Source organism: Diaporthe batatas, assembly GCF_019321695.1.
Source record: "Diaporthe batatas strain CRI 302-4 chromosome Unknown Contig00009, whole genome shotgun sequence".
NCBI classification, from domain to species: domain Eukaryota; kingdom Fungi; phylum Ascomycota; class Sordariomycetes; order Diaporthales; family Diaporthaceae; genus Diaporthe; species Diaporthe batatas.
This window is the reverse complement of record NW_025408556.1, coordinates 1,938,961-2,186,047: the sequence shown is the minus strand read 5'-3', so window position 1 is coordinate 2,186,047 and position 247,087 is coordinate 1,938,961. Positions and strand designations below refer to the sequence as shown.

Genomic DNA, 247,087 nt, shown 5'->3' with positions numbered 1-247,087 from the left:
ATAAAATATATAAAAAAATAATAAAAGTAATAAAAAAGCTTAATAAATTTTAAAAGTGTAGTAAAAAATAAAAATAATAAAAAAATAATAAAAATAAAAATTAAGGTTAGTAAGTAAATGGCAAATATTAAATTTAAATAAGGCAAAATATTATTAAAGGTTAAAATTCTTATATATTATAATGGAATTTTATAAATTTTAAAATTATTAATAAAATTAAATAAAATAAATATATTATATTAAATAAAATATATAAATGTAATATTATAATATAAAAAAGAAAAATTAAAATAAATAAATAAGTAAATATAATTTATATTTCTTTCTTTATTAGGTTAAAGGCTTAATAAAGTATAAAAATAATTAAATAGGGAATTATTAAAAATCTTTTTAATAAAATTTTAATATATTATAGTTGTTAATAAGCTTTATTTTATTTAGTTTTTTATATTAAAAACAAGTAACTAAATAATTTATTAGTTATAAAAATAAAAATAGGGTTAATAATTCTAAGTTAAAGATTTTATTATTTAGTAATAAGAGATATTAAAAGTATGTAAATAGTTTAAAGTTATTTAAAAATTTTGTTTAAATAATAAATTAAATTTTAAAACTTAAAAAGGGTTGTTTTATAAATTTAATAAAGGTAAGGTGGTTTTAAATAGTTAAGTTTTTATTTAAAAAAGAAATTTTACTTAAATTTTTTACTAGTATTTTTTTAAGGTATAAATATAGGTAAGTACTATATATTTAGCTTTTTATTTTTAATAAATAGTTTTAAATTCTTTATTATAAATATTTCTTGTAAGATTGCTTTATTTAAGGTTTATAAATAATATATATTATTATTAAGGGCTTTATAAATAATAAATAAACCTTTTTATTAATAGGCCATTTTACTTTTATTAAATAATTTATTTTTATATATAATTATAAATAAAAACTATATTTTTAATTAAATATTATTTTCTAATAATATATAATATTCTTTTCTTTTTAGTTTTATATTAATAAAAAGTTTAATAGCTTTAATTACTTTTTAAATATTTTTGCTTTATTTTTAAATATATTTAATTTAAATTAAAAGCTTTTTATAAACTAGTTTAAATTTTAAAAAACTTTTATATAAATTTTTATTTTTAATAAAATAATTAAATTTTATTTATAAATAAAATAAAATGGTATATATTTATAAAAGTATTATATAAAAGTTTTATTTATAAAAGGATAAGCTTAAAGTAGTAAATTTAATTTTTTTAATTTAAAAATTTTCTTAATATTTAAGCAATATTATAATAGCTATTTTTAATAATTCTTTAAGCTTATAGGTTATATTTTAAAATTTAAACATAAAGAACATTAAGTGCTAAAAATATACCTTAAATTTATATTAATTTTGGGCTTATTATTAATTATTACTTTAAAAATAGCTTTTTAAAAAAATTTCCTTAATAAAAATTTTTAATTTAAATATAGTTATAACTTTAAGCAATTAATTAAATAAAAGCCTAAAAGTTATATTTTATTTTTATAAAATATTAGTTTCTTTTATATAAAGGCAAATATTAAATATTAATTTTAATAATAAAAATAATTAGCTAAATATTAATAATATAATTTTTAGCTATATATTTTAAATTAAACTATATATATTATAAATAATTAAAAATGGCTTTTAAACCTTAATATATATTTTCTTTTAATAGTAATAATATTAAATTCTATATATAGTTATATTTTTGCCTTTATATTTATAAAATATATAATAATTTTAAATAATTTATTTTTATAAAGCTAAATTATTTATTACTTATTATCTTAGCTATTTTCCTTTTCTTTTTTATAAAAAACCATTAATTATTTAATATTTTAGTATTTTAGCTTTAAATTTATTAGCTATAATTAAAATAAACTATAAGGGAATAATATTATATAAAAGAAAATTTATATATTAATTAAAGGTTATTATCCATTTATAGCAATTATTAAAAATAACTTTTAATTTTATTTAAAATTAATAATATTAATTTATATATTATACTAGTTATTTAAATCTTTATTAGGTTATAATTAAATTATTTTAAAGCTAGTAGTTATAAAAATATATTTATTATTAAATTTTTAAACCTAAAAATATATTATATTTTAAAATTAAAAGTTTAATAACTATTATTTACCTTATAATTAAAGTATTAAATATATTTAATATTTTTATTAATTTAATTTATTAATACTTTTATATTTATTTTTAATATAAATTAATAGCTAAAAGGTAATTTTATTTTTTATTAAATAAAGTACTTTTAATATTTTCTTTTATTATATTATATTTTACTTTTACTACTATTTAAATTCCACTTTTATATTAAGCTAGCTTTTAATAGCCAAAAATTTCTTATATTAAAACTACTTTTATTTTATAAAACTTACATTTATTATTAAAATAATCTTTTTATAGCCTTATTATAATTAAGGCTAATAAAATAAGTTTTAATAAAAGCTTTTAATTAGCTTTTTATTATATTTTATTTTAATTTTATTTAATAAAAAAGTATTTTTCTTTTATAAGTTAAATAATAATTATATAATTTATATAAATTTTTAAATTTAATAACTATAATAGCTAGCTATTTTTAAAAAATTTAATATTTTTAAATTTATATAATAAATTTATTTTTAAATTTTATATATTTTTATTTTAAAATATATAGTTATTTATTCTATATAAATATCTAATAATATTAACTTATTTTTATATTATTTTAATTTAAATACAAATATTATTATTCTTATAAGTTTTATATTAAAAGGATTTTATTAAAATTTATAAAATATTTAATAATAAAATATTAAACTTTAAAAGTTTTAAAACTTTTTGCTATAATATATTATAATAGGTCCTTTAATAATAATATTATTTATAAAAGCTTAATAAATTTATAAAATAAAATTAAATAAAAGTTATATAATAATATGTAAAAATTAGGCCATTAAATTTATAGCTTCTATTAATAATATTATTATTTTAAATAGCCCTAAAAATATTAAAAGGTTATTATATTTTAGCTATTTTCTTTTAATTTAACTTAATTATATTTTAAAAAATTTAAAAGTAATAAAATTTAGCATATATTAAATTCTTTAAAAATTAATTAATTAAAAGTAAAATAAATATATTCTTAATTATAAACTAATTATATTTTATATATTATTAATTAATTTAAGCCTTTTATTTTTATAACTAAAAACTATTTATTTCTATATAATAATTTAAACTTTTAAATACTCTTTTATAGCTGCTTTTAAGCACTTTAATAACTTTATTTTAAAAATATAAAATATTAAAATACTTTAAAATTAAAATAATTTATAAGGAATAATTTTAATTTCTTATTTAATATAACTTTTAAAATAATTTTATTAAAATAAAATTAATTTTAAATTAAAGTTTCTTTTAGTTAATAAGTAAATATTAAAATATATTCTTTTAGCCTTTATAAAATTATTATAATTTATTTTAAATAGGGTATTTTATTATTTATTTATAAGCTAAAAGCTTAATAGTAATTTTATAAAATGGGGCTTAATTTATTAGTTATATTTTATTATTAGTATATTTAATTATATAATTTATATTTTTAAGCTTTTATTTTTAATAAATTATTTCTTTAAGTATTAATTTATTTATTTTAAATTTATTAATAAACAACTTTTTTAATTATTTTATATATTATATTTACTAATTAAGAAAAGTGTTTAAACTCCTTTATTATATAGTTACTATTATATATAAAAGCCTATTAATATATAGGCTAATAATAATTATATTTATACTTTTATTATTATTAAACTTTTTTTTGCATATAGCTATTAATTTTGCTTTAATAAAAAAGCAAAGCTATTTAATAAAAATAAAAATATTAAATATAAAAAAAGAAAAAATAAGTATATTTTTTTTTTTAAAACCTTAATAACCTAATTAAAAACTTTCTTATTATTAACTGCCAATTTTTTTAGCTTAAAGTTAGTAATTAGTTTTTTAATTATTTAAGTTATTTTATAGGTTAACTTAAACTAATTATAGTTATAAGTTGGACTTTATTAAATTTAAAACTTGCTTTTATTTTGCCCTTTTAAAAATAAATAAATATTATTTTAATTTAATTAAAAAAAGGTATTTTTAGCAAAACTTTATAATTAACTTCTTTTAATTAATTATAAAAAAGTATATAATTTTAATATTTAGCTATATATATATTTGTTTTATTATTTTAACCATATTAATTAATATATTATTAAAAGCAATTAAAAAAAAGAAAAAATATAAGGTAGTAAAATTTATTATATATAAAGTATTAATAATATTTATTATTATATTAATATTAATTAGCGCTTAAAATGCTTATATTTTTAGGCCATTAAATTATATAAGTAATAAGTTGGTTTAAGCTATATATTTATTTAATATTTAGTTTATTATAATATTAAGCTTAGCAACCTTATTATTAGCAATTTTATTATTAGGTTTATTATTTATAAAAAATATTAATTTAAAAAATTAAAAGCCCTTACTTTTAAAGAAATTAAATACCTTTTATATATTTAAAATTCTAATTATAATTATATTTTATATTATTAAAAGGCAAAAATAAATAAAGCTATATAAGCTGTTCCCCAACTAGTATTAGCTGCTAATTTTTATTTATATATATTATTTTTTATTTTATTTTAAATTATTTAAATATATTTAATAATATAATTGCCTAGCTTTAAATAAATTATAATAAGTTTGTTTTATATAAAACCTTTAAATATTTTAAAAATTATAAAATAATTAATTTTAAAATTAATATAAAATTTAATTGTTTAATTTTAGCTTTTAGTTTTTTTAATTTTATAAAGTTAGCTTTTAGCTTAATAGTTTAAATATTTTTGGGTTATATAAATTTATTTAAATTTGTAAAAATTATTAGACAAACTTTTTTAAAGTTTAGTATTTATAAATATTCTTTTTTAGGTTTTTTATTATATAAAATAGGAGAGGCAACTTTTTGGCTTTTTCTTTTTATTTTATTAATATTAGTTTTTAACTAATTAATTAATAAATATAATATTATTACTTGTTTAGCTTTTTTGTTTAAATATAAGTATTTTACTAAAATATTAAGTTTTTTTTTAAATTAGCTATTATAATTAAGCCAATTTGTTTTAAACTATATTATAAATTGAAATAAAAGCTTTTTAAAATTTATAAAGTATTTTATTAATAGTTAAATTTATATTTTTTATAAATTTTATTTTTTTAATTAAATTTATATATTTAAATATTTAAGTTTTATTAATGCCCTTATTAAAAAATATTTAAAAATTTTATAAATATAAGTAATAATTTCTTTTATTAATTTATAATAATTAATTATATAAAAATTAAGGGTTTTATAATTTTTATTATACCTTATTTTTAATTTAAGCTAAAATTAATTTTTAAATAATTTTTATAATATAAAACCTTTTATTTTTATTAATTTTAGTATTAAATATTTTATAGTAAAATAATTAATATTTAGGTAATTATAATAATTTATTTTATATTATTTTTTATAATATATTAATTTATAAATTAGTTTAGCTATTAATATTATTTAAATTATTTTTATAATTTTAAATTTTTTAAATTATAGTTAAATTTTATTATTTTTATACTAGCTTATATAAAATACTTATATTATTAATAATTATTAGTTTTGCCTTATAGTTCTTTATTTATTTTAAAAGTACTTTTAGTTAATATTATATTTTATAATATTATATATATTTTATTTTAATATAAATTATTTAACCTATTTTTGCCTATTATTTAAATATAGTTATTTTTATTTTTAAATTATTTAATTAGGTTTTTAATTTTTAAAACTTATTAAAGTTTTTAAGAAATTTAATATTCGCGAAATTACTATTAAAAGTAATATATTCTTATTTTACTATTATAGCTAGCCAAATATTAATTAATTAGCCTATTAAAGCTAGTTTAAACTTATAGGCTTTATTATTATAAATCCTAATATATTCTAATATTTATAAATATTCTTTATTAATTATATTAATAGGCATTACTTAAAATATAAAAGGTGCAAACTTGTTATAATTATATAATTGCTAAACAATTTTAATATCCATTTTAACCTTATACCTAATAGCCTTTTAATTTTATTAAATTTTATTTTATATATTTTTGCTATATTTTTAAATATTTTATTAATTATAATTATTTTTTTAAAAATGCTTTATTTTAATATTATAATTTAAAACTAATTATTTTATAATATAAAAAAGCTTTTTAAAATTCCAACTAGCTTTTATTTATTTAATTAAGTTTATAAAGTAATTAATTATAGTTATAAATTATATATTATAAGAAGTTAATATTAATAATAAAGTAATTTAATATAAATTATTTAAATTACTAATTAAAAGTATATTATTAGCTAATATTTTTATTTTAAAATATATTTTTAATTAAAGTTTTTAATTTACCTAATTGCTTATACTAGCTATATAAAGGTTAATTTTAATAGCTATTTTTAAAAGGCTATTAAACTTTTTAATATATTTAAAGCTAGTTTAAATAATATATTTAAAAAAGCAAGTATTATTAAAGTATTTTAAATAGTTTATAATATTTTTATTTATAAAATTTAAATTTAAAATTATAAAAGTTTATTTAAATAAGTAAAACCATTATACTTTTATAGCAAATATTTATTTAAATAATTATAATATAGGCCATAATAAATTACTATTATTAAAATTATTTTATTAATGGCTATTTTTAATATTAATAATATTAAAAATATTAAAATTAAAAATATTAATTATTTAGGTAGCCCTAATAAGTTCTAGCTTAGATCTATTATTATTATAAATAAAAATTATTAATAATATTTTAAAAAAGTTAAGTTGCTCATACTAATTTTAACTTTTTTAAATGCTAAATTATATATATATATGCAAATATTTATATAATAGCTTATTTATTAATAAAATAAAAAGTAAATAAGTTTATTTAAAATAAATTTTATATTAGTTAATCTACTTAATAGTTTTATATAGGTAAAATAAAGTTAGCATTTTAATTAAGTTTATAATTTTAGTACTTTATACTTATAAAATATATTATAAGCCCCTTATTACTTAAATATTACTACCTTTAAATCTTTTAATAAAAGGTTTTACCTTTTAATTATTTTATGCCAAAATGGGTAGAAAATTACTTTACTTTTCCTTTAAGGTTTGCCAAATTTCTATTTAAAAGCGCCTTAAAATTTCTTAATATTTTAAATATTTCTCTATACTAATAAATTATTTTTTTTTATATTAAAATAATAATTATTATTTTTAATTAGTAATTACTTTTAAGTTTTTAAAAAGCTTGCTTTAATTTCTTTAATATATATGGGCAAAGCCATATATATAATTAGGTTGTAAAAGCAGGCTTTTTATTAATAGCTATTAAAAGACCTATAATTAGAAACCCGTTTTTAATAGTTAAAATATTTAGTAAATATAGTTATTAAGTATAAATGCATATATGGACTAGATTTCCTTTTTATATAAAAGGTTTTTTTATAATTATCTACTAATAAATTAAAGTGTAAGTAGGCTAGTTAAGCGCCTAACTATAGGCCTAAGGAAGCGCCTATATAAAATAAAGAGAAATAGTAAAAATTTCTTAATTTAAACATATTTAAAAAAAAATAAAAAAGGATTAAATTCTTTTAACTACTTAAAAGAGGGGTAAATAAATATTTTTTTATATAGGGTATTTATAAGTATAAAGGCCCTTACTAACTTAATATTTTAAAAGTATTTTAAAAATTTATTAAAAGGGTTTAATTTAAATAATTTATAAAAGTTATAAAGTATAAAGGGCTTAATCTTTATAAGCTTTATAAAAAAAAGGATATTTAATTTAATAAATATAGCTTAAAGGTTATTTTATTAATTAGAATATTAATTAAGCTATACTTAAAGGAAAAAAAGAATTTTATTAGTTTTTAATAATAATAATAATAAAAGGATTTATTATTATAATAAGGGTTATTAAATAATTATTTAATAGATTATTAAATAAATATTAAAAATATATATTCTATAAAGTTTATAAAGGTTGCCTAACTAATTAATTAGCTTTATTTAATATTAGGCCTTATAATTAGGTTAGTTATTTAATAAAAGGGTTAAAAGCTTATTAAAGTAGTTTCCTTTATTTAATAAGGTAAAGAAGTTATATAATAAATTTTAAAGGATTTTTAAATAAAGAAAGTAGTAATTAAGTATATAAAAGATATAGTTAATAATAGGAAGTAATTAAAGAAAGGAAAGTTATTTATTTTAAGTAAATAAAATAAATTAAATATTTAATATTAAGTATTTAATTAATTAGGTAGATTTATTTATAGTTAATTTATTTATTTTAACTTTTAATTATTAATTTAATTATTTAACTTATAAATAATACTTTTTATTTATATAACTTTATTTAATTAAAATTTTATTAATTTTAATTTTTATAACTTTTAATTAGAACTATTATATTTATTTTATTTTATACTTTTTTAATATTTATATATAGTAAAAATATTTTTAAATAGTTTTAGTTCTAGATTTAACCTTTTAGGTATAAAAATAAAATTAAATAAAATTTTTATTTAAATTATAGTTTAATAACTTATATTAGTATTAATAATATAAATAATATTTTAAGTTATTAAAATATACTTTAATAGGATTAAAATTAAGGAAATATAAAGGTAAATATTTATATTTTATACTTTTATATTTATTACTTTAATTATTTCTATTTTATAATACTAAAAGTATTATTTATTATAAAATTAACTTTAAGTTTAAATATAAATTTATTTTTAATAAAATATTTTCTTTTAGTTATTAAAAGAAAACTTTTTTATTATATAACTTTTATATATTATAATAATAAGTAAGCTATTTAATATAATTATAGGGAGGATATAAAGGTAAGTTCCTTACTTAAAAGACTTTTAATTTATAAAGTATACTTAATAGGTATCTAACCTATTTTTTTATATTATCTTATTTATTAAAATTAAATTTATTAATAAAGATAAATATTTTTATTATATAGCTTAGCTAATATACCTATTAAAAATAGTAATTATAAAGCTTTTATTATATTAGTAGGTTAGTATATATATTTATTTATTACTTTATATATAAGCTTTAAGAGTATTACCTATTATTTTTATAATAATATTAATTTATAACTATTTAATAAAGAAGTATTATATTTTATTAAGATATAAGTTTAGCTTATTAAGTAGAAGATCTTTTAGCTTTTAATTTATATAGCCTATATATTAATTATACTTTATAATATTATTATAAAAGTAGGTTAATAAACTTTTATAGCTTATTATTTTAATTTAATTATATTTAATAGTAATAATAATAGTATACTTAGAGCGACTATATAGGTAGTAGTAACCCTTTAATAGTATTTTTTAATTATAATATAATTAATTTTAAATTTAGTTTATAGCTATTTATTTAGTAGAGATAGGTTAAAGTATAAATAAAACTCTAATTATTAGAGTTTATAGTTTAATAAGTAATAGCTTACTATTATTAGCCTTTCTTTTTCCTTTTTTAAGGTATAGATAGTATTAAATATAGTGTTTTATTGAAAATATAGGGTTTTTTATTCTACTAGTAAAGTTTTAGTTTAACTAAGGAATAGGGGGTATTTAACCGGGGGGGGGGGCAACTCTCATTTTTCTAAGATAGCAGTTCCCAAGGGTCTAAGGCCAGAACCAACACTAATGCAACCCCACTGCTGTAATAGCACAATCTCAGCCGCCCGACCTTGAAGAGACCTGAAGGTTATGTTAAGCGTGGTGTTATTTTTGGGAGCTGAAATATCTCCTAGATTTGCAGCTTAAAGCGCAAATCCAATAAGCCTCTATGAGCAGCGGCATTGCCTTGTTCTTCTAGGGCACCCACTAATCTTCCAGCGTAGAAGAGGAAATCAAAATACACAAATGGTCCTGAGAGCCGCCGCAGTAAAGGCAACAGGGGTGGGCTCAACAGTCTGGGATGTTACAGCGCACGGTATCGATATGAATAATCTTGTACTCCCCTACTTAAATAACAACTTACTCTTCCTAAAAAAGAAAGGTTAATCTAACTTTAATTTTTACATTTTTAAAAATACTTATTAGTACCTTCTTTCTCTTTTTTTTATATTTTAAAACTCTAACTATTAACTTAAACTTTAACTATTAACCTTAACTCTAACTATTAACTTTAATATTAATTATAAAGGTTTTATCTTTAAACTTTTATTAAAAAAAACCTTTTTAAACTTTTTAATAAAAAGTAATTAAAATATTTTTAAGTATTTAAATAATTTAATATTTAAGGTTATAATTAGGTAGGGTAGTAGTAGGGTGGACTAGTTCTCTTTAAGAGGAGTAAGTTATTATTTAAGTAGGGGAGTGTAAGATTATTTATATTGATAGTGTAGGTGTGGACCTTGAAGGTGTGTGCGGTAGGCCTTGGAAAGAAGAGATGGGACGAGCCAACGAGATTATAGCACACAACTTTAAGATATGCAGTTGGTTGTAAGCGCCCTAGGTGTCTAATCGCTTACGCACTTATGCCTTCCCAGGGAACCCTACCTAGGTACATTTGAAAGTCGCACTGCCCAAAATCTGCCCAGAAGATCGACCAGCGCCCCATAACAACCAGCACAGTAGGGCTTAGACTAGATCTCGAGAGTCTTGCAACAGTGAGAAAGTCATGTTTCTCTATTCTAAAGAAACGAGGCCAGAACGCATTATGCCAGAAGCCAGCATGCACAGCTTGTTAGTTGGGTACGCCTTTGGCGTGGCTTTTACTTATTAGACACGCCATATATTCGGCCTCGGGCCATTTCGTTTGACTTTCATTCTCCGCTGCTGAAGAACTACTACGTATCTCAATTTATCATCCAATTGCCCGTACCAATATCAACGTTCCTAAGGGATAAGCTTATCCCGTGCTGACCCCGCCACATTTCTTTATACGCTGTCCATACCCACCTGTCGTGCCCTTTAAGCTACAAGCAAATCGTATACAGGCTCCCAGTATCGCACGGACATATCTGCCGAGATATGCACGTTGGCTTTCTAGGTTTTCCCTCTTGGACCCCTTAACCCATTCCAGTCTTAGCATAGCTGCAGTGATGGCGATCAAGCGCATCATCCCGCGTCTTCTACTTCTGTCTTTCCCTCTCGGTTCCACCGTCCCACTGCAGTCCACTCATCTGGTTTCGCTTCTATTTTGTATACGTCCGAAACCATACACGGCGTGTTCATACAGTGATAAACGCTAAAAGACCGCGGTCCACTCGAAGTTATAAAAGTCGCATTACACCACAATCTCACCAATGGTAGACGAAATGTAGATACTCCAGGAACTCCGAGGTGTCCTTTTCCCTTGCTCTCTTCTTTCATACTGGTGTCCAGCCATCGAATAATACTACCGGTGTGGATCTCCGACCTCCTGGTTGTTTCTGTAGCCGCGCAACTTCACTCAGCATTTGTGTCCCAGACCAGCAGAACTCCCCAGCGAGTCTCGGGGAATTCACATAAGTGTGAGCAGATCAGCCACGTATAGTGATTTGGTGCTTGCTCCGTATACCTGCCGAGGGCTTAGAATTAGTAAGGATCTGCGTGCACCGGTCAGGTGATGCAAGAACATTGCTTACCTATGTACCTAAGTATCCATAGTACTGTTTTTCTAGGCTTTCACTTTGAACTCGACACGTGGCCCTCTCTTCGAATGGATCAGTTTCCTCAAGCACACGTGTGCGTCATAACCACAAATCACGAGCTGTCATCTATAGCGCGTGGCCGGTCTGTGCCCCGTCGTAGAACGCCGTGTCCTTGAGTTTGACCCAAGACGAGATGATACAGGGTCGAATGACCTGAAGTGCGTCCCTAGCGGCTCGGGTATCTTATGCCAACTCTACTGATTGATAAACGACTCTATCTCACGGCATCATGTTCCCAAGCCAAACGACCGTGCTTCCCTGAGTAAATAGACTAACATTGTAGGAACTCCGCCATCTGCCTTTTAGGATTCGACTACTCCTATCCGCGTCGGGAATGTGGACAAGCCGTCAGATCGACGGCCTTCTAATCATGGTGATTGAAGCCACCTAGTTTAGCACCGTCAAGCACTATATTCAACAGACTTTGCCTTACATCTTAGTCCATCGCACATGAAATGTGGTATAAAATCGTCATTCCTGAGAGGACCCTCCCTCGAACACGCAAGTTCAATACAAACCCTTAACAGTCCGCCGAGGCCTTGTCACTCAAGAAAATCCAACACAGGGCATTATTTTAACGAACATAGCCGCCCCTTGTATTCGTTTAACGCCCTGAACCGACCTAGTAAAACAGCCTCGCCCCATCGCGCGGATCACCTGAGCTGACAGTGCTGCCAGCCCTCCCGCCACAAGATCAAAACGCGGTCGTCCACCATGAAGCTCCCATCCCTCTTAACCTGCTCATCTGTCACGCTTGTTGGCCTCGTCGGCATGGCGACTGCCGACGCTGTGTGCGCCCGCAATAATTATGCGCTCGAAAAGAAGTGGGTAGTCACCATCGCCCCGGTGCCGAAAGACCAAGTCGGACCCACCTGTCACGAGCTCTGGAAGGGCCTCAAGCGACAGTGGCTGCTGTGCATGGTTATGTCGCCCCACGGCTGCGAAGAGTATTATAACGACAAGGGACATCTTGGTCCAGTCGGGAACGGCCTTCAGTGGGTCTTCACCACGGGTCTCCTCTGCAACGCTGGCATGGTTGAATCTGCATTCTGGGAGGCGACCCACAACAACCACGGGGCAGTTGATTGCCCCTGAGACTTACGCAGAGGCAGGTAGATACTAGTACCTGTGTTTTGAAGTGTCTACTATGTAGACTACCGGGATGCCAGTTGGCCCACAATTTGAATATGAAATTCTTGTGCGCAATGTGTTCTCCTCGATAAGACATATTGCATTTGGTTATAACTCGGCCCAAGAAGCATGATTGATGGTAAATTTCCCTCGTCCTCTCCGGCTTACCTCGTATCGTATTTCTAGCACTGTTATCAACACTACGCTTTTTAAACGCTGGGTCCTGAGCGTTTGCCACTACTAGTATATGAGGGCGACATGTTTGTCTTCGGACGCATGCGAAACAGAAGCGATCGAAAACGCCCATGTGGAATCCGCAATCACCAGCACCGTGGGCAAGCATGGGCTTTCTATCATGAAGTCCTCAACTAGCAGTAAATCCTGGGTATCTAGGTAGTTGTTTCCACGAATACTAGAGCATCACGATCGGACGTCGTTTTCCCAATACTGAAGTACTGCGTATCATATTGGAACTTGGCGCAGAACCGACTCGGGCGAGAGTCCTGACGGCATCGCGGTTTGAACATCTTGGCTATCTAGGTACCAACCTTGGAAGGCTGCACCACCAGGCGACACACGTTGAAGCTACCAGTGTCCCTCTGAAGTACGACGCGGACACGGAGCTCCGACCATCATGGTTCGCATCTAGACCCTTGATACTGAAGATGGAGCCAGTTGCCACGCCAGTCTCGCCTGCACCTGCTGAGAGGACCACCGGGGCTGTGCACCCACACGCCTACAGAGCTGCAGGAGGGCATTGACCACACTGATGAAAAGGACACCCAAGCCCGGGTCCATTATTGGAATCTTCATCTCATCTCACTTTGACCTCTTGAGACCGGTATGTGTTGGCTCTTTTCTCGGTGAGTCTGTGGCGTGGCACCTCCCGTGGAGTTGGGGAGGCCCGGGGTGGAGGAGGGGAGGGGGCGGCATTGGAGAACATGAGTGAAACTCACCGGTGTTGTTCGTCCGTTCGACTCTATCTCAGCTGTGGTTATCACCACGGACCGGGCCATTGGTGACAGCGGCGCAGTCCAATCAACCTGAACGTGTCGCCTACGTGAAATGTGTTGAGTTTGGTTGAATATCATTGATGCGCCATTCCCGACTGCCTGGTCGTGATATCATGTTAATTTCCTCCCAGGGCTGTCATACCCCAAAGCTGGGCACCCCTTCCCCAAAATTGGGTAAGCTGACGCCGATTAGCCGGACAGGATGCGTATAGCCGGTGACTTTGTGCTGGAATCTACTTCACTATTGGCAATATGACAGCAAAATAAGCAAGTGTCCGCCATCTGCGAAGATATCACTCACATGCAAGCTTGCTTCTTCCCTCAAAATGGCGATTGAGCGGCGGGCAGGAGATTGACAACCAGAGAACGAGCCCGTTTCCAAGAAGTTACAGTTCGCGGTGACGTGTGGGTTCGGGCTAGTATATGGACGATCACGACAGGAGGAACGGGTGCGGCTGATTTGACTTTTCTCCATCGGTACAATGGAAGAATGGGGCCCCGGGAACCTGGGTGCAAGTACTTTTAGAAGGCCGCCACACGGGATACACCGAAGTGAGCCGATTGTGTTCAGGGTTAGGCCCGTATTGGCCGCATGGAAAAAGCAAAGACAGCGGCCATGTGAGCCTTTTATGGTTTTGCACAAACGTTATCGAGGAATGAGAGATGACGCTAGGCTGACGGAACTGCCGGCTACTCAGGGGGGCAAACCGGGCAGCCCAATCGGCATTTTGTCCTGCGGTGTTGGGATATGCGACACACTCCTGGCGTGTCAGTGTGGCCAGTGTGCCCGCGGTGCGACTCTGACCCAACGCCCCCGTGTAACCGCTGGATATGGCTTGGTCAGGGCGTGCGCATGTGCAGGCAGGCGGCAGGTTCTGTGCTCATGTCAAGAAGTTGCCGCATGAATTATGTGATGTATGCACGAACGACTTCCCCGGCGCTCCCCCGTCCTCGAGGCGGGACATGCCAATCAGGAATACATTCCCGGTCTCGTCAGAGAAACCAATTGTGTCGCACCCCGACCCTACAGTTGGCTGGGGAAATGTGAGGAGTCACAAGCCAGAGACACTAGGCGCTCAGCTCTTGGGATCCACAGACGTCCTCTCCCCAGAAACCCCAACGACGGTAGGTGCTCCTGGTCGAATCAACCCCCAAGCAATCCAGCCTCATGTCCGCCTTCACACGTCTTGGGGGGGCATGCGCTTGACATGTTTCACTCCGGGCAAAGGTACCACCCCATCCCACGAGAGGGCTGACACACGGCCCAGCGGCCACTTAGTAGTTAGTATCCAGGTGATCGGCCATACTTACCTCGAGCGCAGCCAGCTCCAGGACTCGGTCAACTGGCCGGAGCGTTGCACGTGTGTGGCTACATGGCGAGCTTGACTTGCGGCCGTCAGCTTGCCATCCACCTTGTGTTGTCTCACTGCTGGGGATGTTTGTGTCTGACTAGCCACGCCTTGCCCACGCCGCCGTCACTCGTTTGGTTCGCGGTCTAATAGCGTGTGTGAGAAGTTGCCTTCATGCCTCCATTGAGCCACGCCATCGCGCCTGCTCAGCTCAATGGAGACACCCCGAATCACTCCCCATCGATCTTGCCTTTACAAGAACCCGCTGCCTCAATAGAGGACCTCGGCATCAGCACGGCATCAGCATAAGAACCCCCAGGATTCCAATGGAGGGAGGTACCAATCCATCTACAGCTCCGGACGTTGCAGACCCAGACCCAGACCCAGACCCAAACCCACGAAGCATCACCGACCGAAGGGGCAAGCAACGAGAAGAAATGCCTGGAGGAGCAACAGCAGCCATGTGCGACCATTCCTTCCTCCACTCGTCCCGCCTTGACGGACAAGCCAGCCAGACCTGGGTCGACCGGCGACTTGGCTACCAGATCCACGTGGGCACCAGTGACCTGCAGCTTAGGGATGTGGGCGAGGATGACTACCCGTACTCGATGGGTGTCAGCCCCGTTAGTAACGGACCGGCCAGACGCATTGCCTTTATGAGTGGCAACGATGACTTCCGGGCAGCCAGACTCCGATGCGCGCTCGCCTGCCAGGCATACAACAAGCTCCCCGAGGACGTCTCGATCGAGGACCGAGTGAGCGGATGGAAATGGTAAGTCACGGATCGCCCTGACCTGCACCCCCTCTGCTGTGGCTGCAAAGTTATTCAGCAACATACCGGGATGCTCAAGTGAGACACCAATAGATGCACCGGGTCGAAAAGCACGGAATGGAAGAACCTGAAGTGTCAGACTGACCACACCACTCCACTCTAGCATCGTCGACCCCAACAAGACCAACAGAGACGCCAGTGCCGGCCCCGCCGTGGACTTCTCGGCCATATTCAAGCGCCCGGCCAAGACGGAGGCCCCCGACTCGACCGCCCAGCACACGCCGCCCGTGACCCCGGTCTCGGCCAGCCCGCCCCCGCGCCCGACGATCCCCTACGTCAAGCAGCCGATCTACATGGACTACGGGCTGCGCGTGAGGATCGCCCCGACGACCTTTATCAACCGCAACTGCACCATCCTCGACACCCCCGTCGCCGACATCGTCATCGGCGAGCGGTGCTCCTTCGGCCCGGGCGTCACCATCATCGGCGTCGGGCACCCGGTCCGGTTCGAGGAGCGCTCCGAGTTCATCACGGGCAAGCCGGGCAGCTGGGGCGCCAAGGTCGTCATCGGCGACGGCGTCTGGGTCGGCGCCGGCGTCGTCGTCCTGCCCGGCGTCACCATCGGGTCGTACTCCACCATCGGCGCCGGCAGCGTCGTCACCAAGGACGTGCCGCCCAGCTGTGTCGCTATGGGCAACCCGGCCTCGGTGCGGTACTACGTCGACAGCGAGAAGGGCCGCGAGCCCGTCGTGGTCGACGAGACGGCCAACACGCTGGAGGACGCGTTGAAGGTAGACAGGGAGGAGTGAGTAGTGGGGCACGTAGGCGAGGGTGGTCAAGATGGGGGTGGGTGGGGCTGGGCGGATCTGAACTATACATTGCGATTGCGCGATACTAGAGCAGGAGGACGCAAGTCAAGCCTTTTTCTCATCGAAGATATGGGCGCATTTTGGGCGGCCAGCCGGCAGCTTACCTAGCAATCTTGGCCAGGCTGATGTCGTCGTGTTAGAGATACCCAAGGCTATTATTAATGGACAATTTGCATGCGCTGGCTTCTACTTAAACGCATCACCTCTTGTAAATCCACTTCTTGTCGACATGTTTTGTCGAGTGGCTTCTCATGTTGTTCATTCTTCTGCTCCTCGGGGTGATGACGATTGATCGGACGCTGACAAGTACTCAGAAATTATCGCAGAGAACCTGACATCACAGGAGGTGCTCTACTTTCAGAAATCTGATATTCTTATTCATACGCTACCTGCGGGTTTCTATTTTTGAATTGAGCCGCTTACGTCCGTCTCGCTTTGATGAGACCTTTACGAACTAGACTCGAACCCAGAATCAGAATCCCTCTGAAACATCTCAAGCCCCGCGGAGATTTCAGGAAGGGAATCAAAATGTCCCGTGGTCCGTGATTGTATCTGTGTCGAGGTATCCCTGGGAAAAGGGCCTCCGCCGTTTACCAAATCCCGGACATAAACGCTGGACTCACCGAACAAGTCGGGATCCAATTTCCCAATCTCCCTGTACTCTTTCGCTATCATGTCCCGCACCCGCGACGAGGGAGGATCTGTCTCGCACGCCTCGAGCTCTTCGGCGCTGACCTGTGCCTTGGGCGGCTGCCTTCCACTGATGTCTGCCTTGGGTGGTTGCCTTCGACGGCCCCTTGCCCAGCGGAGCATTGTGTGGTCCTCGTCGGTTACCGTGTCCCAGACCAGAACTGACGGTCGGGCGAGGTCGGTGATGATCTGTCTGACGGGCACGTTGGGGCAGAAGGAAACCACGGCACAGTTATCGGTCACGCCGAGGAAACCCTGAGGATCGTTGACAACCGTGATGCTTTCCACTGCTAGGAGATTCTTGTCGGCTCTGGTGTATGCGGGATCCTGGGCGAAACACTGGATCGTTTTCCCGAACTTTCCCATGAGGTCCTGTCTTAGAGACACTATGAAGGCGTGTTGTGCTGCGGATCGCCGTCGCTGTTCGTTGTCGCTACCCGACAATGACCCGCACGCGAATGCGAAGATTTGGTCGACGGGAAATCTCACCAACCTGAAAAGCGTAGCTCTCATGTTTGTGTATCCGCTGCTGTGTTGTAATTTGCGTCGTTGCCTATGCAATGCCAGTGCATCCCAGGCGGCGACAAAGCTACGAGGACTTGGTTGCTGCACTTCGATCTGGTTCTTGTAGCATATTTGTAGAGCACAGGGGGGCTGATCGGAGTAGTATCTGCTGTGTAGCAAGGCTTGGTAAGAAGTGTATAATATGCATGGTTCAACTCTGTTTGCGCTGTCAGCTTCAATCAAGGAACAGGTGTAAGGCACACCATAATTCTCTGATAGATACCTCATAAGAGGGTATCTCTTGAATGATTGGGGAGGTGATACCGTGGCCACATAGCGGACACCCGAGCAAGGACTGTCGCGATAAATCTATTTCGAGCAGGATACATACCTCCGTTCCGGTTCTCCAAAGAGCCGCATACCCTCTGAATGTCCATTCATAATCGCGCGCCGGACTGGCAGCCCAGTGACGGACAAGAAGCCGAAGTAATTAAGTTCCTGGCCATCTGTCGATGCCTCCTTCTTGGCCGCCTCGATCTGCCGTTGGAGATCTTCCATAGCCGTCTTGCTGAAGAAGGGAGCACCGCTTTCGAACAGTCTCTGGACCTTTCGTTTCTCCAGGGCTGCGAAGTTCGGGTTGTCCATGGTGCTGTTGACTTTGTCTTGTGAGGCCGACAGCTTCTCCTTTGCGAGGTCTGGGTCGATGGGGCGGGCAGCGGCGGCAAAGCTTGAGGGCCGAGCGGGGGGCGAATCGTCTGTTCCTTCAGCCAGGTCTGAGAATGCTTCTGAACATTGTCGTCGTTCCGAGGATGTACAGCTGCTTCGGATAGAACTTGTGCCCCTTGTACACACTGGGGGTGGGTCGTTCTGCCTCTCAAGTCCCGGGTCGTTGCTGAGAGCAGGTGCGTCCCCGTGTCGCACGAGACGTGGGTCGTCCATCATTGATATCAGGTCCACATTTCCCGTGGACGGTAATTCCTCAGACCGACAAGATCATCTTCCCCGCTGGCAGGCTCACCGAGGTCGTGATCTTGTCCCGTGATGATTCGAGTTGCGACTAGGGCTTGTGAGACATCATTTTATATTGTAAAGAAGCATGCTGCGATTGAGAACAAAGACACGCGGTAGGCGACCGCGGATCCCCATGATGCTAACTAAATACGTGGAGCCCGCTAGAGGCGTTCTACCACCCGATGATTTCACCAGTCTACAAGCGCCATGTAACTACGTAGGTACCTGGGTAGTCTTCCGGGCTTTCCCGCCCAACAAATCCCCGCCAGGTTAGTCGCACCTTTAATACCCACACTATCCGTAATAACACTTAGTGTATAAATCACCTTTACTATCCCTCCAGCTCTAGTATGCACCAAGGCTAGTTTGTTCCCTTACGGGATCAACTAACTTAAAGCAACTACTACCGCCCCATAACACCAGAACCCCAGCCACTAGATAGCAATACACGGGCAGGAGAAGAGGGCCTAGTTTCCAGGAGCCTCTTCCTCCAGCCAAACAATTAGCTGCCCTTGTTACCTAGCTACCAGAGTCCTATACTTCAGGTGGCCGCTTTCTGGTGAGCTTCCTTTTCCTTGATTGTTTTATAAGCCAACCCTTATCATGAGAACCACTCAGTCCGAATGACTCTCTTTTGGAATTAGGTATTGACCACCCCGCCATAGTTATCGACACCGTATATTTTTCAAGCGTTGGGTCTTGAGCGTTTACCATCGTATGAAGGCGGCATGTATGTCCTCGGACGTATACAGAACAGAAGCGAAACCAAATAAACGTTACGCGGGGGGAAGAACACCTCGTGCCTGTAGCATTTCCTGCAGCTGTGGGGCGTAGCTCATGTTAGTCGGTTAACGTATTAGAGAGTAACCTACAATGCTCTTCAGATCCACAAGCCATATCCATATAAGCAAGACCCGCCTTCTTCTGTTGTAAAAGCCTCTTCCTCTCCCTCTATTCCAGCTCCCTTGGCTGAGGTGGTATGGCTTCCAACTCCTTGGGCCTAAGTGGCGTCGGCTCCAACTCTTGCGGCCAACGCTGAACCCCGTGATCGTACCCATAACCATGGTACGGTGTCGACCACTCCTCCCCTACTGCCTGTTGCGCCTTCTTTTCATCCTCTTTCAACCTCTTCTCTGACACCCGGTGGCCCCTCGCAACGCCGCGGCGGTACAGAAGCCAGCCGCGAGGACGACCAGGAGAGCCGCCGCCGGAACGCCCACGCCCAACCCGATTGCTGCGCTCGTGGAGAGTCCGGTAGCTTGCACCTGTGCAGTAGTAGTGGCAGTCGGGCTGATGCTGGGGCTACTGAGGAGCTGTGAAGTACCGTCTGTGGTAGCAGCGGGGGCTCCGCCACTGCTTTCGGCTGTCGCTGCTGGCGTTGGATTCTGGCTGCTGGAGCTCTTGTTCGACTTAGTTATGTTAGCAGGAGGTTCATTGAAGATTGTGATACCTTCCATGAGTGAAGGCAAGAAGAGGGTGCCTGAAAACGAAGAAAACTTACCGTGGAGGTTATCAGAACGGCCATCGCCCACAGGACGGAACCGGGCCCGCGAATATCAGATGCAATGATCGGCCCCGTGGTCGTCACAACCGTATGCGTCCTTGAGCCCTGATCATTGATCGCTAGTTGGGCCGTATAAGACGCGATACTCTGCATGGACGGTCCGAACACCGTAAATGTTGATGTGACCCACTCCGACGTGGCATCGGTGGGATAAATAGAACCGCAGAACAAAGTCCCCGTGCCTAGTGGCGTCGACACATCGCAGTGGAACTGGTAGGCGCTAGGAAAACGAAGAGTACCAATTAGTTCTAGATTCTATTCACACTACTCAGAGCAAGAAAAACTTTGTGAATTTCAAAAAGGAATCGGGATCTGCCACAGTGATGGATGATGTTGCAGCAAGTACGATACTGACGTTGGACAGCAGATAGACCACTAGTTCCCGTCTGTCTGCGTCGAACACGCAGCTGTGAAAGCAGACGGACATTTGTTAGTGGCATAGATTATCACTGGGTCTGGGTCGTAGTCCGGTGGATAGCAATGGCCCATCGCTGCTGGCCCACCGACCATGTCGAGGTAGGGGCCGTCGGAAATCTGCCAACCCCACAGGTCCCCGGAGGATAAACAACCGGGGCTCTGTGACCATTCCGCCGGGATGGTCCGAGCCATGAGCACGCCAGCCTACACTTAGAGGAAGAGCGAAGCAACGAGGACCCCGAAGAGAAAGAGGTGGAGCTTGGAAAGGTAAGGGATTCCGTCGTATCGCACTTGCAAGAGCGCGCAGAGAGTAGGAGGAGAATTTACAAAATCATTACTCGGGGCGAAGCCACGGAACCGTGGTTTTTTTGGTCAATGAAGCGGCCGCCCCCCTCCCCTTTTTTTCCGCTTGTAATGGTGGACTGCCCATCTTGGTGGCCAGATCACGTTTAAATTATGGCCCCCGTCCTCACATACTGTTTTGCTTTCTGGGGGCTGGTAGGGGCGGACCCGTGAAGAAACCTGTTCACTCATTGGCGGACCAGCTTGAGAAAACAAGCACTGGCTGTGCTTGAAAGTGCATTTATTGTACGACACTGAATGTGTTGATGAAAAACGACGCATGCAAGATTGAAAGCCCTGAAGAACCCGTGTTGTGCTGATTGAGGACAATTATAAGTGTGTGATGGTTATGTCCATGTTGATGGGGAACTGGATGATGCTCTATGACAAAAGGCTGAGAGGCTGCATGTGATTGCAAAACAACCATCTGCCCGCGTAGGCTGAGGCATCTACCCCCGGTGTACTGGCTTTTATAATTCGGGCTGGTCATCCTACACCTCCTGTTATTCCCTTTAAGAGGGTTGCCAGCTAACCATTTTTACATGAGTGCCCGTGGGATACCTAGGTAGGCTCGGATAGAGCCTCAGGCCCTGACTCCGTCAGTTCGCATTTCCGCACTCCCCACCCCCTAACCTCCTTGATGCCCAACCTCTAGCCCTTTGACATCCTATCTCCTACCATCTAGCTACCTAAATCCTGGGTTCCTAACTCCTGGGTCCCTACTTCATGGCCTGTTGTGATGACCTCCCAGCTCGCGGCCTTGCTGCTTCAGACACCGTAATTGGCCTAATTCAACGAAGCCAGGGGACTGATAACTCTCGAAACAAGCGCGGGAAATAATTTACATAATGAGATAGACCAAGGGTGCGGGGAAGAACTGCCTGGGGCCTTGCGGGCTAGGCTTGGAGCAAACCTTGGAACTCTGAGCACCTGCCCAGGTGGGCATTCAGACCCGCGTTGCTCGCGCACGCGTTTCGCTTCGGCGTTGGTCACGTCAAACGTGGGGCTTAGTAGACCACGTATGAAAGAACGACACATAGTCCATAAGATAGACCAATGTAGAACTTACGATGCCTAGGGAAATTCCGTGTCAAAGTTCCATATACCTAGGTACTTGCCGAGGTATCTGATATAATTGACGTGAAAAATTGCCAAGGCTTCGGAACTTAGGAGATTATCTGGAATCCGTAGGATCTGACCCCTGAACTGCATTGGAAGTCAGCTGTAGTTGAAAGGAGGACATGATTCAGACTGAGTGTATGGTAGTTGCATCCCACACCTTCCATGCATTCTTTCGCTTTCATTGCTGCCTGGCCCCGGGGGTGGTTTCGTTTTGAATACCCATACATATTCATTGCTGCCTACATGCACATTATAAATCCACTCAATCAGGGGTCGAATGCGCCTCGTCTCGCCATGGAAAGTAACCATTGATGTGTGACAACATGCCCATGTTACGTTACACTTATACGACACAGACCAAGGGGTTCGGCGGACTGCGCAATATTGAAAACGCATATAAACTTGCAAAGTTCTTATTATCCTTAAACAATTGCTGATAGAGTCCAACACTCAGATGCCGGATCCGTCAGCCTCAAGATGAAAACCTTCTTCGCCCTCGCTCTGTTGGCCGCCATGGCGCGGGCATCAATCTCTCTTGCTCCTTCCGGCGGGAATTCCACATCTTGGATGGGAACTAACCTGTATTATCTTCAAGGCCTCTCTGACTCGGACCAGGATGCCTACATTGGCCAAATGGCCGCAGATGGGGCGAAGGTGGTACGGGTGTGGGTCAATGCACAGAACGCTGGCTGCGAGAAGGGCAGTCGGATCGCCGTCACGGTGCCTCCTCTCGAGTCCACCATCGGCAAATATAATGATGAGACACTGGATGCACTTGACAAGACGATCACAAAGTTGAGTCGTCACGGTATCAAGGCGTTGATCTCGCCGCACGACGCCAACTCCCTTTTGGGGGACTATCGAAAGTACATTTTGCGCTCCCCTCTCCAAATGATATAGGAGCTACCAAGACTGAACTCGATTCCACAGGGATATTTACTACGACACATGGGGTGCTGGATACTTCTACGAGTTACCAGAAGCATTTGCAGCTTATGATGCCCGCCTGACTCATATACTTAATTACAAGGGCGCGACATCGGGCCGAGTGTGGAAAGAATGGAGCGAGGCCATCATGGGCTTCAACCTGCAGGTACGAACGTCCCGTCTTACCTACCAAAGAGTCCCCTTCATGGGGTCCCATCACTCACGCCAAGCGCGCAGAACGAGCCCATGACGGCCAAGCTATCCGAGTGCACCGGCGGCGACGCGCACGGCTGGATCTGCGGCCGGGCGACGCACATGCGCGACCAGCTCGGCCGGGACAACCCCATCATCATCACCTCGGGCGGGATCGGGGGCGACTTCAGCCACGGCTGCACCTTCGTGGAGGCCGCGGTCAGCTGCCCGGCCCTGGACGCCATCGCGGTACACAGGTACGCATCGGTGCCCGGCAACTGGGCCGCCAGCGCCGGCGGCTGGGTCACGCAGGCCAAGGGCAAGCTGGTCTACCTGGAGGAATGGGGCGTCGACGCGGCCAGGTATGACCAGGGCGTGGCCTTCCCGAGTGAGGCGGCCGACATGAACTCGGTCGGCCTCCCGGGCTTGTATTGGCAGATCATCCCGCCTGCTGTGGGGGGGTGTGAGTACGACCCGGCCAAAGATAGTGGGGACCCGTTTGGGATTGTTTATGGCTCTGGCGTTGATCTTGGTGGGCCTCTTCACGAGGCTGCGGGAAGTCCTGCTCTTCAGGACTGGGCAGGTATCGTTTGAGTGATCGGAGAGGTCCTGATGGAGGGACAGCGGAAGGACCAGCCATATTGTCATTCAATCTTGATTGATATATCTGTACATTGAGCGCTGCTTCGCAGATTCACCCAGGTGTTGACACAAGCAATGTCACACGCAATTCTAAGACCTGATAGTCATACATGCGCAGTGTACGTAGGAATAATTCAGGGTCCTGGACGACCTTTCAGCAGATACAGTCAAGATGATCTTGGTTGTTGCGCCTGGTGGGGAATACACTATGTCTTATTCAGGGTGTGTCTCATGTACAATATTACACATCCAAACGGCGCCTCCACATCCATCCGCCTCGATGACACTAGAGATGAAGTGCGAACATCACACACAGTCCAGACAAACTTGGCTGAGTTATCCCCAAGCAAATTCTGGTACATACAGTAGTTAAGAGGTAGTTAAATAGGGCGTGGTTATTCATAGTGAACACCCCCCCCCCTTAAGCTGTTAACTTGAATTGTCTGTGTGTGGATAGCTTCATCCACAAGTCAAGGTCCTTCGCTGAGGACGTGCCCCTGTCCATCGCTTGAATATTGGCGCGTAATCGCGTTATCACGTGGTCCTTTATCGGTGTTACTTTTTTGGGGGTATATATATAGAGGCAGCCGCAACCATGGTAGCCTGACGTGCCCGACTTCATCTCGGGTCTTGCAATCCTGCGACCTTTTCTTGTGACATCCTTGTCTTTTTCGGGCATTCGCTAGCGTTCCCAACGTCCCACGCGGCAGCCAAAACCCCTACCATCTCATCTTATCTCTTTATTGCGCCTCTCTCATCAACGACATACCTACTCGGTAACTCACTCACTCAAGCACGACCTGCCGTCACAAACCTCAACCAGAGAGATGCCTAGAGCAGTCCTCAACCCAGGCATACGCCTCGAGGCCCTCGCGTCCCACTCAGACCCATCCGTCCCGCTCGTCAGCGTGCACTCGCCGTTCCGCAAGCCGACGCCCGACCCAGACTACCCGGACGACACCGACGCCGTCCCAGCAGAGCCGCGGCCCCGGCCCTCCCTACAGGTCTACTACACCCCGCCGCTCACAACCGCGGACGAGCTGGAGCAGGCCGCCCGCGCCCTCGAGACCGTCGTCCTCAGGAACCGCCTCGACACCTACGGCGCCCCCTACGAGCGCCTGGACGTCTACTCGCTGCCCCCCACGACAACAGGCGACGAGGCCGATGAGGACGCCCGGGACGGGCTCTTCGCCTCCGCCGCCGGCGCAGACGCCGCCGTGCGCCGCTGCGTCGCGCACCAGCGGGCCGAGATCGCCGCGCGCAGGGAGCGAGGCGGCAAGGAGTGGTTCATCCAGCGCTACGACGTGCCCAAGGGCGACTGGGGCCGTGCCATCGTCGTGGTGCGCACGCACGTGGCCGAGTGGGAGTGGGAGAGGCCCGACAAGACGGGCCGCGGGCTGGTGCTGTCGACGGTCATGTTTGACCACACCGAGGAGGGCGCGGCGCCCGACGAGGTGTGGGTCGCGTCGGGCTCCGCCGAGGGGGACGTCTGGGTGCTGGTCCACGAGGTGAGGTCCGAGCTGAACTGGGAGCACAGCTATGTGCAGTTTTTGGATTAGGTGTAGGCGGGCGGGCGTATGGCACGGTTACGCTTCAAGGAATTGCTACCTAGGTAGCATCGAGTCGTCGGCTGAGGGGGATTGCGTGGCCGCGGCTAACGTTGGGACCTGAGAGCAACGCCACTCGTCTGGCAGTAGTCGTGATAACATTTGAAGATTGAAGTGACTGAGAGGAACGTATAGCGCGAGTACAGAGCCGAGGGTCGCGGAACTTGCATATCAAGTCGTGCATGGATAAAGACAAGTCCTGCCCTAATAAAGACGCAGGCAAAGTCCGCCGAGAGTCATCGCTCAACTACAAGTCTGAAAGAGTAACTAGATGGTTGAATTCAAGGTTGCGACAGACTCAGACTGATAAGTACGTGAATCATGCATCAACCAACAATGGATTATGGATGTTCTCTATTCATCGTGTTGATGGAACCACTTTGTCCGTGCCTAGTACGATAAAAACTTTCATAGTCATTGGCCCTGCAGGAGAAACCAACGGCTCTCAGGCTGCTTCCTATTTGGTTTGTTATTAGAGCAGCATACATGTCTATCACTTGCTTTTCGCTGTCAAAATTGAGGCCGGACGATCCGTGGAAGCTTCTGATAGCATATGAGAAAAAAGTTAAAGTCATTGGCCAGGATGGGCCCATCGGAAATAGGCACCAGTCGGCGTACATGATGGCATGTAACTCCATAGTTCCTACAACACGATGCATGCCCCCGAGCAAACGCAGCATACGGGATTAGTTTGGATTTCCCAATGGCCCGGTCATCTTTAGGCTTCGCACAGGAGACTTCCCAATGGATTTATAGTCGAGATCAGACCTGAATGCTGGATAATTGTACGCTTGTATTGCGCCTCTGTCGGTGACATTTGCTGTAATCACTTCCATGCAACGTTGTTCTCTTCCATTTCTCTTCCATCTTACTCATTTCATTCTGAACGTCCACTTGAATTCGAAAATCAAAAGTATTAATTTATACCAAAGAAACGTAGAGCGAGATACTAAAGGCGATCGACAGTAGCCATGTGGAGTGCTTCGCCATGAAATGATCTCGCCAATGTACCAATTTTTCGCAACTTGTCTTCCGTGACAGTCAGCTCACAAGTTAGCCCGACTCCTTCTCGGCTCTTCCAGCCCCGTTTTCTTGTAGCCGAACAAGTAAGCAGCAACCTTCCGCATCTGCACCTCCTCACTCCCCTCCGTGATTCGATACCGCCTGAAATGCCGCCATATGTGTTCAAAAGGATAGTGCCTCGAGTACCCATCCCCGCCGTGGATCTGGATAGCCCGGTCGGCAGCCTGGCAGACCAGCCTGTTCGCATAGTAGTTGCACATGCTGATCTTGTGCCCAAGCTGCCTCTCGATGGCGACCCACGGCAGCTCCCCGGCGGCCTGGGCCCGCGCCGAGACCTGGTCCATCTCCACGGCCGTGCGCAGGATCAGGAGCCTCAGCATCTCCTCCTGCGTCGAGAGCTCCACCAGGGGCCACTGGATGGCCTGGTTGGAGGACAGCGGCCTCCCGAACACCTCGCGCCGGTTGGCGTGCTCGACGCTCCGGTCGATGCAGTACCGCGTGGCCCCGCAGCTCGAGGCGGCCTGGCGGATCCTGTTCTCGTGCGTGAACGTCTGCGCGATGGCCAGCCCCCCGCCGAGGGGGCCCAGGACCGCCGAGGCCGGGACGCGGACGTCCTGCAGCATGACTGTCGCGTGGTCGGTGGGCATGTTCAGTGTCCATTCGTACGACGCCACGCTGAGGCCCGGGGTTTCCCGGGGGACGAGGAACGCCGTGATGCCCTTGGCGTCGCCCGCCTTGCCGGCCGTCCGGGCGAAGATGATGCAGTGGGTGGCGGTGTGCATCCCCGTCTGCCACTTTTTGTTCCCGTTGATCTCGTACCCGGGCTCGCCTGAGGCAAGCGTGACCGGCCGGGCTGTCGTCTTCATGTGAGTGGCGTCGGAGCCGTGGTCGATCTCGGTTAACCCGAAGGTGGCTCTCAACTCGCCGCGGATGGTAGCTGGTATGAAGTCCCTCCGCTGCTGGGGGGTGCCGTAGTGATGCATCATGATGACGACGGGGTGGTTGCCGACAACACTGTGCTCGTTCTGTATGTCGTTGGCTAGGCTTACACCGCCGCCGTACACAGGATGAGAGGACAGGTGGTACCGGATCGCGCACATGTGGAGGTTGAGTGAGTCTTTGCCAGATCCGCCATATTCTTTGGGGCATGCGAAACGGTAGAAGCCTGCCTTGTCGGCAAGCCTCCTGGCTCGGCTAAGCAGGTCTTCCCAGTCCTTGGTAGGGAGGCCTTGATTGTTCCATTGTGTCCTTGAAGCTTCGCGACGGTGGTCAAAGAAGCGATTGTTGTCGTCGCTATGTTGCACCGGAAGGATGGTGGAGGTGATAAAGGCATCAACACGTGACAAATAGTCCTGAACGTCTTCGGGGAGCTCAAAATTCATATTTGTCGCTTTGGAATGGCTGGATGTGGACTGTCTTCCAATCTAGATATTCAACATCACTTCAAGATGGTTAATAGTCACGGGCTTGTGATGACCTCGGGAGCCATGGGTCGGAAAGACTCGTTGTCTTGGGGCGTCTCTTGATAGCGCTGCTTGTTCGTCGAAGAGGGTTGTACTGATGCCATGCTCAAGTGGACTCCATGCCCGCAGACCTCGGCTTCGATAGCACTGCGCATTATGCAGAAGCTACCCCCTCACGGATCAAACGAACCCCAGCGCCGTGCCAAGGCGTATGCTGGCTGCTCGTGGGGCACCTCGGCATCGCTGCGGCTTTCCCCGCAGTGGTAGCCGTACAGAGCCAACAAGCATGACTGGCTTAACGTATGCCAGGTAACCTTAAAAGGAGGTACATGCGAGCGACCTATTGCCGAGCCCCTCGTGGATGTGTCTGACAACGACCTCAAAGGCCAAAGATGGGTTCAGGAACTGCATCCACTGCTGGCTCAAGCCATGACCTTGATGACAGCGCTCTGGGACGATACCTCGCCAAGACTGGGAGAATCGCCAACCTGAAATTACCTATCGTAACCAGCAAGATCGGGTATGGCCAGAGCAACCCAACCTACTTTGTGGATGATGCAGCGTAAGTACACACCATGCGACACCTATATGTTTCCACCTACCTGCCGAGAAGTGACCAGACGGCTGTTACAGCGGCACCCGGTTCATTCTCAGGAAGAAGCCCCCAGGCCAGGCCATCAGTCCCGTGGCGCATCAGGTCGATCGGGAGTACAGAGTGCTCAAAGCACTTGGCTCGGTGAAGGGTTTCCCCGTGCCCAAAGTCTTCGACCTGTGCGAGGACAGTTCGATAATCGGAACCCCATTCTACGTCAGTACGCCGGCTTGCCAACTGCGTATATATGTACTATATGCTAACTGCCAAGGATAGCTGATGGAGTTCGTAAAAGGCAGGATCATGACCGACATGGACCTGGGGGAGCTTTCACCAAGCGATAGACGAAGGGCGTGAGTTATTGTCCTATGATATCCTACGTGATTAAATGCACCCAAAGATGACAACTCATGTGGCTAGTTGGTTTTCCGCTATTGAGACTCTCGCATGGCTTCATTCCCTGGACCCCGACCAAATTGGGCTCAAGGATTACGGCAAGAAGACCGGATTCTATAATCGTCACTGCAACACGTGGAGTCGTATTGAGGCGCAACAAGCCGGGGTCAAAGACGTCAAGACGGGCAAACCACTGGGCCGGGCCCATGAAAATTACGACAAGATCGTCGAGTACGTGAGAAACAACTTGCCGGGCGAAAGATATGCTATCATCCATGGAGATTTCAAATTCGACAATCTGGTACGTGCGCATCACATCAGTCCCTCAGGTAGGGTTATACTGAGCCAGCCGCTTGATTCTAGATTCTGCATCCTACCGAGCCAAGGGTTATCGCAGTTCTTGACTGGGAATTGTCAACTATTGGACATCCCTTAATGGACCTCGTCTACTTGCTCAGCCCCTTCTTCGACGATTACCACAAGGTAGGGCGTAACGTTACAGCCTCATCACCCGCAGACTCCCCCAACCCTTACAAAACGGAGAATCGAAGGACGAGTGGCATACCGGAGCCGCAGGAACTCCTGGACCGTTATGCGGAGATTGTCGGCTTCGACCTTCACAAGGACGGCGGCGGGAAAGACTGGGACACGGCCGTCATCTTCCACTACCTCCGATCTGGCACGATCAGTCACGGTATCCAGGCGCGGACCATCACAGGCCAGGCGAGCAGCAAGTTTAGTCATATCTACTTTGGACAAACTAAGGCATCTTTGGATGCGGCCTTTCGGCGGGTCAAGCAGCTCGAGTCGGGGAAGGGTGGAGGCCCCAAGCTTTAATTATAGAGCTGTCAACTATGACTACTTCCCGCTAAGAGAAATGAAGCTCGTATTTGTAACGTATTCTTCCACCATGGGTTCGGTATTCTTGGGGGAACCTCTCACAGCACTGCCTGAGGTGGCACGGAACTGACCCAGGGTGGTTCCCAGGCTTTTGACACCCAGCCATGACTAGCCATTCCTGCAAGTCGGCGACGGCGACGGCTGTTCCAAGGGCTAATTACTGCTAACAGAAGTGCGACGGCGGCGGCGGCGGGGTGCTCGGGCACCTGAAACAGCGGGCTTGGCCGGTGGAGGACCTGCCGATCTCCATTATCCATTTCATCTCTACTCGGGGGAACAGATTTACGAGAATCAACATGAATTAGGACGCTGGAGGATATTAAATGATCTCTGCCGTGTGACCTGTAGTCTCTCTAAATCCCCCAGACGCCAGCCTTGAATAAAACTTCCCGTCTGTGCGAGGTCTCTTTGATTTTCCACGATCCCAAACCGAACTCCAACCAGGCGCGATGAGCGTCGAACGCCCAGCGCCCCACTGGATCCCACTGTCACAAAAAGGAAAATTACAAAGATGGTAGAACGAGAATAGACCAGAAGGCCAGTAGTCTCCAAGACGGAGCCCCGACCAAGTCCGAGTCTCACTAGAACCGATGAGCCACTCTCCTCGGCACAGTCAGAGTATCCTCTCTGGAGTAGACAAAACTCGGCCTCGGCGTGATCCCGTCCTCGCCGACTGGGTGCCCAGGGTGCCCAGGATGCGCCGGTGCCCTCGTAATTGTGTCGCCGCCGCCAGTGGCCACGTTGTTGTCCTCCACCACGACCGTAGTGGTAGTCTTAGTCGTGATACCATTAAGCTTCTTGTCCTCCGAAGCCACCGTGCCGCCGAGCGACTCCCACCCGACGCCCTTGCGCCGGTCCGCCCGCGGCCCTTCCCGCCTCAGCCTCCTCGTCAGCGGCTGCAGGCAGTCGGCAGAAGCGCCGTGGTGCCGCCCGCCGCCGCGGCGCGCCCCGCCGCCCCCGGCCTCGACCCACACCATGTTTCCGTACTCGACCGACGGGGTCCGCAGGAACTTGAAGTCGGCCAGCCCGGCGTCCTTGATGTCGGCGGGCGCGAGGAAGATCATGGTGCAGCTCCACAGCACGACGTCGAGCCACCCGTTGCTGGCGATCATGGCGCCCGCCCACAGGAAGTAGCCCTGCTTGACCGTCACGCCCGACGCCAGGATCATGGGGCCGATGGCCATGGGCGCGCAGCACACGAAGTAGACGAGCGGGTAGATGAGGAAGGCCGGGTGGTGGCCCGACCGGCGCGGGTTGCGCAGGCTGAGGCGGGCCCTGGCCAGCCGCCGCAGGAGGCCTGGCCGTGTCCGCCGCGTGTCGTGGGCTGGGCGCGCGACGCGGACCTCGACGGCGGTGAGGATGAGGCCCAGGATGATGATGCCCATCATGGCGAGCACCCAGCTGAAGTGTGTCCAGAGGCGGTAGCCTGCGTACTCCTGGCTGATCCAGCACTGTTGATGCGGGCGAGTCTTGTCAGTATGAGTTCGCATGCAAGCAAAGCAACCAAGTGAGAAGAATGGGTGAGTTGGAGCTTATTATTACCCAGGTGTCAACCCTCGCGAAATAGCCGCCGTGATCCCTTCCGTTGTTGGATGCCCACACCCCGGCGGCAACGATGACGAAGCTGAACGACCACACGGTCGCCACGATCAGGCGCAGGGCCTTGGAGGGCATGCTGTAGTGGTGGACGACAAGGAGGTAGGTGTTGATGGAGACGGCTGCGGCGAACATGGCGCTTGCTATATCACCCTGCGACCGCAACCACCCCTGGGCCCAGCAGGACTCGGACCGGACTGTGATGGCATTGTGGTCGACCCAGACGAGGTTGGGGATGAACGAGGCCGACTGGATGATGTCGGCGATGAGAAGCATGTAGATGAGCACCAGCAGCGGGTTGTATCCCTGGTACCGCAGGCGGATGTTGGGTACCGTGCCGACAGCATTGGGACCCTCTTCGTCGGCGGCCACGCCGTCCTGGAGGTGTGACCGCGGGCACGGGTCGCCGCCTGGTGACAGCGGGGACTTGGCTGCCCCCGTCAGTGTATTTGACGATGCCTGCCTGCACAACTGGTGTTCCTCGGGCTGGGCCCTTGGCGTCAGCGGTGTGGCCCGGCGAGAGAACAGCCTAGATCCGGTGTACCGGGTCCGGTGCGGGGCTGTCAGCCGGCCCTGGACGACGCGGAATGTTATGAAGGAGAACAGGCTCGTGCATAGGATGAGGGAGACGACAGCCAGCGCGCCTATGACTGCGAGGCCTGCTCTCAGGTTGTCGCCCAGCGGTGAAAGGTCCTCTGTGCCTGGAGGCTGTGTCGGCCCGTAGTTGTCCCAGACGTGAGACATTGCGTGTTATGTCCCCCGGCGGGCTGTTGAATTAAAAGTAGTGTTTGGTGGAAAGTCCTTATTTTAAGTCCTTATTTTGCCTGGGGTACGTCTGTAGTCGTATTCGGCTCGGTCGATGTGCGGCGCACATGTCTGCCATGTGGCCTGGCGGGAGCATATGGGTGACAGCTGAGGCCCCTTCAGCCCTCGCACGAACCAGGGCGGGCCACTGGGCTACAAATATGGACCATGCGTCAAGGCAGATATACGCAGCTGGGTGGAGATGGCAAAGAGATGATCGTCAGCCTTTTGTTTCCCCCCAGGCTCTGGGGGCCCGGCCAACGACTCCGCACGGCGGTGATGGTTTGTTGAATCTTCGGTCGGTTTTGGCGCCCTGAATCAGGGCGTGACTCGGAGGGCGCAACGCTATTCTGGCAAGCAAACTTCTGAAGGGCTCTTTATTAAGTTTTCTCCACGTGCGCAGCGCACACTGGGAGGAATCGAGAAACAGAGGACCGCATCCAGAAGTGATGGACGGTCGGGCCTCCGATGCCCAGACACCGCCGAGTCCGTTCGTTAAGAAATACCACCCAATGCTATAGTCTAGAGGTCTGGATTGTCCAGACTCGTGAATATCCAGACAGGTGGGTTCGCAGGGATGGCTTGGCGTGCGCACGATGTCATGTGTCCAGCCAAGCTTTGTTATTCGCTCCGAGCGGACGTGCCTTTGCAGGCGTTAGATTGATTTGCAGGGCTGATGACGATCAATGTGCCCAGCTGACAGGGCCGCCTTGTCGGCTGTTATTGGCCGCGCACGGGTGGCAGAATGGAAGTTAACCAAAAGGTTGGAGAACGCCGTGGGATTTGAGTTTCCGCCCCAGCTTGGAAGACGAAGATGGCCCAAGTGCTCCGCGGCTTGGCCCGCTGTCTGAAGATTTTAAATGCCGGTGAGGAGTCTTGATTTTCCAGTCTCGTCCCATCTCAGTCCCCGAGGGTCTGCTCGGAAGAAAAGAATCAAACTCCAAGGCTGTCATGTCGGCGTTTAATCGCCCCAAGCATGTTCACGTCTGTTATGCCTCACAAGAAACCATCACCCGGAGACAGGCAAAACTATACCAAAATCTGAACCTCGGACACCAATGCTCTGGAGTTTGCGAGCAAAGTGTATCACACTGCAACCTTGGACCGTACGATAGCCTCGCCCGTCGGCGGCGCACGTGCCATTAGTTCAACGACGATTCAATCGAGTGCTACCCACAATGACGTTCCACAAAGTTCCTCAGCTGGAGAGCTGCAGTAGCCTCACCATAGCCCTCGCGTGGTGGAAGGGATCTCCCCGCCCGACGCGAAGACTCGGTCGACCGAAAAAAAGCTCGGGGTAGTAGGCCATTCAACGGCGACTTGGGCGACAAGCCTTTGGGCTGGGATGTGGGGTACTCGCTGGACACCTGAATGCGGTCATTTCATATATTCGCTACATGCCCCACACAAGCGAGGGCCAGCTGGCCAGCCGTTGCAGTCTGCACGTCCCTCTTGCGCACGAATATATCGATCATGGGTATAGCTAAGGTACACGAGTCACGCTAAAGCTATCACCCGTTTTTGGAATTGTGGCAAAGTCTAAGAGAGTATGCTACAACGGTAGGGTTAAAGAGACCAGCCCCGGGAAATTAGTTTTCCCAATGGGCTTTTGTTGGTTGGAAATATGCGCTGCGGACTAGTATGCACAAAATTGGAATTATATACTCAAATACGAGGCGGGGCTACACCGATGGCAATAAGTATCAGCGCAGGGCAATGACTGCTTCAAAAGACAAAGCTCAGGCCGGCCACATTTTGAGACTAGTGCTGAATTCTGCGCCGGCCTCTCCCTATTCAGTAGGTAATGGCTGTCCTGGGAGCCTCAGCAATGTGGAACACGACTATCGTGGAACTGAGCTTTGTTATTAATACTATACCCGAGAGCAAGTGGTTTCGTTTTTAATCCCTATATATATAAAATATACATAGCGCCTTTATATAGTAATAAACACTTAAAACTTAATATTTAAAGAAATATAGTATTAATAATAATAGAAAGAAAATATAATATATTTATAGGTATATAGCTAAACTTTATACTATATAAATAAAGTTAGAAGGTATTACTTTTAATAGCACTATACTAAAAAGTTAGTAAAATAGTTATATAATAAAATTAAAATAGTCTTTTAAAATAGCCCTTATAAAAAGAAGAATCCTATAATATAAGACCTAATAAGCTAGCTCTTCCCTATTAATATACTTAATAACTACTTAAATCTATTTTTATTAAATAAGTTAAATATATTATAATCTCTATTATAAGTATATAATTAATAAAATAATAATATTATAATAGTAAACTTATTTAAGAAAACCTTTTATATAAATTTTATAAAAGATTAAAACTTTTAAAAAGTTAAGTAGAGTTTATTTATTATATATTAAATAAATATTATATAAAGAAAGTAAAAGTTTAAATATTTAGAAATTAAATCTTCCTTTTTTAGGTATATTTTTTTATTATTAAGGATTTATTTATTTTTATATAATATATAAAAAATATAGTAAAAAAGAGAGCCTTATAAAAGAAGTTAGTAACTCTATTATATATAAATAAGTTTAAGGGTATATATTAAATAATTATTAACTTTATATTTAAGGTATAAGCTAATAGTTAATCTAAAAGTTAAAAAGATAATAAATAGATAAATAGTTAAATAAAAAATATAATGTGGCCGAAGCTATGTTTGTGACCAATGTACACGAAACGGGAAAGGTGCCATTGCGAATCTTCCCGATATTAATTACACTCCGTCTTCGTTATCTCACCGAGTGAGTTATTTGCTCAACTCCATCTGCTGAGCGAGAACACTAGGTGAAGGTTCTCAGAGCTCTGCTGCTTTTGATCTGCATGAGCGCAGCCAATTACCCGGTTACACGGCTGAAGACGGGTTACTCCGACAGTAATCACACACAATCATCAATCAATTGCGATTCGAGTATCAGACCGGATCTGACTCATAGAAATGATGACAGAAGAATGATGTAATGCTGCTTCACCGCCAGCCAGCATACCTAGGTATCATCGAGAGTGACGACTGACTCAACAGCCTGCATTTTATCCCGTCGCTGTCGATTCAAAATATGTGCTACGCCAGAGACTTCAGAATGGCATGGTGTAATCTTTGGAAGCTAATGTTGTTTGTTTCTTTGTACTGAACTACCTAGGTACATGCTCTCAGACGTGGTCTGCAACAGGCACGAAAAGTGCCCTTTCGGTGCTGAAAGCTCTAACCTCGTGGATGTTGCTGTTCTTCTGGAAAACAACTTAAAGGCTGCCAGTCTAGTAACTGTATCCCTGGGAAGTCATGACCCATGATGAAGCTCTGTCACTGAAGGTTAGCATGTTGTTTTCTAGTTTTACGTTCCTAATAGAGTCTTCTAAGGAAAATTTGATGTTTCAATGTTCAGTTGCTTCTGTAGGTAATTTCGAAAACAAATGAGTTTGCGGAAAGCTGAATTAAACGATTTCGGATCTAATCCCTATACACATAAGCATTTATAGCGCCCTCTAATAGTAGCAAACACTGAAACCCCAGCATTCTAAAAACCACAATCCCAACAACAGCTCAGAGAGAATACCCTGTGTGGGCACATGACCTTGGCCTCGTGCCGTATAGACAAGGCCGAGAAGCATCACTACTCTTTATTGTGAGCTACTAGTCCCACAGGTAGAAATAGAGCGGGTTGGTGGCACATATGGCAGGGCTCAGGTACGTCTCGCCTGTTGGCTCTCTGTCTATATGACCCCGGCCGCACATTGTACTTCTATATGGAAATAATGCGTTAGTGATTTCGGTCTAAACCGGAGAAAAATCGCGAATGCGTACAGTCCCCTAATCCAGTTGACGCCCAATGACCCAATGCTTGTTTTCTGAAAAACGGGAATCTTTTGATAGCTGTTTGGAGTATCTGCTTAGAAGATAGTAGTATCTTTTACTTCGATATCAGAGCTGACACATTCCAGCCACCCAGACTGGCTGTATTTCAAAAGGCTCGGGACCCGAACAAAAACAAACAGTGTATCACTAACAAGAATTTTACTCGACCGGCCATCCTTTGGCTCAAATTGAAGCCAACTGCAAATCATTTACCTCGAGGATGACGAAGTCGAATCGTTGGCATGGCCGTTTGTTTTCGGGGTCATATATCATATACGTTCCCGAATCAGGCAAAAGCAAAACAATCTTGGATTGCCAATCGAAATGAGAGATCCGTTGCCAAGGACTCACCGGGGACGTGGCTAACCCGGCAACACATGCATGTGCCCGCTTTTGTTTAGCTGCACAGAACTGAGCCAACGCGACATCTGTCGACGTCGGAGGAGATGTGGAAAACTGAGTACCCGACTCTTCTGAAGCTCTCCACTTTCCACCCGATAAGCTACCAACACTGCAGACATGTCTTCTGGGACGCTGCGCCGACTGGTGCTGAGTGCCACCGGAGATGCCTCGCCGGCCGCTGCCTTGGCATTACCACGCCGTACGATTCCGTCCTTGAGCTCAAGCTTGACCTCGTGTCCTCCATCGACAAGACAAAGTGGAGCTGCTCCGCTACAGCTGCGTAAGTTCGCGTTGTCTAGTCGTATCCGTTTGAAGGACTCGTTTGCTGAGTACGCCCAGGCTGCTTCCACCCCACCCCTGCCACCAGGCTGTATATCCCCAACGAAGTTGTATTTGCGCTCGCAGGTGGTGGAATACTGCTCGCCCGATTTCTACTCAAACGCGTCAATATCGTGATCGCAAGAACCGGTCCCGGATCCATGACTTTCCCGCCGATCTCCTGGGTTAGATCTTGTGACCAAAAGACGCGCCACGAGGTCGCAACAATCGTGACTGCGGGCTTCGACATGGCAATGCGGAAACCGACACGGCTCCGAGACCAGGCGTACAGAGAAGCCAGCTTCCAGGTTCCACATGAGATTGCCAGGCTCAACACGGCAGCCCCGCGCTTCAAAATCGAGGAAATGGCGCCCTTGACGTGTGTCCGTAAGGAATTGGGGCGCTTGCGAAGAGGTGACCCCGACCTAGAGTTTTCATTCGATATCGAAAAGGACGCGCAGCTCTTCCTGTATTTTCCAAACGACTCGCCCAAAGCAGCGGCCGCGTTCCTGGCTATCAACACTAAATTTGACACTCGGGTCAGGAATTCCGAGGTGCCGCCTACTGATGAGCAGGCTCGTTTGCTCGCCTACGGTATGGCCCTCTTTAAATTGCAATGTAGGCACTGGGCGGATAAACGCCCTGAGATCTTGCGCCGCATTGGGCCAGCTCTGCTGCCAGTCATCATCAGCTTCCGCGGAACGGCCTGCGGGCTTTTGTATGACATGCGCAGTGGACGTCTGGTGAGATCAGGCTCTGATACAGCGTCCATAGTGAATTTCGATCAAAACAGGCGATAAGTCATTATCGTGGAAGCTAAACCTGGGAACCTCTCCCAAAAGCGGGCTGGGGATCTCCGCTTACGATCAACATCGGTATCATGAACGTAGGTCACTCAAGGGGTTAGAAGGTTCTCAGTTAGGTCTTTTCATGTTTTTTCAACTGAAGCCGTTTTAGTTTGGTGAAATTGGGAAGTTTGAGATTCAAACACCAGTTCTTAGGATCTCTGCGCTTGAGAGAACCGGGTATGAGTAGCGGAAGTGTATTATACCACGCCCCTTCGGCTGTCCGTACAGGCAAGATGGCATGGCGATTTGAGACTTGACTATATATTTGTCGTGAAATACGGACTACGTGCCTATAGTAAGTGGCGGCGTCGCTTTCTGTACAAATAGTGCAGTGGTAATTAATCGTGACAATCTTATTGCCTGAGTTCATGGGTGTATTAGGCAAGTGAACACGCAATAATAGTACAACATGCCATGCCGTTGAATGAATATGCATCAATCGAGACTTTACCACTTGCGCCCACCTAGTCCCGCCTTTGTTTGTCAATATTCCGTCACGCTTATAGTGCGCCAGATTCACTGGGCGTCTTGCGTTATTATGATGGCAGCAAATACCTATTGGGCTATTGATGGTGATAATTGCCGCAACCATGGAGAGGAACCATCCTTGAAAGAAAGGTCGTACACCGAACCAGGAGGCGATGTGTATGTAGTATACGGCTTTTAAGAAGACAACATGTCCTATCCAGAGAATCAGGAGTAGGAACTTCTGATTTAGGAAAGAGTGTGTCGTAGATCTAATCTCTTGCCATTGGTCCCAAGTTGACGTAAAATGCAATGTTGACAGCTCCACTGGTTCTCCGTCCGAACGCTGAACCTTTGGTGGCCGGTTGAGAAGAATGGCGATAAAGGATTAGAGTGTGATAAGAATCAGGTAAAATGATTGCTATATCGTGCATTAGTCGGTACTTGAGATAGTTACTATAACTATCTATATTCCTCTTATTACCTATTAAGTGGTTGGGTGGGTGATTTCGCTTCTATTCCGTATATGTGGTTTCGCTTCTATTCCGTATACGTCCGAGGACATACATGGCGCCTTCATACGGTGGTAAGCGCTCAAGACCCAGCGCTTGAAAAGGACACGATGCCTATAACGATAGTCATATTAAATCATATAAACTCCTAGTTTAAATAGGTGCTTTGATTAGAACGTGGGATAGCTTTGCAGCTGAGCCTCGAACAACAGCTTTCACTCTTTTACTCCTTTTCGGATCCTTTATAATTCAAATGCCGTTCTCTACGATGGTTAGGTGCGGGTACTAACTGGTATGATCAAGCGTGACAATCGTTACGTTCTTCATCCCGGTTTCTCTAACCCGCTCGACTATTACTTGCTAGGACGACAGAAATTGTGTCTCGTCCTTGGTAGTACCAACGTATGTGACTATGACTCTCCTCTAAGCACACCTGGGAAATGATACAGCTCGAATGACTAAGTGTCGCCGCATATGCGGAACCCATTTCCTCATCGCCAAGATCGTTGATAAGCTGGCCCTGCAGGTCGCTCATCCTGCAGTTCCCATTCCTCTTGTGTGTCAAGCGTCAGTGGACCATACTTCGTGTAATTATCTCAGTAGATGTGCACCTTCTGCAACACAAGCTGGGGTAGGATCCGATGCAACCAACCAGTTGACCGCACCAAGCGTCACCGCATTGCGTCGTTACGTTATAGCCCAGTGGCTGTGTGCAATGTGTGTTGGAGCACAGCATAGCCAGCTGAAAAAGAAATAAAACACAAAAATGAGAATTGAAAAAAAGAAAAAAATAAAGAAATCGCGCAGTTCATGGCAAGAACGTGCGACCCTGCCTGCCTCGGCTGCCACACAGCCTTCCGCTACATACCTAGGTATCTAGATATTACTTGACCTCACGTTATTTATCCAACAGGCTCTGCTCCTCAGTGTTGCAGTGTGCTCGCCTCATATTGGGAGCCAATTTCAAAACGTGCCCATTTTCCCATGCCAAAATGCGCCCAACAAGGCTACCTGCCACAAGCCCGCAGGTTGAATCTGACGATCGAGTTGATGATCCAGTCACCTAGCTCCTGTTACACATGCTTTTGATTGGTGTAAGAACTACCTCACTCTAGAGTATGGCTCATTAACAAAGCAGGGGGACCCTTTCTGATCGACTGCTGCGCCTTGCAGCTGACTTACCTGGGTTTATGGCCTACACATATGTAGTTGGGTAAGCTGGAACTTACCATCTTCCTAGGTACCAACCGAACTCCTCTTTCTACCTTCCATGTATCAGCAGCAGATATCTATCTCCAATATTGAGCATGCTTCTGCTGGACTTTGACGAGGAGTCATCATCCTTCAAATGACATTCGTTGACTTGCATCTCTGCTCCATCGTCACGGGCTTAAATTCTTACCTCCATGGACTATCATAAATCGAATGCATGCTCTCGAAATAGGATTGTAAACTGTTCTTCCACATACAATTCTACCCTCATTTTGCCCATAGTTTCATGTCTCTTCGTGCTTCATATACGAGTCAGATTCACTGCCCAACCATATCCGTCCTGCTCTTTTCATTTTGGTCCGGTTCCAGAATGACACAAAATTCCTCCCAAGTTCTCCACCCCCCAGTTGTAACACCGAAACATGCCATCTGGTTGATAGTAGCATCAGTGATGATATTTCTATCAACTATTATGGTTATACTACGTTTCGTCCAGCGGAAAAGATTGGTTTGCGACCAAAAGAGGTTTTGGTGGGATGACTGGTTCATACTTGCCGCTTTACTTTGCGCCTATGGTTATTTGGGCGGCGGCATCGCGGCTAAGTACACTGGCTACCATATTACAGAATACACCGTTGAGGAATTGAATGATCTCAGCAAAGTGAGTGCCTCACTGTACTGAAAAGGATGAATCTTTTGAAACCAGTGGCTGACTTGATGTGTCTACTATAGGCCGCCCTTGTTGAAGAAACCCTTTACAGCACCAGCGTCGCGCTTTCAAAAGCCTCGTTGCTATTCTTCTATAGTCGCATATTTTCCGTGGACAAGACTCTGTTGCTCTCATTCCGCGTGATAGGCTTCATGGTCTTCGGGTACTGTATGGCTGCCGACTTTGGCGCTATCCTTTCCAAACACCTCTCGGAGGCCGAGTGGAATGTCACCCACCGTCACACAAGTATCGACGACATGGCCTTCTGGATCTCAACGGCCGTAATCAATATCTGCCTCGACGTTGTTATCCTGGCTATCCCTCAGATCAAAGTTAGAAAATTGCATATGTCACGAAGACGTATGATGGCTGTTCAAGGAGTTTTCTTGCTGGGAGCTTTGTAAGTTACTGCTGCAGTGATCTCTTCCTTTGTACGGCATTTTCAGTTGTTGACCAAGACAATGTGCCTGACCACTCTTAGTGTGATAATTGCCAGCATCACACGCATCGTTTATCTGGCCACAACTGATCTGACAGACATCACTTGTGAGTCTTTTTGATTCCGCCCGTTTCAACTGCCCCTACTCCTGCCCTTCCCTTGGTGGTCCTTTTTCTGATACGGCTTGATAACAGACACAATTACGCCCATATTAATTTGGACGAGCATAGAAATGAACCTCTCCATCGTCTGTGCATGCTTGCCCACGGTCTACGGTTTATTCAAGCCCCCGACGCTGCGTTCAACATGGACACGACCGAGCAACGTACTCGCTCCGTCTCTATCTCGTCGCAGTCTCTTCAACAGCAAAACTAATCCCTCAGATACGGATATCGAAGACCCACCATTTCTGGGCAGTCAAGTCTACCTCCCAAGCACGTCGCTCCAAGGCCCTGCATGGACTTGCCAGCAGTCACAAGAAATCATGCCTCTCCAGCCAGTCTGCCAGAAAGCTTCATTGAATGGTGGATCCAGCTAAAGAGTCGAGGGCGGGGGCCTAAGAAAGTAGCGATGCGCGCAGAATACTACACGAGGAGAGTTCACACTACTATCCTGTTGCATCCTACGGTAGTATGAGATGGTCAGCGGAGAAGCAGTCACTGCGCATCATGTGGCTCTTTGCTAAAGCGTCGAGGTCTTTGATATTGTGGACGCTATGACGTGGTCTGGTTTATTTGTCTCTATTTACGTCAAAGTAAAAATCTAAGTTGTCCGTAATTCCTCACTGTCGTTATACAATAACTAGTAATCATATGCTGCCATTTCTCACCCTCTGTAGAATCTTGAGCAATCGAATGGCCATTGTCAAAGGTCTCCAGGAGAGCGCGATAGACAGCTCCGTCTCTGTCAACGTGATTTTCAAAGCTGAAGTAGCCGATCCGCCGGAATTTGCCCTTGGAGCTGCCGATAGACTGGATGCCAAGGCCGCGGATAGCTTAACGGGCTCGGCTGGGACCGTTGTTGCTGATCCATGCTTCGCCAGGATCAGCAGCCGCAGGAGGGGCACAGGAAAGCTCCAGATCACTTGAGGTCCAACGGGGAAATCTTTACCACTTCTGGGTATGAGGTACGGGTTCTTGACAAAGCGAGGCACGGTGTTTCAAGAGTACGACGAATGACCAACGACGAATGACCATCGACAGATGCCCATGACCAACTCGGGGCCCGACACGGTCGCGGTCTCAGGCTTTTAAGCTGTTATTTACCATTTCTAAACCTCTACAACCCATCACTGACTGAGATAGGTTATCATAAATACTGGAACTCCTTAAACCCCCGACTTGTTATTACAAGCAGCCTGGCGACTAATCACCTAACAGTCCGTTGTACTTGATGGTCTAGTCTTCCGTTCTGTCACGGAACAAAACAGCTCATTTCAGTATATGTCAAAATGAGCTCCCTATATACCTGTTACTATATGTTTATGCGTTGGTAACTAGGTAAAACTGTTTTCTTGTCTTTGATGCGGTCCTAGAGGATCTAGAAATGAGTCCTTGAGCATGGCAGTCAATACACATACCGGACACTCGTACTAGTAGAAGACGCCCGACAGAGCCCTGTTGATAAAGTCTTTTTGAGAATATATCCAGCATATCAAAGCATCGTCTCACAGGAGTCTTGAGCTTGTGGCGGTGGCGTTGGAAAGCCCGGGCTCGATCCGGATGTCCAAGACTCGTACAACTCAAAAACAAGCTTTTAGGCTTGTTGGTGCAAGGTGAGTTTAATTAGGCCACTTGCTCCGCCAATAGGAACTTCAAGATCACATTGTGGGAAATTCATCGAGCGGGGAGGCCTGTTACACCGCGTGCTTTGTGGTGATCCTATTCTTAATGATAGATAGGTGTATAAATACTTGGCAGTACTCCGAGTGGCCATTTCGCATTACCCACTCATTTGTCCAGGAACAAGAGCCCTTAGCTCTATCATTGTCAAGGCAAACCTTTCACGACTGTGCATCCATCTTTTCGCAAGATCGGCAACATGAGAGTCATCCACACCAAAGACTTCTATTTCAGCTCCGACCAGGACGGGTTAGATCTCCGCAAGGAACCTTGGAAGGCTACGCAATTCTTTCCCATCGGTGGATCTCATACGAGAACGGCGGTGAAATCCCATTCCATCAATATGAACAACATATCGAAAAGCTCAAGTCCGACTCGACAGACTTGAGCCCACAACTGGACAAGATACGCGGCGCTTGTAGAATTGCACGAAGCAAGAAGATCAACTGAATGTGGATCGACTCCTGCTGTATCAACAAGCTTGATCCGACCGAACTGACCACATCAATCAACTCGATGCACTTGTGGTACCATGATTCATCGTTGTGCATTACCTCTCTGTGGGATGTCGAGTTGAATCCCCGAGGTCCAACAATATCGCCGTCGGACCCGCGGATCTTCAACTCCAGCGTTAACAATAAGCCGGCCTCATGGTTCTCTCGAGGGTGGACGCTGCAGGAGCTTTTGAACTCGCAGAGAATAGAGTTCTACGATAAGAATTGGACTCTCATCGGTACAAAGAGGGACCTACTGTCCCCACTCAGCAAGCTCACAGGGATCGATGAGAACTATCTCACTGGTATGGAGGACTTCCGCGACGCATCTGTGGCTACCAAGATGAGTTGGATGGCGAACCGAACAACCACTCTTGAAGAAGATCTCGCCTATAGTATGCTCAGCATTTTCGGAGTCAACATGACGCCCAACTACGGTGAAGGCCCATGCGCCTTCATGCGCCTACAAGAAGCCATATTATCTGGCTCATCTATGGACGAGTCCCTGTTTGCCTGGAAGATGCCGAATGCCAACTCCGGGGAACGGTACAACCGCCAGAACAGCGCATGGGAGGGATACGAGTGGGGCCTCTTGGCGCCATGCCCAGCGTGGTTCGCGGCCTCTGGGGGCGTCAGGGCCCTGCCCAACGCCACACGACGCCGTGGGCCGTTCGAGGTGACAGGAGAAGGCGTCAAGGCACCCGTCGGCCGAGCTGCCACACAGTCCAGCGTCAGCGTCTGGCACTTCATTGCCATTTCCGGCCTGGCGGCTGGTATCATCCCCGGCCTGCCGGCAATGATGTACCTGAAGCACATCGTCAAGGAGGCGTTGAACTCGGATGCCACGTTTGGGCTCAACTGTGGGAGGAGGAAGCAGGTGGGCATCTATCTCCGGCCCGTGTCCCGGGTTGAGAACGGGGACATAAGGACTCGCTTCCCGTCCTTTGCCAGGACTGGCCCCGTGAAAAGGGTCCGGTGCAACGAGTTTGGGCTTAAAGCCGAGAGCTTTTCAAGCGCCCCGGGCCTCGTGGTTCAACCAGCGCCGGCCAACGCATACAGAATACGAAAGACCAGTGCTGACCTTGCCTGATTGGAGTATGTTGGAGGATATAACGAGTACATGATGTACTTTTCTGGCGGGGTCGTATTCAGAATTCTTGCGGGTCTGTCGATGTCCCTCCCACTTCCGTTTTCTTTTCTTTTCGTGTGTGTGTGTGTGTATGTGTGGGGCAGGGTTGCCGTTCACTACACTCAGTGTAATAGTATAGTATAGTAGGTGTAAATAAGCCCACTACACTCCATTACACTAAGGGTATTTTTAAGTCTACTATATTACACTAAGCAGCCTAGTATATACAATATAGTGGGTTTAAGTGTAAATAGGGGGGGAGGTAGGGGGAGGAGAGTAATAGAGGGAAAGGGAGGGTAGAAAAGAGAGAAGAAAGCTAACTAAGCCGCTAGATAAGATAAGATAAGAAGAGGAGGAGGAAAAAGGACTATTTACTTACCTATTTACTTACCTATTTACTTACCTATTTACTTACCTATTTACTTACTTATTTACTTACCTATTTTTCTAACCTATTTTTCTAACCTATTTTATTTCTTTTATTTCTTTTTTTATTTCTTTTTTTATTTCTTTTTTTATTTCTTTTTTTATTTCTTTTTTATATCTTTTTTTATTTCTTTTATTTCTTTTTTTATTTCTTTTTATTTCTTTTATTTCTTTTATTTCTTTTTATTTCTTTTATTTCTTTTATTTCTTTTTATTTTTTTATTTCTTTTTTTATTTCTTTTTTTATTTCTTCTTTTATTTCTTCTTTTATTTCTTCTTTTATTTCTTCTTTTATTTCTTCTTTTATTTCTTTTTTTATTTCTTTTTTTATTTCTTCTTCCTCTCTCTAACCCACCCTTCTATATTTTAACTTACTATATTATATATACTTATATTAAAGGCCTATATACTATACTATATTTACACTAAAAGTATTTTAAAGTACACTATATTATACTAATAAGCCTAATGTGTGTAGTGTAGTGGGTGGTAACCCTAGTGTGGGGGGGTTCACTTTCAGGTCTACAGATGTTATTCAAGCAATCCTCGGCTACGTCCACCCATTGGAACTTGGCTTGATGGCTGCCAAGGAGAGGGGATTCAAATGAATCCAGAATGCATTACAAGGTTGGGTAGGGCCCCTACATCATCGGCACCTTTGCCTTCACTGTGCTTGGTGGGGTTGCCGGTGCGGCGGCCTGCCTGTGCCCTCTACGCCCTGGGCGGTTCAGGCCTAGCGGGCCTGCCTCGGCCGCGCCGAGCAGGAGGAGGCCGACGACGACGAGCACGAGCTGGCCGACCGCCAGCAGAGGCAGCAGCAGCCCCAGCAGCAAGAGCAGCAAGAGCAGCACCTCGTGGCGGCGGCGGCGGCGGCGGCGGAGGCGTGGCGGTCCTGAGTTCGGGCGGGGGCGCTGGGGCGCATTGGTGCTGATCTTTTTTGTTGTTTGTTGAATATATATATATACAATGAGTCTGAATAGACCTCGCCTTTCTTTCTGCTTGCACTTTCCCTCTGCTGACCTTTCACTGAACATGCTTTCCGCCTCCCTCATTGCACATTTTATAATGTTGATGAGTCCTCAAGCCTGTCGTGGTTCGTCGTGACGGCCAGTCCGCCCAACTTGAAGAACAGACCTAGGGAATTGGACGCAAGGAGAAAAGTCTGTTTCGTTTCACAGATCTATGCATAATAACTGTGGTAGGAAGACTTTTTCAGGCAATTCTGCTTTGTTCATGTTCCAAATAGGCTTATGGCAAGCTCCGCGAGTAGAACGGATGCAAGCCATCATTTTCTATACCTCTCACCATACGACCAAGCCCCATTCTTCCCTGATAGATTCACTGCCATGTAATTTCCGTGAACAAAGATGCCGTAGAAGTAATTTGAACCTCATTAGAGGTGTGGCTTGGTCCAAAGCCCTCCATAAAACTCAGCTTAAAAAGCTAAGCAGCGTGACTAGCCCTTGGCAGTTATGTCTCAATAGGTTGGTGAAGGTATTGTAAGACCATGAACCACAAGTTTACTCAGACAAAAGAGAACCTGTTTGTGACGAAGAGGTCAGACGATGGATGTCGTAGATACTAAATGGCCAAGCCACTATGGGCTTGATGCCAGCATCGGCGACCATAGCTGCGTGAGTAGCAGCTTCCAGCGCATTCGTTTGGCGTGATCTACATCGATCACGCTGACTATTGTCTCGATGGTCTTCAACGAGAAGCAAAGCAGAGCTCTCCGCTGCAGTAACAGCCGCAACGAACGCAGCATATGAGCGTGTGGTAGACACAGCCACAGCGATCGCTTGGGCCGTGCGCGCAGCGACCATTGTGGGATTCGGCTCATCCAGGGCGCGAAGCATTCTGATGACAGCGGCTTGAGCCGCAAGTTCAGTTGCTTGGAGCGGCCTGGTCTCGTCTCGGGGCGGGCGTAAGACTGCGCGGGTGGAAGGCGGCGGAGTGTAAAAATACCCTATTTATTGACGGTTCTATGTCTGTCTATAGCCTAATATAAACTACTATTTTAGTCCTCTAAATATAAGGCACTAATTTATATAAGGAATACTTATTTCTCTTAATTTCTATAATATTTTAGTAAGTAGTTAGAGGATTTGCTTTTATTTATAAAAGGGATTATTCTCTCCCTTTTAAATAGATTTATAGTTAAAAAAAATCTATCCCTTTATTCTTATAGGTTATATACTTTAATTACCTTAATTAATTAAATTATAGTAAACTTTACTTATCTATTTTAAAAATTAATACTTTATATTAAACCTATTAAGCTTATACTTAATTAAATTACTTTTTTAATTACCTTTTAATTAAGTTAATTAAACCTTACCTTTTTAAATTAAAGTTAATAAATACTTTAAACTATCTATATCTACCTTTAATATTATTAACTTTAAATACTTTTTAATTACTCTACTATTATAAAACCTACCTTATTATAAGGTATACTATTTAATTTATTTTAATAAATAAATTTTAATTATATTATTTTTAACTATTTAAACCTTTAATTTTAATAAATTATTATATAACTTTTTTAATTTCCTTTAAAAAATTTTTAAATTAACTTCTTTATTAAAAACTCTTTAAATATCTACTAAAAATCCTCCTCTTAACCCTACCCTTTTAAATTTTTACTCTATAAATCCTTAATTAAATTTTCTATAAAAATACTATTTAAAACTTTAAATTTTCCTTAATTTTTAATAATATTTATATTACTATTTTAATTAATTAATAAGACCTTAAATTTTTAAAGTACTTATTAATAATACTTTAATATTTAAATTTTATAATTTATTTAAAATTAATTATTTTAGTTAGTTTTTAATATTTAAATAAAGTTAATATATACTATATTTAATATTTAATTTATAAGAAAATATTTAAAAATATTTTTAATATTATTATAAAAATTATTATTATTATAACTTTATAAAATATCCTTTTAAAACTTATAACCTTATTATTAAATATAACCCTTTAATTTATTATATTATATTTAATATAATTAAAAATTATAAAAATATTTTTAATTTTAAAAAAGGATAAAACTTTTTTAAAAAAACTATAAAAAACTAAAAATATATTAAATATAGTAAAAATATATTTAAAAGTATTATTATATAAGGTTTTAACTTATTTTTATAATATAAGTTCTTTTCTTTTAATAAAAAAGTCTTTTAAATATAAGAATTTTTATAAAATTTTATAGCTTTATATAATAAATATAATATTTTTAATTATTTAATATAAAAATTATCTATATTAAAGTATAAAATTATAACTTTCTTTATAAAAAGGTTTAATTAGAAATAATAATAATTTATAAAACCTTTTAGTTAATAAAACTATAAAATTAATACCTTAATATATTTAATATATAAAAGGACTTTTATATATATAAAATATAAAAATATAACTATAAAGTTTTAAAATATTTTTAAAAATCTTTATAAACTTAATAAATTTATTATAAAATATTTAATTTTAAAAAGCTTTAAAATATTTTTAAAAGAATTTAATATTATAAAAAATATTTAAATAAAATTAAATAATTAACTAAAAATTTAAAAATAAATAATATTAACCTTTTAAATAAATAATTATTACTTAAATATTAAATTTATTTAATAATAATTATAAGGATTTATATAAAATATTATATAAAGCTTAAAGAAAGATTTTAAAACCTATATAATTAATACTTTATTTATTAATTTAATAGATAAATTAAAAGGAAAAGAAAAACTTTTATAAAAGCTTTATTTATAAAAATAATAATAATAATAAAAATAAAAATAATAAGGTATTTTTATTATAACTTAAAAGGGTATATTAAAGAAAATTACTATTTCTTTAATTTTAATAAGGTACTAAAAGCTTGAAAAATAAAGAAAAAGAAGAGAAAATATTTATATATATAAATTAAATTTTAGTAGGTTAAATTGAAATAAAAGATTAATAAATTACTCTTTATAGTTATTAAATTAAAGAGGTAAAATATTAATCCTTTTAATAAATTAAAGGATGAAGAAAATAAAGAGAATTTATTAAAAAAATTCTAAAAATTACTACCACTTATATATTATATAAATTATTTATAAATAAGATAGATATAAGTAAAATAACTAATAACTTTAAAGATGTTAACCTATTAGGTCTTGAATAAGAGACTATATAGAACTATACCTATAGAATTTATATTAGATAGTAGAGTAAATATAATTAGTTTTTATAATAAAAACTATTTAAAACATTAAAATCTATAAATAAAGAAGTTAAGTGGGATAAAGTAAGTATAATAAATGTTAAATATATTGGAGAAAGTAATATATTATTCTTAAATAATAATTATAAGCTTAAAGTACTAAATATATATTATATATTTTTATTAAGTTTAAATATACTTGGTTATAGTGTTATAAGTTATATTATATGAGCTATATTAAAAGGAAATATAATTAAACTTTATTTTATTAAGTTTAATAGACTTATAGGTAAAGGATATAAAAAATAGCTTATATTATATTAAAGTTAAAATATTTAATAATAATTTTAATAATATATAAATAAATACTTTAATTATATAAAAGAGAAAATAGCCTCTTTAAATAATATATATTATTAGTATTACTATTTAAGCTATATAGGTCTTATTCTATTTATATAAATACTTAAAAGTAATAAAATAAATATTAAAATCCCTATTAAAACTTTATAAACCTTTAAATGTAATATTTGTTTATAAACTAAATATATAATTAAATATAATAAAAAGAGTTTAAATAATAAAGAATATAATATTCTTGAAAGAATATATAGTAATATAGATAGACTACTTATATCTATATATAATAAATATAAATATTATATTTTATTTTTAATAAAAAGACTAAATACTTATATAGATATTTATTAAAAGGAAAGGATGAGGTTTTAAAAGTCTTTAAAGACTTTAAAAATAAAGAAGAGAATAATAGTAATAAAACTATTAAAGAATTCTTTTTTGATAATGGGACTAAATTTATTAATAAAAAATTTAAATCTATACTTAATAAAAGTAGTATATATTACTTTACTACTCTTATATATATAAAAAAAACCTAATAGGGTTATAAAAAATTAAATCTTATTATAATAAATAAAGTTTAAAGCTTAATAATAGCCTCTAATTTACTATATATATTGTAGAGAGACACTTTTAGAACTACTATATATTTATATAATATAACCCTATATACCTCTTTAAATTTTAAGAGTCCTTATAAAATAAAAATAATAAAATACCTAATATTAATAATATAAAACTTAGAGTTTTATAATTTATTACAATAATAATAAATATAAAACTAAGCTAAAAGTTAGAAATAAAAAAGGTCTCTTAATAGGCTATATTCCTAAAATATATATATATAGAGTTTAGAATATAGAGACTAATAAACCTATATTAATATAGGATATATAAATTTTAGAAGGAAAATTCCTTAATAAATTTAATAAATTTAAAAATAAAAATAATATTAAAAATTCTATAAAGGAAGAAATACCTATAGAAGAAGATAAAACTTAAGAAAAATTCCTATAAGGGAAGAGATATTTATAAAAGATAAAATAATAATAAAAGGGTATAAAGAACTATATTCTATTAAAAATACTTATATAAATACTATTATAAATAATTTTAATAATTCTTCTATTATTATAATAGTTAGTACTATAGCTAAACCTCTAATATAAAAGAAATATTAAATTCTTTTAAAAAGATTTATAGTTTAAATCTATAATAAATAAAAGAATAGTTTAAAAGAATAAAATTCTTATAAAATAACTACACTATTTAAAGATAAAATAATATTATCTGGTAGATAGGTATTAAAAGAAAATATATAAATAATCCTAATATAATAAAATGTAGCTGGATAGTTAATAAAGAAAAACTATTAGATATAAAGCTAAATAGGTTATTTATGGCTATAAATAACGATTTAAAATAGATTTTTAAAGATTTTTTAACTATTTGTAGGTTAGAGACTTATAATATGCTATTAATTATAGTAATTAATAAAAGTTAATATATATTAAGTTATAATATAAAAATATCTTTTATACTTTAATATAAACTATAAAATATATATTAAACTCTTTAACTTTATATATAATAAAGATAAATATAAAAATAAAGTTACTTTATTATTAAAAGCTATATATAGCCTTAAATAAGTACTTTTATTATAGTATAAATATTTAATTAATATTTTAATAAAAGTTAGATTTAAAATATATCCTTATAATAAAGGTATATTTATAAATATAAATTTATAAATAATATTTATATATTATATAGACGATATAATAATCTTAAAGTCTAATATAAATATTATAAATAATTTAATTTCCTTAATATCTAAGGATATAAATCTTAATTTCTAAAAGAATTAAATAGTTTCTTAAAAATAATATTAAAATTAATAAAAATAATAAAATTATTACTATAAATTAAAATTAATATACTTTTAAAATTCTTTAAAATTTAATATCTTTAAAAATAATTATATTAATAATATTAAAATAAAACTAGAATTAATATTTTATACTTTTAAAAAGCCTTAAAGAGAAATATAAATTAAGCCTCTAAAAAAGAAATAAAAGCTTTTTAATAATAAATAAGCTCTCTTTTATATATTAGTTTAAAAACTAGGTTAGATATATACTTTTTAGTATCTAAATTAGCTAGATATATGTCTAACCCTAGTATAGAGTATTTTAAAAAATTAAATAAATTATAGGGATATTTATTAAAATTCCTTAATATATATAAAAAATTCTAGTATTTAAGAGAAAATACTTTATATATAATAGGTTATTATAACTTAAGCTAGGGTAATAATATAAATAATAGAAAATCTACCTTAAGCTATATATTCTCTTTATCTATAGGAAATAAAGAAATATTTAATTCTATTAGTTAATCCTCCTAATAATAAAAAATATCTGTATTAAGTACTTATAAGGTTGAATATATAGTTTTAAAAGAAGCTATTAAAGAAGGAATTTATTTATATAATTTACTAACTTATTTTAATAATTTTTAAAATTAGGTATAATATTCCTAAAAGTGAAATATATGAAGATAATAATACTGCTTTAAAATTAACTAAAATTAAGTATTTTATAAATAAACTAAATATATAGATATTATATATTACTTTAATAAATATATAGTTAAAGAAAATCTAATTAAAATTATTAGAATAAATATGAAAAATAACCTTATAGATTAGTTAATAAAGCCTATAGTTAGGTAAGAATTTAAGTTAGTTAAAGAAAGGTATAATTTATATAAAAATAAATATAAAAATATTCTATATATATATAAAAGAGTTTTAAAATAAAAGAATATTTTAAAATAATAAATAAACTATAAATGTCTACTATAATATATTTAATAAAGAGAAGTATTTTTCTGAAAAATAATGAGCTCTTTAATAAAAATACTCGGTTTTACTCTCTATAAATAGATTATTTTCTCCTTTAAAAACTATAATTAACTTTATATATTAAAAGGTTTTAACTATTAAAAATTCTTATTAAAAATAAAATTTTTCTATATTTTATAAGTTATTAAAAATATATTAAAAATATATTAAATAAGCCTTAAAAATACTATTAAATAAAAGTCTAAGGTAACTCTCTTAACTTATAATATATAATATACTATATACTACTATAACCACTATACTCAACCTATACTTATAAGCCTATAAATTTATATATATTTTATAATTTATAGTATATATAATATAATAGTTTAGATATAGTAATTAAATTATATAAAATTATACCTATATGTAAATAAATGTAATAATGTATAAATATAACTGTAAAATCTTTTAATAAAATAACTATAATTATATGTTAAAGTTCTAAGTTTAATTACTAATATAATTAAACTTTTTAAACTTTTAGTTTTTATTTTACTAATAAATCGGACTTTTATAAAAGCTAACTTATATATATATATATAAGGCCTATATATAAAACTAAGCTTTCCTTATAAAGGTTTTATTTAATTAGATAACTTATTTATAATTATAATTATTAAGTTTTTTATCCTTACATAAAGGTTTTTCTTAATAATAAATCCTTAAAAATTAAGCTTAAATAATATTTATATTTTTATAAGAAGTTATTTAAATAATTTATATTATATATCTAATTTTTAGGGGACTATAAAAATACCCTATTTATTAATGGTTCTATATCCGTTTATAGTTTAATATAAACTATTATTTTAGTCCTCTAAATATAAGGTATTAATCTATATGAGGAATACTTATTTCTCTTGATTTCTATAGTATTTTAGTGGGTAGTTAGAGGACTTGCTTTTGTCTATAAAAGGGACTGTCCTTTCCCTCCTAGATAGGTCTATAGTTGAGAGAAATCTATCCCTTTATTCTTACACGGAGTCGCTGGGTTCCGGGCGCGAAGGACTTCGAGGCTCTCACTCCCGTCTATACTCGATGGGAGCTCATGTGTGCTCGGGGATGGATGGTCCAGTGTATTATAAGGTGGTGGTGGGAAGTCTTGTTGCTTGCTGGGGGTCGCGGTCTGTTGCAGTGATGTACCGAACGCGCGACTCCTTTTCTTGCCTCGAAAATTCAGTCTGCGTCGCAGCCAGGTGCGAAGACGGTGGGCCATTTTTTATGTCCTATTCTCGACGAAATCAATGCTAGTGGGCTATTATGATGCTGTGGGTATGCGTAGTGCTGTTCTCACTTGATTATCAACGTCCCCGGGTCGGGTCCAAGGTTCTTGAGAGTTCAGAGGCTGTTGGAGCTGTACGCCGTTCATCATGATGAGTGCAAAAGAAAGGCCCGCAGAGCCAATATCAGTTTACGTGGCTTATTTAGGCAATCCCTAGCCTGAGTCACATGGGAGAGGTAGTGCTTTGTGATAGTGCTCAACGGCGTCGGACTAGGTTGACCTTCGGTCTGCGAAAGCTTCAACCTTAATGGATGGACAGCACCGGAGCGGACTGAAACGGATCAACGCTTAGACTTATCGCGCAACATGATGGCATCTTAAAAGAGAGACCGGGTGCCAGTATGCTGTGTATTTCGCTCTAGCCAATCCTTGCCCAGTCAAATCGAGCCGCGGCTTCGCTCTCTATAGCATTTCTAGATTGAATTTGATTCTGACGGCGCCTAAGTTTGAGTGTACCTAGGTAGTTTCGACAGGGGCTCCTCATGCCTTTTTATTAGGTCGGAATGACTATAATCTTCTCGACAATCGCTAACCTGCACTCCTCATAGAGCTGCTTAGAAACCAGCGTGATTTCTTTAAGTTTTTTAAAGGTACTAAGTTATTACTAATAAGGGTTATTAAAACATTATATTAAAAGTATATCTTTAAGTATATTAATCGTTTTAATAAGTATGAATATCTGTTTTCTTAATAATAACTATAATAAAACTTAACTTATTTTAATAGATTTTAAATTAGTATTATATAAGGAGTACTTTATTAATTCATATAGTAATGAGGAATACTGTGCTTGTTAGTATTTTCTCACTTTTTACAAAACACCTCCTTGCTAGGCTGAGTAAGCCAGCATATATTATGGTTGTCCGAGTGAAAACAAAGGCCCGCAGGTAGATGGTCAGTAAGGTCGTGTCCAAGTAAATACCAGGCACGCCAGTATTAGTTCAGTCTGACGTCACGGTCTCTGTGGTAATGTCTTCCCTGTCCACCCTAATGCTCAACGTGAAGAAGGGCGATAATAGCGCGAGAAGCCACAATACTGGATGGATACTCAAAAGGAGTCCAGAGTAGTATGAACGAGAGATATTTCAAACATTTTGCCACATTCCAGGGTATGTCAAACAAACCAAGTAAGCGTAATAACATTGAAGATAATCAGCCCCCTGGCAACCACGAGTGACGTCCAACTGGCTTATGCATGGCCTCTACCTACTCCTAGTATTTGCTCGCGTTCCTGATGGGCCGTGCACAGCCGAGATACCAAGGCCGACAGAACACGGAGCTGCAAGGCCGGAAGGGCCGGGATAGCGCGGGGCTTACTGTGTAAAATGCCTCTTCAAGTTTGGCTGGAAAACTGGCAGCTGGCAGCTGGCAGCTGGGCGGGCTAGGACAACCTCGGATACCCTGGATAGGCGGCATTTTAGTCTGTATATGCATGCGGGAAATACCTGGATGAGCTTGATATCAGTTACGGCCGCAGGATGAGGGTGTGGGGGGGGGCGCTCACTCAGCAACGGCCTTAGACACCTGGGCATAGTGGTGTCGTTCCCCCGGCCCCCTCCCCTGTATCGCCTAGGACTGCGCTACGGCAATGCTGTGGAATATTCGTGGCCTAGATTATACATGGCGGTCTTCTTGATCTTGTCTCTCCCTCTCTACACTACTACTACTGCTACTATATGTTCTTTTCAGGCTATGACACAGAGGGACCCTCAGCTGCGACAATACTCGGCGGAAATGGGAATCGGCGTTGCTGTCCCAGATCGGCAGAGGCTCTTTGTGAACCCAGGTGAGTGGTCCCACAGCACAGCTCGTCAGGATGGGGCCTGAGCCAGAAACAAGAGCTGCTGCACTAAATAAATGGCAGACAGGGGGGGAGGGGGCAGGGGAGCTCCGTTCCGTCAAAAAAGACCCCACCTGGCCCCACGAGAAAGGAACAAACCCCACCCCCACCTCGCATATTGTACCACCACCACCTTGGTTCTGAGATGGTGTCTTGATACCCCCCCCCCCCGATTTCCCCTTTGACGATCAGGAACAGGAGATGGAGTGTAGCAGTGTAGTCGGCCATCTATCTGACCATACTAGTACCTCCCTACACCTGTCGGTCGACAACCTGAGGAGCGTAGATGCTGCCCGTCCGTAGGTGAGGGTATTCGTGACCCAAGCCTCATGCTGTCAACATGCTATGCTGTATGGATGATGCCGGCCACCAGCCTCTGGTCTCAATGTGCGCCCCTGCGTTGGACATGGCTGCTGGCTGCTGCGCTGCTGCGCTGGCTGAGACAACCCGCTGGCCACGCCGATCTGGTGGCTTGCCTGGTGATGCTTGGTGATGCTGAGGAAAGCATTTGAAATGGCAACGGCATAGACATGTGCCGTCTTGTTAGAGCAGCTGGAGAACAGCTCGTCCCACCCCGAATTTGTTTTCCCAAGCGACCCATCAAGGTACCGAGCCATCAAACACTCGCCAATGGCTGCAGTTGACATGCTGCTGCTCGCCTCTTGGTGTAACCTGGGCCACTGCAGTCATTGTCCTTGGCCAGCTCGGCTTGGGTACTGCTGCTACGGCCGAGGTCTGTCTCACTGGCAGTGCGGCGGAAGGGCGGGATGTACGGGGTACAGCATGCTGCTCATCACCGAGAACATTAACCGCGCGGGTGTGTTGGATTCATGTCTTTGTTCAATGGCTCTCTCTTATTAGACAGTAGTAGTATATGCAGCCACAATTGCCCTATCATATTTACTTCACCGGATAGGTGATGTGCCACCAGTGACAGTACCTGGTGGAGCCTAGCTCGGCAGTGGGCGATACGTCAGGCCTGGGGCCATTTTAGCTCCATGATGAAGTCAAGTCTCCATTCCCAGTGGAGCAGTGGGCCGGCGCTTGAGAGCTCGTGTGGGCCAGCCGGGTTGGTGTGCAGTCAGGGCCATTACATCCATGATGTCACTAGCCCCTGGTGGAGGAATGGATGGCTCTCAGGAACCCGAGCCGACTTGGAAGTGAGTCCTATTTTGGAGGTGAGGAGAGGTGGTGTGTTGCGGGCATTTTGGCATCCATGGATCCCCGAGTATGTACACTACGTATGTACGTACATCTCCCCCCATCCTTGGATTCTCGGCACTTTGTGTGACGCTGGTCTGGTGTGGTCAGTCTGGTCTGTCATGTATATTAGTAGAGCCGGACGCCCGTCCTTTCTGATTCCCATGTCTCGCAGGCTCTCACTCTTCTCCCACCATCTCAACAATCCCATACTACCAAAGATACCCATACTACAACCACCACCACCAACACCACCGACAACCTCCACCTCACCCTACACCACCACCACACCAGCCAAAATGCCTCAGCAGCCCGCCGCCGCCTCCAGCCTCAAGGACCTCTTCTCCCTCAAGGGGAAAGTCGTCGTGGTGACGGGGGCCTCGGGCCCCAAGGGCATGGGCATCGAGGCGGCACGGGGTTGCGCCGAGATGGGCGCCGACGTGGCCATCACATATGCCTCCCGCAAGGAGGGCGCCGAGAAGAACGTCGAGGAGCTGACCAAGGAGTACGGCACCAAGGTCAAGGCCTACAAGTGCAACGTCGGCGAGTACCAGCAGTGCGAGGACCTGGTGCAGGCCGTGCTCAAGGACTTTGGCAAGATCGATGCCTTTATCGCCAAGTATGTGTTGTCCTGTCCCGTGTTCTGCCTCTATATGCATGCCACATAAGAAGAAGAAGAAGAAGAAAGAAAAGAAAGCTGATCGATCATTCACCCCCCAGTGCCGGCGCCACCGCCAACAGCGGCGTCATCGACGGCTCCAAGGAGGAGTGGGACCGCGTCATCAACACGGACCTCAACGGCACGGCGTACTGCGCCAAGGCGATCGGCCCCGTGTTCAAGAAGCAGGGCCACGGGTCGCTGGTCATCACGGCGTCCATGTCGGGCCACATCGCCAACTTCCCGCAGGAGCAGACGTCGTACAACGTGGCCAAGGCGGGCTGCATCCACATGGCGCGGTCGCTGGCCAACGAGTGGCGCGACTTTGCGCGCGTCAACTCCATCAGCCCCGGCTACATCGACACGGGCCTGTCCGACTTTGTCGACAAGAGCGTGCAGAAGCTGTGGCACGACATGATCCCCATGGGCCGTGACGGCCTGGCCAAGGAGCTCAAGGGGGCGTATGTTTATCTCGTGTCGGATGCTAGTACTTATACTACTGGTGCTGATATGGTTATTGATGGTGGGTACACGTGCAGGTAATGCGTGGGGGAGGGATGTTTCGGTGCTGATGTTGCTGTATAATAAATTGGCTGGATATTTGGGCTCGGAAGGGCTGGCTGAAGAGCGTGGATGAGCTGATGCGACACGACCTGACAATTCAAAAGTTAAATCATCAAAAGTTGATTGTGCTGTGATCGTGATGTTTTGTTGGTTTGGGCTGCAACACAAGATGATATCTGCTTATCAGTATGACGGCCAAGTCAGGCTGGATGGACACAGCTCGTGAAGCTTGCAGGTGAGCTCTCGCGATGGCGGGGTGCTGTGGCGGGGTAGCTCGACTCAACGGCTGAGTGGGACCGTCAACGTCACCGTTATGCCTTCCGTATGGCCGCGAGGTCCGTTTCTAGACCAGCTGCACCTGCACCGTCAAAGAACATTGGATAAATCATTTTCAACCCAGCACATCGCATCAGCCTCCATCATCATCACCACTCCAACTACAGCCTACAGCCAACTTACCAACTGTCGCAGCCGTCTTTGTCCCCCCTCAGCCACGAGCAGCAGGCACCTGCAAGCTCGAGTCACACAGCCAGGCCAGCATAAAGAGATTGGAAATTCGCCAAACCCACCCGGTTGAATGCCCCTCCGTCTCCTCTCCTCCTCCTTCTTCGTCGCAACAACCGCTACCAGGCGACTCAACCTCCTCCTGACCACCACCGCCATCACCACCCTCCGACCCTTCACGATGACGGCCAAGACCCAAGAACCCGTGATAAACTCCATCACCGACCTCGCCCAAGGAAAGCATCTAAACCTCAAGAACATCAACTTCACAGACGAGACGGGCAAGCCCCGGGTCTGGGAGGTGGCAGGCCGCGCGAACCGCTCCGCGACGGCGGGCGTCGACGCCGTGTCCATAGGCAACATCCTCCTCCCGCCGCCCTCCCAGAAATCCACCCGGCCCGCCTCGACGATCCTCGTGGTCCAGTACCGGCCCCCGCTGGACGCCTACACGGTCGAGTGGCCCGCGGGCCTCATCGACCCCAAGGAGGACGTCGAGACCGCGGCGCTGCGCGAGCTAAAAGAAGAGACGGGCTACGAGGCGTCCAGGGTCCTCAGCGTCAGCCCCCCGCAGGCCGCGGACCCGGGCATGAGCAGCGCCACCGTGCAGCTCGTCATGGTCGAGGTGCAGCTGCCCGAGGGGTGCGACGGCGCCGACGGGGAGCTGGCGATGCCGCCGCAGAAGCTCGACGACGGCGAGCACATCGAGCGCGTGGTCGTCCCGCTTGCCGACCTGTACGGGAGGCTTGTCGAGTACGCCGGCAGGGAGAGGCATGTCGTTGCTGCGAAGCTGTTTCACTTTGCGCAGGGGATGGAGTTTATGAAGGGGCAGAAGTACTTCTAGGGGGAAAAGGATGCGGATGAGGGGTTTGGGTTCTCTGCCGTGGCTCTGCGGCGGCGTGGTCGCGCATGGCTGGCTGGCTGGGGGTCTCGGTGGTGAGCACAGCCCAGAGGAATCAGGTTCTGTGCCGGCAGGGGTTCTCAGCGACGGAAAGTAAGCACTGGCAGACGCGGTGGCAGTACAAAGGGCTGCTGGGTGGACGTGGTTCCGGCATGGCGCCCAAGGATCGATCATCCCGATTATACCGTCGCTGACCATCGCACCTCATGCCCTGTGGGTGTGCTCGCGTGGAGCCCGCAGCCTGCGGCCCATCGACATTACGGCATCGTGAAAGCACTTGTTCCTAACCAAGGTTTGGAGTTGATGGCATAGAGAGGATGGTCTCTTCTCGATGAATAGACAGCTACAGGTACGAATACAGGAATTTTGGACGACGGATGATTAACTTGTCACCTTTGAAAAGAATACACGGCATCACCTCTTCTGGTTGGATACTCTTCTCCTCCTTTCCATTCTCACCTCTCCCCCAGCCCGTTCACTCGCCCACCTTCACAACCACTCACATCCGACTAAGCCCAACTTCTTCACGGGTCAGTCGCCATCCCCCGCCCCCAATCAGCCCGACGGCAACTCGGCCGCCTGGCTCCCGTGGTCAGGCAGCTCCGCAATCACCTCGCCCCCGTGCCGCCGCGGCTTCTCGACGAGCCCGGCCGCCCCGCCGCCGAGGGACGTGCTGCCCGTCGAGCTCCGCGACGCCAGCGTGTACGTCGTGATGGGGCTGACGCTGTCCGGGGAGAGGGGGCGCCCCGGCGACGCGGACGACATGGCCGACACGCTGGCGGCGTCGGCGGTCGTCGACAACACCACCTCGCCTGCGTTGTTGTTGGTGTTGCGCTGATGCTCACCACCACCACCACCAGGAGGAGGAGGAGGGGGAACAGCCGCCCTCGCCGTCGCCCTGGCTGCTATGCCACCACCCTGGCCGCCGCCGCTCTCCTCGCTGACCAGCCTCCTCGGGAAGCCAGAGATGGGCAGTGCCGCCGCGCACGTCGTCGCCCCGTCCCCGCGGGAGTACGGCTCCATCTGCAGGGTGAGCGAGATGCTCGTCGCCCTGCCGTGCTTGCTGGTGGTGTCTGCCGTGAAGATGGTCAGCGGCTCGAGGTCAAAGTACCCCGCCGTCTGCATGTCGAGGACGAGGGCGTCCGAGAGGATGATCTGCCGCCGCCGCCTCGTGCCGCCCCCGCTGTCGTCGTCCATGTCGTCCTCGACCAGGAAATAGGGCCTGAAGTCGCCCGCGCAGCAGGACCGCAGGAACGAGCCGAGCGCCATCAGCTCAGGGGAGGACTGGCGGAAGCGGCAGAATATCGAGCCTGTCAAGGGGAAAGTCAGCGTCAGGCTCGGTTGTGGCACGGAACTTGGTCCATGTTCGTCCCCTCCCCCGGCATTGAGTGAGATATAAGCACTCACCTGTGCAAACGTATCCCGACGACGACGACGACGCACCCTGCCTGGTCGACCCACCACCCTCCGCCTCAAAGAAGAACGTGCTAGCCACAAGCCGGTGCGCAGCCAGCACGACCGCACCGACCATCTCCTCCCGCCGCAGCGCAACTTCAACATCACGCTCCAGCTCCTCCATCCGCGCCGCCTCCTCGAACCGCGGGACCTGCGACGCCAGCAGCGCGGGGGAGATCCGGGCGTACCGGCCCCCATCATCATCGTCGTCCGCCTCCCCGTGCCCGTGGTGCCCAGCCGCAAACCCTTCCCAGGCGTGCTCGCACCTCCGGTGGTTGTAGAGCCCCCCATCGTCGCTCGTGCTCGTTGCATGGTCGGGCGGTGGTGGCTGGTGGTGCTGTTTGGGCGCAAACGACAGCAGCAGCGGCGTCTTGGGGTCCCGCACGAAGAAGATGCCCGTCTGGATGGGCCCCCCGACGGCGGACGCGCTGGCGGGCGTCGTCTCGACGCGCTTGTAGTTGCCCACGCCGCCGCGGCCGGAGCGCACCATCTGCCCGCCCGCGAGAGGCACCGGTGTGGTGGCGCTCTTGGTCACGGTGGGGGGCTGCTGCCGCCGGGCCGGGGCGTCTGTTGTGCTCGCGGTGGACCTGGAGGAGCGCGACGGGGGTCTCGAGGCGGCGGCCTGCTCGCCCTCGACCCGGCCCGTGCCGATCGAGAGCATCATGTCCGGCGGGAGGTCTGCCGCGTCCGGCCAGATGGCGCGCGCCTCGGCGTGGGCCACCTTTGCCGGGCACCCGTGGGACCTGGTGCCGTCGGCGTACTCGGTGTTTGTCTCGGGGGCCACGAAGGGCTTGAAGAAGGGCGGTGCTGCTGATGCTGCCCGGGCACTTTTGGAAGAGGGAGGTCAGAAATTACTCACCGACTCGTTCATTTCACCTCTCTCAGGACAATCGAAGGATATATCCACTTACACTTCCCACACACTCAACTCCTTGGACGGCACATCAGACCGGATGAACTGGTACGGGGCTGCCTTGCCCCCCACCGGGTCAGGCCGGTTGTAGTTGGCAAAGACGACGGGCTGGAAGGCGGTCGTGGCCGTCACGGCGACCTTGACCGGGGTGTTGAGGCCGTGGCGGGACCGCGCGCCGCCGAAGAAGGGCGTGTCCGAGAAGTACCTCTTGAGGATGCGCTCGAGCGGCTGCGTCTTGAACACGCTGCCGTGGTACATCTTGGTCAGGGCCCCGATCAGCGGCACCCTCTGCATCTCGCGCGGCGTGAAGGCCTCCCTGCAGATGTCGCGGAACTTGTCCGTGGCCGCCTCGACGGTCCACCGCTTGACGCCCAGGCCGATGGCGATGATGCCGCCGGTGCTGAATAGATCACAGAGAACGTCAGACATCGATCCGGCCTGCCTGGTATCCACCTCATTGAGAACTGGACAACTTACTTGGTCCCCACCATCAGGTCAAAGAACAGCTGTATCGGCAGGCCCGGCCCGAGGACCCGCTCGATCTCGCGGAGCACGCGCAGCTGCACGAGCCCCCTGACGCCGCCGCCGTCGAGGCACAGCACCCGCACGCCCGCCCGCGCGGGCTTGACGGCCACGGCCCACGGCGGCTCGGCGACGACGTCGCCCCCGTGCAGCGGGCAGCGGCTGATCTCGACGCAGGTGCGCGAGGCCCGCGTGCCGTACAGCTCCAGGCAGGGCAGGCAGAGGACGTGGCCGCAGGGGAGGGCGCACTCGGGCAGCTCGCGCAGGCACGACAGGCAGGCCGAGTGGCTGGCGAAGGCCGTGGCGCCCCCCGCGGCCCGGTAGAAGCCGTCCAGCCGCTCGCGGTGCACCAGCGCCGCCGTCACCAGCTCCGCCCGGCCCGGGTAGGCCTGGCTCAGCTTGGCCATGGTGGCCTCGATGGCGTCGAGGCTGCGGCGGATCTGGGAGAGCCACTCTGCCGCGAAGGCCTCCGGGTCCAGGGACGACTGGTAGCTGCCGCTGGCTATCACTTTGCCCTGGGCGTTTTGGTGGCCCTTGGGGTTGTGGCCGGACCTGTTGGGTGTTTGTCTCTGTCAGTGATTCCGGGGTTTGTCACTGTGGTTTCTGAGTGTATCATATCGACAGACAACTCACCTCACGTTGCAGCACCTGCCCGCCTCCCCGAGACCCGGGCTCGAGAAGCTGCACGGCCAGTACATGTCCGCAAATGTCTGCAGCGCGGCGGCGCACGGCCCGGCGTACTTGTCATCCAGCAGCCTCGTCGCCGTGCCGAGCAGGTTCTGCCGCACCGCGTCGAGCATGACACACGAGGCGATCATGGGCGCCATGGCGAGGAAGATGCGCCGCGCATCCACGTCATCATCACCACCACCATCCTCCCTTGCGCCCACCAGCGCCGACTTGTTATGATTATTATTACTGTTATCCCGCACCGCGACCGCGAGGCTCAGCACGTTGCCCTGGAAGTTGCGCGCGGCGGGGAACTTGCGCAGCGCCTCGCGCACAAAGTCGAAGGGCGCGTCGAGGCTCCGCGTGAAGTGGTCGTACGCCGCCTGCAGGTAGACGCCCAGCCTCTCGGCGGTCGCGAGCATGCGCAGCCGCCGCCTGGCCGCGTGGCCCTCGGCGCAGCGCGCCCGCACGACGCCCATCAGCTTGCCCGCCTGCGCGTCCATGAGCATGTACGAGCCCCCGCCCCCGCCCCCCGCCCCCGTGTGCGGGACGCGCACCACGCTCACCGAGGCGTAGTAGCACGCCAGCAGGTCCGCCGTGCCGCGTATCTCGCGCCCGCGCCGCGCCCACCCCGCCGCGTACGCCTGCAGGGCCGGGTCGCGGCGCACGGCGCCCTCGACGTCGGCCAGCAGGCGCGCCGTGGCCGTGGCGACGTCCCACTCGCCCTCGTCGACGCTGCCCGCCGTCGCGTTGAGCACGACCACCGCGTGCGGCAGGGCCGGCTGGTTCAGCGAGGCGTCGATGCTGCGCGCGCCCCACGACACCAGGCGCCCCAGCACCGTCGACTCGAAGGAGCGCGGGTTGCGCAGCACGAAGACCACCACGTCCGAGAAGGTGTACAGCACGCGCGGGTACAGCTGCGAGACGGCGTGTTCCCTCCTGCGCGTCTGGGGGGTCCGGGCCCATGCTATGGGGCGCTTGGAGACGTGGCGGGGGCGGACGGGGCGGGTCCCGTGGTCGGCGGCGGGTGTTGTTGGTGTTGCCTGCTCGTAGGGCGGGGGCGGTGCTGCCCCTGCTGCTGCTGCTGCTGCTGGGGTTGATGAACGGCCAGGAGTGGCGGCTAGCCCTTGGTCCTGGGATGGTTGCATATGGTGGTGGTGGTGGTGCCTCAGCTGTTTCGGCATGGCCTCGCCGCCGTTGAGGCCCTCGCAGTCCACGAAGAGGAGGGGCGTCGTGCTGAACGCGCTGGACGGGTCCGCGTAGATGTGCACGTCGCCCGTGGTCGCCGTCCGGTCCTGGTTGGACGACGTGACGGGCGAGTAGTACCTGGACCCGTCCCGGGCGCCCGGGGCCTGGCGGTCGATGAGCATCTTGATGAGCGTGCTCTTCCCGGCTCCTGTTTTTGAAAAGGTCAGTCAGTCAGTCGGTCCCAATGTGATCCTTCAGGGCCTCATCGACTCGTGTTTGTGTGAGCTGGCCCCCGGCCCCCAGCCCCCAGACTCACCCGTCTCCCCGATCACAGACACCAGCTGCGGGTAGATGTCCCCCGGCGCGTGGGAGACCAGCTCGCTCATGATGGCCGAGAACCTGCCGTAGTCGTAGAACACGGGCTGCCCCGCCGAGTCGCGCCCGAACCCGAACCAGGTCGTGTCCTCGTCCTCCAGCAGCTCGGACGCGTGCTCGGCCTCGGTCCGCGCGGGCTCGAGGATCTGGCGGAGGGTGTGGACGACGGCCGGGTCTGCCTTTTCATGCGGCCTGCCGTTCCTGTTGCGAAAGCCAGGATAATCGTTAGAATTCTTGATCCTAATCAAGGCCCCTTCGCTTTCGCGGTTGGTCCTGAAACTCACCATCCGACCGCGCCTTCGGCATGTAATACCCATTTCGGCCAGCATGGCTCGCAGAATGCGAGGTTGTTACACTGCGAAGAGAGTCAGACTTCCTCGAACCACCTGTCTCATGCCCGAGGTACGAGCCTGGTCCCTACCTGGACGCAAGTGAACCTCTTCTCCTCCGTGGCGCCGCAGGTCTGGCAAGGCTGGACATCGGGAGCTGCCAGTGACACCGACATGATGTGGCTTGGCCTTGGGGGAACAGAGATGTCAAGCTAGTTAGTCTGGCTCATGTTAGGTAACAGAAACGTGTCTGGGTCGGACTCGGAGTCGTTCCTGTCACAAATCCACGGGAAGAAGATCATTGGGACCCTTTTTTTTCACCCCCTTCAAGTGCTTAGTAGGCGTCTACACCCCTCGGGTTTCCTGCATTTCCACGTGTTCCGTTACACAATATAAGACATGCAGGACTTGGCGCGGGCTTGGGTGGTCAGAATGTCGGCCTCGAAAAAGTACATATGTCGTGAGCGCAGCGAGTGTTCGGGGACCGCACTAGGGCCGAAGCAGTTGGGTGCTGGCGTGCCGGCATGCAGGTCGGGCGCCTGCAAATGTTCCGGATAAGTGTGGTGGATTTAAGAGGCCAGGGGGGCCCGGAAGAGCGCGCCGGTGGTACTTTCTTTTTTGTCCTGTGCTGCTGACCTTTTGCATTTTGTCGAGATTGTTTGTAGCTTATCTTCCGAGGTTGCAAAGACGTCGAGGTGATTGAGTTTTCACAACAGCAAATTATAATACCATGTGGGTGCAACCCTTGACCGACCGGCCAAGGTCAAAAGCAAATCGTTATCTATGGCTCCAATTCAAATGAGAATCTCGAGTCTATCCTCGCAAAAATACAACAGGAACACCCATGGCACCGCACAAGGTCGAATCCCCGGACAGAAAGACTAGCACAATCATTGGCTGGCAAATGAAGTGTTTAAAGCGGCGGCAGAAGTGGGCATCAAGACCTTTTTAAATAAAAGAATAGTAAAATATTACATGTATTAACTTTTAGTAAATAATCTGATAAGAGACTGTACTCATAATAAACGGAGGAATTAATATAATGTATCCTGGGGCCTGCAGGAATTCTAATCTTGAAAACCATAATAAATTGCTCAGGCAGCCCGTTTCTTCCTCCCCGGCGTTCCCATCTCGAACTGGCAGTTTCTCACATGGATCTTGTGTCTCTCCATGTCCATTTCTTCGATCTCGCACTTGCACCTGTAAGTCTTGAACTCAAAACGCGCCCATCTCTGGCACGGCATGCAATCACCTATACTTTTGCGCTCTCTACACTTGCATTTGCAGGATTTCAGGTGGTCCTCGTGTTTGTCCTTGCGTGTCTGTTCTCCCCCGCAAATACAGCGGTAACGCGGGCCCGACCTGTGCTTGTCTCTCACATGCCGGCGCAGGTCTTTTTCTATGGTGAATGTGGCACCGCATCCATCGACCATGCACCGCGGTCGAGAGGGTTCAGTTATGCTGCTGGAGTAAGCACTTAGAGCTGACGTAGACGGAACAGACAATGGCTTACATGTCAGAACTGTCTCGTCCTGGTCCTGGGGTTAGATTAACCTCGTCTTGTTCGTCGGCGGCGAGTGAACCCTCTGGTTCTGTGAACTCCCTGGGATTCTGGTTTGAAGAACCGGCATCGGGAATGGCCATCGAAATCCGTGTGGTTCGGTTATACAATTCACATGGTTGTACGACCTGCAGGGTTTCTGGCGCAGGCGGGGAGCCGCCAAACCCATTGTCCCCAACAAATATTCCCTGCTCAAGGCCACCGGCAGGCGGTGTGTCTCTGTCAAAATGCTGGAGACGCGCGCGGAGCACGTCCTCCGGTACAGGAGTCCTACTCCCGCCGGGGCAAGGGGGCGGAGAGGGCAGATGCGAGCAATCGCTCCTGGTGACGGTGCTATCCCATTCTTGTTTGTTGTAAATAAAGCCGTCCGGACTCGCTGGGCCTTCTGGACCCCTTGGACCTGCCGAACCTCTGTCGCCTCTGTTGCCAATACTATCCCTTGCAGTAATAGTATTCTTATACCCATCTGGAGGGGGACTTCCCCTTCCTCCCTCAGCAGTCTTGAGGCCTGGGGGCCTGCACAGATCCTCCAACAAGCGGCGGATGGCCACCAGCTCCGTCATGTTCCCCAGGAGAAGCTCGACCATGTCCATGTCTTGATAACGCTCTGGGTCCAGCCGCAAAGCCTGGAGGCGTGAGATGGCCTCATCTTCATCTCTTGGGCCATGGTGTGGTGGCTCCACTGGTGGGTGGCTGTCGCCCTGATTCTCGGTCTCGCCGGCCGGTTGCTGTGGATCAACTTCGCCACAACCCCGTGTCTTTGGAGGATCCTGTGAAGAGGAAATAGATGTTGCTTGCGAGTCTCCGTCATCCTGGTTTCTGGTAAACAGAGTTGAGTTAACCGACTGTTCAGTGGACTCATATGTAGATGCCTTGCTTTCACAGTCTGGCGGTGTCGAACGTTTTCCCCGGGAGTTATTGTTGCCAAGTCCTGTGTAACGTCCGGACAATACAAAACTTCGGCCAAGATCTTGGTTGGAGGTGTTATCAGAGTCAACTTGGTCGTGGGTAATGCCGGTTACCTGGAGTGTTAAGTGGAAGAGGGGGGTCGTCCGTTTGCACCAGAAAGCATCAATGATAGCAGCCAGAAACAGGGAGAAAGTGATGAAAGTTAGGAAAATGGCGATGGTAACTGCCAGGAAAATGGGCAGGAAGACAAGAAAAACAACAGGAAAGCCGGCGAGATATGCCATGGCTGGTGGAAGGTTTAAGGGCCTTGCCGAATTGTGTCAATAATCAACAGAAATATAGGGATCAATAAACTCTGCAGTACCTAGGTATCTGAGGAAATCTTTGAAAGAAAATCAAAACACTTTCTGGGAATTAAATAGTTTCCAAAGGTTACGCTGGTTGTCAAAACTTTTGGGGCCATTTAGCTGCTATTGGGCAGCATCATAGCTTGGGGACGGCATTGAAAATTTGGGGCCAGTTTCCTCTGATTTGCCAGCATTGGTTCGCCTTATCTGACCTTCCGCATGCATGCACATGAGAATCCCCCGCGTTGTGTGACGTGCGCTTCCTGTTCTCTCAGATCACCACTCAAGCACTTGAAAGACGATGAAGAAATCGGCCAGCTGCGCACACCACTATCTTGGCATTCCCAATACCTCTCGTAGTAGATGTCCACCGAGACACATCTGTCAGGAAAGCGTAGCAGACAGTGCTCGAATGCTATATGTTGTGGAGGGTGACCTCCCGGCAAGCCCAAATAGCACCTTGGTTACGTAGGCACTTAACTAATAAGTATGCAACGGGTGCTCAAATTGAATTCTCCCGGTGCGGTTGTATGGCAATTTTCAAACCTATACCTACTAGTATTCTGTTTGAGATTTGAGACAACCGCCGACACCATAAACCAGATAACATGAGCTGGTTGATCTATGAGGTACCCACACCCAGAGACACATCAACGAAGATGCGAGCTCAACTTGGCCATCAGCAGCATCGGGTATTAGGCGAGTTCTGTAAGTGAGTATGTAAAATGTATTAGATTAGGTCATGAGGGTAGCATATCCAAGTAGCAGATAAAGACGGCCTCACGCAGGGCGACATGCAACGGTTGTGGTCACAGTCAAGGCTGGTACTATTTTAAACAACATTGGACAGATCTGCTGGAAATGGTGCAAGGCTTGGTCAGCAATAGGGTAATAGGCAGGACCGATAGCCGCTTCGGCGCGAGTGAAGCTCGGGATGCAGGCCGCGGAGGCATTGCACGCGATAAACTTTGGGGGCTGGGCCAGAGCGTGATGGACTTATCAACGGGCGCCCTTAAGACCGCCGGGACGCGTCGAGCAGGGATGGGGGGAGGGGAGGGAGGCATCCCTACCCCCCTAGATTACTAGGTAGGTACCTAGGTAGGTACCTTCGCGTTGGTAACATTCTTCGCGTTGTGATAAGGTTTGTGTAATTCAACGACTTCAGGGGTGTTCTCCGCTCCCACTTTATAAGTTAAAACCCAACATGGCCCCATGGCCCCCTGGCCCTCTTTGACGAATCTTGGACTTTAAACCCCCTCTCTATACATTGACCGGATTCCAATATTTTAAAATCCTTCTCACAATGGCCCAGACCGCGTTGCCACACCACGGCCGGCCTCAGGTGCCGCAGACGACGGCGGACCTGCTGGAGGAGATCGCCTCACTGCGCAGGCAGAACGAGGAGCAGCGACGCGAGCTGGAGCACCTGCGGGGTGACGCCGTCGCGTCGCCCACAGGACAGCCCGCCCAGCCCACGACGATGCACCGGTTCAACGACTTCCCGCCCGAGATCAGGGAGATGATCTGGGAGCGCTCCTTCCCGCAGCAGATCGTCTGCAACCAGGACACGATGGCGAAGCGCATCGTCCCGGTCGACCTGCACGTCCCGGCGGTGGGCCAGGCATGCCGGGAGTCCCGGCGGATCGCCTCGTCCAGGAACCACAGCAGGGCGCTCCCGGGCGCCGCCCTGCCCAGCCCCGTCCCGGGGGAGATGCTGCTGGCGCGCCACAGGAACCCGACGCCGGCGGGCTGGGCGTGGTTCTCGCCGCGCAGCGACGCGGTGGTGGTCGCCTCGGAGGGGTTCGCGGGCGAGGCGCACGGCGCGAACCACGTCCTGGCGCGGGCGGCAGAGCACGTCATCGTGGAGGACGCGCAGTTCTGGGAGGGCTACTACGACGTCTCGGAGGGCATATACCAGAACGGCATGTACGACCTGGGGCCGGGCGTCCTGCTGGACGACGTCACGAGGTGGGTGCACAGGGTCTACGCGACGGCGCCGCCGTGCTCCGGGGGCGAGGACCACGCCCGCGCCTGCAGGCTGCGGACCGTCGACTTCCGGATGCGGGAGGCGACGCCGATACACCCGGGCTCGCCCCCCGAGCTCCTGCGGCGCCTGTTCGGGGACGCCACCTTCAAGGTCGTCGACCTCCGGGACACGGGCGAGTTCCTGCGGGCGGTCTGCCACGAGCGGTCCCAGGGGATGGACCCTGGCCTCCTCGTCAGGTGCATCAGCGACCTCGGGAACGCCCTGGATATCTACCAGTCCGTGGCCGACAGGTACTTCAGACACCTCGGGCCGTTCGTGCTGAAGGCCCTGGCCGGTGCCCTCTTTGAGGCTTCCAACAAGGGATCCCCAGAGGGGCAGGGGGGCCTGCCGACGCCGTTCAAGCCCGGCGGCTCCAAGCTGAACATGGAGGTCGCGTGGGTGAGGGAGCTCAGCGAGCGCCTCACTGTTCGGCCTGTCCACGTCTTTGTCTTGGGGGAGGATGGGTCGGAGGATATGGAGGAGGACTGAGCGGCGGGGACTCTAGCACTCGACATGTAGCATACGTCAGGGACAACGGCGGACCACTGCTGGTCATTTGTGGGGAATATGGAGGTTACCTAGGTATAATATACACGATCTCTTTCTTCGGCTAACTGCATGCGTGGCTATCACCGTGGACGAGTTGAGGCAGACTACGCTTCCTCTATATTCAGTATTAAACCTACCATGATAGTATCGTAATCCAGAAAGGCTGGGGCTCACTGTACGCCCATTCACGGCAAATATCAGGTCCCATCGCTCACACAACCCGCGAGGGATCACAACCCCCAAGCCGCGCGCTGACTGCCTCCCCATCAAACACGATCTCGCTCACCAGCTTCCCCGTGCCGGGGGCATTCTGGATGCCCCAGCACGTGTGCCCCGCCGCGACCACGACCCCGTCGTGGCCAGGCACAGGCCCGATGAACGGCCCGCCCTGGGGCAGGTAACACGCCTGGCGCGCGAGGACCTCCCCGCCGCGGCCGAGCTCGTCGCTGACGGCGCCGGCCTGCGCGGCGATGTCGTCGCAGCGGGCGCGGTCGACCTCGACCCCGGCGGCCGTCAGCGGCAGCGGCACGGCCGAGTCGGTCGGCCCGCAGGCGTAGGCGGTGCCGTCCGGGCGGGCGTAGATCTCCGGCTCGACGGTCTGCTGCTGCTGCTGCTGCTGCTGCGACGGCGACGGCGAGGGGAAGCCGGCCGGGAGGGCGATGGAGGTGAAGAGGGCGTAGGGCGAGAGGGGCCGCGGCGTCCGGATCACGACCGAGTGGGCGCGCGACGCCTGCACGGGGATCCCGGGGAGGAGCCGCGGCGTCCACGGGCCGGCGGCGACGATGCAGTCCGTCGTCGGGAGGTGCTCCTCCCTCCCGTCCCCGTCCTTGGTGTTGATGTACGTCACGCCCTCCACGCGACCGCCGTTGCTGCTATCATCCCTCGTGATGGCCGTGGCCCTCGCCCCCGTGACGATCCGCACGCCCCCCTCCTCGGCGAGCTGCGCTATGCTCCGCGTGAACAGCTCCGGGTGCACCTGCGCCGTGTCGTCGGGCGTGCCCATGCCGTCGTACGCGACCAGCGCCTCCTCCGCGTCGAGCCAGTCGAGGTCCTGCGGCGCGCCGAGCGTCCTGAGCCTGCCCGGGCCGCTGCCGCCGATGGCCCTCCTGTGGTCCTTGTGCAGGCCCTTGGTCACCTCCTCCACCTCCTCCCCCTCCCCGTCGGCGGCAGCTAGAGCATATTCTCCTGCTCCCCCGCCCGGCATCCGCGCCCTGCACTCGACCTGGCCCGCGTGGCACCGCCGGTACCCCCACCGCGCGGCGCCGCCGTGCTCCCTGGCCAGCTCGTCGTGCAGCCCGAAGCTGAGCGGCACGATGTTGGCCGGGAACGCCCACCGTGCCAGCAGCCCGCCGGCCTTGCCGCTCGCCCCGCCCGCGATGCCGTCGTGCGCGGGGTTGATCTCTTGCGCGCGCCCCGGTTCGCCGGCGAGGGCGCCCGGGTCCGTGATGCTGTCCCCCGTGCGCCCGCCGCTGCTGGTCGATGCGGCCTCCAGGAGCGTGATGCGGTGGGCCGAGGGCGAGTAGGACGGGTGGCGCGTGAGGAAGTATGCCGTGGTGCAGCCGATGATGCCGCCGCCTATGATGGTGATGTCTCGCTGCTTGGTCTGGTCGGTGGGAGGCATGGTGGTGGGGCGTGAGTATGATCGTGTCAGAGAAGTTAAAGGCTAACTTATTAGACTGTGCATCAAAAGCGTCAACTGGTATAGATCTTGGCGGCGCAGATTGAAACGCTCTCTGTGTGTGGCAACTTTAGTTATTATCGAATTCAAGAGTGACGTTGAAAAGACTCTACTCTACGTCATACCATGATCGCTCCACCAAAGAGGGAGACACCTTTCCACAATCCACTGAAAGGCGACCACACCAATAAAGCAGCAACATTGCTCAACCATCACGACCCTCACTCCGGCCATTCTTCAAGGTTCATCTAATTTGGCTTCTTTTCCGCATACGCCCGAGGACATATATAGCGCCTTCATACTGTGATCAACGGTCTCAACACCCAGTGTTTAAAAATAATATACTATTAATAACAGTGGTCAAGACACGATAGGTGCAGGTGGCCTTAGCCTTCAGTGTTGCCACGCATAGGCAGGGTTAAGAGGCACCGTCTACCTGGGATCCGTGGGGCCCGAGGCTGAGTGGGCCGTGGCTGGTGGCAGGGTCCTCACTGGCCGATACCATTTTGTCAGCGTCCCGAAAGAGCTCAAGTCTCGTGTGTCTGAAAAGGGGGGAAGAGGCCCCCCCCCCCCGGATGGTGAAGAAGTTGGAGCAGCACCGAGCCGGTTTGGCCAGCACCTTGTTCTGGAAGGAGATACCGGAAGCCAGCCTTGGTGCCGGTATGTTGAGGGTGGAAGTCAAGGCTGTTGGGATGAACTTCAAGGTGAGCAGGCTGCAATTCATTTGTCCCCACAAGATACGTTTATCACAGCTGTAACCCAGAGCTGACACGGCAGCAAATAGGACGTGCTCATCTCAGTCGGAGTAGTCGCCGGGCCATCAGCTATAGGAAGAGGCCTAGGCTGCGAGTGTAGCGGTGTTATTACGGATATTGGGCCCGGCGTGTCAAAGCACCGCGTGGGTGATCGCGTCATGGTGTGCTCCAGCGGGTCGTTTACGACCAGCATGGACGTGTCCGAACACCTCTGCGTCGTCACGCCGGACACGTTGACATTCGAGCAAGCTGCCAGCATGCCAGTGGTGTACAGCACCGTCATATACGGTCTCCTTGATGTTGCGAGGCTAGCTGAAGGGATGGTGAGTAGCACCAGGCAAGTTGTGCATGATACGCGTCATATAGAACCACTGACACTGTGACGATACCCAGTCCGTTCTCATTCACTCGGCAGCTGGTGGCGTGGGAATCGCAGCAATTCAGATTGCTCAGATGGTTGGAGCTGAGGTAAGTGGAGTAGAAACCTGTCTCCACGCGCTCCCGAACAGGCCGAAGCTTACAGCAGCAATTGCCTAGATTTCCTGCACGGTAGGAACCCAGACGAATGTCGAGTTTCTCACGACGAGCTTTGGAATCCCGCACGATCGGATCTTCAACTCACGCGATGCCGGCTTCCTGCATGGTATCAAACAGGCCACTGGAGGCAGAGGTGTCGACGTCGTCCTCAATGCCCTATCTGGTGAGCTTCTACACGCCTCGTGGAAGTGCGTCGCCGAGTGCGGCGCGTTTGTCGAGATTGGGCGCCGTGACTTTGTGGGCCAAGGTATGCTGGCGATGGAGGGCTTCTTGTCGAACCGGACGTTCGTGGGGTTTGACTTGGCGCATCTCGCGGACAAGCGGCCGCTCGTCACAGGAGAGTAAGTGAAAAAAGAAACACTGGCATGTCTCATCCGTTCTGAATTCATGTTCAAGCATCTGGCACTGCACAGCCTCAGGTGTTTGTTTTGAAAGTCAATGCTTACAGCCTGCTCAGCCTCTTGCGTCGCACCGTCGAGTTCTATCAACAGGGCCATATCAGACCGATCCATCCCCTGAAGACGTTCAATGCCTGCACAATCTCGGAGCCAATTCCAACAATGCAGAAAGGAGACCATATAGGGAAACTAGTCGTGAGAATGCCACATGACCACGCGGACCTGCCGTCGGAGACAGGATACGATGAGTTGTGCCTCCGGAGCGATGGCACATACCTCTTCGTGGGCGGCTTAGGTGGTCTAGGGCGATCGATAACCACATAGCTGGCGGAGAAAGGAGCGAAATGTCTAGTGTTACTCTCACGCTCGGCCGGGCAAGTACGTGATGATGACCCGTTTGTCCTCGAGCTCCAGAGCCTGGGTTGTACGGTCACCAGGGTGTCCGGTGATGTTACCATCTATGAAGACGTAGCCCGCGCCGTCAGAGCGGCGGGCCGGCCCATCGTTGGCGTTTTGCAAGCATCGATGATTCTGCAGGTGAGTTCGAATGTGATTGACGTGGTCTGTATTGTTCAGGACTAAGGAAATATGCAACAGGACACAAGTCTCAATGACATGTCGTGGACCCAATGGACCGCAGCGTCCCGGCCCAAGATCCAAGGGACATGGAATCTACACAACGCCCTCCTCCACGAGCAGGCAGATCATCCTGTGGACCACTTCCTTCTTTTCAGCTCCCTCGGTGCCATGACGGGCCAGTGGGGCCAGGCAAACTACAACGCCGGAAACACCTTCCTGGATGCCTTCGTCTCGTACCGCCACTCGCTCGGCCTCGCCGCCAGCGTCGTGAACATCGGCGTCGTCGGAGACGTCGGCTATGTGAGCGAGAACCCCTCCGTGCTCGACTCGCTGAGGGCCACGGGGCAGTATCTCATGAGGGAGCCGGAGCTGCTGGACTGCCTGGAGCTGAAGCGGGCTGAAGGGGAGCTGGACCTCGACGCGCCGCTGGGGGCGGTCGGCATTGACTCGCTGGTCAGCATCGAGCTGAGGAACTGGATCCGGAGGACGCTGGGCGCGGAGGTGTCGGTGCTTGAGATTGCGCGTGTGGAGAGCCGGGCCCGGCTGGGCGAGACGGTTCAGGGCAAGCTCATTGAGAAGTATCAGGCGAGACGATGATGGGGCCCAGGATCAGCGTTGTCCGGCACACATTGAGTTGTAAGCCAGTGTGCTTTCGATGATCACCGAAGCGTTTCGTTGATCAGAGGAAGAGCATGCGATCATGGACAAGATTCTCAATTTTGTTGAGCGAATCCTCGATTTCGTAATATGTACTGCTAGGTGTTCCTCATTCGCTGCCTGACTATAGACATCTTCTAGTTGCTGGGGAAAAAACAATTCTAACGCATCCACATAGGTGTGGCTCTTCCCCTGCTGGCGGAGTTGGCAACTCTCCCGCCGGCGGAGTTGGCAACTCTCCCACCGGCGGAGTTGGCAACACCACCGCCCTCATAGTAGGTAGCAGCATCATTGACCGCTCTCCCGTAGGTAGTGTTGACACCGAAGCTGATCCAAGCGAGGAGGCCGTCGCCGACCTCCTCGCCCAAGAGGACGTAGTTGACCATGGCGTCCCCGGTGGCCAAGCTCGAGTCAATCAGCATGTCGTCGTAGTTGGTGGTGATGGCCTGCGTGTTGGAAGCGTACGGCTCGTAGGTCTCAACCTGGTCGGAAAGCGCCTGATCAAAGTAGATCTGGCCCACGTGGCTGGCGGTCGTGTCGAGGATGGTGTCGTTCTCGCGTGCGGTGGCGTTGGGGTGCACAATGACGTGGATGTGCTGTGTGCGGCCCTGGTAGTGTCCTGGGTACAGAGTGTCGAACTGCACAGCGCCGTCGCTGTCGGACAGCTGGAGGCCGCGGAGGAAGCTGGTCTCCAGGTTCTGCGGGGCCGGAGTGTAGTTGGCCCCAGAAGGTACACCTGAGTAGATACCCGTGGAATTGCAAGCTAGATTTGCGTGTGAGCAGGGCTGCCCCAAAGTAAGGTGTCGTGTATCCAGATGTACTTACACCAGATTTCGATATAGCTCTGGGGAATAGGTTCACAGGTGTCGACGTCGTAGACGGCGATATCAACTGTCAAGGCGACACCCTTCTCCTCTTCTGTGAGGTCTCGGCGAATGCGCTCTCCCGAGACGTCTAAAGAGTTAGAAATGTATCAGTACCTAAATCAAGGTGGGGGGGGGGGGGGCAAAGCATGCCATTCCAATATAGAACTTACAATAGGGACCCTCGGTCACCTCTGGACTCAGGAGGCAGGACTTGTTGGTTGCAAACATCACATCGAGAGGCGTGTTGAGATCGTAATCGGCAGTGGAAAGATGCGACTTGTTCTTGTCCGCAACCTCACGTGCGGTGATGCCACGCTTGGCTTTGGCATCAGCAATGGCTTTGCGACGTTGCACAGCCCTGGCCTCTACTCCTCTGGCCTTCAGCTTCTCGGCGCAATGCCCGAGATCGCTGCGGGCTACGTTCTGGATGAACTGTCGACGTTCGACAACCTCGGCTGCATGATCGTGCCCGGGGTGGGCTGCGGCTAGGCTGGCAAAGGTAGCGACGACAACGGCGGGGAAATGCATCTTGGCTTGAACAACGAGGTGAGAAGAGAGAGAGAACTGAAGCTAAAGATAACGATGATCGTCAGGAATAGACAAGTATTTGGTGAGGGATCTATCTTTTAAAGAATGTAGGAAGGTACGCTCTCTATCGCGCTCCGGTAGCGCATAAGACAGCCCTACTTCTCGTTCTACCTTCCCATCTGGAATCTATGCCTCGGACGCGCAATCATTGTACTGACCTTGCGACGACTCTTCTGTCGCCAAGCCACCGTGATTGCTTTTATTGAATGCGTATGTACGCATCGACGAATGAACGTCTCGCCTTTAGTAAAAACGACATTCGGTGGATCCCATAAATGGTGCTATGTCGGTGTAGGGGGTAGCACAGTAGCATACGCGTAAGCTGTGGATACTGTACGGGGAATTGGGAAGTCTGCCTCCCGAACCGTACTTTCATGTGGGGCTGGCTGTCCAGGACCCACTGCGCACGAGTTCCAACTTGATCCGGGGGCTAAACATGACTCCGAGCAGACCACGATTGTAGAATACATGAGACTGCTATCTGGGAAAAACGAAGTTGCACCCCCCCCTTTTTTATTACCCCTGCAAAGATTTACACATTCACTTCACACACATACCTATGTGTATTCTTGCCCGTACCCACGTATCAGAACACCAGAATTCGTGAGGAATCTGACGTCTGAAGGTGTAGGTAGTTGGGTTATTCATTAGAAGAATCAGCTATCGTAGGGCGCCTGCAGAAGCGTGGTTTTGGCTGCCTGCAGGGCTTGCTTACGTAACTAGACTACGGATCCACACCTACACAGTATAACTTAGGCTTCTTCTAATCCTTACAAAACTACCTTCTAAACCTACTTTTTAAATTTACCTTTAACTCTTTTTTTAAACTTTATTTATAGAATTTTATACTTATAAATTTAATTATCTTAAATAAAACAATATTTTTAAATCTCTTAAATAAAATAAAAAGTCTTATTTATATATATAAAGTGAATGTGTAAATTTTTATAGGGGTAATGAAACAGGGGGGGGGGCGCAACTTCGTTTTCCCCAGACAGTGGTCCATGTCCTCCAAGCCACGTAGCTCACATGCACGACAAGGTTTATCGACGACATTTGATGACAGACGTGCCGTGCCGTCTGCTCCACATTCTTATCCGACCACCCGCGAAGAAAACCTCGGCTCCCGTTACGCCGCCGCACCGATACCGTCTGGTAAATATTTCTTTCGGGACAGTGATAGGACGATAGATGTATACAAATTGCGGACGAAACCAATCATCAGAGAATGAGTGAGTTACATTCTACCAGAGGACAATATCCTGTACTCTATTTCGTGCCTGAGCCTACCCTATTGGCTGTTTCATATGCACCCAATCCCAACGTCCACTTCTTCCTCTGTGAGCTGGTGAACATGAAGTATAAGGTTTCAGAGATCCAAGCGTTTATCCAAATGCTCACGGAGCTACACACTAGGAGTTGAGCAGTTTTCATTCTTAATTTATATATTTTAAAAGTATATATTCCCTTTCAGTTGCTAACATGGAAGGAGCTAAACCAACCCTCTATCTCAAACTTGAGATCTGCCTGGCGTCCAATGGATCACAGGACCGTCTCTCCTATAAGTAAAATACAGGAATAAACAGGTCAGCCAGTCATTACTGGCCAGACATGTGGACTTTGACTTTGACTCACCGTGACAATGAAGACCCTTGGCGTGGTTGCGTTTGCGTCCGACACGGCGAGCTCGAGGGCACAGCTGCGTACTTCGGCCTTGTTCAATGTTAGCTGCGTTGGATCCGAACTTCAACGGTCCTGTGGAGAAAAGGAGGAAGAAAGGAAGCCTCGAATACTTCTAAGTTTAGAAAAGCATGGGGTCTTAGATGCCGCAGGTCCGGCAATAACATTATTCGGCTAAATTTAATCACGTCGAATTCCTGTCTTTGCATTGCCTTATTTGGGACTAACATTGAAGTGTTGTGGCCGTGCCGGGCTGCACACAGACCACCTGCAGCGTGTGAGATCCTTATTATTAGCCGTTCTAGACTTGACTGCCCAGATGTGTCGGAGGATTTCTTTCCTCCTTGCTCCTCTTCTTACTCAGATGAGGCATGATTTCAGATCATTCAATTTCTGAGCAAAAGTTCAGTCCTCACTCAGCCAGGTGGGTGGACTCGTGCTCCAGTAGACCTCAATTTGCTTTTGTTGAGGCTGCCAGCAAGTCACTTTGCAATATATTTTGGTATTCGTTTTGCTATTAGGGATCAAGAACGTCTCAAAATCTGGAATATTGGTTATATTCGCCTCCAATTAATTGGAGGTAAAAGTCATGCAGACTATGCAACAAACATGGAACTTGCTGACTACATACTTAGGTCGTTATGTAGGCCGCCGGTCACTACCACTGGCAGATCCAGCGTTGCTTGAAATGTTTCACTGACACTTAGCTACCATATGCTTTGGAGGATCCAATGCATGTACTGTCGCGTACAGGATTTTCTGTCACGGCCTCTACGGTCTCTTGGGGCCCGAAATAGGGGTTTGATCAATCCACTAGGATGAGGTCTGACCAGACAAGATGAGGCTCCCAAATCTAAAGTTAGTCTCTGGCCAGGCCACATTAAGGCACACTGATATCGTGGTGGCCTATAATAAATCTCGGCCTCTACACTGTCTCTCCCAATCGAACGAACACTCCATCTTTCTTCCCAATAGCTATTACTCAAAAAAGAAAAACCCCGACGATCTTCTCTAATTACCCACTCGAACCCCCCGCTACCAAAAGACAAAATGTCCGACTTCTTTGCACAACAGACTAGAGTTGCCCTATGGCACCAAGAGGAAAGGGTCCACTCCATTTATGCCATGGGACTGGGCTGGGAGGTCTGGGCACAGATCGAGCTCGCCCTGGTCATGACCCAGGCAGTGAGCGCGGGCGCCGCCCAGCACCAATTCGGCCAGTTCCAGCGCGAGGCTGCGGTATACGAGGGCTCGATGCAGCGCTGTGACTTTATGTACGAGAGGAACCTCGCCCACGTCAGCCACCTACACTTTGTGGAGCTGAAATGCCTCAAAGGGTCCGAGAGCCCGGCGACCTTTGCCGGCAGGGTGAGGCAGGACGTGGACAAGGTCAAGAGGGCGCGGCCGAGAGGCAGTTGGATAAGCAGGGGCCGGCGTGTCGAAGGCCTTGTCCTTGCCATTACCGTTGAGACGGGGCGCAGGGATGCGGCGGACATTGACGCCGCGATGGGCAGTTTGGCGCGGGTGGAGGGGATCCGGTGGAAGGTTTGCGACCTTGCTAGCGATGGAAGCGTCAAGATGTGGGCATGGAGTAAGGTGTTCTACGACCAGGGCAGACCTGTGTGATACGGGAATTTCTGCACGGGATTTTACAGGTCTCAATAGGGGGTGATACTCGACTGGCATGCCTTCCGAGGTCCCCCGGACACGCAGGATAGGTCTCAGTATTTGCTTTTGTTTGGTGGTGCAACATCATGTAGGTAGCTATATGGAAATTCGGGTCAACAAGAGCATCGTATTAAGAGCATCAATGGTGTCGTCTTACTCCAGGCGAGACTGTTCGCCACTCGCATAGACCGCCGCCAGAGACCATGATGGCCAGTCCGATACATTATTGTTGTTATTGTGTTTTTTTCTCCTTTTTTTTCAAACACTGACTCCTGGATTGTTTATCATCTGCATTTTATCAAGGCACCGTATGCCTCCGGGATGTGTGCGGATCGAGAATGGAATATCCGCCTATCAACACTAAATTATTCTATACTAGTAGTTCAAATGTTACTAGTGGCACACACTAGTGGCACACGAAGCGTATGCTTTCTTCTCACCAAGTTTCCAGGATCGGTGCAGGGCCAGAGTTGCAACTGATGAGTGCCATCTTGTTTTCAGCCAGTCCACTCACGCCTAGTTTGTACTGCGTGGCATCCATGGATGTAGTTGGACCAGGATAGTTGTGCTTGCAACATGTGCCCAGCCCTGGAGGTGATTTAATAAAGGGTTGGTGTGTTCTTGGCAATCATTACGAATGTACTTAGGTACTCCATACTCCATACAAACTCGGTATTACAGAGTAGATCCCAAACAAGCTGCCTGGCTGTGGACGGATGTAATCGTGATGTTTCTTGGAGTACAAGTTTCTGTCCAAACAATTCATTTATAGCAACATGATGATCAGTCATACACAAGAACAAACCGTCGGTGTCTAGGTACCTAGGTACTCAAGTACTTGGAGAGGGCTCGCTATAAAATCCTCTAGTGCTCATTATTACGGGCCCGTCCTACGTCCCTTATCGATTGCCAGGATCTTATCGCTTATCGCATCACCCAGAATTTGGGGAAGGAACCCTCGAACATCTGAACCTCGCCCGTCAATTTCGTCGCCTCCAGCCGTGACCTCAAGCTGCATCCCCTTGGTCGACCAGATCTCTCTCTCTGCCGCAGCCACAGGATGTCGTCCCACTCGCTTGCCTGCCGAATATGAGATCCCTGATCGTGAGTTCTGGTCAGTTCCTTGGATGTCGAGGTGACTTGACTTACTTTCAAGCTGGCAGCTGACAATGGGCATTGCTTCCAGGCCAATCGTGCATCAGCGAGGTTGTACAGCTCGAGTCTGCGCTTCTGCTCACTCCGTCCTCTGCCTCGCCCCCCTCCGTTCCACGACCATCATGGCAAATCAACCTCTGCGGTTGCCATCTTTTCCACTTCGTCCAGCTTCTGTCGATTCCCTAGGCGCGGCCCGAAGACACGCGTGCAGCGACAAGTACGCGATCTGATCGAGGACCTTGACTCGAAAGCCCCAAAGCCAGTCAAGAAGCAAGCACCCAAGAAGTCCGCGGCCCGCAGGGAAAATAGACCACAGCATTCAGGGACCTCGTCGTCGGGAGATGCCTGGTCCAAGCACGAGGGAAAGCCCTCTCTAGGGCCGGAACTGGCTAATCTTGTTCCAGACTCGGGAGAGAGCGAACTAGCCTTCAGTGAAGAGAACCTCAGGCTATCCCCAGATCTGCCGCTTCCGACGCCTCAGCAAATTTCCAGCTTGCCAGGAGCTTCCAAAGCACTCTCCAAAGGGGACGCCGAGCATGCCAACCTCGTGCAGCGAGCCGTCTTTGCAGCCGTCAAAAGTCTCGGTGGAGAAGCAGCCGTACATCAGAGTAAAGAGACGCTCCTAGACCAGGAAAGGCCATTTTTTCGGACTGTGATTACTGTCAACCTCTCAAACCACAATATCCTGGTTGCCAATGGCGATAGCTACTTACGTGAAGGGGCGACGCGTGCTGCGGCGCTGCATGCACTGGCTATGCTATGTGATCAGGGCCTGCTGACGCTTCCTGGTTCGTCCATGAAAACAGCCTTCCCAGGCGAGACGGACCGCCTGCTTGAGGTCTACAACTACGCGGCCCGCTATCGCTGCATACCCAGTGTCGAGACTCGGGAGTGCCAAGGTTTTTACAGTATCACCATCCAAATGCCGGAACATGGGATCAACGTGGCAATACACAACGTGCCTGCTGTAGCATATGCTGAGGCGGCTGCGGCCTCCGAGTTCAAGAGACAGGCTAAGCTCTACCATCTCAGCCAGGGCACTGACAGGATCGTCTCGAGGGACCGATATGCCCTGAGTACCCGCAACTGCAATGACTTCTTTGCGTTCTGTCGTGACTCGGGCGAAACCTCGGGCAACCTCGGCGTGGCGATAAAAAAGATCAGGGGCCTCTACGTGGGCGTGCCAAAATTCGAAGACCTTGGCCCCTTCTGGCCCTCCCCCGGGGTCAAGCCCGAGGTCAGAACAGGGAGCGAACTCCATACAAAATCGGCTGCGACTCTTGTTGCGGCACTGACGGTTTCCAACATGCAACCGCGCCTATTCGACGAATTCAGGCACGCTTTGCGTGCAGGCCATGGCAGGTACCTTGAAAAGCTCAGCCCCAAGGACATGATCTTGGAACCTGGAGTCATCAAGGAATTGGATTTGATACAAAATCTGGAATGGCCACGCCGGTCAAATCCAAGCGGCAGTCAAGTCGCTCGGCCCCACGACGAAGACTCACGGGGAACCACAAATAAGCATGCTCAGACCCCAGAGCAGCTGGCGAAAAAATCATCTCGCCTGAAGGAGGCGATGGATGATTACAGGGCGCGAGGCGACCTGGCAGATCTGCGCCAGGCACGTTCCGAACTTCCGATGACCCAGTATGCTCCTCAGGTGAGGCAGATTGTGCGTGACAATGTCTACTGCATCATCATTGGGGCGACTGGAAGCGGCAAAACGACCCAGGTTCCTCAGATCCTCCTGGACGAGGCTATCGAGAATGGACATGGCGCCTCTTGCAACGTCATCTGCACACAGCCTCGCCGCATCGCGGCAACGTCTGTGGCCCGAAGGGTGGCGGTCGAGCGAGCCGAAAACCTGCAGGAATCCGTCGGGTACCAGGTTCGGGCCGACGCAATGCCCCCGGCCCCCGGTGGCAGCATATTGTACTGCACAACTGGCGTCCTGCTCCGGCGGCTTATGCATGCCCCAGACGACGTTTTGGACCATGTGTCCCACCTGGTCATTGACGAGGTGCATGACAGAGACATCATCCTCGACTTCCTCTTAACCACGCTCAAAAGCATCATGGCCGCCCGTGCCGCACAGGGGAAAAAGCTGCCCCGTGTTGTCTTTATGAGTGCAACAATAGAAGCGGAGCAGTTCGCCGCGTATTTTGGAAACAGCCTGCCATCCGAGAAGCCAAATGACTGCCCAACGCTAAGTGTGCCAGGGAGGACCTTCCCAGTTCAAGAGTACTATCTGGACGATGTGCTTAAGCGAATGAAGAGCCGACATGGCAGGAACAACCTCAGACTTTTGCGCACGGACAAAGACACCATTGAATATCTCCTCGCTGAGAGTCTCGGCATTAGCAATACGGCCTCGTACGCAGGCACCTTCAACGAGTCTTCGGTTGACCGGAAGAACGAAGTCACCGTATCAGGAGTTGAAAGCTCCGTCGACACAGACAACGCGGATGACGCGTTAGTACCGCTCGGCCTCGTAGCCACAACAGTCGCTCATATTGCCAGGACCTCCAAGAGCGGCGCGATCCTCGTCTTCGTCCCTGGCCTCAACGAAATATTAGGCATGGACAAGCTGCTGCGCTTCACATCCCCCCTTGGTGTCAGATTTAACGACGCCAAGCGGTTCCAGATCATAATGCTGCACTCTACCCTACAGGGCAGTCAGAAGTCAGTGTTCGACCGGGTTCCGCAAGGCTGTAGGAAGATTATCCTAAGCACGAACATTGCCGAAACGTCTGTGACGATCCCAGATGTGCGCTTCGTGGTCGACACCGGCAAGATCCGAGAGAATCACTACGACCAGACGCGGCGTATCACACACCTCCAGACCAAATGGATAACCAAGTCCAACGCCAAACAGCGAGCGGGACGAGCCGGGCGTGTACAGGACGGAGAGTACTACGCATTGTACACCAAGCCTCGGCGGGAGTCCATGAGGGCAGTCCCGCTGCCGGCACTGTTGCGCACAGACTTGCAAGAGATTTGTCTGGATATCAAGTCGCAAGCCTTGAAAGTGCCGGTCGCCGACTTCCTCGCCGGAGCCATAGAGCCGCCACCACCATCCGCTGTCGACATCGCACTGCAGAATCTCATGTCTCTGGGCGCTATGACTGACGAGGAAGAGCTGACGCCGCTGGGACGTGTGCTCGCGTCATTGCCCGTCCACCCGACGCTGGGGAAGATGATTGTGCTAGGAATCATCTTCAAATGTTTGGATCCGATGATAATCCTTGGCGCGGCGGCCCGTGATCGCCCAATTTTCCAGGGTGACCTGAACCTAAGGCGGGAAGTCGACTCCAAAAAGAGGGAGTGGGCGGGCAACTCCGGCAGTGATCACGCGGTGATTCTGGAAGCATTCACGAGGGCGCGAAGCTTCGAAGCTCGCCCTCCAGAGAAAACATGGGGGAACACATCTGATGACTTCTTCCGGGACAATTTCGTCAGCCGCATGGCTTTCAAGAGCATTGAGTTGACATCGCGCGAGATTGTGACCATTCTGGCCGAGGCCGGGCTCATCCACGTCGAGACTTCCGAATCGTCGCTCCAGTACGGTGGTCCGAAGCTGAACGAGAACTCGCACTCCCAGCCGCTCATCAAGGCCCTGCTGGTCTCTGCGCTATACCCCAACCTCGCCGTGCCCACCGACACGGTCTTCCGCACAGCCTCCGAGAAGGGCGCCACGGTCCACCCGGGGTCGGTCAACAGGTCTGCCCAACCGGGCTCGACGCTCTTCACCTTCAACGACCTCTCGCTCTCCACCGACGGCGACACCATGTACATGCGGGAGACGTCGGCCGTCTCGCCGCTGGCGGCCATGCTCTTCGGCGGCCCCCTCACCCAGTACGGCGCCGTGCTCGAGATGGACGGCTGGCTGCCCATGTCCGTCAGGGACACTGGCCTGCCCGACCCGCGCCTCGCGGACAAGGTCGTGGCCCTGCGCCGCCTGCTCGACCGGATGCTGGCGTCCGCGTTTGACGACCTCGCCTCGCACGCGCCCCTGGCCGGCGGCTGGGGCAGGGAGGACGGCATGCGCGGGGAGCTGGCGGCCAGGCTGGCTCTGGTCCTGGGCGCGGACAGGGCCACGCTGGGGAAGCTGAAGTTTGATGAGGCCACCCAGAAGAAGAAGAAGACGGCGACGAAGAAACAGACGGTGACGAAGAAGCAGACAGCGAGGGGGGAGGAGACGGACGCCCCGAGCGAGTACCCCAACCCGGACAGGAAGCAGGGCAGGACGAGTAGGAAGAGCAAGGCGGCGCGGCGCAGGAACGCCAAGGGCGCCGAGAAGGTCCGGGATGAGCTGGCGATGACGCTCCGCAGGCTCGGGGCGGCGCCCCGCGGTGTGCCGCCGGCTGTGAGCTCGACCTCCGGGGGCGGGGCTCCGGCGGGCAACCTCGCGGTGCGGGAGGCGGTGCGGCAGCGGCTTGATGCGTGGGATCCTTGGCTGTGATCCGGCCAGACACCGTATCAAGGGGCCATGCACATTTTGTCCTCAGACGTTTGCGGAATAGGAGCGAGACCAGATACTTCGGCCGAGTAGGCTGCTGGGTCTGAAGGGACCACGCCACCTGGCCCGGCCCTGCTCTTGTGGTCGAGGCTCTGCAGCCCTTCGAAGGGGGGTGGCGTTGGCGAGCACCGACGCGGGCCCGCCGTCGTGGGCGGGTTCAGGTACATTTGGGGCGTTGGTGTGCTTCATCAAACGCACCCGTATGTTGTACCATTCACGTCAAGTACTTCATGTGAGCATCTTCTCTGGGCATGTGCATTGAGTGCATGGCTTTCCCGTGGTTATAGACATCCATAATTTTCAAAAGTAAACACATTTCACACTTACTTTGCTGTAACTGCCTCGCGCCCACTTTGGAGGGATGACGTCCAGCGATCACTTCACCGGTTGAAATGGACGTTAGCCACTCTTTGCTGTGCTTCCGCAAGATGTTGTGGCCAAATCGGCTGTCTGTTTCCCCAGGGCTGTCTGTTTCCCCAGGGCTGTTTTCGTTCGTCCTTTGGTGCTTGACAACGCGTCGCGTCGCGTCCCTCGTGTTTCTTGCGTACCGGTGCGGCATTCCGAACGAAATCACGCCGGACCTGGGTGCCCTTGAGCTCAAGTCTGTCGATGGCATTGATCCCTATGAGGTCGTTCTGGTGTCTGGTTTTCGACACTGATGGATGGGCTGAAGCATGACATCCGGAATCATGGTCCGTGGCACATTTCGGAGGGCAAAGAATGGAGTGATGCGGCGGGCTTTTCGGGCAGAATGGGGCACTTTTCGCATTATGGCCCCGGACGCCGGTCTCCATGGTGAGTCAATTTGAGGGCCTGATCTAAAAATTGCGGGCGGGTTCTTGACGGTGCTTCTAGTCGCTTGTGGAGTTGTGGCTTAGGAGGGTCTATTCTCTGTTAGTTGATGCTCTTTCAACCGCTGGTGTATGACCAAGGAGACCTGGGTGGTTGTCCAGTTGCGTAGCCAGACGCCGCCAGAACTGGTCCTCGCGGGCTAGCCTTCCATTAGGCACTTACACTGGTATGGCAAGGCTGCCTATAATTCCCCGGCTACGCGCCACAACGATGTTCTAGCACTTTACTATCACAAAAGTTTGGTTTATTGCGATACAGAACGGAACGCGCATAGCTTCTATATACCTAGCAATAGTCCCCCAATTCCTGCCCCAAGGCAGTCCTCATGTCATTCTAGAACGACTGAAGCCAGAGGCTGGCTATCACCAACAACCTTTCAAACAGCCACAACAGAAGTCGTATCTCATTAACTGCTCGGTGGCCCAGCTGCCGAGACAAACCTGACTGCCGCCCTATATTCACCTTCCTGCAGGGGGCAGCCTCCATTGTGTTCAACAAGGGCCCCGAGGACCTGAAATTTCGAGGGTGAATGCTGGAGAAAGGGGCCCTGGTGAACCGTCCAAGTTAGTTCTCACGGCGCGAAGACTTCACTTTTGAACAACCCCTCCATTTAAACCCACGACTTCCCGACCTTCGTGGGCACGAACTTCCACACATCTTCCCTTCAGGACACCAACTCGAGAGACCCTCCTGTGTGTAGCAACAAGTGTTCATCTTGCCTCAGCCCAGCAATCTCTCATGCTTGTTGATTCCCTTCATCTTCTTTGGTACCCATCATCCTTGTTAGCGTTTGTCACCGTCGTCGATCCTTTGCCCTGCCGCCTGTCGAGGTCTACTAGATATCTCGCCAGTCACCGCATCGACCATCACGATGAAGATCCTACAGACACCCGAGGAGCAGCTCGCTGTTGCCAGAGCCACCATCAAGCGACAGGAGCAGGAGATTCTACAGTTGAGAATCGCGGTGCGCCAACTCCAGCGAGCCTCGAAGAACAGGGGCCAGCCCGCTGTCAATCAGCACACGCAAACCCTCCAGCAACGTCTCGCTTCAGGTACCAACGATGCGAGGTGAGCAAATGATTGCGATCGGAGTCAATCTATTGATTGCCCGAGTCTCTATAACTTGCTGGGCGTGCTAACCACTCTGGAAGTCGCAGGCCTCAGAGGGGATTGGATACTCCATCCTTTGCCCGCTCGACAAAAGCGTCGACCCTCAAACAATCCGCATCGCCTAGTTCGAGCGGCTCATCCACTCCAGCCACCTCCATCTCTTCATCCACCACTTCCAATGACTCCAAACAAGCGCCACAACGCTTCGTCTTGAAGGGAGTGGCATACACCTACAAGAACGGCAAGCTTGGACCGAGCGGGCCCGGTTACCTGCGATCCACTGAGGCCTCGGTCAACAAGTTTGGCAGCTACGAGCGCCGGAGGGAGCTAAAGGGCGGCATCGAGCGCCCTTCTCCGGATCTAGTCGACTGGTGGATCTCGAACGTGACACCTGACGCTGTTATGACAATCGGGCGCAATGTTGTCGTTAAGAAACAACAGCCGGTGCAGATCATGTCACGAGAATGGCTCGACGACAGAACCGAGAAGAGACGACTGGAAATCCAGACGCGCCTCTCTGACAACGCCTGGGTGTCGGAGCGCGCTAACAACGTATGGCTTGACAACAACAAGACATACGAGATCCTATTCACCGCCGAGCGGCTGGGCAAGGAGTGTTTCCGGGAATGGCTGCGGGTCAACCGGCCCAAATCATGCCCCCGCTACTTGTCAGATGTCGACTTTGGCCGAGACTGGCTGACTCGTTTCATGGACAAAGAGACTGCTGGATACCGCGCCACTGACTGCTACGAGCTCCTCTGGGCTCTAGAGACGATGATTGATCTCAGAAATATGGTGCACCACTTCAGGGGATGCTGTCTGATGTCGGCCGAAGAACACCTGCAAAAAGTGCAGAAACTGGCAGTGTACCTGTACGATGAGGAGGGTGCGCATGCCGCCAGGGCCCTGAGGGACCGGCTTCGTGGCGAGGCTGAGGAGGTAGCCCGGGAGCTCGAGACGGCCACCCTCCTGACGGCGCTTCCTTTCACCGGAGACTTCCGGTGGAAGCCTAACCACACCGAACTGTTCCAGCACATCAACTGGCATAATGATGAGCGCTTTTACGAGGATCATTCGCCGGCGGTTGTCTTTGGCGCCATGGAGTGGGCCAGGCGGGGCTCTGATGTGAGCTGGGACTGCGGGAGGGCCGTGGAACCCAGCCTGGCCACGGTCCCGAGACTAGAGGGCGTTGGCTGTGGGAGTGTGCGGGCTTCTGTTGCGGAGGATCGGCAGGGCCGCGTGCCAGTGAGGCGTGACGAGGCGGTGGATCCTCGTTGGAGGAGTGCATCTGCCAACGGTCCTCGAAGGCTCCGCGGCAAGCCTGCCCCCAAACAGGGCGCTGCACGCCGGGGGAGCTTCAGCGTCGGGGAAGGTGACAGGTCGATGTTGTAGATTCATCGTGGGCGGCCTGTCAGGTGGAGACCCTCATTTTGAGATTGGCATTGTGGTTGTAGACAATCGGTTTGGCACAAGATGTTCATCTGGGCACTCAAACTTTCGCCCACCAGGTTGAGAACACTTCAGTATACATAGCTTTTGACAGTCAGGTTTACCGAGCGGATTCCATGATTTAATTCTGCTGACCTGTATTAAACCGCAATAAGATCCCTGTACATGCTTGCATATTTCCACTTGCTTGGCCCGGTGCACCAAAATTGCAATGCGGTGCACCACCGTCCCACTTCCTACATTCGTAACTATCAGGTGATGTTCCGCGATTGAGTTGTTGTGTAAGCCCGGATTACACCACAAACTATGCTACTAATCGTCTCAAATATACTTGAATACCATGACTTTCGCATCTGCCACCGGCCCCCCTAGGGCTTCAAGTTGAAGCCGGGTGATACTAATTCAGCACTAGTAACGGCGGGCTGTTGGCCGGCTGGTTTTTCAAGGAATTTCGAGTCACTAGATTTTAGGGCAGCTTGAGGCTCCAAAATCGGAGGATTTGATACTGGTTGGAAAACTAGGTGACCCAAAAGTATGCACTTTTCTCCTCGTCATAACATAAACTTGATCAATTTTATCTTTTGCCTTATTATACAAAACACTGCCTTGCCAACTGAGTTGGTATTCTTGATTGTCTTCAAATAGTCGGCCAACTCGGTGTTCAAGAAGAACATCACGATATCATTCAAATACTTTTCAGCACCCGGATCTCAGTGTACCCGACGGCAAAAATGAAGTTCGTATCGTCAATCGCTCACCAACTGTCCAAGGCGGAGGACAGAATTGAGTCTTTAACAAAATCAAACCGAGAACTTCAAGAAGAAGTTAGGCGCCTTCGACTCAGATTGGCTCGGGCGACGAGATTACAGCCACAAATGTCATCCATGAGGCCCGCTGCACTACCTAAGGTCACTTGTTCAACCATATCTGAGGATAAGACCCCGTCTTACGCTCGAACGACGAAGGCATTCCGTCTCCGCAGTCTGCCCTCGTGGAGACAGCAGGCTACTGCAAAACCGTCGACGCCATCTCGGCCTCGTCCGGCATGCACATCCGGGGAAACAGATCCATCGTATGCTCGGTCCACAGACTCGTCCCGCCTCCGCAGATCTTACTGCTTACTGGGTGGCACGTCAAGCACACTGCCGGAAATTGATTTGTCACCAATCATTACCCCAAGTCCAACATGCCTCACCATACACGGCAAGCACTGTACCTATGAAGATGGCAAGCTCAATGTCATGAAATCCGGAGGCTGCAGGACGACCGCTTCTCGACCCACTAGCTATGATGTCTCACAGGTCCCCAGCGCAGTCGACTCCCTGACTGCCACGTGGGTCCGGTTGTGTTCCCTGCTGAAGAACCACAATCGTGCCTGTGCGAGCAGCCTCGACCGCGCGGCTACATCCAAGCCACCAAAAGCGCCGAAGACCGTGCCAAAGACAGAACTTGAAGAGTGGACAGACCAGGCCATTCAAGAAGGAATCGCATCACGTACCCGACTGGCTGACAAAGCGTGGATCAATGGCTTATTTCTCAAGGTCTACATCAACCACGACTGTCTGCACAAGATCCTTTCTGAAGGCCAAAAATTGGCGAAGGAGTGCGTATGGACATGGGTACGCATTCATCGGCCAGAGTATCTCGGCCGGCTTGGCTATCTTTCCGACGTTGATTTTGGCGGAGACGTTTTCGGCCGTTTTATCAATGACATGCCGGCCAAATTCTTCACCTTTCGACACAGCAAACCTTCGCAGATACAGCGGAAGCTCCTCAATCTCATTGGTCTGCGGAACCTGATGTGCCACTTCAACGGCTCACAAGATGTCCGCCACATGGACGTATATCTCGAAAACATCCACGAACTAGCCGTGCTCTTCTACGACGAGCCGCGCGCCCTCCTCGCTAGGGCCCTGCGGGACCGGCTCCACGCCGAGGCCGAGCGAACACTGCAAGAGATCGAGACCCTGACGATGCTGACAACGTTGCCGGAGGCCGGAGACCCATGGCTGTTGCACCACAGAAACACGGTTTGCAATGCTGTCGACGAGCTCGCCAGGGGCTATCACCTCCCGTCGCAGAAGCATCCAATCCTCGTTGCTGCGGCCCGGGAGTGGGCCGCCCACGAGGCGCGCTGGCCTGCCCACCACATGGGCTGGGAGTACGGCACCTCCATACCCATCCCTGAGGTCGAGGATATCACGGCGGCGAGGGCCGGATCTTCAGATGAGGCGGGCCTGTCAGGCATGATGACGGAAGGTAGATCTTTAGACGAGGCGGATTTGTCGGACAGGGGTGTCAGTGAACCACAGAAAGACGTGCTCGACGAGGAAGACAGTCTTGCCGAAGATTTCATCCTTGTCGACGACGTTATGCTTAAAGGTGGAGACATGTCCGAAGAATAAAGCGAATCAGAGTGGGAGGTGGCGTAGCATTTCCAGCAACCTTGTGGCACATCATCCATTGCTGTGGGTGACTTGAAGATATCGGAAAAGTAGGCGGCCGGCCGGCATATGATTTGGGATGGAACCGTGCAGCCCTGGTATGTCCATCCGCAGGATATGAGAGAAGAGCCCGGCCGGAAGCTGCAACATACAAGTAGGAGAAAAGATCATGTCAACTAGTTTCATAGTTTCAGTCATTACAGTTCTTGAATCAAAACTTTTGCAGCCAGTGAGCAGCAAGCTCGAGGTATGAATGTTGAGTTGGGTTGAGACCTCCATGACAGTTCTCACAACGGCGTTCCAGGGCGTCTGTGCAGCTGTCATGTCAACAGCTGTCACGTCGACAAAGGCTGTGTCTGTGCTTCGCCTTCTGTCTCACACAACTTCGAGGTTGGTTCATTGATTATCAGCCATGGAGGCTGTGATACATCTTCAGTGGGGGCGCTCCCCGGGGGAATGTCCGGAGGTCCCTTGAAACAAAAGTGGCATTGACCTTGGCGGCGAAGCCAAGCTGTTATACGAACCGGTTGCCAGCGCGAACCAGCGGCCCGGGCACCATATGCAGCCCACCCTGGAAAGCAGCCGGGCGTCTTGCCCCCAAATACCGGCACTCATGAATTTCCCATTGCTGACTAGCGCTGGTCCTGACATCCCAATTTCTTAACCTTGATGGAACCGCGATCAAAGTGTCAATTTAGTGTCATCCAACAGTGGGACACCAGATCAAACCAGGGAATCTATGTCATTTCCCTGACAGACGATGAGGGCCTGGAAAGGGTAATTTTATGAAGCCCACCCTCGTGAGACGACATGTCGTTCGGGGCCTGTCGTTCGGGGCCAGATAGGACGGACTGGCAGGCACAGCTAGGTAGAGCACGGTGAATAATGGCGCAGCAGCTGGGCACTTGGGCCAACTGGCAGCCTCACGACATGACGGGCAACGACGGGTTTGAGGGTGGGGGCGGATAACGGTTTGTGCATTCATATTATCATGCACTTGAGCATGAAGTCAAGTCTGTGCTGAGGAAATGGTTGGCTGAATGGTAGTATTCTACATGCACACAGTAACATTTGACCACTTACCATCTGCCGCACCCATTTCATTTTGGTGAATAGTTCAGCCTTGTGAGGCACTTGGAATCGATTGTCAGAGCACTAGTACTGGTATCAATGAGTGCGACCCGGGACTCGGATGTCACGGTCACAGCCGATCATGACTGCGACCCATGGCATGGATGTACTAGCAGGTCCTCACAGTCAGCGAATTGGAACACAATATTTAAGCCGGAATCTTTGAATTGACCTGGTTCGGCTTCGGCTCCAAGACTTGGTATCGCACCGATCAATGCTCCTACCCCAGAGGACTTTTGAATGAAGCAGACCAAGAAGAGCAGCCTGACATCACAACAAGAGAAGTTCGGTTCAAACGGCCACGCATATCAATCACATACTACCATGAAATCCCTCAAACTATTACTGGCTATGATTTTGGCGGCTGGGTCGGGCTCGTCCGCCCACGCCAGCTCGGCGCGTGCGCATGCGACTGAGACAGTCCGGTCGATACAATCGCTAGCGGTGCCAGCCCCTGTTACTATCAATGGACTGTCCCCGTTTCAATTCCCCACTGACTATAACGCGAGCACCCCTTACAGCAATGGGATGCCAGATTCGTGGCTTTATTGCAGCAATAACAAGACCGACTGGATCACGATGGACCATGTAGACGAGTTGGTGAAGTGGAGATTCCTGGAGAGCACCCTTGACAACGGGACGATCCCTTTCCAGACCGGATGGGTGTGGTACGTGCCGATGGGCGCACACAGCACCCAGATCTACGTCTGTAATCACAGCCGGCGGTTTAACTTCCCGTTCAGCGCGGGCCTCTTCCGTGAGGTCGACGAGCTGCTGGACCGGTTCTGCGGGATCACCATGGCGGGATACGTGTACCTGGACACCCCCTGGGACGTTGCCATCGGGCGAGACACGACGACCCCACAGGGCTTTGCCAAATCCGAGTGTGGGGGCGAGGTGTCATAGATAGGCGTCCACCGCACCATAGCGCAGGTTCATAATTAGAATATGCACAGGCTTTACCATAGCGCAGCCTGAATACACTAGAACGAGGTTACTTCAGCCTTTTTTGCTCCGATTCGAAAGTTCCCTGTGAAGATCATGATCCCACGGAAAGACCCCCGGGATGTCGTAGGCGAGCAGGAAGCCATCCCGCTGCAACTCAATCTCTGCAGTTGGGAAAACGCAATCTCATATCACCATCCTCGGTCAATATGTGTCCGCGTCTCATCAGGCTTAGTTTTTGCACAGCTTCGCAGGATGAACATTGTGACAAGATGGTCCAGCCCGTAATAATCCGTTGCCGGGGAGGCACTCGCTTGCTCTCCGCCCGGGGTTCACAAACGTTATTTGGATTCCGAAACAAGCGAGATGGGCCAACAGCTTATAACTGGCTACCGACAGAGTGACCGTCGCACGTCGTTCGTGTGTCGTTCCTGTCGTTCCCCAACGGTTCCAAGGTTAATTGCAATGGGGCGACAATAAGGGTCTGCGAACGAGTCTTTCAGTCTGCCTCGTCAACGGCTATTTTTTGGACTACATTCCAAGGTTGAAAACAGCCAATTGTGATGGTGAATCGAGGTGATGTTTCCGCGCATAAACGCAAAGACAATACCCGCACGTCATGCGCCTCCCTCAGCCTTCCAAGAACGTCAAAGTGCGGGCTTGGTAGCTACAAGCTATTGCCAACCTGCTTGGTCCTTGGCGCGTCCCATCGGCAGGGGCAGCTAGTCTCAGTACGGTCAGCCCTACAGCTGTTCTAACCCGCGAGGCACACTCGATGCTATGCTGCCGGGTGGTGGTGCAGGGTTCACGAGGTTACACCCGCCTGGCCTGATGTTTACATCCGATCTTGAAACATTCGGCCGAAGCTCAGAACGCAGCCCTTGGGGGCGCTTGGGTGCTCTCGTGCGGCGCTTTAGCCTCCCACTAGGACACATGTTTGGGTTTCAAGACTTACAAACCGTTCGACCATTTGGGATGATGAATGCGGAAAGGGTCACGACCTGCCTCCACGCTGGCCCTCAGGCGCGAGCGCGACTCAGGGACAGCTCGGGACAGGACGCCGTCAGATGGTCTTTTAATGTACATCACCTCGTCCCCCCAAACCTCCGATGGTAACGTTTGATCGATCTGTAAAATATTATTTCATTCTCTTCGTACCCGTTTTCGCTCGTGAAAGTGGACTCACATTTAGCCCAGGAGCTTCCAACAATCTTTATGTAATCCAAACTTACAACTTACGTGTCTTAATACCATTGCGTTCGCTAATACACCTTCGGCACGATGAAGGCCGCTCTGATCTTGCTCGCGGCTGTGCTGCAGAGCATCGCAGTGACGGCCCTCCCATTGACCTTGGATGCGAGGTCGCCGGCGAACCCTTTTGCAGCCGCGGTGGGGCCGCGGGCGCTGGGACGTAACAGAGACGAGTCTGTCCCTCAAGCAGCCAAAGCCTTCGCCGGTGATGTTGCCATCGTGTCTTCGTCCCTCAATGGCAGTGCGTATATCTCCCCGCGCCTAGTTGGCCTGAACCAAGAACATGTACTGACCAGGCTATGCTTAATAGTGGGCCAGACGATGGACGAGAGGGAGATCAGTACCATGGCACGCCGGGCCTTCATCGCTGAGAAAGACGAGGACCAGCACCGTGCTGTGCTAGATAACGCCGCCGACGGAAGGGACGCCAGGCAGTCGAACAGGAAAATCGTCGACAACACGCCCATCGTTCTAGACGGCCTCCAGTCCATGATGAGGAATCCATCCATGAGGAACGTCATGCGACAACTGTCAAGAGTTGAAGAGGCAAGGTGAGAGGCTCCTGACCGCAAGCATCAAATTCTCACCATGATATGTTTGTGAATCCCGGCATACACTAGCAGTGCTAACAAGTGCCCCCCAGGAACGCAAACATCCTGCCCAGCATCACGCAGCTATCCAACAGCGCGCTGGAGAACAGCGGAAGCAGCGGACAACAAAAGGTGTTCGAGCCAACCACCGGAACTCAGAGCCTGCGGCAGCTGATGGCGGGTGGCGGGACTTCCGCCACAGGAAACACTGGCGGCGCCGCTTCCACTGGACAGGGCAAAGGAGCCGGCGCTGCGGGTGCGGGAACCACGACACAGAAGGGAGGCGCCGGTTCTGGGACGGCTACAGGAAACACCGCTTCCAAAGGGAACTCACCAGCTGCTTCCAAGGGTACAGGTGCCAACACCGGAGCTGCGACACAGAAAGGAGGCGCCGGCGCTGGAAAAGCTACAGGGAAAACCGCCGCCCAGGGGAACTCCACAGCTGCGGCCTCTGGCAAGGGCAAAGGTGCCGAAGGCGCTGCCAATATCGGAGGCGAGACCCAGAAGGCCGGAGCCGGCGCAGCTACGGGAAACACTGCGGCCAAGGGGAACTCGACCACAACTGCGACCTCTAGCAAAGGCAAAGGTGCCGAAGGCGCTGCCAATATCGGAGGCGAGACCCAGAAGGCCGGAGCCGGCGCAGCTACAGGGAACATCGCTTCCAAGGGGAACTCAACAACAGCGGCAACCTCGGGTCAGGGCAAAGGCGCCGGAGCCGCTACCAATGTTGCTGGTGAACCTACAGGAGCCATCGCTTCCAAGGGGAACTCAACGATAGCTGCAGCCGCCACCAAGGGCAATGGCACCGCGACCTCGGGCAGCACGGCTTCGAAGGGCGGTGCTTCGGCCGAGGGAGCAAGCAACGAAGCCGCCGGCTCGAGAGGTGGCGCCTCCGCTGAGACGGCCGCGGCGTCAGAAAATGCCAGCACGAAAGGGGCCGGTGCTGCCACCACCAAAGGCGGAGCAGACAACGCTGCCGCCGCTGCTGGAGAGGACAATCCGGCCGCCAGCCAGGGGGCTGCCGCCAAAGGCAAGACGAATGGCGCACAGAATGGGGGAGGTGCTGCGGGTGATGAAGATGAGGAGGACGACGATAATTAGATATACGAACCTAATTGGGGCTAAACCAGGGGCCCCCTTTCACGATCGCAGCTGGATTGCATCATCACCCACCTGGGCAAGCTTGTACTGGGACTCAGACGATCGCGGGTCGAGTCTGCAGGTCTCGTGTGTCAGGCTGACTGTCGACATTGTGTTGTGCGTGCTAATCATATTCACTCGCTAAATTCGTCGCTTCGTGCACATGGCGTTGCATCGTGACATGCTTTGTAGGCTTGCTAGTTTCGGATTGACTGTTGAGTTGCATCATGTAGACATTTGTTAGGCCACTTGTGCCCCTGCTTATCAGGAGATATTATTGTGTTTCAGGACGACGGTTGACAGTGGGGGACTGGAAATGGCCAGTGGGTGTACTGAATATAGGAGACGATTTGGATGGGTTGGGGGCATTTATATAGAAGGGTTTTGTATGGATAATCATTCAGAACCGAACCTCGGGAGTTTTGATAAACTCTCCAGACACATGTTAGTTAGACTCTCGGTACGTTGATGTCACATGGTACAAAGGCAGTTGAGAACGTCAGGTATACCTAGGTAAACAGCTGCCAGTGCACTGATCCCTTGATTTTCAGCCCGAACTCATCCCTTATCCCCATCGCCAAGGTTATATGCGACATCATAATAACGAGGGATAAGTTCTTCTTGTCATCAATGGCACATGCCAACTTGTTGAGAAACATCTTTTATGCGCTTTCTGACGAGATTTCGGCTATGACGAAGGCCTGGTCGCAGAAAACTTTTAGGTGATATACTGAGGTTTATCCACATCCCCCGAGGTCTTTGAGAGAGCAATTCCCTGGCTGCAGTGATGCATTGAAAGTTCATCCCGAAACATCACGCTGGGTACATCAGTCTTGGTATAAGCTGTAGTCGTTGAAAGAAATATCATATCAGGAAGCAATGTAGTGGCAGTCCGTATCAGAGCAAAATTTGGTGTTTGGTTGAATAGTTGAGAGACCAACTGGACTGAACAAGATTGGACGAGCTGCTGGGACTTATAAATTAGCCGAGTACCGTTAATGAAAAAAGAGTCTATAAGTTGTGATGTGTGATGATAGCTAAGGCGAAAAGTAGTGAAGTCAAATATTATTATGATATTTGCAGACGTGGGTAGATCTGGCAGGAGATATCATACACATCCAAAACGCTGGGGCCGGCAGTAGGGAGTGTCTACATTGACTGGTTATCGAGAATCTTTGGTCACTATAAATCCTAGGAGGCCAGAAGTAACCTCTTACAACATTCTGTATAGTCAACACACTCTATTAGTATCGCCTGGCTGATACGGCTCCAAACTCCCTGGAGGGTTGGAATGTTGGATGCTGCGGATCGTCTGCCACGAATCCCGCGGGGAAAACACTCTGTAATCCGGACCAAACCCTACAAATCCTTCCCCAAGACAGGGACATCCACCTGCCTTGGTTTACTACCGCTACTCTCTGGATCTGAATGGACGCCTTCAACAACCTCTGATTCTGGCACGACTCCAAGCTTGAGGGCCTCGTCAGGTGTAAAGGTACCATAGTAGTCCACCTCGTCAACCACGCCCAGCCCGGCGGGTGGCCAGATCCTGTTCAGTACATAGTGCGCCACAAAGGAGATCGTGAAGCCCAGCGGGAACGCCAGGTAGAACAGCTCGCTCCAGGCGCGCCCGACGCTGACGCTGTCAGGCGTGACGTTGGCGGCGAACCCAGGCAGCTGGGTGGCGAAGCCGAGGACCCAGGCCACGAAGCTGCGCGGGTTGAACCCGCCGGCGAAGTAGTAGATGCCCTCCCGGCGCGGGTGGTACAGGTCGGACAGCTTGATCCTCTGCCGCCTGACGAGCCAGTAGTCGCAGATCTGTATGCCGATGATGGGGCCGAGGAAGACGCTGTAGGCCGACAGGACCGAGATGAACACCGCGGCCGACGAGAGCAGCTCCCAGGGGCAGAGGGCGACGCTGAGGAGGAGTCCGATGTACGCCCCTCGGCGGATGTTTATGTAGGAGCAGAAAAGGCCCGCGAGGTCCATCCCTGCGCTGTAGGCGTTGTCGACTACGTTGATGGCGAGCTGGCAGGCGAGGAGGCCGACGCCTGCGAAGAAGGCGCCGGCCCTGGAGGAAGAGCTATAATCATTGTCGAGCCACCTCTGGGCCATGTCGGCTTTTGTCGCGGGTGGTCAGCTACAAGTCGTTGAAAAGAGAGAGTTCTATGTTTTCCCTGGGACTTACGTGGGTTCCATATTGCCTCGCCCCAAAGACCCTGTGTTGCAGAGGCGGCTAGACAGCCGAGGAACGGGAAGATTGTGCCAAAGAATCTAATGTGGCTCGTTTAGCAAGGAGAAGCAGGGCATAATCATAGTACTAGTGACCAACTTCCGAGTTTTTACTCACATTATCGAAAACCACTGACCAAAGACTTGGTCTCCAGGCCGCCTCGCAAAACGCGAGTAGTCGTTGGCATTCGTCAGGCCGACAGCGATGCCTCCGATGACGGTGGTCACACCTGACACGATCGACCACCCAAGATCCCGAGATGTCATGGGTTTCGCGCCCTGGGACAGTAACGGCCCGCCACCCTTGGCTGCGGCCAGCGACCAGATCAACATGGCCACGAGAGTCGTAGCCGCGAGCAGGTTCAACACCAGAAGCAGGCGCTTGATCTTGTGAGGCGGTATGTACAGCACGGGCGCCATGGCCACGTTGAAGAGGATCCACCCGACGAACTGCTTCGTCTCGAGGTGCGACGACTCGGGGAAGACGTTTGGCAAGTTGTGGAAGCTGGGGAAGATGGCAGACAGGATCACGGCGATGCACAGGCCCCCCGTCCAGCTCTGCACAGAGAACCACACCAAGCTGAGGATGATCCGTTGCACGATCTGGAGGAAGGCGCCGTAGGGTCCCCAGACGTACCGAGAGACGACTGGAAAGCCTATGTGCCATGTTGCTCCGACGTAGCCGTTGAATATGGCCACCAGGGATATTATGATCTTGCCGATGAGTGTCGCGAGGACGGCCTGCCACACACTGAGACCGGTTGCCACTAAGGACCCACCAAGTTGCCAATTTGAAACTTGTCAAGAGTTATCTGTCAGCAAGCTGTTTCTTTCAGACTACATATTCACAGGAGGCGAGTTCGCTTACTGGCGATCTGGTTGGTGAGCCAGAAGGAGATGAATGTCCAAGTTGTCCACGTTCTGCGCGGAGGAGGCAAAGGTCGAATGTCATCGTTGATCCATATGTTGGCCACTGACTTATCCGTACCGGACAGTCGGATCGCGCTCAGAAAACGTTGTAGCCTCATGTTAGAGGAGGTGATGTGCCTGTGTGCGGTGTCGTCTACATCTGTGTCAACCAGGTGGTTTCCGACAGGATGGAAACGAGTCGGCTAGTGCAAGAAGCAATGGAGAATGCCGTAGTGCATCATACGACCAAGGTTGCAGCGGCCGGAATGATTCTAATAGCAGCATTTAGAGACTGGCAACTTATCATCCGTCGGCACCCCAAACGTGCCCAGGTGTTCACCCGCCAGGAAGCAACAAACCTTGATAAGGCTAGAAAACACCTCCAGTTCCTACTAGTGGTGACCGGCGGCGGACTTTTCCTATCTCTAGGCGCGTCGGTTCAGCGTTGTGCCACGCTGTTAGCATGCCGAGATCGACCTGGTCCGATCTCGTTAGGAAGCCTATCCCTGGCAAAGTCCCCCGCCCGCCGGTACTGCACCGGATGTCTTTGCCGGTTGAACCAGTGGAGAACCATCTGGTCGGTATTTGTGAATGATAACGATCTCGGAGTGTCACCAATACTATGAAGTATTAGCGAAGGTTTCCGGCTACGACGATTTGGTCTTCTCAGTGCCCCGATTACAGGTCTGGCTCATTTCTCCTGAAATGGCGAGCGGGCATCTGCCCCAAGCCTAAATTCTCGTCATACCGATCCTGAGGTCACACCCGAGCTATAAACAGCGTACTGTGTGTTGGCCTGACCAGTGCCTGTCCTCCCGTTGTACCATTACACCTCCCCATGACAAAACATGACACTTGATAAATCCATACGCATAGGCGTGGACGTCGGTGGCACAAACACTGATGCAGTGGCCGTCGATGTGGCACTCGCTTCTCGAGGCCACCCAGAGCGAGGCGTGCTCGCCTTCAAGAAGACGCCAACTACTCCAGATGCCACCTCCGGCATCGAGACGGCAGTACGAGCCGTTCTGAGATCGGCCGGAGGCGGAGGCGGCATCAATACGGAGCGTATCGCCAGCGTCACCGTGGGCACCACCCACTTCATCAACAGCGTGGTGGAGAGGGACTCGCGCCGCCTGCAAAAGGTCGCCGTCATCCGCCTCTCGCGCTCGTTCCTGCGAGAGGTTCCGCCATTTGCAGACTTCCCGGAGGACCTGGCGGCAATACTGAACGGCTACTGCGGGATCGTGGACGGCGGCCTGCACATTGACGGCTCACAGGAGGCGCCGCTGAAGGAGGCGCAGGTTGTCGCCGAGTGCCAGAAGATCAAGGCTTTGGGGCTGACGGCCGTGGTGGTGGCAGGGGTATTCTCGCCCATCGACGAGACCTTCCAGCAGGAGAACCGTGCGAGGGAGATCATCCTCCGCGAGCTGCCGGGCATCGACGTCGTCTGCTCGCATGAGGTGGCAAACATCGGGCTGCTGGAGCGGGAGAATGCGAGCATCTTGAACGCGGCCATCCTCAGCTACGCCAGGAAGACGGTGGGGCGATTCAGGCTGGCCATGAGGACGCTGGGCCTGTCGTGCCCCCTGTTTATCACCCAGAACGACGGCACCATATTGGACTCCTCCTCAGCCGCCAGAATGCCCATCAAGACGTTCTCTTCAGGCGCGACCAACTCGATGCGCGGCGCTGCATACCTCTCTGGGCTTGATGCGGGCGGAAGTCAGTCTGCTGTTGTGGTTGATATTGGAGGCACCACATCCGACGTGGGTGTGATCCTCGCCAGTGGCCTCCCGCGGCAGGCTTCCGCCTACGTCAAGGTCGCAGGAGTGAGGGTGAATTACTCGATGCCCCACCTGCATTCTATTGGCCTCGGTGGCGGATCTCTTGTCCGAGAGGTGGACGGCGGCGTGCGAGTCGGACCAGAGTCCGTGGGGCACTTCCTTACCGAGGAAGCACTGGTGTTTGGTGGCCAGACCTGCACAGCCTCGGATATCGCAGTGGCGCTGGGAAGAGCAGAGATCGGTACAGCGACCGCAGTGAAGCATCTCAGCGACGGCTTCCTCAGCTCTGCGCGAGACCGCATCAAGACTCTTCTTGACGCCGCTATCGACGTGGTGAAGACGTCCGCAGACCCGATCCCCGTGCTGCTTGTAGGCGGGGGTGCTGTGCTGGCCCCTGAGGACATTGCGGGCGCGTCTGAGGTTGTGCGGCCTCCCTTCCACGATGTCGCTAACGCGGTGGGGGCGGCCATCTCGAGAGTCTGCGGCAGTGTCGACATCGTCCAGAACACGAGCGAGCAGACCGAGGCGCAGGCGATCCAGCGCGCCAAGGACCTGGCAGTGCAGCGCGCCATATCGGCGGGGGCTGTCGAGAGTAGCATCTCGATCGCGGAGGTGGAAAGCATGCCGCTGCAGTACGTCACGAATCAGGTGCGGACCATCGTCAAGGCAGTCGGAGACATCGACTTCAGGGCCCCCATGCTTGACAACGCGGCCGACGAGGATCTGTCCGATATTGACGACAGGATTGAGGAGCACAAGAATCTACATATCAAGACCGTTGACGCCCAAAGGGTTGACCCGTTCGCATACAAGCCTCGCATCGAGAAGAATGCGCAGGGCATACGGGAGTGGCTTCTCAGCGAGACCGATCTGGCATGGCTTGCGGATGGCTGTTACGTGCTTGGCTGCGCGGGTGGAGGCAGCCCTGCAGCAAGCGTCCTTCAGCTTCGCGACATAATCAGAGACGGCCACAAGATCCGGATAATAGACCAGTCCTCTTTGAGAGACGACGCCCTGATCTACTGGGGCGGTCACATGGGGTCCCCAGCTGTCTCTGTTGAGAGGCTGCAGGCCCTAGAGACGGTCCAGGCGTTCGAGGTTCTGATGGAGTACATGGGCCATGACAAGTTCGACGCCGTGATGGGCTTAGAGATTGGCGGCGCCAATGGGATGGAGCCCATGCTGGTGGGCTCTTCAAAGTTCTTTGACAGCCCCATCATCGACGGCGACTGGATGGGTAGGGCCTACCCGACCTATTGGCAAACAACTCTGGCCGTTCACCGCCCGCTTGAGCTTTGCCCCTGCGCCATAGACTCGGGTGATGGCAAAAGTATAGTCATGACACGGGCTCCCGATGACGAGATCGTTGATAGAGCACTCAGAGCGTCGTGCTCCGAGATGGGCAGCCGTGTGGGCATGGCGGCCAAACCCACTACGACTGAACTCGTGAGAAAATACGGCGTCCTCAACACGTGCTCCCTCGCTTGGAGAATAGGCAGATGCATTGCAAGGTGCGAAGCTAGCAACACGCTTTCCACGGTCGCCGAGTCCATCATCAACGAGGCAGGTGGGCCAGGTGCTGCGAAAGTCCTGTTCAGGGGTAAGATTGTGGCGGTGGAGCGCCGTCTTGTCAAAGGACACTCGTACGGTACTGTTCACATCGCCGCCTTTGAAAACAACGACTTGGATGATGAGGCAGGGAGTTCGTCCATGACCAGGTCGGCCGCCGTGGCGTCTGGAGGCACTCTCAAGATTCCCTTCAAGAACGAAAACATTTTTGCAGAGCACACCGCTGCGGACGGTACCCAGAAGGTGATAGCATCGGTGCCGGACCTTATCGCAATCCTGGACAATGGTTCCGGTAGAGCACTCGGTGTGCCGGAGTTTAAATATGGGTATCGCGTAACCGTGGTTGGCATTACCTGTTCACCGAGGTGGACAGATGTGCCCGCAGGCCTCGACATTGGCGGCACCAGGGCATTTGGATACGATGATATTGAGTACCGGCCTCTGGGGCACTACGTTGAGCCTAGAAGTGTGATCGCAGAGTATGGTCTCGCCTAGGAGTGCGTGAAAATTTAGAATTATGAGTAGTTCGGGGCACAACCTATCAGCTTCGAAGACATAACATTGAGACCAAGCATTATAGATACTCTTTAGCAAATGCCGGAGAGCTACACGGTGTCTGGCCGACGTGCTACAATCCCTAGCTTACGCACATGTTGAGTTCGCTATGAGAGCCCACAGTTTGCTGAACAATGTCGAGAGGCCACTCACTAGAGGCACAGAGGGCGAGGGTGCCCAAGTACTGTGATTCTTGCTGGCAAAAGTCCCTGGGTACCAGGATAAAGGGTTTCTTGTTCGAGGTCGAAGGAGTAGTGAAGCCGTAACTATGAACTCATGGGCACGAAATGAAGTCAGAGGAACAGTCCGTGCCGCGAAGTCTGACTCCTGCGACAGTCAACCTGTCGCTCCGTGAAAGGGGGAGCGCGGGGCAGGCTGGCCGTCGGATCTTCGCTTGAGCCACTCAGCGTGCCACCGAGAGGATTGCAGGTTTGCATGATGTTGGCTCTACACATTCCAAATTGGGAGACGATCATCCTCCGAGCCAAAACCAAGCAGGTTGTGTTTTCATTCTGTGCTGTTGCCTGCAATTCTGCCAACCGGGAAAACTTGGCTCGCATGAAGTCACATCTGTTCTAATAGGTTCCTGCCTTGCAAAACGTCGATGTTGGCTGCACGACAGAAACCGCTTTGAGTGAATTCTTGTCCTTTCCAACCAGTTACTCCGTTCAATCAGGATATTATGATCGGTCATCTGCATGCTGCTGCCCAACAGCATGACACTGGAGCCTTGGCAGACGTGGGAGCCTCCACATGTGCACAAGTACGACGCGGCTTCTGGAGCCCGTGTCAGTGACGGGAGAACGTACGCACTACCCCTACATCCTTGTGAGAATTACTTAAGTAGGCAGATCTAACAGCAACCCCAGCTTTCTCACCTCATTCTGACCTTCCTTGGTACAAAGGTCCTTGGCAATAGCCGTTCACTGTGACAAAGCACCGCCTCCATCCTCTTGCCAATCCATAGAAACAATGGCGTCTTCAGTTCCAGGGCGTCTTCAGTTCCAGGGCGTCTTCAGTTCCAGGGCGTCTTCAGTTCCAGGGCGTCTTCAGTTCCAGGGCGTCTTCAGTTCCAGGAGCGCCAGAGCTCATTTTCGGCTGCGGTGGCCTTGGGAGTGAGTTCAAGGGAAAGGGCTCGATAGCAGAGGTCCTCCAAACGCTCAAAGATATGGGTGTCAACCGTCTCGATACGGCGGCTCTATACCCCCCGGACGATATGGGAGCATCGCAGCGTCTTCTCGGAGAGGCCGAAGCCGCACAAATGGGGTTTGAGATCGATACAAAGGTTAAGATCGGCTTGACCGGATTCAAGGGAACCCTAGAGCCGAAGAAGATCGCAAGCTCTATTACAGAGAGCTACAATAGCTTGAAGCTAGATGATCGGGTTATCAACGTCTTTTACCCACATACCCCAGACGTAGCCACCCCTTTAGAGGAGCAGGCTGATGGGTTTGACGCACAATACAGAAAGGGGCTGTTCAAGAAGGTTAGCAAATATCAGGATGTTTCCAAGGATGAGAAAACTACTTCAGCTGGTCAGATGTTGATCTTCACTACAGCTCGGCGTTTGCAACTTCTCGGCCGACATGCTCGCTGAGTTCATCGACATCTGTGAGCGCAAGGGCTACGTCAAACCCACGGTATACCAGGGCCTATACAACCTCATCGACCGCCGCCACGAGGGACCGGTGGTTGACCTAGTCCGCAAGCACGGGATGCAGTTCGTCGCCCATAGCCCGCATGCCAGCGGGTTCCTACGTGGGTCTCTGACAACCGGTCAGGTAGAGGGGACTCGCTTTTCCGAGGGGAATATCATGTCTCTGGACGCGCGCCGGTACGACAAAGAGAAGTACCACGCCGCCATCCGCCTTCTCGACAGTACGCTCGAGCCTTACGGCATCCCCAAAACGGAGGTCTCGCTGCGGTGGCTCGCATTTCACTCGAAGCTCACCACCCAGGATGCTATTATCTTCGGGGCGAGCAAGATGCATCAGCTCGAGCAGAACATCGCAGCAATTGGCAAGGGTCCGCTTCCTGAAGAGGTTGTCGAGGCTTTGGATCGCTTCTGGGAGGCTTGGCAGTAGACAGTTATGGATGCGGACAATAGGGCCTTCATTAAGAGTCCAGACCGGGATGGGAAACTGGCCCTGGGAATTCTGAGTTTATTTGTTCCGTAATTTGACTCTCAGTATGCTTGTAACTTGCTGTATTTGTTTGTCGTGATTTGGTTGTCAGATGACTTAGGAAGTTGCATCGCGTACTGAGTGTTACAGGCACTTTTTCACACAATTAAGACAGTTACAGCCTCATATGTTACCAATTCGCACTAATCACGGTCCAGAGATCCTCCAGACCAGTCGTGCTCTCGGCTCATGTTCTGAATCAATGGTTTGAACGGCGAACACACGATGCTTGCACTCGACACCGGGACCATAATTCCCCCGCGGCAGAGGACATAAAATATCGTTGAGGTCTAAAGCCACTTTCAAACTCAGATTTGAACTAGGAAAACATAATGTGCCCAATGAGACACAAAATTCCAACCCAAAACATTGTATAGATCACTGTCAGTCGGTTCGTTGGGAATCAGGGACTCAATGACATGTAGTGGCCGATTTATGAGCTGCAGTAGAGACCAATGGTGGAACGGTCGGACGAGTACTGAGGCTTCGGCGGCCTGGCAGAGTTTCTCTGCCAAATGCTTGTGGAGGCGTGCATTCGCTTACTGAGGCATCTGACAGCACAAGGCAAGCAGATGGGGCAACACATTGTCGGAGGAACCGAAGGCGGACAAGGACGCCTGTGTGGTGTACATAAGCGCGTGTTGCGGGGGCCATGTCCAGACCGCAGCGGCTGCAGACGAGGTCTAGCGAATCAACATGTTAACTATTTTGGGACAAGCCAATCCTTCGCGTCGGCATACAGTATTTAGGGTCCCCTTTGCCTCGATGTTCAACGCAAGCGTCAAATTGATCTACTTACATCGACACCATGACTGAAGGTGAGTGGTCCTTTTCCAGTGGAGGTAAAAACCATTCGATTTGGATAAACAAAGGCTAAAAGTCGTAGCAGCTCCCATCTCACCAGGCCTTGATGCTGAGAGCCTGGCGGAATTGAGGGTCAAGCTCGATGACTGCACCCGAAATCACCAGTGCGTCGGCGCGAGAAATGCAGAACTACCCAAGCGCCTTCTAGATCTCAAACCTTACACCACGAGCCCAGACCGCATCAGGCTGGTAGAAACGGCGGAAGACGTCCCCAGGATCTCGGACCAGATAATCGACTATGCCGTCTTGTCGTACTGTTGGGGAACAATGACTGCCTTCACTACCACATCTGCCACCCTAAGAAGTCGCCGGGGCGGCTTTGACGTAGCCCCGATGCCTGCGACGCTGAGAGATACAGTTGAGGTCGCTCGCAACATGGGCTTCCGCTACCTCTGGATAGACGCCTTGTGCATACTTCAGGGAACCCGGGAAGATGAAGTGGCTGCAGCGGACTGGCAGGAAGAGGCGGCGCGGATGCACTGGATCTACGGCAATGCTTCTCTCTGCATCGTCGCGGCCGGGGCGTCAGACTCGTGCCAAGGACTGATGCACAAGGTATGCTCCGCAAATTGCGATCCAGCTTAGGGGGAAATCCCCAATTGGGACTGCAACACTGACAGATGTTCTTCAAAGGATCCGAGGGTCACCACCGACGAGGGAATAGCGGAATGGCTAGCCAAGGGGAAGATCCCCATCGGCTGCGAACCCATCTCCAGCCGCGCATGGTGTTTCCAGGAATGGCTCCTACCCAGTCGCCTGCTGGTATCCGCCAGTACGGGGGTATATTACACATGCGGGCAGCATGTCCTCAACGCTTCCGACCCGGACTACGACTTCAGGTTCCCCCGCTCCCGTCAGGATCTCATAGCCCTGGAGGACGAGGCGCCCGCGAGCCGCAGGAATGGCAGCTGGCAGATCATGGCGATGAACTACTGCAACCGCAGCATGACCGTGCCGGATGACAAGCTTCCCGCGCTGTCTGGCATGGCGCAGAGGTACGCCAGCCTCATGGGCTGGCCGCACGGGGACTACCTCGCCGGGCTGTGGAGGAGCACCCTGGTCAGCGACCTTCTCTTGGTCCGCCAGGAAGGCATCTCGTCCATCTCGGCGTCGCCTGAGCCCTCCACGACAGGCCGCCGCTATTCACGGGCGCCGTCCTGGTCGTGGGCCTCGATGGACGGGAGCATCGTGTACCACTCGTTGCGGGACCCGCAGGTCCCGGAGACCGTGCACGTGCACAGTTGTGTCACCACGAAAGCAGGTGTTGGGGGGGATCCGTTTGGTCAGGTCGTGTCTGGCCAACTAGATCTGGGTTGTCCTTACATGAAGGCATGGGCCCGGCCGTTGGTCCAAGAGGAGGGTGAACTGTACTTCCTGCTTCTCGACGCAGACGATGAGTTTGTTAGCCTGCTGACAGTGGATGATCCCGCCGAGATGGATGCAGACCGTGTTATTATGTCCACGGGGCTGAGGTTCCTGCCAACAGGTCCATCTGATCAATCGAAAGATATCATGGTATACTGTCTGGGGCTTATGTTCGGAGACAGTGCACGCAAAAGCGATGATGGAGTTCGTTGGGAGGGAATTGCTGTGCGACAACTGGCCGACAACAATTATGCTCGCGTGGGTACATGGGGGACTGAGGAGTTCAAACCTGTAGGAGAATCGAGGTTCATAATTGTCTAGATGTTTGGATTGAGTTGCTTCTATGTGTTCAACACCCAAGAGAACACGCCTCTCAACTAACGACATCTACGGGAGACTAATGTGGATTTGCCTCTTTGACTAGTCCTTCTACATCTGCTAGATCACCAGAACAGTCTGTGACATTTACCTCAAAGGGAGGGTTTTCAGCTTCTGTTGGCTAGTCAGCCTGTAGTTGATGCAAAAGAGACCAATCACATCGGCCCTACACTCTACGCAAGGAAGCTGGCTAATTCCACGAGGACCATCTACCCCTGGCCCCTGACCTTAGCATCGACCTGGGGTTCGTTCGTGGGGTGTGGGTTCGCTCCCGCGCATCCAATAGGCGGGCAACCACTAGCCAAGTGTGGCAGGTGGCCGAGTCTTGGGGCCTCCCTTCGCCCTTATTCAGGTGCTACGTCCGCCGCAGGTTCGTCCGGCGTGGCGGAGGGGGCGTCCTTGATTGGCCTTTGCAGCCCTCGCCGCCCTTCGACGCGCATTTAACGATGTCGCCGCCCAGAGCTGGACGGGGCAAACAAGGACTTTAGACCCGGGGACAGCAATCTATTTCATTGGGGCCAGCTTGAAGGGGGAAATTTCACATGCAGCACCGTTAGAAGGGTTCGCAGTGTAGCTTTTTTTTCTTGAGGGGAATTTCGTCGTGGATAAATAATCGTTTGCCCGCGTGATATGACCACCTGGGCACTCGGTCAGGCTGGTCTGTCTGTCGAGTCAGTCATCACGGGGGAGATCGACACCGCGACGGCCCTTACATTCGCTTCCATTTATTCAGCGCTCGTTTGTGGGACACACCTTACTTCACAATCAACGTAATTCGTCCTCTCCGCCCAAAACAATATGGGCATCCGTTCGTTCTTCTCAGGGGCCGCTGTCGCGGCACTCGCCGTGTCAGGATGCCAGGGTATCCGCATCATCCAGTCCAATGACGACGGTTGGGCGGAGCTGTACCTGCGGTCCTTCCACGACTCGCTCCTCAGCGGAGGTCACGACGCCGTGGTCTCGGCCCCGGCGGAGAACCAGAGCGGCAGAAGTAAGTCACTCCCGGCGGTGAATCACTCACCGTCCTGGCACTGAGACGGGCTCTGCTCTGCCACGTCTGATACTCGTCCCTGAATGAGAGCTGATTCCATCCCTCAGGCTCACTCGACGCCGATCCGGGTCGTCGCACGGCAGCATGCCAGTACGACAGCTGCCCGGCCAACACCAACGCCCCGACGGGCACCAACTCGTCTGACACCCGTCTGAACTGGGTCAACTCGTTCCCGGTCACGTCGATGCGCTTTGGCATCAACAGCATCGGCCCTAGCCACTGGGGCGGGGCGGCACCCGAGCTGGCCGTTGCGGGACCCAACGTGGGCTCCAACGTGTATCGTAAGCATATATGAAAGACCCCGAGTCCTACCCTGACTGGCGCAACCCACCTTGTTCGGGGAATAGTTCTCCGGGGGTGGATCCACCGCGGGCTTCCGGACCAGGTGGACTAACACACAGCAGTCCAGGTGCAGTTCTCCGGCACCGTCGGCGCCGCATGCTACGCGGTCGGCGAGGCAGGACTACCAGCCATCGCCTTCTCGGGCCTCACGGACGGCACCCTCCCCTGGAACACGGTACCCGTGCCCGCCCGCAGCCTGATCTACGCCGACCTGGCCGCGAACCTGACCAACGCCATCATCGGCGCCGGCGCCCCCTACCTGCCCCCGGGCATCTTCCTCAACGTCAACTTCCCCGAGGTCACGGGCGCGTGCACAAACGCCGACAACTTCAAGTGGGTCATGAGCCGCATCAACCCGCGCACCATCTTCTCGGCCCCGGACGTCGACACGTGCGGCAGCACGGCGCTGCCCACCGACATGAGCGTCGTTGATGCCGAGGGGTGTCACGTGTCCGTCAGCGTTGGCGAGTGCAGGGACAAGTCGACGGCGGACGCGGCGAACCAGAAGGTCGTGCTGGACAAGCTTGGCAGTTTCTTCTCGTGCTTGCCGTGAGCTGGGGGCTTTCTGGGTACATATTGTTGTTACTGTTCAAGTTGTCTGCATCGAGAGGCTCGAGAGGATGTTTCGGCACGGCTCATGCGACTTCAGTATATATAAAATCAGCGTTGATATCGGCCAAAATTCAAAGGCGCATTAGTGATCTCCACGTTGCACGTGTTGTTCAGACACTCTTGTCGGGTTTGATTCTCGTTGCAGCTTTTGCGTGACTCGCTTGGCGTGTCAATCCGGCCCGACTCGGCACATATAATTGCACAGTGATTGGGTTTATGACAGACAAAGTTTTGTCGATCGGTTGGCATGAGCAGATAGAAATGGTAATGATGATGACCACCGAGGAGGATGGACATTGTCATGACTTGCCACAAGCTTCTGATTATGCCGACAATAAAGTTCTGACATTACCACAGGATGGCAGAACCCAATCACAAGCCAAGTAGTATGTAGATTATCTAACCACATCCAAGCACACCTCGCAAACTCTATTCGGACTCTTGGCCCGCCCGAGATAGCATCTTGCAAACGTAGGTTTCCATTGCCTATTTACCATGCCCCTATAACCTGTTCATTAGGTTGCATTTTAACGTTACGGGTTGAGCCGAATAATATTTTGCCGAGGGAATAGTTCCGCTGCGCCGCTGTGCCGCCCGTCTGCCGCTCCTCACGGCGTACGACAGCTGAGTCGGGACAAAACTTGTCGCCGCAGCAATCCCTGGTACTGCTCGTCATTTGTCTGCTCGCAGTGGTTCGGATCTGAAAGACGGGCTTGGCCCTACCGGGCCTACTGATTGTTCCCCAGGTCTGGGGGAAACAAATTAGCGCAGCCAGGCACACACACCTGACTGACAGCACTGACAGCCTCAAACCGCTAAGCTTGTACTGTGGCCCAGTCTGTGGGATGCTTAGCCCAGCTAGGCCACAAAAGTGTGATCGACGCGTACTCGACTGCCCCAGCCCGCAGGGGACAACGGCCGCTAGAGAGGGCGGGAACTCGCCTGGAGTGATACAAGGCGTGTGCCCAGGGTGCTTGGCAGAGGCGACGGCGCCCACTCGCGGGAGGACACAGGAGAATACAGCCATCACAAGCAATACACCATGTCGGGGACTTGCTTGGACGCCGGCAAATATCACCGCTGATAATACCGCGTCGAGAAAGTGCCAAGATCACTGGCCCTGTACCCCGCAGATTTGTGTTCTTGGCTTGATCCACAGACTTGGTTCCCTTGGCCCTTTTTTTTTCCCATCCCCGTCCAGGATTCGAAAATTTGATGCCGTTGGGCGGGATGGATCTCCCGTGCGTTGGCCTGGATGGCGCATCATTGCTATAACAAGACTGACTTCCCCTGTGTCAGTCCACGTCTTTTTGCTGGTGGCGGTGCCTGCTGTTACATCTAGATAGATCGTCATCAGTCTGCCCCTGGCTAAGTACGGGTGCACTCCCGATTCTCGCGGGTAGAAAACCTTACCCGGTCGACTTCTTGTTCACGAAGACGTCCATAACTCGCAAACATTCTGGGCTGCATTTGTGCTTTACGAGATGGAGAAGGCAATCGCAAGTATGACACCTCGAACGATGCTTGGGCGACGAACAACTTTGCTGACGTGACTCGCAGTCGAGAAGGATGTGCTGCAGAGCCCGTCCGAGTCCAAGTCTGAGCTGGGCAATGGCTTACAATGGACAGAGGAGGAGGAGACCATCCTGAGGCACAAGATGGACTGGCGCACGGTGCCATGGGTAACGGTCCTATACCTGCTCTGCTTCCTCGACCGCATCAACATCGGCAACGCCAGGATCCAGGGCATGCAGCAGGACCTGCAGCTCGAGGGCCTCAGGTTCAACTGGGCCCTCTCCATCTTCTACATCGTCTACCTCACCGTCGAGGTCCCGAGCAACATCATCCTGAAGCGCGTGGGGCCCCGGTACTACCTCCCCTCCCTGGTCGTCGGCTTCGGCCTCGTCTCGATGTGCTCCGCCTTCATCCAGAGCTACGGGGGCCTGCTGGCAGCCCGTGCCGTCCTGGGGGTGTTCGAGGGCGGAGCCATGCCCGGGTTCGCCTTCTACCTCAGCTCCTTCTACAAGCGCAAGGAGCTCCTCTTCCGCATCGGCATCTACGTGTCGGCGGCGAGCATGGCGGGCGCGTTCGGCGGCCTGCTGGCGACGGGCCTGTCCCGCATCCCGGACTGGGGCGTGGCGTCGATGCGCATCCACACGTGGCGCAACATCTTCTTCTTCGAGGGCATCATCACCATGATCATCGGGCTCATCGCCCCCATCTGGCTGCCCGGGTCCCCGGCCTCGTGCATGTTCCTCACGGACCGCGAGCGCATGATCGCCACCGAGCGCCTGGTCCGCGAGCACCGCTCCCAGCCCGACGAGAAGGTCACCCTCGCCCACGTCAAGCGCGCCGTCACCAACATCCACAACTACACCTGCGGCCTGGGCTTCTTCCTCATCAACATCACCGTCCAGGGCCTGTCCGTGTTCCTGCCCACCATCCTCCGCGACCTCGACTGGACCGACACCAAGGCCCAGCTCTACAGCGTCCCGCCGTATGTCTGCGCCTGCGTCGTCGCCGTCGCCATCGCCTACGCCAGCGACAAGACGCGCCACAGGGGTGCCTTCCTGGCTGCCTTCTCGCTGCTGGCTATCATCGGCTTTGCCATCCTGCGGTGGGAGACCAACCCGAATATCAGGTACATGGGCGTCTTCTTCGTGACCGTTGGGGCGTTCCCTGGTGGTCCGGGTTTCCTGGCCTGGGCGATCAATAATGCTGCTGGGCCAGCTGTGCGTGCCGTGACTAGTGCTTACGTCGTGACTGTCGGAACGATCGGTGGAATCGTTGCTACGTAAGTCTCCTCGACCCTCTGTTGATCTTCTCTTTTTACGCGACCAGTCTTGTGGATCCTAACAACGTGTAGATGGACGTACATCCCCGCGGACGGCCCAGCCTATCGTACAGGCCACACGATAAACCTCGTCGGACAGATCGTGGTCGTATGTCTGTCACTGTTTGGTATTGCCTACTGCAGCTGGGAGAACAAGCTGCGCGCAGCCGGGAAGCGTGACCATCGTCTCGAGGGCCGCACCCAGGAGGAGATTGACCAGCTTGGTTACAGACATCCAGAGTTCAGGTACATAAAGTAGCGCGGCACATTGGACATTACATCAGCTTGCATAATACTGTACGAATTTAGATTTGATTTCTTGATTGTGGTGCTCTGAACCATGCTTGTACATGGTCCTATCCCTGATCCCGACCTTATCGTCCCCCTTCCCCTCTCCTGGAAGCTACTACTTTTGATATGCGGAATAGAGGTCCTCGTAATCACTCCTAGTTTGATCCATCAGGTCAGTGAGGACAGCCAGCTGGGAAAATGGACCGCTGCTCGTGTTTGCAGACACTGGCGGGATGGCGATCCGACGCTTCTTTTTTGGCCTTGGAGAAGGATCGGACTTAGAAGGGCCAGTAGTCCAGTCTTCGCCAGGGGGTTGATCTACATCTGAGTTCGAGTCCGCCCTTGCATCTTTATCCTCTTTGTCGTGCGACCGGTGACTAGGCTCATCAGGCTGTTTCGGCAACAGCTCCTCGCGGTCGACTTGGCAAAGCGGCCAACGGTGACCCTTCTGACGACAAAGCTCGGCGTCCGAGCCGCCACACCAGCATTGGGCCTCGGCGGATTCGATAATCTCGAAGTCTTCTGTGCCAATATCTGCGCCTGCTTTGACTACGACCCAGTCGGTGTCCTCATTACACTGCGAGGGACGATCGTGCCCCTCGTTTGCTTGCGTGCTACTACTCGCCATTATTGATCACAGGTTGTTAATGTGGCAAATTGATAGTTCCATAGGAAGAGTATTCCCTGGAGCTCATAACCGCTCCTTTTCTCTCTGGGTTTAAATAACATGTTGAAGTATTACAGTCACGGATGTGAGTTGACACCTAACTGGGTAGGTGACTGACAAAACCAACGTGACATTGAGGGCAATGAGTAAACCTCAAGTTCGAATTATCCTCGTCAAATACTAAGTGAGGGACGAAAAGGGGTGAGACACATTTGAAGTGACTGGTTTAGAGTTCAAGTACAACGGCGATTGTCAAAATTGCCCAGGTGATCGATACTCGGGACCCAAGGGTGATACCATGTTTCCAACTTGACCCCCTCTCTGGTATTAATAATATGTGCAACGACTCAGCGCTATGACGCAGCAGTCCCAATCCGCCCGGCTCTGGGCAGCGGGCTCCAGACGTGCGTTCTTCCCACCATCGCTAAGGGTGAGATGCTACCACCGGATGCCCAATATGCAAGAAATACTAGCTTCCAATTCATGATTCACCAATCACAGTTACAAATTTTTCTAGGCACAGTCTGCTGCTGTCTGTTCCACGAATGCGCCACTATGCAGCACCACCACATGCATATACAGTAAGTACCAATGTCCGGGCGAGAAAATACGCCACCATATGCAGCTAGTTTTCATGCACGAAGATTTTGGACAGCTTTCTTGTGCGACACAGGCAGCTCATTCCCGGACCTTAGCCAAGCCCCCGAGCCTTGCGCCCTGAAGTGTTTCCAGTGTAGACTTCGAGAGTCGCATGCAAGTATAAGATCCCGAACACCCCGCAGTTTGTCATTCATTTCTTTCTAGTTGTTGACATAGCTTTCCATATTCATCCATAAATCCCTGCCTTATATTTACCTGATTCTTTCTCCAACCTCATTCAAAACACCTAATCCCACAATGTTGTCTGCATTTGAGCGTCGTCAAGCCAACGAGGACAACAAACTCTGGCGCGAAAACGCAGTTGCAATCCGTCAGCTATATCAGGATAAAAAGAAGACCCTCAAGGAAGTGAAGGCGATCATGGAAAATGAACAGGGTTTTCCCGTGACGCCGTAAGTAGACTGCCTTCGTTGTAACTGTCGCCTTTGGGCATCCCGTGGAGGGGCCAGAGCTGATTTTAAACTAATTGGGTTTTAGATTATCAACATGGGAAGTCAAATTACGAGAACTTGGAGTACTAAAGAAGCTCAAGGCTCAGGACTGGTCTGTCATTTACCAGAACATCTGTCCGCGATTGAAACATCACGGGAAGAAAGAATTCCAGAAGCCAACAGTCATACACATTCATGGTACCAAGAGACCTTGGGACAAGTGTTGGAAGGAGATCAGGAGAAACCGTGCCTTGATGCAAAGGCATCATGAAGGTTTGTAAAAATAATATTACTCCATACTGGCAGATTCAATGCATTTAGCATTCATTAGCTAATCTTGCCCCATACAGGTCCCCTTCCTCCACTTCCCAGTTTCGTAACTATACGCACACCATCGCCAGAACTGCTCGGAACTATTTTCCAGAGAAAGTCACCCAAGCGTCTTCATTTGCTCATCCAGCAACTGTTTCAAACAACACTTCTCAGTCTGCAGCCGATCTTCGAGATCGATTCGTCATCTCTCCACGAACAGAACCACACATCGGTTTGCCCGACCCCGGACTCAGTGTACAAGCTATGCCTCCAAGGCATTCCATTCACTACCCTCCTTGAGAGAGCGTCATGTATGTTACGTTCCATGTTGGTCTTGGTTTCATCAAAACCACTAACAAGTGTGGAAGCGCAAATGCTCTCTCCTCGCCCTGCTCTCGGATCCGGAGAAAGCCAACATTGTGACAACCGAATCATTCAAGCAAGCGACCCCTCAAGCACTTTTGCTAGTTCTGGCCATACCAAGCAACTGGAATCTCAACTGAGTAGCTTCTATGCTCGGCTCTCATTGGAATTCGCGTCTGAACAATTAGCACTTAATTTTGATAGCCACCACTACTTGTCCATGGCCATTTATCTGCTCTCGAACAGCAAAATATCAAACATCTCATCATCGTTCGAAGTTTCGATGTCAGACATTCTTCGAACATTTCTTGAATTTGTTTCCAGGCGATTGCTCTCAGACCTCTTCCAAAGTCAATTGCTGAGTATCAAAGCTGCCTGGGAAAGCCTGCTCAATGGTGCTCAAGAGCTCAAGAACAAAGAAGCCTTCGAGTTCCTCATCAACATCGGGATGCATAATGAGTGGCTAGAGATACACCACAGTGGACACGAGTATCTGTTTTCCGCGGCCCGCATGGATTGCCGAGAGATACTCACGGCTCTCTTGGACAGAGGTTTCCGAGTAACTTCATATCCCTTTCTATTCCCCAAGGACCATGATTCAATTATTGTGGAGGTACTTGATCGCAGCAACCTTGAATGCGCAAAGCTTCTAGTGCAGCACTGCGACGTCAACCACGAGTTTGAATATAGCAATTATAAGTCAAATCACTTTGCTATGTTCATCACAGACTTTGACGACACCAGGCTGGACCATATTCATTGTCTGAGATTCCTCCTGGAACAAGGTGGCAATGTTGACTACGTATTTCATACGAACTGTCCCCTCTTCTTGCTGTCTTATGAGGAGTTTGATTATGCAGTCCATGAAGAGATTCAGAGAGTATGGCCGATTTCCATACTTGACTACGTTTACTACTACCATCGCTCATTTTTCATTGAGCTGAAGACGTATAGTAAGACGACAGCACATTTCAGACGAGCGATAGCTCTCTGGAACCTTGAACAGGGCGTGGATGCGCTTCGACAGTATTTAGATTCCGCCAGGCCTTTCGCAGCAACAGTTAACAACAGTACGGTTGACCAGAAAACCCTGGAGCGAAAGGATCAATACCTCGAGATACTCTTGGCAGAACAATTTCTCCTCATCACAGTACTTCCCGAGAAAATGGTTTTATGGAACAGAGTGACAGCCTTGTTAGAGATGGTGACGAACATCGTATGGTTGCCAAAGACAAAAAATATACCGGCCATCATGCTATACGCCACTGCTTGCCTCGCTACTTCAGAGGATGGGCAACACAGTCAGAAGGGATTGGAGATTATGCAATGGCTTCTGGCAAGAGGTTTCAGAGTCAACAGCGAGGCTCTACTGGTTGCTTATGAATACGGTGACATTGCCGTCATGCAATACCTTGCCTCATTTTGCGATGATATCAAGGTCGGGGGCGAAAGCGTTCTTATTGCTGCCGTTAGGAATGACGACCTTAAATCAGCAAGATTGCTTCTGGATATCGGTGTGAACCCCAATTCCAGCACAATCACGGAAGATGGTTGGGATATGAACGTTTTCGAGGCCGCCGGGTGTGGATCGACTCTTGCTACGATGAAGTATCTGGTCCAAGTAGGGGTGAAGCCAAGGGTTGGAATGTTCGGCCCTCGCCCTTCACTCGCACTGGTCCACATGTTTCATTGTTTGAAGGTTGACGACATGCTCAACAAAGTCCAGTACATAGTTGAACAGCATGTGCTGAAAGACGAGCCACGATGGTCATCCTTGCCTCTTCTTGAGTTATGTCTCCACGATAGGGTTCACGGCATAACTCAGGGTGCCAACGACCTACCTGTGAGAAGGGAGATCTTCAATTTCTTGTTGAGTAAAGGGGCAGGAATAAACTCGGGGTCTCCTCTTGCGGATTGGATAGCTACAGGCGGTGGACACGACCTTGTCCAACGGATGCTGAGTGCAGGAGCAGATCCGAATGCGTACTCATTTACCGTACGTGATCCAGATTACCCGAAGAACCACTGGTATGACCATCGGGCAATAATAAGCAGAACACCACTACAGGCCGCAGCTGGGATTGGGGATTATACACTAGTCTGCTTACTGCTAGAACACGGAGCAGACCTGAACGCACCAGCGCTTGGTGGACACCTGCAGGGCCACACAGCGCTGCAGGCTATCTGCGCGTGGGACCCAGTGCGACGGGAGGAAAGGCTCCGGAAAGACAAGATCGTACAGCTGTTACTTGACAAAGGTGCACACGTTAATGCTGCAAACTCTTCTGGACGTACAGCATTGATGGAAGCTGCAGTGCTCGGAGATATATCAACTGCCTTTGTTCTCCTAAAGTATGGTGCTACACCTAACGCAATATCGAAAGAGGACGACTGGGATGGACCAGTGACGGCTTTGGACCGTGCCGCTACGTGTGGCCGTCTGGACATGGTCAAATTCCTTCTCAACGCCAACGCATTGAGTTCAACAGCGTGGTCCAACGGTGGAGACTACGAGGGGGCAATAGAAAAGGCCAAGACCAACGACTATTTTGGAGTCTCGCAGCTGATCCAGAGCCACTCAGCCGAACGAGACCGATGGAATGCGCCGTCCGGAATGTCCGTCGCGTCAAGCATTGACACACGATATATGCAGCAACCGCCAATGCTCCGAACCAACTCGCCCACGACCGCTCGGCCCCAGTCTCGAACGCAGTTTATTGCCGCAGAAAGCCCCTCCAGTGCAACATCTTTGGACCAGACACATGACCCATGCCAGACGCGTGATAGAGAAGCATTCGAGAGCAGTCCCAGTGCTCAGGAATCAGAAGCGCATGGAATACCCGGGGCAGAGGTGAACGATGTGACTTGGCCGTCCGAGTTCGAGGATGTTGTGGATGGACCACAACTGGCAATCGCCTGGAGGGACGAGTCCAGAGATGAAACCCACGGAGAGACTGGAGATCAGGCTCTTCATATCGAGGAGACTTCGTCAGGGAATGACGCATCGTTGTATGAACCAACAGGGCAGTGTTGGGTCGTGGAGAATCAGGGCTCGGCCCTGCTGGGGCCAAGCAGGATGGCTGAGAATGTGTTTATGGGCTTCCCGGGATCTCAAAGTCCTTGAACGCGATTTCATTGATGTCTGTATTGTCAAATGAATCTCATAGCTGCAGAGTGTGTGAATGCCTTCCTCATTACACACAACTCTGTATCTGTCAGGTTCACCTTAGGGTCGCATATTCGAGGGCGCACGTAGGCAGGATCAACATGTGCTTCTTGATGGTTCCAACTTCAGTACATCCAGCTACCTAGGTACTACCCTACCCGCATCGACCACTAATGATCATGATTCTATATCAGCACTTGTTCATGGTTATAAGCTACGTATATAACAGAATCAATTTACAGCCCCTCCGGCGGGGTTCTCTTAATCTCGTGGGCCTCCACGGCCGAAGGAGATGAGGGAGTGCGGAGATGTGAGCACGCAATAACCTCTGGGAGCACACCATCTGGCAGCCACTTGGCGGAGTGTGGCATCCGAACCGCACCAGAATGTTGATGATAGCTCCTTTGCAGATGTTCAGTACGAGCGTCATCGGAAGTCGTAGTCTGCGTCCCGGATATCGCAGTGTTCATCTGGAAGGATTCGGGGCCAGCTCAACCTCGACACTGCCGAATGGGCACATCCTCGGCAGCACCCCATTCGGGCCCTGCCAAGCACCACTTTAGCCCCAGAATTATTGGGACTCCTAATGTGGAATACGTGCTTTTTCTGCTGCTCTGAGCTATAGTGGATCGATATATAGCCCCTACAGACTGGAGCTCTTGCCTCGATGAAGCTAACTCCTGCGGCTGCCACATGCCCGTAACGCTGTCTAAGGTGGAAGTGTGTAGGCCGATCACGCTTCAGCTGCAGCTATATGACCTGAAAATGGCATTCAGGTGTTCTTGTAGAAACCTCCCCTTGGTTTGTTGCTACTGTACCATTTCCCCATGTCTGATTGCGTTTCTCGTCGTAGACAATGTCGACCGAAGGGGATATAAAGACAAAAAGCCGCGGACCTTCGAGGTTACCGTTAATCGGTGTCTTTAAAGAGGTCTTTAACTGGTACCCATCTGAGTATCCAGCGGCAGAGAAAAGTAAGTGGGGATCAAGAATGTCCACAAAGAAGACAAATACTCAAGACCTGCCAGATTGCTACTCAAGCTCGATATCTCCATCCTCGTGTTTGCCTGCTTATGTTGTGAGCTCTCGGTCAACGCGCAGTCCCGGAATGATGACACTGATTGGCCTTGATAGTCTTCGTAAAATATCTAGGTAAATACGCAAGTTCTAATGTTCGCGGCAAAGGCAAGAGCTAATCCCTAAAGATCAAACAAATATCAGTAATGCCTACGTGAGCGGGCTAAAAGAGGACTTCAGCCTTAACGGAAATGAGCTCAACTACTTCAACGTCTGCTATGCCACATCGAATGTGGTCTTCCAGGTGCCGGGTATGCTCCTCATGTCGCGGCCAAAGCTGGCCCGGTGGCTCCTCCCGACCCTCGAGGTCCTCTGGGGCATGGCGACCTTCGCTCAGAGCCGCGTCACGAACGTCCACCAGCTGTACGTCCTCCGGTTCCTGGTCGGCATGCTTGAGGCGCCCGTGTTCGCGGGGACGCACTTCATCCTCGGGTCCTGGTACAGCGGCCCGGAGCTCTTCCGCCGCGCCGGCACGTGGTTCATCTGCAACCCCCTGGGCTCCATGATCAGCGGCTACCTGCAGGCCGCCGCGTACACGAACCTCTCGGGTTTCGGGGGCATGGCGGGGTGGCGGTGGCTCTTTATCATAATCACGATCCCCGTTGCGCTGCTGGGCTATGTCGTCTTACCCGGTATCCCGGACTCGCCGAGGCCGTTCTACCTCACTGAGGATGACACTGAGCTGGCCAAGACCCGCCTGGAGAGGTTTCGCACCCGGAGACCCGGAAAGCTCGGATAGGACGTTATCAAGCGGACGCTGAGCCGGTGGCACATCTGGGTGTTTGTGTTCTGTTACATGTGAGTGCCTCTCATATTGTAGTCTCTCTTCTTTGGATGACAAGGAGTCACTGACAGGGCGAGCTCTAGCTGCATGATCATATCATCATACCTCTCGCAGTACATGAACCTTTGGCTGAAGGCTGAAGGCTACAGTACGGTTAAGGCTAACGAGCTGCCCTCCGTGACGTATGCCATCCAAGCCCTTGCGTCTTGGCTCAGTGCGACATTGGCGGCCATCTATCCTTCCCGGGCCATCTACAGCATCGAGACTACCTGTGTGCTCTTCTCTTCCATATGTATGATTATCTGGAATATTCCGAAGCCTTTAAAGTGGGTCGCTTTTCCTTCGTATTCGAGTGTTAGTATACCGCTAGCTGACCCCCCCGGGAAAAGGTTCTTTACGTGGTACCTACCGTACCGGGCCCTACAGGCAGCCCGCAAGAGTTGCGGGGGCCCGCAAGGCTTGCTTCGTTTTCAAAACTTATACCTACCGCAAGGCTTACACCCACCGCAAGAGTTACCCTTTCGCAAAAGTTAGAGAATTTAGGTGTAGAAGTCACGTAAGGACTTTTTAGGAGAGAAGTAAGTACATACCTACCTAAATACCTACCCTAGAGTAGGAAGAGGTAGGCACCTGGGTAGTCACAAAGAGGCAGTCACAAAGAGGCAGTCACGAAGAGGCAGTCACAAAGAGGCAGTCACGAAGAGGAAGAAGAAGAAAAAGATAAAGACGAAGACGAAGACGAAGATAAAACCACACCCTAGAGTAGGCTAAAAAACCTTAAAATCGCTCCAGAAGAAGAATCCTTCTCAGCCATCCTCCACACCTAAGCAAGCAAAGCAACTCTTAGATCACCAAAATCTTATCACATAATTTTTACACCTTAATTCTCTAACTCTTACAAAAGGGGTCAACTCTTACAGTCAGTATAAGTCTTACAGTAGGCGTAACGCTTACAGAGGGCCATAATGCTTATAGATCCCCCCTATTTACCAGTACGATATTCAGCGTGTCCGGGTGCGCCAGTCCGATCTTATACTCAACCGTCAACTCCATCGTCAAGGACCATTCCGAGAAGCGTGCCATCATCATGGTTAGTATCCCAAAGGCTTGGGAACAGCCTCTTTTACCAGCATGATAATGGCTGACCGGACATGTTTTAGGGCTCAATGATGACCTTTGGTTACTCATTCCAAATCTGGGTGCCCCTTCTCATCTTCCCTATCGCAGGGACGTTCGGGGCACCCAGATGGCAGCATGGCTGGCCGGTCACATTGGTGTTTTACTTCCTGCTTTGGACTGCGTTTATCACAGCCTTATTGCATCATAGAAGAGGGTGAGTTGTAATGTCTCAGTGATGATCGATATAGAGATGAACAATTCATAAATAGGAAGAATAACCGGCAGCAGACGGACCTGAGTAATACTGTAAGCGTTGCAGGAGATACAAGCCGAGAGATTGAATCTGTTGTGACGACGGTAGATGGCAAGGCGAAGAACTAGCATATTCCTGCATTGAACCATGGCAACGGGTGATGAGCAATCCCTAGCTCCAGATTTAGTCAGGTCATGTAAGGTTTTGTTCTTCCCTATATAATAAAACCTAGAAATATAAGTAAAGATCTTTATTTAAAGGTACTAGGGGTAGAGTGGTATTAAATTAAGGTATAAGTGCGCTAGTTAAGCGCCTGACTGCAGGCCTAAGCACACGCCTGCGTGGGGAAGAGGGAGATATTCGCAATCTTTCAGTTTGGAGATATTAGAAACGAAACTACTTTGTAGATAGAGAATATACTTTGGTATGTGTATGGATTCCATTTGTGATAAAATTTAGATGTGAGACGTTTGGGAGACAGGTTTGAGAACTATTAAATCCCCACTGGCATCTCAGGCTCTGGGTAGCCTTCTACCAACGAAGAATAATCAGGATAATTCAAATCGATCACAACACCTGTCTTTTCCTTGATTGAGCAAACCAAATTCCACAGAAGACCCATTGGGTTGTTGAACTGGAAGACAGAAAGGCCAAATTCCGCCTCTTCATCATCAAAGTCTCCAACATAGGTCTGCCCAAAGTCAAGGAAGACGGGCTCCCAAGTGTCGGATCTCAGAAGCACATTTTCTGGTCTGCAGTCCTTCATGACTACACCAGCGAGGTTGATCTTCTCCGTCATGTTTGCAACATCCTGCAGGATCCTGCCCCACTCCCCGCGTTCGGGCAGGGGAGGAGAGTTCTCAAGCTCAGAAAGCGGTATGCCGGAGACGTATTCGAGCAGCACCCCGTCCACCCGCAGGAACGGGCTGTCCTCGGCTTTGTCCTCGGTCTTTTCGTCCGTCTCCGATAACGGGACCGAGGCCAGGTGCACATGTGCCAGCATGCGAGGGATCCAGTCCCCTTGCACGTGTGCGAGTTTCTCGTACACCGCGGTCTCGTTCCGGAAGAAGATGCGGCACCTGCGTTGCAGCGCGACCTCGTACCTGGCCATGCCCTCTTCCGTGGGCTCATAGTATTGTTCCGGCTCGAGGGGGATAGTTTCCATCTGCTCGTTGTCGGCGTCGATCTCGTGCCACAACTTTGATGCCTTGCCGCTCTGGACATAGCTTCGAAAGGCTTTCTCTCCATCACGGGTGGCATGAATACACCATTCCGGGAGAGACTCGCTCCGTGCGTGCATTTTTCGCAGCGAAGAACCGAAGCGGCGGTCGAACAGTTTGAGCACGGCCTTCTTGGTCGTAGTGCTTGAGTCGTCTGTGTATGTGACCTCCAACACGGTCGACATCGTGGCAGAGATTTCCCGAGTGACGGTGGCCTTGACATTTCCGGGCAAAGTTTCATTGGCCTTATCGACAACGAGCGAAAGCTCGGTTCCCTCGAGGTAGGCAGGAGGTACAAGATCAGAACCCATCTTGACGAGAGTTGGTGAAGTTTCAATGAAATTGCTCAAATTGGATGATGGGAGTGCCGAGTAGAAAACAGAGGTGCTGTCGGGAAAGGTTCTCCGGGTCGAGCGGTGGTCTTGAATTTATGTGTCAAGAAGCAAGTTTGTTGGTTCTTGGTCGTGGGAAGCGATATGGGTCCCTTTTATTTTATAGGTGGCTTTTATGGGGCAGCTGTACTTCCCGGTTGCACTGGCCGGGCCCTCCAGGCAACCACCGTCCCGTCACTGCCTCCCATTACCTCCGAAGTGATCCACGGAGAGGGAAGCGCCAAGATGTCTGAGAGCTCAGGCATCATCTTCCACCTGGGTATGCGAAGGGGCAGCGACGGGCACCACTGGATGTCCACGGCCACTTCGTCGTCGTCGAGTGCACCCAGCACGACTGGGGCATGAACGAGCCAACCCTCCTCGAGATCCTGAACTTCTACAAGAAGATGCCGGCAAGGTGCTATACCAGGAGTCACTCAGGGATGGAAGCGGCTCTGGCGATGACAGCGACGGGTCAGATGGCGGCGCGTCAAGCTGGGTGGTACGTGTCTCTTCCTGAAGCCGAAGCTCCAACGGCTCCTCGTGGGCTATTTGTTATCCAGTCGCAAACCATGTCACTAGTACCTGATGCGTACAAAACAAGGTCATGACTACGGCGGTTACTTCGACCTTGACAACGAAGAGGGGTACGTCGAGTGCGACGCGCAAGGAAAGCCCATCAGCAGGACTACAACGAAGGATGTCTTCTACAGCCAGAGCCGGAAGGCATGGTTTTACATTGGCAGCCACCATTTCCGCCAGCCCGTGACCATCGAGAAGAGCCCCAAGAATCGCACGTTCTTTAAGAACTCCCAGGGCAAGCCCCAGCTTTGCCAGTGCGTGGATCCAAAGGCACTGGCAACTATCAACCAACGAGTGCGTTCAAAGACCTTTTGGCTCAAGAAACAAGCGCCTCCGCCTTCTCCCAAGCAACCCGGCCGCCAAAAAGTAACTCGGTTCGAAGTGGCCGTTTATTTCGAATGGCTGAGGTCCGGAACACAGACAGACTACGCTCTTTACACGACTATATAGCACTTGAGGTGCAAGGTGGTACATTTAGAATATAAATAGCAGACAGCTGGGATGTTTCAAATACATCTCTGGATAGATTCGACGCAACATACCTTCGCGGTGATTCAGTATAGGGTTGAAATTAGTTTAAATTAGTTTAGTTATTAGCTTTAACTAAGATTAAAGACTTTTAATTAAGAAAATAGTAAATAAATCTTTTTTTAGTTAGTAATTATAATTAAAAATTAAAGTAATTAATGAATTAGTTTTTAATTTTTAATTTAATTAAGTTAAAAGTAGGTTTAACTTAATAATATAGGTAGAAAATTTATAATATATAAAATATTTATATAATATTTATAGGGTTTAAGTTTAATTCTAGCTTTAATCTACTTCTTACCTTACTTTTTACTTAAATAAGAAAGATTTTTTTTTTAATCTTTTAATTTTTTTAATTTTTTTTTAATCTTTTAGTTTTAATTATTAAATATAATTAAATAATTAAAGACTATTTTTTTTAATTATAGTCTAATTGAAAACTAAAAGATTGAAGACTAACTTAATTAAACTAAGAAATTAAGGAATAAATTTACAACCCTAATTCAGTAGAAAGTATAAATGCAGTAGTTATATTCTTGTTGCGTGTTATTTAGCTTTCCGATTGCGTACCAGTGTTACCGGTATTCAGTCGACTACATACCTAGGTATATAATTTACACCGTGACGTTGGTCGAGCGAGGCCTGTACTCTTGGTGTGATCTAGCAGACGGCTAACACCTGGGCAGTGAACACCTCTGCCTCCTTGGGCGGCGTTTGTGTGCTGTACTTGCACACTGAGTGATTCGCTGTGCACCTATGCACAATGCCATCCCGTGGGACTGGGGGTGACTGGAAGTGGGCAGGGGCTGCTGCGCATAGACCTCGGGACCACCTGCAGCCTCTGGGGCCCGTATCAGCTAACTACTCCGTATTCGCTGATTGACTTCGTCGCCTTCCATTCCGGCTTGCTTTTTTCCCCTTTTTCTTAGCAGTCTATTTTTTACTCGAAGCATTGAGGATCAGGAATCTGAGCAACACTGGGCAGACATCCCTCCTCTGTGTCGCTCCCGTGACACTTCTAAGGTTATCACGGTTTCAATACCACGTCGCCCAATGCCGTTGGACAACATTGGAGTGAGACCACACTGGCACAACGTCAAGACAAACTTGACTAGGCAACAGCAATGTGGTTTCGCTTCTATTCCGTATACGTCCGAGGACATACATGGCGCCTTTACGGTGGTAAGCACCCAAGACCCCGCGCTTGAAAAGAACACGGTGTCGATAGCGATAGTCATAATATAATAGTTGCTTATAGCCTCAGCCTTATAACATATAAATAAGGCTAAGGGGTACCGTCTTAATAATAGCGTTAACTAGAATCGTGGATACAAGTAGCCCATAAGCTAGTCGCCGTGATGGAGTTATATGGCGAGACTAGGTCTGAAGATGGTCGCTATATAAATGAGTCGCACAGAGGGAATCCCAACCAAGAAATCGTCCCTCCAAACACACACACACGCACAAACAAGACCCTCGCCAGGTAAGCTAACACCATAGCCCCCATCCAAGCAATACAAATACGAGGCCGCCCCCCCCCCCTCCATACCGAGATCGATGAGTGACCGCCGCAAGCGAGCCAGAAATAACAAAATACTCCCTGAAAATCTAGTATTAGCGCCCAGGGGCCCTCAAACATGCTTTTACAGCAACCTCTCACTCTTATCCTGGCCACGCTGACCGCCGCCGTCACCGGCGCCCGCCGGTCCGGGCCAGACTTCAAAATAACGCTCACCAACTCGACGATGCGTGTGGCGACGGAGTACACCGGCTCGGTACACGAAGCAACGGTCGTCGCCGGCGCCACGGGCACGTTCGACCAGGCCTACCTGAAATGCGTCCACGAGGTCTGCATCCCCGAGTACCACTGCGTCCTCCACGACAGGAACAGCTCCCGCACGGTCGACCTGGGCCCCGGCAAGAACCAGATTGCTTGCGCCATAGAAATCGGTCTGATAACGTGCGCGTGGGAGCTCCCAAGCCCGAGGTACGAGGACGAGTGCCGGGCGAAGCCGAGTGGCAAGGCCAAGGCTTAGATGGATATGTCGTTTTCTTCAACTTGCTGAGCTGGGACTCGTGTCCTTTTGCCCTCGGCCAGACTACCAGCTTCGACGAGCACAGGAGGATGATGGGATGGGGCTGGGTACTGTAATAGTGTCACAAAGACGTCTCAACATGCAGACTAGCGGTGGCCAAATGTGCTGTTGGATTTTAGGGGAGATTGTCTGAGGATCCAAGGGGAAAGTATTGAAGGCTGCTCCTGAATTTGTTGGAAATGATATTTGTACTGGGTGAAAACTTCACAAATTGCACCGATATGCCAGCTAGAGTGGAAATCATTTTATCATTGATGCTTCAATGTTGGTTTCGAAGCTGATGATGGCTATTCCCAGTGCCGCAGATCTCTGCTTGTGGCGGCCTCTCGACCAAAAGGCTGCAGTCCTTCCACCATATTGCATTTGAATGCCTCGACCATCTACTAGTATTCCCATACCTAGACATTCTATCAATCGAGGTTTTGCAGACGTTGTGAAGGCCCTCAAGATAGACCTCTAAATGATATTGTAGTTCGCTTGTCAACCGTCGATAAATTCTGTCCGTTAATTGTTCAATAATTCAACTTAATTTATATATACATAGCTAGTACTATGGTGATGGAGATGATGTACTGGAATTGGTTATAGTTTTGGGCCGCTATTTGGTTGACTGAATAGCTCGTGTGTATGCTTTCCTGCTTGGCCGATTCAGTTTCTTGTTGCCGTCTCTTAGTGTGAGAAATGGTCACTGGCACTTTCTGCCTGGGGCTGCTGCCTACAGTCTAGCGAGCACGGCACAGAAACTTGTAATTCGGTTTGGCAAACGGACAACCAATACCGTGTTGACTATATGCGGATTGGGTCGCTTGATTTATCAGCACCTGAGGCTGTGCTCGACAAAACGCAGTGTTACCCCAGCTGCGGCCCAAAACAAGACAGAGTTCCACCCACGCCTCAACACAGCCGTCACTGTGGCCTGATCACTTCTCGCCTGTGTAACTTAGCTTTTCCGTCCCAAGCATGCATTATTTTATAGGTCGTGATCCCGCCAGGGTCTTTATTCGCTCTTTTCTTGTTCCATTCATCTCTTAGCCAACAAATAGCATCCGTAAAACACCCCGTGGGACGTCTTTTCAATGGCAGACAGATCACTCACTACAGCAGACCCCATGCCATCCGACGCTTCGAGTACGACCATCACATATGAAAACACTACGATCATTCCTGCCAACGCGGACCCAATCTTACAGCCCCAGCCAAGGCATATAACTAAACAACATCGAGTCTTCAAATACTGGACCTTTAAGATCTTGTCTGTCATACTCGCAACCGGTCTAATTACCGCAATCATCTCTGTTCTTGCGCACTTTAATGAAAAGACTGTCCCTGAATGGCCCCTCAGTATAAATCCCAATACACTCATTGCGGTACTCGCCACATTGTCCCGCGCCTTAATCCTACTCACTGTGGCAGAAATTATCAGTCAGAGCAAATGGTCCTGGTTTTCCCGCCAATCACATCCCATAAACGTACTCCAACGTTTTGATTCAGCTAGCCGTGGCCTGCTAGGATCAATAAGCCTCATATTCACCACACCGGGAAGTACTTTATCTCTGATCGGTAGCCTCGTCATAATCCTGTCCTTGGCACTAGGCCCCTTCGCGCAACAGGCCATCAAATCTGTAGACTGCCTGCAGTACGTTCCCGGAATCAACGCTTCGGTCCCAATCCCACATCACACGTCCTGGAAGGATGAATACTACCGGATGGGAGCTGGAAACTGGCTAGTAACTGTCGACAGGCAGGGGGCTCTAGTCAGCGCCCTAGTAAACCCGTCCGGCAACGACTCAAGCGTGACGGCAACATGCCAGACTGGCAACTGTACATTTCATGCTGACTCCACAAATATCTCATATTCATCCATAGGCCTGTGCAGTTTGTCTGTCGATACCACTTCCCTCGTATCCAGGGGCAGAATAGACAATTCAACTACAGACACTCCCAGGTTCAACTGCACACTACCAAACGGTCGGAACCTTCAAAGTCTTCTACCCCCCGCACAACACAACAACTTCATAGATGTTGGTCCCGACATGGACTTAACATGGGCATCTCCAGCATTCAGTGATGAGTTCCGGAATCTTTCGCCCATCTCTATATTGAATTTCACGATTCTTGAATTCACGAAGGCCACGTGCAACAACTTCACGGATTGTCCACACAATATCATCGCCACGTACGATCGTTCGGGGGCATGGAATTATATCTCGGTGACGAGTATATTATACCCATGCATGAAAAATTACCAAGCTGTGGTCGAGGAGGGAGCCTTTCACGAGGCCGTCATTTCTACGGTCCCAGCTCGTCAAAACTGGCTCGAGAGCACTCAGGCAGGGGAATTCCAGGCCCTCTTCCACTTCAACCACACAGCCTTGAAGACACCCTGTGTTTTAGGTGACTTAGAATATAGTATCGAAACGAACTTCTACGATATTTTTCGACTTGCAAACCGAACTTTTACACCAATCTCCGTCGATGGCGTGGAATACGCAGCCCCGGATGAATGCCTATATAAGATGAGCTCCGTCTACGCTGTAGCACTCTGGGCATTCCTCACACAGACCTTGCTATCAGGCAGCTGCGAGTTCAGTTTTGATATGAACATCCAGTCCCTCTACTGCCCTCTTCCATGGTGGCTTGAGCCATTCTATTACGGTGGCAATGCGACCTTTGATACCATTTCAAGCTCGATCCAGAATTTCGCCACAGGCGCCACCAACAAGTTTAGGACCATCGCGAAAAGCAACTATAATGCTGGACAGCACGACTTGGCTCTGGGGGCCGTCTCGCAAGCCACGGTCTGTATCGCCTTTGACTGGAAATGGCTACTGCTACCTATTATCCTCGTGGTCATCACCGCAGTCTTATTAGCCCTCATTGTGATCCAGAACTACAGGGAGCCCCAGCAACCGGTCTGGAAGTCCTCTCTGCTGCCGTTTCTCTTCTACGGTATTCGAGGAGAGTCGTCATCTGAGGACGGGATTCGGCCAGCTTTGGGCCTCACCGAACTTGACAAGCAGGCGAAATGTGTACAGGGCAGGTGGTACGCCGGGATTAACGCCGGCTTTGTGACGAGCGAGAAAGTGTGGAAGACATCTCTAGACCAGGATATCGACCTGGACTCACTGTTGGAACCTTCTTGATTAGAAACCGGTGTGCAGCAAGCGCGCGTACTATACAGGATGCGCGCTTATGGTTGTGTATCTAGCAGGATATCATCGCCAGAGTTCAGAGTGTTAATCCTAGGCAGTGTTTACAGTTGTTATAAGCTCGATGTTAATGGATCTTTTTATATCCATAAATTCTGGCGGCTGTTGTGCTAGCGAGAGCGATCATAAGTATACTAGCTGAAAGTTATCTCAACTATGAGTATGGTCGGAAGGATTGGGGAAATACCGGTGTATTGCCATGATACCATTTGCAAATGTAACGTCCGTCTTTGTGACTACTGCAAGGGGCGTTTGAACTTCAAGCTAGCCCCGGTGGGAGCCGCTGCTCCGACGTGATGTGGGCGGATCTGCGGGATTCGGCCGACAGTGACCACCGGCTTTGTTCGGTAGAGCCTGCCGAGGTGGTTGACATCGGCCCTCAGAAGACCCGTAGTATGCTTCGTACCTGAATGAGATGTAACTGACAGCAAGAAGACATCCGCACGATAGCAATGACCCTTTCCTTTCAAACGGTGCATCCGAGTCGTCTCCAAAGGAACATCAGGCCAGCTTTATTATCGCAACTCCGCATTATTACCGCTCGCATTCCAGCACGCGGCTACTCCACCCCATCCACGATGGCCTCAGACCCGATCGTCGAGAAGCTCAAACAGTTCCCGACCTGCGACATCTCGGGCGCCCTCGTGAAGCTAAAGTACCGCAACGGCGGCTTCCTCTCAGGCCTTACGCTCTGGTCTCCAGAGCGCCAGGCGGGCGACACGAGGATCGTCGGGCCGGCGTACACGGTCAAGTACGCGCCGCTGTCCGACCCGTCGCCGAAGCACCCGAGCCACTACATCGACTCCGTCCCCGCGGGCGCCGTGGTGTTCGTCTCGGCGCCGGCCAAGACGCCCAACGCCGTGTACGGCGGGCTGATGACCGCGCGGGCAAAGGCGCTCGGCGCCGTGGGCAGCGTCATCGACGGGCGGTTCCGCGACCTGCACGAGCAGCGGGAGCAGGGGTGGCCGGTGTTCGCGCGGGACGTGGGCACCGCGCCTCCGCAGGAGCTGCTCAAGGTCGTCGGCGTGGACGTGCCCGTCAAGCTGGCCACGGACGAGCAGGACATGGAGATCAGGCCGGGCGACTACATCATCGGGGACCTGAACGGGGTCGTGGTCTGCCCCAAGGAGCTTGCCGAGGAGGTCATTCCGATAGTGCAGAAGATGGTCGACGCGGATGATAAGGTTATGGCTGCGCTGCAGGAGGGGATGGGCTTTGAGGAGGCTACCAAGAAGTTCAGAGGCTGAATCTCTATGGCCTGGACGTGAGTACGGATACTACACAGTTTATCAAACTTAAGCTAGACTTCATCTACTCACGCAGACCTACAATCCTTGTGAGCCAAGGAGATTATGCCTCTGCCTATGAGACTGGAGTGAGAGCAGGCCGGTAAATGTGCGGAGAAACCTTGCATTTTCATGTAAGCCTCCCGGACTTGATATCAACGGGAAAGTGTACGTATCGCATAGTTTCACACGGCCAGTCTTCTTTTGCTGTCTCGTTCTAGGGTCACCACGTGTGGTTTCGTTTTTAATCCCCATACATGTAAAATGTACGCGGCGCCTTCATACAGTGGTAAACGCTCAAGAACCAGCGTTTGAAGGAATACAGTGCCAATAACAGTGGAAAGAGAATACCTAGGGTCACCACATGTGCAGGACCTCCGAACATATCACAATTTGCCCTTGACCTGCTTGAACGATCCGCCTCTGCCCTGCCCTTTGTGAAACCTTGTTGCCCCCTGCATGCTCTCCTTCGCTACCACCTGAACACCAGCGTCATACTCGAACCCCAATGCATCGCGGAGACTCGACGCCTCAAAGGTGCTGTAGTACGCCGACCGCCTGTCCAGGTTCATGCACTCCTGAGGAAACACCAACAAGCTCCTGGCCAGGGCCATCGCCTCCTCCACCGCCCTGCCCTTCTCGACGACGCGGCTCACCAGCCCCATCGCCAGCGCCTCCGTCGCGTCGACAGGGCGTCCAGTCAGGATCATGTCCAACGCACGGCCCAGGCCGACAATCTTAGGCAGCCGCACGGTCCCGCCGTCGATGAGGGGGACGCCGAACCGCCGGCAGAACACGCCCAGCACCGCGGTCGTGTCACAGACGCGCATGTCGGCGAGCAGGGACAGCTCGAGGCCGCCGGCCACGGCGTGACCCGATATCGCGGCTATCACTGGCTTGGAGGTGAGCATCCGTGACGGGCCCACTGGCAAGTACATATTAATGATTTGCTTCGGGGCCAGCGATAGCCCACACAACCTCATACTCACTCGGTCCGATGACATCCTCTAGTCGGTCTCTTGGGTTTCTCGTGGTCACATGCTTGACGCGAGGGGAACCATCAGGGCCGATGTTGGAGGTCGAGGCCGAGGAGGACGCGGCGACCTCGTGGAGGTCGTACCCGGCGCAGAACGCCTGGCCGCCAGCGCCTGTGAAGACGCACACCTTCTGTGTGTCGTCCTTGTCGAACTTCTGGAACGCTTCCGCGAGGAGGCGCGCTGTGGCTGCGCTGACTGCGTTGCGGACTGTGGGTCGGTTGATGGTGATCACGGCGATGCCTTCGGCTGTTGGCTCGTAGAGGGCCGTGGCAGCCGCTGCGACAGCCATTCTTTTAGCTGAGTATGGCAATCTGATATAGGAGCTTTGACAATTAGACGAGGTTCACTGTCCATGCACTTGTTTGCTCAGTCAACATTTGAAGTCTCGTGGTCATTAAGCTTCCATGAAAGTTTGTGCCGGGGGCCTGTCCCGGTCACGACTCCTCAGCTGACAAAACATGTGAATGTCGTGCAACCTTGGAAGTAGGGGCTTCGGCCACATTGTATTTTTTGTTCAACTATTTATCTATTTATTATTTTCTTAGCTTTTAAACTAGCTATTAGCTTATAACTTAAGTATAAAGTTAATAATTATTTAATATATACTTTTAAACTTATTTATATATAAAGTTACTAGCTTTTTTTATAAGGCTCTCTTTTTTATTATATTTTTTATATATTATATAAAAGTAAATAAATCCTTAATAATAAAGTAGTATATTTAAAGGAGAAAGATTTAATTTTTAGGTATTAAAACTTTTACTTTCCTTATATAGTATTTATTTAATATATAATAAATAAATTTTATTTATCTTTTAAAAGGTTTTAATTTTTTATAAAATTTATATAGAAAGGTTTTTAAATAAGTTTATTATTATAATATTACTATTTTATTAGTTATATATTTAAAATAAGGATTATAGTATATTTAGTTTATTTAATAAGAGTAGATTTAAGTGGTTATTAAGTATATTAATAGGGAAGAGTTAGTTTATTAAGTTTTATATTATAAGATTCTTCTTTTATAGGGGTTATTTTAAGATTATTCCAATCTTATTATATTACTATTTTATTAACTTATTATAGTAGATTAATCTTTAAGCTATTTTTATTAATAATTTTAATATAATATTATTAAAAGTAATATTTTCTAACTTTATTTATATAATATAAAGTTTAATTATATATTTATATATTATATTCTCTTTTTATTATTATTAATGTTATATTTTTTTAGACGTTAAGTTTTAAGTATTTACTATTATATAAAGGTGTTATATATATTTTATATATATGGGGATTAAAAACGAAACCACCTTAAACCACCCTTGGAAGTGGGATCTTGCATCAAGCCATCGACGGTAGTACCTCAGTGCCTTGGTATTCAGACAAAAGATAAAAAGCAGTTTGGCTTCTTTCTGTACAACCTAATATACGCTTGATTTGAGATATTTGTGTTGTAATGATCGACGTATATGTTGAGATACTCACACATTACCTAGGTAAGCTTCGCACCGACAATTAACTGCCCGTAGCGATCCCTCGCCGCCATCACATGCTTCATGAAAGAACTGATAAAACGGTGACCAAAAGAGTAGCAGTTCGTAGGCCGTTCCTGAACAAAGTATGTCTCACCGTACCAGATGTTCCTGAAGCTTGATTCACCTCTCCCTCACCGGTCTGTGCTGTCTCTCCCTGACTTGTTTGTGTTGGCCCTCCTTGTCCAGCCTGTGAAGTCTCTCCTTGCGAGGTCTGAGTAGCCTCTCCCTCCCCATCTTGACCAGACTCACCTGTTGAGCTGGCGGCCGTACTGGTCGGGGTGTAGTTAGGGTCAGTATTATTGTACGAGTAGGCGAAGTAGTCGTCGCAGTTCTCATAACATGAGTAGGTACCATGGAAGACCGTCACACTGGCGTGCACCGCCTCAGCGAACAGGTAAGCATCGTAGTCCCACGGCCGAGTAGTGACTTCAATGCCTTGCGTCTCTTCCTGTCTCTTCCTCTTGTCCCACACCTGGGTGTTCACGGCGAGTGTCAACTCGATGTCCTTGCCGGAGAGCGCCTCGACGTGTTGCGCAACGCACATCGGCGGAGGGAACAAGTTCACTTCTACATCTCTGCCGGCGCGCGACGTCGTGGTTGTGCGGACATCGCTGTATTTGAAGCTGTAGTCCCCACCGGGACAGCAACGGACGATGCTCACCACCACGTCGAAAGCCTCTGTGACGGAACTTGTTCCCTGTGTGTATATCCCTTTATTGAATGGGCGCCACGTCGACTCCCGAGCGGTCGTGTAGCCCACCGGGCAGCCCGCATAGAATGAGGCCGTGCCATCATCACCGATCACCGGCGTCCGAGGATAGAATCTGTTGTCATAGCATGCCGCATTATTTGTGTTCCACTCTCCGAATTCTGTAATGGTGCACTCGAGCCAATCGGGTGTAGTGACCCCTCTGTTCGTCTCGATCTGGCAGCTTGTCGAGACGAGATACATGTGGGAGTCGCCAATGCATGATGGAGCAGGAGTAAACTGCGTGGTCGGATGTGAAGGCGGCGGGATATACGAACTTGTCGGTGTAGGGGTTGGGGCAGGAGTCGGAGCAGCGAGAGGATCGGAAGTTTCCGGACAGCCCCCGCCGAGGCATTGGGATATGGTACCAGAATAGTAGTAGACAGTTCTACTGAAAGCAGCTGAATAGGCATAGATGTAGTCCTTTTCATAGTCCCACGCCACTTCCGTTGTGATGAGAGGATCTATCGAGACTGTGAGGGTTGCCGTCTGGTCAGAAAGAGTTTGGACTCTATCAGCCCGACAGAAAAATGTGGTAATGATGCCGTTAGCTTCACCAGTAGCCGGTACGGCATCGAATGTCGATGCAAACTCGTATGCTCTAATGAACCGGTCAGCCAGTGAAAGGGAACTTCGAATTTAGAGGTGAATGGAACACTTACGAAGGACAACAAACGTAGTCATGTATTCCAAGCCTGACGCAAAGACTGCACGTGGAGTTTGAGTTGTCTCGTGTGCCGGTGTCATGCCCACTGGACAGTTGTTGACCTTGTAATAACCATACCCGTGATCATACCCATCATAACAATCTCGATCCGCCCGATCCGGAGGGCCCAGCAATGTAACTGTACAAATGGGAGGATCCACTTCATCTACAAAGTCTGAATCGTCACTTGACCACTGTGTGCCACATGGCATAGTAGTGAGCCACAAATTGGACGGCGCAAGACATGTGGCATGTGGCAAGAAGGCCGTGGTTGTACCCGAACTATAGAGGGAAGACATGGCAACCTCTACAGTGTACCGCCCGTTCATGATGAAGAAATACCGGTGACGTTGTAGACAGGAGAAGAATTAGACTTTCTTGGGCCAATTCCAATAAAACGAAACAATGTCAGTCACCCCGGAATTTATGGAAAACACCAACAGGTATCACAAGGACAATTTTCCCAGCCCCAGGTGGGCTGATTATGAGTGGCCAAGACAGCAACACGGCGACCCATTCCTAAAGCGACAGGGTGCAGTATTGACAACTTAGAGGTCTTTGGATATAGGCCTATGCATCACGTTACAGGCACGGCATGTAGGCACACAGATGACCTGTCAGTCCAAAATAGCAAGATACGATCTTGGCCTTCCATTATCAGCCTGGATTGATGCCCTCCTACTCTTGGCTCCCTAGATATTGATCCTTCGGGAACCGGTTCCGCCAGATAACGGGTATGCGGCAATTTTCAGCGCTAGCAACCATATGCTTCTAGTGAGGCTGGGATAGTGTGGCAGAATTCCAAGGTTCTGACATACAGATGCAGTCGCAGCCTCAGTCGATATTGGGTCTCCTGAGTTCAGCTGCGGCCGACTGTAGCAACGAGCAGTTGACGGTAGTGTGAAAATGACTTTCTCGTCATATTTGTCGTCCTGATCGTCCGGCACATATTTCGTTCCTCCAGGACAGCAGGGCATGCGTAAAAACAAAGACGGCTATTCACAATGGTTCTATCAGTTCTTCTTGCCCTGTCGTCTGCGCCGACTTTTCCATCTTTTACATCTTGCATACTGTGACGTATTGCAATAAAACAATTCTAGCACTTGCAGCACGTGTCGGCACTACTGCACACTTAATTACCGGGCCGCACTTCGTTCCTAACAGGACAAAGACGTGTCTTCCGGGACCTAAAACGAGTCTCTGCAAACGGAAAGGAACTGGCCTGCTCTGTACAGCAGCGCGTCCATTGTTGCTGCTTGGTGCTCCTTTGTTTGTGCAACCTGGTTAACTCGAGGATCCGGTGGCGGTCCCGATGGATGTTCCAGCTTAATCCCAGTTTGATACATATTGGCTCCCTCTTCGTGACACTATACCTAGGTAATATCTATTCTGTAGCGCACACAGACAATTTTCCATCTTTTGGCGTTGGTCATTCCCCAAACCCTTCGAAATGTCCGACGATGATTACGACACGCAGGCGGCGTGGCGCATCCTGCGACGAAGCATTGACTACTTCGACTTCTGGCGTTCTGGCACATTATTACAATGGAACGGTCGGGAACGAAGACCAATCTACAGCCAATATCCGATCCCTTACCGGCCGGGCACTATCCCTGAGCATGCGATTGTTAGCCCAGACCCAGATGGCCCCGTGCGGGGAGTTCACCATTTTCGAGATGTAAGCAGGACAGATGAAGGTCCTGGCCGATATCCAGTGTCGAATTCCTTTGTGGGTTACTTAGGAAACCTCGGGTATAGGATGCTCAGAGTACTGGGAGCTGGCTCGCAGGGCTTAGCGGTCTTATTCGAGGAAACAAGCACCGGAAACAAGCTCGTTCTCAAGTGGAGTACAGATATTTTCAGCATAGCAACGGAAATGTGGTGTATGAGGAAAATGGTGGGGGCAAAACATATCATTCAGGTGAGGTACCGCTCCAGTTTGATAGGATACATCCTCTCCACCGCTGCCACAAACTTTTGGAACACCTACGGTGTCCAACATGCTTGGGGTTATAGCATTTGCCACTTAATACAGAAAGAAAATCATTCAGCCGAGATCCCTGGCTCGAACCCTCTCCGCATTACTAGTGCATATGGAAACTGACTTCGCCAATGCAGCGACTCTTCCCAGGTCCGATAGATAATATGGACGCGACTGCACACATATCAGAAGCGTACTGGAATCGGTGCATGGCCGATGATGTTGGTGATCGGAGCGAGTTGATTTCCTTTTGTGGCAACCCCTCGATGCTCATATATGCAATGGAATTCATGCGGCACGGAAATTTCAACGTAAGAGTGCAAAGCTCTTTGCCTTGGCGGAATCGAGAGAATACTGCCTTTCCAAGCCCCCTCCCTCCCCCCTTCCCAAAAGAAAAAAGATATTTAAAGCATATTCTCGACACGTTTCGCTTTCCGAGGGAACCTTGGAAGCTAATGCGGTGACTCCTGCATACAGGGACTCGCTCGGAGGTTGTCTGCTGCCTCTATAGACACACCGGTACATCTCAAGGATTCAGAGCTCTGGTCCATATTCCTGTGCTTTTTCCGGGCGATCGTTGCTCTTGCCTACCCCGGCGAGTGGGACAGTGAGCTTGACCCGACACAACAACAACCCCCGACACAAGAGGAATTCATTCCTATGGGCTTTACCTTGCCATTGAGTACATCAGACGGTCTGGTAGACCTGGATATAAACGACCGCAACGTGATGGTAGGTGAAGATACGTCAGCTGCCCAAGGGCCGAATGGTCATGGGCACTCCTCGGTGCCGATTATCAAAATCGGTGATCTAGGATATGTTGCAGCATTCAGGGAGCCACACTACCGTACAAGCCTACGAGCCCGTGTTGGGTGGAGAGTGTGTGGAAATCCCGTGGTATGTCAATTGTTCACCTTTGATCGGTCGATTTATATGCGGTCTGCTAAATCGTTTCGAAGTGTAATCCTCCAGAGCAGTTCACGAAGACATGGAACAATGTTTACGACTGGAATTCATTAGCAGCAGATGACACTGCTGGCAAGTTTGATTGGTGGACAAACTGTAAATCAACTCAACATGAAATGCTTGTAAGAATACTGCATTGTTCGGATCACTTTGCTGACAGCAGAGAGAATAGTGTGGCAAGTTGGGCGATTGATGACAATCCTGGTAAGAGACTTCCTCGTGAATGCAATTTCTTGGCCGTAAGACTGTGAGACTGCTAGCGAGGTGTAGCTTGGGGCATGTCTCGTGACAGAAAGCAACACGACGAAGAAGGGCAAAGACTGTCGGACAACCTTGCCTAGCTTGTATTAACATCTGTGCATAGCTTACTCAGTGTGAAGCCCAAGTCCCACCGGACTGTGTGTGGTAAGCATATTTGGATATGGTCTCAACCCTGTTTAAGAAAATGCAAGAATGAATTATTGAACTGCCCACGAACTCGGTAGCTGACTCCGGGATACTGTAGGTTCGATGTGACGCTGGCTGATGGCAGCAAGAAGACGATACCAACTTATGTCCAACAACTTGTGTCAGATTCAAACATGGGCATTTATGACCCACTTCTCATAGACACAATAGCATGGTGCATGTAAGAGTCCTCCGAAAATGATTCCAGCTGCTCTGGATATTTACTCCCCTTACACTCGACCCATTTTAGAGGACTTGTATTTGCGATTCCAGAACTGACTTGCGCGTCTTAGGGCACACAAGCCGTCGGATCGGCCTACCATGCTGGAACTGGAACAACGAATCGTCACAGCTGTTAACCGCGACTGGAGTGACGAAGATGGTGCGAACATTCGCATTACCGTCAGGCAAATATTAAACATGCCCGCCCCGCCCCCACGTCCGCGGCCCTGATGTCTATTAAAAGCAATGGCGAGAGCGACCATTCCAGGGTCCTTCTATTCGGTGCGAATCAATCAATGATGACCTTCTGGCATAGGCAAGACAAGCGGTACTTAACAGATGTTGAGGTACATCACAGTTTGAACCACAAACTGGAACCAAGGGTTAATAAGATAACATGCACATTTCGGGGTGAATTTTCAGGTAACAAGCGGGAGATAGAATTATAAGACCACTAATAGTATCGAAACAATAAAAATTTGGCGCTGGCCCCGCAAACCAGGGATCCGGAAAAATAGGTGAGTGTGATATGCATTCACAACGTCAACCGGTCTTCTCGACATTCCACGTGTGCTATTCCCAAGTCTTCACGTTGCAAATGTCGGCGTGGAGTCCATCTTAGAATCCAACATATTGGGTATCGCTGTTCAAGCGGAGAAGATAGATGAAATCTCGCCCTGCCATGGCTGGTAGACAACGACCAGTCTAGGCCCCTTGGCAATGCTTACGCGTCAACTGGTCTCAACCGCAGCTGCAAAGTGGTCGTGGTCGGTGCCCCGATGCCGGAAGGATGTGTAGTTTTAACAAACGAAATACTTCCGAAAGTCCATGAGAAGAATACCCGATATTTGATTGCTAGACAGATACCAACTAAAATGCTTTGCGCGTGCTTGTACGGCAGCAGCCATGACAATGATTGTTCTGTACACTTCGCACCACAGGGACTTTATTTTCGCCTTGCTTTGGCCCCTCCGGCCCGATTACCTGGCTACATCTCGGAATAATGTTATCCGGGCGAGACAGTAAACAACTTGAATCGTTCAGTAGCCGTACGTGCCCGGGGTTTCTCCTCCAAGTGAATCTTTCGTCAACCTACCAGGGGAAGGGGGGTTTTCTAATATAAGCAAAACATAATACCTATATACTATTAAAAGGCTTTTATAAGCATTTTATAGTACTAAAATTATTTCGTCTTGTATAAATTATATAACGCTTTTTAATTTAATATGCTGTCAAGCCCTAACATACTATTAGGGGCCTAATATACAGGCAAAAAAGGGGGTTTAATTCCCGCTAGAATTAAGTTTTTTTTTTCTTTTTTCAACTTGTCCCCAATTCAACTATCTATCGGCTATTATTTGGCTTGACTATATATAACCTATTAGAAGCTATGGAAATACAAAAATATAAATTTTAATTTGCTAGGCTAACTTATAAAATTTAATACTGGCGGATTTATAAATTTTAGGGATTTTTGATATGCGTTAATATAATGTTAAAATCTAACATATAATTAACCCCTTAACAGATTTTATTTATAATAGTATTTTATTAGCCTTTTGCTAGTATTTAGTTATAATATCTAGATTTTATTTAAATGTTAAATTTTGACATAATTACATGCCTATGTCAGGGACCCCCCCTCCCCCCGGTAGGAATAAGGTGCAACCACACCATCGATACTAGCATAATCTACCCCTTGCAGCTATTGACGTTCCTTTGAGTGACCCAGCGGGCGACAGATATGCCGGATGTATAAATAGAATTGAATCATACTCCGCGGGAACTCGCGGTTTGAAACGTGGTCTACGTGTTGGGGCGCTGGTCGTCAATCCTTTGAGACTCGTCTGGTAGCTCATTTCCCAGCCTACCCGCTGTCCCGGGCCTACTAAAGAATGAACCTTTTCTCAACTGTCCGTCTCTGATGCCCCCAAGACGGATCCATGTGGAACCTTCCTTTCGTTCCATAATGGCCTCGGACATACCGCCCGATGTATGCTATGCCGTCCGGCCGAAATTGCGTGCACATCCCTACTGATCATCAATAGCCTGACGTCTACGCCAAGTCGTGCAACCTGGCTCTGCCGTGTCCGTGTATTCTGTATTTCTAGTGAAAGAACTTTTCCATCTGTTACTATGTTCAACTGGATATAAAGATAGCCTGCAATGGTGGAGGCGCGCCATATCAAATGTTCTCTCCATCGAGAAGATCATACAGAGTTGATTTATGAAATTCTCTGCCAAGTTACATAGTTAAGACACTCGTTACAATTCAGCATCATGCATGCCAACACGCTCTTTTTCAGCATTATGGCCCTTTCCGGCGTGGTTGTGTCCACCAAGGGCAAGGGCCCCGGCCCAAGCTGCCCGGAGCAGGAGTACTACAACAAGATGATGGAAAGCAGGAATCGCAAAGCCGCCGTCACGGACTGTGCTAAGTGGCTGAACGGTGATATATCTGGTGCCGAAGACATGCCCAGGTATTTCAGGGAATGCTCTGGAGACAAGGATGATGAGCGTGTCAGCCGAGTTTCGGCCGCCTGTTCTTGCATCGCCACCTCATCTGCCAGTAGCACCGCGTCGAGCACGGTCATTGTGACTACGTCGACGAGCTCCTCCAGCAGTGAAGTATCTTCAACTTCTGCAGTCTCAACGCCTCCATCTGTCTCGGACTCTTCCAGCGTAGCATCGACGTCCGAACAACCACCCACCGCGTCTTCGACCGATACCAGCCCAACTTCGGGCCACACGGATCCGACTTCAACAGCTACCGGCTCGCACACCACCTCGGCGCCAGCCACGGTATCATCGTCGCCTCAGACGAGCGACGGAACTACCGCTTCTACTGCTATCCATATCTCTGACTCTGCGTTTACATCGGCGACTCATAGCTCGAACTCAGAGCCTGCCCACTCCTCATCTTCGCAGTTCGAGTCCACGCGTTTTCCTTCCACAGACCACAGCAGCTCTTCATCCACCATATCGCAGTCAAACCAACTAGAAACCACGCTTTCACAGGCAACAAGTACGCACATAGCCTTTTCCAAGTCAGACTCTGAGTCTTCCACCGGACCGTCTTCTACACAGTGGGTTACTAGCCTTGTGCCAGCGCAAGCGTCCACACCTTCATTGACGACGTCGACAATCTGTGAGTGTTGAAAATGAGTACAGATAGTAAAGTAAACAGCTAATTTTACCAACAGATACGGAGTCGGTCTTTACGGTAACTTCTTGCGCTTCAGCCCAAGCTGGATGCCCAGCTGCCAGCACAGTACTGGTCACATCCACTATTGCCATATCCACCACAGTCTGTCCAGTGATCGAGACTCCTCAACCTGCTCCCTCTGGCGAGGACATCACCACCACTAAGCTGGTAACCTCTACTCTATGTAAGCATAGCAAACCGGGATATTTGACCGTGCAGCCCACTAATTCGTTGCAGACACGACAACTACGTCCACGCTGACGAGGTGCCCACCCGGGGCGACTTACTGCCCCGTCGGAAACATCCCAATCACCAAGACCGTCCCCATCGGCGAGACGGTTCTGACAACCACCACAGTTGTGCCTGCGGGCGAGCAGAGCAACGCCGAGAAACACCCATCCTCAACCCCCAGCGTGACTCCCAGCAGAGACAACAATGGAAACGAGAACCCCAGCTACACGGTGATCAGCGTCCCAACGACAATCTACACCGTCATGAACGGCGTCACCGCCCAGATCCTGACCGTGATACCAGTCACCAGCGCCCTGCCGGTCGGAAAGGCCTCGCTGTCAGATGCGACGCTCGAGGCAAACGCCTGGCAGGGCGCCGAGGCCGGCGGTTCGGACCTGGCCGCGGCGCCGCCGATTCCGCCTGGGAACCAGACCGCCGCCAAGGGCTCGACCTCGTCTCGTCTGCCGGTCGTGACGGCCGGTGCGGCTGGTGTTGGGAGCAGTGATGGGGTGCGGGCGGCATTTTTGGTTTTCGTCTTGGCGTTGTTTTTTTAGGTTCTGCCTTTGATTATCTTGGGGCTGGTCGTAACAATTTCTGTGGACTGTGCCACATATCCTTGATGCCCCTGAAAATACCAACACAAAACGGCGCATTCTGGGTCTTTATGGATTCACCTTTGAGGGGCGATAAACATCCTTGGTTGTATAGTGTAGTTGGTTATCACATCGGATTCTGATTCAATAATCATTATCTTTCCGGTGACCGCGGTTCGAATCCGCGTACGACCTTCCTTTCATCATAGAGGAAGTTGAGACTTCCTTTTTCTTAATTTTTCTTATTCTTTTCTGTAATGTTAGAGTTTCAATTATCTTCACATGACGCAACATGAAACGTTACGGTCCAACAACATTAAATTATCGACTTATTATAATGTCTTAGGTGACTGCTAACTAGGAGAAGACGATGCATTATCTTGTAATGCCAAACTTTGCCCTGAGATCTGAAAGAAATATTACTTGATTTCTGTGACCCTCAGGAGATCTTATGCAACTGTATTCAATCTGCTACGGTGCGCCTGAAACGTGCATGGCTGCCATTTTGCCGAAAATCGGAAAGCTGGTTGGACCATTTCCCGCCTCATTGGGTCCCAAGGTCCACAGAGTCATGATAAGCCCCAAAAAGCATCAGCCACTCTAGTTGCCCTTGACCCGCCCATCAGGCTGTCCATCCTTGCGCAGACCATCGTTCTCAGTGGGCTTGTAATCACCGCCGGTGGCGTCGGAGCCCGTGTCCGCGCCTCCGGGGGTACCGCTGCTCTTTCCACCCTGCGCACCAGCCTCATGGGGGTCGACCTTGCCCTGGGCGAATTCTGCGCGATGGTCAGAAGGGTATTTCGATTTTATGAGGTGGGATTGGTCAACTCACGTCCAGTGCCAACACGCTTGTCCGGCGTGCCGTCCTGCTTGAGGCCGTCGTGTTCTGTAGCTTCATGTCAGTGTATGCATGTACCAGGTGACAGTCAATAGGGTCGACGTACCAGTCGGCTTGTAGTCAGACATTTCCGATGGGGGATTTGGTGTTTGTTGTGGAGTGAAGTTTGGATGATGAGGATTCTTGAGCTGGATGAGATAGTGTTGAGTGACCCGGAACAAATGCTTCTTGGGAGAAAGCTGCGTCTCTTTATATATGATCGGGTTCATAGTCAACCGTCAGGCTTCTACTGAGACCATCGGAAATTGAGAGAGACATCCCATGAAGGGGAAGTGATGAGCAGCACATGACATCGCGATTGCGATTGTGCATCGCGCAATGAGACGCAGCAGGCCGCTTGAACCTGCCCAATGACGTGGAGCAATTGAGGCCCCGGCTGGTGCCCGAAACGTCCAGACGCGTCTCAATACGCGTTGTGTTAAAGGGAGCTTCCAAAAGGAACAAGTCCGAGGACTAGAGCGGCATGGTGTCAAAGAGAAACTGCCCGTTATGATTCATGAGCTCAGGGGTAGAGTTAGTCCGAGTCCCAGATCGTTACCGGTCCGCTGGTAGGTTTGTGGAGTCTCTGGTGCTAGTAACTCGCCCCGGGCTCTTTGTGGCGGTTTCCGAGCTTCCAAGGTTGCAAGGTTAGCAAGGTTCCACGGTTAGACAAAGAGTCTGAACTCCCAGCTTCCGGGGGCAAGACAATCTTGAGAACCGTGCAAGTAATCACAGCACTGACGTGTTTGAACTTGAGTGCTATTATTTTGTTATCACGCTCGCAGTGGGAACACATTAGTATCAATAATACTATTCTACATTACCCGAGGAACCAGTGCCTGTCACCGAGGAACACATAAGCGACGAGTATCTCATCTGCAGGCTGAAATAGACCATTGTTCCTGTCAGCCGCTGACGTGGTAGCTGGCGAGACGTACAAACTCTCGGCCCAGGCCAGCCTCCTATGCAACTCTTATGTCACTGAGCAGAACGGGACGCTTGTATATTCCCTGCTAAGTGCACAAGGGACTAATAACTAGTGCTGGGTAGTCAAATTGATGAAGCCAGTGCATCCGCACCGCGATCTCACTAGGGAATTTTCACATCACCTATCATATACGAACCAACTGCCCGGTGAGCCGCAGACATCCAGAAATTGGGTCTATGCACGACATCTTCTTACGGCCGGGATCGACCATAACTCTAGCTACATACAACCATGCAGAAAACGCGGCTCGGGACTACGGAAGGATTCCGAGACGCAAGCGCGCCTGGCAACTTGGCTAATTCAGGGACACAGGTAGGGATATGTCTCTTGTCCGGAGCGTTGTCTCCGCCCGGTTATACTGGCGTCCAACGACATGGATTCGAAGTGGACAATTAAAACAACACAGATTCTGTGTCATAGCTAGAGTCTTGACGTCGACCATCACGATGAGACAGGTCGACCAAAGGGTCAAGGGGGGTTGTGAGACTAATGATTATTGATTCTCAACGTGTCAGAACCCTCGTGCCACGAGCATGCACTCCATCGCAGAGACGCCCTGCCGCCTTGGACGCCACACGAGGCCCCCGAGAGTGATCTTGATGACCAAGCCGAGAGACCACCTACGACACACACCTCTCCAGAATCCTACAGGCCGCCCTCGCCAGCGTCGGCCCAGGGCTGTTCCACGGGAGCTCGCGCAGGCGGTGCTGGGCCAGCCTCTCCAGCCTGTTCCTGCGGAGCCTGTCGCTGCTCCTCTCAGCAAGCAAGGTGAAGGAATACCGCGCAGGCGCAGGCGCAGGGGCAGGCGCCGCCGCACCACGACCACGACTCGGACGACCGTGCCCCACCGGCGCGGGGCCGGACGCCCTCCAGAGCTCGTCCACGACCCTCCCCAGCTCGTCGACCAGCGCCCGCGTGGCAGCGAGCGACCCGTGGGCCGCGTCGAGCCTGGCGACGACCACGCCACGCCGCCGCCCGTAGTCCGCCTCGGCGGCGGCCCGGGCCAGCGCCTGGCCGGAGGAGGTGGCCGGCGGCCCGGGGCTGCGGGGCGTGTTGAGCTCGGCCCGCACCTCCTCGACGGCGGCGGCGGCCAGCGCCAGGAGCGGCTTGAACCAGCGCTCGACGCGCGCGCCGCACCGGGCCAGGGGCCGCCTCAGGACCCCGCGCCGCCGCGGTGCCAGCCGCCCGCACTCGGCGGCGCTGTACTGCATGCTCGAGACCTCCCACCCCAGCGAGCGCGCCGCGTCCAGCCCGGCGTTGGCGATGAGCCGCGCCTGCTCGAGGTACGCCGCCCGGCGGGCCGCCGTGTCGCCACCCACGCCGCCACTGTCACTGCCATCACCCTCGGCAGGCCGCTGCCACTCGGAGAGGCGCGCCCGCGCGGCCGTGACGAGCCCGTCGAGCCGCCGCGCCGCCGCCCGCGCCGCAGCATCGGCGGTGCGCCACCGGCGGGCCTCGACGCGGAACCGGCGGCGCACGAGGGCCGGCCCCGCGGCGTCGGAGGCGAGGAGGAGCAGCCACTCGGCGAGGACGGGCTCGCCGCCCCTGGAGAGGAGGTCCTCGGCGGCCTCGAGCCAGCGCCACGCGGCGCCGCGGGCGGGGCCCAGCGCGCGGCGCATGACGTCGAGGGGCAGGTGCGTGTAGGAGAAGGAGGACCTCAGCGGGCGGCCCTCCCACTGGTGGACGGCGTAGCGCAGGGCCTCGTGGCCGAAGCGGGCGAACTGCGTGTCCCAGAAGGACTCGTCGTGCAGCCGGCTCATCATCGCCACGGGCAGGGCCGTGTTGCGCTCCACCACCGTCGGCGGCGGGTCGAGCAGCCAGCCCGGCCAGCCGAAGTCGTCGATCTCGCCGTGGCTGGTCGGGCCTGCGTTGAACCACGGCCGGGGCGCCTTCGTTGGGTATGGCCACTTCTCGAGCCAGCCTATGACCTGGGGGAAGCCGTCCCTTGGTGCTATCTCTGCCATGGTGTTTATCACGCCTCCCCAGAGCTTTGGTCAGGGAGGGTGTTATATATCAGCCGGGTTCCTGTTGATAGCCACGGGGAGTGGGGGCTGGGGAGGCTTTCGTGCTTGGTGAGTCCTTACCTGGTTTTCGAATGCCCAGCCTTCTTCGGACCGGTACTCGTCTTGGAAGCTGTAGGGCATGGTTAGTACTGATGTTCTGCCTGGCCAGGTGGTGGTATGATGCCCGACATTGATCAGGCACAATCTCGTGGCGCGTGGACGAGGCCATCAACTCCGCGGTAGGTAAAATAGAAAACGTTAGAAGGGGGGGGGGGGGCTTACAAAAATGCTGGAAACATGGCCACCCTTCCAGGTGTAGGGATGCCCAGGGAGCCCATTTTCCTACCAAGTTGTAACAGCAGTTGCTTCTGCTCGTCCGTGACCTGGGTCAGCTCGGGGGCAGGGTCGCCGTCGTCGTCTGGCCCCGCCGTGCGCAGGGAAGGCTCCTTCTCCCAGTCCTCCCTTTCCGTCATGATAAAAATGGCATTCCTTGCACAATGCTGCGGGTCCTTTTGGTCAGCCTTACTACTAGTATATCAACTCGGGCGTAACCAAGTAGATAATTGCCAAAACCCGAACTGAATGGGATGATTAGGTAGGGTAGGGTAGGGTAGATAGTGAGGACACGCTCGCGCGCGGGGGGCATCTATCTCACCGCCAGCTCATGCAAGATGACCCCGGCGAGGGCCGTCGCGACGACGAACTTCTCCGACTTGGAGTACGAGGGGAGTATCAGCGGCCAGACGCTCTCCGGCGACAGCTCCACCAGTATCTCGTCACTGACGCCCTCGCGCACGCCCAGGCGGACCCGCGTCCACGCGTAGGCGCCATCGCTGACCGTGTCTGTGAAGGTGAACCTCACGTAGGCCCTCAGTATGTTGTTCACGACCTGTTCTGCCTGGAACCCGCTGTCGCGGAGCGCCTTTGCCTCGGGGTACATGTCCCTGTCCTCGACCTCGTAGTGGAGCGCTGCGGGCCCGGGTGGCTCGTTGTTAGCACGTGGGACAAGCGGGCGGTTGGGGGTAGTTGTTGGAAAGGGATGGTCGTGTTCACCTACTGGACAAGCGGTCCCAGAATTCCTGAGGGATGGGAGGTGCTGCACCTTCCTCGGGTTGCACTGGTTGAGCGGCTGGTCAGATGCATTCACAAAGGTTGCCAAGGGGCTGTGGGTCATATCCAAGAAGTGTATAGCAAGGAGTCACTCCCCAGTATAACCGGTGCCGTAATTACCATCGTGCTTCGACGCGCGAGAGATACTTACGGGCAGCGTTGGGTGGCGGCACCGGCACCCGGGACATGTCCATAGGTTTAAGCTTGTATATGTCACACATAGAACGCCAGAATGGATGCTGTGAATAAAGCACCTTGGACATGAGCCGCAGAACAGGCTGCAACGCGCCCCAGACCTCATCGTTTGTACCCTGCGAGTGAAAGAATAACCAATTAGTGAGTCCTGCGCCATGCGGATGATGCATGATATTGCGTTGGATGGGGGAAGTCGCCTACAGCGTCCCATCTTCGATCTTGGCCGTTGAAGTTGTACCATAATTTACATTGCTCAGAAGATCTTCCTTCATCTGGTTCCTGATACCAATGACCGCGGCGGAGCATCCTGAAATCAGCTTCAGGTTAGTTCAGAATGCCGTCTGACTCGGTCGGGAGGTGAGGTGGAGGGGGGTCATTGATCATACGGGTGGATGGGCGAACCGGCGAGACCGTCGAGCGAGCCGTCGATCCGCATGTCAGGGTCGAACGCCCCTTGTGTTTTGAGCTACATGTAGGCATCGCTGTTAGGTCGTGTCTCGTGTAGGGCTGGCCCGGCCCAAGGGCTTGGGATCTATGGGACTGTCCGGATGCCTACCTCATCGGCGGTGAATCCATGGAAGACGACGGCCTGGTAGTCCTCTGACCACTCCGCGTCGGGACCCTCGGCGTTGGGCGTCAACATGGACCGCGCCGGGTTGTCACGGGGCGCTCTCGGGTCTGTACCAAAGCGTCTGATGGTCAAGTCAATAACTAATAAGCAGCCATATGGCTGGCACCCTGCCACTTTCCCAAATTTGATCCACGCCCACCCAGGGCTGCAGCAGACATACTTACTTCGCATACTCGGTCGGCAACAGCCAGTCGTCTCCCTTCTGCCACGCATTGTCTGGCCGGAGAGCAGGGTGCCTGAGGGGCCACGGCGTGACCCTGTTGTCCATCCATGCGGGTATGTACTTGTTGAACCGGCCCTGCGCATCGCGCCAGGGGGCGGGGAGCCTGGGGTCGGCAGGCCGCCCGTAATATGTCAACTGGATCCGGATGGCTTCCAGGTTGACACGGTTGGTGATGTCGCTGATGCTGACGTTTTGGCCATCTGACCCATCATCCGATGATGAGTCGCTCGAAGCGTAGATGTCGTTGTTCATTTGCTGCGATATGCTGTCGGACTAATATGGCTGTGGACGTGACGTGATGTCGAGTTGTGGTTCTGACAGCGACCAAGGGGGTGGGACAACTGAGCCTGGGACAGTCAGTACTTCTCCCAATAATACCCAGATTGTTCAACCTGCCCAGGTGGTGACAGGAACTCATCCCACCTGCTTTGTTAGTTGTTGTTGTTGATGTGCTCGTCGGTGGCCGGATCCGGACAGTCGGGCTGGACCACGGCAGTGACTCTTAGGACAAGTAAAGGCACAGTATCCTTGCCATTGTGTACTGAGAAGTTTCAAAAAAGAACAATTCCATTGATGCCATGCTAGAAAAGAAAAAAAGACAATTCAATCGGCAGGCTGTGTGTGGGTTCAACGGGGTCTACTTCATCCGCTCGGGGGCCCTCTCCTCCTGCGCCTCCGCCTCAGGCTCCGAGGCCTTGCCCCGGCCGGGGGCGGACTCGAACTTTGCCCTCCACTTGTCCTCCTGCTTGAACATGACGATGCACTGGAGGGCCGACGGGGTGCCGTAGTCTGGGTCTGCGCCGCCCTCTACGAGGACCTGTCGGGGGGGGAGGGGTCATGTCAGCGGAGCGCAGTGACAAGAATGAAATAGAATAAAATGAAATGAGAGTCATGGCAACAACAACAACAACAACAACAACAACCAGACCTACCTCTACAACATCATCCAGCCTCTTAAAGACAGCACCAGCCAGCGGGCTCTGGCGCTTGTCGTTCAGCCGGTTGGGGTCGGCCCCGTTCTGGATGAGGAACCTGACCAGCTCCGCATGGCCGTAGTACGCCGCCAGCATGAGCTACACCCACCCATCGTGTCAGCGCATCCAAACAAGACCAAACCAAACCAAACCAAAGCCTGCTGACCGCTGACCGCCTGCCTGCCGTGCGGGGGCTGACTTGGCTGGGCTCAGGCCCAGGCCCAGGCCCCCCCTGACTCGGGAGCCGGCGCGGCGTGTGGGAGGCGGGATGTGTGGGGACCGTTGACCACCTCCCGCCCGCAGAGAACAAGCAGCACTCACCAGTGTGTCACCCTTCTCGTTTGTGAGGTTGGCCGGCAGGCCCGTGGCGATGGCCTCCTCGAGGACCTGCTTGTTGCCCTCGCGGGCGGCGTTGTACATCTGCGCCGCGAGGCGGATGGCCTCGAGCGAGGGCGAGAAGGCCGTCGCCGATGTGAGTTCGTTGCTCATGTTGTGTGTGTGTGTGTGTGTGTGTTGTGTTGGAGGGGAGGTGTGGTTGGGATTGGTGGGTGGGTGGGTTTGTTGTTGTATGTATGGACGTTGTTGTTTATGATGCCACTGTACTGTGTACGAAGCAGTAGTGGTTAGCTGATTATTGGTGAGAACTGGACAATGAGGTTGAGCTTGCGACCCACTCGCTCACTCACTCACTCAGGTAAATGCTGTCTGTCTGTCAACTGAGCCTGCAAAGTACAGTGCAGCTGGCCCTCACCTATTAATAACCTCCCCTCGGTGATTGGCGAACTCCCGGGCGAAGATTCCAGAAACGTTCGCTGCGCCGTTGGTCCCCGGTAAGCCGGCCAGCTGACAGCCAGCTGTCCTTTGCCGTTTCTGCATGACCGGCCTGACCGTCAGCACGACTCGGGCTCCACCAACACCTGGGCAGCAGTAAGTGAGGTTATTTATCCAATGTTCACATAGTAGTGTAATAAGTAGCTTAGTTCACCGATCAGGGAGCAATTATTCATATTGCACGTTTCTATACTTACCAATCATGGACAGCGTGGAGCCGACTGCTACCATCCACCTCCATCCATGGATCTGCACCCGTATGGACGGGCACCTGGGCCACGTCCAAGTTGCAGCCAGTGTTTCAGAAAACCCGAAACCACTGCAGCATCTGGCCGTTCCCCTGTCCACCCCACACTGTCCAATTTCTCCGCGTGCAGCTGCCAGAGAGCCGATTATCATGGGGGGTTGTACACGAATGCCAGGCTGAGTTCATGTGATCATTTATGTCATTAATTTATATACTGCCAACCATCAACGCCGGCGGGCAAACAGGCGCGTCTCGACCCTCGGTTCCGTGACAACACTACTTGGCTGATCTACCAACCAACCAACCAGCCCAGCCGAGACGACAAACCCGAAAACAAGCGGGGCACAGGGACAGCTGCCCCCATCAGTAGATGAGCTGGTCGTCGTACGCCCTCACGCTCTCGAGGTACCCCAGCACCTGGTCGTAGTCCTTGCAGACGTGCGTGGCGTCCCAGCCGTCGCTGCCCGAGTTGTCGTCGGGGAAGGTGGTGGCGTGGCCCTCGAGGGCGGTGTCGGCGGCGCAGGTGATGGCCTGGCGCATGTAGGCGATGCAGTGGATCATGTGCCAGTGGTGGTCGTCGGGGATGGGGTGGCCCGACGACAGGCCCGAGTACGTCTGCGCCATGGCGAAGAGGCAGTGGATCTGGTGCGTGACCGAGGTCGTGAAGACGGTCATGCCCTCGTACCAGTCGATGGGCTTGGGCAGGTCGTGGTACTTGTGCGTGTCGTTTACCCACTGGAAGCCCATGCCCTCTGTTTGTGGTGGTGGTGGTGGTTAGTATTCTGGTTTGGTTCTTTTTTTGTTTTTATATGTTGCTATGTTGCATGGGTAGATGGGGATGGGGGATGGGATGGGATGAAAAGAGAGAGAGAGGGGACACGACACAGAGACAACATACTCGGCATCAGGTTGTTCCACTTGGCCAGCGTCTCGTTGGTAAAGAACTCAGACGTGTTCATGGGCGCGTACGACGTGTCGTACTCGAACCGGGCCAGCTTCTGGGGGAACCGCGGGCCCACGCCCGTCATGTCGCCCAGTAGCTGCCACTGGTCGTGCACGGCGGGCTCCTCGCGCATCTCGTTGCGCACCAGCAGGGCCACGATGATGAGCAGCAGCGTGGTGTCGAGCATCCACCGCGACGACCGCAGGATGCAGGCCAGCTTGGACCGTTTCGACCTCCGCTCGTGCTGGTGCGCCCGCCATGACTTCTCGTCGCCGATCAGCGACTCGACCTCGGTGCTGGACCTCGAGTCGTGGTCGTGGTCGGGGTCGTGGTCCAGCTGCACGTTCTCGTACTTGTGCTGTGGTGATGATGATGATGCCATGGCGACTGGTTGACTCTGATGATCGTGTGTGTTTGAGCCGGAGTTAATGAGCGTCGTAGGCAATTCCAGTTGCCTCGTAATAAAAGTCACCGTCCAGCGAGTGTCGAGAGAAAAGAAGAAGGTAGAAAGAAAGATGGCTGGCCGTGTCACTCACTCAGGTCGATGATGGTGGCGGAGATGGAAAGGATAGGATGGAGGGAGGGGGCAAATAGAGGTGAGGAGAGAAAAGTAGAGTGCTTATTGGCGCCATTTTTGAAAACAAACGAGAGCGAACAGCCAGGAAGGGGTGGCCTCAGGTGCTCTGAGACGAGGTTTGGATGAGGCTCAAACAGCATCTGTCACACCAGCCCGTCCCAAAGCGGCATGGCCTGCTCCCCTGCGACTCCCCACACTCAGGCGACCCGCCCGTCTCGAGGCCTGGTCGTGGACTCGTGGGGGGGTCTGCTGCCCTGCTGCTACGCTGTCGGTCCCAGCAGCACATCAGGCCAAGAGGAGAGGATCGTGACAGGGCGATCATTTTGCATCGCCATGAGCTTGTCTTTTTAGATCCCTGTGGGACTCGCCCTGCGAGGAAGAGGACGAGGATGAGAGGAGACGGCCAAACGGCCAAAAGAAGTGGAGAGTGAAGGGGGTGGAGAACTGGGGTAGGGGTGGGTACCACCAATACGAGGGTTCAGGTTATGGCTGGGCGCTTGCGATGGGTGATCCCCTGCTCCCCCTGGCCCCCCCCCTCCCCCCTCCCCCCTCCGCCTCTCCCCCTTGGTCCTGACCATGCTGCAATAGGGTCGTCTACCGAGACCACCCCACCGCTGCTTTGCACCAGTTGGCATCCACGAACCCCAGTCTTGGCTTCTGAGCCTCATGCTCTTCTGACAACAACCTGGCATTGTGTTTGTCGATCACATCACACTTATTAGCAAGAGTTTGCCTTCGTCCCAAGGGGTTCCACCCTTGACATATATTCAGACTTTGACCCCAATACTACACTGAGTAACCCTGAATGACAAGCCTCCATGTAGTTACTACTAACAAACTGCCATGGAAAGGGTCTCCCAGCTGCCTCCATATGGTAGATACCATTCCATCTTCAATTTGTATAGATTACTTGGGCCCGGGCACGCGCTGCATTGGCTGCCGGTCAAAATTCTACACACGTCGATCCCCATGCTCCACATTAACCTCACTCTCCAACACAATAACATCCTCCCCAGGCCCCCAGCCTCGTCCCTCATGATTTCTAGGAGCGACCTGAGCATTATATCCATCCCGCCGCTCACGCAGCTCCAGATAATCCCGCTCGTCCCCCGTCGTGCTGAACACCGTGCTCATCAGGCTCCTCCTGCCAACCAGGTACGGCGCCGACGGCTTCTTGATCACGGGTTGCTCGTCCCAGCCCCTCTGTACCTGCGACCCCGACGGTTGCCGGCGTGCCCTGGAGCCCCGGCGGTTCCTCCTGCGGAACATGAAGTTGATCTCGGGGAAACACACACACAGGATCCCCGTGGCCAGCTCCGCCGCTGCCCAGAGGAGGAACACGCTCTGGTTCCATGTTACGTCTGGGTCGCCGGACTGGCGGAGACGGACGATGAAGCCGACTGTTGCGAATATTGGACCGCTGCAGTTTTCGTTATGGGTTTTAACATTAGCGTGACAGATGACGACGGCCGAGTGTCTCTCTCTCTCTATCTGTGCGTGTGTGCGTGTGTGTTGGGAAAGCCCTGCATAAGGGGGGCCGCGGGTGAGACATACCACAGTCCGAACGTGAATGCCAGGATCACCAGCACGCGCCTAGACGGGCTCATCTGAAGCTTCCACACAGCATGGACAGGCAGCAGAAGTATAACAAAGTCCGACACAGCATTAAACCCGCCGCTGATATTCAGCACCGCGACGAGGTCCACACACCGCCCCGGGACGGCGCCGTCCCACGCCTTGCGGCGGGGCTCGCACTCAAAGATCTTGACGAGCGTGTTGCTGACATAGAACCCCAGGATGACGGCCATGAGCGCGAGCAGGGTCACGTCGAACGCACCCCGGCGCGTGGGCGAGAACACCCGCCGGTAGAGCATGAGCAGCGCGGCCTTGGTGATCCCGATGATGAAGCCGTACTCGACCGCCGCGATGTTGAACCAGTAGATCGCGTCGCGGGCCTCGGCCGCCGACATGTCCCAGCCGTGCTCGCCGCCGTGGTGCGCCATGGTCGCCCGCATCACGGCGCAGTAGCCCACCGACCCGGCCCATGCTGTGGTGACGAGGTAGTCCTCCAGGATCCAGGACCGTTTCAGCAGCAGCCGGACGTAGCAGCGCGCGAAAAAGAAGATGGTGATCAGGGGTAGGCAGATCCCGATCGTTATGTCTGCGAGGCTGGCCAGCGACTCTGGATGTTCTGGGTTTGAGGTTACCCCTGGGGGTGGTTCCAGGAATGGTGTGAAAGTCGGGGGCGGGGCTGACGAGAGGGCTTGTGTGGCCGGGAGCACCATGTCTAGAGCTTCTTTGGCCGAGATCAAAATAGATGTTGGTATGGAAACGGGGACATGCATGGGTGATGATAGTTCTCAGAAACAAGAGTCTGAGGTAGGTCGAGCCAGCCACACTGAGCAGGACAATGCACAATTGCGTGGGTTCAGTGTTGTACGCGGCCGGCACTGATGGGGTAAGCTCTGAGAAGTGTGAAATCGGCCCCTTGGGTTTATATAGACTGACTGGACAAAACTATTTGCCAATTCGCTGGACGATACTACCTAGGTAGCTGACCAGAGCACAAGCACAGCTTCCCCGGCCTCATCCTCCAGCTGTGTAAGCCGTCCGGCGCGCAGACCGGCTCTCCAGTCTTCCCCTGACAGTGATATGCGTGGGTGGTTTTCCCAGAGAGGAGAGAACTGAGCAGTCCAAGTAGCCTAATTTTGAAATGGGTCGTTGGGAGAATCCACTACTACCCCATACTGGAACATAATCGGCGCAGGTGTTTCCGCACAGGGTGCAATATACCATGTCAGCTTGTATCTCAGCCTTGGAAGTGCAAGCAGATACAAATATGCAGTGTTACTTGCATAACCTTACTGGGGCCACATCGTCGTACCTTTCTGCCCCTCTTCGAGCATCATTGGTCTCGGGCAGCCGATGACAGTGTGCCCAGGTGTGCATTGGCAGTATAATGTAACTGTTGGTTGTGCTCCATGCCAACAAGATCTTTAACCAAGTCAACCTAGACCCTTGTCGCTCAAACTCAAGGCTTCCACACTGGCTCAATGGCAAGAAATACGGGCTAAGTCCTGGGGTGACACCGCAGGAGAGCGGGCGGGATCAGCACATGCACCCTCTCCTTGCATACTGTCCCTCAACTTTCACGACCACACTCTGCCAACGCTCCTGTTATGCTCATTCGACTTACCTCTCTCGGGCTGCTTCTGAACCGTCTCGTTTGACGTCAAATACCACGGATATAGTGGGCTGCTCCTCTCAACAACGCGGCGGCAACTGTGATATTGTAATCGGCATCACTGAGTAATGGTGCTAATGATTCAGTTACTTTCTCTTGATACTTTTCTTTTGAACATCTTCCGATGTCCGTATCTAGGCACCAAGGTCGCCGATCAAGTTTGGCCCCCAAATGATCTGCAACTAATTATTTCTCGGCTCCCGATTCACGGTAAGCTGCGCCGTACAAACAACACGCAGACGTCTGTCGACACTGCTACATGGCCCCCCTGCGATCTGCACCATGGCCTCGATCCATGGCACTGTTGAATCAGAAGAAGCCATGTTGGGTCCGCCAATCAATGGGACCCTTGATACTCTCTGACTCCGTATTACATGGAGATCACAGAGGCAGGACTCGTTGGTTCGGTGGTCCCTTGCTGCGGCCAGGTGCAGCTGTTGCTGAGACCCTTCCCGGGGAGTCTGGGCAATCTCGCCCACTGGACAGATATGCTTCACTGCATGTGCATCTGCGCATCAATTCATGTCGCCTGAACTCTTGGCCAACGCTGGATGCAGGCGCCGGGCGAAATCGATCGCATGTGATTCACCCTTCGAATGCAGATGTTGGTCCTGATACGGCCTATCAGAATTCTTTGGGACCCGCCGGTTTGCTTTGCAGAAAATGCCATCTGCTCACTGATCAATTGGTTCAGCGTGGTGCATGTCTCGCCATCATGAAAAGAGGCATGCCATGTCTAACAGTCAGTGAATCTCATCTATAAAGAGCACGCTATTTTCTCTGCCCAGCATTCGTCGAGACTAATTCCAGCATTGCGGCGCGGGTGTCCTTTTTTTATGTCTTCTAGTAGGAGCCCAAGCTCATCTTGTCACAGGTTTGCAGATGTGAGGGACGAGAGTTTGACTGCCACCTTGATTGATGATCGGCTGAAGATGAGCCACTGCCGTGCGGTCATTTTGATGATACATTATGCAGTTGGTTCGTCCTCCATCTAACGACTCGACCTGGCGCTCAACTGATTGGGTCATGCAATGTAAGATCACGGACACGCATGCACGTAATCCCCAGCCCTTTGATGATATTTTTAGGAGTCGCTGGTAGCACAGAATCAAGACTCCGCGGCCAACCCTGCTATCTGCCTTGTGTTCCAATTTCTGTGTCGCATACATTTCGCCCCGTATTAATGAGAGCAGAAGGATTGAAGTCGGTGCATGATCACTCCGCGCCAACCTCTCTTCTGAAGGCCGTTGCCACTGCTGAGCCGCATGTGCACCGTACTAAGTTCACCGGCCTATTTTGAGACTTGGTAGATGTGGATCGGTATGAGGGCCACCTGTAGACCTCGGCAAACCACTCTGGAGGCCCGAAAATGATCAACACGGTCAACTCATTCCACCGTGCACACATGAAGAATCAGTGGCTTTGTCTGGCAAGAATGGTATCAGCTACTGCCGACCTATGTCGAACGTTTTGACCACGCAATAATTAATCGCTGGCATATCTGCATCTACTACGCCAGAGTCTAGCCTAGTAAATGCAAGAGAAGCAGCCCAGTAAAGGGTCCACCTGGTTGGAATGACACAACCTTTGCCTTATTTGGTGATGCTGAAGCCCCTCAAGCATTAGACATTTTTTTTTTGCCCTCCGCGGACTGCTTCATTTCATGCTCCTGAAACCATCTGCCAGTCCTCGCCACTCCCTCCTCAATGCTGATTTTTGGTTTGTAGCCTAGACCTCGCCTCGCTTTCTCGCCATTGAATGTGCGCGTTATGGTAGAGGCACGGAACGTATGTCGTGTAATAATTGACTTCCTCTTTCCCAGACTGATAGCCCATGTGAGCGATTCACTAATGACAGCGATAAGATAGGCGAGCCAAAATGGAATGGTCCGAATGTCCTCTTCTTTGACGGGATAGCCTGCGGATGCGACGATGTCTCGCTGGAAAGACCAGAAGGGTGTGGGCCTCTCATTGATTATGAGGAAGGACTCGCCATCGACTCGTGCCTCCGGTGGCGGTGGTGCCTTGCCGTGTGCGCGAAGCAGGGCCTCGGCGGCGAGAATGTGGGCATCGATCAGGTTTGATATGTAGACGACGTCAGTAAGATTCTCGCCTGACCCAAATTGATAATGTGCTCTGCCCTGGCGGGCATTTTCGATCATCCTCCCCGCGATGCCGAAGTCCCGCTCCCCAAAGATTAAGGGTGGACGGATCGAGACCGTCAACATCGAATTATCGCCAGCCCCGCGGTTGGCGGCAAGAATCACAATCTCCGCCTCGCCTTTCGTCAGGCTGTACATCATCGTTTGAGCGTCGCGTCCCAGGACGGGATAGGATTCGTCGAGGTTCACGGCACCCGTCTTGTCGTTGTGGATGACGGTCGAGGAAGATGTATAGACAAATGCGTGGACAGTCCCAACACGCTTCGCGGCGAGAACCAAGTTGTGAGCACCGCCGACGTTGACCTTCTGGAACGTCGTGTGCTGCCAGGTGATCGAGGCCGGAGAGGCCATATGGAACACGACCTTCGGCCTAACTTTGTCAAAGACGGCCTGTACCTCATCCAAGACCGAGATATCGCATGAGTGGTACGTCACACCTGGGATCTGGTTGCGCACGTTGCGAGTAACAATGTGCACTTGGCAGTTCTGGCCGTGAGCGAGAAGACCGTCTACCATGTGGGACCCGGTGAAGCCGCAACCTCCGGTGACGATGGTAGGCCCGAATGAAGGCGTATCTTGTGTGCTGCTGGTTGATTCAGCCATATCGGATTCGGCAGCGAGGCGCTCCAGATAAGGAGGCACAGAAATACGACTCAGCAATCCAGCAACGAGCAGCTTCACTGAAAGTAGGTGGCAGTATCAGAGACTGGGCAAGTCCAGTTAAGAGGACTGTATGACTGTATTGGAGAACGAAGTCGATGCCTGAGAAATTACCTCCCATACGTGAATGGTAGCTAGGAGAACCGACATCCAGCTGGGTTTTCAGTTTTGCGACCTCGTATTTCTTGTCGTCGCTTCTATTCCGTATACGTCCGAGGACATGCGAACTTAGTACAGCAGCGTAAACCAAATCAGGCGAAAGGATTCAGGCAGCAACTTAAGCAGTAACAGCTAGCTATAGTTAGCTAGAGAGATGCTATAGGGCAAAAATAATCCTAACACACAGAAAGGTGCTCAGTTCGCTACTACAGCGCTACCCCCTCGGGGTATAGAGCACGCACGACTACCTGATCATATCCCGACAGTGAGGAAAGGTACAACCTAGCTCGCCAAGCAGGTATCGCTCTGGACCTACAAGGCTCCCGGTGCGGCGCGGCAGACATAATAGCCAACAAGCACTCTGCACAGCCCCCCACTGCCTGCTATTGTATCTTGGAGCGGCCAGCCGAAACCCCGCATTGGTGGAATTCACCTCAACACTCACCCACTGGCGACTCGCGCAGAAGATGCAAGTGAACGTTTCGCCTGTAACCTTGGCTGCTTTGAAGGCGGACGGCACGATACGATGTCTTGCCGATGTCAAGTACCAGCCCGTGCCCGCGTCCCGGCACTCGTCGACGGCGTTTGCCCTAGCTAGGAATTTGGCCAACGAGTTTACCACTGCGCTCCTTGGCCAGCTTGGCGACGTAACGGCCACACACTCAGAATCATCATCATCCACAGACACCTGCAAAGCTGCCGGCGCGCAGGCACATCTGTATGCCGCACAGCTCCGCCGCAACCGCATGATCGTCTGTTTCGACGTGTTTCTGAATTACTGTACGCCCGAGTTCCGCAGAGAGATCGATGAGACCGTTGCGCGGCCCATCCACGCGGTCACTAAGCTAGGAGACGACAACAGGTACCAGGTGGGTAGAAAACTGCCCTTGGATGCGAGGGTTGCCCGCGAGATTGCGTGGATACAGGAGGTTGACAAGGGCCCGCGCCCGTACTTTACCGACGACATGACCCCGACTTGCTATGATGACGGGATCCGCGTCGAAGACAATTTCGAGTAGCTTTATCCGTGCTTCTTACCCTCGAAACGGACTGGCCACCAGAAGTGAGACTCTCAGATCCAGAGCTGGGTGCTCGTATCCGCCCACAACTCTGAGCTCGGGTGGACTGCGAACAGGAATGGAGAGGGGGGGATTTTCATAGCCCTGTTGGGGCCAGGGAGCTTCCATAGATGAGGACGAAAGCGAGTAGGGACTTTAGACTGGGGGTTAGATTGAGAGAGTGAAATCAAGAGGGAAGCTGAAGTCAGCGCACTGAACAGGTATAGTTTCGTTTTTAATCCCTATATATATAAAATATATATAGCGCCTTTATATAATAGTAAATACTTAAAACTTAATATTTAAAGAAATATAGTATTAATAATAATAAAAAGAGAATATAATATATAAATATATAGTTAAGCTTTATATTATATAAATAAAGTTAAAAGGTATTACTTTTAATGATTCTATATTAAAATTATTAATATAAATAGCTTAAAGGTTAATTTATTGTAATATTAAAGTTAAAGTTAGTAAAGTAATTATATAGTAAAATTAGAATAATTTTAAAATAATTTTTATAAAAAGAAGAATCTTATAATATAAGATTAAATTGTTAGGGCTATTGGCTAAATGCCTATAGGACTAATTAGTGGGTTTGTATACTTTACTTATTTTATTAGCCCAAGTAGCCTCCATACCTCTCGTGATGTGGGATTGTAGCTTTGCTGCCTTTCCTATACTATTCCTTAGGTAACTCTAGTTTTGAATCAATAATTCTTCGCAGACAATTTGAGCCTTCTTTTGCCATAGGTCGCGAGGACCGTCTCATAAATAAGCTAACTTTTTTCTATTAATATATTTAATAGCTACTTAAATCTACCCTTATTAAATAAATTAAATATATTATAATCTTTATTTTAAATATATAACTAATAGAATAATAATATTATAATAATAAATCTATTTAAAAAAACCTTTTTATATATTTTTTATAAAAAAATTAAAACTTTTTTAAAAAATTAAATAAAATTTATTTATTATATATTAAATAAATATTATATATTAAAAATAAATATTTAAATATTTAAAAATTAAATCTTCCTCTTTTAAATATATTATTTTATTATTAAAAATTTATTTATTTTTATATAATATATAAGAAATATAATTAAAAAGAGAGCCTTATAAAGGAAGTTAATAACTCTATATATAAATAAGTTTAAAAATATATATTAAATAATTATTAACTTTATACTTAAGGTATAAGCTAATAGTTAGTTTAAAAGTTAAAAAGATAATGAACAAATAAACAGTTAAACAAAAAATACAATATAGCCAAAGCCCGCACTAAACAGACCAGACCATAAACTAAAGCAAGGAGAGTGAGAACTCCGCACGTGTAAAGGCCTAGCAACCGAGACCCAGCTGTATAACTTTCTCTACTGCCACCAGGATTTCCAGAACCCAGACAACCTGGATCAAAATAATCTGGTCGTTCATGAAGGATGACCACAAGCTGGTCATGACGCACGTTGACCTCTATCCGCGCAACACCATGGCGGAGTGGGCGGATCCGGAGGACGCTCAACAATAGCCGATGGAGAAGAACACGAGCCCCGGTGGTGATGCAGGGAGTAGAACCAACCACATTAATGCTTGACTGGTAAATGGCTGGCTGGTATCCGGAGTATTGGGCATTTGTAAAGGCTCTCAATTCTACTGACCTCGGCCCACCACTGGCGGCCAGGGACTGGTGCGACTATATTCCCACGGAACCTTAGCTATCGGGCAGTAAGTGGCCCATAGAATATCCTGTAGATGTACTTCTTAGCCGGTTTATGGGGTAATGTGTCACCTTCGACATAAATTCACGAATTTGACCGATTTCTAATTCATGGGTGCGTGTGTGGGACGGGACAATCCTTTGGATCATCTAGGGGTCAACCTCCAGGGCTGTCAGCGGGCCCGTAATTCTATTTTGGTACTACCGCATCCAAGGCAGACCTGCTAATGCATTTAACTTCCACGATTGCCCTTCCAACACCTGGGCACTTCCTTTTCCAGGCATCTGATGCCATAATTACATGCACAAACACACACACCAGCTGTAAATACCGCGTTTCAGGAGGGACTAGATCTAGCAACCAGGTCCCACCATAGCCCAAACAACACGTCACCAACTCTCAGCAGCAATGTCTGATACGCAGCCACCACACGTGGTCGACCCCCTCGACGGCCATCCCCACACCCACTCCATCATATTCCTCCACGGCCGCGACAGCATCAACAACGAGTTCGCCGACGAGCTCTTCGAAAGCGAGGCCTCAGAGCCAGCAGGCCAGCCGCGCACCCTGCGCGACCTGTTCCCCACCATCCGGTGGGTATTTCCAGCCGCACCCACCCTCCACTCTGCGCGCTTCGACACCGACATGTCGCAGTGGTTCGACATCTGGTCCGTCGAGGAGCCCGCTAAGGAGGGCCATATCCAGCACGAGGGTCTGCGCACCAGCGCCGCTGCGGTCCTAGACGTTGTGCGAGGCGAGGAGGCCCGCGTGCAGGGGGGCCGGCAGCGAATCTTTGTGGCTGGGATCAGCCAGGGGTTTGCCACTGTGGTCGCGGCTTCGTTACTTGCTGCCATGGATGGTCAGGAGGGATTTGCAGGACTGGTTGGACTTAGCAGTTGGATGCCTCTCGGCACGAAGGACGAGCTGGTGCGTGTTCTCGCTGGTGATGGAACCGCGGTGTTAGATAGTATGCCAAACACCCCGGTTTTCCTGGGTCATTCCAAGGATGATGAGATTGTACCCGTGCAGAACGGTAGGGCTTTGCGTGATATACTCAATGCACACCAGGAAGTTGAGTGGCACGAGTATGAGGATGGAGGACATTGGGTCAATGAGCCGCAAGGGATAGACGACATTGCTGATTTTCTGAGACGGCATATGTGAATGGCTTTGGAATTTTGCATTGCTTGTAAGTAGATCGGAAAACGGTCTATGACCACGAACATGTTGTCATCTGGCAAACCACGTTTGCTCCAGATGTCCCATTACTGCTGCCAATGCCTGCAGCGCACATAAATATGATCTGCCGGGTTCACAGTTTCGGGGAAGCTTGTTGTTTGTGTGCAGAGTTCAATTTCGTTTACATCGATTTCCAGCTATCATTGCTCCCATTCACCGGGCTTTAGAAAGGACAGAGGGCACGTTCTCAAGAATCAGACGACAATGCCCAAATACAAGTCTGCCATGCTGTTTTCTGTGCTATTTTTGACACCATAGCAGCTGGAGACATGGGCAAAGACACTGCCAATTCCCTTCAAGGCTGCAGAGGTCCTCTCATCTTCGACCGGTCTGCCTCAAGCTGGAAAGTGAGTTAAGGCCAGACCTGAGACACTGAAAGTTCACTGGCCCTGGTCTTGTCAAAGGTGAACAGTGCCATCGAGTAAACATTACCTTGTAGTCTTGTTTAGTGTGCAAGAGCTACCTGCGCTCTGTGATGCCTGTCAGTGATGCCTGTCAGTGACCGGCTGTCACTGCCCACGGTCCTACCTTAGTCCTGTCAACCATTCACCCTGATCAAACAACGTCAAAAGTAAGGTATTATGATTGTCGTGGATGGGCTCCGGTGCAATTTTTAAACCCAACCCATTCGTCTTTTTCCACAGCCAATTTTCCTGTTCCTCCCTACAACCACACCCTTCAGTCGTCTCCTTGCCCAAAGAGTCTGATGGATCCCAACACCAACCCCGATCGCAACATGGGGTCCACTCCTCCTCCACCCATCCTTTGTCCCCTCTGCGGCAGCAGACACCAGGTTGACCAACCCATCGGCGAGCAGAACCTCATGCTCAGCCGATCTGGAGACCTCGAGCGAGGCTACAGGTGCCCAACTCAGGGTGTGCCTGTCACCCACACACACAACACAAACTGCGTGGCCCAGCCGCATCAAGGCACCCAGGCTCAGCAACAATCTGACCACCAAATGCCTGGTACCTTTCCGGCCCACCTCCAATTGCCTCACCATGAGGTGCAGTTGCGCCTGTATCAACCCCATCAGGGTTATCAGGGCAACCAGGCATTTCAGGGTGGAGGGGCTGGCAGTGTCAACAACGACTACGATGCCCACCCCATCCATTCTCCCATTCAACTGAAGAGCAGCCCAGCTCCCAGTGAAGCCAGTACGGTTCGACTGGATGAATTCGTCAATTTTCACAGCACTCGGAAGTACAGCCCAGCCCCCAGCGAAGCCAGTACGGTGCGAATGGACGATTTCATCAATCTTTACAGCCCTCATAAGGATACCCCAACCCTCAGCGAAGCCAGTATGGCACCCATGGATGAATTCAGTACTCTGCCCATCCCTCCGGAGAACAGCCCTGGTCTCACAGAGGCCAGCATGGAGCACCTCAATCACTTCGTCACCAACCCCATCCCACAGGAGGACCCAAACCAAGTTCAGGCCGTCGAGCAGAACGCCTACCCCTCCGATATGCGGCACACCTTCAACCTAAGCACTAACGAAGCCGGCCTGCAACTCCTTGCCGAGTTCAATATCCTACCGCGCCCCAACCAAGGCCGCAGTGCTTCGATGCCAGCTGAAGGCAACATCCGCCACTACCAGCATCTTGTGCACGGCACTGAGCTGCCCCCGATGCCACACCGTCCCGAGTCGCTTCCCGGCAGCCGCAGCGACTGGAATGCCCACCAGCTCTGGGAGGAGTTCCCTCCGCCCCCCAGCGGCAGACGCGGCAACACGGTTGAGGACTGCACCATGATCAATGACGACGATGATGACGATAACTACAGCAGGACCATCACGATGTCCATGATCACCAAACCTGAGGACGACGCTTCTGTGATGCTCAGCGTCCAAGACACTGTTCTTCCCAGTGTGGAGGAGGATTATGTGATGCCTAACGTGGAGGACACTATGCTGCCGAGCATTGAGGACGATTATTGGATGACTGTTATGGAGGACGATGTTCCGCCCGGCATGGAGGACAATGATGTAAATAATATGGGTGACGTCCTTCTGCCCAGCGTGGAGGATGATGACGCCACCTCTGGCAGCGATACTTGGGGCCAGTTCTAGTCGGATGATCTGGATGTCTACCACTCAGAAGGTAGCTGAGAGTGATGAAGATCCGTTGTAATGGGGGCTGGAGTGGGGCTACGGATCAAGACTCAGTCATGCCATGAATCCGAGCGGGAGATGGCTTCTGGACTTCCAATGTAGGGGCCAGGAAGGATGAGGAATACAAAGGTGTCTGGACCAGTGGGGTGGTAGTGGCCACTGTTTTTACCTTTTTGGGCGGCAGACAAAGACTTTCACTGTGTAGACATGCACGGGAGGCCTCAATACCGACCTTGGGTTTTAGTGTACCTACCTAGGTAGATAACCATCTCACATGTCAATGCACCTTGCTGTTTTTTTATCATGAAGGCTGCCTAGAGCCAAGAGAGTTGAACACAGCCTAACAAGACCGTGATCACGCTTACTGATCAATGACAGGTCTGCCTAAAATGAAGAGAACGGATATTTGCAGGGCAAAAAACGGATAGTTCAGGGCCAAATTCGGCTGGTACACGGCAACTTTATTATTACTTTTTATTTTATCTTATAACTTTAAAAGGGATTTTTCTCTAAGTTAATAAAAATACCCTATAATATAGTAGAAAAAATAGCTTATTTAAAGATATTATTTTTAAAATTTTAGCTCCTATAGTTAAATAATTAAATAATATTATAAAACTAAATATTATTTTATTAAACTAAAATAAAAAAATATAATAATAATTTCTAATAACCCTATCCCTAATATAGAATATTTTTTAAATAGTAATAACTAGTAGAAGAATTTAAAAAAATAATATTTATAGATATTACTTAAAAAAATTAAAAAATTAAAAAGTTACCCTATACCATCCGTTTTTTACCCTGCAAATATCCGTTCTCAAAATGAAAGTACGGAGTACCTAGCAATGGCTTTCCAGTGTCTTAATTGGGGAAACATTGGGAACCCCCCTTGTAAGCAATCGAGTACACACGGATTCCGATATGAATTGAGATGAAATGCTTGCTTAGACAGTTCAGTATTGGATGACTGATGATGATCAGGCTTTCAGGACAGACGGTACAAAGGGGCTTTGGCTTTTTACCAGCTTGTCGAACCAAGTATGATGTGAGACACGACAATTACGTTTACACGGCCCAGCGACCGTATCACCCGGCGAGGACCGGTTGCACGGCGTGAGTGGCTTCCTGCTGACTGTGCTCGCCATCCAGTGACGTGGCTTTCTTGGTACAACTATAAAGGTCAGCCGATTGGAAGAGCCAGAGCTCGCGCTCTTAAATGGCGTGAGCATGCGGGGGTCGAGACTCAACGTAAAACCTTTGCCTGTTATCAGACTCACTTTGATGCTTAGCGGCCATCATGGCTTCGTTTGGCACGATTCCGAACCGGCTGGTTCAGGGGACGAACGAGAACACATTTGCCCTGGCCAGTGTCAACTTTGATTTTTCCCTCGTATCTCTTGCGGCCCCTACTGAATTTACCGGCGTCGGGAGCTGCCTGAATCACAGTCATCGCGAGAACGCGGAGCATGGCGCCCTTCACCGTACAGCCCGCAAGCTGGGTGCATTGTTCGAGGGCGTCGTCCCACCGGCGCCCCGACTCATATCGGCCTACGGGAAGCGAGCGAGCGAAATTATGAGGATTCCTGAGCTCAACCCTACCGGAGAGGCTGAAAAGCACGGCCCGTTCGCGGCTTTCGTCGGGGCTGACGCGGCGTCTATCTGGGCGGCTGCCACATCGGGGGCCCCTTCAATAGCCGTCCATCTGCTTGGGTGCCTGCTTGCTCGGGCTTTCAGCGACCCCGCGAAGTCCACATCCGCCCTGGCCGAGCTGGTCCACGAGAGACAGAGGGAGATCAAACGTGAGGCGAATGCCTCCTCCTCGACGGCCTCGCACGTGGATGCTCTGATGGCTACTGAGCAGCCCATCCAGCGTGAGGAGCTGCAGCAGTGGGACACCAGCGCGAGGGCGTGGCTACAGACGGCCGACTCGGCGATGCAGAAGGAGTGCGTTCAGCTCAAGTTGATACTGCAGAACATCAGCCTGCCTGTTTCTTCGGGGACCTCACTATACGACGGGGTCGTTCGAGCGTGGTGCCAGGCCATGGACGGCCTCGAACGCCTCTTGAATGGTGAGCCACAAAATGTGACTGATGGGGCAATTCTATTGGCAGTCTCCGCCTGGCATATTTATCCAAATCTCCTGGTGTTAAGCTCTGAATCCGTCGAAGTCGACTTTGACGACCGACTTCTGCAGTCGTCCGGCCTTTTGACCGTTGCTATCAACACTGTGGAAGACTCCCCGGATGGAAAGGATGGCCTCCACTGGTCTATGGCCCTCTCCCGCTACAAATACTATGGTAGAGCACTGAAGGCGGTGGGCGAGATCGACCATAGGCTGACTGTTGAGCAACTGCATCTCGTGGCGTTTGGTAGTCTCATGCAGGGGTGGAATGTGCCCCGAAACAGCATGGAATCAATGGCGAAGTGGATGATGGCCTTGAAAGACTGCCTCGGTCGTACAAAACCGTCTTTGGGTTGTCCATCATGGCTATCTAGCCTGGCCGAGGCGGCAAGAGTCATTCTAGATCTCGATCGTGCAGGAAACGACGAAGCCTTGGCACTAATCGACTTTGGCCAACGAAGGGGGTCCAACTTTCTTCATCCCCGGGATCAGCCGTGCTTGCCTTGGTTTGGTCTACGGTTCCGCCATATTGTTGGGGCCCTGTCTGCTCAGACACCAACAGAGAGTGCCGTTGAATACCTTCGCAGTGTCGCAAGGGCAGGCCATCTAAGTTTCGACGAGGCCCTCATCACTTACATTGCCGGCATTGCAACTCCTACAGGCAATAAGCTTAGTATGCATGAGTATTACACCGCAATCACCCCAGAAAACGACCTCGGAGACAACAATCTGCAAAAGTCGATTCAAGTCGACAATGTGAACGACGTGCCTCAACTTGAAGACGATTACCCTGCAACTGGCCCTATTACCCAAAGCACATCGAAGATGCCCGAAGCAGGTGGAAACGACGGAGACCAGCTACCTTTGTATGCTGCCGTCGAAGGTCACCAGACTTGGAAGGGATGTTTCTCTGATGAAGATTACAATGACATCTATGTTGGGCGCCTCAGGACCCGAACCTTCACCCCAGTCCGTATACACGACGGGTCAGTGTATGAATATGAACCGGGCCTGGGAAGCTCCGGACACAATCTAGCCTCACTGAACCCTTCCTTACCTGCACCACTGTTGTGCGACGAGTATTCTTCCCCCAATATCGGAGAGCTATTCATCAATAGCAGTGCGATCTTGCCTGACAACCTGGGATGGTTTTCCTCCAACCTCGTGAGGTTCAAAAAGTACATGGGTGACCCAAATGGTACTATGCGTCTCTGGTTGAGGGATGGAAGAGCTGTTGATGATTGTGACAAGATCACGAACCAGATCGAGTCCTTGCAGTCTGGTGCGAGTGCTGAACTGCTGGACATTGAAACAGCAACCACGATGTTGGAAGAAGGGGGTGATCTAGATCCCCTGCTTGTCTGGCAGTACCTGGAGGGCGCAGACCCTTACGCGCCGGATAGAGCGTTCAAAGAGGTTCTGTGGCTGATGCGAAAAGAGCGCGGGCAATTCGAGACGACTCTGAAGAGTTTGAGGAGTCTAGATTGGGCCAACAAAGTATACGACAGTCTTGACGGAGCGAAAGTGTCTAGCTGTGTTGTCGAGAGAGGGCTGTATGATGTGAAGTGGGCCTCGTCGAGTTGGCACACACCTGCGACACTTGCCATGGCTTTCAGCTGTATCGCGTTCATGGACACCGGAAAAGTCAGCTTGGACCCGGAAAGCCTAGAGCAAGTCATTGCCCTATCCAGCGGCAACTCTCTATTCGTGTCCACCCGCTTACTCACGGACCCGTTTGACGAGTTGGATGAGACTGCCGTCACAAGGATCGTCGGCAATGTTGGTGCCCCAGGGGTGAGCCTACTGATTCCGCCCGCCGCCTCCCCGTTGACTTCATCGCTTAGCCCGGAGCGAGGGGCCGTGACCTACGCATCCTTTAACGGCCGTCGCGAGGACAATTTCAAAGGAACCACACTCCAGTTATCGCTCACATCTCAAAGGTTGCCACTGGCGTATGGGGTTAGCGGCATCATAGACCATCAGGTGTTCTTCGTGGAATCTGTTATCATGGTCCACGACAGCGGGCAGTGGGTCGCAGACTTGGATATCCTTGAAGCGTTCAATATCACCGAAGCGAACCGAGTGCGCATACCCAGACGACGATTGCAAAAGACGTGTACGCATCCTGAAGGGATGCTTGACTCTGTTCTTGATGCGATCACCTCTGTTGACACATGGGAGGACGTCCTCGACACTTGCCCCGGTGTCAATATCATTCGTGCCCACCACAACTGGATGGCTCGGCTGGCGATGTCAGTCATGCTGTCTAAAACCCGGGACAGGCATGCAGGTAATGATGAGGACAGTGATAGCCAAGATCTGATGGTGGCACGTATGAGTCAGAAATGGGGACGATTTGCCATCCTGGAGAACGGGGACGATGTCTGTTGGGTCTGCTTGCACCGTCGATTGGCTAAAGTGGCCAAAATCGATGCTTCGGATCCTTTTTATATCATTGCTTAGGGCCCATGACTGGTATGTATTGATTCTACCGTGATCTCATCGTTCGGAACCCATTTAACACCGCACGAAAATATCCAAGTGAGACCTAAAAGCAAGAAGAGAAAAGAAAAGAAAGCGGAACAGGAAGAGAACCGGGTGCCTCTCAAGCTGCGCACCTAGGTAGGTCATATTACGCCTACTACTTATATCGAGCTACGCCCGCACTGTAGCCATTGAATTAACTGCGTAGGTAACCGAGTGGAGTCCTGTGGGTTTCTTAACTTTATTGTGTCAATGTCCGGACGAGTGTTTGCATGCCCCGAAGACCGTAACTACTTCCTACACGGAATTCAGTGGAGAAGTATGGTTCAATTGGTACCATCCAAATTGTATGTTCTGCGCAGTAACAAGGTAGACCACTTCATGCAGTATAAATATAGACATTGTAAAACGCCGGCCTTTAACTATGTACCTAAAGCTTCCAAACCCAGCCATCTTATATCAAAGACCAAGCTTTAGATGTTCGCAAGCCAACCCAGCAACTCGCGATGAAATTCCGCCGGCTCCTCGATCTGCGGCGCATGCCCCAAATCAGGGAACTGAATCAACGTGCTGTTCGGAATCATCGCCGCCGCCGCCGGGCCCAGCACGCTGTAATTCCCAATCACGGCCTGCACCGCCGGAGGCGACCAAGCCTTCCCAATGGCCGTGTTATCCTTGTCCCCAATCACCAGAAGCGTGCGCACCTGCTGCCCCAGCAGGCCGAACTCGTAGATGACGGGCTGCGTGTAGATCATGTCCGTGGTCTGCGCCATGTTGTAGGTGAACTCGGCGCGGCGCGAGCCCGTGTAGACGTTGTAGAGCATGCCAACCCATACGTCGTACTGGGGCTGCCACCGGCCGACGTAGTACGTTGTGTTTTCGTAGGTCTTGATCGAGGCGTACGTGGTTGCGTTCTCGGTGGCCCAGCTGCGGTCGATGCTCTGATATGGCACGCCTTTCGTCTTCCAGTCCTCGAGGCCGAGGGGGTTCACCATGACCACGGCCGTTGTGTTGCTCGGATACGTGCTGGAGGACGTGGTCAGCGTACTTGGCTATGACGGTTCATCTCGACTCCACCGGGGTTCCAGGCCTGAGTGACTCACAGTGCATATCGAGCTGCCAGCATCCCACCCGTGCTGTGCCCGATGACAGTGGCACTGTAGATCCCCAACTGCTTGAGCAGGCTATTCGTGTTCAGCGCCAACTGCTGGAACGTGAACTGATATCCCACGGGCTTGGTGGACTTGCACCACCCCACTTGATCGGGCGCGATCACACGGTACCCAGCACCCGTCAGCTGGATGATGGTCTCGTTCCAAGTCGCACCGCAAAAGTTCTTGCCGTGCAGCAAGACGGCCACGGGCGGGTTTGTCGATGTGGTTGCGTTGCTTGTGGGGGCCACATCCATAAATGCCATCTGCATGTTTAGGCGCTGGGAAGGAAAATTGTAAACCTTGACCGGATAGGGATAAGTAAAGTTGGAGCCGTTGAGGTCATCCGGCTGTGGGCCATCATCGATGTAGCCATCCCCCCCTCCAAGCGACCCTTGCGCAGTGACTGCTGAAGTCGCGGCGAGGAAAGGGAGCAGCAACGTGCGGAGTACGCTTTTCATCGTCTAGCCCTCTGTTGCCGTTCTCAGAAGCTTCCAAAGCACCGTAGAGTATAAGCACAGATGAAATACAGGTATTCATATGATGGAATCTAAACTTTGACAGCTTGTAAGGGCTTCATATGGCGTTTGTTTGGAAAGTAGGTTTTCGACGAAGGTATGAGGAAGCTATAGATATAGTAGTAATTGACTTGGTAGGATTCCCTACCTAGATGACTTTATCGATTATGGCGTTACATCGCAGGGCTTTGGGACCGTTCGGTTCGACGGATTTTATTCTCTAATGCAACTAGCTACTAGTGGTGTAGCGAGATGGGCCTGGTTTTCCTTTGCCCCTTGGAAAATCGAATCAACGATGGGGCTGATCCCTGTTCTCGTTGGCGTAGTCGGTGTAGAAGGTCGCGATCTAGCCCGGATATGCGGACATGGTCTTACACTACCCCGATCTTTTTGCTTCTACAAGGAACAAAGTCTCACTGTGTCAGTGTCAGCCCGTTCATTATGGGAGGTCCCTTCGCCTCTGGTATATCAGTTGACGCCTGGGCTTATAAACCTCGGGCACTGACTCCGTCGCTCGTCACGAGAAGGCGGCCGCTCTGCCGACCACCGCACTCTGCTCCCATCGCCCTCCGCCCACCAGCCCCGGCCTCCCCTGGCATATAGATACCTGCGAATCCGATATGAGACCTTCCTCTCCTGCATTGGTTTGGTTTAAGGTTCCGGCTCGGGAGTGGCGGCTGGTTCCCGCGGCGGCAAGGGGATGATGCCAATTTTGATATCAAAAAAGTAGCCCGGCTTGGCCCCAGGCGATATTGTGCCGTGCGACATCAATGAATACTGAATGGTGCTCTTGTTATCCTTGGACTCTCGAGACAGGTGGATGTCGGGAGCATCCACCGGTGTACACCAGCAGGGGTGTGAACTTGCAGCTTCATGGAAATGGGAAAGAGGGCTGACCTGTCGCGACTGACGACCGAGCAAATTGTTTTTCTTCAGTCAAACAACATGCTCCTTGCCAGGTACCTAGGCAAGGATTAAAATGACCTTGAATAAAACACGAGGGCTCATCGGTATCTCAGGCATCGGCAGATGTCGTGGGGAACATGATATCCAATAGCACGTATCGAGACATTTGCAAGAACTAGAATGAATATAAACAATACAAGTAAGCTACAACCTTACCAAGCGTAGGAAATTACTTAAGGTGGTCACCGCTGCGAGACAGTGAGACGAAATGGTAATACTACCCGGGGCAGCCACCATTTGGTATGTGTAGGGGGCTGGACATAATAGATGTTAAAGTGGAAAAAGATTAATTATAGCATGTATGAGTAGATAAATAAAAGTGGTGGCGTCACTTGTAAAGTTAATCACCATCCCACGTTTGTCATCGAGTCCTCTATCGAAACACACTTAGTACCGCCAGTCACACGTAGGCGCAAATGAGACCGAAAAGGTAAGTGAGAGCTATAGAACCGGGTATTGAGATGTATCAGCAAAGCATATAAAGCAAATCTCTTCTTCCAACAAGTTCAGGAATGTGTTCACTCCGTAGTCAACAGGCCCTAAAGTTCTTGCACTAGATTCTTACTTCGCAAACCACGCCTCGAAAAAGATTGTCAAATCTGGCCAGACACCATGACCCAAGCACGGGAAACCACGGGAAAATCCGGCTACACTTGTGACAAGTGTGGGTATGATCGGAGGAATTGCTGTTGTTAATAGGTACTAGTTGGCTGTTGCATTTACGCGTAACATCTGCGCTGTGGGCACGGCCGGGCATTGCATAGGCATTTATATGTAAATAAAAGTCTATCCACAGGACACTGAAAATTATCTTTCGAGGGTTGATGTGACTCTAAATACTGTTGTGGGACTCAGAAGACTGGGTCCCCGACGGTCTGCCTCCATAGATACCCACGTGGTTACTCGTCCACACTAATGCTGACAGAGAACCCTGCGCAGGTCTGTTGTAAGTGCACCTCACGCGTGCTCCACTGGAATAGGGCTAGGACGGGAGTAGCTACAAATTATTTATTTCCTATTGATACTAGTATAAATTTCAGAACGACCGCAATTTTCAGTATTACCCAGATTCCATTAAGTAGATTAAGCGATTAGTAACGTCCATTCCGTAACTGCAGCATCAGCCCCCTCAAACCGAAACACCAACTGCCCTTAAGCAGCCCTCTTAGACCTCTTCTCGGAATGCCAGTCCTCGATAGCATCCCAGTGATGCGACCGCTTGCCAATAGGCTTGTTCTTCTCTACGAGTATCTCCGCCTCAGCATCGAAGCAGTCGTGCGAGACCCCAGCGGCGCGGTCGCAGAAGGGCCACAGCGTCTTGTCGGTCATGCGGCAGAAGAAGCGCTCGTGGTGGTTTGCGTAGCTGGGCCCGACGGAGTGGGGGCTCTCGCAGAGTTCCTTGGTGCTGGTGGCCAGGCCTCGCCGGTTCTTGTCGTTGACAAGAGTGCGTGCGTGCCGTTCGTGCAACCGAGGTGGAGGCTGATCAGCTGTGGACCCGCCTTCGACCGCTCGGCGTTTTTCTTCGCGGCAGTACTGGCCCGGGACCATCGCGCATCGACGGTCGCTTCCCGGCTCTTTGAGAACATCGTTCTCATCGTAGTACCAGTCGGTCATACAGTCAACCGGAATATTTTGTTTCGACGTGTCCTCCCAGATTAGTTCCGGATCCTTTTCCCACTCGTTGGAACGTCCCGGATGCTTATTATGAGAAAGAGGAAATGGTTAGTCAGTTTGCATTTTGTGGGGCTAATCGCAGTTTTCTCACCATGATGGGAAGAACCTCGTTCCCGCCTCGCACCTTCTTCCGCGTGGGCCTCGTTATCCAACGAATCTTTGCTGGGTTGGTGACGAAGTCGTCGACGGTCATGTTATCGAGTTCGTCTCCATAGCTACCACGAAAGAACGAAGGGGCCTTAAATTTTACCCCCAACGGAACCTTGTACTCATGCACCCCATTCTCACGCATCCCTCCGTTGAGATCTTCACCTTCAGGTAGGCCAGTCTCGGGCTTTACGTTGGAGGCCCACAAGTAGCTGGGGTACTCCTTCTTCGGCTTCCTTCCGAGCTGGTCAAGATTTGCGCCAATATATTCCTCCTCGAGATCTTTCGTGTGTTTCAGGTCCCCGCGATGATCCAGCCAGAAGCATGCCCCATCGCTCTTTTTATCAGATGTATAAGCATAGCTGTAATACCATGACATGTTGGATGCTCGGCCCCAGCTACCGTCACTGCCCAGCAAGTGTTAGATCATCCAAAGAAAAGAGATCGTATTGGGATCGGGAGTGACATACAATACCCAATTTCGGCCGTCAGGCCATACAAGGATTACAGATGCAACGCAAATAGCATCAAAGTGCCGCTTGATCATGGTCACGTATACCGCCTGTTGCTTTCCCATGTCTTCGTTGTCTGGCATTGGCCAAATCCCCACCGAGTTCAATCCCCCGTTCAGGATCGTAGGCATGTCCTCTCGATAAATCTCGTCGTTGTACTTTTGTGAAAATTTTGGGTCCGGGGGTTTGGGGAATGGGAAATCAAAGTGAGGATCAGCTATTCGGATGGTTTGGTCGTTGTACCCTATAATTTGGCCATGGATGTTCCACAAGCAGATTTGAGGGAATTCGCCTGAGGATCCCTAGTGGAAGAAGCAGAATCAGTCAATTAATTTCAGATGCGAACGGAAATAGTGATTGTTTTACCTGCAGGCCTGTGCCGTCCACGCCGACCTCTTGGCATTTTGAGTTAGCTATTCAAGGGCCCAGTGATAAATTTGGAGCTGCAAGAAGCTCAATCAAGTTACAAGTACAACGTAGTCATAGACTCTCTGAACCCAGTAGCATGATATGTGGTTTTCAGAATTGGCCACAACTTGCACATTAAAATCGACAAAGCTGTTCTACATGGAGTGCAATTAGGGTTGGATGTTGCTTACGGATAGCCATCTTCCAAGACGGGTCGCCATTCTTTTTATTAGGGAATTTCTTCCCAAAAAACAAGCGCTCCTCAGCCTTGTTCATATAATCTCCAAATTCTTCCTCCGTCGTGTCCTCCGGAACCCTCGGGGGGTCCAAGTTGGTGAGAGATTTGGTCAGTCGGGTAATAAAAGTCTCTGTGAACGAGATGACGCCCAAAAACCCACCGATAGCACCTATCCACTGCATGAGTAAAGGAACCTCCCAGAGACCAACTTGCCTGGGTGCAATTTGACTCAAATCATCAGCTTGTGTGAGATTGGGCTGAGGATCAGGCGACAGTTCTGGGGAGGGTACAAGTTCAGAGTTCGAGGCTGCATGTGCCACAGCGAGGATAGTCAAACAGATTGAAGCCCTGTAAAGGGCCCCATATTTGGTACAACGCATTGAGATTTTATCAAACTGGCCGCAAGTGAAGATACGATGAAGTTTGGGGTGAGTGTGAGAGAACGAAAGGGAGTGGGACGAATTGTATGGCTTCGAGGGCACATGAGCCCCTTTTCATTGTAACTTACCTAGGCAGACTCATGCGCACATACCTTGACTTTCTTTTGGGGAGTTCAGCTAAGGCGCAAAAGGCTTACCAACGCCTGTAGCGCTTGATCGAGAGACTAGGCTACAAGCTTCATTGGTCTTGTTCGAGACGGAGGGCCTAAAGTCGACTAGACCGCACCCGGGCTCAATTGCGGTTCCAACAATGCAGCGTTTGGTGAAGATCACCGTCGTATCATCGGCTGTATTTACTCACATAAACCTCTACAGGTCGCGGCTGAGCGCAATAGCCCTAAAAGAGGATCGACATAAAGTCGCGTCGCGCGCCTGTGCGATGGGGCGGTTGTAGGAGCGGGGTCTGCACCCATGTGGATACATTACTTCCATAGCTTTAGTAGTACCTAGTTATGTATCAGTTTGCTTATGACGAATAGTTGCACTTTAAGATATTATGTGATCAAAACTTCAACCTCCGTCCACTGTCATTTCGTAATAGAGTGTTGAAATAACGGTATTGCCACTAAATGGAGCTATGGTTATCAGTCCACTATGAATGGCTGCGATGCCTGCTTCACAAAGGGGTTTCAATTCCAGCGCCTGGCAGCGCGTAAACCCTCCAGGTCAGTCCATCACGGCATCTTGGCCGTCCTGCTTATATTACCACCGGTAACAACTGAGTGAAATATGGGCATCACCGAAATAGTTCTGTCAGCGATCAGTACTATGGACACAGCAATACAACAACCATTCGTTTATAAAAAAAAAGACAAGGTATGAGCTTGTCAGTTCACCGTCCATTGAATTGATTGCTCGGATGAACGTCTGGCGACGCAATTGGAGAATTAGGTCGCCACCGGTCTGTGGCGTTTACCTCTGTACCCTAGGATGGAGGGAACACATACGTTTTGATATATCCATACACATAAGAGACTAAACCATCCACTAGGTCGCCACCAACCAAATAGCCAACACAAGGTTCGACGTTGTTGCGGGGTTAATTGAAGCTAGAAACGTGCTAGCTCCAGACGGATAGAAAGACAACATACGCTTAGGGACCCGGGGATTTGCCAGACATTGATCGTGACCTCTCTGAGTAGGTGTGAGATCCACTGCCTTATCAGCGGATGCAGGTGAAATCGTGTGGTGGTTGAGCACGGCCTAGCTTTCTGGTCGGCAACATTCACATGTTAAGTTACATGCGACACTGCACCTACCGTCATTTCATGGGCTTCGGCAACGGCTGCCTAGGGGGTCTAATCAAAGCCCTAGAATTAACGGTTCCTCGAGAGATAACAGTTTCTCCTCTGAATTCTGGCTTGCCCTCTGGCTGTAATGAAGTTCAGGAAGGAGGAGGAAAGAAGGGAAGAGACACTATAGGATCTTTAAGTCCTTACCTATGAAGGAGAGGAAGAGGTGGGGAATCACGAAGTGTATCGAGAGAGAGCACCTATCGTATTATAACCATCGTTATCGGCATCGTATTCTTTCCAAGCGCTGGGTCTTGAGTGCTTACCACCGCATGAAGGCGCCATGTATGTCCTCAGACGTATACAGAATAGAAGCGAAACCACATATCGAGAGAGGACCTTAGAATTAGCCTTTTTCTAGTACCAAGGTTATCTTCATATAAAAAGGACTGCCTAAAGCTATTAGGGACCTCTTCAGCTACCTAATTCACAGCTAGGAAGAACTCTTTGTTAAAGGAGGGACTGTCATGAAAAATGTAACCGTTAAATCTGCCCAATATCTGTTGCTGATACCTTTAGGTTCCCGGTACGGCATGAACCTTGGAAGGCGCTATGCATGCCTTCCCAGGGTTCGGACGTATGCAGAATAGGAGCAAAACCAGGCAATTACTTGACAGTTACTTACCCATTTATTGCGTGGTAGGCGCTTGAGTGAATCTTTTACATTGAGACATTCACTGCGCGAGGACTCTGATTGATATTTTGGTGACAGCGGGACACATTGGGCCAGGCTGCTGCGAATGGGGCAGTCTGGTGTCGCGAGGCCACTGGATAGAGTCAACGTAGGCGATGACCTTGCGCACGAACGCTTGAGAAGCATTTTCAACATAGCTTTTTATGTGAGCCAACAGGGCCTGATGTGCCGAACATACCAATCCCGAATGGTGGTGAGAAGTAGGAAAGAGACGTGGTTTGAACAATGGTCAACTGGTTCTTCCCTGTTTTACGGGACATCGGAGAGCCTCTTTAGTATTTACAATGAAATGCATGCCATTTACCAAACACGAAGCGACAGCGTTCAAGCCAGATCGATCCACATGTTGAAATTATCGCCTGTCTTCTTGACAACGACGGTATCCTTGCCGCCGGCTGGGGGTAGGACCTTCTCGGCGAGGGTCACGCCGCCGTAGGAGATGCGGAACCTCAGATTGCCACCGTTGGCCGGGCCGGAGGTCGACAAGGTGAACTGGTAGTTGCCGTTGTTGAGGTTCTTGGCCTCATACTGGGCGCTCAAGCCGCCGCCGGTGTAGGTGGTCTCGGGCCACGACACCGTCTGGTCGATCGGGTTCATGCCCTGTCTCCGGGAAAGGTCATCGCGGGCAGCAACGCTGAGTTCGGAGTTGTCTCCGCGGACGGCCACTGATGTGGCTTGGTCTGCTGGGGCGGCGGCTGGGAGCGCGGCAGCGAGGAAGGAGAAGAGAGTGGCGATGGTGATGAAACGCATGTTGGGCTGTTCGTGTTGTTTGCTTGATAAACACAGGTTCAAGTGGGGGGAAGGTGGAAAGAGACTGGATGTAATCGCCCCTAGAAGAGGATATTGAGTGAGTAAGCTAGGGGAGGTGAATATGGTAGGCCTGGTGATGGAGCTGTTTGTAAATCGATGTTGACGATCCTCTTCACATTCGGTCACGCGATGGTCAAGACTAAAACCCAGGATTGTTCCTGAAAAGGGATAGGATCTTCCATATTACTTCGTGCCGTTCCTTGCATACAGACCGATTGAGTTCGGAATAACGTCTGACTCGTCTGTTTGTGTGTTTTCCCGGGGTGTCGTCTTCGGACATATGTCTGTCAACGGTATCTGGCCCAATGCTATTTATAGATACACTATGGCATAAACCAAACACCTAGCCCTTATCTCAAATATTTAGATACCCCTTTCCAAAAGTTTTTTCAGTATAGCTTTCCCTACCTATTTAGTATAACTAAAGCTACTACAGTTAAAATACTAATAAATTTTAGGGAAACCTTTAAGGAACCTTTAAAGGAAATATATTAACTAAAAAGTCTACTTATTAAAAACCTATACTAAACTTGTAAAAGGTTATTTAAAATTAAAACACTAAAAATCTAAAATAAAGAGATAAATTTATATAATATTCTAAAATACCCTCTTTAAATACTCCTTAATTTTAATACCTTTTTAATTAATAATTTATATAAAAATAATATATTAAAAAAAAGAATTAATAAAAACTTTTTTTTAAAGTTTTTTTATTTTTATAGCCTTTTATTTAATAAAATCTAATATATTTAATTAATAAATTAAATAAAAAGATAGAAGTTACTCCTTTAATTATCTATATTACCTTATTTAAATTCCTTTAAAAATAAAATATAACTTAAAGTAAAATAATTAATATTAATATTATAAGTTTAGAAAAATACTTACTTAAAAAAAAGAGTTATTAAGGAAAAAAATTAAATTTAAAGTTAGGAGGGGAAATAGGTATCCTTTTATTCTTATAAGGGGTATATTTTAGTTATAAACCTTTATATATTAAAAACTAACCTCTTTTCTCTAGCTATACCTTAAGTAAATAATAGCTATAAGTTAAGTATAGCTTTTCTAATATAGAGGTTTATGTATTAGAGATAACCTAGCCCTATGTGTTCTAAAATAGGGGTTGCTAAGTAGATTTCTGGCAGGTTCCCCTCATTAACCGTCCTTATGGTCAGTCTGGAATTGAGTGGCTTCCCCTAATTTGGTAATGCACCTGGGGTGTAACTCCGAGTTCGCGGAGCCGGAAGGGTCTGGACCTCTTCTTCCACCCTATATGGTGATGGCTCTGTCCATAGTGTTTAGGAACACTTGGGAGTTGGTGCGTCTGATTATTAACCACTCCGCAGACGACGCAGATTTGGTATGCAGTCCAAGACAACAAATGCTTAACCAGGCAAGGCACCCAGCCCAGTCCAGCCAGAGCATTAAACAGAAAGTTCGTTATTTCATCCGTCAGTCAGATATCAAGCAAGCCATATGTTGCACTCGGGACCTATAACCCGCGGTCGAGACCGCTCGCGATTGCGATTGCGAGAAGTTGGAAGGGAGCCCCACCGTTAGCTGCAGTCTTTGGCGAATTCTCCATATGTTGCTTCATGCGGAATGTGATAATTCGCCGACAGTCGAACGATATGAGGGCGGAATACGAGCCGTTGAACAACCACGTCCATTTTGAAGCTACCCCGGCCCACCACCTTCCGCTTGCAGACCATCCCGCGCGCCTCCACAAGGATTTATTACCTGGCCGCATCGGCGATGCAGCCAAGAACCAAGTCAGCGCCGATGTAACAAGCATTCGTTTATTTGGTGCCGACGGACCCAAGACCACAGCTGCACTAGCCCATGACAGTCGGTGGCTGGAACTTGTCTACACTTCCAAGATTCGGATGGGCGGGTTGGCGCAGCGCGTGCACGAAGATGGTTAGCTGGCATGACAATTCACCACATCATATTCCCGAGGACAGGCCTTGTGAGGCCCGATTAAGAGGGACCAGTAAAGTGGACAAGGGAACCGAGTCGAAGAAGGTGGGCTTATAGGAACCGAGGCTGGAATGTCGATCACTCTCGAGAACAAGCCCGAAACAGTCCTTGAGGTCGAAGAACGTCACCGTTCAGCAATGTGTGTATGCTCAACGGTCTGAGAGAGAAGACTAGTGAGTCAGTGAGAAGGTTGACTATAGTCCCTGCAACAGCCACCGACTTGCGATGTAGATGTTGCCGCCAGATTCCCGGGTCTATCCTCGGACTGGGCTAATCTAAAGATGACAAGGCTAGCTCTGGAGTGGTGCAACGCGACTCGATTAAGTGTCAGTCTGCCCAGGTGCTACCGCCCGAGCAGCACCTGAGCATGCTTGCAAGACGGCTAAATGGGCTGGCGCAGGATACAGTTGATGGGTCCGATACGAGGTTCCATCAGATCTGAATTATGAAACAGACTCAACAATTCTCGCGGATAAGATATCCCAACACTGAGTTTCCTTTCCATGCAACTCAGTATTGTCCGTGTCTATGGACCTCGGGGTGCTTGGGATCATCCCAGACACGACAGCCCTCCGAGTCCTCTTCCCAAATTTGAGAACAACTCGCTGGCATTGTTTTCCCAGCAATATCTAAATAGTCTTCCTCCCCGCACTTCTCGGAAGCCCTAATCACCTTAGTGACTACGCCGTTGTAAACCCGGTTCTTAGTCGTCGACAAAGGCGCTAGAACCGTTGTCAGCGGTTGCCGCTAGTGCAACGACGACTTGAAACCAAGACAACACCGCTGACCCCCATTACCCTTGGACATCGTGGGATCGGACGATGTCAATGGTCATGCCTATCTCTTGCTGGTCTTGCTGCGCGTCATGGTCTCCCGCTGTTGAGTAGCGACTCGGACTTTCTGACACGTGCCATTGTAGAGACTGGGCACACATTGGGCTCTTGACCGCCATGGCCACATTTGACTAAACGATGACGTCGCTGGTAGAAGAGGTCTCATCCACATTAGGTGAGATCTGATAGGCCAGGTTCGGGAATACTTGAAAATTCTTCTATGGCTCTGTTCCTCATGGCTGTTCAGAGCCGCTGGCTTCTCGTCGAACAGGTACCCTATCAAACGGGACCGTAAACACATGAGTTTGTGTGTGCGGACAATATCAAGGCTTGGCGAACTCCTTCGATGTGCCTACCGGAAGTTGATATTTTCCTGGTTGTGACACAGAAAACGTATAAGCTCGCTAGATATAGAAGAAACAGTAATTACCGCATCAGTGGCACTAATTCTGTTCGGGATGGTACATTGCCTGAGAGGCATATGAAGATGTCTATGTGTGAAACCGCCACGGACGACCTGCTACCATATGCTGCCCTACCAGTGACTTTCCTCCTAGACTCTGCAGCCTTCCCAGCGGTGAAAGAGGCCCCATACTTCTATCAGCTGCCATATCATTTCATAGAACGACACGAAAGCAAGCTTCAGGTACCGCGGTCAGGACTCCCAACCCTGACAACAATTTCATCTTTGCGAGTAGTCATTCCGAGATAACCGACAGACTGTTTGCCTAATAACGCCAGGATGGACCATCACCGGCTCAAGGCTCCTGGGACAGGCTTGGGAGCCGGTCAAGGTGGCAAAGTCTGACATGACTGACGACAACCCAGGCGCCATGTTCCTAGGCTATGTGTTTGTGGGCTTGGAATTTGCAGATCCACTGTGGGGTTCAAGTTTCCTGCCAGTAACTACTTGATGACGCAGGATCTTCTTGAAATCTTGAAGAAGGATGTCAACTCGGCTTTGGTTGGGAAAGGCTAGCGTCAATTGCTGAAGCCTCGATCGGTCATGAAGGCAGTAGACTTCTGCGTCCATGCCTTATTGAGCTTTATGCAATTAGTGCTGTTCCAAATGCTAATTAACATAGTTTCTGGATGTTGTTAGTTCACAAGACTGCGCTGATACCTATTGTTTTCGCGGATCCGTTTCTTGTCGCATCCTCCAAAGGATCAGCCACAGACGTTCGAGCACTTCCAAGGCGTAAGCACAGTGGAGCATTGGAAAATAGCGCGAAGCACTACTACTAGACTACAGGATGGATCCAAGGTTCTTTGTGCAGGGATTTCTGTCGGCAGGACACCTCAGCACATAGGTCAGCAATGCTCACTCATGCTCCTCAAAGACTGTCATCATCTCTGCGTCCCCAATGCCTCAAGGGTACAATTCCACTAAAAGCACCTTTTACTGTCGCTATGCCCCTTAAAACAGCCCTCATCACAGGCTGCAGCGAGGGCGGTCTGGGTGCCGCCCTCGCCAAAGCCTTCCAGGAGCAGGGCTACCACGTCTTCGCCACCCTACGCAATCCCGCCAAAGTGGGCGCCCTAGCTGGCGAGGAAGGGACAAATATCGACGTTCTACAGCTCGAAACCACGTCAGAGGAGTCCATCAACAACTGTCTCAAGACAGTGAAGAAAAAGACGGGCGGGAGTCTAGATGTACTGGTCAACAATGCGGCGATCGGCACCACGATGCCGCTGATTCACGCCTCGATCGAAGACGCAAAGGCGATGTACGATGTCAATGTTTGGGGCACCCTGAGATTGATACAGGCATTCTCACCGCTTCTTCTCGAGTCCAAGGGCGTAGTCATGAACATATGCTCTATTGTTGGCGCTGCGAATGTAGCGTGGCAAGGTATGGGGTCTCAATGTGTTTGAAAGATCAAAATAGACCAACAGGTACTGACAAGGAGCGTCAACTTAGGAATATACAACAGCTCCAAGGCCGCGGAGACGATGATGTCAGAAACGCTGCGCATGGAGCTGGAGCCACTTGGGGTGCGCGTGATGACCGTCATGCTGGGTCAGGTCAGCACACAGATGTACGCCAACACCCCGACGTTTAAGCTGCCCGAAGGGTCACCATATGAGAAGATCGCCGATATTATCACTAGCTCCAGCAAGGGCGACTTGAACCACGATAATGAGCCGGCCGACGTTGTGGCGAGGAACCTAGTGCGGGATGCGATCAGTGGTCGCCGCGGCCAGATTTGGCGTGGTGGCCTGGCCGGCACCGTGTACCTTTCGTTGTGGCTTTTACCGAAGAGGCTGTTTGAGTGGATTGTGCACCTGAAGAGGGGCGTATATGATCTTTAGGCGGCTCTGCCTGCTAATCTCAACAAGGGATGCGGTGGCGATTGGAGTAATTACAGTATGCAGCCGTCGTCCCACCTCAATCTGAGAAAACGGGAGGATCAGAGGCCAGCGGACCACGATCCTACATATCGAATGGTGAGATCCGGTGCTGGCAGAATCCGTCACTAAGTGTAGCGAGTTATAACCCGACATTTTCTCAAGTTGCTATGACTCTCAAAGAAACTACCATAGCACTTAAGCTGTTAGAAGGGATATATGCATCTCGTCTTTTTGTTCTTCTTTTGTTGGGGTGGGGGGCGGTTGCAGTTCATGCCAGCGCTAGTAGGATACAACAAGGTTCAAACTCCAAAAGCCTGCACAAACGTCAGGAAAATGTCCTCAAAACTAGGACATGGCGATGTTCGCAGTTGGAAACACCGCTGTAAAGTTCTAGTCCTACAATTTAGATGTCCTTTTTCGTCCCAATCTCTTGGTTCCTCCTGTGCTCCTCCACGAACCATTTACCGGCGATTTCAAGGCCTTCATGTATGCTGACCTTGGGCTGGTACCCAGTAACCCGTCGGAAACGATCTGCATTGAGAGTACGTGTAATGGTTGTGAGGTGAACAGCTTCTCGTGTGACGGCCGGATGGCCGCGGCCCAGAGTCCGAATCCAAGTGACCCATTCAATAATAAACGCCCCAAGGAGCGCAACCCATGCGAGAACAACCTTAATCTCTTCCGGCTTCACCGGCAGTCCGATAGACGCGGATACACCTCGCTGAAAGTCCCAAAAGAGGATGCGTTCGTGATTCGTGACGTTGAAACACTGGCCGTCGACGCGTTTGCTGTCCTCCGGCGCAGGTTTGCCATAAGCATTGTGTAGTGCCCGTGCGGCAAGAATGTGCGCGTCGATGAGGTTCGACACGTACATAACGTCATACTCATTGGTGCCGGGGCCTATCTGAACGTTGCCCTTGCCGGCTCTGCAGGAGGCCACGATCTTGCCCATGAAGATTGTGTCTCGTTCGCCAAACGCGGTGGCGGGACGCAGTGAGACGACCAACAATGATGAATCGCCGCCACGCCGATTTGCGGCGATGAGGTCTGCTTCTGCTTCGGCCTTGGTTAACGTGTAAACCCGCTTCTGTGCCGGGTACTTGAGCACAGGTGTCGAATCATCCGCGTCGACGAGGTCGCTGATATTGTCGTGGATCACGGAGGAGGTGGACGTGTTGACCAAGGAGCGGACTGTCCCGACTTTTTGGGCCGCTGAGAGGATATTCTTCGCTCCGCCGACGTTGACGCGTCTGAATACTTCGGGTTGCTGTACCATGGAATCGGGACAAGCGACGTGGAAGACGGTCCTGGGTCTAGCCTGCTGAAAGATTGCCTCGACATCGGCGGCTGAGGCGATGTCACATTCGTGATACTTCACTCCGGGATGAGTGTTGCGCCCCACATTGATGTCGATAACGTGGATCTCGCTCTGGGGCTCTTGAGCCAGAAGGTCTTTGACGAGGTGGTAGCCGATGAAGCCACAGCCACCAGTGACAAGAATCGGGCTGAGTGAAGGGGCCATAGTGTCCAATCTGGTCATAGTGATAGTCGCAGCAAATGAAACAAAGTCACGCTGCTTGCCAGTACATCTAATGCAAAGAGCGGCCTCTAAAGACGAGTCCAGTGGGTGGGTTTCGAACTGCGCGACGCCATCCGACTTGCCATCTCGGCCATTTTCAGCCGCTCTGTTGGTTGCCCGTGTGGGGATGATGTACCCTTCCAGGGCCGTACCCTGGCAACCTGGTAGTCTGTTGCCTCCGCTGAAAATCCGCCCCACGCGTTCAGCTAAGGGAAACCAACAGACGGTGACATGCTCGTGATTGGAAGGGCAGTTGGTGCTAGGGTCAATTTTGAGCAATGACAAGGTTCCGCTGCCCACAACTCTGTGCCCACTATACCTGATCCTACATTCCAAGGTTGTTAGTGAAGCGCCGCCTGAACCAACATGCCAGCCTGCATAGTACTATGTAGTACCGCTGCAAGCATCAAACATGTGAAGTTGAACTGACTCGGAGCAACACTAATAATAACTCATAAAGGCCTGTGACCTCCCCCACAATTTGGTACAGCTCTCTCTTGCTGGGAAATTGTAAGTACCCTTCGCTCCCCGAAGGTCGCCTTGCACACCTGTAGACACCCTTTCAATCTTGAATTCCTCTGCCTAGGTTAGGTAGGCAGGTACCTGGGGCTCTGCGCACTAAAACCGGTGTCTATCTCCGTGTATTATCTCTGTCTCAGAAAAACGAGAGTTGCCCCCCCCCTGTTTTATTACCTCTATTAAAAATTTTAAAGGTTTATTAAAAAGTAGTTTTCTTTTAATAACTTTATTAATACTTAACTTAAAAATATAAAAAAAAATATTTATAATCTTTATAAAAGTCTTTATAGGATTAAATTTTTAAAATAATTTTTATTAAAAGTTTATTTATTACTAGGGTTATAGGTTAAACTACTTAATAGGTTTGTGTACTTACTTATTTTATTAGTTTAATAACCTTTAGACTTTATATAAAAAAGATTTAATAAAAAATATTTTAAAAATATTACTATATAGGAGTTTTAATAAGGATTATAAATATATTTTTTATATATTTTTAAGTTAAGTATTAATAGAGTTACTCAAAAAAGATTACTTTTTAATAAACCTTTAAAATTTTTGATAGGGGTAATAAAATAGGGGAGGGGGGCAACTCTCGTTTTTCTCAGACAGCTGTTTGGTGAGTGACTAATAGCGGCTAGATGACTGATTATAACCTCTGATGTTTGCAAACGCCGCAAATACTCATGTCTGTTAGTTTTCTTGTTTTTGATCAATGCGAAGTACACGTACACAAGTAACTACTTATGCAGCCTCCAGGCCTCAGCATTTGAGACTGCAGTCAAGCCCAGCTGGCAGGTGCGTTGGTAGTTCCAGTCCACCATGTGACGGGGCTGCTTAAACGGGGCCTCAAAAATCCGTTTGGGTGTCATTTCTGCGGATCCTCAACAGCTGGTTCCACTTTCGCACGTTCGCTTGCCGACCAACATCAACTTGGGTTGCTTTGGATGCTACACTACATGGGATGCTATAGGCCCACCTGAGGCCCAAAATTTACCAGAATGATAGGCTTGGTGCTAGCAGAAACTGCGAGCGAGTCGCAGTCATCTTGCCAGGTCATATTGACCCCGCGCTGCCATGTATTGCTTCAGAGACTGTACCCTTCCTACGCGGATTTGAGCAAACATCAATTACCATGTGAAACGCCCTAAACGCATTTTCGATTAACCAAATCACACTTTATCTTCACGGGGTCGATTCAGACAATTCAGCAACACAACCATGTCAACGACTTTGAGTCCGCTAGACCACATTCCGGCGGCAACTCCACCAACAGGGGTCACACCGAATCTCATCGATCCTCCATCGAAAGGGAAAGAGATCATGGTACTCGATGGTATTTTTACGGGACTTATGCTTCTCGCCGTACTGGTGCGGCTTACGGTTCGCTCCAGAATCACCAAGCAGTGGGGATGGGATGACTGTCAGTTTCGGAATTATCAGGGCCACTTCTGCTACCGCTCATATATATTTACTGACCCATGAATTGATATAGTGACCTGTTCTCTTGCCGCCGTACGTACACTCATCGTCATGCCTATCAAATTTGCTAACAAGTAAAGCAAGTTGGGCTCCCTGGCTCATATGGTTATTTACATCCAAGGTACGGAATCTGGTTCTCATTCGCGTGCAATCGGCAGCTAACAAGGCCAAGTCATCAATAATGTTGGATTTGGGCGTCACATGTGGGACATTCCTGTCTCATGGATTCTTGTTACAAGAAACACCCAGGTAAGCAACCATGCCGGAGCACCCACCCAACCCAGAGCATTTCCGTTCACTTGCAACAATTTTGAGGTCGTAACTTTGGAATATTTCTGACGGAACTGTCAGCTTTTATCGTCGCTTGGTGTTGTTTACCCGTTCACCATATTCTTCGCCAAGCTTTCGATCCTGCTCCTTTGCCTCCGCCTCTTCGGAGTCAACCAGATATTCAAGAAGATCGTTATTTATGGAGTCATCATCATGGCACTCTTCTACACCGCCATGATCGCTGTTGCTATAGCATCAATGACCATATGTAACGGCATGGCGGCGACAACCTCACAATTCTGCGACAATTACAGTGGACCAGTCATCATGTTAAATGCTGTCTTCAACGTCGTGTCGGACTTTTGGATTCTGATATTGCCTTTCCCACATATTTTGAAACTTCAACTACATTCTCGACAAAAGATAAGCCTCACGATTGTGTTTGCGGCTGGTCTCGCGTAAGTGTGTTCAACACCCCGCCCCTTCTCCGCACACACAAACATTTGAAGACATCCCTATTTCCTCTGACCTGGTCTCTCGATTCACATTGTATTCTAACAATGCCACAGTGTTTGTGTAGCGAGCTTGGCTCGCATGATTGAATTTGCCATCAATTATGAGAACACGGATGTCATCTGGGTGCAAGCAATTAATACCGAGTTCACGTTCGTATCCCCCTTCCGCTTGCTTCGTCCCGAGGACGACGTCCTTCTAAGCGAAGCGCCAACTCGCCAACTGACCATTAAAATTGCAGTATCGTGGAAACGAACGTAGGTGTCATCGTTGCCTGCGTCTTTACCTTCCCTATCTTCTTTTCGAGCCTCAATATCCACCTGCAATCGGCCATCCAGTCACTCCATACGCTGCGGGCTTCTTGTCAGAGGAAAAGGACCACTAGGAATCCAAGAGTATCTCAGCTTCCGAAGGACTCCTTTCTTCAGACTCAGGAAAGCTTGAACAACAGTACCGAAGATGATCAATACGCATGTTGAGGTATTTCACATCACGGGAGTCGCGCTGGAAGCCTTAGAAGGTGTGAGCAAGGGCTATAGACTGGCTACTTTGTCTTTAGCGAATAGGAGAGTGGTCTGCTCCAAATTCTAAGCCCACGACAACATTACCTAAGGACCCGAGGTCCACAGTGCAGAATTGAGTGTCGAAGCTGTGAGACGTGGAGTTCTGGCCGCGCTGTCATGCGTCACATCGCTCAGCTCATCAGATCCGGCAGTCGTTGATACCCAGAACTTCCATTCGCGTCAAATTCGGACCATCAAGTCTAATGTTACCACAGTATCGCGGTTGGAGTCCCAGTGGAGCCCACGCCCCGCTGTTAATGCGGAGCCCGGTGCCACGCAGACCGACTGACTGCGCCGCAGAGGTGCAGTTTGGGCGCTTAGAGGACTAGGAAACCCAGTACTGCTGTGGGACTTGTGCACTTGGCCTGAGGTGACTGATCTGGATTTTGGACTCCCTGTGTGCGAGCGATTCCACAGTGGCCCACTGCCATCAATGATCGTCACTCCAGTGCTGTGCCGTCACACACTTAAACACAAGATGGCCATGCCCACACCCTTCCTGATCTACATTCCTTAACCTTGTATTGTTGTTCCTCAATTAGCGTTGAAAGTGTTACATATCTATGACTCGTCTTCACACACTCACCTCCATGGTCACGAATTACCTCTACGCCGGACAAAATGGACGCCGCTACACTTGCACAATACTTGGATTTCCCGATCCGGGCGCCACCCGAGGGAGTCACTTCTAATTTCGTCAATCCGGAGTCCATCGCCTACCAAGTGCAGATCACTGCGGGTTTCTGCCTTGCACTGATGGCAATATTTTCCACGTCGCGATTTGTGTCTAAGATGACTGTCGGTCCGAAAACCATCAAAACCGATGAGAGTGAGGGCTCCCCCCCCCAACCCCTACTGACGATCAATGAAACTGACTTCAACCTGCTGAAGTCGTATTTATTACTGGATTAGTAGGACACCCATGATGGTCATTCCCGTGGTACCCTGTCTGTATATAATTGCTAACTTAGCTAGTTCCTTTGCTATGTCTTCATCGGCATGACCTTAGCTTGTGAGATCCAGTGCAAGACTGTACTTTTGTGTGTCTATCTAACACTCTACAGATATTTCCGGCGACAGTGCCTTTGGCAGACATTCTTGGGATGTTCTTTTACGCTCCTTAACTAAATCTCAACTTGTGGTAAGTCCCCTGCGCAGTTCTGAAAAGGTTTCCATGCGCTAACAAGCCAGTTATGCCTGCTTGTTGAGATTTTCATGCCTTTGGCAATTTGTCTCATGAAAGTCTCCGTTCTGATACTATACCGCCAGATATTCCACGTACTGAGGTGGATGCGGATTGCAACCATCACAGGCATTGTAGCCATCGCGGCATTTCACGTCTCTATGTCCGTTGCCTATGCTGCCATGTGTGCCCCATCCTCGGGCACTTCACAGCTTGACTTCCTCGCTGCATTTGTGTCCGACAAATGCTCGAGCACACGATCTCTCGTTGTGATACAAGGTGTTGCCAACGTCATTGCTGATGTATTTCTATTAATTCTGCCGCTTCCTGCCGTCTGGGGGCTTCAGATGCCTCTTAAACGTAAGATCGGCGTCATGTCCATGTTTTTGGTTGGGCTTTGGTAAGTAACATTACGGGATCCGAGCATTGGGATTGGGAATTTGACAAATCACAGTGCTTGTGCATCTAGCATCATCGGTCTCATATACAGGACTCAATACTACACCTCTGGAGGGGGCGCTGGCGGGGACAACCTCCGCCTAGCCATTCCGGCATCGACAACATCGTGCGTGATTATCTATCCTTGGCATCAAATCTTTCATCTACTAAAAAATATCATTTAGCATGGCTGAGCAAGCAGCGGCTGTCATAATTTGTTGCATGCCTAGCACAGCCGCCCTCCTAAAGTCAACAAAGACACCGGTGCAAGCTTGGTGGTCATCTCTGAGTAGTCGGGCAATGCGCCTGTCCATTTTCAAACGCTCTGATACGCCCAAGTCTGTCAGCCAGTCCAACTGCAAGGGCAGTTTTGAAAATGGCAGTGTCAACAATGGCAGCTCCAACAGTGGCAGCTTCAACAATGGCTTGAATGCTGCCCACTCTCAACCACATTATGGGGCGCATGCCACATATATTGATACTAACATAAGCAATGACTCACTGGAGGAGATCGCCTCGCACCAGATGTACCAGCAGCAAATTCATGGGAATACCGGGGTCTAAGAGAAGACAGAAGTCCAGGTTGTGTTCATCAGATGCGTTCAGATGAGGTGTGAAGAGCGCGACAGGACGCAGGCGCAAGATTCGCAATGAGCATTTCAGGCTCATCATTGGGGTTCAACTTTATAGAGTTTAATAAAACAATCACAAGTCGAATGGTGTAGTCCAGGTTGGCTTCCTTCCACTCCTTAGTGTCTGTTTCCCGGAACCCATTAAGTGCCGGTCATGCCTCTTCCCAGAAAGGACCAGCAATACGATATAGATGAGAAATGGGGTCATGAACAGGATCAAGCCTGAGCCCGGATAGCAGAAATGCCTCTGGTATGTCCAGAGCGTCCATCTGAGCCGATTTGGTAGTGAGATGACTCTTTGGTTACAATTGAAGCCATGGCTAGCTTCACTCGCAATAAGTATACATCCCGAAGGCGTGCGCGGTACCCTCGTACACTGGCAAACAGTCAAAAACTCGGCATTTGTATAAGAATAACAAAGAAAACTAGAAGAAAAAAAATACTGAACCTGCTGAGTAAATGCCCGGGAATCCCTGCGGGATCCCGGTGGTACCTAGGTATCTGAAACTATGCGAGTCCCGATGATGACATTCGTTGTAGATGGACATCCACAAATTTATTCCCTTGGGTTACTGACACCTCTGATATGAGTTGTCGCAATCTATATTTGGTGCTTCCAGGCTAGTAACGTGTTGGCTCCTAGATGCAACTGTTGGCACCAGTCGGGCGAATCCTTCGCTGCGGAACGACGTGAGTGCCACCAGCAGCTTTTAGTGCAGCCTCAAAAACAAGCCCTTCCGCACTGCGCCGTCCGAAATGAGTTTCACAACTCTTCCAGCCATCCACGAACTCGTTTGTATCCGAAAACCGCCAAAATGTCTTCCACTGCTAGTAATCCCACATTTTTAGTCTTCTTTATTGGTGTCGTTACTCTTCTTTACTTTGTTGCCTGTAAAATATTCGGCCACGATCCTCGCGAGCCGCCTCTGGCCCCACAGTCCATCCCCGTTATTGGTCACATGCTTGGGCTGTCTCGGTCCAAATTCAACTACTATGTCGAACTCAGGTATTCATGTAGCCCTTGACCCTTCACACGTGGTGACTGCGAGTCTGACTGGATCGTTCCAGCCAGCAGGTGGACTCGCCCATCTTCACTATGCCGCTACCGGGACAAAAAATGGTGAGCAAATCAGGGCCATTTGTTCACCCCATCAACACAGCAAATTCCGCACTCGTAAATCTCGACTGTGATGGCACTATCCTGCATGTCCTTTCCTGGCGAGACCACTCATGCACGCTTCAGGAAAAGGCCCGGAACAGACTCGGAGGAAGTCTTGTCTTCCAGTCTATTTCTTTCGTATTTCTGCCCCACCACTTCAATTTGATGGCTAACGCTGGGGAAAGTATGTCTTGAACAATATCGAGCTCATCCAGACGGTACAGCGACAACACAAGATTCTTGCCTTTCCGCCTATTGAAGCGAAATTCGCGTCCACGGTCTGTGGAGTAAGCCATGGGGCCCAGGCCATCTTGGCCAAAAACGTCAATGGCGATGATGGTGATTTTGGTCTTTCCATGGAGTCATATGCTGCGATGCGAGCCGCGGTCAAGCCTGGCCCTCAACTCGATGATATGAATCACACTATGATCCAAGAGACGGTGAACATGCTGGATTCTTTGCAACCAGCAAACGCCGAGTCAAAGAAAATTGGCATGTACGGCTGGCTGAGGGATGCTATTACGACAGCAACTACGAGGTCTGTCTACGGTCCAATGAGCCCATATGACGATAAGGCTGTTGCCGATGCTTTCTGGTAAGTCAAACCTGATCTTACAGATGATCACCTGGGCATGCAAACGCAATAATCCCCTAACTTCAATCCAGGGAATTCGAAAGCGGCCTGGTGTCAATTCTTGTCGGCATCCTTCCTTCAATCACGGCTAGGAAAGCTATAGCTGCTCGGGCTAAGGTTGCGAAAGCCTTTGAAGAATACTACAAGGCTGGTGGCGTTAAGAAAGCATCGGCCTACGCACGTTTGCGATATCAAACCTCGATCGACAACAACCTTTCATTAGAAGACATCGCCCGCTTCGAGGTTGGAGGCTCGATGCCTGTTCTAGTCAACACTACACCTGCAGCTTTCTGGACCTTGCTTTTCTTCTTTTCTCACCCTGGCCTTCTGGCCGAGATCAGGCAGGAAATCGATGCCTGTACCAAGACAACAAACAACAAGGACGGAACTATAGTCAAATCCATTGACATAACGGCCCTGAAGGAGGCCTGCCCTCTGATGTTATCCTCTTACCAGGAGGTTCTTCGGTACACTTCGATGGGCACATCTGTGCGCGAGGTCATGGAGGATACCTACCTTGACCGATGGCTGCTGAAGAAGGGCGCTATGTTGCAGATGCCGAGCCGCGTTATCCACCAGGATGCCAGTCTCTGGGGAAAAGACGTTGCTGAATTTGACCCACGTCGATTTTTGTCCGGGAGAAAGGACCGACCCCGCAACGAATACTTCCGCGCATTTGGTGGCGGCAAGACTCTCTGTCCTGGTCGACACTTCGCTACCAATGAGGTCCTTTCTGTTGCCGCGGTCTTTGTTGCCAGGTTGGACATGAAGCCCGTGGGGGGGGAGTGGAAGCACCCAACTACGAGAAACACTAATGTGGCTGCGGCCATCATGGAGCCTGATCATGATATTGAGGTTGAGATCACGACGAGAGAGGGTTTCGAGGGCGTCAAGTGGGAAATTGGGCTTCGTAGTTCGGACAGAATCTTTGCCTTGGTCTCGGAGGACAGTGCGCAATCGTAGTCGTCGATTGCTTGTCTTCCGTATGTACCTAGGCAGGAGGGTGATGAGTTGTATAACTCATAAGGACAGATGGAACATTACGCATTGAATCAGCTATGCGAATAATTCTGCATTTCCTCAAAGTATGATACATTTTCAAGAGACGAAGGTAACGACCTCACTATATCAATCTCGTATTTAGACAGGCAAACCAGATGCGTGTACATATGCTCCGCAACTTCCAACTGACAATAACGCAACTGCTAGAAACTCGTCTAGCAGCCAACACGAATAGCCTGAGCAAAGAGAGCATAAGTATCGGCGTGGTTCAGGTTCCGGGCGGCAGTCAGCCCGCGGACACAGGTGTACCCGTAGCAGCTGTAGTCGTCGGTGCCCTTGACCTGGGTCAGGTGGGTGGCCTCGTGGACGACGACGTAGGGGCGGTCGGTGCCGTGGCAGGTGCTGGTCGACGCCGGGTACGAGAACCAGGTCGGGCAGTAGTGCATGTAGCTCTGGCTGGGGACGGTGTAGGCGACGACGGAGCCCTGGCACGCGCCGGCCGAGTCGGTGCAGCGGATCTGCGTGTTGCCGCTGGTGCCGCTGCTGCACTGCGAGGCGACGTTGTTGAACACCTGGGCGACGGTGCTGCGCGTGCTCGCGGTCGAGCTCTTGAAGTACTCCTCTGCTTCTTGTTAGTAGAGTGACACACACAGCCTGGGATTGGGAAAGTTCAAGGCAAACTTGTCTAGAAAAGAAGGATTCTCTTACCGAGCTTGGCTGCGGGCGCCGAGTTGGCAGCAGTCGCCGCACCTTGGGCGTACTGCACACAGCCGGACAGCGCCGAGGTCAGTGTGCTCCTCTGAGATGTGCTGCAGGTCGAAGCGATAACGGTGCGCCTCAGCGGCGAGTTCTCGTGCACGCTGGAGGCCTGGGCGCCGTCAACAGTCGCCTTGATGGCGGCGGACTCGATGCTGGCTTCCCCGATGATCTCGGTGCTGTTTGCTGCCGCGTACTTGACAGAGCCGGTGGCGGCGATATCGAAGTCGCCGCCAGCGCTGAGGTCGTGCATCTCGGCCACATCAAATAGGGCCTCGACGGTCTCGCCAGCACCCAGAGTCTGGAATTCTTCAACATCGACCATGGTCGAGTCGACGAAGATCTTCAGGCCACTGAATGCAACGTTCTCGCCTGTGAAATGGGTTAGTTCGGCACTTGAAATGACGCATTAGTTGCTGGACTTACCAGCCACGGACACGGCAGTCTTCTCAATAGGACGCGAGTCCAGAATGCTTCCAGTCTTGAAGACGTTCAGGGCCTCGTTGCCGGTGTTGGTGATCTTGGCCTTGACCTCGCTGTTACCGACCATCTCGAGTTCGACATTGATGGGCGAGTCACGCTTGCTGATGTCGACAGCAAGAGCGTTGGCCAGAGCGGCAAGGTAGGGAAGGCTGGCGATGAACTTCATTGTGAATTTTGGGACGAAGATTCAGCTTGGCAGGCAGAGATAGTGACTACCAGACTCTTTCTGAGGCATGATCACAGTCAAAAGCCAGTGACTATATATATTTGTTTCCCTGGCTCCAGCTCACACCCGTAGACTAAGCCACTTCTTGCAGCTCTTCCTCCAGTGACTCCTCAACATCGCAAGAACGGGGGCATACAAAACAGGAAGGTTACTTGTATTTTATTATGGATACCCATCCCGGGCTTGGCGGGCATCTGGCAGAAATTGTGGACTAGAATTGACAGCCAGTAGGTCGGAAACAGTTCCTCCTCTGGCATCCAGTCGCAAGCGAGCTGGTCCCGGGTAGGGAGGTGGCGCTTAGTGGCACCACTTATACGAGAAGGCTTTCGATTGCACTCATTGTTTTTCATTGTATGGTCACCGATCGCCTAAAGCTGAGCTGGCAATACATCTCTGGTAAATCTAGCTAGCCCCGTGACCGTCCACCTTCATATAATAACATTACCCTCTACAACAAGACTGAGGCAGCAAAAGAAAGCGAGGAAGCTGGACAACTTGGATTGAACAGATTGCACAACTAAAGACTCAATTGAGTGCGCCAAGAAGGAAACACTATCAAGATGAGCATGATTGATTCCGAGGCTTCTCCTGACCCCCAGTGCTAGACCTGGGGGACCACCGATGCAGCCACATCGGACGAGGAAATCCAGGAGCCCAAATACGCGCGTATTAAAAAGGAAGGTTGCCTCTATCTTGGGTCTACTTCTTTTAGTAGCGTCTTGGGTACCCGTTATTTTGATTCTTGGCTTTGTTGAAGACTTAACCCACCAATTAACCCTATCTGATGCTCAGTACGGTGTTTGACCTCTCTGCCACTGGAGTCTGGACAGGTTCGCCCAGCTCTTAGCTATACTTGGCCCTACTTGGCTCCTGTCGAATGCAGCTAGCCCAGCACGGTAAATCGGCATTTAGAACGTGACAAGCACCGTAGACGGGGACCTTGGCATGCTTGGCCCGGCATATCTCCCCTTTTGCATATGCACTGGCCACAATCTTGATCAACGTGACCAAATACGATGACTCCTCCGTGGTGGGCTCTCTCGTCTGTCACATATCTAGACCCCAAGACTTGTGGCGCATACTCCTGATATATGCGCAGTCTGATGAGAGGGATACATGTCTATTCGCTCCAGCCACTGACAGGATCTCGGTTCACACTTCGCACCTATCTCGTACGCATTTCCGGCAGTTTATCCGCCGTGGCCGTGACAAAGCCTCGTTTGTCATTTGATCCCCGACCTGAATCCTCCCGAGTGTCCATACAAGCCACTAGTCTCAAATCCCAACCATCGGATTACTTTCACAATAGCCCAGATCTGATTGCCGGAACGGGACGCCCATGACCTCCCACAGCAACCGAGCGCTGCTCCTGGTCCTAGGCCTGTTCGTCCTAGGCGTCGTCTTCTTCCCAGGCTTCACACCCACACGGCCGATAACCCAGCGCGACGCCCAACACGTCATGTCCGACCTCTCACTGGACAACCTGGAGGTCTCGCTCGCGCAGGCGTCCCCCGCAGACACCCCGAGGCTGTCCGTCTCCGTAAAGAACACACACCCCTCGACAACGCTGACGCTGCTGCGGTGGGACTCCCCGCTGGACCCCCTCGCGCTGCAGCTGGGGCTCATCGCCGTGACGCCCGCGGGCGGCGCGTCTGCCCCGCTCGACATGCCGACCATCCAGATCCGCCGCGCGATGCCCCCCGACGCCGAGTCGCTGGTGACACTGCGGCCCGGCGAGTCTGCGAGCAGCGTCGTCGAGCTGCGCGACTCGTTCGTGCCTCGGGACACGTGGGCCCAGGGCAAGGCGAAGATCGGCATGAGGGGATCGTGGGCGGCTATCTGGCCTGGGCTGAGGAAGGACGACCTGTTGGGTGATGTGGAAAGGCTTAGTGCCTTGGGCGGAGGGGATGGCGTGTTGACTGGGGAGTGGGAGTCGCCCACGGTTGAGTTTTAGTGCTGACTTGTTCCGCCTCTCTTTGGTTTCAAAGGTTGAGGAGCATGTTCTTATATGGCAGTTCATACCCGGCCATCGATATGGCTTGTGGACCTCTTACGAGCACGTTAAGGGGAGGACATCCCGGGATAGCCACAGGGCTCAAGATGGGTAACATAGCTGTGTTGTGTGAAGTACATATCTGTTGTGGATTCTTTCTAGCCACCGTTCGCAAAGTTGCGCCTAACGTAGTCGGCGACAGTGGTCATGCTGATATCTCGCCGGCTATTCAATGTCTTTGCCATATCCCACGATATCCCCTTTCCGTCACCGAATATGCACCGGTACTTGTACCAAAGATTTCCAGGATCCTCAGCCAGCCTGTCTTTCAGAAACTGCAAAGTCCACTCCTCTCGTTCAAAGCCCGCGCCGAGAGCTTCGTCCAGGATATCCGCAAGCTGGCCATACGAGACCGTGTCTCCTCCGATGTGCACTACCTGATTGGTCGTCCCCTCTGGCACAAACACCATCTCGGCCGTCAGTCGACCGATATCCCCGGGCGTCGTCACTGTGACCCTGTTATCCCACGATCCCAACGCGCGCGCAGTCCGCCTCTCAAGGTCGACCACCCCGAAGTCGGCGAGAAACAGATAGCTCATGAACAGCCCCGTGGAAACGATGGTCCACGCCGTGCTCGTCTGCGACCGCAGCAGCCGCCGGACCTGCAACATCTCGTCGAACAGGTCCTGAGCGCTGCCCTCTCCGATCTCCTCGTAGTCGACCCCGAACTGCCAGGGAAAGTATCGTGGGACACCGGCCTGCAGCGCGGCGTTGGCAGACTTCAGCTGCGTCCCCTTTGGCAAGCCATACCCGCCCGCCTGGATGACGATGTCGTAGTCTTTGAAGACACGTGCCAGATCAGCGACATCATCGTCGACAAAGTTCCCAGGCACGAGCGTCGCGCCAAGGGCCCGCAGCTCATCGTTGGATCGCCGCTTGTCGGGATCAGGTGAGGTGATGGAGCTGGGGCGGAGTAAGACGGAGAAGCTGGCGTGCGGAGGCTTCGACGGGTGGCTGGCGAGGGCTGAGAGGATGGCTGTTCCCAGCTCGCCGGCTCCGACTATGAGGATCGAGCTTTCAGCTGCCATTTCGAGTTTGTGCCCTGCACTGCGTGATGCCAGTCTTTATAGCTGTGGACCACACATCCAAGATGAAGGTATTGCATCAACTTTTGATTTTATAGTCTACATGTTGCATAAGCGTCAGCGGGACGCTGCCAAGCAATTCATCGGACCTTGTGGATTTAATTCCACCACGGAGACTATGTCCGCACGTGGATTATTAATGCTGCGCACCTCAACCCTTTGTAAGCAACGTCCTGCAAAACGACGTCTTTCAAGTGATGTTTGTGTAAAAGACAACGTAGTTCGCCGATTCTCTTGGCCCACTCATCTTTCCCTCTCCACGTCACACCATGGAATGACAAGTCGTGTTTGCTCCATCTTTTCCGTTGTATTTCCCGTCACCTTGGTACAAACAAACGAGACGGCATCATAATTTTCACGGTACACTAGAAGGCATGGGGACGACGACTATAGCCATGGCACGTTGAAGATACATAGGTACGATAGCTTTACTGGTAGACATCCGCATACACAACCTCATTACCGTAGTTCCATGTTGGTACCGAATATCGTCAAGCCTGGCTACAGAAGTTCGCTAAGCTTGGGGTTTGACGAACACAAGGTCACAAAGACAGATGCCGTTCGCCTATACATGAATGATTAAGGGCTAAATGGACACGCCCGTGGAATTGTATGCCCAGAAGCTTTCGCGGGGCCATAATGACATGTCTACAGCAAATGCAAGGACTGGCTTCTATATATGTATTTGATGAACTGGACACCATTCATCCTTTCCAGACCAAGGAACAGACCAATTTGAACCAAGCCTTTCCATCCTGTTACCAAAGTGTAAAGTCAACAGCAGCACAACCGCCATGAACTCGAAGATCACGCTCATGCTTCTCAGCGCCACGCTGGCCACAGCAAACATGGAAATAGTCCCAGGCGTGGCGCAGATGATGCCCGCAGGGGAAACCACTACTACATCGGCATTTCCACTCTGGGGAGTAAGCCAGGCCCATGCCAACCCATCCCATCCCATCAACCTCCCCTTGCCCGAGGCAGGGATATAAGAGACTAGTTAACTAACACGTCCAAAAACACAACAGGTGACCTGTATGACCAGCGCCGTATCCGCAATCGGCTGTGCGCCAAACGACGCCGGCTGCCTGTGCAACAGCCCCGACCCCATGATCTCGGCCGCGAGGGAGTGCGTGGTGTCCGCCTGCGGGACCGCAACGGCGACACGGGCATCGGCCAAGATGATGGCCCCGATCGTCGCGGGTACTGATCCCACCTGTGGGCCGGAGTGCGCCTGAGCGATCATGCACTGAGAGGGCGTTTCTTTCGGGGGAGGGGGGGGCGTACTTTGTGGCGATTGGGAACGGGGCATTCATCCGTCATAAGTTGCTTGCGTTATGTTGGAGACCCCCAGAGTATGTGATATGTGCTTTGCCTTTGGTAAAATGCTGAGACTGAGCTTTACGTTTCACCCACCCCTGAAAGCAAGTCCAGGATAGAATAGGGGCAGGCAATAAATTGTCGCTGCGGCCGGTAGTGGGGACATGTTGTTGAGGCAGCCGGGTGTCTTTCCACAAAAGCTTATAAGGCTGGGTGGGCCTGAGTCAGGTCAGGGTGTGCTGCAGTTCAACTCATTCATACACATCACACGCGTGCACGAATTACCATCAAGTCCTGGCTTGCTCTACATACTTAGTAGCTGGAAACCTATTGTCACATTAGAGCAATCCGACGATACCCACTTCGGCAGCATCTAGAGCCAGGCGCAACTTGACCTGTACAAGATGAGGTGGTGGGGCAAAACAGCAAAGATCAGCATCGACATCCGGGACCAGTCGATCCCCAAGCAATGGCTTTTAGAACCGGACCGCCTGCCACCCCAGGACCAACACTGCGTGGTGGACGCGCCCGAGGAGTCGGGGAGCCTGACAGCAGAAGAAATCAGGATGACCAGCTCTGACGTCGACTCCCTGCTAGAGGCATACCGCACCCGCAGGTGGACAGTGAGACAGGTCACCACGGCCTTCCTCAAGAAAGCGGTCATAATGAACCAGCTGGTAAGTGTCACCCGGGAGGCCACCAACAACGAGCATATACCTAGAGGCAAGGGCTAACCAACACCACCAAAGACAAACTTCACGGCCGAGTTCCTAGCCCACCAGGCCCTATCCCAAGCAGACGCCCTAGACACCCATCAGGCCACAACAGACACCCTCAAGGGCCCCCTCCACGGCATCCCAACCTCCCTAGCAGAGCCCATCCCCTTGCCAGACCACACGACAGCCCCCCACTGCGGCATAGTCTCGCGCATCACCACCACCACAGAACCCACACCACCCCTCCTCCACCTCGCCTCCCAGCTGAGGAAAGCAGGCGCCGTCCTCCACCTCCGCACAAACACCAACCAGGCCCTCATCGGCCACCTGGCGTGCGAGAACAACATCCTCGGCCGCACGCTGAACCCGCTCGACCGCCGCCTCTCACCCGGCGGGCCGTGCGGCGGCGAGGGCGTCGCCGTCGGGTCCGGGTGTGCGGTCCTCGGCGTCGCTATGGGGGATGTCGGCGGCGTTGGGTTATTACCTGCTGCCTTTGGCGGGGACAGGTGTTACGGGTTCAAGCCCACATCTGGGACGGCCGTGCTTGGAGCCGCGGACAGCAGCGGCGTGGGGCCGCTGGCCCGCAGCGTGGAGGGCCTGCGGGCGTGGATGGAGGCCACGGCGCCGGGGGTGTCGCCGGGCAACCCCGACCTGGGCAGCTTCACCGTGGGCGTCCTGCGCGACGACGGGATCGCCACCCCGCACCCGCCCGTGCGGCGGGCCCTAACGACAGCAGCCGAGAAGCTGCGTTCGGCAGCGGGCGTCAGCGTCAGGGTCGTGGAGTGGGCGCCGCACGACCACGCCCGGGCCCACGCGCTGAATAGCCGACTGTGCTTCCCGGACGGCGGGAGGCGGTTCCTCGACGAGTTCGCCGCGTCGGGCGAGCGCCCCGTCCCGTCGGTGGTGCAAGCGCTGGACGAGGCGAGGCGTTCTTGCGTTGCTGGTCTGGAGGGCCCGGTGGCTGTGGCGCGGGAGCGTGAGCGGTATCAGCGGGAGCACGACGCGCTGATGGCTGGGCGGGGGGTGGACTTCATCCTCGGGCCGGCGTACGTCGGCGCTGGGGCGCTGCGGGATGATGCTAGTGGGTATTCGCACTACACGTCCGTCTGGGAAGTCCTCGACCTGCCTTCTGTGGTCATGCCCAGTGGGCTGAGGTGTGACAGAGCCGTCGACGTCAAGGACGAGACATATGTCCCCGAGAGCGACGTTGACAGGGCAGTTTGGGCGGCTTGTAAGCACTTACTTCTTCCTCCGATGATGCTGGGTAGGTGCTTACTGACATCTCTCTCTATCTAGATGACCCCGAGTTGTTTGACGGGTTCCCCGTCGCTTTGCAGCTCGTTGGGCGGCGGGCAAAGGATGAGGAGGTTCTAACCGCCGCTGGTGTCCTGGACAAAATCCTGAACGGAGGCAGCTAGCCGTACCTAGGTAGGCTTGATAGCTGACGAATGGCACAACAGTTGGGTCTGATAACCCCCCCCCCCCCCGATACCTCTGTCTGCGTGCTGTTGAGACGTTTTAAATACTGCGAGGAGGCCACGAGTATGCTGGGCAAGAGCTCGCAGAGAATCGTGTGAAATGAATGCGATTTACAGATGAAGATAATTGGCATAAACCACCCGACCTCTCGAGGGTTTCTTGTGTAGCAACTTTGCCGACATGATACACTTGTAGAGCAGGCATAATAACAAGGACGGGTAATCACGGTAGCATCAATCCATCCTACAGGATCCACATACATCACCAGAAACATACGGCACCACTCGGGCCCAGCCATCATATCATAGACACACACTCAAAGAGTCTCGACACGGGCCATCCTTACCAAATCACAAAAGACCAGCCAGCAAAGCCTCAGCAGACTGCCTCAGCCTCACCTTGGCAGCCTCAAAATCCTTCAGGCTAGGGGGCAGGCCCGTCAGGGTCTCCGGGACCGGCCGGGCCTCAGCCCGCGCCGCGAGATACTGCATGCACTCCAGGGCGGCCCTCTGGCGCCTCAGCACGGTCTCGTAGCGGGCCTTGTGCCGGTCCGTCTCGCCCGGCGGGACGGTCAGAGGGGGTGCGGGTACGCTGGACCTCGGCGGAGGTGGCGGGGGCAGGGGGTCGCCGCTGGGTGTTTGCGTTCCGGGGGGGGGGGCTTTGGCTTTGGGGGGGGGGGCGTTGCTGGGTCTGGGTGAGGACGGTGCAGTTACCGTCATGACTGCCCCGGCTGGTGTGGGGGGGGGGGGGGTTGGCTGCGTGTAGGGTGATATATTACTCGGGGTCCACTGGGTGCTGCTTGGATGTTGTGGCTGTGGTGGTTGTTGTGGTAGTGGTTGCTGCTGGTGGGTCATACCTCCGGCTATGGGGCTTTGAGATGTGAACGTCTGAACCAGGTTCGCGGGACGTGTCCATAACCACTTGTTCGGACGAGGCCGTCAGGACTTAGGAACCTTTTGGTGGTCTTCTTGGATGTCTGGACCGGGCACAGGCCGTACTTAGCCATCATCTCAGCCTCACCTGGAGGAATGGCAACTCCTGGGATGGCGAGGACCGGGGGCTGGAAAGCAGTCCTCACGGGTACAGTCTCCACGGGTACTGGCCGTGGAGCGATGGGCCTGTGACCTTTTATTGACCCACAAGGCGGTTGAGGTCCGACCTGGCTTTGCGAGGAAGATGGAAAGGGGGCCAAGACACCTGGAGGGGTGTGAGAGTATTGCGCCTGCGGCTGTTGTTGCTGCTGCTGCTGCGATGGGACAAGGTAACCCTGGGCAGCACCGGTGGGACCAGCCAGACTTCCACTGGTTTTGGGCCCTGTCCCATGGTGATGAACGTCGTTTTGAAAGCTCGGGATAATGGTGGAGCTGTTGCCTGAAGGGTGGTACGGAGCAGCTTGGCCCGGTTGGGGGGTATCGGTGGCTTGATCTGCCCTGGGTGCTGCGGGTTGAGGCGAACTGGGCAGAGGCCTGTCAGTCTGTATATCCACTTGTGACGGTTGAGACTGTACGTTTGTTGGCTTCTGTTCGTCTTCGCTCCCTTCACAGTCATCGTCCCCTTGACTCTCCATATCAGTGTCCTCATTTGAGATCATAATAGGACCATCGGCGCCTCAATTCCCGTGGCGTGTCAGTCTGGCCAGATGTTGCCTGCTGCTCACCAGAACGTTCGGCATCGTCCTGTTCCCCGGATGCTCCTTGGCGCCTGATCTTCGTCTTGGCTGGGTAAGGGTGCGTAGGCCTCAGATCACCCATGAGCTTATGTGCGCGCTCTCGGCGAGCAATTATAAAACAACTCTCGTCCATCTTGTTCTTCGTCCACACATCCACGTCCTCGATCCCCATCTGGGCGGCAATGTTCTCAAACCCGTGTTGCTGCTGCTTCCGCGCCTAGTTGTAGTAGTGATGCCGAGTAGATTTCACGCTGTTCAGTGGGTTCGGGTCCAGGCCCAGTTTCGTACAGAGTCTCTTGAACCCGCCCCTCTTGTAGACGACGCCGCGGTCCTTCAGGTTCTTCTCGATCTCTGCCACCGACATGCCTTCCCGGCTCATGGGGAGGACCTCTGCGTGGCGCATCTTGCGGACCCGGTCTATCTGATTGAGGTTCCGGACTCGGACGGTGTTTGCCTCGCGCGCTTTTCGCTCGGCGTGGGCCTTCTTGATGTTGGCGATGCCGCGTTCTGTCGTCCTCCGACGTGCCTATGAGCACAAGGAGGAACTGTGTCTGTCAGCAGACTTCCCACTGGCTGCGGTGCTGGTGTCAAAAGGACATCCGGCCACGTACCTTGGTCCTGATTCCCCATCTTAATCTCTGCGCCGAGACAGCCTTGCCATTTGTGTCGACGCCCTTCTCGATGAGGGCGTCAGCGATGGCCTTGCTTCCCTGGCCATTTCTTGTCCTCTCCTCGATCTCATCCCTGAAGTCCTCGAGATTTGTCGGCCTGTTGCCTCTTTTCTTTGGGTACATCCACAACTCCCCGGTTCTCGGGTTGATGTCCTCTTGCCTGGGGGTATCCCAGCCCGGATCAGCCTCGGTTCTGTCAAAGCCGTCGAAAATATTGTCTGGGTCCTCGTGCTGCGGTCGTTGAGAGGTTCTGCGCAGCGGATTGTTACCATTGCGAGGGGCCAACGCCCTGGGGCGCAACTCTGAGCGTCGAGGAAGACGTGTCGGGGCCTGGCATGGTGGTATCGTTGTTATTTCGGCGCCATTGAACCCGTGGGCATTTCTAGTGCGACTTCAGGATTGGACCACGACAGCTGTGGCGGAGGACGAAGGCATGGGTGAGGGCGAACATGTCGCGACGCGTCTTGGAAAGCGATTAGAGCAGAGTAGAGTTGAGAGCGTCGTTGACGTGCGTCATCGCAAGCCAAGGACCACAGCTCTGGGGAAGCTTGGGGATAGGGGAACTCCCCCTGGCCCATGCTTCAACCTGGGCACCGAGGTACGTACCCACGTCCTCCTACCAATAAGTACCTAGGTACCTAGGTACCCCGTACTCCGTACCCAGATATCTCAAGATTGCATCCAACCAGGCCTCACTCAAAACATGCACACGCGCAACCTCGTCACAATCCACATCAGCCATGACACCCACAGCCAGAGGTACCAGCACAACCCCTCCACCACGTCCTTTTGTGCACGGTGTCCAGGTCTCCCCAACCACGCAGTGTGCCCACTGGCACTCTGACCTGGACATAATCGCCATCAAACACAAGTGCTGCGGCCAGTTCTACGCCTGCATCAGCTGCCACGAGGCCCTGGCCGGCCACACCCCACAGGTATGGGCACGGCAGGAGCGCCACGAAAGGGCCGTGCTCTGTGGGAGCTGCAGCCGGCAGCTGTCCGTCGACGAGTACCTGAGCTCTGGCAGCAGGTGCCCGGGCTGCGGCTCGGCCTTCAACCCGGGCTGCGCCAGGCACTATGAGCTGTATTTCGAGGTGTGAGGTGCTCGCTCGTCCAAACAGGCGCGACGGTATCCGTGTGTCAGACGGGCTGGGCTGGGCAACGAGTGTCGACATCGCGGACACAGATGCGACGTGCTGGGGCCCGTGGCAGACAGGTTGGACTCATCTGGCTGGTGGTGTGTGAGGTCTTCAAGCGTAGAGCCTGTCCGGGATTCCATCTATCTGCGGACGCGGCTTGCTGGCCCAGTTGCTGCTGGTTGAATGGGTGTCGGGCAGTTGACCGAAGCACTTGGGGAATCAACAGTGATTCTCAACCCCGATGACTTTGGTAGCAGTGCAGACTCCGGCCGTCATACACCACATAGCCCACGAGGACCGATTCATAACCCTCGTCGAGGACACCTCTGGCTCATTGGATGATTTAGATGGCCTCATCTGCCAAGTTGCATTTGCCGCACGTCACGGTGCTCCATGCGGCTGACTGGTCTAACAAGAGAGGGTATTTTCAGAGACCAAGTTGATGGCTGTCTTGTCAAACTCTATCCAGTGCATATCCGTTCAATTTCCAATCCCTCAAATGGCCTCTGCCCATGCCTGTTGCGGGCTTATTTCTGATGCCAGTCGAGCATTGCTGCAACGCCAAGTCGCCCGCTCGACTTGACCCAGTCTCACGAAGATGTCGAGGCCACCGAGGATCTTGATTTCGAAGCAGATACGGCTCCGATGATTCTTGGGATCATCAGACTTACTTCCGGCTTACACCCGTACTCCGCTCACATCGTCTGATCAGTCATCCTTTTTGTCACTCCGGATCCCTGGCCCGGCACACCTCGGGCCAACAAGTTGCACATCTAACAGCCTCCGCTGCCATCTTTCATCTCCAGACACACCTCAAAACCGTCCAGGGTTCCTCCCAGCTGCCACTACAGCAACCCCGACGCCTCTGAATCACAAGAATCATCTCAGGATGTCTCCAGCAGCACACCCACGACTCATCTTTGGCGGGTCCAGCATCGGCGACCACTACGCCACGCCGCAGGAGGTCACCGGCCTCCTCCAGCGACTGAGAGTGACGGGCATCAGAGAGCTTGACACCGCAGCCCGGTACCCCGCCATCAAGTTTGGCGCTTCCGAGCAGCTCCTGGGCGAGGTCGGCGCCGCTGCTCAGGGCTTCGCCGTGGACACCAAGATCCTCGTCCTGAGCACCGACGGCAATGGCAGTCTGGAGCCGGCAAAGATCCAGGACTCGGTCAGCAAGAGCCGTGTGGCCCTCCAGATGGGAGTTGAGAAGCTGAACGTCCTCTACTGCCATGTTCCGGACTTCGAGACGCCTCTGGAGGTCCAGGCTGCCGCCTTGGACGCTCTGCACAAGAAGGGCACGTTCGATAAGGTAGGTGTTGACCAGCCACACACACTCCCAGCCCCAAATATTGGACATCCTTCCAACTCAATGTGCGTAGCTCGGCGTTTGCAGCTGGCCCGAGGAGATGCTGGATCAGTTCATTGCCATCTGCGATCGCAAAGGCTACGTCAAGCCCACCGTCTACCAAGGTCTCTACAACCTCGTCTGCAGGGGGCACGAATCCATATTCCCAGCCCTTCGAAAGCATGGCATTGTTTACAACGCCTACAGGTACGCAACCCCTCTCGTGGTGCGTTCGCCCGGAGACCCCACCCTAACTAGGTCCGCAGCCCCCTCGGCGGAGGTTTCCTCTCGGGCAAGCTCACCTCCGGCAGTATCGAGGGCACCCGGTTCGGCAGGGACAACATCGTCGCCTACTATTCCAGGCTGCAATATGACAAGCAGGAACTGCACGATGCCGTCAATGCACTCGACGACATACTTCAGTCAGCCAACATCTCAAAGATCGAGGCGGCTCTGCGCTGGATCTCGTACCATTCCTCGCTCGGCGCGGAGGACGGCATCATTCTCGGCGCTAGCAAGCTGCAGTACCTTGATGAGAACATTGCAGCGATCGAGAAAGGGCCGCTTCCGGCGGAGATTGCATCCAGAATGAGCGGGCTATGGGGTCCGCTGTCAGGACAGTGGGAGAAGAAGAACGGGAGGATTTAATTAAGATGGATAGACGAAATCACCGTTTTCGATTCTATCGAGCTGTGGGTGACTAATCAGGTCCACCCATTGTAACGCTCTATTGTCTATAAGAATGGGCTTCCCACGCTCACTATTCATAGTTGAATAACCAGTCAATTTGCTCTATTCGATATGCCCTGCTCGGAATCGTGACAGATTCTTTTCCGTATATGTCCGAAGCCATAGAGGCTTTAAGCCTTTACTACTGTATGAAGGCGCCGTGCTGGGCTTCGGAAGTATACGGAACCCTAGGAATAGAAAGGAAACCAGAGAGAGTGAGACAGAGAGACAGAATCAATGATCCAACCCTTTTAAGTCATACCACCACAGAGAAGTCTAAGCATTACACAGTATATTGAAACGATTCCAACATGCAAGCCCGCTTATTTATGTCGTTAAGCCCCACAAGGGGGCATAATCATTCATCTCCAGAAGCACCGCCTCGGTACATGCTGGTCAGTCGTTTGTATGTAACCGTGGGAGTGCCCCTCGTGCTGTGACCCTCGACTCCTTTCCTTCACTGCTTCAAGACTTTTCTTGAAGATCTGTAAATTTAAATGGGGTCATTCTTTTGGATGTTAAATTTCAATGATTGGTAAATAGAATGTCTTAAGCCTCCAGCATCCTGATGTGGGCGTTAACCTATTCTTCTTCAACAATCCGGCCAGAGACTTCTTTCCATCCTTAGGGCCAATCTAAACTTTAAACTTCCAAAGCATTGTAGTAGTTGACCTGAAAACGTGGCTGCGGAAATCGGCCAGCCTCAGAATTCAACAAGGGGCGTAGAAATTGCAATGGATACTTTGGCGAGTGTGTCACCAGACTCCGAGAGAAGACAACAGCAATGATCGAATCTGTTCTCTCAGTATTTAACTCAACGCGTTTGCTCGAACACGAAACAGCATTAAACTCCCGTGAAGCATGCCCATCCCACGTCCACTGCCATGGTGTCTAAACACACCTTGCCACTTCACGGTACGTGCCGCCCGACCACTAAAGCAGAGTCCCTGTGTCATTCATCTGTTCTTGTTCCCACCCAGGCTGTATTCTAAACCGTCTCTCTCTCCCCCTGAGTGTCCCTGAAGCGCGTTCTCGCCATCTCAGGGTGGATTATTTCAGCCCGGCGGAGCACCTCCTAGTACTCCCATATGATCTGAATCCTAGGCCTCCTATCGGGGCCCTCCCTGCCACCCTCCCGCGGCCCCGCCTGCGGCTCTCGATTGCGCCGTGATTGGAACCGCTCCAGGAGCCGCGCCTGTGCCTCGTATTCTTCAATGCTGAACCGCGCGGGCGGGCTGGAGGACCCTCCCGCGCCTGCGCTGGTGGCTGTGGTATCTCCCGCCGACGCCGTGGGTGCGGTCGGGCCCGCTCCAACCTGGCGCCATTCGCGCGCGATGGCCTCCCTGCGTATCACGTTCGGATCCCCCGGGTTTGTTGCCAAGCTCGCCTGTATCACGGCGTCGCCGGTGTTGTGAGTGATCGCCCTTGTCTCCGGCGCATCATTCGTCGAGGTGGCGGGAGGCTGTGGTGGTCCTTGGTAGTTGGCCGCGGGCGCGGGTAGCGCAGGAGGTGGTGGTGCGTGGAAGTGGCAGCAGGCGTTGTGGCATATGTATATCTCACGGTGGGTCGCCAGGCAGGGCCCGCTGCAGACACATTGGTGGCAGCCGACGCAGTACAGGACTGGTATGCCTGTGTACAAACTCATCATCGAGGTTGCGGTATGTCTGGCGTGCCCAGGTGTATGGTTGAGTTTCAAGTTGGAGCAGGTGCGCAATAGAGAGATGATTCTGGGATAGATGTCTCAGGGCTGTTGATGTTTCGTATCAAATTTTGCAGTCCTCATGCTTAAGTCCACAGAATGGGAATACTGATTCAAGCGGGCTGGGCGACTTTGTTCGAAGGGTCCCTGGTGATAAGACCGAGGCCTGGGTGTCACTGACTTCAGAAGACCAGGCTGGTTCGCCTGACAGCCGAAACACTCGTCATTGATATCCGTGACACATACTCAGTATTTAGAGGTGCCTTCCAGAACAGCTCTATCTTAGTACATTGCGGAGGCGAATGCTTGAATCCCTGGCGTCCTGGCCATCGAGGTCATGATCTATGAGGATGCATTGTCGGCTGGAATGTCGGCTTTCACTCTTGGATTACACACAGCTCTACCCGAAATCAGCCTATGATACACACCCCATCGGCGCTGACGCCTCTCCTTCCCCTCACAAACCTTCGAGATGGTATCCTGGCGCCCTCCAGTGCTCTCAAAAGACTCTACCTTGACGGATCCACCCTCAACCATGGTGTTGAATTTGGAAATACCGCATCCATCGATAACCCATGAAGATTTCGAGCTGCGGCCCAAATTTCACAAATGCGGTTCCATCCATACTATCCGAGAAGGAAACCTTCTTCCCCGAGCCAGGGCTGATATAGAAGTTCAATTACAGCCAAACACGACGTTGCGACATAGACTTGGTCGAAGCCTGGGAACCCATGGATCCCATATGCCTCCTGCCCATACCCAGGCCGTTGTACATCACGATGGCGTAGGACGAGCCAGACCGCTGGACGTCGATGTAGGCGGAAGTCTGTGGAGCAGCTCGAGGCCAGAACAATCACCGTCAGCCATAAGAATCAAGTCGTTGACGACCAGCTCAACACCTTGTAGGCCGTGGATTTGTTTTGTCGGCGTGTTATGGGCCATTTATAAGTCACTCATCACTGTTGCAGTGGTATGAACCAGTTTGAGACCATGAATTTGGAGGTCCCAGGGTCGTGGTTCCATTCTCATGCCGGCCCGAGGGACATCGCAGCGAAAGTGTTCGTGCCGAGTGTGGACTGAACGGGTCTCTGGGTAGCCGTCAACTACAACTCACCCGACGCTCCGTTCGAAAGGGTGACAGATGGGAACCTATCGGAGCCCCATGTCCCCGGACCCCGGAGGAAAGACTGGAACCCTACCGCCGGAGTAGTTGTCAATGAGCGCTATCTAGTAACACTTGCCATCGGGGGTGTCAACCCGGCTGCTTTGAGGGGGTCCGGCTCGAGAGACTGGGGTCGCCACACTCTCGACCGGTCCATTGACGGTGTAAGCCCCCCATATACTGGTTGCCTGAAGTGCGTACTTGCTGATCGCCGGTTTCTTGTGGGAGATGTAGTACTTTCTACCGCGATTACCTAGGCATACATCTTAAATCCAATTCCAGGCTAGTTATGGAACTGATACCATACATCCTTTGATGGTGTGTCAAAAGTAAGAAAGTTGTCTCGAATGAAGTCGTATAGGTCTTCATATTCACTAATAAGGCATTCCACAGTCGAGTGTAACCATGAATTAAAGTTTAGTCCCCGTATTTTGGTTTGTGTTATCCATGGATGTGCATGACCCACCTTAGTGCTGGTGGACTAACAGAACATGAAATGCGGAACTCTATCTGCTCAATCTTCAACTTTGTTTAACATAGAGTGAACCATTGCTTAAGACAGCAATAATCTCGGTTTCGTACCTGGGCAAAGGAGATTATTATTCTCTGTCATATATCCGACCATGCCTTCTGCTTAGTCCGATACTAGTATGCTGCTCACACGTGTCAGAGCTCGCCTGTTACTCGCGTGACTTAATGCCTTTGGCAAAAGCAGACCCAAGCAGCAAAGCAACTCATTATATCGACTGAATCAGACCCCTCGACCGAATGCTCGTGAACCATATTTATGGTGTCCGTAAAATTATTCCGAGTCATTCATAGATGGCAACCGCAAATGCACAGCAGCCTCCTCGATCATCCGAACCGGAGTTCATCCCAGCACCGCCAAAGCAGGGGCCGGATGGCCTTATCTGCAGAGCCGTTCCCGCCTACCTAGGTACTCTAATTCGCACTATACCGTATAAAGAAGCTGTGTGGGGTCAATGATACCCGCCCCTTGATCGAGCGGCAGGCCTGGTGCCGGAGTCTGCGAATACTGCCGCCGTCGCCGTAGGCCCTTTGCCGTGGGTTGTGTTGACATTTCACCAAGACTCCATATAGTGCGCAGGCAGCGCAAGGAACTTATGTCGAGCAGCTCAGCATTGGGATGAACCAATTCTTCTTTTCGTAAAAAGACCTCTTCTGCTACTACCCCGAAGGCTCGTATGTTTTGGAGGAACAGTGCACATGTGACCGCCCCCAGTTATTACGCTCTCTCTCACCGCAGATCATTAAGTCCTAATTGAGAAGGTGATTGTGAAGGACCCGCTCTGCCGCTTTGGCAAAGGCTTGATATCACAAACGTGCTAGCATAGTCCCTGTCCGGTTCCTGTTCGCGTCTACAACGTAGCACTCCGAACTTCTGGCCTATCACGCCACCACCAACTTCATGGGAATTGCCCCGGTGCCGTCTTGCTGCATCGTTAAACCGTTCATCTCTGCTCTCGTATTTTTACCGGGGACATCTACCAAGCTTTCATGATATGCAGCCGCCACTGCAGTTCTCTGCAAGGCGACGTCGACGCCAAGAGGACCCCTCCTTTCTGTTCCGCCACCCAACTTGCAAGCCTGCGTGACTGGGTTCCAGAGTAGCATACAGAGTCCATTGAATAACATCTTGCCCGTATTATATACACAAAAGCACAAACATCTGTTAGGAGTCTGCCTGTTTATATTACCAGTATCACCAGACATTTGACGCTCCATTGCCGTGCTCCGTACCTAGGGACGGTTGTCCTCAGCTATGATAGCCATGCCTCCCATGCCTCCCTGACAGGTACCAACGGAAATATTATGGGCACGCCGTTGGGGCTCCACCCTGAAGTGCTCATGCACCCGGGTGGCGGTCACGGTACCACCTCGCATCGCACCCGCCGGGTAGTATCTGTGCCTCTTTCTGGAAGGTTGATTGCCGATACTCGCAGCGACTTTCCTGTTGCTGTCCCCGATGTCCATGTTCCTCGCCCTGCTGATACGTTGCGACGCGTCCTGCGTCCGTGTCATTCACGTTCTACTTAAAAGCTGTGGCTATCCGCCTCGCCCAGTTCCACTCCACCCCGTCTCTCAACCCCGTCTCTCCTTGTCACTGAGCCAGTCCTGTTTACTTAGGTCTGCCAAGTCGACGACGCCAAGATGAAGGTGCCAGCTCTCCTCACCACCGGGAGCGCTCTGCTCACCGCAGGCGTCTCAGCCTTAGCCCCGGTCAACCTCATGCACCTGGTCCCTCCTCCTCTGGACATCGCAGATACTGAGTTCGCCAGCAAGCTTGTCCAGAGGCGTGACACCAACTCCACGGCCACACTGGGCAACGGCACCTTCCAGCAGCTCCTCGACCACTCGGACCCCTCCAAGGGCACCTTCAGCCAGGCCTTCTGGTGGAGTACCGAGTACTGGCAGGGCCCCGGCTCGCCCGTCGTTTTCTTCACCCCAGGCGAGGTCGCCGCTGCCAGGTACACTGGCTACCTGACCAACAGGACGCTCACCGGCACCATTGCGCAGGAGCTGGGCGCTGCCGCGGTCATTATGGAGCACAGGTACTGGGGAGATTCGAGCCCGTTCGACACGCTGACGACGGAGAACCTGGCGTACCTCACGCTCGAGAACTCCATCTACGACACCACTTACTTTGCCAACAATGTCAAGTTCCCGTTCGCCACCACCGCCAGCAGCAACGCGGACAGTGTGCCCTGGGTATTCTCCGGCGGTAGCTACAGTGGAGCCCTCGCTGCATGGGTCGAGAGCGTCGACCCGGGCACGTTCTGGGCTTACCATGCCACGAGCGCCGTGGTCGAGGTCATCTACGACTTTGTAAGTTCTCCCAATGAATATACGAAAAAGGGCTCTCCACAGAGGGTTAACACAATTTGTACGTAGTGGCAATACTTCGCTCCTGTCCAGGAGGGCATGCCCGCAAACTGCAGCGCGGACGTGTCAAAGGTCATCGAGCATGTTGACAGCATCCTGCTTGGTGATGACGAGGAGGCGAAGCAGGCCATCAAGGAGAAGTTCGGCCTCGGCGGTATTGTGCACGACGATGACTTTGCCAGCGCTCTGGAGAACGGGCCTTGGCAGTGGCAGGGGCACGACTTCAACTCCGGCTACTCTGAGTTCTGTAAGCCAATTGCTTGACCTTGGAGCCATTGTAGTGGCATGGGGGACAATCTGTAAAGTTAGGCTAACAGCATTTCTATAGTCTTTTTCTGCGACAGTGTTGAGAATGTCGGCCCACTTTACCCTAACTCAACAGTCATTCCCGGAGCCGAGGGCGTTGGTCTAGAGAAGGCTTTGGAAGGATACGCCAACTGGATCAAGACGGAGCTTCTCCCTGGCTGTAAGTCACGGATTTCTGAACATTTGAAATCTCTGGTTCTTGAGCGTCTTGCTAACCTGTGAATTACTAGACTGCGCCGGCTACGGTTACGACGAGTGGTCCGCCGACGACGAGCTTGCATGCTTCGACTCGTACAACGAGACAAGCCCCATCTACACCGACATCACGGTCAACAACCCTCTTGACCGCCAGTGGACCTGGATGCTCTGCAACGACCCGTAAGTTCCCACAACAACCAACCAAACGCCAATCCCACAAGCCTGACATGACTATACTAGCTTTGCCTTCTGGCAAGACGGAGCCCCAGAGGGCACACCGACCATCGTTTCTCGGCTCGTCACCGCAGAGTACTGGCAGCGCCAGTGCGGCCTCTACTTCCCCCCGCCGGGCACCTTCGGCAGCGCGGAGGGCAAGACGGTCGAAGACACCAACAAGTTCACTGGCGGGTGGGATCGTGCTGGTGAGACCACGCGCCTCATCTTCGTCAACGGCGAATGGGACCCGTGGAAGGACGCCACCGTGTCGAGCGAGTTCCGCCCAGACGGGCCGTATGAGGGCACTGACGATGCGCCTGTGCTGATGATCCCTGGTGGCATCCACTGCAGCGATTTGTTGTCTAACAACGGAATTGCCAATGCTGGTGTGAAGGCTGTCCAGGATGCTGTTGTTGATCAGATTGCGGAGTGGGTTGGACAGTTCGATGCGGAGACGGCAAAGGCGGAGAAGGCTGCTATGAGGAGGCGGTCATGATCAAATATGCCGGGGTTCTATATACCTAGGTGCATACATAATCCTCTGTGGTGTCTTTATATACGAACTTTTATTACCTAATGAATGCAAAATTTGTTGTATTTGTAGTATACACATGTGTCAAATGTGAAGAAATAAGGTGGTGCCGATATGCTTCTTACGGGGATATCTAAGGATAAAGGCAATCAACCAGAGGCTCACATGAGATGTACATAGAAATCATCCAGTGTTCACACCACTCACTGGCAGATACCTCCTGTTGATATCATTGGCAAGGAGCATGGTATGAATTGCCAAACAACCATCTTTTGGCTTGTCTAGAACACTGCATGCGTCCTCCAATGCAAACTTGACACCAGGTCACCTTCTAGGGCTGCCTGCTTGATTCTATCTTGAGCCATTCTGACTCCTTGCTCTGTTGCCTGATAAGGGCAGGGACTAGGTGAGCATAGCTCGCTTGCATGCAGTCTAGTTATGAGCAACATGTCTCAAGATCATGAAAGCAAGTTGTGATATGAGACTTGGTTGCTAGCTCTGAGAGAATGCATTCATCCGTGCACACACATATTGACTCTGGCACGCGTTTGTATGCCCAGAGTCTACTTAAAGGCTGCATTCATTGCATTGGTATCAAAAGTAGCGGTCACATGTTGTAAGAAAGTGGCGACGGATAGTGGATATTCAGTTGTCTCTCTTACTAGTCCTATCGACTGTTGGAGAGGTGGCCCTATTTAACTTTCCAACTTTGCTATGGTGGACCACTGGCACCAGTCAGTTAGAAGAGAAATTAGACGTCAGACTCCGTCGGACCTCTATAGTCCGTAGAGTTCATGCATTATGCAGAGTAGCTATTTTTCAAAAATACATGTAGCATGGGTAACTGGGGGTAAACAGACTGCATGGCTTTGCTTCATGCCCAGGTGCTCTACTTCACCTTGCAATGTTGCCCCAGATTGTACCTACCCTAGGGTACTTAGGTATGTTCCATCACCCACGCGTTTGCACTTGCGCGTTTGATGCACTCCCCACGCGTTTGCTCAACGTCATTATGCTGCTGAATCTTATCGATATGAGTAATTGAACGGCCGTGGTCTGAGCTCATGAGTGTCTTGGTCTCATACAGCTTTGATCGGCATTCATACTACCTACCAGTCTCTTCATCGCAGCATTTTCATGCAATGCCAGCGAAAGCCACACACTGCAGTCATATGTACCTTCCTTTTTCCTAACTACAGCAATCATTTCAACTTCCAGCACCGATTGTTTCCATACAGGCCCCAACCCCGCCATTTTCACAGTTGTAGTCGAACTGCTCCACAACACAAACGACTGCTACAGACCAAACACCCCAACGAAAACCAATTTTTGAAGGAAAAGATGTTGGAGACTGCCGCAAAGTCTGCTTCCAAGGGCCAACGGCCACCTCGCCATGCAGGGGAGCAGGCAATGCCAGAGCGGACGGCTATCAATGACGAGGCCGCCCTGAAGATGGCAAAGCTGGCTCTTGACGCAAAGAACAGACTTCGGCAAAAGAGAAATCCCGGGATCAAAGACAGACAAGTCGAGGATAGTCCTGCAAAGCAGCAACTGGGGGCTCAACAGGACAAAGAGATCGATGGTGGCGGGGCGATTGGACCGACCGGCCACCAAGGAACTCAAGAAGGGTCTTCCCATACGAGCCAAGAAAGCGGTGACTCCCCAGTCTCGTGGCCAGAGCAGGCGTTCGTGGACACCGAATATGACCGGTTTCGACTTCCGCTGAAGTCTATGTATAACGGAACTGGCGAGTGGCCAAAGAAGGTTGGCAAGGCTGGCATGCAGTGCTCTTGGAGCAATGTTGGCTTCCCCCGTGACAAGTCACTGGTTGTTCCCGACTTCGAGGCGGACACCAATATCGACGGAGATGAGCCATACGTCTCGAATCTAGCCACGGATATTAGCAACATCCTATCAAACGACCCAGAAGAGATTGCTGACGACCGAGCTGTGGTGACGTTCCAGGAGCACAACGGCACCATTGACACATTCAAGGTCCATGGGCGCACTGTCTGTCGCGTCCGGTTCAGCGACGTCGACGCCTTTGGCAAGGGTTCCCCGTACAGTCTTTCTGAAGTCTCCAAGCGAGTTGAAAAGAAGATTGACAAGGACTTCGGCAAACAGCCTGACATGAAGGTCGAGCGCTGGGTAACAGCTCGTGTTCTCTTATCCATGGGTGGACAGATCGGGGGCATGACTGACGATTATTGGCAAAAGGCCCGTAGCCTTGCCCAACAACAGCTGTATCTCAAACCCGACCTGGAAGATCAAGTCAGACAGCAGATCGAAGCAGGCGACCTCGAGAAGGACCCAGCTTTCTCCAAGATGATGAGATACGTGGAAAAGGGCTGCCGCATCAAGACTTACAACCAGTATCACCAGGCCAATCGAAACGAGTATGCGGTTGACAATGGCCTCCTATACAAGATTCAGGGAGTCGACATCGTCCTCATCCTGGACCAGTCGGATAACATAATCCTCTTCCAGTGCACGAATGTCTTCGACCAGCTCCTCACAAAAGCTGTCCAAAAGCAGACTGTCCAATCGTTTGAAACATACAGCACACTCACCCCCGTACCATTCCCGGACATGAACCGGCATGGCCTACATTGGGTCTCCTTCCTTGCTGAGAGACCCGACCTGGACTTCCGAGACCCGGATAATGACCCAAGCCTGGCCAAATCAGGTAAGAAGAAGGAGCCAAGACTTCTAATATCATAGATAAGCTAAATATACATGCAGGTGTTTTCCATATCGGAGGTCACTGTGCAGTCGGTGACCCGAATGGGAAGAAGAGGCCAAGAGACACGAAGGATACTCTCGCAAGGAGGCTGCCTGAGAAGGGGTTTGACATAGGCGACGCCTCTTATTACCAGGTGAAGCTGCGTTACAGCGCTCTCGGAGCATGCACAGAGATCTCCAAGTTCTTTTTCAAGATCCTCGATCCCGACCTGCTGGATGAGTACATTCGTGTTGCAGATGAGGTCGCCAAAGGCGAATACGTCCACTTTCAGACAAGACGATCCGGAGAGCCGTTCGTGATGAGGGCGCTGCTAGTTAACCTGATGACCTATGAGCACAGGGACACTGGGGATTGGCACCACGGGTACGCGTTCCTCCTGCCTGTCGGGGACTACAAGGGCGGCGACCTTGTGCTTCGTGAGTTGGGCCTGCAGATCGAGGCCCCGACTGGCTGCTTCCAGATGTTCCGCGGTCGCGAATTGAGGCACTCCATCACGAAATGGACGGGAAGACGCTTTGTCTGCGTCAATGTCACCCACGAGGCTGTCCGCAGGTGGGCGCTGCGCTCGCTCGGTGAGGAGGTGACCGAGACCCCGACGTCCTTGGCGCCGTCCATAATGGCGGATTGTATCGACCAGGAGCCGGAGGATATTGTGCCGGAGCACCAGCGTGTTCTTTCTGAGAGGGAGATGCTCCCAGAAACTTACGAGAGCGAGGCGGAGTTGGAAGAGTCGGAGCAAGGCAGCTCAGAGGCCTCGTTCCCATCAGGTGCTGAGCGGCAGCGCACGTCCGGAACGAAGTACAGGGTGGATAGCTCATCTGATGCGTCAGCTGAGGCTAGCGGCGACGGCGAACCAGCTGCAAAGCGGCAGAAGAAGGCTTGAGCTAGGCTGGACGTGAAGACAAGGTGAAGATGGCGAGCCTTGGAACAAGGTGATACGCCACATGTTAGCTTGCAATACCTCTCTGAATGTCAATTTATGTACTGTTATACCTAGGTACTTGCAAAAGTACGACAGTCAGCATGCATTGCCGTTCCCAAAGGCCTAAATAGAAATTCCTTTTTGTGGTCTAGAGATAGGATACCTAGGCATGCAGCCTCCCCGTCTTAGCTATCTATTCGTCCGACGTATAGTACTTGCTCGCAATGGGCTGCTGTATCTGGTTAGAGTCCACTGGTATTAACCGTCTCGACTTCTCTTTGAATTCCTCGTATCCTCTATACCACGCCTCGTCAACTCCCTTCATTGGCTCGATTCCTCTCTCTTCGACACCCTCGTTCACCCATGCGAGAATCTCTTCCATATAAGGGACTTGGTTCTGGATCAGGCTGTGGAACGCCTTGCCCTTGCCCCCCTTCTCTTTGCGAGCAGCATACTCGCGGCGCATTTCTTCCTCCGAAGGTAGCGTAGCTAGACCCTTGTAGACGCGCGCAACGACTTCGGCTTGGAACTCAAACATCGAAAACGTGGAAGTGTAATATGGCACACCGACGAATGTCAGTGTCGGGTCTGGCATGTAGAACTGTCGAAGTGTCTTGTTAGTACAATTTCGGGACTCAACAGTGGTCAAGGTGACTGACTATGTCTTTATGAAGATTATGTGTAACACACTTGTCAGCCGTGATTATGATCTTCTCGTCCGCGTCATCAGCATCTATGGCCTCGGACTCCAGCCCCGTGAGAAATGGATATGTGGTCTGGTAGCCCGAGGCAATGATGACATGGTGTATGTCATGCAGCACGCGCCCATCGGTGAGATGCACCGTGCCTGGGATGGGTGCGCCCGGTGTTTCAGACCCAGAGGACACACTCTTTCCCTCGTCAAGCTTGAATGATTTCAAGCCCGAAACGCGTTCCGAGTTAGGCGGCAGCAAGGACTTGTCAAGGTCGAATATGCCTCCGCGGGAAGACTGGTACGTCTTGTTGGCTAGCCCGTCGAGCTCCTTGGCGATGTCGAGAGATGACACTCCCGCCCCGATGAGCAGGACATTCTGGTCCTTGTAGTGATGTGGGTATCGATAGCTCTTCGAGTGCCTCACTCTGTCTGGATATTTCCTCTTCCACTCGGCAAGACCTGGGACTTCCGGGATAAGCGGGACGTGGTAGTGGCCCGCGGCAACGACAACGGCATCGAACGTCCAACTCCTTTCATGGAAGGAGTGTTTTCCGTCTTCATCCTTGCGGAGGGTCTTGGTGCGGACCTCCCACCTGCCCGTCGCCGCGTTCTTGACAGCTTCCTCGACGCGAGTGTCAAATAGCGTCACGTCGTGGGCACCGGTTTCTCGTGACAGACGCTGCACGTATGTCTCGATCTCGTGATGAGTGACATGATCCGGAGTTCCTTCGGGCCACTGCAGCAGGGTGGTCCTCATCATTGTTGTTGGGACGTTGTTCATGAGTCGCTCATAGCAAGGCCCCGGTGGCGCATGCTGCAGTGCGATGTCATCCTCGTCCTGAGCATCTTGAATTCCCTTGGCGTCTCGTACAGCGATGGGTGTGCGATCGGCGTCGAGTGTCTCTGTGCTCGGGTACTCGGGATCCCGATCTGGTCGCGGATCGAAGTGCCAAACGCCGCCGGTAACACTGGATCGCTCGAATACGACGACCTCGAAGCCGTGGCGGAGAAGGTGGGCTGCTGAAGAAACCCCGCTGATTCCAGAACCGACGACTGCTACTGACTTGATTGGAGCCATGGTTGATTTATGGACACGAGACTAGCAAACAGACGTCTGTTAACGTTGTATACACGACGCCAAGACCTTGAGCCGAGCAGCTGGGATGTGTCTGGGATAACCTCACTAGGCTGTATTTTCGATACAAACTCTTGAAACTTGCAAGATTAATTGATCTGCTCTTAAATCATCGCGGCAGATACGGAACCATCAAAACGACAGGGTCGCCCACCGTCAGAGCACAGTTAATGCCGCGGTCGGCGCCGATGTGACGGCTCGCTAGAGCACGCCATCTACACGACTGAATTGCGTTATGGAGGGGTGCCACCACCCAACGCTCTTTGGATGTATAGCGGCTGAGGAATGATTAGAAACCCAGCGCCCAACTCCGCAATGAGGCCTAAAACAGTTGGCCTGCCGAATTATCGCTCTCCGCAACAGGAGCTCGGGAGCATCCCTCGCAGCGAATGGATCGTGAAGTTTATTCCACGCCCGCAGCGACAGATCGCGCCATATGCAGAGTCGCTGGCATATCGTATCATCAACGGAATTCGGGTGAAAACGAGATTTCCGTGTCCTTGGGGGACAATATGTGTTTCAAACCCAAGTCGAAGACTTCTTGCGGGCCTTTAATGCGTCGGTTCCCCCCAATGAAGTGGTTACCTAGGTACACATGGAGCCTCCAGAGCCTCTCTGCACTCCACATCATTCTAATACAATCTGGACCCTGTTTGAACCACTTCATACGTACTTAAACCTAGGTAACAACATTCTTTCTCATATGATAGTGACTCAGGAAGTCTGTGGATTTTGAAGTGTAACTTGCAGACGATACCCTAACTTGCATGTCCTGCTTACTTAGGTACGTATGTAGTGGGTTCGATCGTTATCATCTCAAGATTTCAACACGAAATGACTTGAGCCATTCGGATGCGTGGATCCTAGGGCGTGCCCAGGTATTGAGTATTTCCTGGCTAACATGAAAGTGCATGTATATACACGCCATGTATGTCCTCGGACGGTATACAGAATAGAAACGAAACCAGATAAATAGGTAACTATGCTATGACTGGTGACAGCCTCTAGAGATATAGCGTCCACGCAGTCTGGCTGGATATATTCATCATGTGTTGCGATTGAAAAGGTTTCCAAGGATTGATATGGGAGCAATTTGTTTTAAAAGCTCTAACAAAACAAGTTCCCATATATGCAGAAATAGGTACCGAGACTGATTCCATTTCTTCACCTGCTGATCCACCCGGTATTCTCCAACACCCTTCCAAGCTGTCAGGGATGTAGCGGGCATGGCTGGGCCACCCTAATCACCATAGACTCCCTGAACGGGATTACTGGGTAATACCATTAGTCCCTGAAGTCAACTAGGCCAAGCTTCTTTCGGCCTATTGCATAAACATCAATCACGGACCCCTTTGCGATTTCCTGCAGCTAAGCAGACTGGCTGGCAATGAAATCAAGGATTCATCCGCGAATTTGGTGTTCTTCTCGGGTAGAATACTTGCACATATTCAAGCATACAAACGGCTCGACCCGAGCTTTCTGGTTGATTGTCCGTTACTGGCATCTCAAGGAGGATTCATAGGTGTTACGACCTTGGATTCCACGCTAAGTTCTAAGGAACTAGAATCATGAGAATCGGGTTCCAAATAATGATCCAGTCCAACAAAGACTACCTAGGTCCCGGGAATTCTCCTGAGAGTCGAGAAATTTAGACAAAGCCGCCAAGTGCTTGTTAATCTCCAGTCAAAATCCGAGCAGTCGTTCAGAACGATCAAAAGGACGGCGTATGGTATGCGATCATGCAACCTGCTCGACCCTGCTCTTCTCGTCTCCTGTACTGAACGAGGTGGTGTACGCATCCACGTGGGTGGAGGCGAATTGTCGGGCAGGAACTTTGTTCGTGAACAGTAGATCCAGCTCTTCGTATGTACGGCCTTTCACCTCGGGTAGCCGGAAGTATGCCCAAACAAAAACGCAGAGGGCGGTAGCGCCCCAGAAGAAGCCGGTTCGGCCCTGGAGATTCCATTCGGTCGGGTTCCTACATCATCATCAGATCATGGTGACTTTGGAAGTGGCATTCAATGACTCACATCATATATGCTTGTAAAACTTGAGACACGATATTAGTCAGCTGGTATGCGTTGCGCGCCAGGACGACTGATAGCGGGCGAAGTCGGACAGAGGATGTCTCGGATATAATACTATACTATAGGCTTGTCAGCACGTCTCGAAATATTTCCACAGAGTTGTTAGCGACTTACAGCAATAGGCCCGATGGTCAATGAGTAGATAAAGAGCCAGAGGACACACAAACCCCCCGACGGCCAAAGAGCGTTGTCACCCGCCGAGACATCCAGAATTCCGATAATTAACAGGAGAACGCAAAGACAACCCATGCCAACAACGTAGATGGGACGGCGTCCCCAGTAAGAGATGAGCCACCAAGATCTGGCAATTTCCGAGTCAGTACAATTGGAAGTGAAGAGAACGTGATGCCAGACACTCACAGAACAGTTCCAATAAATGCCATTCCTTTTGCACCCAAACTAAGCTCAAAGGCTTTGGCGACAGGCATGCCTGCAGTCGTGAAGAAGTATGTCGGAGTGTATGCGAAACTGCTTCCAGACAGAATCTGACCAGCGAAGGCGACCATGACAACCTCGCTGCGGCGCAGGTCGACACCTTTGAAGCAATCGATATAGCTCGTGCCCTTGGTAACCTCGGACTCGACCTTAGTGGTGTGCAGCATCATAGCCAGCTGAGCGGTGACCTGCTCCTCCGTCTTCTCGGGACCGCTCAATCGAAGGATAGACTCGCGTGCCTCCTCCAGGCGGTCTTTACGGACGAGGAACCAGGGAGACTCCGGGGCGAAGTAGGCGACCACCATCAGGGGGGTAGGCCAAAGCCACTGGATCGCAAAGGGGATGCGGTACCCCATCTCGCCCTCGATGTTGAGGCATCCGCGCAGGACGCCTGCCGCAATCAGCTGGCCAATGGCCCAGCAGAGGTTGACATAAGTCGTCATGTAGCCGCGCAGGTTTGTAGGGCAGACCTCGGAGGCGTACGCCGGGCTGAGCGTGGCGAACACGCCCCAGGAGAGACCGCACATGATCTGTCCGACGAGGAGCACCTCGGGTCCGGGGGCGAAGAATGTCAGGAAGATGAAGGCGTTGAGGAATGCCATGGCGATGATGAGGACCCATCGGTACCCAAACTTGGAAGCGAAGTAGCCGTTGAGAAGGCCTCCAAATATCCCGCCCACTGTACTGCCCATGTTCAGGCCAGTCTGCCAGGGCCCGGACACCTGCCAGCCAATGTCGCCGCCATACCAGTTCCCAAACTTCTTCTGGAATTCGGGGTACGCAAAGAAGTTTCCCATCAAAATTGTGTCGTATCTTTGGTGTCATCGTGTCAATGACGAGGCTCGCTGACCGTTGTAATTGCCCCCGGCTGGAATCCGGGGATCAGCAGATGGGAGAGAACTCACCCTTCCATGACGATAGACAATGAAATCAGGACGGACCAGAACACTGCCCTGCGATTCTGGCTGAACGCCTGACGAAGAGTTTGAGCATGTTCCTCATCTGTTGCTTGCTTTGCCTCGAAGACGGCGGTGTGGCCAAGCTTCTCCTCCAGCTCGTGGTCGGCCGCCTTCTGCGCGCCGCTCGCATACACGTTCTTCTCCATCCTGGTCTTACACCAGCGTGTGGACTTGTTTTCGTTAAATTTATGGATCGCGGAGCAAATCTGATGATGTCGGGGCGGAAATAGGAATAGTCATCATGCAAGGCCACCAGGTAGCATTGGAATCGTCGGCCTGGGGGTTATATATTGTGCAGTGGCATGTTGCCTTCTGCAGTCTGGATGCAGCTCCCGTCGGGTGTTGGGAGGTACGGTGACATCTGGACCGGGGGTAAGCCAGCCACAACTGCAGGATAAGCTGCTCGGGGTCGCTTGTGATCAAAAGTCATCCCACCAGGTTGGGGAACGTTCTGGGGAACGAACGCTCCCCGCACTTTGTTTTCTTGGTAACAGTCCTAACTGTCTTGGCTACAGATCCTGCAGACAGGGCTGCCGATTTATCCACCATTGAAACATTGTTTTCTTTGCAAGAAACCTTTTGTAGTTCTTCCAACACTCGTTGATAAAAGCCGGTGGCCCGACATCCGACTAGCTCTCAACTGTCAAGTCAAAAGCGCGACCAACGCCATCCCCAGATATGCACGTCAACCAAAATGGTTCTAGTCCAAAGCATCCGTTGGCCAAACCTACTGGTTCTCGTACTTCCAACAGTGTGAATTGTCTTATCATTTCAACAGCAACAAAGGAACTGTGGTAATTTAGGTGATGTTTCTGCAACAGTCTCGACTCTCATCGCGCAGTAGTATGTCAGTTCTTCAGCTGTGCAAACTAGTCTTTTCAGCCAGCAGTCGAGACGACATCCTCTATCGCCGCAGCAGAGATCGTGGTTCCAGGCCTTGGTGGCTGGAAAGGACGCGTATTGTGGACGTGACGCGACTCTCATCCCAACACGGAGTCCCCTCAATTGACTTCGGTTAGTAGACCAATCAGTACCCGACCTGGATGCTTACCAAGAGTTATGCCGAGGCTGGCCAAGCAACTATCGGATGTATCCGCCCGAAGCTCTCCTTAGCTTCAGAATAAGATTGGGCTAGACCATCCATTCTGTTCACAGTCATCAGTGTCCACGTGATCGGTCAATTCTGAATTGGAGTGGTGGCCATTCCAAGGTGAAGAAGCCAGGATTGGACTAGAGTGTCGTCGGTACCGAGCAGTGGTCTTTTCGACACATGGAGATACTTGAGAGAAGTGTTGACGAGAAATGGGAGAGCCAACTATCCCAAAATTACGCACCGAAAAACGACCCGACATAATATTTTCGCGATGGAAGCGTCGTAATAGATTTGATGACGCTGACGGGATACCAAAAAGCCAAACATCACAGTGTAACACAGCCGATCAGTTTATTCAGCTGCTGATGATGAGCCCCGTAAGGCGGCGTCTTAATAAATGCACAACAATATCATAAAAATGTTCTCTGAGGTGAATTCGTCCTTTTCGGGTAATTTTTACATCTCGGTATATACAGGGTGAGTTCCCATGATTTACAGCTTCCAGACCTCGAGGTTGCGATATCGGGCAACCAGCGGCGCCATACCACGAAATCCAATGCGACCACCACCTATGACCGGACCAGTGGACTCGTCATCTTGGAATGAAAAGACAGGCAAGTCGTTGATCAAGAACCGTACGTCACGCTGGTCCTTGATGACGGTGATTCGGTAGAAAGCACCGGCAGCATCCGCGACGGGCGGTAGCGGGTCCGCACCCTGGGCGACGAGGTTGAAACCGGGCGACTTGCGCAGGTTGGCGAGGAGGAACGCGCGCTCTTCAGGCCAGCGCCGACGAAAGTACGACGCGTGCAGCACGCGGATGTCGCCTGAGTGGTACTGCGGGTAGGAGCCGTTGCGTGGGGCCAGGCCTGGGTCGAAGATGCTGCCGCCGGCGACGGACTCGGCGCCGAAGAAGAACATGGCCAGGCCCGGCTCCTGGCGGGCCGAGAACTCCCAGGTGATCCGGATGCGGTCTGGGAAGACCTCGGGGGCCCAGAAGACGAAGTAGTCGTCGATGTTGCCTCCTCCAGACAGTTCCAGCGCGCCGTCGACGGCTGTGACGTTGACGGGGCCCTCGGCCACCCAGCTCGCGACATCTGAGGTCGAGTTCAGGGGGTTTCGGTAGAGCAGGGTTTCGTTCGAAGCCGCCATGGCGGCGGATGTGGTGGCCGCCAAGGCCAGTGCCAAGTTTTGTGCCCGCATCGTCAAAGGTGTATCGTTTCTCACCCGAGGGATCTAAGGGTTGAGTAGGTTGGCTGAGGACATGGACAAGTCTAATTGGCTTGCCAGGAGAACAAAACAAAGGATTAGACTGGAGGACGGCTGGGCGGTAGCAACAACTTAAGTGGTAATGCTAATGTCTGCCATATGTGCAGCCGAAGTCTTTCATGGGGCAATATTGCACCGAGACAGCGAGATTGCAGCATCGGTGAAATAAGCGCGCTGGAGCTAACCCTGGTCCCTAATGCTCGGGGGGTTTCTCGACCACTGACGAAAAGTTCAAGATCCACATGGGAGAATTTGGCCATAACGTTCAGTCAAGACGTGATTATGTGAAGCCACGCTAACACGTAATGCAGCCATACCCCTACGACGCAGTCGATAGTAAGCCTACTTAATTACTTTATGTATCCCCGTTTTCTTCATTTCCAAGTTTCAAGTTGTGGGCATCAACATATCATCACGTGTTTGGGCAAGACATGCCGAATAAGAGGAACACCTTGATTTACTGACCATGGAATTCAGAGGTGTGCAGAGTGAGTTTCGCCAATCTGGTATATGGAGCGTATGAGGGTCAACTGAAGTCAAAATATAGGTTAGCCAAAGCGAAGTGGACGCAACGAGATAGTTGAACGGACATGTCTCGCCGAAATACAGCACCAATTTCGCTCGAGAGGTAACTCCATGCATGCATGCCACCAACTCTAGTCGGGAACCCCCCTGCGTAGATGGGTTACTAGTACTTGTGTGCCAATGATTAACTACCTAGGCATTCGAAGGCTAAGGACCTGATACATACCTAGGAACACTGCCAGTGTAACTAGCAACGGACATGGTCTGGAAAATGCCAGTGCTCGTGTACACCAGTGGATAACCTACGTTACAGGACGTAAAAAAAGGTTGGAATTTGAAATGGTCACATTGTTGAAATATAACTAATACTTCGGGAGCCCAACTTGACAGCCTCAAGTTGGAACCTCTTTTGATGGTTGCCTATTGTCATGTCAAGCTTCTGGGTGGGCCACAGACATAAGCGCCAAGATATCCCCAACGGCAATGATCCAGTAGGTCTCTATTAACCCTTGCCGCCTGGGATGAGAAGTCGACGGCATAGCGTTCAGATGCAGGAATAACAGTCACGATGCCATTCGTGGAGAACATGGTCCTCAGGATGAGCTGTGGAAAGAGGCGACGCATTTCAGACGGAACCGAGACAACTGCAGACGACCAAATCGTGTTAGGGACAGACTCGAATCTGGCAAGTGGTTGCTGCACATGGCACTGACTCGTCTTAATGTTGGAGTGTTGGTGAAAGACTACGCATGGTGGGTCTTACATACCTACCAACATGCTCTGGCCCCCTTGTGCACGAGGATTGTGAGGCATGGCACATTCCCATCAAGCCCCTTCACGGCATATTAGATTACAGCCTGCTGGAGGTACTCCTCGTCGACAATCCGGTGTTTCCATGGGGGACTGAAGGCGGCCAAATGGTTCTGTATGACCACACCGCACGTGGTGCCCTGCTGCCTACGGAGAAATCCGGGGCAATGGTAAAGTCTGGCTGATCGCACCCGTTTAAGGCGCACTGATCCCCATCCATAGTGGAGCTACAAGCGTTTGAATCTCCACCTCAACAACATCTTGGTGAGCACTACGCAAGTGTGGACCACTGGACACAAAGCACCGAGGCTTTTTGCCGTACTAGCAACGAACGAGAGAATTAGCGGTGGATTTTCAGAGTCTCTGTTCGACCCTAGTTGTTGTTGTCTGCCGCGATGCGATATGGATGTGAGGCTCTGGACGAAAAGGAGCGATATAGTCTGCTTTGTAATGGGTCCAGAGCTACTAGGGTAGCAAGGGCAGCTGTCAGGCACAGAGAAATCATTGATATCCTGTCATCAGCCACACCCCTGGCCGATTGGCATAATTTTCCATCTCACGACTGGCCCCAACTTTTCAACCTGTTCAACCTCTACCACAACGTTCTTAGCTTAATTCGATAGCACTTGAGACTATCCCGCCTCATCAAAAGGACGACTCTGCATCAAAATGAAGCCGGAAGCAACTGCGGGGCTGGTCGCTGCTTCAGCGCTGCTGGACTTCTCCAATTCGGTCCAACATCGACTTGACGCGTCCCCAGCATCTGCCTGCGTGAGTGAATGCTTCCAGCCGTGGGAAAATCCGAGTCGAGCTAATGAATAACCACAGTGTCGTGCTCTATCCGACCAGGGCCTCGCAGTATCCTATCCGGAGTCTATCACGTACGACGAGCGCACACGGTCGTACTGGTCGGTGGCCGCACAGTTGACCCCGTGGTGCATTGTCCAGCCCGGTAATACGCAAGAAGTATCTCAATCTCTTACTACGCTTCTCGCCGACCCCCAGTGCGGTATCGCTGTGAGAGGCGGCGGGCACACAACCTGGGCCGGCGCCAACAATATTCGAGATGGCGTCACCATCGACCTCGGCAACATGAACGCCACGACCTACCACCCGATAAATGCCACCGCGTCTGTACAGCCAGGCAGCCGTTGGTTACAGGTTTATCAAACTCTCGACCCTCTTGGAGTAACAGTTCCCGGGGGTCGGGCGGGAACTGTCGGCGTGGCTGGGCTCATCCTCGGCGGCGGTAACTCTTTCTACTCCGCGAAGAAAGGCATGGTTTGTGACAATGTTGTGGGCTACGAGGTGGTGACTTACACTGGCGAGGTCCTGTACGTCACCAGCGACACTTTCCCTGACTTGTTCAAGGTGTTGAAAGGTGGCGGCTCGAACTTTGGAATTGTCACTAGGTTCGATATGATGGCATTCGAGTCCTCCCAATTGTGGGGAGGCGCTGTCACATATAACACCACGGCTAGCGATGACCTCCTGGATTCCATGGTTGCCTTTGTGGATAATGTGGAGAATGACCAGGCGAGCTCCAGCATTATATTCTGGTCATACCAGCCGGCACTTAAGGACACGATTGTCATCGCTGCGTATGAAAACACCGACGGGGTCGTGGCTGGACCGTCATTCGACAAGTACCTCGCCATTCCTGGAAACCTAAGCTCTACGATGAGGGTGACAAATATTTCCGACCTCACCCACGAATTGGAACAACCAGCTGGCTACATGTGAGTTAATGGCTGCGGGGGGTTTTGTTCGCAAACGCGGGTTCCCGTCCTCGTTAGAGTCAAGGCAGACAGATTATGCTGACAGCTCACCAAACAGTGATATTTGGTTCACACTCTCTTTCAAGAACGACCGACGCGTCCTCGAGCACGCGGTATCAACGCACGCACAGCTGGTGAAAGATATGCTCGCCCAGTCACCCGACGGCGATTTCATCACCCAGTGCATGTTCCAACCGCTCCCTACGATATTCGCAAAGCATGGAACAGACCGTGGCGGGAACGTTCTCGGCCTTGACAGGATCACTGATAACGCGGTGCTATGGCTCGCAACCCTGGCTGTCAACGGCGCCGAACAGGAAGAGTTTGGACGTGCGAAAATGGCTGAGTGGGTCAAGAACGTGGAAGACTTCGCGAAGTCGGTCGGATCTGATGTCGACTGGAAGTATCTCAACTACGCTCACAATACGCAGGATCCTCTTGCTGGTTATGGCGCGCAAAATGTGGCACTCATTAGGGCGGCGGCGGCGAAGTACGACCCGGAAGGCATCTTCCAGTCAAGGATTCCGGGTGGTTTCAAGATTTCGAAAACCCCCCGAGAAAACTGATGATGCGATGCAATATATGTAACTCGGTGCATATGGGACAAATGGGGTCCTTCTTATACACGTGCTGTTGTAATTAGACACAATGAAAGAACCACGACTCTCCGGGACCGAAGAACAAAAAGACCCGCCGTCGTGCATTTGCTTCCGTGCCCAGGTGTGCGTGCAATACGGTGGTCTATGTATACAACTACCCTCAGGGAGAAATCATGGAGGGCATTATCCGCAGATGGTGGTGCTGGTTTAATCGACGGGTGTTAAAGGTTTTGCCATGCAGCTACCAGAACAGCATATGGTCAAGGACCAACTGGCTAGGACCGTTGTTGGTTCGGACGTAGCCGCTCGGCGTAACATGCACCATCGGATGCACCCGATCGTCTATTTTTGTTCTGACTAGGTACCTTGGTAATACTTATATTACATGCACATGTGCTGATGGTGCCGAACGCCACTTCGCCACATATTTTCATAACAACAAATGCAGTTTACAAAAGCAAAAGCACATCTAAGTATTATTCTGCCCCGGGATTCTACCCCAAGTGTTGACACGCTGCTGTGAACTTCACTGGCATCGAAGACTCGGCTGATCCGTGACCTGCAAATGTCACTCACCACCCAGCGCCTTTGGGTTCGTTCTCCTTGGCGATGAGTGCACCTATCAAAACTTGCGGGTTTTGAGGTCAAGTGGTTTCGTTTTTAATCCCCATACATATAAAATGCATGTGTATGTGGAGCCTCCATACAGTGTTAAACGCTCAGGACTGTTTGGAGGTCAATTGTGTACTCGATGTTCGGAAAATCTTAGCTACCTTCGACTTGTGCGGTGTTTGGAGTGTAGTGTGGAAGGCCTTTCCTTCCTGTCGCCTACCAATTCCCTATCAGCGTGACATCTTTCTCTGTGGCTAGTAGATGCTTCTCGATGATTTACATGTTAGTTTGCTCCGTAGTCGGCAGGAAAGTTACACGAGATACCTAGCCAGCTCGACACCACTGGCATGTGATAACCCAGAGGCAACGCAGGGCCACTGGTATCTACCAATCGCGCCAACTAGATTGCGAACAAAAAAAAAAGAGAGAAAAAGAGCAGAAAAGAATTTAGTTCAAGCTGTGCTCTAATAAGTCAGCAAAACGAAATGCATATTAGCAACTTGGGGCTACCGAATGTCATGAAACGGGCGACTACAATGGCACATGCCGTTGCCAACAGGAATGACGTGCTACCGAAGTTCAACCGTCTCCAACGACATACGATACTGGCTGCAGTGCCGTGGGTCTTGCTTATCTTCGAAAACATCTGATTTGTGATGTCCCAGTCGGATCCGATGGAGTTGTCTTTTGTTTCATTCCTACACTAGCCTATAGCGTGTCTGCTAAAACCGCCTCACGACATGGCACAAGGCGCGCCGCGTATCACGCAATAACACCCCGCTGCCCCGTCGTTGGGCACAGCACCACGACCCCGCAGATATCGCCGCCATCCATCCGCGTGTAAGTTGGGGTTGCGATCCCATTGCGGGATAATCGTAGCATATCCGGGCATGGCGTGCTTTACATGCTTGGGTGGAGGGGCAACATCACTTGTGATTTGCACGACATGCGTGCCTGCTGATGCAGCACGACTGCTTTGAACGGCAACTATGCATCTTCTCCGCATGAATGGGCAATACGAGTCATCTCGTGCGGAGCTTCGACATCGCCGTGCGGCATGATGCTTAGAAATACGTTGCTTCACGTTATTTGGGGTGATATCACGAACGTGCATCCGGGTAGAGACCGACTTCCCCAAGTTGTCCTCCAGGTCAATGGATATATATCTGCCACCAAGCCAATAAATAGTAACATTATCATAGCATACCAAATCAGTCCTCTTGAAACCCAATTCTGAAACATCGCATATTATCCAGCATGGCACCAGCTCCCATCGTTCCTGAGATCGTCGATTTTGCCGAGCCTCGGAAGGACACACTCGGCTTGCCCGAGTCTACAGCTGCCCGGCTCAAGAAGGCGAACGTCGACCTGAGCAACGGCTACCCATACCGCCCTTCACGGCCTCTTTATCTCGACGATGTGTACAAGATCAGGAGTAAGGAATGGACTCACAATGACCCTGGCGCGAGAGCCGACAAGGAAAAGAAGTCCCTCTTCTCCGCAGCTACCAAGGTCACCGACCTGACTGCATACATCGGAACTGAGATTGAAGGCCTTCAGCTGAAGGATCTCACAGACCAGCAAAAGGACGAGCTCGCACTGTTAATCGCTGAGAGGAGTGTTGTCTTCTTCAGGGACCAAGACCTGTCTCCCCAACAGCAATTGTCTCTGGGTGAATGGTTCGGCGAAGTCGAGGTCCATGTAAGGCTCCCACGATTGACTTTAACTTCGTCGTTACTCACACTGCTATGCAGCCTCAAGTTCCCCAAGTGCCTGGCCTGCCCGGCGTTTCCATCATCTGGCCCGATCTGATGGCCACAGAGAGGGCGGCCAACTTCAGGAATCCAGGAGGCGCATCCCGCTGGCACACAGACCTGGTCCACGAGCTCCAGCCAGCCGGCTACACTCACCTGCACATAGACTCCGCCCCTCCTGTCGGCGGTGACACCCTCTGGGCAAGCGGCTACTCGGCCTACGAGAAACTCAGCCCTGACTTCCGCAAGATCATCGACGGCAAGCAGGCAGTCTACGTCTCGGCGCATCCATACCTTGACCGAGAACACCCCGAGGAAGGGCCCAAGTACATTGAGCGGATCCACCCCCTGGTCAGGGTTCACCCGGCCACGGGCTGGAAGTCCCTGTTCGTCAACAGGGCGATGACGCGCCGCATTGTCGGCCTCGACAAGGCCGAGAGCGATGTCATCCTCAACTATCTGTTTGATGTGTACGAGAAGAACGTCGATATCCAGGTGCGCTTCAAGTGGACCCCGAACACAAGCGCGATCTGGGACAACAGGTACGTTCATTTTCTACGCCACCTCTGAGCAGGGATTTTACCACCGAGTTCTTGGGCTGACATCACCCTTTAGAATCACGATTCACAACGCAAGCTGGGACTACGCAGGCAAGCACCCCAGACATGGAACCCGTGTGACCGCTCTGGCCGAGAAGCCATACTTTGACCCCAGCGCTCCGACCCGGCGGGAGGCCTTGGGACAGCTAGGCTCGGATGAGCTTCAAGTTGATGGGCCTGCATAGGAGGGTGACTGACCTGGTGTTTGTGCATTCTGTCACCAATTTACATAAATTGTGTCTGTATCAACGTGAGATTAAACTGCAATGACCATCTTGCACCCGTAAAGAATTGCATTGTGGATCGCTCTCAATTGTCTTGAACGTGCTTCGCCAGAATTTCCTACCCTGAGTTATGATACCGCCGCTTCAAGGTCATACGTCCCTCACGGCTCACTGAGCAAATCGAAACAAGAACTTTGTAATTGTCAGCTACTGTTGAAGCGAGTAAAAATTGGCTTGGACAAGCCCCATCACTGTTGGTTGTCGAAATTGTACGCGGCTAATTCTCTCAAAATCTACATGGGTATTATCTATCTCTCTAAAATTTGATAGTTACGTTCAGCTATTTGACAGCGTTGGCCAGCTAGAACAGAGTTTTCAAACTCCATCCAGCGCAAAGACCCCTAGCTACGAAGAAGGCGCACAACGATAAGAAATACAACCCCCCAGCGAAGACAATCAAGCCATAGTAAGCACCATCACACCACTGCACAATAGCCCCAGCCAGTGGCACACCCACCAACGTGCCGAAACTAGCAAGGAAGAACGCCGTCCCGTTCCTCTTGCCGTAGTCCTCGGTCCTGCACGCCTGGCCAATACAGACCGGCGTGAGGCTGATTCCAGCGCCCGACCAGAAGCCAAACAGGATGGCGAATGCGACGGTGGCGGCCTTGCTGCCAACGGCCGTCAGCCACAGCGCATAGATGAACGTGGCGCACACACCCGCCGTGATACACATGACGTTCATTGGACCAAACCGGTCTGCAAGATATCCCGGCAGCGCACGGCCCGGAATGGCACCGGCGTTGACAAGAGCGTTGAGGAGCAGCGACGTCTGGAGGTCGATGCCCTCGTGGAGGGCATAGGAAGAGATGTACGTGTATGGGATGAACACCGCAAACTCGATCAGGAAGACTGCCAGGGCCGTCATGCCGAACTTGGGGTCCCCGAGGGCCTTGAGGTCGATGGCGGCGCCGGCCTTCCTGTTGGGTGGGAGGCGCTTCTTGAGCAGGAGACAGGCGCCGACGGACGCCGCGGCGCAGAGGAGACCAACGGTCCTGATCGCCCAGGGGAAGCCCACCCGTGGGGCCATGAAGACCATAATCAGGGGGAAGACGACGCCGCCGACACCGCCCGCTGTGCATGCTACCCCTGTCGCCAATGCGCGTCTCTTGGAGAACCAGTGACCTATTGCCGCGATGCTGGGGTTGAAGAGCAGGGAGGCTGACATGCCTCCCAGGACTCCGAAGGTGAGCAGGAACTGGTAGTATTCTGGATCGCTACGTCAGCTTTGACAGCCTGGACCTGAGGGGCTTACCCGAGGGCTGTTGGGAAACAATGCATACCTTTGCACACACTCAATATCATCACGGAAGCCACCATCCCCACACACCCTGGCACCACGAGGAGCCTAACATCGTGCGCGTCGAATATAGGGCCTGGAGACTACAAATCAGTCTGCAATCGAGCGAGTCGCCACGGCAGTGGGGAAATTGGGGACAACACACCAACTTGAGCCCCACAGAAGTACAAGAAGAACGCGTACGTGCTGAACACCCAGCCAATGGTTGACTCAGACATCCCCTCCAGCTCATGCTGCGAGACCCAGGCCTGCAGGACAGCTAGGGTGTTAAGAACGCCCATGGACGGGATCATGGCGCACCATGCGCCCACGACGACAAGCCATGCCTCTTTGCCTCCTTCGGGATATGTCTCGGCGTAGATATCTTCGTCGTCGAAGCTTTGCACGTCTGGTTTTGACACGTTAGCTTTTTGACATGAGAGTTCTGTCTCTGTCGGAGCTTACCTGCGACTGGCGACGCCGGGTCGGACTGTCTTGGGGCATGCATTTTGGGCGACGTTTAACAAGTCGCCTTGCTTCCCCCTTTGTTCTGTCAAACATGTCGGGCAGTTCCGAGGCTTTGATTCATATACTACAGAGACTTTTCACGGACGACCTAAGGAGTGGAGCGCAAGGCTCGAATTGGCCAATCACGATGGTTACATCCAGTCATCGATTCGATTTTGCCATTGCTACCGTATCGTTGCGTCTTGAGGCTAGTTTAGTTTGTGGGTCCAGGACAGGTCGGGAACAGGAGAGCCGGATGACTCTTCACCGGAGGGCGTGGAGTAGTGGGCTCCTGTTCTCACATGTATGCCACGCTTGTGTCAGGGGCGCACAACCCGAATGGCGTGTTCAGCTTCGAATGTTGATAAAGCGTCGAGTGATAGATTCCAATCCCGTGTCTAGAACACCGAGCAGCGTGTGAGCACCTTAAGCCCCTCGAAAATCCTCGAATCCCACTGTCCGAGGAGGGAGATTCGTACCCTGCTCCCGAGCCGAACGCCTAACGCGTCAACAAGGAGCATCCTTGTATACTTTATGCCTATCTCTACATAAGCCTTGGAAGGACCGCTAATGTTTGCAAACTTATCAACGGCGGGAATCAGATGAATGTGAAGACGAAAGAACACGGACAAAGCAGACGAGTAAAAACAGCCAGAGCGTGTATCATGTGACGCGAAATGATGGCCTCTGAGCACAACGGGTTTCCGCCCTTCGCCTTTCACCTTCTCTTTCCCCCGGGACGCCCTCGCACCATCAACGCGGGCTTGCGGCCGGAATCTTCTCATGTCTAACTGAACCATCAGTGATGTCTCTTGTGATGCAGCCGCGCCATGGATCCTCGGTGCAAGACCGTCAAAGTTGGTCAACCGCTCTGCCTCGGGCTGGACCCTGCACCCTCACAGAGAATACCTGAGTATCGACAAAGACTTGGTGGCACATTGGTGCCGGCATGTTGTAATAATATGCACATTGTACAGGATATTTACAATGACTAGTGGATTCCCCGAGGAATGATATCTAGGTAAGACATGTGGATATAACCTTGACCTCCACGCCCATGCGCCCGCTTATAGCACATGAAGTCCCATAAAAACACTGCCGCCATCAACAAGAACGCTTCTCTGATGCATATGAAAAGGCCACAACATTCTGAGTCTGGCTAAAGAGTCCGACTGCCCTCAACCTGTGCCGGTGTCCGGTCAGGACAGGGAGAAAATGCAACTCAATCATCCCACATGCCCCATCGCATGTGCCATCGTTCATTTGTGCATGAACCTCTCGTCCAGACCAATGTCGGCGAACATATACCGGTCATTCGTGAGATGCATGGCCACATAACCCATGACGTACTCATTCCATGCCCGGCCATAGGGCTCCTTGGTAGCGAGCAGGCTCGTGACGCTCAGGTACCTCTTCTCGGTGTCGGCAACAATCTCCTTCATGGCCGCCATGGCAGGTTTGTTCTCGCATTTCGCCTTGCTGTTGACGTAGTTCTTGGTCTCGCCGGCGACCTCCTCCTTGTAAAACCTGTCTGCGGTCAGCATCTGGCTCGCTCGTCCTGTGCGGGCTGTCCCAGAAACCTACGACAGTATGTCATTGGTCAGGTTGATGAACCTTCCCATGTCCGGAATAGCCTGTATGAAGCTTCCGATATCGGGGTAGAGCGCCCTCGGGAAGATGAAGCCGGAGTAGGTGTCGGGGAGGCCCTCGGTGTTGCGGAAGTAGTAGGGCCAGCTCGCCGCGGCCTGCGAGGGGACCAGCTCCTGGAACTCGCGGCGCGTCTCGAGCAGGTTCGCGTTGACGAAGGCCAGCGCGGACAGGACTATCGTGTTTGCTATCACGGGGTCGTAGTACAGGTACGTGTTGCGCAGGGTCCTGGCGAAATGCTCCAATAATAGCGAGGGCTGTGGCTGGCCGGTGTAGAAGCGGGCTTGGAAGTGCGTTAGGTCCGAGGCTATGCGCCTGTTCGTATCGTCGATGAGGAATCCAAGCCACGTGAAGACCCCGATGTGGAGCTGGACCTCTGGGGGGTGGGACGGGTACATGTCCTGATTGGAAAGGAAACAGGCAATAGTGCGTCAGCTGACAGGTCCCGACTCTGTTTCCCGCCCTGGGTGCACGCCTGGGTGCGCAGTCATGCGGTGCCCACTGCAGCCCCGTAGGGCTGCAGGCCCGACTGGGTGGGATGGAGTGTAAGAATTGGGGAGCTCACTATTGCGACGGACAGGCCCGTCTCGAAACACTGCCGGGAGTGCCTGTCTTGGTTGTACGGGACCCCGGAAGCAGCCGCATACTCGGTCATGGCTGCACGCAGGGCAGTCCTGTCTGGCTTGGTAGGGGGGTCGTAGTCTATCGTCTCCAGGAAGTTGGATATGAGAGGTCGGATGACCGAGACCAGTTCGTCCCCCTTTGGTGCAGCTTCTGGGACCATTTTGGTGACTGGAAAAAGCTCGCAGCTGCCCATGGCGACTAGTATCGAGGGGCAACTTGAAGGATTGGGTGGCTGTGACGGTCAATTTGTTGGATATATAATAGCACTGAATAGCACCAGGAGAGCTTGTGATATGTAGGGTATGTAGTACTTTATTTTGTAAACACTACTTGAAACAATGGCCGGGCCATCCCAGATATATATACTCGTATGATCAGAAACGTGGCTTCTGCCTGCGAACTGGTGTGTGTGGGTGCGATGATTAGTGTTGGTGCGATGGGGGCTCGTGGTGAGTCCCACGATCCTACATCATGGCGGTTCCCTCCGCCCATTCTCCAATCGGGCGGTTCCCTCGCTGCCCGCACGCCGACTCGGTGCTGCGGTTGGTGATCCTCCTGGCAACTAGAGGCATTTCCCTCATCACGGTTCAATGTTGAAGTGTGCCGGCCCCCAAATCTACCCCCAAGCGAGCGGGCCTCAGGCGGTGTTCAATTGCTCCTCTAAACAAATCTGGCTGTTTAGGCAGCCCAAACCCTGCACAGCCCCCATGTGATTACTGCTTCTGACGAGAGGGTGGCCTGGGTGGGTATCTGAATGGGGCTTCCGCTTACGCCCGGCCGCCCGCTGCCTCAAAACCCAGTCGCCTTTTTTTTCTGGCACCGGTGTGACAGTTGAGCGTCACCTCGGCCGTTGCGGGACGGATAGGGTAAGCCGATCGCTAATAATGGATGTTGCTCATGTCATGTCTATCAGTGATCACAGTCGTACAAGCGAGCCCTGGGGACTTCAGGACCCGTCGGGTCGGGTTTGGCCCCCATAAGCAGTTAGCCTCTGCAGCACGAGAGAAGGGCCCGAATATTACGTCCCAGGGCGTTGGAAAATTAGAGCCTCATTTATTGACGGCTGAAGTCCGTGCATGCCATCCCTCATGCCTCCGTGGGCTCCCCATCGCCCAAAACTGCAAAGCCTCAGCTGCATGGCGTTCAAGCCTCCGCGTGGCAGGACAATCATGTCCAGGTCGGGCATCAAAAAGTAGAATAACTGTGAGGACAATGACGTCGGATGATCAAACTAGTTGAGTCAAGTCTGAGTTGAGCATGCAGTGGACATGAATAATAAATAGTTCTATGCGTAAAACCACTTCTCAATCTCCTTCGCGGCCGCAAAGAGGCTGCTGTCGTGATGCTTTCGCCCAACAATTTGCAAATTAATAGGCGCCCCCTCGAAATCCCCTGCCGCCCACAGATCCCGGACGTGCGCGTCTATTTTTCCGAGTGGCTCTCCCGGGCCATATTGCTCTTGTCCCTTTGCCAAGGCCCTCACCGGTGTAGGGACCACCACACCGGGACAGTCGACGTAATTCCAGAACGCAGTGTAGTTCCAATACAGGGCCGTGTCGTGCACGCTGGCTGGGCCAACGAAAACTGGGCAGAGCACCACGTCGACATCCTGCTGCGTCCAGTGGCTCGCAAACTCGCAACGGAGCTTGTCCCGCTCAACACCCATGTCGAACATTTGCTGGAACGTGTATGGCGGGCCCTCTGCGTCTTGGATAATCCATTTTGTTAGCTTCTCCATTGGCTCCCCCGTCTTCTCCAGACCGGCCTTGAGCCCGGCGCCGCCGTCGGGTGTGTAGGCTCTGCGGATGTTCTTCATCGCATCCGCGACACGGTGGGGTGTGAATGGCTTCAACTCGATGGAGGGTGAGCTACGTAGTCTTTCCTTCGCCCATTCCAGTGCGCGAACCACCGGAGGCTGCGGCTGGATGACACCATCGTGCATCATTATACCAACCTTCAAGGCAGGAGAAGAGGCGAGGGGGGCGCTTAGCCCAGTCCATGGCAGAGGAATCAGGCTCGGCTCTCGCAGCCACGGCTTCTGTTCGACAACAAGCGACATGAACATGTCCAGGTCGCGCAGCGATGCTCCCATCGGCCCACAAGTCGCGAGGATGGTCAACTCCGCCGGGTTTCCGCTGTGCAGCATCCCCAGATTGGGCAGGCGGTGGCTTGTCGGCTTGAAGCCGTAGATGCCACAGAAACCAGCAGGGCCGCGTATGCTGCCCCCAATGTCCGAGCCAACCCCCAGCACGGAGCCCCGGAGGGCGATCAACGCACCCTCACCACCACTCGAGCCACCTGCAGACAGGTCGATGTTGTGGGGGTTGAGAGTGCGCCCGTAGGGGCTCACGGTCTCGAGGTGCATGATGTGCTGGGGCTGGTTCGTCTTGCAGTAGAAGACCGCCCCCAGCCGGCGCAGGATGGCCACGAGATGGCTGTCCTGCTCGTCAATCTGGCGGCTTGCGATGTAACCGTCAGCGGACCAGTGGCCGGCCATCTGGACATGCTCCTTGATGGAGACGGGCACGCCATGTAGCGGGCCGACGGTCCTGCCGGTCGTGGCGAGGTGGTCGTCGAGCTTCTGGGCCTGCGCAACCGCCTCGTCCATGAACCATTCTGTCAGGCAGCACGTAAGCTGATGGGCGATGACGGCCCGCTTGGCGAAGGCGGTGGCGACAGCCACTGCCGTGAGCTTGCGCTCCCTGATGGCCTGGGCGAGTGCGGTCGCATCGTAGCCCTCGGTTATTTCCAATTCATCGGGGGTCAGCAGCCCGCAGTCACGGGGGACACTGGTCACATTCCTGGGCGGGTTTTGGATCAAGTCCGCCGGCAGCCGCAGCTCCTTGGGGACCTTGTCTGCGAATTGTTCCTGCACAATGCGGTCACGGAGTGCCTCGTATCCCGGGGTGCCTTTGGCAACGGGCACCGTTTGGATGATGGGGAAGGCGTTCGGCATGGCTGGATTTGCCTTTTCGGGAGGGTGTGGTAAGCTGTCAGACGGAACAGGAGTGTGTGTCTTGGCTCTACTGAGCCCACAGCCTTCGCGAAGGTGGTGTAGCGAGGTCAGCCAGGCCAATCTAGGTTCACGCTAGGAGTATTATCAGCCGCCAACTGTTGCCCGGCGGGGGCACCTGGGGCCAGTGGCTTGGAGGACTGGAGGAGTGAACAGCCGGCGGGGTATCACCGTTGTGACGCATCCTGCATACAGGAACGGGCGCGTGATAAGGACCGGGCGAATTGCCTGTGGTTATCAGGCAATCTCTACGCCACAGCGGTATCTCTTGTTACACACTGCCCGAGACGAGATAATGTGCATTTGTGGAACCAAGAAACCACACAAATTGACGAGCAGTGATGCCTTATCAACGATCCTCCGGGTCTGACACTGGCATATTTCAACGGTGTCGTTACATAATTGCAGCATGCCTGTGACCCGAGAATCCCGTTTTTGTGCGCGTGAGAAGCGGCTCAATGTGTCTGACGGCCACTCAATGATGATGCCTAATGTGTATAATGCGGAGTAGGGTTTGTGAGACTGGAGCGGCACAATTAACAGTCAGCCAAGGACGATTCATGCATGTCGGCCGGTCCGTGAAGTCGGCCATACCTGATGGGCATATAGCCCTCTGATTAGAGTCTGATGACTTCCAGCCGTGTTGAGGTGATAGTAACATCAATGATCTGTACATCTGACTGCATCCTCGAGAATCGTTTTTTCGTGCAGCCGGAAAGAACGGCCTCAGTTCGTTTCTAGCTGTCGTAGTGAAGGACTGAAGTCAACAATTGACAGTCCCGACACCAGCGGTCGGAATCTACTAGTACGCCGCATTGCCTCTGGAAACACATGACCCTTCAGGAGGGCAGATAGCAGTGGTATGGCCGGAAACTAGAGGCCGGCTTGTCTCAACCTGTGCGATTCTTGGTGCTCAGTCCCCGGAGGTTTCAGGTCTCTACAAGCCGGGATAATGACGATTTTGCACGCCTATGACTAACATTTCAGTCAGGGGACCATAACGTGGTTTCGTTTTTAATCCTCATACATATAAAATGTACGTGGCGCCTTCATACAGTGCAGGGGACCATAAGTCCCTGATAGAAGAAATGCTTACATCTAATTTGACGTTCAGACAAGTGAAGCGTTCCGGCGATACCAACCTTGGAACCGATCCGTGTCTGGCGGGTCGTCCGATCGCCCATACCATCGCGAACAACTGTTAGTGTCAGTAACAAACCGGATGCATTGCATTCCCATGGGTGAGACAGAAAACTGGAATCCAGTCAAAGTCCCCGTATCACACTCAAATGCTGTGACGTGTTGGCTCTGTAACCGATCTGTATATCTTGCCCGTCCTGTAAGTTGGATTTAAAGACTGATAGGTAGCTGTCCCCTGCTACTTTGACGAAGGAAAGGGCATAAGTTTTTAAGATCCTCCAGGGGTCAAGTAATGTGATTTATCTTTGAGAATAGTACAGCGGCGGTGAAAACCTTCCCGTGGTTGGTTTTGAGTGGGCCGGAAATGCATACTATATGTGTTATATACCAGCTCCCGCGTCCACCCATTCATTAGCCCTGATTTCTAGAGTCGTCCAATACCTTGAGCTGATGAAGACGGTCACAATTGCGATATTACTCCCCGACTCAGCATAGGAAAATGCTCATGCCAATATTGAATCCAATCCCTCGTGCTCCATCAGCGATGCCTGTGACCCGACCTCCACGGGGCTCTCAGAGAAGAGGTCTGGCACAGACCTGGTCAGGTAACGAATGTTGTCTGTGTCAGGCGAACGGCTGCCCTTTCTGAACAAGCGGATCCAGACAGCAATAATAGATGCATGACGTTACTGGAGTAAGTAGGGGGGCAGGCAGCCGGGTCTCAAAGTCCCGGGGACCTCAGGACCTGAGAGAGGGTGGCAGCTAGGCTCTTTCTCTAGACCTCTCAAACTAGCATCAGCCATCACGTAACCGAAAATTTTCCTGTGGCCAACCGGAATATACATTGGAGAACGAAGGTCCCTTCAAATACACACATCGGCCGGGAGCTTGGTCCCGGAGGGGCCGCAAACCCGACCTTGAGTGGCCCGGAATTCGAATCCCGACTGCCTTGTCGTCGAAAACCGGGCTGATCCCTGCAAGTGAGTCTGGGGAGTGGGTGGCGCCGTCAACGTCACGAACATCACAAGGAATATCAACACCCGGAAAATCCCACTAAAATCGCTTTACCTCGAGCATATGAAATTTGACGCAAGGACACGTGTGCGCTATTTTGCATTAACGTTACTCAAACCTTGAAGATATCATCAAGATGGCAAAGGAAGAAAAGCTCAACGCAGAAGCCGCTACGAACGGATGCGACAAATCGGAGAAGCGCTCCCACGACGACGAGGTCGCAGTGCTGGCAGTTCGCAACCTTGTGTTTGATCTGTGCACGCAAAATGGCGGAGGCCACGGCGGCTCAGCGTTGGGAATGGCTGCGATCGGGGTCGCGCTGTGGAAGCACGTTATGCGATTCAATCCGGCCAACCCCGAATGGTTTGACAGAGATCGGTTTGTGCTATCCAATGGTAATACTGACCGCACCGGAAGTCCAATTGTCGCATCGGTCTGACTTGTTGTGTGGCAGGCCACGCCAGCATGTTCCTTTATGTGATGAACCACTTGGTGGGGTATGATGCCTGGACGATCGAGGAGCTCAAAGGTTACGGGGCCCCCAAGGAAAACGGTTATCACACCCTGTGCCACGGCCACCCTGAGCGCCAGGCTCCCGCCGTTGAGGTGACGACTGGGCCCCTGGGCCAGGGTGTTGCGAATGCCGTTGGGCTGGCCATCGCCTCTAAGAATCTGGCGGCAAACTTCAACAAGCCTGATTGTGAGCTGATTCAGTCGACGATATGGTGCACTACGGGCGATGGGTGCCTGATGGAGGGGGTCGCATTGGAAGGTATGGATCTCATTGCCCGAGCCCAAAAATAGTCCGCAAAACTTGTTAACCTCTCACAGCTATTTCTCTTGCTGGCCATTTGCAGCTGGATAACCTTGTTCTCATCTATGACAACAATGCCGTGACGTGCGACGGGCCACTGGACTGGATCAATACTGAGGACATCAACACTAAGATGCAGTCACAGGGATGGGAAGTAATAAACGTTCAGGATGGCAACAATGACGTTGAGACAGTTGTGGCAGCCTTGAAGCTTGCTAAAATATGCAAGGGGAAGCCTGTTTTCATCAATATAAGGACCGTTATCGGCGTTGGGACATCCACAGCTGGGACCTACAAAGCACACCATGGCGCCTTCGACAAGGACAGCATCGCCAGATCAAAGCAGCTTGCAGGTTTGTCTGCTGAATCAACTCACGTCGTCCCACCTGATGCACTGTCTCTCTTCCGTGAGAGACGACAACACGGCAAACGCCTTCAGGAGGAATGGGAAGCCCGACTGTCTCAGTACTCAAAACTTTACCCCAAAGAGTATGGTGCTTTCGACAGGCGACTGAAAAGGGACGTCGACGAGGGGATATCATTACTGTCAGCAATCGACAGCAAAGCCTTCGCTGGGAAGGCAACAAGAGAAACGAACGGTCGCATTCTTGAAAAGCTCTGGGAGTCGATACCCTCTCTTTGTGGCGGAGGCGCCGACCTCATTAACTCCAATATGGTATCCTACTCGGTAGAGGACGTCTTTTTGCCTCAGTCTGGATACAAGGGCCGATACCTTCGGAACGGTATCAGGGAGCATGCCATGGCTTCAATAGCGAACGGCTTGGCGGCCTATAGCCCTGGAGCATTCATCCCCATCACCGCCACATTCTTTATGTTCTATCTCTACGTAAGTGTGCAAGGCAGCACCTATATTACTGCGATAAGCCCACTGAGAATGACCACTTTGCAGGCGGCACCTGGTGTGCGAATGGGCGCTTTGAGCGACCTTCCAGTCATTCATATCGCAACCCACGACTCCTTCCGTAAGCCCCCCACCAAAAGAAATGAATGAACCTGAACCTAGTGAAAATTTTGGTCACTAACACCCGTACAGAGGAGGGGCAGAACGGGCCGACACATCAACCAGTAGAAGTTGATTCTCTCTACCGGGCCATGCCGAACCTCTGCTACATCCGACCCTGCGATGCGGAAGAGTTGATCGGGGCATGGACCATCGCGCTCTCGTCGAACAACGGTCCGACGATGCTCTCGATAGCTCGCGACCCAACAGGGCCAGTTCCAAACACAGATCGAAATCAGGTTCGCCGAGGGGCCTACATCATACAGGATCATCCCGACTACCAGCTTACCCTTGTCAGCTGTGGAACTAATTTGCACTATGCTGTTGCGACTGCCAAGTCCCTCGAGGAACAGGGGATACCTACTCGGGTTGTCAGCGCCCCTAGCCTCGACTTGTTCGAGGTGCAGGACGATGAGTACAAAAGGAGCGTGTTTCCCCCAGTGAAACGGCCTATAATTAGTGTCGAAGAGTATGTAGCGACCACTTGGGCGAGGTACGTCACAGCCAGTATTGGTATGACCACATATGGGTACTCCGCGTCGAACCGCAGTAACTACGATCGCTTCGGTATGGACGCGAAGGGAATCGAGAAGAAGGTGAAGCATTACATGGCACTTTTGAACGGTCAATCTGCAAGGGAGTATGGCTGGAGACAATTATAAGTGGATTATGTAGATAGAACGGTAGGTCATACGGAGTATATGATGAATTGTTGTAAAATGAAGCCTTGTTGATGCGTGGGTGCGTGGGTTTTTCGTTGCCAGTGTCTGTATTTCATCGAGGAAACTGATCATGGCTTTTTGCGTCCGAGGCGGAAATCGAAGACTTCTAAGTACAACTTTCCCCCTTGACTACTTCACCTTACCTGCAGGTTTGGAATGTTCATCTGTCCTTTTTATAGACTAGAGAGATACTAGTATTGACACTTCTGGTCCAACTCAACTTAATACACATGTATGATTGGGATGGAACCGGGAAGACATTGTTGTTGCTTTCTGGTCACAGGTTTGTCTGTTCATGTACCTAGGTAGCGTTCCCTCCATGAACCTGGCTGCCCATGTATTTATCTCGTCTAGGATCAATTAATTCCTTGGTGCACTATGCCTTAACATTTGAACACTGCTTTCCAACCTTCGTCCATGATTAGTCCCTAGGCGAGCATTGTCACCTGTAGCCATCTCCAGCACAAGTGCTAGTAGTAGAAACAAATCACCGGTGGCATCTGGACATCGGCACTCAAACAGAATCCCAGAGAGCCCGTACAGACCCTGGGGCATAAGGCCCTTTCTCAAATCGCTTCCCTAGTAGCTGAACATCAAGATCAGGCCCGAATTCATCTGGGAGCTCTGTTGCGTATGTAACCCATTTCCAGTCGAATTGTGAGCGACAAGCGCCGAGTTGATGGTATGCAATAATGGAAATATCCCATGACTCTTTTGTAGGTTCGGTGTGTAAACCCGGATTGAAAACAGAATCATCCAATTTTGTGGGCTCATCAGCATCATTGAATCGTCTTGAACGTGTTGTGATACTATAGTCTGTTAGGCAGGTAGAACAGGACCCCTGTACGTCCTGCAATTCCCTGAGGCTCTCTGAGTTCTCAGGTCCCAGTTCTGGGATCATGATTCGTTGTGGGTTTCTAAGACCTTCCCCGATCCACTGCCTCCAAGTCATTCCGCTGGAACGCAATGATGTGGCATTCAACCGCCATACTGGTGAGTACGTTGTGAGATGATGACAAATTCCGTGCTTCTCTCCAACAAGCCATCTGCGGTTCCTAGCGCCAACTCCAGTAACAGAGAATGTATGTGATACGGAGAGAAAGAGCTCGTCCTGAACGACCCGTGCTGTGAAATTGATGTTCCAACCATCATTGAGGTAAGAAGTGTTGAAGCTACAAGCAAGCTGTCCCAAGCTTAGTCCCCCCCCAAGGAGATGCTTATTCATGGCGAGGCGAGCAAGGGAAAATGGAATGCAGAATGTATCGTATAGTGTATTCTTTGGATGGTAAGGTGTATCGAATTCGGCTCGGAATCCTGGCCTCCAGTATGGAGAAAAGCGATGGAGGATTTGGCAAGGTTGACAGAAGAAGAGCTGCTTGCTGAGGTCTCTCTCCAGAAGCTGGAGTAGCTCTTCCAGATGGGCCCCCTGGAGCCTGTTCCTTGGAAACATGGGGCCGAATAGGGAAGTACAAGTGAGTGCAAGGGCTGCTGCTGATGCTGAGGGAAGCCAGTCCGATATTTCCAGTAACAACTCGACGGGTAGTTGGAGGAGCAGTGATTGTTCCTGATAGCAGCGACTTGGGTGAAGGTGTAGGAGGCGCCTGCATATGGATCTCATATACCTCCAACCTCTGAGAATTTCGAAAATCAGCCCTTCCTCCATTTTGAACGGACGACTGAATTCAGGGGTGGGCTTGAAACCTGGTTTTGGTGAGATTCTGCAGGCTCACTGGAGGTGTGGCGAGCGCACTGGTCCAGCTCACACGTAGCATCGATGAGAATTTGGAGGGAGGGGCCAAGTTAAGTACACTGCCGCTGTGGATTCCGCTGTTTTTATAGTGGAAATCGCGTCGGGTGACTACAATGGTTTTCACTGGACAGCCGACCGCCCAAGGGCTAGCACGATCGTGGGGTACTAAGCGCGTCAGTCGACAGTTCTAGCTTGACACCAACACCCAGAATGACAGGCTAGGGGAGGTTTTGCGCTCGGCTGTGTGCGGTGTTTTTGCCGGCTTCCTAATGACACGCCTTCTGACACTGTAGACACGGACTCGCACCGATTTAGTGGAGCTGGTCGCTGCGTGGTCTGCATGGAAGGCAATACCTAGGTATCAGGCGGCAGAGTATGGACCGGTGTCGATTTAAATACTTCCCACAGCGCCGTGAATTGAATGCTTGGAAATAATGGTTATAAGATGCTGATGTGCCTGATGATGATGACTTGCCGCATCTGGACGGCAAGGGAAGACAGAGA

The 247,087-nt window shown here is 50.6% G+C and overlaps 74 protein-coding genes across 74 annotated transcripts; 43 read left to right on the top strand and 31 right to left on the bottom strand.

Moving 5' to 3' along the window:
* Nucleotides 1-12,565: 12,565 nt before the first annotated feature.
* Nucleotides 12,566-12,946, top strand: KVR01_007808 (uncharacterized protein; the record flags this gene model as incomplete). The annotated part of the gene is made up of 1 exon (XM_044792833.1): nt 12,566-12,946. One exon carries the CDS (start codon nt 12,566-12,568, stop codon nt 12,944-12,946), a length of 381 nt encoding a protein of 126 aa, XP_044642786.1.
* A 1,964-nt stretch (nt 12,947-14,910) lies between these two features.
* KVR01_008046 (uncharacterized protein) lies at nt 14,911-16,971 on the top strand. The gene is made up of 2 exons (XM_044791757.1): nt 14,911-16,116; nt 16,280-16,971. Exons 1-2 carry the CDS (start codon nt 15,671-15,673, stop codon nt 16,923-16,925), a joined length of 1,092 nt encoding a protein of 363 aa, XP_044643024.1. The 5' UTR covers nt 14,911-15,670; the 3' UTR covers nt 16,926-16,971.
* A 461-nt stretch (nt 16,972-17,432) lies between these two features.
* On the bottom strand, nt 17,433-19,250 carry KVR01_007827 (uncharacterized protein; the record flags this gene model as incomplete). Its single annotated transcript, XM_044785840.1, has 2 exons — nt 18,571-19,250; nt 17,433-18,396 (listed from the first exon to the last, which is right to left on the bottom strand). Exons 1-2 carry the CDS (start codon nt 19,119-19,121, stop codon nt 17,433-17,435), a joined length of 1,515 nt encoding a protein of 504 aa, XP_044642805.1. The 5' UTR covers nt 19,122-19,250.
* A 4,627-nt stretch (nt 19,251-23,877) lies between these two features.
* On the top strand, nt 23,878-26,143 carry KVR01_007896 (uncharacterized protein; the record flags this gene model as incomplete). Its single annotated transcript, XM_044788364.1, has 2 exons — nt 23,878-23,973; nt 25,401-26,143. 2 exons carry the CDS (start codon nt 23,878-23,880, stop codon nt 25,953-25,955), a joined length of 651 nt encoding a protein of 216 aa, XP_044642874.1. The 3' UTR covers nt 25,956-26,143.
* A 690-nt stretch (nt 26,144-26,833) lies between these two features.
* On the bottom strand, nt 26,834-28,570 carry KVR01_007870 (uncharacterized protein). Its single transcript, XM_044789025.1, has one exon. It carries the CDS (start codon nt 28,406-28,408, stop codon nt 27,050-27,052), a length of 1,359 nt encoding a protein of 452 aa, XP_044642848.1. The 5' UTR covers nt 28,409-28,570; the 3' UTR covers nt 26,834-27,049.
* Nucleotides 28,571-28,824: 254 nt separating this feature from the next.
* Nucleotides 28,825-30,650, top strand: KVR01_007966 (uncharacterized protein). The gene is made up of 5 exons (XM_044783835.1): nt 28,825-29,051; nt 29,123-29,297; nt 29,358-29,434; nt 29,502-29,778; nt 29,841-30,650. Exons 1-5 carry the CDS (start codon nt 28,882-28,884, stop codon nt 30,312-30,314), a joined length of 1,173 nt encoding a protein of 390 aa, XP_044642944.1. The 5' UTR covers nt 28,825-28,881; the 3' UTR covers nt 30,315-30,650.
* Nucleotides 30,651-30,958: 308 nt separating this feature from the next.
* KVR01_007969 (uncharacterized protein) lies at nt 30,959-32,717 on the bottom strand (the record flags this gene model as incomplete). Its single annotated transcript, XM_044785437.1, has 2 exons — nt 30,959-31,828; nt 31,920-32,717. The coding sequence occupies 2 exons, from the start codon at nt 32,715-32,717 to the stop codon at nt 30,959-30,961; spliced, it is 1,668 nt and encodes a 555-aa protein (XP_044642947.1).
* Nucleotides 32,718-37,093: 4,376 nt separating this feature from the next.
* Nucleotides 37,094-38,455, top strand: KVR01_007716 (uncharacterized protein). Its single transcript, XM_044787210.1, has 2 exons — nt 37,094-37,343; nt 37,403-38,455. The coding sequence occupies exons 1-2, from the start codon at nt 37,181-37,183 to the stop codon at nt 38,179-38,181; spliced, it is 942 nt and encodes a 313-aa protein (XP_044642694.1). The 5' UTR covers nt 37,094-37,180; the 3' UTR covers nt 38,182-38,455.
* A 2,435-nt stretch (nt 38,456-40,890) lies between these two features.
* Nucleotides 40,891-41,531, top strand: KVR01_007848 (uncharacterized protein; the record flags this gene model as incomplete). The annotated part of the gene is made up of 2 exons (XM_044787840.1): nt 40,891-41,079; nt 41,151-41,531. 2 exons carry the CDS (start codon nt 40,891-40,893, stop codon nt 41,529-41,531), a joined length of 570 nt encoding a protein of 189 aa, XP_044642826.1.
* A 1,924-nt stretch (nt 41,532-43,455) lies between these two features.
* Nucleotides 43,456-45,004, top strand: KVR01_007750 (uncharacterized protein; the record flags this gene model as incomplete). The annotated part of the gene is made up of 2 exons (XM_044789856.1): nt 43,456-43,833; nt 43,888-45,004. The coding sequence occupies 2 exons, from the start codon at nt 43,456-43,458 to the stop codon at nt 44,989-44,991; spliced, it is 1,482 nt and encodes a 493-aa protein (XP_044642728.1). The 3' UTR covers nt 44,992-45,004.
* Nucleotides 45,005-46,976: 1,972 nt separating this feature from the next.
* KVR01_008232 (uncharacterized protein) lies at nt 46,977-54,165 on the bottom strand (the record flags this gene model as incomplete). The annotated part of the gene is made up of 2 exons (XM_044791118.1): nt 46,977-47,386; nt 53,928-54,165. 2 exons carry the CDS (start codon nt 54,163-54,165, stop codon nt 46,977-46,979), a joined length of 648 nt encoding a protein of 215 aa, XP_044643210.1.
* Nucleotides 54,166-57,320: 3,155 nt separating this feature from the next.
* KVR01_008132 (uncharacterized protein) lies at nt 57,321-58,611 on the top strand. The gene is made up of 2 exons (XM_044787443.1): nt 57,321-57,890; nt 57,992-58,611. The coding sequence occupies exons 1-2, from the start codon at nt 57,394-57,396 to the stop codon at nt 58,470-58,472; spliced, it is 978 nt and encodes a 325-aa protein (XP_044643110.1). The 5' UTR covers nt 57,321-57,393; the 3' UTR covers nt 58,473-58,611.
* A 271-nt stretch (nt 58,612-58,882) lies between these two features.
* KVR01_008061 (uncharacterized protein) lies at nt 58,883-65,648 on the bottom strand (the record flags this gene model as incomplete). The annotated part of the gene is made up of 7 exons (XM_044788779.1): nt 58,883-61,205; nt 61,303-62,177; nt 62,262-62,663; nt 62,741-63,337; nt 63,419-64,850; nt 64,959-65,218; nt 65,587-65,648. 7 exons carry the CDS (start codon nt 65,646-65,648, stop codon nt 60,451-60,453), a joined length of 4,383 nt encoding a protein of 1,460 aa, XP_044643039.1. The 3' UTR covers nt 58,883-60,450.
* KVR01_008131 (ADP-ribose diphosphatase) lies at nt 59,071-59,838 on the top strand (the record flags this gene model as incomplete). The annotated part of the gene is made up of 1 exon (XM_044785286.1): nt 59,071-59,838. The coding sequence occupies one exon, from the start codon at nt 59,071-59,073 to the stop codon at nt 59,836-59,838; it is 768 nt and encodes a 255-aa protein (XP_044643109.1).
* Nucleotides 65,649-69,313: 3,665 nt separating the features above from the next.
* KVR01_008223 (uncharacterized protein) lies at nt 69,314-70,785 on the top strand. Its single transcript, XM_044790850.1, has one exon. It carries the CDS (start codon nt 69,467-69,469, stop codon nt 70,676-70,678), a length of 1,212 nt encoding a protein of 403 aa, XP_044643201.1. The 5' UTR covers nt 69,314-69,466; the 3' UTR covers nt 70,679-70,785.
* Nucleotides 70,786-70,949: 164 nt separating this feature from the next.
* KVR01_007960 (uncharacterized protein) lies at nt 70,950-72,524 on the bottom strand (the record flags this gene model as incomplete). The annotated part of the gene is made up of 1 exon (XM_044785109.1): nt 70,950-72,524. Exon 1 carries the CDS (start codon nt 72,357-72,359, stop codon nt 70,950-70,952), a length of 1,410 nt encoding a protein of 469 aa, XP_044642938.1. The 5' UTR covers nt 72,360-72,524.
* A 467-nt stretch (nt 72,525-72,991) lies between these two features.
* Nucleotides 72,992-74,053, top strand: KVR01_007834 (uncharacterized protein; the record flags this gene model as incomplete). Its single annotated transcript, XM_044789805.1, has 4 exons — nt 72,992-73,120; nt 73,201-73,494; nt 73,565-73,639; nt 73,709-74,053. The coding sequence occupies 4 exons, from the start codon at nt 72,992-72,994 to the stop codon at nt 74,051-74,053; spliced, it is 843 nt and encodes a 280-aa protein (XP_044642812.1).
* Nucleotides 74,054-74,307: 254 nt separating this feature from the next.
* Nucleotides 74,308-75,282, top strand: KVR01_008311 (uncharacterized protein; the record flags this gene model as incomplete). The annotated part of the gene is made up of 3 exons (XM_044791736.1): nt 74,308-74,401; nt 74,486-74,643; nt 74,704-75,282. The coding sequence occupies 3 exons, from the start codon at nt 74,308-74,310 to the stop codon at nt 75,280-75,282; spliced, it is 831 nt and encodes a 276-aa protein (XP_044643289.1).
* KVR01_008023 (uncharacterized protein) lies at nt 74,672-76,939 on the bottom strand. Its single transcript, XM_044792562.1, has 3 exons — nt 76,379-76,939; nt 76,168-76,296; nt 74,672-76,105 (listed from the first exon to the last, which is right to left on the bottom strand). The coding sequence occupies exons 1-3, from the start codon at nt 76,734-76,736 to the stop codon at nt 75,504-75,506; spliced, it is 1,089 nt and encodes a 362-aa protein (XP_044643001.1). The 5' UTR covers nt 76,737-76,939; the 3' UTR covers nt 74,672-75,503.
* A 4,190-nt stretch (nt 76,940-81,129) lies between these two features.
* Nucleotides 81,130-86,155, top strand: KVR01_008002 (uncharacterized protein). The gene is made up of 2 exons (XM_044785813.1): nt 81,130-81,248; nt 81,331-86,155. The coding sequence occupies exons 1-2, from the start codon at nt 81,234-81,236 to the stop codon at nt 85,759-85,761; spliced, it is 4,446 nt and encodes a 1,481-aa protein (XP_044642980.1). The 5' UTR covers nt 81,130-81,233; the 3' UTR covers nt 85,762-86,155.
* A 1,386-nt stretch (nt 86,156-87,541) lies between these two features.
* On the top strand, nt 87,542-89,172 carry KVR01_008041 (uncharacterized protein; the record flags this gene model as incomplete). The annotated part of the gene is made up of 2 exons (XM_044782565.1): nt 87,542-87,738; nt 87,906-89,172. The coding sequence occupies 2 exons, from the start codon at nt 87,542-87,544 to the stop codon at nt 89,170-89,172; spliced, it is 1,464 nt and encodes a 487-aa protein (XP_044643019.1).
* Nucleotides 89,173-90,941: 1,769 nt separating this feature from the next.
* On the top strand, nt 90,942-91,634 carry KVR01_007916 (uncharacterized protein; the record flags this gene model as incomplete). Its single annotated transcript, XM_044794986.1, has 1 exon — nt 90,942-91,634. The coding sequence occupies one exon, from the start codon at nt 90,942-90,944 to the stop codon at nt 91,632-91,634; it is 693 nt and encodes a 230-aa protein (XP_044642894.1).
* Nucleotides 91,635-95,030: 3,396 nt separating this feature from the next.
* Nucleotides 95,031-96,691, top strand: KVR01_008097 (uncharacterized protein; the record flags this gene model as incomplete). Its single annotated transcript, XM_044786371.1, has 3 exons — nt 95,031-95,241; nt 95,311-95,551; nt 95,644-96,691. The coding sequence occupies 3 exons, from the start codon at nt 95,031-95,033 to the stop codon at nt 96,689-96,691; spliced, it is 1,500 nt and encodes a 499-aa protein (XP_044643075.1).
* A 1,398-nt stretch (nt 96,692-98,089) lies between these two features.
* On the bottom strand, nt 98,090-99,990 carry KVR01_008044 (uncharacterized protein; the record flags this gene model as incomplete). The annotated part of the gene is made up of 4 exons (XM_044784489.1): nt 98,090-98,850; nt 98,919-99,004; nt 99,081-99,759; nt 99,831-99,990. The coding sequence occupies 4 exons, from the start codon at nt 99,988-99,990 to the stop codon at nt 98,090-98,092; spliced, it is 1,686 nt and encodes a 561-aa protein (XP_044643022.1).
* A 729-nt stretch (nt 99,991-100,719) lies between these two features.
* KVR01_008008 (uncharacterized protein) lies at nt 100,720-103,722 on the top strand (the record flags this gene model as incomplete). The annotated part of the gene is made up of 1 exon (XM_044794136.1): nt 100,720-103,722. One exon carries the CDS (start codon nt 100,720-100,722, stop codon nt 103,720-103,722), a length of 3,003 nt encoding a protein of 1,000 aa, XP_044642986.1.
* Nucleotides 103,723-104,498: 776 nt separating this feature from the next.
* KVR01_007796 (uncharacterized protein) lies at nt 104,499-105,866 on the top strand (the record flags this gene model as incomplete). Its single annotated transcript, XM_044788860.1, has 3 exons — nt 104,499-104,570; nt 104,750-105,268; nt 105,342-105,866. The coding sequence occupies 3 exons, from the start codon at nt 104,499-104,501 to the stop codon at nt 105,864-105,866; spliced, it is 1,116 nt and encodes a 371-aa protein (XP_044642774.1).
* An 883-nt stretch (nt 105,867-106,749) lies between these two features.
* KVR01_007688 (uncharacterized protein) lies at nt 106,750-108,614 on the top strand. The gene is made up of 3 exons (XM_044789683.1): nt 106,750-106,783; nt 106,855-107,384; nt 107,463-108,614. The coding sequence occupies exons 1-3, from the start codon at nt 106,774-106,776 to the stop codon at nt 108,513-108,515; spliced, it is 1,593 nt and encodes a 530-aa protein (XP_044642666.1). The 5' UTR covers nt 106,750-106,773; the 3' UTR covers nt 108,516-108,614.
* A 514-nt stretch (nt 108,615-109,128) lies between these two features.
* On the top strand, nt 109,129-110,672 carry KVR01_008299 (uncharacterized protein). Its single transcript, XM_044791793.1, has 3 exons — nt 109,129-109,563; nt 109,671-109,904; nt 110,028-110,672. The coding sequence occupies exons 1-3, from the start codon at nt 109,371-109,373 to the stop codon at nt 110,516-110,518; spliced, it is 918 nt and encodes a 305-aa protein (XP_044643277.1). The 5' UTR covers nt 109,129-109,370; the 3' UTR covers nt 110,519-110,672.
* Nucleotides 110,673-112,061: 1,389 nt separating this feature from the next.
* KVR01_008271 (uncharacterized protein) lies at nt 112,062-113,669 on the top strand (the record flags this gene model as incomplete). Its single annotated transcript, XM_044781618.1, has 4 exons — nt 112,062-112,080; nt 112,138-112,712; nt 112,761-113,371; nt 113,444-113,669. 4 exons carry the CDS (start codon nt 112,062-112,064, stop codon nt 113,667-113,669), a joined length of 1,431 nt encoding a protein of 476 aa, XP_044643249.1.
* A 147-nt stretch (nt 113,670-113,816) lies between these two features.
* KVR01_007845 (uncharacterized protein) lies at nt 113,817-114,329 on the bottom strand (the record flags this gene model as incomplete). Its single annotated transcript, XM_044787841.1, has 1 exon — nt 113,817-114,329. One exon carries the CDS (start codon nt 114,327-114,329, stop codon nt 113,817-113,819), a length of 513 nt encoding a protein of 170 aa, XP_044642823.1.
* A 785-nt stretch (nt 114,330-115,114) lies between these two features.
* Nucleotides 115,115-119,258, top strand: KVR01_007944 (uncharacterized protein; the record flags this gene model as incomplete). The annotated part of the gene is made up of 4 exons (XM_044792015.1): nt 115,115-115,420; nt 115,506-115,732; nt 115,810-116,082; nt 116,140-119,258. The coding sequence occupies exons 1-4, from the start codon at nt 115,266-115,268 to the stop codon at nt 119,256-119,258; spliced, it is 3,774 nt and encodes a 1,257-aa protein (XP_044642922.1). The 5' UTR covers nt 115,115-115,265.
* An 898-nt stretch (nt 119,259-120,156) lies between these two features.
* On the top strand, nt 120,157-122,661 carry KVR01_007798 (uncharacterized protein; the record flags this gene model as incomplete). Its single annotated transcript, XM_044787969.1, has 9 exons — nt 120,157-120,254; nt 120,329-120,378; nt 120,435-120,452; nt 120,506-121,062; nt 121,117-121,175; nt 121,245-121,487; nt 122,137-122,251; nt 122,322-122,392; nt 122,550-122,661. The coding sequence occupies 9 exons, from the start codon at nt 120,157-120,159 to the stop codon at nt 122,659-122,661; spliced, it is 1,323 nt and encodes a 440-aa protein (XP_044642776.1).
* A 365-nt stretch (nt 122,662-123,026) lies between these two features.
* KVR01_008114 (uncharacterized protein) lies at nt 123,027-124,168 on the bottom strand (the record flags this gene model as incomplete). The annotated part of the gene is made up of 1 exon (XM_044781255.1): nt 123,027-124,168. The coding sequence occupies exon 1, from the start codon at nt 124,062-124,064 to the stop codon at nt 123,027-123,029; it is 1,038 nt and encodes a 345-aa protein (XP_044643092.1). The 5' UTR covers nt 124,065-124,168.
* Nucleotides 124,169-124,370: 202 nt separating this feature from the next.
* Nucleotides 124,371-125,156, top strand: KVR01_007683 (uncharacterized protein; the record flags this gene model as incomplete). Its single annotated transcript, XM_044789868.1, is given in 3 exon segments — nt 124,371-124,404; nt 124,415-124,626; nt 124,707-125,156. 3 exon segments carry the CDS (start codon nt 124,371-124,373, stop codon nt 125,154-125,156), a joined length of 696 nt encoding a protein of 231 aa, XP_044642661.1.
* Nucleotides 125,157-126,871: 1,715 nt separating this feature from the next.
* Nucleotides 126,872-127,460, top strand: KVR01_008237 (uncharacterized protein; the record flags this gene model as incomplete). The annotated part of the gene is made up of 1 exon (XM_044782942.1): nt 126,872-127,460. The coding sequence occupies one exon, from the start codon at nt 126,872-126,874 to the stop codon at nt 127,268-127,270; it is 399 nt and encodes a 132-aa protein (XP_044643215.1). The 3' UTR covers nt 127,271-127,460.
* Nucleotides 127,461-129,846: 2,386 nt separating this feature from the next.
* KVR01_008343 (uncharacterized protein) lies at nt 129,847-130,473 on the top strand (the record flags this gene model as incomplete). The annotated part of the gene is made up of 2 exons (XM_044792395.1): nt 129,847-130,413; nt 130,438-130,473. 2 exons carry the CDS (start codon nt 129,847-129,849, stop codon nt 130,471-130,473), a joined length of 603 nt encoding a protein of 200 aa, XP_044643321.1.
* A 422-nt stretch (nt 130,474-130,895) lies between these two features.
* Nucleotides 130,896-132,085, top strand: KVR01_007956 (bifunctional 4-hydroxy-4-methyl-2-oxoglutarate aldolase/oxaloacetate decarboxylase). Its single transcript, XM_044785228.1, has one exon. It carries the CDS (start codon nt 130,992-130,994, stop codon nt 131,784-131,786), a length of 795 nt encoding a protein of 264 aa, XP_044642934.1. The 5' UTR covers nt 130,896-130,991; the 3' UTR covers nt 131,787-132,085.
* Nucleotides 132,086-132,107: 22 nt separating this feature from the next.
* Nucleotides 132,108-133,296, bottom strand: KVR01_008226 (uncharacterized protein). The gene is made up of 2 exons (XM_044785745.1): nt 132,815-133,296; nt 132,108-132,750 (listed from the first exon to the last, which is right to left on the bottom strand). Exons 1-2 carry the CDS (start codon nt 133,149-133,151, stop codon nt 132,212-132,214), a joined length of 876 nt encoding a protein of 291 aa, XP_044643204.1. The 5' UTR covers nt 133,152-133,296; the 3' UTR covers nt 132,108-132,211.
* Nucleotides 133,297-141,753: 8,457 nt separating this feature from the next.
* On the top strand, nt 141,754-143,463 carry KVR01_008122 (uncharacterized protein; the record flags this gene model as incomplete). Its single annotated transcript, XM_044788310.1, has 3 exons — nt 141,754-142,498; nt 142,734-142,862; nt 142,916-143,463. The coding sequence occupies 3 exons, from the start codon at nt 141,754-141,756 to the stop codon at nt 143,461-143,463; spliced, it is 1,422 nt and encodes a 473-aa protein (XP_044643100.1).
* A 639-nt stretch (nt 143,464-144,102) lies between these two features.
* KVR01_008000 (uncharacterized protein) lies at nt 144,103-144,468 on the bottom strand (the record flags this gene model as incomplete). The annotated part of the gene is made up of 3 exons (XM_044792784.1): nt 144,103-144,278; nt 144,335-144,388; nt 144,447-144,468. 3 exons carry the CDS (start codon nt 144,466-144,468, stop codon nt 144,103-144,105), a joined length of 252 nt encoding a protein of 83 aa, XP_044642978.1.
* A 1,519-nt stretch (nt 144,469-145,987) lies between these two features.
* On the bottom strand, nt 145,988-149,781 carry KVR01_007949 (uncharacterized protein; the record flags this gene model as incomplete). Its single annotated transcript, XM_044792450.1, has 10 exons — nt 145,988-147,355; nt 147,452-147,500; nt 147,653-147,870; nt 148,026-148,339; nt 148,428-148,487; nt 148,632-148,791; nt 148,877-148,982; nt 149,062-149,141; nt 149,232-149,367; nt 149,471-149,781. The coding sequence occupies 10 exons, from the start codon at nt 149,779-149,781 to the stop codon at nt 145,988-145,990; spliced, it is 2,802 nt and encodes a 933-aa protein (XP_044642927.1).
* Nucleotides 149,782-150,078: 297 nt separating this feature from the next.
* KVR01_008308 (uncharacterized protein) lies at nt 150,079-151,238 on the bottom strand. Its single transcript, XM_044790201.1, has 3 exons — nt 150,825-151,238; nt 150,462-150,602; nt 150,079-150,346 (listed from the first exon to the last, which is right to left on the bottom strand). Exons 1-3 carry the CDS (start codon nt 150,990-150,992, stop codon nt 150,167-150,169), a joined length of 489 nt encoding a protein of 162 aa, XP_044643286.1. The 5' UTR covers nt 150,993-151,238; the 3' UTR covers nt 150,079-150,166.
* Nucleotides 151,239-151,762: 524 nt separating this feature from the next.
* Nucleotides 151,763-153,527, bottom strand: KVR01_008065 (uncharacterized protein). Its single transcript, XM_044781316.1, has 2 exons — nt 152,480-153,527; nt 151,763-152,333 (listed from the first exon to the last, which is right to left on the bottom strand). Exons 1-2 carry the CDS (start codon nt 152,904-152,906, stop codon nt 151,945-151,947), a joined length of 816 nt encoding a protein of 271 aa, XP_044643043.1. The 5' UTR covers nt 152,907-153,527; the 3' UTR covers nt 151,763-151,944.
* Nucleotides 153,528-154,052: 525 nt separating this feature from the next.
* KVR01_008111 (uncharacterized protein) lies at nt 154,053-155,386 on the bottom strand (the record flags this gene model as incomplete). Its single annotated transcript, XM_044783904.1, has 2 exons — nt 154,053-154,521; nt 154,656-155,386. 2 exons carry the CDS (start codon nt 155,384-155,386, stop codon nt 154,053-154,055), a joined length of 1,200 nt encoding a protein of 399 aa, XP_044643089.1.
* Nucleotides 155,387-157,960: 2,574 nt separating this feature from the next.
* On the bottom strand, nt 157,961-159,109 carry KVR01_007844 (uncharacterized protein; the record flags this gene model as incomplete). Its single annotated transcript, XM_044786739.1, has 2 exons — nt 157,961-158,943; nt 159,013-159,109. 2 exons carry the CDS (start codon nt 159,107-159,109, stop codon nt 157,961-157,963), a joined length of 1,080 nt encoding a protein of 359 aa, XP_044642822.1.
* A 683-nt stretch (nt 159,110-159,792) lies between these two features.
* KVR01_007958 (uncharacterized protein) lies at nt 159,793-160,344 on the top strand (the record flags this gene model as incomplete). The annotated part of the gene is made up of 1 exon (XM_044793042.1): nt 159,793-160,344. One exon carries the CDS (start codon nt 159,793-159,795, stop codon nt 160,342-160,344), a length of 552 nt encoding a protein of 183 aa, XP_044642936.1.
* Nucleotides 160,345-162,375: 2,031 nt separating this feature from the next.
* KVR01_008158 (uncharacterized protein) lies at nt 162,376-163,277 on the top strand (the record flags this gene model as incomplete). Its single annotated transcript, XM_044789101.1, has 1 exon — nt 162,376-163,277. The coding sequence occupies exon 1, from the start codon at nt 162,522-162,524 to the stop codon at nt 163,275-163,277; it is 756 nt and encodes a 251-aa protein (XP_044643136.1). The 5' UTR covers nt 162,376-162,521.
* An 811-nt stretch (nt 163,278-164,088) lies between these two features.
* Nucleotides 164,089-165,571, top strand: KVR01_007892 (uncharacterized protein; the record flags this gene model as incomplete). The annotated part of the gene is made up of 2 exons (XM_044794264.1): nt 164,089-164,229; nt 164,389-165,571. 2 exons carry the CDS (start codon nt 164,089-164,091, stop codon nt 165,421-165,423), a joined length of 1,176 nt encoding a protein of 391 aa, XP_044642870.1. The 3' UTR covers nt 165,424-165,571.
* A 1,169-nt stretch (nt 165,572-166,740) lies between these two features.
* On the top strand, nt 166,741-170,452 carry KVR01_007692 (uncharacterized protein). Its single transcript, XM_044793819.1, has 2 exons — nt 166,741-170,065; nt 170,133-170,452. Exon 1 carries the CDS (start codon nt 166,766-166,768, stop codon nt 170,051-170,053), a length of 3,288 nt encoding a protein of 1,095 aa, XP_044642670.1. The 5' UTR covers nt 166,741-166,765; the 3' UTR covers nt 170,054-170,065; nt 170,133-170,452.
* Nucleotides 170,453-170,547: 95 nt separating this feature from the next.
* KVR01_008048 (uncharacterized protein) lies at nt 170,548-171,788 on the bottom strand (the record flags this gene model as incomplete). Its single annotated transcript, XM_044793189.1, has 2 exons — nt 171,178-171,788; nt 170,548-171,100 (listed from the first exon to the last, which is right to left on the bottom strand). The coding sequence occupies exons 1-2, from the start codon at nt 171,684-171,686 to the stop codon at nt 170,548-170,550; spliced, it is 1,062 nt and encodes a 353-aa protein (XP_044643026.1). The 5' UTR covers nt 171,687-171,788.
* Nucleotides 171,789-173,861: 2,073 nt separating this feature from the next.
* KVR01_008015 (uncharacterized protein) lies at nt 173,862-175,726 on the bottom strand (the record flags this gene model as incomplete). The annotated part of the gene is made up of 5 exons (XM_044781604.1): nt 173,862-174,407; nt 174,475-174,892; nt 175,001-175,344; nt 175,409-175,437; nt 175,642-175,726. The coding sequence occupies 5 exons, from the start codon at nt 175,724-175,726 to the stop codon at nt 173,862-173,864; spliced, it is 1,422 nt and encodes a 473-aa protein (XP_044642993.1).
* A 2,500-nt stretch (nt 175,727-178,226) lies between these two features.
* Nucleotides 178,227-179,167, bottom strand: KVR01_008118 (uncharacterized protein). The gene has a single exon (XM_044788884.1). The coding sequence runs from the start codon at nt 178,862-178,864 to the stop codon at nt 178,439-178,441; it is 426 nt and encodes a 141-aa protein (XP_044643096.1). The 5' UTR covers nt 178,865-179,167; the 3' UTR covers nt 178,227-178,438.
* A 3,980-nt stretch (nt 179,168-183,147) lies between these two features.
* On the top strand, nt 183,148-184,050 carry KVR01_008029 (uncharacterized protein; the record flags this gene model as incomplete). The annotated part of the gene is made up of 2 exons (XM_044789675.1): nt 183,148-183,589; nt 183,659-184,050. The coding sequence occupies 2 exons, from the start codon at nt 183,148-183,150 to the stop codon at nt 184,048-184,050; spliced, it is 834 nt and encodes a 277-aa protein (XP_044643007.1).
* A 442-nt stretch (nt 184,051-184,492) lies between these two features.
* KVR01_007853 (uncharacterized protein) lies at nt 184,493-185,901 on the bottom strand (the record flags this gene model as incomplete). Its single annotated transcript, XM_044791522.1, has 2 exons — nt 184,493-185,774; nt 185,894-185,901. The coding sequence occupies 2 exons, from the start codon at nt 185,899-185,901 to the stop codon at nt 184,493-184,495; spliced, it is 1,290 nt and encodes a 429-aa protein (XP_044642831.1).
* Nucleotides 185,902-192,083: 6,182 nt separating this feature from the next.
* Nucleotides 192,084-194,024, top strand: KVR01_007986 (uncharacterized protein; the record flags this gene model as incomplete). The annotated part of the gene is made up of 3 exons (XM_044784112.1): nt 192,084-192,263; nt 192,613-193,022; nt 193,094-194,024. The coding sequence occupies 3 exons, from the start codon at nt 192,084-192,086 to the stop codon at nt 194,022-194,024; spliced, it is 1,521 nt and encodes a 506-aa protein (XP_044642964.1).
* A 254-nt stretch (nt 194,025-194,278) lies between these two features.
* Nucleotides 194,279-195,468, bottom strand: KVR01_008147 (uncharacterized protein; the record flags this gene model as incomplete). Its single annotated transcript, XM_044781615.1, has 3 exons — nt 194,279-194,685; nt 194,772-195,191; nt 195,279-195,468. 3 exons carry the CDS (start codon nt 195,466-195,468, stop codon nt 194,279-194,281), a joined length of 1,017 nt encoding a protein of 338 aa, XP_044643125.1.
* Nucleotides 195,469-196,867: 1,399 nt separating this feature from the next.
* KVR01_007811 (uncharacterized protein) lies at nt 196,868-197,482 on the top strand (the record flags this gene model as incomplete). Its single annotated transcript, XM_044794063.1, has 1 exon — nt 196,868-197,482. One exon carries the CDS (start codon nt 196,868-196,870, stop codon nt 197,480-197,482), a length of 615 nt encoding a protein of 204 aa, XP_044642789.1.
* A 197-nt stretch (nt 197,483-197,679) lies between these two features.
* On the bottom strand, nt 197,680-198,609 carry KVR01_008371 (uncharacterized protein; the record flags this gene model as incomplete). Its single annotated transcript, XM_044786713.1, has 1 exon — nt 197,680-198,609. One exon carries the CDS (start codon nt 198,607-198,609, stop codon nt 197,680-197,682), a length of 930 nt encoding a protein of 309 aa, XP_044643349.1.
* Nucleotides 198,610-200,390: 1,781 nt separating this feature from the next.
* Nucleotides 200,391-202,120, top strand: KVR01_007787 (uncharacterized protein; the record flags this gene model as incomplete). Its single annotated transcript, XM_044793378.1, has 4 exons — nt 200,391-200,403; nt 200,539-200,663; nt 200,736-201,933; nt 201,999-202,120. 4 exons carry the CDS (start codon nt 200,391-200,393, stop codon nt 202,118-202,120), a joined length of 1,458 nt encoding a protein of 485 aa, XP_044642765.1.
* Nucleotides 202,121-202,531: 411 nt separating this feature from the next.
* Nucleotides 202,532-203,096, bottom strand: KVR01_008248 (uncharacterized protein; the record flags this gene model as incomplete). The annotated part of the gene is made up of 2 exons (XM_044783707.1): nt 202,532-202,811; nt 203,038-203,096. The coding sequence occupies 2 exons, from the start codon at nt 203,094-203,096 to the stop codon at nt 202,532-202,534; spliced, it is 339 nt and encodes a 112-aa protein (XP_044643226.1).
* Nucleotides 203,097-204,067: 971 nt separating this feature from the next.
* On the bottom strand, nt 204,068-204,644 carry KVR01_008066 (uncharacterized protein; the record flags this gene model as incomplete). The annotated part of the gene is made up of 2 exons (XM_044786170.1): nt 204,068-204,376; nt 204,462-204,644. 2 exons carry the CDS (start codon nt 204,642-204,644, stop codon nt 204,068-204,070), a joined length of 492 nt encoding a protein of 163 aa, XP_044643044.1.
* Nucleotides 204,645-205,261: 617 nt separating this feature from the next.
* Nucleotides 205,262-205,621, top strand: KVR01_007752 (uncharacterized protein; the record flags this gene model as incomplete). Its single annotated transcript, XM_044793442.1, has 1 exon — nt 205,262-205,621. The coding sequence occupies one exon, from the start codon at nt 205,262-205,264 to the stop codon at nt 205,619-205,621; it is 360 nt and encodes a 119-aa protein (XP_044642730.1).
* Nucleotides 205,622-206,549: 928 nt separating this feature from the next.
* Nucleotides 206,550-207,656, top strand: KVR01_007894 (uncharacterized protein; the record flags this gene model as incomplete). Its single annotated transcript, XM_044791618.1, has 3 exons — nt 206,550-206,972; nt 207,043-207,215; nt 207,275-207,656. 3 exons carry the CDS (start codon nt 206,550-206,552, stop codon nt 207,654-207,656), a joined length of 978 nt encoding a protein of 325 aa, XP_044642872.1.
* Nucleotides 207,657-212,676: 5,020 nt separating this feature from the next.
* Nucleotides 212,677-214,786, top strand: KVR01_007742 (uncharacterized protein). Its single transcript, XM_044790518.1, has 5 exons — nt 212,677-213,445; nt 213,512-213,749; nt 213,831-213,968; nt 214,039-214,186; nt 214,247-214,786. Exons 1-5 carry the CDS (start codon nt 212,771-212,773, stop codon nt 214,716-214,718), a joined length of 1,671 nt encoding a protein of 556 aa, XP_044642720.1. The 5' UTR covers nt 212,677-212,770; the 3' UTR covers nt 214,719-214,786.
* Nucleotides 214,787-216,095: 1,309 nt separating this feature from the next.
* Nucleotides 216,096-218,380, top strand: KVR01_007921 (uncharacterized protein; the record flags this gene model as incomplete). The annotated part of the gene is made up of 2 exons (XM_044785782.1): nt 216,096-217,440; nt 217,497-218,380. The coding sequence occupies 2 exons, from the start codon at nt 216,096-216,098 to the stop codon at nt 218,378-218,380; spliced, it is 2,229 nt and encodes a 742-aa protein (XP_044642899.1).
* Nucleotides 218,381-218,612: 232 nt separating this feature from the next.
* On the bottom strand, nt 218,613-220,191 carry KVR01_007968 (uncharacterized protein; the record flags this gene model as incomplete). The annotated part of the gene is made up of 2 exons (XM_044781820.1): nt 218,613-219,020; nt 219,079-220,191. The coding sequence occupies 2 exons, from the start codon at nt 220,189-220,191 to the stop codon at nt 218,613-218,615; spliced, it is 1,521 nt and encodes a 506-aa protein (XP_044642946.1).
* Nucleotides 220,192-221,776: 1,585 nt separating this feature from the next.
* On the bottom strand, nt 221,777-223,997 carry KVR01_008144 (uncharacterized protein). The gene is made up of 5 exons (XM_044790828.1): nt 223,676-223,997; nt 222,696-223,583; nt 222,450-222,636; nt 222,279-222,394; nt 221,777-222,226 (listed from the first exon to the last, which is right to left on the bottom strand). The coding sequence occupies exons 1-5, from the start codon at nt 223,873-223,875 to the stop codon at nt 221,986-221,988; spliced, it is 1,632 nt and encodes a 543-aa protein (XP_044643122.1). The 5' UTR covers nt 223,876-223,997; the 3' UTR covers nt 221,777-221,985.
* A 1,317-nt stretch (nt 223,998-225,314) lies between these two features.
* On the bottom strand, nt 225,315-225,997 carry KVR01_008107 (uncharacterized protein; the record flags this gene model as incomplete). Its single annotated transcript, XM_044792081.1, has 1 exon — nt 225,315-225,997. Exon 1 carries the CDS (start codon nt 225,972-225,974, stop codon nt 225,315-225,317), a length of 660 nt encoding a protein of 219 aa, XP_044643085.1. The 5' UTR covers nt 225,975-225,997.
* A 2,098-nt stretch (nt 225,998-228,095) lies between these two features.
* KVR01_007994 (uncharacterized protein) lies at nt 228,096-229,770 on the top strand (the record flags this gene model as incomplete). The annotated part of the gene is made up of 3 exons (XM_044791018.1): nt 228,096-228,197; nt 228,255-229,165; nt 229,263-229,770. The coding sequence occupies 3 exons, from the start codon at nt 228,096-228,098 to the stop codon at nt 229,768-229,770; spliced, it is 1,521 nt and encodes a 506-aa protein (XP_044642972.1).
* Nucleotides 229,771-231,672: 1,902 nt separating this feature from the next.
* Nucleotides 231,673-232,953, top strand: KVR01_007938 (uncharacterized protein; the record flags this gene model as incomplete). The annotated part of the gene is made up of 3 exons (XM_044785621.1): nt 231,673-232,116; nt 232,170-232,711; nt 232,785-232,953. The coding sequence occupies 3 exons, from the start codon at nt 231,673-231,675 to the stop codon at nt 232,951-232,953; spliced, it is 1,155 nt and encodes a 384-aa protein (XP_044642916.1).
* A 322-nt stretch (nt 232,954-233,275) lies between these two features.
* Nucleotides 233,276-234,839, bottom strand: KVR01_008006 (uncharacterized protein; the record flags this gene model as incomplete). The annotated part of the gene is made up of 4 exons (XM_044789346.1): nt 233,276-234,261; nt 234,336-234,428; nt 234,498-234,740; nt 234,797-234,839. 4 exons carry the CDS (start codon nt 234,837-234,839, stop codon nt 233,354-233,356), a joined length of 1,287 nt encoding a protein of 428 aa, XP_044642984.1. The 3' UTR covers nt 233,276-233,353.
* Nucleotides 234,840-235,788: 949 nt separating this feature from the next.
* On the bottom strand, nt 235,789-237,685 carry KVR01_008224 (uncharacterized protein). The gene is made up of 3 exons (XM_044789198.1): nt 237,051-237,685; nt 236,423-236,886; nt 235,789-236,365 (listed from the first exon to the last, which is right to left on the bottom strand). The coding sequence occupies exons 1-3, from the start codon at nt 237,300-237,302 to the stop codon at nt 236,098-236,100; spliced, it is 984 nt and encodes a 327-aa protein (XP_044643202.1). The 5' UTR covers nt 237,303-237,685; the 3' UTR covers nt 235,789-236,097.
* A 709-nt stretch (nt 237,686-238,394) lies between these two features.
* Nucleotides 238,395-240,065, bottom strand: KVR01_007862 (uncharacterized protein; the record flags this gene model as incomplete). Its single annotated transcript, XM_044784221.1, has 1 exon — nt 238,395-240,065. The coding sequence occupies one exon, from the start codon at nt 240,063-240,065 to the stop codon at nt 238,395-238,397; it is 1,671 nt and encodes a 556-aa protein (XP_044642840.1).
* Nucleotides 240,066-242,412: 2,347 nt separating this feature from the next.
* Nucleotides 242,413-244,773, top strand: KVR01_008020 (uncharacterized protein; the record flags this gene model as incomplete). The annotated part of the gene is made up of 5 exons (XM_044786643.1): nt 242,413-242,671; nt 242,731-243,048; nt 243,108-243,937; nt 244,001-244,073; nt 244,145-244,773. The coding sequence occupies 5 exons, from the start codon at nt 242,413-242,415 to the stop codon at nt 244,771-244,773; spliced, it is 2,109 nt and encodes a 702-aa protein (XP_044642998.1).
* Nucleotides 244,774-247,087: the final 2,314 nt, after the last annotated feature.

Bases quoted from the DNA above. Each gene is read 5' to 3' on its own strand.
- KVR01_008046 (XM_044791757.1), top strand. From the start codon at position 15,671: ATGGAGGGAGGTACCAATCCATCTACAGCTCCGGACGTTGCAGACCCA. The intron at 16,117-16,279 runs GTAAGTCACGGA...ACTCCACTCTAG, and splicing joins CGAGTGAGCGGATGGAAATG to CATCGTCGACCCCAACAAGA.
- KVR01_007870 (XM_044789025.1), bottom strand. From the start codon at position 28,408: ATGAATTTTGAGCTCCCCGAAGACGTTCAGGACTATTTGTCACGTGTT.
- KVR01_007966 (XM_044783835.1), top strand. From the start codon at position 28,882: ATGGGTTCAGGAACTGCATCCACTGCTGGCTCAAGCCATGACCTTGAT. The intron at 29,052-29,122 runs GTAAGTACACAC...CGGCTGTTACAG, and splicing joins TACTTTGTGGATGATGCAGC to CGGCACCCGGTTCATTCTCA. The intron at 29,779-29,840 runs GTACGTGCGCAT...GCTTGATTCTAG, and splicing joins ATTTCAAATTCGACAATCTG to ATTCTGCATCCTACCGAGCC.
- KVR01_007716 (XM_044787210.1), top strand. From the start codon at position 37,181: ATGTCTTCTGGGACGCTGCGCCGACTGGTGCTGAGTGCCACCGGAGAT. The intron at 37,344-37,402 runs GTAAGTTCGCGT...GAGTACGCCCAG, and splicing joins AGCTGCTCCGCTACAGCTGC to GCTGCTTCCACCCCACCCCT.
- KVR01_008132 (XM_044787443.1), top strand. From the start codon at position 57,394: ATGTATATTAGTAGAGCCGGACGCCCGTCCTTTCTGATTCCCATGTCT. The intron at 57,891-57,991 runs GTATGTGTTGTC...TTCACCCCCCAG, and splicing joins ATCGATGCCTTTATCGCCAA to TGCCGGCGCCACCGCCAACA.
- KVR01_008223 (XM_044790850.1), top strand. From the start codon at position 69,467: ATGGCCCAGACCGCGTTGCCACACCACGGCCGGCCTCAGGTGCCGCAG.
- KVR01_008023 (XM_044792562.1), bottom strand. From the start codon at position 76,736: ATGCATTTCCCCGCCGTTGTCGTCGCTACCTTTGCCAGCCTAGCCGCA. The intron at 76,297-76,378 runs GTAAGTTCTATA...CTAACTCTTTAG, and splicing joins GGTGACCGAGGGTCCCTATT to ACGTCTCGGGAGAGCGCATT. The intron at 76,106-76,167 runs GTAAGTACATCT...ACGCAAATCTAG, and splicing joins GAGCTATATCGAAATCTGGT to CTTGCAATTCCACGGGTATC.
- KVR01_007688 (XM_044789683.1), top strand. The intron at 107,385-107,462 runs GTATGCTCCGCA...TGTTCTTCAAAG, and splicing joins GCCAAGGACTGATGCACAAG to GATCCGAGGGTCACCACCGA.
- KVR01_008299 (XM_044791793.1), top strand. From the start codon at position 109,371: ATGGGCATCCGTTCGTTCTTCTCAGGGGCCGCTGTCGCGGCACTCGCC. The intron at 109,564-109,670 runs GTAAGTCACTCC...TCCATCCCTCAG, and splicing joins GGAGAACCAGAGCGGCAGAA to GCTCACTCGACGCCGATCCG. The intron at 109,905-110,027 runs GTAAGCATATAT...AACACACAGCAG, and splicing joins CGTGGGCTCCAACGTGTATC to TCCAGGTGCAGTTCTCCGGC.
- KVR01_007956 (XM_044785228.1), top strand. From the start codon at position 130,992: ATGACCCTTTCCTTTCAAACGGTGCATCCGAGTCGTCTCCAAAGGAAC.
- KVR01_008226 (XM_044785745.1), bottom strand. From the start codon at position 133,151: ATGGCTGTCGCAGCGGCTGCCACGGCCCTCTACGAGCCAACAGCCGAA. The intron at 132,751-132,814 runs GTGAGTATGAGG...TGTACTTGCCAG, and splicing joins AGAGGATGTCATCGGACCGA to TGGGCCCGTCACGGATGCTC.
- KVR01_008308 (XM_044790201.1), bottom strand. From the start codon at position 150,992: ATGAGCAACGAACTCACATCGGCGACGGCCTTCTCGCCCTCGCTCGAG. The intron at 150,603-150,824 runs GTGAGTGCTGCT...GGGTGGGTGTAG, and splicing joins ACGAGAAGGGTGACACACTG to CTCATGCTGGCGGCGTACTA. The intron at 150,347-150,461 runs GTAGGTCTGGTT...CCCCCCCGACAG, and splicing joins GGCTGGATGATGTTGTAGAG to GTCCTCGTAGAGGGCGGCGC.
- KVR01_008065 (XM_044781316.1), bottom strand. From the start codon at position 152,906: ATGGCATCATCATCATCACCACAGCACAAGTACGAGAACGTGCAGCTG. The intron at 152,334-152,479 runs GTATGTTGTCTC...CACCACAAACAG, and splicing joins GTGGAACAACCTGATGCCGA to AGGGCATGGGCTTCCAGTGG.
- KVR01_007692 (XM_044793819.1), top strand. From the start codon at position 166,766: ATGGCTTCGTTTGGCACGATTCCGAACCGGCTGGTTCAGGGGACGAAC.
- KVR01_008118 (XM_044788884.1), bottom strand. From the start codon at position 178,864: ATGCGTTTCATCACCATCGCCACTCTCTTCTCCTTCCTCGCTGCCGCG.
- KVR01_007742 (XM_044790518.1), top strand. From the start codon at position 212,771: ATGAAGGTGCCAGCTCTCCTCACCACCGGGAGCGCTCTGCTCACCGCA. The intron at 213,969-214,038 runs GTAAGTCACGGA...GTGAATTACTAG, and splicing joins GACGGAGCTTCTCCCTGGCT to ACTGCGCCGGCTACGGTTAC. The intron at 214,187-214,246 runs GTAAGTTCCCAC...TGACTATACTAG, and splicing joins TGGATGCTCTGCAACGACCC to CTTTGCCTTCTGGCAAGACG.
- KVR01_008144 (XM_044790828.1), bottom strand. From the start codon at position 223,875: ATGGAGAAGAACGTGTATGCGAGCGGCGCGCAGAAGGCGGCCGACCAC. The intron at 223,584-223,675 runs GTGAGTTCTCTC...ATGACACCAAAG, and splicing joins TTGTCTATCGTCATGGAAGG to ATACGACACAATTTTGATGG. The intron at 222,395-222,449 runs GTAAGTCGCTAA...ACAAGCCTATAG, and splicing joins TGACCATCGGGCCTATTGCT to TATAGTATTATATCCGAGAC.
- KVR01_008224 (XM_044789198.1), bottom strand. From the start codon at position 237,302: ATGGGCAGCTGCGAGCTTTTTCCAGTCACCAAAATGGTCCCAGAAGCT. The intron at 236,887-237,050 runs GTGAGCTCCCCA...CTTTCCAATCAG, and splicing joins CGGGCCTGTCCGTCGCAATA to GACATGTACCCGTCCCACCC. The intron at 236,366-236,422 runs GTAGGTTTCTGG...GACCGCAGACAG, and splicing joins CTGACCAATGACATACTGTC to GTTTTACAAGGAGGAGGTCG.